The 288,358-nt window shown below is 40.8% G+C and overlaps 16 protein-coding genes and 1 long non-coding RNA gene across 38 annotated transcripts in view; 8 read left to right on the forward strand and 9 right to left on the reverse strand.

The window, feature by feature from the left end:
• The window catches only part of LOC124471268 (endothelin-3), a 6,587-nt gene extending 890 nt beyond the window's left edge, over window positions 1–5,697 (forward strand). Inside the window, exons 2-4 of the mRNA XM_047025689.1 lie at window positions 1–119; window positions 4,119–4,271; window positions 4,454–5,697. The exon at window positions 1–119 is cut by the window's left edge and continues 125 nt beyond it. Coding sequence (XP_046881645.1) covers window positions 1–119; window positions 4,119–4,271; window positions 4,454–4,469 — 288 coding nt within the window. The 3' untranslated portion in view covers window positions 4,470–5,697. The remainder of the gene's footprint in view (window positions 120–4,118; window positions 4,272–4,453) is intronic.
• A 4,392-nt stretch (window positions 5,698–10,089) lies between these two features.
• On the reverse strand, window positions 10,090–20,990 carry pdrg1 (p53 and DNA-damage regulated 1). Of its 3 annotated transcripts, none has more exons than XM_047026421.1 (6): window positions 20,868–20,976; window positions 20,618–20,693; window positions 20,463–20,537; window positions 20,289–20,369; window positions 20,035–20,146; window positions 10,090–10,966 (listed from the first exon to the last, which is right to left on the reverse strand). In XM_047026421.1, exons 1-5 carry the CDS (start codon window positions 20,949–20,951, stop codon window positions 20,064–20,066), a joined length of 399 nt encoding a protein of 132 aa, XP_046882377.1. In that variant the 5' UTR covers window positions 20,952–20,976; the 3' UTR covers window positions 10,090–10,966; window positions 20,035–20,063. The 3 variants fall into 3 exon arrangements, with proteins under 3 accessions (XP_046882377.1, XP_046882376.1, XP_046882378.1); XM_047026420.1 differs by lacking the exon at window positions 10,090–10,966 and adding an exon at window positions 19,649–19,937; XM_047026422.1 differs by lacking the exon at window positions 10,090–10,966 and having other exon boundaries at window positions 19,649–20,146; window positions 20,868–20,990.
• Window positions 20,991–21,191: 201 nt separating this feature from the next.
• Window positions 21,192–24,280, reverse strand: fam217bb (family with sequence similarity 217 member Bb). 4 transcript variants are annotated; one of them, XM_047026507.1, is made up of 5 exons: window positions 24,180–24,280; window positions 23,709–23,753; window positions 23,258–23,351; window positions 23,045–23,115; window positions 21,192–22,943 (listed from the first exon to the last, which is right to left on the reverse strand). In XM_047026507.1, exons 1-5 carry the CDS (start codon window positions 24,278–24,280, stop codon window positions 21,602–21,604), a joined length of 1,653 nt encoding a protein of 550 aa, XP_046882463.1. In that variant the 3' UTR covers window positions 21,192–21,601. The 4 variants fall into 4 exon arrangements, with proteins under 4 accessions (XP_046882463.1, XP_046882462.1, XP_046882464.1 ...); XM_047026506.1 differs by having other exon boundaries at window positions 23,709–23,777; XM_047026508.1 differs by having other exon boundaries at window positions 24,190–24,268.
• ppp1r3db (protein phosphatase 1, regulatory subunit 3Db) lies at window positions 24,234–27,045 on the forward strand. 2 transcript variants are annotated; one of them, XM_047026511.1, is made up of 2 exons: window positions 24,234–24,674; window positions 24,844–27,030. In XM_047026511.1, the coding sequence occupies exon 2, from the start codon at window positions 24,849–24,851 to the stop codon at window positions 25,761–25,763; it is 915 nt and encodes a 304-aa protein (XP_046882467.1). In that variant the 5' UTR covers window positions 24,234–24,674; window positions 24,844–24,848; the 3' UTR covers window positions 25,764–27,030. The 2 variants fall into 2 exon arrangements, with proteins under 2 accessions (XP_046882467.1, XP_046882468.1); XM_047026512.1 differs by having other exon boundaries at window positions 24,517–24,674; window positions 24,825–27,045.
• A 1,691-nt stretch (window positions 27,046–28,736) lies between these two features.
• Window positions 28,737–54,714, reverse strand: phactr3b (phosphatase and actin regulator 3b). Its single transcript, XM_047025496.1, has 13 exons — window positions 54,354–54,714; window positions 45,144–45,305; window positions 44,898–44,972; window positions 44,566–44,706; window positions 44,129–44,359; window positions 43,827–44,034; window positions 43,556–43,746; window positions 42,948–43,101; window positions 33,671–33,726; window positions 32,448–32,509; window positions 32,112–32,252; window positions 31,615–31,691; window positions 28,737–29,371 (listed from the first exon to the last, which is right to left on the reverse strand). Exons 1-13 carry the CDS (start codon window positions 54,451–54,453, stop codon window positions 29,356–29,358), a joined length of 1,614 nt encoding a protein of 537 aa, XP_046881452.1. The 5' UTR covers window positions 54,454–54,714; the 3' UTR covers window positions 28,737–29,355.
• A 323-nt stretch (window positions 54,715–55,037) lies between these two features.
• Window positions 55,038–57,273, forward strand: acot8 (acyl-CoA thioesterase 8). Its single transcript, XM_047025891.1, has 6 exons — window positions 55,038–55,245; window positions 55,698–55,834; window positions 55,929–56,154; window positions 56,245–56,402; window positions 56,539–56,730; window positions 56,821–57,273. Exons 1-6 carry the CDS (start codon window positions 55,082–55,084, stop codon window positions 56,934–56,936), a joined length of 993 nt encoding a protein of 330 aa, XP_046881847.1. The 5' UTR covers window positions 55,038–55,081; the 3' UTR covers window positions 56,937–57,273.
• Window positions 57,274–57,529: 256 nt separating this feature from the next.
• ift52 (intraflagellar transport 52 homolog (Chlamydomonas)) lies at window positions 57,530–60,918 on the forward strand. 2 transcript variants are annotated; one of them, XM_047025889.1, is made up of 14 exons: window positions 57,530–57,635; window positions 57,945–58,093; window positions 58,179–58,266; window positions 58,346–58,475; window positions 58,600–58,675; window positions 58,786–58,857; window positions 58,963–59,089; window positions 59,183–59,266; window positions 59,417–59,485; window positions 59,563–59,717; window positions 59,827–59,914; window positions 60,232–60,340; window positions 60,451–60,596; window positions 60,683–60,918. In XM_047025889.1, the coding sequence occupies exons 2-14, from the start codon at window positions 57,975–57,977 to the stop codon at window positions 60,725–60,727; spliced, it is 1,308 nt and encodes a 435-aa protein (XP_046881845.1). In that variant the 5' UTR covers window positions 57,530–57,635; window positions 57,945–57,974; the 3' UTR covers window positions 60,728–60,918. The 2 variants fall into 2 exon arrangements, with proteins under 2 accessions (XP_046881845.1, XP_046881846.1); XM_047025890.1 differs by lacking the exon at window positions 57,530–57,635 and adding an exon at window positions 57,645–57,698.
• On the reverse strand, window positions 60,834–62,050 carry LOC124471413. The gene is made up of 3 exons (XR_006956540.1): window positions 61,879–62,050; window positions 61,129–61,801; window positions 60,834–61,026 (listed from the first exon to the last, which is right to left on the reverse strand). It is a non-coding gene; the product is annotated as an uncharacterized LOC124471413 (long non-coding RNA).
• On the forward strand, window positions 61,333–67,245 carry mybl2b (v-myb avian myeloblastosis viral oncogene homolog-like 2b). Of its 2 annotated transcripts, none has more exons than XM_047025888.1 (15): window positions 61,333–61,413; window positions 63,090–63,186; window positions 63,273–63,344; window positions 63,433–63,525; window positions 63,625–63,845; window positions 64,042–64,174; window positions 64,257–64,319; window positions 64,480–64,689; window positions 64,831–65,103; window positions 65,179–65,321; window positions 65,443–65,542; window positions 65,650–65,760; window positions 65,912–66,028; window positions 66,132–66,260; window positions 66,356–67,245. In XM_047025888.1, the coding sequence occupies exons 2-15, from the start codon at window positions 63,109–63,111 to the stop codon at window positions 66,482–66,484; spliced, it is 1,872 nt and encodes a 623-aa protein (XP_046881844.1). In that variant the 5' UTR covers window positions 61,333–61,413; window positions 63,090–63,108; the 3' UTR covers window positions 66,485–67,245. The 2 variants fall into 2 exon arrangements, with proteins under 2 accessions (XP_046881844.1, XP_046881843.1); XM_047025887.1 differs by lacking the exon at window positions 61,333–61,413 and adding an exon at window positions 62,144–62,415.
• A 277-nt stretch (window positions 67,246–67,522) lies between these two features.
• On the forward strand, window positions 67,523–74,389 carry rpn2 (ribophorin II). 2 transcript variants are annotated; one of them, XM_047026203.1, is made up of 18 exons: window positions 67,523–67,757; window positions 67,882–67,962; window positions 68,498–68,688; window positions 68,839–68,934; window positions 69,095–69,270; window positions 69,391–69,466; window positions 69,626–69,760; window positions 69,899–70,075; window positions 70,187–70,305; window positions 70,395–70,500; window positions 70,916–71,007; window positions 71,097–71,211; window positions 71,317–71,511; window positions 71,611–71,697; window positions 71,786–71,881; window positions 72,196–72,271; window positions 72,390–72,519; window positions 73,821–74,389. In XM_047026203.1, exons 2-18 carry the CDS (start codon window positions 67,950–67,952, stop codon window positions 73,834–73,836), a joined length of 1,896 nt encoding a protein of 631 aa, XP_046882159.1. In that variant the 5' UTR covers window positions 67,523–67,757; window positions 67,882–67,949; the 3' UTR covers window positions 73,837–74,389. The 2 variants fall into 2 exon arrangements, with proteins under 2 accessions (XP_046882159.1, XP_046882160.1); XM_047026204.1 differs by having other exon boundaries at window positions 68,501–68,688.
• Window positions 74,390–74,810: 421 nt separating this feature from the next.
• On the reverse strand, window positions 74,811–76,687 carry ghrh (growth hormone releasing hormone). The gene is made up of 4 exons (XM_047026616.1): window positions 76,605–76,687; window positions 75,328–75,429; window positions 75,072–75,176; window positions 74,811–74,937 (listed from the first exon to the last, which is right to left on the reverse strand). Exons 1-4 carry the CDS (start codon window positions 76,685–76,687, stop codon window positions 74,811–74,813), a joined length of 417 nt encoding a protein of 138 aa, XP_046882572.1.
• Window positions 76,688–77,439: 752 nt separating this feature from the next.
• Window positions 77,440–82,356, forward strand: cdk5rap1 (CDK5 regulatory subunit associated protein 1). Its single transcript, XM_047025672.1, has 13 exons — window positions 77,440–77,983; window positions 78,101–78,204; window positions 78,296–78,330; window positions 78,419–78,519; window positions 78,602–78,812; window positions 78,942–79,062; window positions 79,169–79,399; window positions 79,518–79,615; window positions 79,716–79,771; window positions 79,899–80,029; window positions 81,357–81,506; window positions 81,644–81,784; window positions 81,940–82,356. The coding sequence occupies exons 1-13, from the start codon at window positions 77,704–77,706 to the stop codon at window positions 82,054–82,056; spliced, it is 1,776 nt and encodes a 591-aa protein (XP_046881628.1). The 5' UTR covers window positions 77,440–77,703; the 3' UTR covers window positions 82,057–82,356.
• On the reverse strand, window positions 82,188–86,633 carry LOC124471253 (bactericidal permeability-increasing protein-like). 2 transcript variants are annotated; one of them, XM_047025674.1, is made up of 16 exons: window positions 86,223–86,633; window positions 86,005–86,116; window positions 85,818–85,932; window positions 85,600–85,728; window positions 85,338–85,493; window positions 85,148–85,211; window positions 84,995–85,055; window positions 84,798–84,889; window positions 84,408–84,584; window positions 84,264–84,323; window positions 84,002–84,169; window positions 83,099–83,166; window positions 82,816–82,858; window positions 82,655–82,718; window positions 82,467–82,543; window positions 82,188–82,357 (listed from the first exon to the last, which is right to left on the reverse strand). In XM_047025674.1, the coding sequence occupies exons 2-16, from the start codon at window positions 86,099–86,101 to the stop codon at window positions 82,316–82,318; spliced, it is 1,413 nt and encodes a 470-aa protein (XP_046881630.1). In that variant the 5' UTR covers window positions 86,102–86,116; window positions 86,223–86,633; the 3' UTR covers window positions 82,188–82,315. The 2 variants fall into 2 exon arrangements, with proteins under 2 accessions (XP_046881630.1, XP_046881629.1); XM_047025673.1 differs by having other exon boundaries at window positions 86,195–86,633.
• Window positions 86,634–89,363: 2,730 nt separating this feature from the next.
• LOC124470893 (bactericidal permeability-increasing protein-like) lies at window positions 89,364–94,486 on the reverse strand. 3 transcript variants are annotated; one of them, XM_047025081.1, is made up of 16 exons: window positions 94,382–94,486; window positions 92,828–92,939; window positions 92,641–92,755; window positions 92,430–92,561; window positions 92,155–92,310; window positions 91,951–92,014; window positions 91,462–91,522; window positions 91,259–91,350; window positions 90,822–90,998; window positions 90,678–90,737; window positions 90,417–90,584; window positions 90,268–90,335; window positions 89,980–90,022; window positions 89,819–89,882; window positions 89,633–89,709; window positions 89,364–89,523 (listed from the first exon to the last, which is right to left on the reverse strand). In XM_047025081.1, the coding sequence occupies exons 2-16, from the start codon at window positions 92,922–92,924 to the stop codon at window positions 89,482–89,484; spliced, it is 1,416 nt and encodes a 471-aa protein (XP_046881037.1). In that variant the 5' UTR covers window positions 92,925–92,939; window positions 94,382–94,486; the 3' UTR covers window positions 89,364–89,481. The 3 variants fall into 3 exon arrangements, with proteins under 3 accessions (XP_046881037.1, XP_046881039.1, XP_046881040.1); XM_047025083.1 differs by lacking the exon at window positions 94,382–94,486 and adding an exon at window positions 93,160–93,252; XM_047025084.1 differs by lacking the exon at window positions 94,382–94,486 and having other exon boundaries at window positions 92,828–93,177.
• Window positions 94,487–101,165: 6,679 nt separating this feature from the next.
• LOC124470709 (band 4.1-like protein 1) lies at window positions 101,166–144,944 on the forward strand. Of its 8 annotated transcripts, XM_047024716.1 has the most exons (26): window positions 115,748–115,830; window positions 117,828–118,008; window positions 124,046–124,180; window positions 124,506–124,673; window positions 127,297–127,401; window positions 129,008–129,050; window positions 129,437–129,512; window positions 129,679–129,897; window positions 130,329–130,416; window positions 130,517–130,669; window positions 131,495–131,592; window positions 132,076–132,251; window positions 132,369–132,604; window positions 133,625–133,669; window positions 134,608–134,751; window positions 136,067–136,141; window positions 136,507–138,120; window positions 139,803–139,853; window positions 140,466–140,825; window positions 141,292–141,420; window positions 142,012–142,089; window positions 142,820–142,873; window positions 143,304–143,399; window positions 143,540–143,620; window positions 143,767–143,883; window positions 144,018–144,944. In XM_047024716.1, exons 3-26 carry the CDS (start codon window positions 124,142–124,144, stop codon window positions 144,021–144,023), a joined length of 4,251 nt encoding a protein of 1,416 aa, XP_046880672.1. In that variant the 5' UTR covers window positions 115,748–115,830; window positions 117,828–118,008; window positions 124,046–124,141; the 3' UTR covers window positions 144,024–144,944. The 8 variants fall into 8 exon arrangements, with proteins under 8 accessions (XP_046880670.1, XP_046880673.1, XP_046880671.1 ...); XM_047024714.1 differs by lacking the exons at window positions 115,748–115,830; window positions 117,828–118,008 and adding an exon at window positions 101,166–101,427; XM_047024717.1 differs by lacking the exons at window positions 115,748–115,830; window positions 117,828–118,008 and adding an exon at window positions 101,166–101,427 and having other exon boundaries at window positions 132,372–132,604.
• A 3,453-nt stretch (window positions 144,945–148,397) lies between these two features.
• Window positions 148,398–215,960, reverse strand: cntn4 (contactin 4). 3 transcript variants are annotated; one of them, XM_047026246.1, is made up of 24 exons: window positions 215,618–215,960; window positions 215,307–215,438; window positions 208,130–208,266; window positions 197,951–198,083; window positions 194,376–194,551; window positions 188,404–188,499; window positions 181,437–181,640; window positions 179,677–179,779; window positions 179,166–179,350; window positions 175,283–175,422; window positions 172,415–172,544; window positions 171,263–171,413; window positions 160,697–160,824; window positions 155,092–155,267; window positions 154,073–154,193; window positions 153,306–153,464; window positions 152,528–152,677; window positions 152,245–152,315; window positions 151,221–151,455; window positions 150,857–150,972; window positions 149,740–149,926; window positions 149,542–149,654; window positions 149,276–149,444; window positions 148,398–148,872 (listed from the first exon to the last, which is right to left on the reverse strand). In XM_047026246.1, exons 3-24 carry the CDS (start codon window positions 208,182–208,184, stop codon window positions 148,781–148,783), a joined length of 3,090 nt encoding a protein of 1,029 aa, XP_046882202.1. In that variant the 5' UTR covers window positions 208,185–208,266; window positions 215,307–215,438; window positions 215,618–215,960; the 3' UTR covers window positions 148,398–148,780. The 3 variants fall into 3 exon arrangements, with proteins under 3 accessions (XP_046882202.1, XP_046882201.1, XP_046882203.1); XM_047026245.1 differs by lacking the exon at window positions 215,307–215,438; XM_047026247.1 differs by having other exon boundaries at window positions 154,073–154,190; window positions 215,307–215,960.
• A 22,873-nt stretch (window positions 215,961–238,833) lies between these two features.
• LOC124471902 (contactin-4) lies at window positions 238,834–278,027 on the reverse strand. Its single transcript, XM_047026565.1, has 23 exons — window positions 277,909–278,027; window positions 258,539–258,736; window positions 256,399–256,525; window positions 255,038–255,213; window positions 253,982–254,077; window positions 252,118–252,321; window positions 251,423–251,525; window positions 251,048–251,232; window positions 250,362–250,504; window positions 249,836–249,965; window positions 249,379–249,529; window positions 247,215–247,342; window positions 245,919–246,091; window positions 245,355–245,472; window positions 244,570–244,728; window positions 244,166–244,315; window positions 243,319–243,389; window positions 242,728–242,962; window positions 242,489–242,604; window positions 241,821–242,001; window positions 241,228–241,340; window positions 240,289–240,460; window positions 238,834–240,128 (listed from the first exon to the last, which is right to left on the reverse strand). The coding sequence occupies exons 2-23, from the start codon at window positions 258,597–258,599 to the stop codon at window positions 240,040–240,042; spliced, it is 3,081 nt and encodes a 1,026-aa protein (XP_046882521.1). The 5' UTR covers window positions 258,600–258,736; window positions 277,909–278,027; the 3' UTR covers window positions 238,834–240,039.
• Window positions 278,028–288,358: the final 10,331 nt, after the last annotated feature.

Genomic DNA, 288,358 nt, shown 5'->3' on the forward strand with positions numbered 1-288,358 from the left:
CCCCAGTGTCAACTGTCACAGCCTCGAAGACGTTCCAAGAGATGCACATGTTACACTTACAAAGACAAGGAATGTGTCTACTATTGTCACTTGGACATTATCTGGATCAACACACCAGAGTAAGTGTGATCTTCTCACTAATTCATTTTTACAATAACATGATCTTAACCCTATTCATATTAAATATGCCTGAGATGTTGGCCCAGTTGTCCTAGTAATATTCCTTCCACATTAACACAGAAGCTACACTTTAACTACTGAAAAGATACTGAGCTATTACTTTAGACCATATGTCAATAACCATAGTAACACAGCGTTTTTGGTACATAGGAATTGCAATGTCATTAAATTATTAAGTGTTAGGATAGGTTATAACCAAAGTGTAAGAAGGCACAGCATGGGGGAGGGGTGTTTGGACTAGGAGAGAGTAGATCTTGTAAAGGGGCAAGTGAAGGTTGTGTCACCGAAACAAGATCGATGTTAATCTTCACTCACCCTTTGAAAGCCTAACCGCCCCCATACCAAGTTTCACATGTGCAATAACTTGTACCACTAAGCCATTAGGAAGTGTAACGACATGGCAGTAACTACAATGTTGTTACTAATGGTATTGCTATGTTGTGACATGATAGTTTATGTTATCTTAATGTAAGGTGTTTGTCAGGAATTATTTTTGAATTTAAGTTTTGAAGGCATTGTAAACTTGGGAGTAGTACTAGTAGTAATAGAAGATTAATGAGTCGTGTCATAGTGTAATAGTTCCCAAGCTCTCCACCAGAACAACCTTAACTCACCTATGCATAGATAAATAATATGTTCAGAAGCCCAACAGCTCTTAAACAAAAGTTTTTCATGTTAACTTTCCCATGATTTATGTATTTATGATAATCTAATTTGAACTCTTTTCTGCCAATATGTAGATGTGTGTAATGTAGCTACCAAACTGCTACTACACTAATGTTCTGCACCAGAAAACTGAAAATGTAATAACAATATTCTTAGTGCTGACAAAAACATGTATGGTATTTACTACACAACAAATTATGTATGCAGAATGTGGCAGATATCCAGTAAGTCACTGGCTTCATCTCCCTAAGCAGTAATATCTTTAAAGAATCTTACCTTCCTTTATACACCTGTCCGTTACAGTAGATGTAATTATCCCTCTCTTTCTTTCTCTATCCAGATTCATATTTTTCCAACCACTACATGACCCTCCAACCTTGCCTAACATTACTTTTCAAATACAGTGCTTGTTATTAGTCAAGCCAGCAATGCCCTGCAGATACCCTGACTTGAAAGAAAAACAAGTATGTTTTCTTTGAACAAAATACCATGATAATTCTGAAATGGGCTAAATTTGTGAAACTAATAGCTCATGAAATACCCCACTTCAAAGAGCAACTTAAAGTATTAACATTCCAGTGATAATTGATTGTAAAATTGATATCACACTACGAACATTTCATGTTAAAAAAGGTTTTCAACACAAGACGATGTAAATGACAGTGTATGCTAGCTGTTCAGTGATTTATGTTTTTAGCACCCCATTCATTGCATATTGCCTGAACTCATGTTACAGGCTCCTGGGGTGTGAGTGTATATAACCTGTATGTCAAGGCCAAAGGCACCGCTTAAACCCAAAGGGTCACTAGAGTTTTTGACTGGCGTCTGAGTCTAGCTGGCGGGATTCTGGGGTGGATTTGAGTCTAAGTTCTAAAAAAAATGACAAGGGTGATGATATGCACCTTTAGTCTTTGAGAAGCAAGTCCCTGGGATTGAGGATGTATTGTAGCTCAGATGCCAGATGGTTCATGAGGAGACCATAAATACACAGCAGGAGCCTCTGTCACACAGTGGAGCCAGGTCTCCCACCCTGTCTGTACAGACATTAGACAAGCCTTCTATCCTCACTTTGATTTATGAAGGCATCCTATGCACTTTATGGAGCTGTCCAGTTTTCTAAGAAACCAGGTGGACAGGGAGTGCCACAGGAGACATGCTGCTCAACAGGAGTCTTGTACAGCGTTAAGGAATGAAGGGGGGATATATTGGGTTTTCCATCGCCCTGGTGACTTTGAGAGGGAGTTCCTCCATGTGGTTCCTCCTGTGTTTTGTAAACAACTGTGCCAGCCACTAGAGCAGAACATCCAAAGAGCTCCTCAGAGACCATCCTCTATTTACATGCACAGTTTAAATGCAATCATTGTGAATAATGGACTAACCCTGCACAGCATCTGCTGAGGACATGCATGACTAGAGAGCTTTAATTCCCCTCTTGAATCAAACTACCCAGCACGCTCTTGCTTCAACATTAGAGACTGATTATTATTATTTTTGACATTGTGAAATGGCAATAGTGCAGCTCAATGTCTTGATTTGATCTCAGCAGTACTCTGCTCTGAAGCTCATGGAAATGTGCGGTCTGGACACTTTAATAAGCCTCATCAGTTTTGTCCATCTCCTCAGGAAAGGTGTGATTATTCACTTCCGTTCTGGGTTTATAAGTATTAAGAAATCTGTAGTTTGGTTAGAGAATCTCAAATCTAAACACACACAGTGTCGCTAACAAAGTCTTTCTGAGAAATGATGGTCCGAGGACAGAATTTATAGTAGAAAGGGAACAACTAAGATAACACACAGCCAACAGGTGTTTATCAGGCGGACACTACATCATGGACCCATGACTGTCATCAGAGCATAATATAGATTACAGTAGGAATATATTCATGAATAATAAAACAGAATAATAAGCCACAGTCTTTGTGGTTTCCCAATATAACTAAAATGTAACTAAACAAAACACAAGCCGCAGTCTTTGCAGGAATCCAAAAGACACAGAACGCAGTCTTTGCGGTATCTTGAGCTGCAGTCTTCGCGGTATCTCGAGCCACAGTCTTTGTGGTTTCCCAATATAAATAAAATGTAACTCAACAAAACAAAAGCCGCTATCTTTGCGTGAATGAAAATCAATAGAAAACATAATACAAGTAATACAAGTTATTAAACCCATCTGAGATAAAATTCTAATGCTTTGGTAAAAAGATTTAAGCTGTCTTTTGAAAATGTTTAGTGACCTCTAATAGGCCTGCATTTGATGATCACAGTGTTCTAGCTGGTGTGTAGTTAGTAAGAAAGTTAGCAATGTAGCTAGGTCCTTGTCCATTTAGAGCTTTGTATGTGAGGAGAAGGACATTAAAGTCAATTCTGAAAGTAACAGGGAGCCAGTGTAAAGTAGCTAGGACAGGACTTATGTGTTCTCTCCTTTTTAGTTTTGGTTAATAATCTAGCTGCAGAGTTTTGAATGAGCTGTCTTTCAGTAGTTTTCTTGGGAAGACCAGCGAAAAGTGCGTTACAGTAGTCCAGCAATGATCCACTATTGTGATTAACATAAGCACATAATCAATACCTGATTTCTTCTACAATTCCAAGAGGTAGTCGTAAGTTCTTAAAAAGTAAATTTTGTGTATTGTATTTTAACCCTTTTTATCACAATTCAAGTGATTCAATTCAAACAATGGCATACATTTTGCAGTATCCCTTTGAGTATTTTTCAAATGTAAACATGTTTGTGAATGTCTCAGCTTGTCAATAAGGGAGAACCTCAAGGCTCAATCTCTTCACTGTGCCCTATTTCAGACTAATTACTTCTGTTATAATTCACACCTTGAACTTCTCAAACTTGTTCTGCCAAGCATGTTCTGTTTGGGCTCCCAAACCACATATCCCTAGGTCTACCCCTTCATTCAGGATTCAATCTATTTTTTTTCAATCTGTTTTTTTCTTCACATTTTGTACTCACACATTGTACTGTATGTTTAGTGATGTTGTGCGAGTAATGTGTTTTTGTTGCTGCCGTGTGATGCGTGTTGCCATCATGTTGTCCTGATACCATGTTATGTTGCTACATTGATGTGCTCTCTGTCATACACAAGATTTTTCCGACAGAGGGTCTCTCCCAGAGTCTCTACAAAGTCCATGTCGGGTTTCTTGTGTGATGTGCTAGTTTCCACAGTTGGTTGTTGTTTTACTGCTGTTTGTTTGCTGATGCCATAAAGAATGGGTTTTAACTAACCTGCATGGTCAAAATATATTATTAATAACATTTATATTTGCAGGCACACTGTTCCTTATGGGATGTCCAACTATAGAGGCTCAGAGCGTGTGCGCCGCGCCACCCAGACAGGGAGTGGAGGAAAACAGGCCAAGTCACAACGCTGTGTTTGTGCACTGCAGAGTGACACAGCGTGCAGTAGCTTCTGCAAGGACAGGTAAAACAACGACACATATAAGTGACAACATGCAACTACATGTTTGTTCTGTACATAGTTGTTAAGGGAGCAATAGTGTGCTCTTCAGACACGACATAGGAAACAAAATGAATTTAAGTGTTTTCACTTGGCAGATGCTTTATCTGTACAGCAACTTACTTCTGTATCTTTCTTTTCTCCAGGGAAAGGAAGCCATAGTCAACTGTCTTAAGACCGTTCTGTGATTATCAGTTCTACCTGTCATGACACAGCCATGTTCACCTTAAAGAGCCTTTCGCCCTGACTGAGATGTATTATAGGATCCCAAAGTGACATTGTACACTTAAAAAACCTAGGTAAAGTAATATATCAAGTGTATACCTCCATAGACATCCAGTCATGGACATGTAATTCAGTGGGCACCTTACTGGACTGTACCACAGCTAATGTCTTGTCAGCCAACTAAAGGACTGAAAACTGAAAATCTTCTATTTTCAAGTTTGACATTTAGGAGAGAAACTAGAGAAGAGGGACGTTCATGAAGTGCTCCTTCTGTCCATCTCTCTATGTATCTGCCCCCGCAGATGGGAGGTGTTTTTCATTATTTCCCCATCAGCTGGCTTCGATATGCAAGACTGTCAGACCAAGAAAAAGGCCTATATGGACAATGAGCATTGGCCCTGAAAGACTAATACACAAAATGTTTCTCATGGTGCCTAGTGCACCCTCAAAACATCTTCATAATAAATATATGCTAAGACTTTCCTATTTTTATCTTGATGTGGATCTACACTAATCCAAGACTGGCAAGCCGGTGCACTTGAAGTGGACATAAAATGATCTGAGAGGGTTATTGTTTTTTGGATGTCTCACATATTTGATCCATATGATCAAGTTACATGTTTTCTCCTAAAAGAAAATATGCCAGAACTATATGCTGTGACTCACAAGATCATGTTGTATCCATGTAAAATTTGATTATTCCCAGACGTTCCATAGAGAGTATTTCTCTGACAAAAGGAAGAATCATCTTTCTTGCCTTTTTAGGTAGATGATGTGGAATTGCCTAAAGTCTTAAATTTTATCAAAAATGTCAATTGAGCTTTTGAATGAAATATGCTTAAAATGACCAGTTTAGTGATAGTTAAAAGGTTTACACTTTTATGAGTACTAAGTATTCTTAGTGCTATTGCTTTTGGCAGAAGTGGCACATTCAGTGTCCAAGATATGAAGCTGTGCTTAAACTGAATGATTTAAGCAGAGCATCTCTTCACATATGCAGATTTAAAAAACACATGATTGGAAACATGTTCCAGTTAATCTGACAAACTTGAAGCAAAGTTAGTGACATCCACAAATATGAAACAAAAAAGCATTGGCAATGGTTCGCTTTTTGGATGACTACCACTGTTGTCAACAAACTTTTCTTGCGAGTGAGTTGAACAAGTTTGGCTATGTAAAGAAGAACCAAGTGTATGTTCCATTCATCAAATGCTCACTTTAGAAAGATTGGATATTACTGTATTTTGTTTAGTAGACGTAGATTTATTCAGCTATAAATAGTATAATGTGAGTAAAACTGAGCTGAATACATTTATAACTGTGATCAAATACTTACAGTATAGATGGGTGTTCTTTGGCTGAGAATAAGATACTAAGTTTGCTTTTGGCAGCAAAGACAAAAAACTTTTAGGGGGTGTAGTTTTCCCCTAATATCTCATGCTCGTCAATTACATCCAATAGTACATTCCACTTTTGTCATTATGCTACATAGCAAAATATTCATCTTGTAAATGACTCCCAGTCATCTGTCCCTTGCAGACACTCACACTTTTATGAGTATGCAGGAAACAACACGTTTATTATTTTGTTCCACTAATTAGCTGAACTGGGATGCTTACGGTTGTGATCTTACAAAGTTAACAAGAAACATACCTACAAATACTGTCCTGTCCAGTTTGTATACTGTCTACAGGATAGTGATATAAAAAAGGAATCTTGCAATCTCTATCAAGATCATGGGCATAATGGAAGGTATTATACTACATGGACATAATACAATATTTTTACCACAGCTCTGTTCTGTATCATGTGAATCATTAATTGTGGTCAAATGGTCAAGAAAGGATTTGGAAAATGTACAGTACTGGTAGGTTGATGCTATGCTTCCAATAATGTTATGTATATGAACAATTTGAGCCTTAGTCTACTAATAAATCCTAAATTGCCGATTGTCCTCTTGTTCAACAAGGAATGTATCTCAACCTGTGACTGGTAGATCACTACTGTAGTTTTGTCAAGCTGATGTTATGTTTCGTGATTCAAAGGATTTCAATTTAATCATTTAGGAGACGCTCTTATCCAGAGCGACTTACAGTAAGTACAGGGACATTCCCCCCGAGGCAAGTAGAGTGAAGTGCCTTATCCAAAGACACAACGTGATTTGACACAGCCAGGAATCGAACCTTGATATATCCGTGACAAATGAATGTTGCAACGTTCTTTAAAAAAATGATGATTACCGGTATGTACTGCATGGGCATCAACTACCACCACCAATGGGCTCATTAGTATTTTATTCATTAGACTGCATGCTACGTCTAGATAAATGTCCCCTGATTGGAAGCAATCATTATACAGTGGGTTAGTGCAGACACTTTGGTCTCGGATCTATGTCAGTGCCTCTGAGAGGATCTGCAGGAAGCACACTGTTGCTCCTGGAGCTAAACTACATTATTTAATGCGTACAGGTACATGCATGATAGATATCATCCGCCCTTTGTTTCTTAGTGCTATTGCTTTTGGCAGAAGTGGCACATTCAGTGTCCAAGATATGAAGCTGTGCTTAAACTGAATGATTTAAGCAGAGCATCTCTTCACATATGCAGATTTAAAAAACACATGATTGGAAACATGTTCCAGTTAATCTGACAAACTTGAAGCAAAGTTAGTGACATCCACAAATATGAAACAAAAAAGCATTGGCAATGGTTCGCTTTTTGGATGACTACCACTGTTGTCAACAAACTTTTCTTGCGAGTGAGTTGAACAAGTTTGGCTATGTAAAGAAGAACCAAGTGTATGTTCCATTCATCAAATGCTCACTTTAGAAAGATTGGATATTACTGTATTTTGTTTTGTAGACGTAGATTTATTCAGCTATAAATAGTATAATGTGAGTAAAACTGAGCTGAATACATTTATAACTGTGATCAAATACTTACAGTATAGATGGGTGTTCTTTGGCTAAGAATAAGATACTAAGTTTGCTTTTGGCAGCAAAGACAAAAAACTTTTATGGGGTGTAGTTTTCCCCTAATATCTCATGCTCGTCAATTACATCCAATATTACATTCCACTTTTGTCATTATGCTACATAGCAAAATATTCATCTTGTAAATGACTCCCAGTCATCTGTCCCTTGCAGAGGGACAGAGTTATATATTATTGTATAATGGATGGCCTATTATCAGATATGCATTCAATTTACTTCTTTTTTGCTTTAATCCATCTATAGAGCAGCAACTGCAAGCCAGATCTAGTTCACATTATTCTCTGAGGGACATTTGTACCTTGAAGATCATTTTTTATTCTCAGACACATCATGGAGTAGAATGTACAATTACAGATGTTACAACTGTAATACTTACAATAAACTAAAAACAGGATTGATGTAAAGTTACTTCAGTTAACCTAGGCCAGACAAGCTTAGTCAAGGTGAGTCAAGGACTTCCAATGAAATTGTTCACAGAATCAGAGTTTTGGAACTGCAAACTACAAACTATATAACATTTGTCAACCAAGATGTAATGTTATGTCAAAGGAGATGTAGTCTAGTCTTAGCATGCTCTCATTTTTGGCAATGTGGATGTCTTTACACAGAATCTACTGAATGTGTCAAACTCAATGGCAGATCCCCATCTCAGTTGGAACAGAATATTTATTGTCAATTTATTTATTTGTATTTTACTAAATGTATGGTTCATACCATCATAAATATGTATTATTTATGCATTTTTATAAATGTTTGAATGTTTTTCATTGTGGAAGGAAATACGCTTTTTTTATCAGTCTGTTGGGGCCAATACTCCATATTCCAGTATAGAAGAGCACACAATAGTTTTCCTTATTTTGGAGGGAGTTTTATCACAAGCCTAAAATCCAAAGATAAACGCAGAAAGAAAGAAAACTCTTCAATTTTTCAGCCAAAAGATGCAATTTGCACATTTTTCTCCATAGAGCAGCCTGTGGCTTTGGTGTTGGCAGGATATCTTTAGCTGTTTATTATGGGTCGGTGTAACAACTTTGGCCACACAGTGCAGTCATGGGGTCAAACACTGACCCTTCAAAATAACCCATCAGTGACTGGAGCATTCTAATCACATAGACATCCAGTATTTAACAATATTCTCTGTCAAGTAATAAATGAACAGCAAATGTATTTTGTCTGGTAAGTGGAAATACTGTTGTTGGTCAAAAGTACTTTGAGTCTGTCTAACAGATAACAATTATGTTCTTTGGACTGATCAACATCCAAGCATCCGTACAAGGCAAACAGACATGTGATTTTTCTTGTATTAAAAACATATTGAAATATACTGTGGCTTTGCTTTAGCTATTATTATATATTATTCTTACATTTTATTGGTATGATGAATGCATGGATGGGCATGGGTTTCATTTTAACAAACTTTTCAGCACCCTAGATACAAACAGTACCCCATGCTCTGCTGCTAATTATTGGGGGGACATTTCATTGGCTGTTTGACATTGAAAGGGACATGTCCCTACAGTCTACCCCCAAACCTATGCCTATGGGTATCCACCATGCAGTACATACAGTTCCACTGGTTGCATCCTTGTCATTATCCGGATGTAATGATATCCCTCAGGGAACATGGTCTGTTGGGATCATCCGTTCTCACACAGCTTCTCCAGACTTGTGGTCATGACTCAGCCATGTTAATAGGCAGTCTCTGACAGAGCCTAGGAATCACTTTAGTAAGCAAAGGTGGGAGAAAGGACATTCACCAAAGGCTTTGACATCTCAGTGCCCTTTCTAGCACTTATAGTCCCTTGTAGTTACTAAACTACTCAAAATTGTACAGAGTTGACATGCAGACTCCCCAAGACCCTACCCAGTTCCCTGGTTGCCTGGATCATACAGTATCAGTACTACCAGAGGTCATAGTGATTTTAAATCTTTGTAAATACAGATTAACAGGATCTCTTTTAGTTGGTGCAGACCTATGTGTTGTCCTTGTTGACCCACAGTAATCTATCTCTTAAAATGTATGTGTTTGTGGGTTTGCAATCAGCTTGATCATCTGAGAGGATGGGGATCTGGGGAAGGGGTTTGGAGCCCAGGTTTACCTTTGAAGACACTTAAAGGGGCACAAGTTGTTCGTACTCTTTGTACTAAACTAGGTGTTTTGTTCTCTCTGTACAAGTATTGCAATAAATGTGAAAATATAGAATCTAGGCTTATAGCTTGGTTGATATGGAGATCTTGTTGCCTCTCATTCAAAATGGTTTAAATCGGTTCTACAAGAATTCAATGAAAATTATAGATTTGTTATCTCAATAACCACAAGCATCAGACCATTCCTTACAACCATTCTGAATCAGTATGATATTTGGAATGAAAACTATTTAGTAGGGAAAAAGATTAGGAAAATATCTACTTCTGTTGAATTATATTAAACCTGTGCTCCTTTTAGATTATTTGTCCGGCCATATAACAAAATATATGTTTTGCATTGATCTCTAAATATGAGTCAAATTGTTTTGTTTATTGATGACATTCAAGATTTTCACTCATACTGATAGTGTGAAAACTTTCACAATGGTTTACAACAGCATGTAACAAACTGTGCCAAAAACTACATTCTCAATGCATTGTTCATTTACTTGAAGTATAGTCAAACAAAACAGTTTGGATTGGCATTTCACACTCAACTCAACCAGACAAACTCAGTACTTAAACAAAAATGTTATTTTTTCATTGGTTCCTGAAACACAAATCAAAGATATATCAAATACTTAAAATAATAATAAATACTTTGTGATAGGATAGTTACAACCACTGATCGCAGAGCACAACATTTAAAACCGCTTAAGTAAAGAGCCCCCTGCTGTATTATCTGCAAGACGGATCACTTTAAATTACAAATCTTTTCAATTTGGTTCTGTTCTTTTGCTCCAAGCATGCAAGCATGGAACAGTTTCTCAGCATTGTGCCTCAGTTCAGCATGGTTTGAGAGGTCCCCTCCTATTGGTCCACAGCCTATACTCTAAGGTAAACAACATAAGCCCTAAGGTTAGGCTAAAAAAACAATTTCCAAAGACACTTGATGCGGGAGCCACAATACACAGCAACTGTTGCCCACAGAAAAATCCACCCCATCACTAATTGGGAATGTTTGGCTAATGTCATGCCACTCCTCACTAGGTAAACTCACAGTGGACACAGAATAAAAAACAATTATTAGAACCCTTTGCCTTTATTGAACAGAAAGGTCTAAGCTGACGTTGTTGTGTTTTCAGCCGTGTACCCACTGGCGTTTAGTAGATTACTTGTTTCCTTCACTTTGTCACAGTGTGTGATTGGAGAGATCCGGGCGCTCTTTTCCACCCACTCCTACCTTCTGAGCCAAACCTACGCATCTGCTTGTCACTGACATGGAAGAAGATAGCTTGCTGGATTCAGATTCAGTCTGTCGGGAGAGGAAAAGGAGGATCAAGGGTCCTGCGATGAAATTAAAATGTAGCTATGGAGAGACAATGTTTTCTCCACACAGTGGTTACATGTCTGCATGTTGGAGAAGAAACTACAAAGCCTGGTTGATGAAGGGACCCATAACATACTGTAAAGGTTGTCAAGTCTTTTATAACAATGTCTTCTGACTTGTCACATAATCCAAGCTGCAGCCTCACAATCTATAATCTTTGTCAGTATATCATTAGTTGTCATATCTGTAGCTCCACTTTTTTTTAAGTATTCTAAAATCTTGGGTCCTTCTGTTTCACATAAATATTGTCTCCACCAGGTGCATCATGCTGAGAGCCCAACAGCCAGAAGAGTTACAAAAGCTTATGTCACATGAAAAGACACACCTGTTATGGAGTAATGTGAACCTGGTTCAATATGGACTTTATTTGACCCTTTCCTTTGGACACTTTGGTTCTTACAGTTGTTGAACATTACAGACAAAACCATTTGTTTCTGAGGATCCTCTGCTGCTGAGCACAGGGTCCATGGTTACAAATTAAGAACTTAACAGTAAATAACCCTCGATAACTTGTTTGATCTTAGGTATCCCTTGAAAAACAAAACAAATGACTATATATTATTTCCATAATTTTGACAGGTAGAAATTATTTTCACATCTCAAAACAATGTTTGGGTTTTTGTTTCCATTGGCGTTGAGTTCAAACATGACCACTAAGTGGCTCAAACTCCCTATATCTTTCCAGTTAGTCATTTTTTATGTATTAATTTTAAACAGATTGGAACAATACACTTAAAATGATGGCAAATCATGATTTGAAGGAGTGCGGTTTGTATATAATACAGACAGAAAGAGAAATAGAAAATATAGTTAAACAACAACATACCGTTACTTGTTGGTGTAGTTGTGGTCAAAGATATTGGCATATACATGCATTTCAAATAATGCACCATAATATTAATGAGAAGCTTAAGGCTACATGTATCTTGAGAAACCTTGAAGTTGCTGTTATGGAAACAGCAACTTCAAGGTTTCTCAAGATACATGTATCTCATGGCCTCAAACTTCCTGATATCATCATACACCATGGAGGTGTATGATGATATCAGGAAGTTTGAGGCCATGAGAAAACCTAATCGTTGACTGCTGCTAAGGAGTGTTTGAATGGGGGAGTTAGCACCTCAGTCAACTTCCAAAGAAATTCAAGTTTTGCTAAAGGCTAATTACCTTTTGCAGTTCAATGTTCAACACCTCCACAGAAAGCTGTTTTTCTTCAAATATTGTAAGTCTTCTAAAAATACATTAACCTTAGGAATAGTGAATTAGAGTTCTTCACATTCTGTTTTCTGCATGAAGCAAACTATAAATGATGACTGAAAATTATCAAAAAAACTAAGGACTAAGGCTTCGGCCACACATACTTTTCTTCAGTCTGAGATGACATAATTCAGGAGACTGAGACATTTTGCATGCCGCTCTGGGACTTATAGAGTTCCATGCGAGCAGGTTTTTGCTCTTCATTTCACATTTTGGCTCCATGTCTCATTTATCTCAGGGGACAGATGAGTGTTAGGTATCAGTGGCCACATGAGAGATGTACGGTTCTGAACCACAGGTCTGACTGATGGCAGAAGGAGGCCCGTTTTGGCTCCACTGTTTGACGTGAAGGGGAGCACAGCGGGGACACCGGATCCCACACAGCCGCTATGGTATTCACACTGGTTCACTTCAAGATGGAGGAAACTCTCGCCAAAATCGACATCTGAATGTCTCCACATAGTGCACTTGAATATGTTACTCCCTTCAAATCTTGGTGGAAAACAAATGTCTATTTCATAGACATGCACCAATAAAGATTGTCACAAGAGGCAGTGCAGAGGAGGGAAATGTCTCCTTTTTCATCCTGAGAAAGAGGTGGTCTCAACATGGCCTGTTTTTCTTCAAAAGGTGTTCTTTGAGGGATAAGGATCTACTGCCACCCAAAAGCTATAGCAGTTTATCCTGGCCAAAGAAAACTGACCTCCTCTCCAAAGGGGTTCATCAGGTCCCCTCTAGAGTTCCTGCTGATATACAAGATAAACAGCAAAATATTTTTATCAACAAAAGCATGTACGTTTAGCCTGGGTGCCAGCCCAACTTAGCCCCGCCCACAGAAAATGTTGGTCGGGAAGTTGGGTCTGGGATCGCTCTGTTGGGGAAAAAGTATGTCCGAACAGGAGCTGTTCGGACCAATCAGATTGTCAGGGCGGGCTTTATACGATGATGGACAGAGTTACATTTACATGTATGCATTTAGCAGACGCTTTTATCCAAAGCGACTTCCAAGAGAGAGATTTACAATAGAGCATAGGTCAGATGATCAACAGTAACGTAATCAACCACGTCACCAAAGAGCGCTTGGGTTGAATTCGTTTTCAACAAACAACATACGTTGCTCTGATTGTTATATCCAATTGAGCGAAGAGGCATTTTTTCTACGAGTTAGGTTGAAACACGCCCCATACTCAAAGCCCAACGGAGTGGTTTCAGACTCATATTCTGACTAGAATTATGAGTATGACAACGTCAGGCTAATGTACAATATGGTACTCAACGATTTTCGTTTCAGAAGCGTCACAGACGCGGGCCTTGGTGCAGCTTTGCAAGAGATAGGTAACTTTTGCGTCCAAGCCGCGGCAAGGGGGGGGGGGGGGGGGGGGGGGGGGGGGGGCGAGTAAGTCACTGAAATCAATGCCTGGCTTAAATTTCGCTTTATGAAACAGCCCCCGGTCACTTCAAAATAAAAACACAGTGCATTAAAACACCTTGTGCAACACCGTGTGCAGACACTTCACTACATCGGTTGCAAAAGGCCAGACATCTAAGGATTTTACATCATGGACGACAACAAAGTTGAGTAACACTTGTATGACACCACCAATCCACAAACTCGCCAATATAGGGTTTCCACGGACGTCACATTCTGGGAAGTAACCCGGATGCGCGGCCATCTTGGAGGCACTCGATGTAAACAACTCAAAGGAGTACAACAAAAATAACGTAAATTCTACACTCTTTGGAACAACTGTAGCCATGTCTAAACGACCGAAAAGGTCACCAAAACGTGTCCAAGATCCAAAGGCATACAGGGAAGGCCTTGGACCGCAAGAAAACCGTCGATATGTTGAGAAAATTGGATTTATTGGCTGTGCAGATCCCTACCAGTCAACTAGCTCCCTCTTCTTGGATCTGTGATGACCCTGTGATTCTGCCTTCAGTTGGATATCCAGATATTGTGAACTACCTGGTTTTCTCGCTGAGCCCATATACCGAAGACCTAAAAGCTTACAAAGGTTTGGAGGCCTACAATCAGATGGTGTGTGGATGGGTGAGGGAGATGCAGTACCAAGTCCTCAACAACCGTTGTGTTGTGAAGGCCAAAGTAAGTAATGCAATAGCGTCTTAAATCAACCTAACCATAACTGTATGATATCATTGCAATACTCAAGGTGTACTAGTAGCCAAGTGACACTCAATCGTGTTTTTCTTTTCATTTCAAAGACCCCCAGTTTGCTATGTACACTGTACACTATCTGAGTTAGTTTCACAAGATAAGATAAGCCTACATATTATTATCTTGGACATGTTTTGGTGACCTTTTCGGTCGTTTAGACATGGCTACAGTTGTACCAAAGAGTGTAGAATTAACATTATTTTCGTTGTACTCCGTTGAGTTGTTTACATCGAGTGCCTCCAAGATGGCCGCGCATCCGGGTTACTACCCAGACTGTGACGTCTGTGAAAACCCTCTATACAGCTGCCTTGCAGCATCTGTTCTGAAATGCTGTTAAGACAACTAAACCTGGTCCCGCCGCAGACGCGTCCGGTGTGATTTGAGGTCGCGTCGGGGACGGAACAAACTTACTTCAAAGAGTACACATACTGAGGTGAGTGGATTCCACCTCGGTTATTGGTAGGCCTAAGTAGGAGTTTAAAAAATATGGATCCTTTGGGTCTAAGTTACTCTACTGTCAAGTGCCAAAACTGAATGAGGATTTAGAAAGTGGCATTCTGTCATTTGTATTTATTGTGCTTCACAGTCGACCTCAACACGGCTTCTGACTCTGGGGAAGGGAAGCAGCAGGTCTTGCTGGTGCGATTCATCACTAGGCAAGTGCATGGTCAATAATTCTGACAACCACTTGCATTTGTACTCCCAACCAGGTGCAGAGTTAATGTTTGAGTTCACACACAATGTCAGACCCACAACACTGGATCTCTGGTAAATATCGCTAAAGAACTTGTTTGTGACTGTCACTTGATCTAATACATTTAAATTACTTTAAACACTGTGTAGTCTGTGCTGTATGTGCTAATCACTACAGTATAATCATAACATATTTTAAAAAGGGAATCTTTCTAACCTACACAGAATACAAAATATAAAATGCTTGGCAAGGTGGCTTGTACAAAATGGAATATTTAATAACAGATGGCCCCCACACAGGCACATCTTTAAGCCTCCTTATGTGCAGGGATTTCAGCAGATCAGGAAACACTGTCCCAGGTCAGCCATATATCACTATGATGTACAGCATACAGTCGACTACATCTTTATTATGTAGTTCAAGATGTTTATAATAATTCTCTATCATGCCAAGACTAGACGATACACAACCTAATCTCAGAGGATTAGGCTGGATTGCACAAATACCCCAGATAAACAAAAATAATGGCAGGTACCTAATGTAGCAACACAATTCTCAAAAGGTGCAAAAGAAAAATAAAGCAAAAAAGTTCCCAAAATAAAGACCTTGACTTCTAAAAATAAAAACTGAGAGGGGAATACACAAAACCGTATACAGTACAGCTCTAAGTCATAGTTTCACTATGTATCAGTTTAGATCACCAGTGGTCGTGAATCTAACCCTTTATCTTCTTCACATTTTGGTAGTATACTATATTTACAGCATGCACATTATGAGCATAATCCTTTGGCAACCCAAGTCTGTACAGCCTGCTACGAAAGTATTATTATGTGTAAGCTTATGCCCACTGGCATGTCACGTAAAGTTGTTTTTAGTTTGACATTAAACCTATGCAGTATATCATCAGCTACACAACATACTACTGTAGATAACGGCCAGCATTTCAACTACAAACAAGAAATAACGTTTTTAAGAAAGTACAAACTCCGCCTTTAAATTATTCCCTGAAGACGATGCCTACAGTAGCTTTATCATGACGTTGTTACTATAGTTCTTTCACAAGCCTGTTTCCACTGTGAAAAGTGATTCCAGATGTTTTCTCTACATCCCTGTCAAGTGATGGAGACCAGAGTCGGCAAACTGATGAGGAGGGCCCGAGCTGTCAGGGCACAGTACAGCGCCCCAGTACAGTACAGAATTTTTACTGACATCCAACCACATCAGGATATGTTTGAGCATGTGGCATGGCTGGGGTATTTTACATTTCAGCAGTGAATCTGAAATGGTAATCAATAAATGAACACTGGAGACTGGAGAAACAACTGTTCAATGAGTACAAAGGCTGAAATGTAGGCTACATGTATTAAGCACTTTGATTGAAGACATTTCATCACTGTGTTCTACGTTCTGCAGTCTATCAGACCCAGTGTGTTGCCCTGACATCAATTGTAAGCTGACCTGCCTTACCATCAAGGCTAACACAACATTTTGAATGTAGATGCTAATCTGTTAAAATATCACGAAAGAGCATGACAGGTCGGGAGGAGTCTCTGAACCCTTTATGGATTATAAAGCCCCTTTGTTACCAGAAACAATTTTAACATTTTTGGGATATTGATTCTACGAGGGACCACCCTTACCACCCTCAGTGAGAAATAACAGGGTTTCTTTACATTTTCTACTAACTTTTTATTAACGAGGCCATAATCATCCAACATCAGCAATTTAAAGAGGAGACAGATTCCATATGCCAAACTCTGGGTTCTTCATGGCTTGGATGAAAATCTAAAGAATAATAACAGATAGGCCTACATGTCTGACCTGGTCTATTTGTAACTAAAAGATAGTGTGGACTTATTTATACTGATCATTGATTTTTGTGTCTTGCAACATATTCAACTTTTTTCTTCAACATACAGTAGCCTATGAATCCAAAATGCTTTAGACATATGTTAATGAGCCAATTCATCCTCAAATAGTTTATCAAGAGTCTAGATATACAATTTAGGGATGGATTCTTGATGATGCATAGCAAGTAGCAACAGTTGTAGTTCATAGTTTACATCACTAGAGTCCAATGGATAGGTTAAACTGTGCATTTATGATTTCTTAATGTTATTGTACATTGATTCAAGTTACAAACAGTATAATTCAACTGAATCTGATTGTCTTCTGTTGAAGACTCATACCTTTGTATATAGTCTTTACTGATTTACGAAAACGCTGATACTACAGCCGGACCAAGGCCCTCTAAACAAAGAGGCTTTCTTCATGCCAGGACAGCCAGGAAAAACAAAGTCAAATTAGACAAATAAATAATAAAAATAGCAGAGTGCTATCCAAATGTAGCCTATGTGAGACTGTGTTCAGTGAGCTAGTTATTGGATTCATGTGCTCTGAACTGACCTGCAAGAGCTGACCTGTCTATAATCAACTATGTTGACTAAAATCAGTACTTACTTACATATAAGGTTTTAGTTTATTATGACTCTTTAGACAATTATAAAACAGGCTAGAGTAACACCATACACCTGGACAGGTTTTCATTTATGAACAACAATCCACTGACAAACTGGCAGCGAAAATATTGCTCTGTTAGAGTTAGGATTTTGTTGCTGTCCCCACATTAAACTTTAATATAGTTAATTGGCTAAGGCTATGGAACTTGACAACAGTGCTTTAATTTAGTCATTTAGCAGACGCTCTTATCCAGAGCGATAAGATCATACTATGTCCCTTCAGGGGTTTTGGTGCATTGGACACTTAATTTGTGAAACCAGCTCCGTTATGAGAACGGCTGTGGAAACGGACACACCCATAGTGATATCAGATTCATGAGAATGACTTGAAGAAACATCCCCAGCACTACTAGCTCTGCAGAAACAGAAACTATGTATTACCTCTTTCCTCTACCATGCTCTATGCACCTCAGCATTTGCCCTATTGCTATTTTCTACTCTGCTCATCGTGCCTTTATTTCCATTGATAATGTATAGGACATTGTTAAATGTTGATTTACTGTCAGAGTTCTTGAGTATTCTAATAATTGGTTCCCTGAGAGATTGAGTACAATTATTTAATTGTCTGCACAATGACTACACTCTCAGCTGAACTGCAATAGAAGTTGAGTCATCAACCTACGATCAGACAAAACAATTAGTCATAGAAGTTGCTTTAAGTGATGTCTGACTTGCAATATGCTATTAATAACATGTTAGAAAACAACTAAAGCTCTGACACTGATAGGACGACATTTTTGGATTTGTCCCTAATCAGATTTTACAAACGTTATTTTATAATTACAACTTAGATAGTGAGTGTCCATCCTATTTGGCCTTTAACACCCCTGCTGTAATAGTTAAGATACTGTCCTATCTGCCTGTGAAATGTTTCAAATTGTACTATTTCTTAAATACTACATTCTGAGAAATGAACACTTTGCATTCAAGCAGTAAGTGGTAGGTAATGAACACTTTTTGAATGTCTGCACCAGCTCTCTGCCACACCCAACTGAGACACTGTCTCGACATCCGTGCAGAGAGCTGCGACACGCATTCCCCCTAGAAAGAGGGTGCACAGAACCAAGGGTGGAGGCAGCAGGAGTAAAGTGCTGACCATCCTATGTCACACTAGCAATGAAAGTGTGTGGGTGAGTTCCTGGTCTAAATAATACTGCCCTGCTAAAAAGTAGGTGTGCCCAGACTGCGTGATATGAGATGCTGACTGACAGCGCTATGGTATGGGAGTCTCCTGCATGAACCAGCTCCGCTTGATTTGTTTTTTGGGACTTCATTTTGAAATGGGACCCCCAAAAATTAAATGTTACCCAGTAAGCCAAAGCAACTCTGTTTTATACTTATAAAACGGTCCAGTCCTTGTATTATACCGTGTCAGGCATGTTGTTAACGCTCTCCTTGTCTTTATCTCCTTTAGTACCTTTGCATGCCTTGTTTTGTGAGACTGTTCAACATTTATTGAGTCTTAAAATGAGTCATGCAATTCCTCATTCTGGACTGGTTCCATAACTCCATGCCACAGCATGCCACTTGTACCGAAGACATGAGTCTGTGCCATGCTGTCAATCATGTGACAGTTCCTGTATACTCCCACTCCAACAACGCCTCAGGACCTGTTTGTGTTTTTGACATACAACCATCCTTCCAAAATTCCTCTTCCTCTAAAATAGTTCCTGATCTTACTTGAGTGGATAGGTGAAAACATGTGCCTCTCTACACAGCTGTTACCCATCTCCTCTGTCAGATCCGTGAAACAGGCATTCCAAAACATGTCTAAGTCTCTGGGTTTCTAATGCCTATTCATGTTAATCTTGTTTGCTTCTTACAGACCAGTAGTACTGGAGTCAAATTAAACAGAGTATTCCAAATAATAAAAAATATAGATCATGTTTTCCACAGAATAGCCAGTGAAGGAACAAAGTATTTCAGACAATAATACAAATCTTTCAGAAAAACAAATAAAATTGAAAGGTTTTTGGTTATTTATTTATATAAACAGCTACAGTAAACCATATGCAAAGTAAACATTCTAAAGATTAAAGATGACTGATCTATATATTTCATGTCAATCTGCAAGGCTTCTTCAATGCACACTGCCATCTTGTGGCATTATTTGCTATAACAACTGTTTAGGATGGGATTCCTATTCCACCTCCAAAGACCACTTGAGCCTCTATTCTAACACAAAACTGAATTGGGAATGGCACTGTCAGCTATAGAGGCTGCAGCCTGAAGTCTGAAGGTTATGGTAAACTGTGGAGGAAGTTGGATGGGTCAGTGAAAAGACAAATAAGAGAAGGAAGGCACATCAACACATTTGGGAGTTGGTGAAAAGCTGGCATAGGCCTACTTGTTCTGTGTTTTGTGTGGGGTTGTGTCTCATCTCTTCAACAGGTTGTTGATAGCTTTTATCTCATCATTAGAGAGAGGAGATAGATTGTAGCCCCTTAGCTCAGGCTTCCCTGTAAATAGAGATAAAACACGTCAACATTCAAAGCTGTAAGGTAAGAGACCATTTTCACAAATACTGGAATACTTGAGAGCAAAGCTAAACCCCCATCCAATCAATGCGTCTGAAAAATGTGCTATAGAGAACATCCTTACCTTGCAACTCATTGAGACGATTCACCTTTGCTTTCAACACTTTACGGAGATCATTTATCTCTTTGTCTAGTTGGTCTTGATCTAAACAGTAAAATTATGTTTCAGTGCACTGCAATGGTTGCACATGCGTAGCGTAAAAAGTTGCTGGACAAAAAATAAGAAGGTATGGCTAACCTTTAAGAATCATCTCAGTGGTCTTGGCTTTAGGAAACTTTATAAACATATTTCCAAAGCAAACCTTTACTTTCTCTGAAAGCAACAAATAAAGCAGTCAGCTTTAAACACTTTCTTCTTTTTTTACGTCAAAACCTCTGTTACCATTCTCTTACCATTTGATGAGTTCGGATTACGCAAAGCATTCAACGCCTCCCTGTTTCCATTTCTCTTCTTATCTAGATCCACAATCTAAAATAAATAGTATGATGGACAAAAGCGAAAATAGCTAGCTCAGGAATGACAACGTAGTAAGCCAATATATTCATGCACGTTCCTTCTGTTCAGAAGCATTGGTGCCAATTGGACTTAATTGCTGCAATGACTGACAACACGATCTCATGAACCACTTGTTATGGATATTACCTGTTGTTTGTTTGCAAGGACATCTTCAGCTGCTTCTTCTATTTCTGTCAAATACTCTAAAGCGCGCTGTGATTCCGTCTCCATTATGTTGTGTTCATATTTATGTATGTCCCACGTAATACAAAGGCGGATGGCAATAGTTCCGCGTTCGATTATTTCAGAGCACCAGTCTTGAGCAGTATTGCAGGTTTGGTCCTTCATATGACAGAGTAACAGACGTGTTCATTCCACTTAAATGTACACTGAAGCGATATGAGCGCATGGAATCCCAGCCTTAACATACAACCTTGAAATAATTTATCTTAAATAATGCCAATTGCAAATGTAATTTTTTTTATTCACAAGTTATACTTGGGAGGAATTCAAACAATTTGACGACAGTGATTACAAAATGTGTGTTGAAACGGAAGTACAATTTAAAATTCTTAATCTCTTTATTTCCATGAAAGGGAAGCACCAAAAAGTAAGCACCTTGTGTTTATTAAACTACAACAATCACTTCATCAGCAAGACAGAAGTCAAAACATCATGTTCAGAAGACTGACTTCCCTTTCTTGTTGAAAATGAATGATAACTGTAAAGATGTACTATAGTCTTCATGTTTCATAAATACCATGACAACACTATATTATTAGAAAGAGTAGAGGTGACAGTGGCAAACCTTTGTTTGGCCTTTTTAAACATCACGCAATGTCTGTAAACATATAGAGAATGCCAGTATCAAAGCTGTGGCATTACTTTGTAAATTCTACCTGTTTAAGCCTACCATTTGGCTTTACTATGGTTAAATTCTTGGATCCAAGTAAATGGTCTACTATTGCACCAATAACATCTGGTTGTCGGGCTTCTGAAAGCCCAGCTCTTCTACGTTCAGAGCCACTCCTCTTTCGTTCACTCCTCAAACATTCCGACCCATTTTTCCTCTCGGACCCGCTTCTCTGCTCAGAACCACTTCTCCTTAAACCAACCTGCCTGTGATCCCTAGGTAGTTTATCATCTACCCCAATACAACCCAATTTATTTTCAGTCCCAACACTCAAACCTTTTACTACAGACTGAGGCTTACCAGTTGGGGGAATCGAAACAGGGTTGCGAATGTTTCCAAATGCTTGCATGTTTTTCATGTAGCTCTTCCCTCTCTCCGGGCTCCCAAACCTCTGGGCCCTGCGTGTCATGCTCTTATCAGGCGAGTGAGCCCGGCTCTCACTGTAACTCCTCTTAGGAGGGAGGTAGGCCCGGCCCCTAGGCTCCTGCGGTGGACTGAGTTGAGAATGGCGGTGTTGGACATGGGAGCGACAGCAGGTAGTGTGCAGGGTGCGGCAGGCTGTGCAGGAACAACCAGAGAGTTGGACAGTGTGACTGGCCAGGGAGGAGAGGAACGTGAAAGGAAAGGCCCGCTGACACTGGAGGATGCTCTTGGGACAACTGAGACGGGAGGAGAGAGCAACATGAGGCCGGTGGTGACAACCGGCTACGATTGAGTCATTGGATTTACCACCTTCCTCCTGGACAGTCTGGAACTGATGCCATTCTAGCTGTAGAAGCCTCTCCATATACCTTTCCAGTGGCTCAACTGGCCTGGGACGAGGGGGTACCCCTCGCTCCATGTTGTAGTACACAGCCAGCTGCCCCAGACTCCAAGCATTAAAAGGTGGAGGCAAGAAGTCTGGAAAACTTAAACTGTCGTGGCCCTGCCGTCTTCTTCCAGTGGTATGTGGTGAGAAGTCATTAGAGTCGATAACCTCAGCCCTCAGGTTGAGCTGAGGGGGGGTGCAGTGGGAAGGGAGCACAGGAAGCCTCTCTGACTCAGAAACGTCACTGTCACTGTCTTTGCTTTTCTCTCTGTACTCACTCAACTTCACAGTCTCTGGGTTTGGTGCCTGGTCCTTCTGTGGGTCTGAACTTGGCTCTGATGGAGAGCTTAGAAGTGGAGTTGGTGCACATCTACTTTTCCTAGGACCAGTGTGCTTCTGTTCTCTATGACGGCTGTAGTGAGGGCCCCGTTGGTCCTTGTGCTCATTCCCATCCCCTGTAGAGGGCAATGAATGGGGCTTTGCATCTGGTTGGTGCTGGGTTCTGGACAGAAAGCCGCAAACATTTGAAACATATTCATGGTACGATAATAAATATCATATAATAAATAAGAAAAATTGTCTTGGATGTGCATTTACTCTCACTTGAGTTGAGATGTGTTGTGCTTGGTTGACAGGCTGTTAATTTTGTGTCTTCGTCGTCTCTGCAGAGACTGCTATGATTACAAATATAAAAAATGTAAGCAACAGATTTAATTATTTACATTAAATTCTCAATTCTACAAATGATGTCAATTTCCAATGTATTTGTTTTTGTATTGGCTATAGCTGAAAGGTACAAAATAGAAATGTGCTTACTTTTTCCACTGGCTGAGAATTGTCTTGAGATGCTTTCACAGGTTGCAATGACTTATGGGTCTTGTCATTTTTACTTCGCCTCCCCATATTGGTGCTATAGGAAAAAAAAGAAGTAGCCTAATCTGAATTTAGACCAGCCCTAAATAAATATATACAAGCATATACAAGGAAGTGTTTGCAAATACAATTGGACTAGGGTATGGTTTGGGTAGGGTGTATTGTTTCACGGTGTCGCCTCACATTAATTGTCATTTCAAAGTATGATAATGAAATATATGGTCAAACTACCAAATCTAGGCTACCAGACAATAGATGTCCGATTATAATAACATACAATTGCTATGTGACATTGGTGCCACATGTAGCTTAAGTTTGAGAAATGTAACCCAAATTCTTATGTTCTATAAATATAGGCAACTCGTTTCACAAAGACGACAAATGTAATGCATACCTTGTCACTGTATCAGCATCCCACGATATTTTATCCAGCCTTTCCCTGAAAGAAACCTTGCTGTAACCACTTGTACGTTGCAGCAGGATTGTGCCCATCGATGAAAAAAAATTGGAACACTTTCAAATAAACCAAACTTGTGCATGCTAAATGAATTAGATTTTTTCCTGCACATAATGTTTTTGCATCTCACAAAAAGCGTTTTTAAAACACTAACGACAGCGTGAGAACATGGCTTCTAGCTATGCCACGACGGACCAGCGGCCAGCGGGTGATCACAAACAGAAATGTAGCATTTTAATTGTTTTAAGGTATCCATATGTAGGACAAGAAATAATATGTTGCATAACGAATCTTTCATGCATCAGAGTGTAGGAGCATCTTGTTGTTGTCTTTTCAAGCACCCAGTAGGCTCCCTGTCATTAATTTATCGACATGGGCTGAAGCGTTGTGGGTAATGTAGTCGTTTACCGTAGCTTACATCTAGGCGTGGTGAGGCTTCCCACAGCAAGGTATGTTGGGCTACGGACACAACGGGCATGAAATATCTTTATCGCAACACTAGCGCTCATCTAAAAGGCTGCAGTCAACCCATAGCCTGCCATGGAAGCACTAGCCTAGAAACGCACGTACAAGATCAAAACAGCAACTTGCTATTAATATCCACAGTAGGACTCTTGCTAAATGTCAAAGGTGACCTATACAGTAAGGACTTTGGGGGTCAGATATCTTGGCTGCTGAAATGTTTTGTGCCAAATCTAAAAATACCTCTTATTTCATAAAGAAGGATCACAACCCCAAACTGGCAACCTTCAACTTTCCTTAGAGTTCTGAAACGTTATTCGAAGCAGTTGGGAACAGATGCCAGTCGTGTGGTTTATATTGGGGTAGTAACAAACACTTTGAGCAGCAGTGCAATCAAGACTGTTGCCAGTTGCAGATGGTCTTGACTAAGGAACTCAAATAGTAAGTTTTTTTTACTTAAAATTATGCATGCCTAACCAAACCTTTAAATTGTGCATGTGACTTAAATATGCTCAAGAAACTATCTTGACACGAGGATAACAGTTTCCTTCAAGACTTATTAGTTATCGTTTGGTTAATTTCCTCATACAGTTGTATTCCTGTGCTGTAGTTTCAATGAGAATGAACAAGGTTGGGGCACAGCAGACAAAGAAAGCCTCTCCGGGGTCGAATGAAGTTGGAATGCAGTTCACCAGTGTATCCAGACCCAAAACAACCATCCGTTTGAGGGATCTCTATGACCCTAAACCTGAACCAGTAAAACCACCAGTCAGAATACGTCCTCCCAGTCCTAGACCTCCTCCATCTAAGGAGCCTGTTTTTGGGCGCAGCCTCTCTTGCAATCCACCGACCAAGCCCATTATAAGAAGGCGAGCCCAGTCCCTGCCTTCATCCACAGAGAGGAAGAAAAGCCCAAGAAACCTGCAGGTGCGCTTTGTGGACTCACTGGGCCTCGAACTGGAAGATGTCAAAGTATTTAAAGTCGGTGAGGACCCTTCAATACCCCTTCATGTCATCTCTAGGCTGCTGATGAGCTCGGAGGTGGCAGCAGGGAAACCAGTAGAGTTGTCTCTGCCCTACTTCAAACCCTGCTTTGCTGAAGACATGGGAGCTCAGCCGGGTTTTCTGAAGCGCCTATGCATTCAGCGAGTTTGTCTGGAGCATGTCTTGTGCTCAGAGCATGGAATAGCAGGTACCATACAAGTCATTAACTCAGCTTTTGAGAAAAATGTAATAGTGCATTACTCGTTTACTAATTGGAGGAGTTGTGCAGACACCAAGGCATGCTGGGTGTCGACCGTACAGCGTTTGGCCACTGACGGGCCAGAATCCGATGTCTTCCGATTTCGCCTACCAGTTCCACCTTTTATATTGCAGCCTGGAGCAATCTTGGAGTTTTCCATCTGCTACCAAGTCATGGGTTGTGAATACTGGGACAATAATAATGGGCGCAATTACATGCTGTCATGCCATAGCTACAAGTTGACAGTACCAAAAGAATGTGAGAACAGTATGGTGCATTTCACATGAATGGCCAAGTTTTACCAATGCATTTATCTGAGGTTTGCTTAAAATGGTAGGAATACCCACAACTCAAACTTGTTCTTCTACTCCATGGGAGCTAGAATAATGACTCTTTGAGGTTTTACTAGAAAGATAAATCTAATATAGAGCAAAACCTTTTCAATTAACTTTTTGGTTCCACTGTCATTAATAGAATCAAGACCCATATTTCTGTTTTGGTGCTGTGTGTGTATTTGACATAGCGTCTTCCACCTGTCTAAGGGCACTACTAATGAGTTTGCTCATTTATCACTTCTGCAAGGCCTGTAATACAATTCCATGGTAGGCTGCGTGTCCTCAAAGTAACTGTCTGGAACTATGACACAGCTGCAGTAGACAGGAGTTTCTGGTGAATATTCAAGGACTGCAAGCTTAAGATTGTAGTCTTTACAATTCATTCAATCTTATGGGAAATTACTACACTATAATGTACTCTATAATACCATAACATATTAACCATCAAATTCAACAAACTGATCTTCTAGATTTTCTAGACACAGTTTGTATCATGGTATAAAGTTATGGATTTTGTTTGTAATGGTTAAGATGTGGATAGAACATTGGGTTAAGAGTAATCAACCTCATACAAGTCTACTTGACCTTTCCTAACACTTAAGAGTTAAGATTTCTGGCAGTGCAATGGAATGGCATCTTAGAGATTCATTCTTTCATGTCCCTTTTTTAGTACAGCTGTACAAGAAGCACATTGCATGCTGCAAACATGAGTTGTGTTATCGAAACGTTGTGGAAAATAAAATGCACACTCAAACTTGCTAAACAGTTTTGAAACATTTCATTTTTATATGAAGGATTTTGTCTTGATTGCCCATTGTACCGAATTGACTTCTCATTTCGATTTTATTGTCATGTGAGATAGTTACACTATTTGAGATGCTGATATTAAAATAAGCAACATATATCTAACACTTTTTGTCAGAATAACAGTGTATATCCCACCTCAGCTCAATTCACACATTTTTCTACTGCCTTTTTAAAACTGTGCATGAGTTCTATTGTTGTATGTGGTCACTAGATGGAGTCAAATCCTCCATTTCAGTGGAGTTTAGTTCAAATTCAGAAACGTGAAAGGATGAACTCAACGTTTGTGTGACTCAATATATGACAAAACTTGCTTTTTGTGCATTCAATTAGCTCAGTTCTATGATTAAGAGGAGCAAATTGAAGAAGGGAATCAGCTCATCAAGTCTGATTGCAGACGTTGATCCCTGTTCAATGGGGACAGATTGCCCCTTCTCTCCATTCCAAAACTGATAAGGAGAGAAGATGCAAAAATGCTCTAATAACTGTAACCTGAGCAGTTATTTATGTACTGTATAAACAGACACGTGACAGCTTATGACCAAAATGAGTGGTCACGTATTTCTTTTATACTTCCTTTATATGATGTTACAGACATGCTGTTATTCACTAACAAAAAATTATACACAATTCTATCATTATGTAGAATGTTCCTGGCTCAATAACCTCACAATGTTGGCCACGATTGTACACAGTGTAAAAGAAACAAAAATAGAAGCATAATATTACTTTTTGCCATCATCATGTCAATATCTTTACAGAGACTACCTGTCTGGCCTGGAGTGAGATCTAAGCTAGACAAATGATTGTCAGAGATTTTTCTAGGATGATAAACATTGCTCTGAAATGTAATGGTGCTAACAAAAGCTCTTCCATGTCTTGTGTGTGTGTGGATGGGACTTATGCAACAGGACGTCATCTCCCCCTTCAGTGAGAGCAGAGGAGACACTGCAGACAAAATGTCCCATGCTTCTCTACGCTTCATTAGTCCTGCTTCATTACGCAGCTATCACAGTTACATTTTGGATTGTAACCCAATCCATGCTGTGGGTCACTATATGTAAGAGAAAGAACCATTTAAGGTCTAAACAATTATGTTTGAACATGATGCAGGTCTCCAGAAGTGGTTGTTTAATGCAGATTTTTTTATTTTTTTTTGGTTGTTTAATGCAGATATACTATGTGTTGTATTGGTCACAAGATCACTTAACAAACTAATATTGGTTTCACTAGACTTTAGCCACAGGTTCATTTACAAATTGGGTCAACTTGTGTCAAATCGTGCTTGCTTTTGACCTGTGTGTATTTTTTTGTGCGTGTGCATGAACTGTTCCACATTATCTACGTCATTATCGACGTAGCATATAAATGCTGAGGGACATCCTGAGAGCAGGATATCCCTCCCACACAAGAGTTATTCCCTTCCTTCCACGCACTCACCTCCATGGTTGCCAGGACTTTCAGGAGAACTGCCCTCCACCTGCGGTGGGACGTCTGGCCGGAAACTGTACTTCTCATTATTCCAGCCAGTCAGGGGTCTGGGTGTACATGCCTCATCAAGGATGTTGCCATCTGTTCCTCTATAGTCCTAAGCTGTATTGCTTGAATCACATACAGCTTTTTGTTGATCTAAGCAATGTTTCTTAACAGAAGCACTGATTTACAGTCATATTCTGTACAACTAACCCCTTTGGCTGTAACTCAGAACATTTGATATTTTTACAGCCGCAGGAAAATACATTACAATATAAGATGGGTTTAAACTATGAATAAGTATATCCATATGAAACTTATTTCATTGCTGGGCTGTGGGTTGCAATCAGTTTTTGACACCCTTATTTTTAACAAGTGGCCTGGGGAATAATATGACGAAATATCTTCATAAGCACCACAAACCTCTGACCTGATTTCTATTTGTGCAGCCAGGATGACGTATGATGCAGATTCAGGCACAAGTGACGCTACTGGGTCACATTATTTCCACTAAAGATAGTTGACTGGGAACATATGGTATGTAGGCAGGTGGGCTTCATATACTTTTTATCTTTTCATAACCATACAAAATACTGCAAGAAACCATGTACTTCACATAACTGCAGACATTCATAACTAAGTGTACAACCTAAATTCTGAGCTGATTTTAAATCTTCCTGACATTCTGCCATTGCATTAACACTTTAAAAAGATGCTTTAAAAAGGACAAACAACTATATTTCTTAAAAATGCAAAACCTGTATTGTGCAGACAATAAATAGTGCTTACAAAGGGATTTTGTCTTGTGTACAGACATGGTCTCCTCTTAAGAACAACACTTACACGGTTGATATGAAATCCATTTAACTTCAGTGAGACCCCACAACTCTTGAGGTGTGACTACCGACGTTACGGGAGTGGGAAAGGTTTAACTGGTCACATGCACATCTTTCTTCTGGCAACAAAAAAGCCATGTTTCAAAAGAGTCTGATTAAAAAAGAAAGTCTCTGTATGGCAAATAGACCTTGTCGCCCCTGCTCCAACTGAAATGTAAAAAGAAGATAATGTAATGTTCCTCTGAGCAGATGTGGAGCTTGCTGCATGCACCTCCTCTGCTGGCAGCTCCAACTAGAGACATAGCCTCCAAGGTTCACTGCGCCCAAATATCAGGACACTCAGGGACCATGGGCCAGGGCACTGGAAGACTCCTTGCAAGGCCTTCACTGACAGAACCAGATATCAGCAACTCTTCACAGAAGAAACCTTGCTAAGGCCGGTGGAACCTACAAAGTAGAGAGAGGGGACAATGAACATAGGCGCCATGATCACATCCACGGACCTCATCAATCAGAGCTCTATTATTAGCTCAATGGACAGTGCTCTCAGGCTGTCCTCTTTAGAACTGGGGTCTTGCGTAAGCAAATCCCAGTATAATTCTGACCATACTCTGCTTTTTTTAAATGCTGAAAGTCAAGTTTAAGGTAAGCAGAACGTAAGCTAAATCTGTACAGACATTTATTATTTTTGTCAGGGTGTGCTAACGTGTGCAGATTTCGGTTTCCCAGAGGAGACGATGCAGCTATATTTGGTACAACCCTGTATACAACAGTACAAGGGCATATTCAATGATGTGTGAAATACAGTGCCCTCCAAAAGTATTGGAACAGTGAGGCGAATTCCTTTATTTTTGCTGTAGACTGAAAACATTTGGGCTTGACATCAAATAATGAACGTGAGACCAGAGATCAACGTTTCAGCTTTTATTTCCAGGTATTTACATCAGGATCTGATGCACAACTAAGAAAATATCACATTTTGTTTGAATCCACCCATTTGTCATGTGAGCAAAAGTATTGGAACAGATATACTTAAAACATATTTAAGTGAATAAGACTTAATATTTAGTTGCAAATCCTTTGCTTTCAATAACTGCAGCAAGTCTGTGACCCATTGACGTCACCAAACTTTTGCATTCTTCCTTTTTGATGCTTTCCCAGGCTTTCACTGCAGCCTCTTTCAGTTGTTGTTTGTTTTGTGGGGTTCCTCCCTTCAGTCTCCTCTTAAGCAGGTAAAATGCATGCTCTATAGGGTTTAAGCCTGGAGATTGACTTGGCCAGTCTAATACCTTCCATTTCTTGCCCCTGATGAACTCCTTTGTTGTTTTGGCAGTGTGTTTTGGGTCGTTATCTTGCTGCATGATGAAGGCTCTGCCAATCAGTTTGGTTGCATCTTTCCTTAAATTGACAGACAAAATGTTTCTGTAGACTTCCGAGTTCATTTTGCTGCTGCCATCATGTGTTACATCCTCAATGAAGATTAATGAGCCCGTCCTAGAAGAAGCCATGCAAGCCCAAGCCATGACATTACCTCCACCGTGTTTCACAGATGAGCTTGTGTGTTTGGGATCATGAGCAGTTCCTTTCTTTCTCCAAACTTTAGCCTTTCCATCACTTTGGTAAAAGTTAATCTTTGTCTCATCAGTCCATAAAACTTTGTCCCAGAATTTTTGAGGTTCATCTCTGTACTTTTTGGCAAATTCCAGCCTGGCCTTCCTATTCTTCTTGCTAATGAGTGGTTTGCATCTTCTGGTGTAGCCCTTGTACTTTTGTTCATGAAGTCTTCTGCGAACAGTAGATAGTGATACCTTCACTCCTGCCATCTGGAGGTTGTTGCTGATCTCACTAACAGTTGTTTTAGGGTCTTTCTTTACAGCTCTCACAATGTTTCTGTCATCAACTGCTGATGTTTTCCTTGGTCTACCTGTTCGACGTCTGTTACTTAGTACACCAGTAGTTTTTTTCTTCTTCAGGACATTCCAAATGGTTGTACTGGCTATGGCCAATGTTTCTGCAATGGCTCTGATTGATTTTCCATCTTCTCTAAGACTCACAATTGCTTGTTTTTCACCCAAAGACAGCGCTCCGGTTTTCATGTTGTTTTCACCTCTGAATACAGTCTGCATAGACAAAACCTATCTTACCCAATCTGAACCTGAGTGTAGACATTCAGTGGTATTTATTGATTGAATAATGTATGTAATAGGACACACCTGGGCAACAAAACACACCTGTCAGTCATATGTTCCAATACTTTTGCTCACGTGACAAATGGGTGGGTTCGAACAAAAAGGTGATATTTTCTAATTTGTGCATCAGATCCTGATGTAAATACCTGGAAATAAAAGCTGAAACGTTGATCTCTGGTTTCACATTCATCGTTTGATGTCAAGCCCAAATGTTTTCAGTCTACAGCAAAAATAAAGGAATTGGCCTCACTGTTCCAATACTTTTGGAGGGCACTGTAAATAATGATAATAATAATAAGAGTCTAATTAGCACCAGTGAAAGTTATTTTTTATTAGAACGCGCAATGTTATATATTCTATCACAGACTCCCCACAGTGTTTTGACATAATCCAACCACCAGAAATTTTAACTTTTTATCAATAAGCATAATCAGTGCATGTTCCAACTTTGTTGCTGTCACACAAACTGACCTGCACACATCAAACGAATTGTGCACTGACCTTGTCAGGTGCTTGCTCGAAGAATGAACCTCCATCTCATTACTTTTGAACTCGTTTAGCTCCTTCCGTATTGCTGCCTGTGAGACACAATCAATAACAAAAGTAAACCCCTGGGTGTGGCCCTGTACATGCGGGGATCCAGTTATAAAGCGTTCAAATTGAATTTCAACTGTCAAATGACACGCTATTTAATGTCAGGCAAATATGTGAGGACACTAAGCTACACTTAACATTACATGTTATTATAAGGTTATAAGCCTGTATGTGTTTTGCACATAATAGTACTACTAGGCTAATGCTGGTGATTTAATCCTAATCTTTCTATAATTGTTCTGAAATCTGATTGAGAATTTAGATGAGCATTTATAGAAAACGTAAGCAATAGCTCATTAGTGTCTGTTTTACTGTTGACATGGGTACAGTATGTAATGACCATTTCAAGTGAACTCAAGTGGTAATAGATCACAGTGCTCAACAGGGGGTGCTCTCAGGCATACCTTGTCAGCAGCTGACAGTCTGGTCCAGGGCTTGTCAGCACGCCTGTCATAATCCTGAGCTTTTGCTACCTCCACATAGTCACTGAAACGAATAAGGATCTTTCTGTCCCGCAGTTCATCAACTGTGGGTCGCTGGTTAAGCTAAGGAATAAAAACAGTGGGGTTTGTTATGGTACAAGTCAGTCAAAACATTGTTTCTATTATTTTGTAACTCATCACTGATCAGTTAACTTTGGGAATGTGTCCCTCGGGGAGAGGATGGGAAAGGCAGTGTATTGTCCGGTGCATGTTTACAGTTTGTAAATGTTGGTGTCTCAAGGTGGATGTCCTGCTTACCTTTCTGTTAAGACGCTGTTTAATTTCCCTCCTTTCTTCTTGTTCTATCTGATCGTTCCTCTCTGTAAGACACAAAGTGAGAGGTCTCTTATAAGTACAAATGCATATAGACAGGGAAACAAATGATGCACGGTGTCAATACAAGGTTTTCATGTTAGTGATGCAGCATTAATGCTGTCTGTAGTTATTGGTCATGACACGTAAATCCAATCTCACAGAAAAGCAAGGTATTATGTGACAATCAAAACTGTCAGTAAAAACCATGACAAAATATCTGGCTCTCTTCAGATTGGGACGCTTTGGCATCTGTTCCCAGAGACAAAAACAAGGACTGGCCTCAAGCCCTCACATTTTTTGTGTCTGCCTGTCTAAATTATTTTTTTCTTAAACAACAGCAGCCCAGACTTACTTGAGGTTACTTGATTAATTTGCACACAATTCCAGTAAAAAAAAGAAAGAAACATTTATAATCCACAAGATGGATTAAGTGAGTCTGGAATGTGCTGTACCACTGGAGTAAAGGTGCAGTCAGCATGTGTCTCCATCAGATCCTATCAAATATCATGGGAGGATCAAAAATAAATAATACTTGAATTATAATTCTTTAGAGGCTGAATGTCACTTCAGTATGATAATAAGAAGCTGCAAATCTACTATCCATAGTTTGCATCATGGACCTGGAACAGGTGGAAGAAGGTGGCTAGTCTCAACATCCGACAGGTGCTTAGGGCCAGAGTGTAAACCACAGGCATACATTGAAGTCTTAACTATAGGTAAGCAAAAACACAGAGCCACACCACCTTTAAAAGGACAGTTTCACAGATTGTTCATTGCGGTGTCGCCCAAAGCAAAAGTCTGCTAGATCACTCTCCTCAGGGTCAATGAAATTTAACAAATTTCTTGATGAAAATTATCTGCAATTCAGTTCTCGTATTTCTGATGTATTTCAACTCTTCAATATTATTTTAGTTTTAGTAGTATTAGTAGGCTATTCATTGAACTGCACAGATTTTTGAAAGGGTTGTAATAGTTGCTATGTCTATGAAATATAAATTGTGAATAATACACTTCAGAACACTTCTTTTGCTATGTCAGTAAATTGATCAAAAAAGACGGTAGTATGCCTCATCGTCATCTCCTAAACTCTGTTTAAATAATAGTGAGGACATAACAATAAGAACCTGATCACACCTTGATTCTATTATTGCCAATTCAGTACTTACGCTTCAGAATGTTCCGACTTTCCAGTTCTTCAACAGCTGGCCTCTGGCTGAGTCTCCTACGGAAAAACACTAGAATCACGTTTTGGACCATTTTGATCCACTTTCCCCTCAAGTAAAAGTCTTGCAGTCTGGTACTAGCACGCTGTTTGCCGGAAAAAGTGTGTAGAACACCAAGATCTACACATCTTAAAACAAAACAATGAGTCCCTTCTTGAGTCTATAAACCAACTTCGTTTACTAAATCGCGACAAACTCAACATCGGGGAATAGGTCCAGGTGCGTGATAAATCACGCGTTAAATCCGTTTTACAAGCATTCTTCCTTAATATGTATCTCTGAGTATGAATCGCAGCACTTGCCGTCCAAAAATTACTGCTGTGTCAATAATATGACACAGTAAATTCGGTAAGTATCCCAAAGAGAAGTAGCCTATTTGACTTAATTGAGTATCCGGGCTTCTCTACTGCAGATGCTGAGCGCTTCGCTGTCAAGTCTGCCTCGCAACCTGACGCTGTTCAGAGTGGAGTGATGCTGGAAAGCCTGTCTCCCTTTTCACTCCACGCATACTGTCTGGGGGCGGTGCCTAGCAGGAGATTCCCACGCAGACTTTGAATACGCCTTGAAAACTGCTGCAGTAAGGAATTTAGAAGCAGACAGAACGATGCAGTGGAGCTAATGGTTGATGAAAAAATAGTTCAAAATATTTCTCCGAGTTAAAGGCTCTGGTGTTTATGGTCAAATGTGGGTTATTATTTAGGTCGTTTTGCCCTTAGATCAGCGATACCTCCGTATATTTTACAAATAGGAACACGGTGAGGCAATTATCAATATGGTCTGCAAAGAGGGAATCCCCGGCCTAAAGATGTGCACCGAGAAGGACCCTTGCAGTGGAGCCATGCTTAGCATTGGCGCTAAAGTGGATTAGTAGTTAAAATTAAACCACCAATTACACAAATTCCTTTCTTTCTTCTCCACACCAGCCCATCCTCTACATTTGTGCAACTGCCATAAACATAAGTAGGATGACCTCAAACTTAATGTTAAAAGTCTTATTGTCATATTGTCTCACTAGACAATACAATGCAGCCTCACTGCAAACCTACTTATTTCTCTTATTTGGGAAAATGTACCACCTCACCTCTTTCTTGGCCTTAAACACAACATCTGTAACACAGAAATTCCCTAATAAGAAACATTGTATTCGACTGACTCAACTAACCATCCGTAGATCAGTGTTCTTGGCACAATGTACCCAGGCTCTGATTAAAGAGGGATATACCATGTTTCCAACTGCAGGAACTGTGCTGATGGGGTGACAGTCTATTTTCTCACCGACACTTTTAAAAATGACAACTCCACAAAAACCTTTGCTATTTTCAGTCCATTGATTGTTATGGCCCCAGTCATGGAAATAATAGGTGTACAGATGGCAACTAGGTTCCAAGCCTAAAATAGAACACATTTTATAGCCTCATCTGTGACTGGGACCACATTGGGTTTATCATAAAACAGAATCACTTGCACAGAGATGCACATGACAAGTGTCCTGACATGGGCACCAACCACAAGGTTAATATGGTACTATACTTTGTATCAAAGTGGTACAGATCAGAGGATGGTTAACTTACCAGCCCATCTAAATGGACTTTCACAGGGAAGAAGGTTCTTATTATCATTTGCACTTCCTAAGCATTCATTCCTCACTCCATTACATTTGGTACAATGTGAAAGTTCCGGATTTGTTGGATGACTCACCAGAATGTCAAAGCCATGAGCCGGCTGCAGAAGCAAGGCTGATGGGAGTGTCAGCCCATGGAAGTGGAGGAACATTTCACGAGTCAGGAGTGGTGGCTGAGGCCTACTAGTGCCTGCTGAGGTGTGTGTTAATGTCCTGGTCCATCTCCTGGGGTAACCGTGACAGGGTCTGAGACCAACACACCACAGCTCGATGTGGTGTCTGAGAACCAGCTACGTGTGCCTGGGACACCCTGAGGCGGACAGTTGCCAGGAATAATTAAAGAAGTCATCTTCCTTCTATGTTTATATAACTTTGAAAAGGCTTGGGTTGGATGTCATGCCTTGGGTGGGTGTGAGTCCTGACCTAAATGTCTCTCCTAGTAAATCTTGGTATGGGGAGATAGACCAAGTGTAGCCCGGCACTTCATTTTACTTAGAAGACTGCTCCCTCTGAACCAACTCTGAACAACCCAACTGTTCTGTAATGCATGTGTCAAGGTATATCTTTTTGGTAAATTATGGATTGACTTACATGGCCCTATATGCCATTCAAAACTCTGGAGGGTTCAAAAAGATGAATCAGGTTCAGACTCAGTTCAAGCTCAGAGCTTCATGTAAGGTCAAACATAAATGATTAATGCAGTCTCCTGTTTGAACCTGAGTCTGAACTTCACAGTGGGTCTACAGATCAAGGAAACAGACAGGCTGAGGCCACAACAAAAAGTCATCTTCAAAATGCATCAAATAGTGGTCACCTGTGCCAACATGTGACAGTGCATCAGCTATTATGTGTCGAGATTCCATCCAAGATTGATAAATAGCAACTACAGTAATAATAATCACAATACAACAAGAATGATTGAGAGTATAAAGCCATGGAAATGGTTGACAAATCAACATGTAGCACAAAAACACAGAATCTGACCAATCCTTATATTCCTCAATATATGCCATTAAGATAAGTTAACAATGATTAAAGTTAACTACAGTTTGCATGTAAACTTGTATCAAATCTTTTACCAACATACATAGCGAATCAACCCTTTCCATACTGTAGATGTACTGTAAGATGCTCTCAGAACTCACTATTACTTCTGTATAGTTGTATCACATTCAAGAAAGGATAATGTCCATACAGGACAATAATTCAATATTACATATTATACTATACTTTAAAGTCTACAAAATAGAGATTTAATCTGCCTGTCTTTGCCTATGCCATTCCAAACACCATGGTCAAAATAATAAGAAAAAGTATCTGAATGGGGGTAACAACATCTGACATGTATTGGCAACATCTGTTGCAATTAGAGATCGCAAGGCTGATTATCAGAGAGAACAACCCGTGTAGCATATAGTTAATTGCTCCTTGTGGGATTATGGGGTTCATGGTGGCAGTGTATAATTTTGTACAGGTCTTTTTTGTGCAGTCTGTGATATCCTGCACTTTTTACTTCTACAACTTGAGCGTAGCTTCTAAAAGCAGCTATATAATTGCAATGTTGCCAACTCTGATTCTGAATGTTTTATATAGACATACACAGGTTTCAGATGGACCCAAATTCAAATAGCAAATGTTGCCATCAGCTATAAAGCTCACACAATCGTGTTCTGTAAATGGGAGACCATGCCTGCCTATACAGCTAGAAAGTGAACAAAAAAGGAAAGGAACGAAAGGAAGAAGGAAAGAAGTTGAACATCTGCTTAAAAAGAGAGGGGGGAAATCTTATTCAGAACTTTTTAAAGCCTTGAGACAAAGAAAGCAGTAACAGACCTCATAAGATATGTGTGTCCTCTCCACCCTACACGTGTGTCCTCTCCACCCTACACGTGTCCTCTCCACCCTACACGTGTCCTCTCCACCCTACACGTGTGTCCTCTTCACCCTACACGTGTGTCCTGTCCACCCTACACGTGTGTCCCTCCACACTCTGACTCATGGCCAACAACACCTCTTCACCTTGCTACTTCAGAAATACAGTCCAGCATTTAATACAATCTGTCCTGCTTTTATCAATAGAAGAAAAGAGGATATCTGTACATTTTCTCATCATTCTCAAAGAGAGCTCAAATGAACAATTCTCAGATGTGTTCAAAACAATCACTATGCTGTGTCTGTGGGGGGGAGGGGGGGGAGGGAAGTCCTGGCAGAGTCTCATTAATATTTCAGATGATGTTCCACAGGAAACTGCATCTAGTGCTTATTAAATACCCTGTGTTACCTGGCAACTGCTGTTGCTTGCAATACCATTGTACATTTTCATGACAATACAATAAGTTTCAAAGGAATCAAGTGAATCAAGATGCTGCCCCTCATACTTTAGAGGATGTCGCTTAGGTTGGCTTGTTGCTTGTAGAGTAGAACAAATGTATACATTTTCAGTTTGTTCCAAATGGTTCACATTTATAAAAATGTTGGTCTGGTTTACCTCAATCCAAATTGCTTACTTTGCCAAAATTGAAAAAATGTGTGTTCCTTGTGAGTCTGCCTAGAGTGCTAAAATATGAATCCCTACAGTTTGTTGACAGTGTATTGTTGTGGAGACCACTGAGAAGGTAATGACCATGACATAAACTGACACAACAAAAATGGCTGAATTGCTGTATGATAAGGATACCTACTGTAAAATCACACGACAAATAGACATGTCAACATATATTTAGGGCCTGGGGGAGCAGCTGTGTGTGGGTTTCTTTTCGCTGAGTCCTGTTTCACACTGACAAGCCGGGCTAGAGCTGTGGCCGAAACAGACTTTGAGCCACAAAGGCCTATTTCGTCTCCTCCCACACCATTGCTGCCTGTTAGCCTCATTATACACCCCGTCCCTCTTGGGCGGATTCAGTCAAGATCTGCAGAGACTTGCCATGGAGAGGCTGGGGGAAGGAACTGTGAAAAAGGGTGCGTGGGTATGTGTGTGGCCATGAATAATTCATAAACTGTCTTGTCTATTAATAGCTAAAGAGCGTCTCCATAGGAATTAATGCAATTAGCATTTCTGAGATGGCTATTGATAGTAAGGTCATCACCCACAGAGCACAGGCATCCACTGACTGAGGCTCTCCCCCACTAGTCTTACAAGGTCCCATTCTCACCACCTTTCGTTTCTAACCACCAATCCAGTCGCAGTAGTGACAGTGGAAAGCTTACTGGGCCAGAGCCAGAGTGATGTAAATCACTGCGGTAAGTCAAGGCCACAATTCCAGAAAGCTTCCATGGGGAATGTGGTGGTTCAATCAGAGGGGAGGGGAGGACAGGCAATCTCTACATCTGAGCAGGGATAGGAAAACAGCCCTATCTGTGACGTAAATACTGCATTGATTGGAGCTGGTGCCGCAGTATTTTAGCTCCAGTGACAACGATCTGAGCTAAATTTAGCAACAGAGGGTTCCCTTTCCCTGTCCTGGGCCAGCCTACCGTTCTGAATTGTGGTGCAACCTAGTACATCAAAGCTCTTCCATACAGGCTGGAGGCTTTGTTCCACAATGCAGACAGAATGACATTCTGTGTTGCATCATCAGACCTATTTTGAAAAACATACATGGATATTGGAAGTATATTGTTTAACACACAATACACCTGCACAAACACGTCGTTGTTTGTATACTGGAGGCCTACAATGTATTCTTCTAAGTAATGGTAAAATGAATTGTCTTGGCTTTGTAATAGAACTGGATGTTTTTTTTGTCAGCATCCAAACAACAAAGAAATATGTCTCATACTTTAGAACAATGAACACATGTCAGCTTGATTGGTATCATATTTAACAATTTGGTTGATACTAGATTACAGGATGAATTAGCCCTGTTGATAACTGACTCTGAAAGCTGTCCTTACATCACGTTGTGTGACAGGCCCTGTACCAAGCTGCTCCGCAGCCAAGGAGGAACTGGCTGTTTGTTCTGCTGCTATTCTGCTCTGAAGGCCATACTGTTCCAATGGAGAACAGACTCCATGGGCACAACAGCTGCTCACCCTGTGGCTCTTCACAACCCACACTCGGCTTCTAAGGCAAGGCACAGTGTGCCGCCACCTCAATAAACACAGCTGATTTATTCATTCGGATTCACTGCGTGTCCTGAAGACTCGACCAGGTACGAGATGAACAGTCGGTGAACGCAGAGAGGAGAAGGAGGAGGAAAGCGGAACCTTATTGTTCTCCACCGTTTTAGGGGCTCAGTCATTAAGGTCCACTCTAAGACCACCATGTTAGTGTTGGAACTCTGGCCAGCCAGGATGGCCAAGCACATGGTGCCCTCATCTTAAACAATGACGTGTCTCAGCTGTCCCTCTGTCAGCAGACCAGGAGTCGTGGTGCAGCACAGGCTCGCCTGGGCCCTGGAGCAGAGGCCCCCCAGCACCTGTGCTGCCTGCAGGCTGTAGAGGACACTTTAGGACATCTGACGGGGCTGACCCACATGGCGTTTTGGTCTTCACACGCCATTCCTGATGCAGGCGTCCCTCCATGAAATGCTCTCGATTACATTAGGATGCAACTTTATGATGAAAGCAAGCCATCCCCCTGCTTCAATATGTTTTACTCATTTGGATACAAAGCTGTCCCTCACATTGTTGTGGTGAGCTAAACATTGTTACATGGTCCAAAGGATTTACTTTGATAATTCTTACGTCATTTACTAAATGCTGTCACATGGCTTCTTGTTTTGGTGCACTCACAAAGTGCACCAAAACGCAATCGGATAATTGTCTATCCTAGTATGATGCTAAGATCCTTTTCCTAGTCTGACATATACAGAGTCCTACCCAGGTTGGCAGACTTTCCTGTTGTCATACTTTCCCTCCATTACACAGGATCAATCACTTCCTGCCAGTTATGTAAGCGTACTCAGAAGTCAACTTTATGTAAGCTGTTGACTAGTTATGTCTGTGTTCAGCGAACAATTGATGTGGTCTCATTCCCTACAATAACCCCACGATATTTGGTTTGTATGCAAGTTAAGAACGTTTCCAAGCATTACCTCCACAGAGTACCTATTGTAATGGGTAATATGTAATTTCCTACATTTATAAAGACATGCCTTATACTATTGCATATGTTTGTAGTACAGTACCAGTCAAAAGTTTGGACACATTTTCCCATTGGACACATAACTTTTGACTGGTACTGTAATTTATTTATTAGGTAATATTTCTGATATTCCCCAGTCAGCCTTTTCCTTCAGCGGCACGTTTTTCAGCAAGTGTTAAGACTCACACAAGAGCACGTGGAGATCCACATGGATGGAGGCGTGTCAGGGGTGTGCTGGATGGAACAAAAACATTCCAAATATCTCCACTGAAGTAATGGAATTTTTCTAATTCATTCAACAGTTTGTGAACATGGCCTGGGCTAGAAATAGCTTTGGTTTATGATGCTTGCGTTGATGACACTGTTGTTACTGGCTAACTGCTCCTGGCATTCAGACTGACACGCAGCTGTGAGATGCCCAAGGGTGGGGTTGAACAAAACACACGTGAGGAAGCTTGATGGCAAGCTTACAGAACCTCACAGACATTAATCTACGGCCTTCTGGTAGTCTAAACACACTCCTTCTAAGCTGTCACACACAATACACTCAATTAGTGTATTGTGTCAGGTGGCTGAGCGGTGAGGGAATAGGACTAGTAATCAGAAGGTTGCCAGTTCGATTCCTGGCTGTGCCAAATGTTGTGTCCTTGGGTCCATGTTGTGTCCACTTCACCCTACTTGCCTCGGGGGGAATGTCCCTGTACTTACTGTAAGTCGCTCTGGATAAGAGCGTCTGCTAAATGACTAAATGTAAATGTAGATTAAAACATTAAAGTTAAGTAATATTCATCACGATCAACATATTAGCAGATGGTCTTGACACTTGAAGAGTCCTAACACATAAAACACAGAGCCTTATCACAGCAGTGACGCCAGTTAACAAGCCCACTTGTCCTCTCTTACTCTCTCTTGTCTTGGTGTTTACACCCAACATGAGCTCTTTTGACCTGAGTAGCATTGCCTAACTGAGTGCTGAAAGAACATTCCCAAGGGGAGTTGGGATAACTACCATGAGTCCTTTGCTCCAGACAGCAGGGTGGCTGGGCTTAACTCCCTCCCTGCTCCTCTCCTTCTCACACCTACGCTCTATTGATTCCTACCCTGAAGTGTCTGCAAGCTATTTTGAGCCTTCCTGCAAAGACTACTGTCTGAGTCAATTATTGATGTTGTCATATATTTTCTTGTGTTAAAAGGGGGACCACTGTATGTCTCAGTGGTATGCACTTAATTATACATAGCAGCCAAAGAGATCAAAACAAGTGATACTGTGCTACAGTACTGACAATGTACTGACAATATATATGATGCACAAATCTATAAACCTTACTTTTATTGTAACAGAGCTATCACATATCGCCTGAGTTGTTTGTGTTTTCAAATTTGCAGTGTTTTTTTGTTGTTGCCAAAATGGCTAATCCAGAATTTTGTTAGGATAACAACTACAGTGTAAAAACTGAAAGTGTTAGACCTAAAAAAAAATCCCACTCGAAGCATGGAATAATCCCACTAAATTCACCATGACAACTCTAATTTTTACTTTTTCTTTACACAATGCTTCAAATATAATCACGGTATGTTCTGTTTCTTTCTCTGTTCATTTCTTCTGCTTTTTCTGGAGCTTTTCAGAAAAGCCTTTTCCATTATCCAAAAATGAAGCAGATTACAATATCATGAATGACAGGTTACAATGATAATCACTTAAACTTTCATATCAATAACCTAAAATCCTATGAGTTCAGATAGACATGTGATCATATATTATTGGCAAGAAATAGTTAGGGTTATTGGCAAGGCATTGGTTAGTGGTGAGATACTGGCTCCCCCCACTGGCTGATAAACTTGTCCAGTACAGCACACTATAATATTATCAAATGCAAAACCCATAGAAATGCAATCCAAATTTGGTAGACAAGAGCTTAACCTAATATACTTTCTAACAATACATTCTATCAGAGATGTTCAGAAGTAAATTTCTGTTCATCCAAATCAAGTATCAAGCCTTTTAGGAACCGGTCTTTGGTCACAAGTCAAATTTAAGTCCCTGAGGGTAATAGCTTTCTGTGTACTGTGTATTCATTTTCTAATCCGTTTCTGAAAATAATCAATATAATTTATTGGATAAACTCATCATTTCTAGGGACTACCTTGTCCATCATAAGCACATTTGGCATTGAATAAAAATATCATGAAATCTCCCAAATCTATGATTTGTATAAATAACTCTTCATCTCTACATTGAATGTAGTTTCAAAGAAATGTACAGTATAATGCCGAGAGAGAAAATATGAGACAGTTAGAAAGGAGAAATGGAATGGAATGCTGTTCAGCTAAAAATGTGTCGATGGAATGAAGAAATGATGGAAGCAGGTGATCAAACTGAACAACACATTAACAGACATGGCCAACATAACATTCTACAAACATGGAGATGGAAAGTGGGACAACAAAACAGCCATCCATGGGAGAGAGGGCGGGCTGATGAGGGGTGAGCTGGGCCACAGAGAGAGACTCACTTGGCTAGCTTCATCTCTATCTGCTGGCGGATCTCCTGGCGCTCCTGGTCACTGCGCACTGGGAAGATGTTCCTGTCCTCCAGGTCCTGCTTACTGGGACGGTTACGCAGCTTAACAGCCAGTAGTTCTTTCCTCATCCGACGTGGCAATGTCCCTGTTTACACACATACACAGACACACAAACAAACAAAGGTCAGCAGCTGTTTTTTGGTGCCCTGGCTCACTACACACCATGCATTGTATACTATGAATTGTCAACAATGTTATCTTGTTCATCACACTAACAAGAGCCCAGTTTGTTTGCACAGGGTAAACGTTTCAGTTTGCAACAGTAAGCTACACAAGGTTATTTCACATGCTTGTGTTTCCCTGATGACCCACATGCGGTGACATCATCACCCATCAGCCCTGGAAGTAGGGCAGCTCAACAGATGTTGCTGACAAATACAGTTGAATGACTCTCTTCATTTTGGCTACATTGTTAATCTCCCACTTATGCATTCTGAGTAAATAACATCAAGCAACATAACATTAGAACAAACTACCCTGCAGGATTGTGGATTGTCTGTGCTATTGTACATTAGGACCCAGTTGATTTGAAGACCTACCAGATATTACAGACTCATTCCAGCTCTCCTGGTCGCTGAAGTACTCGTCCAGGCGGCGATTCTCTTTGTTCTCATCTGACTCCTTCTTGCTCTCGGACTCTCCAGGGGGCTCCTTCTCTGTGCTGGACGTACGGGGCAGACGTCCATCTGGGCGGAACTTTGGGGAAGAGCGTATCTCCTTCCCTTGGAAACTGGGGTCACAGATTTAAGCCTCAGATCAGTCTCAACATACTTTTGGGACAGCTATGTGGAGAGAGGTTAGGCAACTTACCTGTCCTGTCTATGCTTGGAGGCCAGAGCACGGTGCAGTTCCTCGATGATGCAGCTCGGGGACAGCTGTGGGTGCAAGGAGCCCAGGTGGGGGGAGCCTGTTGGGGTGAAGATCCGGCCTCTCAGCAGGGAGCCCTGTGGATCTTTGGGAAGGGTGAAGTTCCTCGGCAGGGTGGCGGGAGATTTTTTCACTGCCATGGGATGAGGCCCTATTTGGTAGAAATTGCACACGTAAAGATGTTCTCATAGTAATATTGTCATCCGCTTGGAAGATAAAGCAAGATATTTTAACAACTGTCTCACCGTCTAAACTGCCTAATCTGGTGAGAAGTTTGACAGGTAGACTGGGTGGAGGAGGGGTGCTGGCGCGTCTCTGGGGAGGGGGTTTGGTGACTTCCTTGGGCCCCTCAGGGGGGTCCCCTGGCCCCATGGAGTTGTCATCAGGGGGTTCAGTCAAAGACAACTCCTCCTCTTCCCCTTCCTCATTCTGACTTTGATCTCCTATTGTCTCTGAATCCTCAGTCAAATCTTGAACTGAAAAGAAAAACAACGTTTTGTTATTTTCCCTGTTGACCGGTCGATTTCGAACCAATTAATAATCTCTGTCTCCACCAAGTGGTGGTTAAGAGGAATCACATGGTGCTTTTCACAATGTACTGACAGCCTAAACGTTGACATTTCAATGTATCCACTATATGGTAAGAAAAACGATAGTAAACATTAGAAATGTCCTGGCCCACCTGTCGAACGATCCAGATCACTTCCCTGGTCCTCTGACGTGTTGGCCAGGGGTGCCATGGGCTCCTCTTCTCTCTCCTCCCCATCTGAATGTGTTGGTGTGTCTGGGTCCTCTATGTTACCCCCACAGGCTAGACCTGACTCTATAGGACAGAGAAAAACAACTACATATTATACATCTATATTGTCTTCATAATGATAAGTAAAACATCGCAAACAAAACAAAATAGTGTGTGGTGAATATTAGATGGCACTGGTGTGTGCATGAGTGAGTTTGTGTGAATGTGCACGTGTGAGTGACTGGGAGGGTGCGTCCAGTCATGCACTCGCACACCTGGCTCTGCCTCCCCCAGGCCCCTTCTGGTGACATCATCCCGACTCTGTCGAGCAGCTGCTTTCCTCTCTATAGCTGCAAGACACAAGCATTTGACCTATGTTTATCTGGTTGAACAGAGCAATCCATACACACGCATTATAGTCACAACAACATTCCAGTTACCTATGAATTCGTTTTTAGTTTTTAGTTTTACTGCATATTGAATTCTGTGTCTTACACTAGCTAAATTCCTACATTAATTACCTGTGGAACTCTGCTTAAGCTTCTCGTTTTTCTTTTTTCTCCACTTCCAAGGCTTGAAGATTCGGCCCAGGCTGGCCAATTTACTGTTGCGTCGAACAGGAGGGGTTCTTACCCCTGAAACCAGACAGCCAGAGTGGAGGGTCCTTTGTTGTTCCATGACATCTACAAAACACAGAACAGAAAGAGGGCTCTTAGAAAACAACATACCGTACAATACAATCAGCAGGGTCATCAGCAGCTCGTGTAATTACCTTGTAAATGTCAAAAGACTGTAAATGGCATATTTGAAACATATTTAAGAGAGCAAAATACGAATGAAATTTTTGATGATTGACTAATAAAGACTGCCTGATTCACATCTGGAAACTGAGCAGTGCGGAGGACAGAGAAGGATATTGTTTGAGTGTGACTCACATGGTCAAGCCTAACCCTCTGGACCCACACACTCAAACAATGGACTGCTTTTAAACACAAATTATTAAAAAGCATGGAGAAATAAAGGCTGCTCTACTTATTTCCTATAAACAGTCAAAATGTGACGAGTCGCACCTCAACGTCCTTGGTTGTGCTCATCCAAACACACAACACAACAATGATAGTGTAGAGAAGCCAGTATGAGTATGTATCTCTGCTAGCATCAGTTGATGTTGCTCAAATAGTACTGATTCCTTGTGCAGGAATGCATTGCCCGCATTCTTGGCTCATGGAAAGGGTCCAGTGTGAGCTCATGTAAAAGCGCTGTGTTTTGACTGCCTCATCTGTCACTATGCTGCACTGGGTGGCAGAGACAGAGAGACAGCTTCAGCCCCTGAGAGGAAGGACAGGAATAGGCACTCCCACACAGTCTGGCTCAAACAGCGAGCTGACACCTCAGGGAGTTTGCAGCTGAGCCGTCGGTTGTTCAGGGAGATGCTGCTTCCTAAATACAAGCTCACCGATACATCCGTTCATTCGACTGTAAAGACATTTACCACTGCAGCCTCAGCTCTGGGAATGATAGGATACTGGTATAAAGAAGGCATGGTTCAGTCTCAGACATCTTTAAATAAAATGGGCATCCTAAATCCCAAACTGTGTCCAATAGACATTCAAGCTGGACCCAACTGCTGGTCTAAAGGAACCAGGGCCCTGATAGTACATAAATGATCTGTAAGATTAGTTGTGTTTATAGACACACATAGAGAACACCTCAGTTAATTTTCGAGAGCTGTCATGGAATGTGGGAAGCACTCAATGCCAGAGAAAAATATGGGAAATACATTTAAATGTATGCATTTAGCAGACACTTTTATCCAAAGCAACTTCCAAGAGAGAGATTTACAAAGGTGCATAGGTTACTGATCATAACAACGAGATACATGTTGATACAATAATTTTCCATAAAAATTATGATATTCATTTTTACATATCTGCGCATAACCAACTGTGCATGAGCTATTAAGTAACAGCGTTGGATCTGACACCCAAAGCAACTGACAGTCATCCAAATCCTTGACCCCCAACAATGGGAAGCAGATCAGTTGCCCCAGTCCTGTGTGCCCGACTAACCAGATGTAAAGAATCCAGGTCATGCCTAGTTACTGCAGCAAGTATAAAGGCTCAGACCACCGTTACCATGGATACCACTCTGGATGCAGCAGAAAAGGCTCTAGGAGGCACAGAATCAAGAGAGCATGAGGAATACGGGGTTGCTGGGTGGATGAGAAGATTGTTGCCTCATAGAGACAGAAACCCTACAAGAACCAATCACAGCCTAGCTGAACCAATACATAATGCAAGCAAGGAATTTCTGTATTTTAAATGTTGCATGTTGTTGAAATTAGTTCATAATTGAAAACAGGCTGACCTTTCCTTACTAATATTTCCTTTTTTGTTTTTAGAATCTTGTTATAGTAAATTTATAACTTGTTTTTAAGTGAAAAATGTATGTTTCAAAGAATGGTATGCTCAGCAATTGCATCATTACATAGGTGTACTTTTCCTTCTCATTATGAAAATAAATGTGTTGATAATAATGTATCTTATATATTTTTTATAATAAAATTGAATATACTCCCATGGATGTATCATGGATAGGTTTGAAAAGCTGAATCAGTTGTAACCCTCAGTCGTAAACCAATCCAATATTTTAATCGAGGCTTTGAATTCTGACAAGCAACAACAACTCTAAAATAACTTGCTGCCTGACTCCTCCATCGGCGTGATGGCCTATCATGAAGATTATAAGATAGTGCACATCTTTCGCTACTTTCAGTCAACAGCTGAACACAATGAAACTAGGTTTTATCGTTTCAACAAACAGATTTGAATCCAGAAGGGGAAAACACTTACGTGCTTTGGTAATTGAATCTTCACGCGTGGACCTAGCTGTCTGATCCCGTGATGCCAAATAAAAAGGAAGACAAGGCGTGTAGTGGTACACAAAAATAGCAGGAGCTGGACGGCAGATAAAAAGCCGTGAGAACTCCCTCAAATATGATAAATGGTCCTACTAGACATTCTGTTCAATCTCTGTCATTTCACGTCATGCATCGGGTGATACAACACCGGCATTTCTCCTAAACTCAAATGTTGTCCCGTCACGCTTACATTCAGTTCTGGTGATGCAGACTACCCGCCCCTTGTGTTAGGCTAGTCACGGGGAGCACTATGACTTTAGTTGTTTATTTGAAAGGAATATAATGAGGGCAATGTAACATACAAACTTACAACTTAAACATTTCTATCGTAGTTAGTGTGTTTCAAGCACTTCAATGGAGAATAGGCCAGACTATTGTACAAAGATATGTGACGGAGACCTATTGATCACTGTACATAATTGCCATTTAATATAAGCATGTTCCTTTGTCTTCCTAAGAGACGCTTTGTCGACATTGTTGTGGCAGTAATCAATTGATGGGGAAATAGAACCTTCTGTGGTTTCAAATCATTCTCAGTATAGAGCACCTTCACATTATCTTTAGACTAAGTTACAGGGTTGAAGTAGTCTTAGAACATGAGATGGGAATGAATTCCTCCCTTGGGTTAGAGGAAAAGTACGTACAGTTAAGATAAAGAGAAGCACCTGCTACACACAAAACATGACAATATCTCATTCAATATTTACAATACTTTAGATGTGTTCCCTAGACAAATGAGGTAAAGATAGAATCACTCCAGACGGATATCTTGAATTGTTAACTCCCAGGGGAGAGAAAGGAAAGTAGATAACCAGGCACTTTTTCAGCAGTTTTTTTACACAAGTCAAAACTGCAGCTTGAGTGTCCATCTGTGGAATAGTGTTTTTGTATAAAGTACTTTACAATTGATTTTCTTTTACGTTGAAACCATAATATAACTGAATCAGAATGAGGTAGCATTGGTGTATGTACTGAGAAAACTGAGACAATAATCCCACATGTAGACAACATGAGAAACACAGCAGTGTCAAAGCAAATTCAAATTGCCATCATCATATAACAAATCAATCAGGCACACAACAAAATGTCCAAACACTAGTTGTTAACATGCTGAGAAGGAAACAGAAGACAGAACATATTAATTGAGGCCTGCTGAAAGTACAGGCTTGGAAGAGTATCATCACTGAAGACATTGTATGCAAGGATACACAACAAAGTATTACATTTGATTTTTTATTGTTGTGATGTCAACCTACATTTTAGAGTCTAATTTAGTTCAATAACATTGTGGGACTTAGGTTCCAAAGGTTCAGTTGATCTTATAGAACATCCACATTTCTACAGTCACACAAACACAATGTTCAAAATAAAATAAAAATCTAAACCTCTTAGCCTAATTTGGTGTCTTTACATGAATACACCAGAGCAAAGTCCACCTTATCATTGTTTTTTACACATCAATGATTGTTAGTCTCAATTTATCCTGACACATTCAAAGACGTAATTCTACCAGAAATCTCTGATTTGTAAATCCACAGCCCAGTCCCAGAAGATTAAATGTAGCTGCTACTCTCCTCCCTCACACTTTACTGTGCGTGAGTCAATTCTGTGAGACAGATCAGTCTTTCCACTCCCACTCCAAGCTTAGTATGTTCCTTTAATTACATCTGCCAGTTCTACAAAAAGGAAAATGTTTCCCTTCACGATAAAATCTGGGTGGTTTAAATCGCTATCTCTGTGGGATGTAGGCTTCTTGAAAACACATTATTAACAACAATACGCTACGATAAGTACTGGTCTGCACTTCCTTTACTATACTTTGTGAATCACATAAAATGATCAATATCAATATTATCTGACTACAAACCCCTTCTGTGACTGGAAAATCAGAATGTGGATGTCAAAGGGATCAGCCGGCTTCTCAGACATGTTCTTATATGCAACATATTGGTTCTATTGAGCTCTGAAAAGATTTAGGTCAAAGCATGAAACAGCTATAAAAAATACATTGTGAGTAAATGGCTGACGGCTCTTTTCAACTGGCCTCGCCAAGGAGCAGACGTGTCCACTCCCCAGTAACCTGGTAAAACCCTCCCTCTTCTTGCCGCCACGACACAAACACACTCAGACATGCACAAATACAATATGTATCTGGTCTATGAACACATGTCATTTGTATCTACCAGATTTCTATTCCAACAAAACAATACAGAAACATTGGATTGTAGGATAATGGGATAGTAAATAAGCACAAAAAAGAATACATATATGTATACAGACAAAAATCGAGGAAATCAAGGACACTGTGGATAAAACAAAGCCCAACACAGTGCACAGTATGTAGGCCATGAAACACAAACCAGTGATATCATTGTGAGACAAAATGCAATTTTTTGTGTCTGACGTACCAATGAAGCATTTGTAACCTCTAGTGCCCTAACAATTGCATTGATGCTCTACAGTCTAGTATTTTAACTGTCGTTCTCTGCAGCCTTATTTTGGGGGAATCTTGTACTGTATGACTTTGCTGAAATTCTGCTGCCAGGCGCTGAGAAAACCAGGCTGCTTAATGAACTGTACGACTAGACTGGCTGTCTCAGTTCATTCTTTTTATGTGCTCTCAAGCCTGCCTTTGCAAGCTGACCAATCTCTTATCCTTGATGCATTAAGACTGGCTGTCCCCGTCCAATTTATTCCTTAATCAGCACGGAAGCATGGTCTCTTGTCAACTAAACCAGCTTGGCCAATGGGAGTTACAGATGCCCTGTCATTTATGTGTCCGTTAATTTGATTGGAGGACAATGACATCATGGTTCCCCCTGTTTTTTGGTGTTGCTGTCTATGGTCCTGAAGTCAGTTGATTCCAGGGACAAGATTGGCTCAGAAACATGGGGTAGAGGACAAAAAGGTGGCCTTTCTTTACTACTAAATGCTGAGCCACTGACTCTGCATTTAATGCAATAACAAACACAAAACATAAGGGGAAAAAAAGAAAGAAGATCAGGTATTTATTAAAATCCTCCAAATAACCTGCACTATAAATAGGTCTGGTATGGCAGCATTATTGCTGCAATGCCCCACATAAATCACTTTCATTCTTCTCAAGCAAAGCTAATCAACAAAGCTTTTAGATGTTCCTCATTTTTTAAGTATGAAAATTTTTCTCCGTAATTTTAATTTATTTACATATTTGCTCAAAATAACCTTCAAACCGAGCGGCATAATGATCTACCAAGCTTTTCTTGTGAAAGGTGTTGAGAAAATTGACTAACCTAAAGAAGGAAGCTCTCATCTAAGATCTCTTTTACCCATCCCCAGCTATCCTCTGTTAAAATAAAATCACCCCTTAAACGTTTAAATTCAATTCACACTAAAAGTGGATATTGATGCACATTTTTTACTTTAACAGCAAAACATTTTACCACTGTTGCTGAACTAATGACAAAGACCATGGCTTCAGATTTCGTTCTCTTCTTATTTAAAATAAGTTGAGATTTAGTGTCCAGTGACCAGAGAAAACTGGTCTGTGATGTACAAATGACCTTCAAAACTTTGGGTGAACCCTGCACTCTTTTGGATCCTCCTGTTGGGTAGGTGGCATAGGACCTGCTGTACCTGACAGAAAATCCCAGACGAAGCAGATGCAGCAAGTGCTTACCTGCTCTAACCTTAGTTTTATTTATGCAACACTCTGTCTGCCAGATTCTTGTGACTTAAGTCTTGTGAAACAGATTTCCATGCTTTTTCTCTTTCTCTCTCTCTTTCTCTCTCTCTTTCTCTCTCTCTTTCTCTATCTCTTTCTCTATCTCTCTCTCACTCTTGGGGGACAGCTAAGATGGTGGCCACTGCGATGGCTGTGATAGTAGACATTCCGTCTCTCTGACAGCTCCTATACACATGCCAACCATTCACAATTTTTGAGAACTTACTACAAATAGACGTATACGTTTAAACCGAGAAGAAATAGGTCTGTCCCTTTATGTAGGTCTATGCGGCATGTTGGAAATTGTAGATGTACAATTGATGGACCACTGGGTCTCGGTCTCACCCCAGCTGTGTCAGCCCAGCCAGAGCTCCACAAGGCCAATGACAAGGCCAAAACTGTTAAGAAGATGATGACAGCAATGCTGACAGGGAGATGTCAGTTTGTCAGGAACACTAGTCTGTTAGGGACATTTACCCTCACAGCACAATTTCCCTGAAGCACCCATATGCACACATATATGGATGGTAAATACCATCATACTATACTTGAACATCATTTAGATGCATATATATTTTCTCCATAGTCCTCTGTAGGTGCAATGTTTTGAGAGAATAACCCACTCGTTTAGCTGGAACCGGGGCTTAGCTTCTGCTCAGTTTCCTGGCTGAGCAGAAACACTGTCTCTCATCATCCTGTGGAACATGTGGGAGGATACTGCCAGGTACCGTTTGCTATTCTCTTTGTGTTGCCTTCCCCTCCAAATGCTCAGACTTAATCATAACCCTGAATATTCACTGCAGGAAAGGCACACCAGCTATATATAGGGCGTCTGATTAAGAAAACATGAAGCATGTCGATTCAAACACAAGGGGTCCCATAATCTCCCTCATCAGGCCCTCCTGCCTACACTGGAAGAGAGCAGGAAAGGAGACAGAGCAAAAAGTGGCTTGAGGATCAATGAATGGAAGACGGATGGACAGAGTCCAGTAAGGGAGAGCCTTGGATGTGACAGCAGCATGTCAGATTAGAGCTTCGGGATCAGATCACATGGGGACAGCTGAATTGACAACGCACCCACAAACTCAGTCAATGCCTGAGGATTGTAACATCGTACTTCCATCATATAACACATATATAACCCTACATATAGCATCATAGTACACACACACCGACTGTCTACATTCCTGGCTATGAAAGAAATTAGTTTGGTACACAATCGGCTTGGTGAGACCGATGATTCAGAGATGATTTTACTTAAATCAGGCCCTACTGAAAGAGCATAATATGTTCTTATTAGGGGTGAAAGTGAGCAACATGGAGGTTTGACATTGCAGTTGCCTCATTCTACGCATTAATCTGACGACATATGCATGTGAAGTTATTATGTCACAGCTGAATATTCTTTTCATTATTGCAGTATATTACAGTAATATTCCCAGGGAACCAACAGAGGTTATAGTTCTGCTCAAGTAGTGCAAAGCTATTTTTGTACATTACTGTCAGACACTTATTTTTCAACAAGAAATATTAGTGACAGTGGTATCTTCTTTGAGGACTCTCTCTCATGTCTCTTAATTAAGCCAATATTAAGAAGAACACTATTCTTCAAGTGCATGATCAGGTGGCAGGATCACAGCTGCAGTAAGGGGACCAGGGGGATGAAAGGGTTAGCAGCAAGCAAAGGAGATGAAGAGATGGGAAGGGCAGGTTCTTACTGCTGCATTGCCCTTTCAGCTGGTCATGCCAGGAAAGAAGCCTGCTAACACTGGAAATATGCTGTGCTGCTATCAAGCTGTGCTCCTCAGAAGATGAGCATGCAGAATGGTAACCGATGACATGTGACAGGTTCAATCCATCCAAACTCCAGACTAATGAGTTACAGTCATTGAATAGTGTTATAAGCTTTGTATTTGTACATATGCAGCAACTGTGCAGTATCAGCTTCACAGTACAAATATTCACTGAGATAATTTTTCATTAACAGTATTGCTTTTCTGTTTGTTTTGGCTGGCACATGAGAAGCAGTATTACGGTTTGTAACTGATAAATTTTCTAAGAAAAATCTCAACAGTAGCTGCACATGGTCGTATATTGATCTTTTGGTTGGCCAGCACTCTATTAACATTGGGGTTTGGTTATTGCTTTAGCAACAACATTAAAGCAGAAACAATAATGCCAAATTTGTATTCACTCTGCATGACCACATTGCTCTCATGCAGAATATTACCATGGAAATGAAAAGCCAATGAACATGAACTCACATCGAAAACATGTTCAAAGCTGACATACTCAAGACTACATAGGACACAAGTGTAAAGGGGAAAGATTCACCACTGAAGTAACCAGATAAACACTATCTCATCTTACAGTGGGGGTTCCAAGTTCTGGGCTCAGCCCTTTCTGTCACCATAGAAACAACTAAATACACAACGAGCACTGTCATCAGCTTCTCTTCACTACACTCAATTCAGTGTGATGACACATTTAAGGCACTCATTTGTCCATCAGAGTGTAATATGTTCTCAAGGGTGTGTTCTCAAAAAGGATGCAGGGCATTGAGTGAGCATATGGTTGATGATTATGAAAGAAAAAATATAGACTTAACCTTCCATTGCAGTAGTGCAATATTGTCTGCAAATTATGTCAATCAATTGACTGAACACTGATGGGGTTTTTGTACACTCAAATTGAGAAATTAGTGGCACAATTTTGGCCAACTTTACAGAGCAAAATACATGGGAGATGTACATTATGTTTTTCTTTGATAGTATAATAATTTGGCCTAATTTGTCATCTCAGGTTCGTCTGAGATGCTATGTAGACCAGCATATGCAATCATTTCCATGTAGCTACAGCCTGTGTTATGTATACAAAATAAATGTATGTCATTATTAGAGCTTTTTAGATTTTTGCATCTATTTTTTTATTTTTTACGGTGGTGGCCTTTTCAGTGTTGGTCAAGTGGAGACTACGTTTGATGCATGACAATCCGTGAACTAAGCGCGTTACAGCTATAACCCAGAAGAAACATAGCATTAATAGGCTAACACCAATTTCAGACAACATAAATTGAACAGTAATAATAGCTCATTCAATGAGGTTTACCTGCTCTGTGCGCCTCACTGATACGAGCCTCCGTGATGATGCTTGGGTCACTTTGAGATCTACCCCTCTGCAACACACAATCCTCATCCGATGTAGCCATGGAGAGATAATACAATTATTTCTAAATGAAATATTGATAACGTTTCCAGCGTCAGCCAAGGTTACGTGTATCCAGTAGTAGTAGGCTACAGATTGAATTAGGTTGGACTACTGCAGCTCATAGTACCCAAGAGGGAATGCTCGGGAAAACCCATTGGAAGTGCGCGCTCCTCTCTGCATTGGTGGTGTGCATTCATAAGCGCGCTCACGAATTGTGTCGATGTATTGCAGACAGCTGCTTCATATTTAGCGACAGTAGCTATTTTAAGGTTGTAGGTTGGATCTATGTCGCCCGTGATTGTTTGTTTTGTATTCCTACACATTTCAAATTTTTCAATCAAGACATGTTCTTCGTTCACTGATGATGCGTCAAACCACAAAGTTGATGGGTTTTGCTTTATCAGTTCCCGACCCAGCACAAAAGGTTAATGACAAACATCCTTCTGCTATTTCATTCAAACCATTTTTGCCAATTAAACATCGAAGTAGTGATTGTCTTTCCAAGCACATTCAACTCACACTCCCGAACAGTAGGTGGGGATGATGCACCCCTTAGTTGAAATCTGACATAATGTCAACAGTCAGAAAACGTCAGAAGAAGTTCGAAAAGAAGTTCACTGACTTCAAACATGGCTACGGACACAGAAAGCAAAGATTCAAGAAGTGATACAATTGCAACTAATATTGAAAATAGTATGATTGTTTCTGATGATGACAAAGTAACGCAAGATCTCAGAAGTGTGTTGGTCACTAGCGTTTTAAATTTGGAAAAGCTTGACACAGACCTTTACAGGTGCGTAAAATAGCTAGCCACCTGTCAAGACTTTAGTAATAATACAGTAATAGCAAAGAGTAAAGAAGAAGTCTTCTTATTTCACTAATACTAGGTCGCTAGAGCCAGAGCTATTTCTCTCTATGGCTCTGGCTAGAGCTAGCTTATTGACGTAGGTAGCTAGTATAGCTGCCCAAAACCCCTACATGCATTTCACTAGTCTTTGTTCAGTTTACAACCTGGATACGATGTGGAAATATACTGTGCGCATTTTTTGTTGTTAAATTCACTAACTAGCTAACACTAGAGACACAATTAAGATAGCTCAGTAGATGTAATTCAAGGCACAACACTACTACACATCTTTACAGGAACAGGGTAGTTTAAGAAATCCATTCTGATACACTAAGTGTATCATATAAAAATGTAATTAAGTCTAACAATAACAATATATATGTGGGAATTATCTGCAGAGGAAAGCACCATTGGGTACCCCGCTCCCAGCGTCTATTTGGGGGACAGATTATTGGTCAAGCCCTTGTGGCTGCTGCTGAATCTGTCAGTGAAAATGTTTTTGCACATTCCCTTCACTGCTACTTTGTACGAGCAGGTGAGGTTTCACCCTTGATTACAGCTAATTTGAGCTCCCAACAATCATAAAGTAATGAGTAATACTGATCTGTAATTGTTTTGTGATTTTGTAGGAGACCCTAAGATTCCGGTGTTGTACCAGGTAGATCGTACACGAGATGGTCGAAGTTTCTCTGTGCGATCTGTGAGGGCAATCCAGCATGGGCAACCTATTTTGATCTGCCAGGCCTCCTTTCACATGCAACAGCCTAGTCCCGTAGAACACCAGTTTACCATGCCCACCGTTCCCCAGCCTGAAGAGTTGCTCACAATGGAGGAACTCATTCAGCATTACCTCAGGTAATGTATCATACTATTCACAAAGCCAGAGCTTTCTTAATTTTTTTCATGAATTGACAAAAAACAAAAGAGCTGCATGGTACTTTACAGTAATCCAGACCTGGCTGAGAATGCAAAACAAGGACTCAACAAACTATTGGCTGATGAGGTCCCAATTGAAATAAAACCTGTCAACCCACCAGACTTGTACCGACGTTTAGCCATGGAACCAAAGAAGCTGTTCTGGGTGCGGGCACGAGGACATATTGGTAAAATGGAGTTGGTATTTGTGTGCGCTGTGCATGCTGAATTTAATGTGAGATGCTGTCACCAAGCATCATGCAAGGGAAACTGTGAAGGAGGTTGAATGAACACTGGACTCATATTGCTCTTATTTTTCTCTAGGTAAAGGCGACATGAAGCTGCACTGCTGTGTTGCTGCATATGTTTCAGACTACTCTTTTCTGGGCACTGCACTGATGCCTTACCCACAACACAAGGCCCAGTTCTCTGCCTCTCTGGACCATGCCATGTGGTTCCATAGCACTTTCCGGGCAGATGAGTGGATGTTGTATGAGTGTGAGAGTCCATGGGCAGGTGGGCTTACAGTATGTTTACGTAAAAAACTGTCCATTGCTAAACTTTTCTTTCACAGATTGTCCTATAATAGAATGTTTTATCCTACAGGGGGCAGCAGAGGACTAGTTCAAGGACGTCTGTGGAGGAGAGATGGGGTGTTGGCTGCCTCCTGTGCACAGGAAGGGGTTCTACGAGTAAAATCAGCTCCACAGAGTCAACTCTGAGTTTTTAAGACAAGAACATTTTAATTGTAGATAAAATTTATGCATTTCAGCTTGATGAAGTGATGTAATTTATAATAATGTAATAATTTATAGTTTTTGGGACTTATTTTGACTGTGCTCCCAGTCACATCAGTGGTACCTGATGTATCATTCATGAGATTTTGTAATTGGGTATATTGTAAGAGCTCTTCAATGCAAAATCCAGTAATCTTCAGACAAACGCTGGTCCTTATTTTATTTTTGCTGTCATTATTGAGTCTATTCTGTAATGTAATTCTATTAAGTGTCTGAATTCTAATCCAGGAAGATTATCAGTAAATAAAGAATTTATATTGAGGTTCTTTATAATCTGCAGTAGATGACAAAATCCTTAGCAGTTAGGGCAGCACCGTGATTACAATTAAACATGCTGCCTGATACATTTTTCACAAACGCCGTGATTTGAGAGGTGTTTCAGGTTCTTTATACAGAACTTTCTTCATCCATTATTTGCACTTGACTATTTGTGTAAAATACATTGGACTAATAATTGTGGTCGATGTGTCCTTAATTGTACGTATTTTAAGGGCTTCAAATGTGTAGGCTAAACAAGGGCGTAGAGTCTGTATTCGGACCGTTTCTACCGTTGCTATGGGAGAGAAATGTATACCCACAATGCACCCCAATGAGCTGGTGAACAGAAGCTAAGAATCTTCAGAGGTAATGTAGTTTAGCTAGCTAGTGCATTTTAAGCTAAGCTAATGTATAACAATATCTGATAGTGTAAGAAATTCTCTATTTTGACGCAAGACAACTGAGCTATATATTGTCCATGTTGCATCAAGTAGCATTAATTGTATAGGCCACATGTTCGCTGGCTAGCTATACTTTTTAGTTAGCCTAGCTACACTAGTTTACTTAGCGTTATACTGTAACGCTACATCAGTAGTAGCTACAGATATCCACGTAAAGTTAATTTACAACATAGGATTGTGCTGCTGTACAGTTATAGCCTTGTCTGTTTTCCAGGTTAAATGTGCTAAAACAAATAAAGCGTAAATGGACAGTGAGCAGCGCAACAGTGTTGTTTTCAATGCATCCAAGAGAGAGTTGTTCACCATCAACAATGGATACAAGTCAGTGCAGAAGCGTCTGAGGGCACAGTGGAAGATTCATAGGTAGGCACCACCATGTCCCTATTATATTGTTACTCTGGTGTGCTGCAGTTAAATTCGTTAAGCATTTCCCTTTTATCATGTTAAGTATAAAGGAGGAGTTGTCTTTGGAGAAATTAAATGGTGTGAAGTTGTGGATCACGGCAGGACCAAGGGAAAAGTTCACAGCTACCGAGGTAGGCTACCTGTTCAACTTAAATCATCAGTACAGTTATGTTTTCTCGCATGAGACACTGTATATCGATATCATTTCAGTTGGAGGTTCTTAAGCAATTCTTGGATGGAGGAGGAGATGTTCTTGTGATGCTTGGTGAAGGGGGGGAGATGAAGTATGACACTAATATTAACTTCCTGCTCGAAGAATTCGGGATACTCGTCAACAATGGTACGTATAGTATGCTGTATGCTGTTAGTTAAACTGTTATTTATCCTAATACTCACTTCTTAACTGTTTTTATTGAGGGTTGTTACAGCTGTACAATTTAATATTTCCTTTATTAATAATGCAGATGCTGTGGTAAGAAATGTATATTACAAGTATTTCCACCCAAAAGAAGCACTTGTGTCCAATGGTGTGCTTAACAGGTTAGTTACAACTAGCTATTGTTAATCTAGATGAAATACTAGGGTGTGTTACCAGTCACTTACAAAATATGGATTGATGTTTTCAGCCTCTGTAACTCTGTTTTCTTTAGAGAGATCAGCCGGGCTGCAGGCAAAGTGGTAACTGGAATCATTGATGATGAAAGTGCTGGTAACAATGCACAGTAAGTTCCCCTCTTATATATGATCATGCTCAAGTTTCTGTTCTGTTTGGGTTCAACTAATTCTATCCATTACACCCTTATAATAGTACTTGTGTCCTTGTACAGGGCTCTGACTTTTGTGTACCCATACGGCGCCACCCTGGCTGTGATGAAGCCTGCCGTGGCTGTTCTATCCACAGGCTCTGTGTGCTTTCCTCTCAACAGGCCTGTCCTGGCCTTCCATCAGGTCAAAGTGAGGACACAATCCAATTTGTCTTTCACTTCTGAACAGATTGACTATATATTATTGTACATTAAAATTACAAATGTTTCTTTCATTATGTAGGAGGCGGGCAAGTTGGCAGTGCTGGGGTCCTGCCACATGTTCAGTGACCAGTACCTGGACAAGGAGGAGAACAGTAAAATAATGGTTAGTGCTGGTTAAGAAACATAGGAGTGCACACTTATAGATATAAAACTGGGATCCTTTTGAGGCTGATAAAGCCTGAAATGTATCTGCTTTGCTCTATGCAAGTCTTTAGTATTATCTTTAATTCACAATGCTTTTTGCATCATGCAGGATGTGGTGTTCCAGTGGCTCATGACTGACAACATTCAACTGAACCAGATAGATGCAGAGGACCCTGAGGTACGCACGCACACATTTGGAACAGCAGTTTTACTATTTCCATTTCAATTAAACAGACCCTACTGTGGTTTGTCTAGATTACAGATTACACCATGCTACCAGACACTGGCTGCCTGTCAGAGAGACTCAGAGTGTGCTTGCAAGAGGGAGATGAAAACCCCAGAGACTTCACCTCCCTCTTCGATATGTCACTGCTCCAGTTATCCACAAACACTTTGCCCCAAGTAATAGGGTGAGAGACATTCACATACCACTTTGTGAATAAACCCAGTTTCATGCCATGTTTTCGAAACCAAACTACTAGTTGCTGACATGTTTTTGTGTGCTTTTCATCCCTGCAGTGCTTATAAGCAGCTCAATGTGAAACACGAGCCACTCCAGTTAATTCAGCCTCAGTTTGAGACTCCTCTTCCCCAGCTGCAGCCTGCTGTAAGTTCTATCTCTGCCTTATAAGCTTAATTCCTAAATGAAAAAAGCCTGGGAAATGTAAAAACGGTGTAAGGATAAGTGGTGTCATAAACAGCATGCATGTCTTTTTCAAATGCTGTCCAAACTGTCATTCTTTTGCGAGATAGTCTGTTTACTGCCTAATTTGTTTGTGCAAGTATTCATCTGTCTACTGCCTAATTTGTTTGTGCAAGTATTCATCTGTCTACACTTAAGTGATTTAGATGTTCTTCAAACACTTGTAAGACTTGTTGATCTATTGTTGATCTTTGTGTGCACATATTGGTTTCATTGAGCAGGTTTTCCCACCAGCATTCAGAGACCTTCCACCTCCAATGCTTGACTTGTTTGACCTTGACGAAACATTCTCCTCTGAGAAAGTGCGTTTGGCACAGCTCTCAAATAAATGTAAGTGTTTGACCATCTTCCATCACATCCCATTTCTCTAACGTGTTGTATTTGTCTCAACACTTGGTGACAAACTAGCTGTTAATAGATGATGTGTAATGTTCCCTTAGGCACAGATGATGACCTAGAGTTCTATGTGCGAAAATGTGGAGACATCCTGGGTGTGACTGCAAAGTTGGACAAAGAGCAGAGAGATGCCAAACATATTTTGGAGCACATCTTTTTCCAGGTTGTGGAGTTCAAGAAACTCAATCAGGCAAGTTAAACCAAACAACAAAACAAAACGTATGGTTGGTTTTACCAAGTTTAATTGTTTTAAAAATGGTTGTCCTTTCTTTACAGGAACATGATATTGACACAACAGAAACAAGATTCTCCCCATTTTGATTGACCACTTCAAGTCAGTGTTTTGTACAATGTATTTATTTCTAGATTTGTATTTACATCATTCCATTGAACTCGTTATATGAGAGTTGTGTTTGCATTCAACTTGTGTTTAACACTTTACCATGTTTGTAAAGTATGTTGTCATTACAGAAATGTACTAATTTGTAATAAAAGTGATTATATTCTGAAAATATTCCAGACACATTCTTTTCACAGTAAAAAAAAAACTTTATTTGTCAAGTTATTTAAATGTTCATAAAATACAGTTCAGAGTGATGGTCTTCTGGCTTGTCTCATGTCTGCAAAAGTGAAATAAAAACTATTTTGAAAGCCAATGCCAAAGCCCCAAAAGGGAGATATAAAAAGGGTATTAGAGACAAAACTCAATTTGAGAACCATACCTTAGTTATTCCTGCAGTCACATGTCCGTTTTGTCTTTATTATCCACACAAGCAGGGCTGGAGGTTTGTTTCTGCCAGCCTTCCTCAGCTACTGGTGCAGACCCACAAGATGTCTGTCTGGAACCCACAGAGTCCTCGCTCCATGACTTCTGATACTCATCTGTGCCATTAATGTGCTGTGATGTGCCAGACCATATCAGGGAGGGAAGTTCAGTGAGAGAGGTGGAAGCAGAGCCAGACATATACTTGGGACTCCAGGTGGATTCCAGTGTGCTAGACCCCAAGGTGAGTTGAGGGTTGTTGATGTCTGTTTTGATAAAAGAAAACTCCCAGGATACATGTGCAGCTGTGGAGCCAACACACAATTTGTCAGGTGAACTTGTTTTTTGGAGGAACATACAGGGAGTAGAGGACTGTGCAGGTATCGTTATCGGGGTTCGGGTTTCCTCCATCGACATTGTGTTCATGTTGGGTGCCTGAGAGGGTGACATAGTATTGAATAGATCACGGATGGTAGATAATGAGGGTTTGGTCTTAGAGTATTCACACACGATTTCATGGGAAGGTATGGATATTGAACCCTCCAGTGATAGATCATACACAGATGAACTTTGATTAACACAGAAACCTCGGTCAAGTTCTGATGGCGATGCCAACTGAAAGATGGATACATCTGTAAAGTAAAAAAATTAACATCAAAACCCCATCATCGTGTAGTTTCTACAGAGGGAATTCATTTTAGTTTCTTACCAGCACTGACTAAATCCCTGTCCATATTTTCTGTGATTAGTTATTTCAATTGACACAGCTTGTTTATGGAGCTTGCTAATGATCTCACCTGTCACTAGGCGGAGATGCCAATTAAATTACTCCTGATGTGAAGCATGGTTGAGGAGGAGCAACATATTTTCAGAATGGAATTTAGCCAGGCTACCACTGCTTACGCATTCTTACGTCATCACGGGACTCACTGCGAGACTGTGAGAAGAGAAGCGCGCGAGATAGAAACTTGAGCGGGGACTTGTCTTAACAACAACGCAAGCTCCAGTTCAGATAGACAGAAGCTGGTTTGTAGCATCTTAAGCGCATGCATGGAAGATTTTATACAACCAGTCATATAACAAACGTACTATTGGCGGTTGTGTTGTATTGAAGTTACATGCCAGGGGAAATATTTGTCAGATTGATTTAGTATTCAACTAGCTAGATTGCAAACGGTATCATCATCGACTCCCAGGTAAAACTGCATCACAGACCAGGGAGGGAAATGTCTTGGTGGTCGCGCGGGTAAGTTGATAATCATGCTTTACGCTCTTTATTCATCATCTGCTAACTTGATTGTATTTATACAGTGGTTGATGTCTAGATATGATGTTTAGTCTCTGCTGGCAGCAGTCATTTAACTCGAGTATTGGCTGGTTAGCTTGCTGGCTACAAGTCTCAAGACTGCCGCCTTTTTAGCAAAGCTGTTGACTTGTAAAACTCAACTAGATGGCTTCTAATGTTGAATTTAATATTATTTTAAATACATAGCAAGCTTAGTTCCATGTGCATATTGTCTGCAAAGCTAGCAAAATAATATAACCATTTAATAATAAGCCCACTTTGCATGGTCAGCCGGTTGAATAGCTCTAAATTGGCTAACACTAGTTCAACTTGAATGTACTGACAAGCCCTACTCGTCCAAAACCAGTTTTTCGTGCAGTGTAGGGCTAGGCAATCTAATTATGTGTTATAATTGTACATTGCTGTATCATACACACAGCTACAACATTTAGTTGCCTAAAATGCAAATACAACTTAAGCCTAGTACTTTCCAAGTTTTTTTCTTGTGATTGTTAAGAAGTCATGTATTTATTTAGCAGCCTCTTTATCTAAAGTTACATATGCAGGGGGAATCGAATCTGCATCTTGTTCTGCTCTCGTGCTCTCCACTAAACCTGTTCATCTTCTCTGAACAGAGATGATGGGGAGGAAGCTATGTGTCAGGATACAGACTCTGATGTGGCAGAACAGAGAGACTATGGGAAAGTGAAGGTGAAATGGACACAGGAGGAGGTGAGTTTCAATAACATTTGCAATAGTTATTAGATGTCCGCTTATCCACTAGCCAAACATTAAAATGTCTCTTGTGTTGTGCTCAGGATGATAATCTGAAAGCTTTAGTTCAAAACCGGGGTCCAAATGACTGGAAATATATAGCCAGCTTTTTACCGGTGAGTTCCTTTAGTCCTTTTCTGCAATATCTTTTCATTATTAAATTGCAACTGTGTTTCGTTAAAAAGCACATGTACTCCTTCTCAGAATCGCACAGAACATCAGTGTCAACTCCGCTGGTTCAAAGTTCTGGATCCAGATCTGGTCAAAGGGCCTTGGACCAAAGAAGAGGATGACAAGGTGCTTTCCATTTGACCCATCATTTGTGCTAGCATCTATCTAGTCCGTTTACCCAGTTATCCAGATGCATTGATGAACCTTCTGAATACTTCCACACAGGTCATCGAACTAGTGAACATGTACGGGAACAAGCAGTGGGCTATAGTGGCCAAACATCTTAAGGGAAGGCTAGGGAAACAGTGCAGAGAGCGCTGGCACAACCACCTCAACCCTGACGTGAAGAAGTCCTCTTGGACAGCCGAGGAAGACCTCATCATCTACAAGGCCCACTGCACACTGGGGAACCGCTGGGCTGAGATAGCTAAGCTGCTTCCAGGAAGGTAGATGCTTTTACTGGTGGTGCATTGAGTATCACTCAAAATCTGTAATCTTCTTTTTTGTTGTTGGTGTGATTAGAATGGGGCTTTGGGTTACAACATGTATATATTTGATGAATATACTCTGGTCCTATTGTTCCAATCCTAGACATATGACGTAGTCAGCTATAATGTGAAAACTGAACACATGCCTCTACAGAACCGATAATGCTGTGAAGAACCACTGGAACTCTACCATCAAGCGCAAAGTGGAGATGGGCTTCTATTCTGGGGTTGTGTGTCATCCTAAGGAACATGAAGAGTTCATTGCTTGTACCAGTAAAGACATACAGGTAAGTTTATATTGCATGCATGTTGTCCTCACCAAAGACCATCGACAATTGTTATCAAGTTTTTAATGCAAGCTATACACAGATGGAGCACAGCAGTGACGGGTGCATGATGGACAGGGACTTGGGTCAAGAAACTACACTGCAGGTGAGAAGGTAGTCAGTGTGGTCATAGTTGGAGTGTAATGTCTCCTGTGGCATTCATTGTTATGTGATGGGCATTTGGGTCCAACATTTCAGTAAGGGCCTTACGTTTGTTGACCTGTACATTTCCAAATGGATTTTCATGTTTTTGTCACGTCCGACAGGAGACTTCTGACTCAGCTGCTGTAACAGATACGCCAAGAGAAGCAGGTTCCCTCAGGATTTTTTCTCCCCAGCAGTCAAAGGATGGAGGTGGCCCCAAAAGTGACCCCGATTCCACGGGAGAGATGAATACCACCTGGGTGGTGGATAGTTCAGGCTTCCTCTCTCCTACAGGCCCTGCCTTAAAGGAGGTTATGGATATGCTGGATGGGGTAAGAACACTGAATAAGATCATTCTTCAGCCTACAGGAAAGTAAATTGAATGTCATTTTAATTTGTATGTGGTACTTTCATACACGTGTTTGCAGACCCTCCATGATATTAAATGGTCGATGTTTTCTGCTTCTCGTCAGGACCCGGATGTGTGGTGTAACCTGGCAGCCTTTGATCTCGCTGAGGAGAGTCAGAGCCCAGAGAGACACCAGTTCCGTTTGGAAGGTAGTGCACTTCAAGAGTTAAGTAAGGGAAATCGTGGAGAACTGATTCCTATCTCGCCTGGTGGTGTCACACCCCCCTCCATACTGACCCGCCGAAGTCGCCGCCGCATCGCCCTGTCTCCTGACTCCACTAACTCCATGACCCCCAAAAACACACCGGTCAAAATCCTTCCCTTCTCTCCCTCACAGGTAACAGTTATTAAAATACACTATAGAAGACAGTGAATTTATTTTCTTCATTATCTAAAGACTGTGCATTTTTAGTTCTTCAACATGTGGACCAAGCAAGACACTTTTGACCTGGAGAATCCGTCACTCACGTCCACGCCGGTATGCAGTCAGAAGGCCACGGTTACAACACCATTGCACCGTGACAAGACTCCACTTACCCAGAAAGAGAACTCTGTGTACGTGTTCCTCATTTGACCCATTAGTCCTCAAATTCCTCCATTTTTTTTATTGGGAACAAACTGTTTTGCTGTTATTTCTTCAATTTCTGTTATATAATGATATATTTTTTTGTACCAGGTTTGTCACACCAAACCATAAGTCTGATCTCTACACTACTCCTCGAACTCCAACACCATTCAAAAATGCCATGGAGAAGTATGGTCCCTTGCAACCATTGGTAGGTCCCTCTATACCATTGCCAGGATATCTGGAGGGTCACAACATTTGAATGTGATATGTACATCTTCCTTCTAATGGTGTTTTTCTTTCTAATCGTGTCTTTAGCCCCAGACTCCTAATTTAGAAGAGGATTTGAAGGAGGTCCTTCTCAGAGAGGCTGGTATTACACTGACTGTGGTGGGTGACACTCCCCCTGAGCAGAGACGGAAACAGGTGGTGAGTGACAACAGAAGCAAGTCCACATCGAAATCAGGAGCATTATTTCTTTGCTTCGGATTGCAATTCAGGAAAAGATCATGGGCAACACAAATAACTTAACTTTTAGGTAATTCAATGTGATTGCTGTAACGCAGTTTCTCATATTCAGCATCGACCTCCAATGAAGAAAGTGCGCAAATCCCTTGCCCTTGATGTCATTGGCTGCAATGAGACTCTCCCTGCCAGACACAAGTCCATACTGTTTGAGGCTAAACCCTGTGTTAAGGTACATAACGCAAATTACATAAGTACTGTATGGTACTAGTACTAGTATTTGTTATGCATGTTGATTTTGTGTTTCTTTTTTGTTGTTGTTGTTGTTTTTCCAGGCAGAGTCCCTCTCTGACTCTCTAAACTCGTCATCGTTCTGCAGTAAGAGAGAGGAGAACGCGTTGGACCAGGGCTTCATTGTGGATCCCTCTGAGAGCATGCATCTCAGTCCAGCTCCACCAACCCCAGTAAGCGTCAAGAGCCAATAAAGTGCCTTCTGCATTCAGATAGACATTTAGTATGGGGGATTTCATTGTGATGCATTCTTTTTTTTCTCTCTCAGATGTCTCAGGCGTGGGAGGCTGTTGTATGTGGACGGACTAAAGACCAGATTATAATGACAGAGAAAGCAAGACGCTACCTTAGCTCACTGAAGTCCCATGCACCTAACAGAGCCCTCATCTTATCCTGAGCCGATGGTCACTACTCTACACTACTGTAATGTTTCTGTTGTCTTAGAATGTGTTATAATCTTCACTTTAAAAAAGTTTTAACATTTTGGATTTGTTAGAAAAAAGGTTCAAGAATGTACATAAATGTAGTACAATAGATGCTCAGCTGTGCTTCTGAATGTCTCAAAATGAGGTAACCTTTCGCTGATATTTAGATACCCTGATATTTAGAGCAAAGTGGTTATAGTCAAAATGCAAATGTAAGACTTTTCACTCTGTTAATATTTGGAAAGGAAATTGAGGGCCATAAGAATAAGTTAACTATTGCTTACGTAGTTGTGCAAGCCTATTGTCTAGCTTTTCTTATAAAATGTGTTATTCGTTAAAGCTTGAAAATATTCTAACAGTGTATGTAGTACCACATGATTTAAGTACCTGATAATGAATGGGACTGAAAAAATAGGGGTTTTCCAATTCTCATCCTTTTGTATCACAAAACCTATAGTGTACATATGTTTTATCACTCCTACAAATTACAGATTGAAGATACATTTTGAAATGCTCTATGTATAGCAAGAACAGAATCAGTGACTGCTGGTCATATTTGTATAGTATGATGTATATAATAATTATGGAGGGTCTGTCTATCAAAACTTAAATATCTATTTAAGTTTTTTTTAAATTCATGATTGACAAAATGTACAAAAATAAATAATTGTTCTCCATCTTTGCAAGGGTAAGTTATATGAATTAAAATGACACATTGCTGTACATGCCTGATGCACATGTATTAAACACATAACTTATTGTTTAGTGTAATTTTGTAGCTTCTTTGTTTCATCAAACAGCAATCTGGAAATGACTGATTGTTGGTTGTAGAATCATTAGGTGTGTTCGCCTTCATGCGGCGCCTGGAGCCGGCGCCATAGACATCTATGGCCGGCGCTGCATGAAGTCGAACACACCTACTATCACCAGTAGATATTGGGGACCAATGAGAAACGAACACAGAGTCTGAAAGCGCCTTCCCATTTCTGATGACTGAATTTCCGGTAAAGAAGAACCCGGCAATGTTTGAAATAAAATAATTCATTTATTTTAGCACCATATAGCGAAGAAAGACTATTAAGCGAATATTCATCGAGTTGAATTGTATACATAAGTCTATATCAACTACAAAGGTGCTCAAAATTTCCTTATTTACCAATGTTGGTTGATGTCAATTCAAAATCGTAGGGAAGTCAAATTAAAACGGTGAGGATAGACATGACATTATGCCAAACCTTTAGAATGGTAAGCATTTTTTATCTTTTCTATCCATCTTTGAGAATGACAAATGTGTATTAGAATATAATCAGGTTTCCGTCATTGAGTAATAATGATAGTTGACGATGATTCCACCCCTCCCCTTCTGCAGTAGTTTTACCTATAGAACCCGGAAATCGTCGCCGGTTTTTGGTGACGCTGCATTAGAAACGGCAAGACATGGCACAGCCTCGTAAGTATTTTTGTCTGGTAGGTTTTAAATATGAAATTGATCCGATTTCAAGGAATGGTTTCTTGCAAGAAAAAAATGTATAATATAATGCACACTTTAAGTGGCAGGACGATAAAAATGCGTAAAAAAGACGTGTTGGCAGCTAGCAATGCAATTTAGCTATAAAGCTAGCCAGTCTGCTAGCTCACGCTAACTACCTGTCAACCTCTGCTGCTGAAATGCCATTTATTGTAAAATAGTTAGCCCGTTATTTAACTAGGTACCGCTAGCTAATATAAAACGTTTGTGCAGACGTGTCTGTTGAAAGGTAGCGCTTGTAAGTTTACTCGTGTGTACCAGAGGTGTAGCCATTCATCATGACGTATAACTTGCTAGTCAAAGTCAGTGATAAGCAGAGCAATTTTCCTCTACCAGACTATTACGTTTAAAAACGACAATTTCTGAGTTGATTTGTCAAAGAAAGCCAGTGGCACACACCTGAGATGAACATGCATCGCCAATTATTTCCTTTTATATGACACTGTTTCTGAATCAGCAGGATTGTTCAGCTTGGTCTTTCTTACCCTGGCTCTTGGAGCCCAGGCTCTGACCCCATCCCATTATCTTTCTCGCTCTGATGTGGAGAGACTTCAAGCCCTAATGAGGCAGCCCTTTACGGATCTTGAATCTGCATACTACTCCATTGTTGGTCTTGGTAAACTTGGGTCTTCTATTGCTGATGAAGGTGTAAGTATAAAGAAGGTCAATGTCCTTATGCAGCTACAATTGCAATTGGTCTTCTTGGATACCTTTTGTTTAGTGGGTAATACAATTATCACAAGGATATCAACCTTGTTTTTTGTGGACAGTTGTAAATGTATATATATATTTTTGCAGGATGCCTGCCAGTTCCTGAAGTCCAAGCTTGACCCCACCAGTGTTGATTCCCTCTTCTTTGCTGCCGAGTCCAGTCAGGCTATTTCAGGATGTGAGGTAGCTGCAGATTGAGAGTTGTTTTAATGCATTTGAAACAATGTATCTTGTGTAAAAACTATTTGAGCACTGGATTGTAGTACCATTTCTCAGTTTTTTGTCTTATTGAATGCATCCAGTCTCAAAATGTACGTTTTATAATCCTCTCCCCTTGTTTCAGATTCCGGTGTCAAACGAGACTCGTGACCTTCTACTAGCAGCAGTCAGTGAAGACTCCAGTGTGACTCAGATCCATCGGGCTGTGAGTGCTATCAGTTCTCTGGGGCTGCCTCTTGCCTCACAGGAGGTTGTCAGTGCCCTTGCTGCCCGGATTACCAAGGAGGACAACGTTTTGGCGTGAGTATTTATGCTGAAGGTGAAGTGTTCCCGTCAATTTTATAAACATGATCACCTGGAATGGCATGCTTATTCATTATGGGAGCTCTATTGGTTAATTTAGTGAATGTCTCTTGGCAGTATCACACAGGCTCTTCTGACCGCCGCTCGGCTCTCGCAACAGGCAGAGCTTGGGGGGATCCTGGAGGAGATTGAGGTGAGTTTCACAATTCCATCAGGTTTGGCAGTTCCTCAGATGCCCTATCTCTCTGTAAAGGAGGCAGCTTCAGTGTATATATTTTATTAATTATTGTGATTATTATTATTGCATTTGTATTATGTTTGCAAACAGGTTGTGCCTTACTTTCCCTTTCAGGATCTTGCTGCGCGCCTGGATGATTTGGGTGGAGTATATCTGCAGTTTGAGGAGGGACTTGAGGCAACAGCCTTGTTTGTGACTGCAGCCTATTCTCTGTCAGACCATGTGGATATGGAGCCCCCTTTGAAGGAGGTACACTATCATGTTGATTTCAGGAATAGGAAAGGGGTTTGGAGATATCTCTCTTTGTGATTCAGTAATTGTAAAACAAAATGATGTACCTACCAATGTATTATGCTTTAACACTAATCAAATCTAATCTCAACACAGGACCAGGTCATCCAGCTGGTGAACTCTGTTTTTAGCAAGAAGTCCTGGGATTCGCTGTCTGAAGCCTTCAGTGTTGCCAGTGCTGCTGTTGCCTTGTCCAACAACCGTTTCCATGTGCCAGTCATTGTCAGTGCCCAAGGGCCTGCCACTGTGTCTCACAGCGAACCTACCCTCCAGGTACACCCCAGATAGTCTGTTCCTAGGCAATGTTTTTAGTACTATAGTTGTATTTGCAACCCTATTGAAACCATGTCTGTAACTGACTATGTATTTCTGTTTGATCCCTAGCTTCTAGTTACTAATGTGCTTTCCCAGCCCCTGGCCTCAGCCAGTGTGGTGGTGGAGTCTGCTAATGCCCTGGCTTCTAAGAGCGTCATCCTCAGCCAGGCACCTTTCACCTTAAGAGAGTAAGCATTTTCCAGAAGAAAATTTAATTTACAATTTTTGACCAGTTTTTAAAGATGTGCTTTAATAATAATGTGGATCTGATTTTTAGTGGTGTTTTTGAGCTGAACTTCATGGCCAGCCAGCCTGCTAGCGGATATTACCAGTTCACTGTGGCTGTGACAGGGGACAGCAGATTTGTTGCCAATCAAGTTGAGGTAAGCTGGCTTGGCTGGTTTTGTAATCATTTAATAACTTAAATACAAGATAATTTTGTTTTCGCCTGAGTTGGAGTGGAGTTCTAGCATTAATTAATTGTTCTAACTTTAGCACAGTGAATCATTTGTTTCTTTGGCCTTTGGCTTTTGGGTTAACAGGTCATGATGAAGTCTTGATCCTGATGAAGACTATTAAACTATTATGTAGCTTTTATCCTTTATGTAGCAAATTAAACATAGGAACGTTGGTAGTGGTCTAATGATTACCACAGATGAAGTCCATTAGCTTCGGCAGCATGTCAGAATTTTAATCGCTATAAATGTGACAGTAATCACACCACTTTGTTGGAATTAGCATGTGAATGTTAAACCTGAACTTTTTTGTTAAATTCTATCTCTCCCATCTTCTTTTTAGATGAAAGTGAAGGTCTCTACTGAAGTTGCCATCACTAACATGGATTTGTCTGTGGTGGATAAGGACCAGAGCATTGGCACTAAGACTACCAGGTCAGTCTCCAGGCTATTTCCCCTGAGGACCATTTGTGTCCCAAACACCAAAATAGATTGCTCGATGTTTGTTTGTTTTTCTCTTCCAGGGTGGAATACCCCTTCAAGGCCAAGACCTCCTTTACCGCTGATGGCCACCAGAACTTTGCCATGTCTTTCCAGTTAGTGGATGTCAACACTGGAGTTGAGCTCACCCCCCACCAGGTTTGTAGTTATCCTACTTCCTCTTCATTTCCAGTATAATAAAACAATTCTGTTACCTTACCTTTCAGATTGGAGTCAGTAGTTTTCTTTCTCTTGACTCCTCAGACATTTGTCAGGCTGCACAATCCGAAAACAGGCCAAGAGGTTGTGTTTGTGGCAGAGCCAGACAGTAAGAACCTTTACAAGTTTGAGCTGGACACCGCAGACAGAAAGTCTGAGTTTGACTCCATGTCTGGAACCTATGCTCTCCACCTTATGGTTGGAGATGCTACCCTCGAGAACCCCATTTTGTGGAGTGTGGTAAGTTTCTGGATTGTATGGATTAACTATCAAATAAAATGATCCAAGCGTTCCTTTGCTTGTGAGCTCAGTATCAATAAAGGTTTCTCTTTTTGTAAGGCGGATGTAGTTCTCAAGTTTCTCGATGAAGAGGCTCCAGCCACCATCCAGTCAAAGACCCTATATGTGCCAAAACCAGATATTCAGGTAAACAAGATAGTCAGTCAGAGACAGGTATCACACTGGAACATCCCATTCTACAGACGTTGATACATGTTGTTCCGTGCTGCTGCAGCATCTGTTCCGTGAACCAGAGAAGAAGCCTCCCACGGTGGTGTCCAACACCTTCACCGGCCTGATCCTGTCCCCCTTCCTCCTCCTGCTGGTGCTGGTGAGAGACACCCTCGGTTTACAATCAGTATTCTTTTCAGAAATAATTTTTATTTTGTTTTGTGGATGTCGAGAATAGCGCTTTAAAATGAGACCATGGATTTTCAGTAACAATGCATGTTTTGATTAAAAATAACAAAAGCAATGGCAAGTACAGTACATCTGTTCGTCACAAAGGGCATTTGAAGTGTTAAGTGATGGCCACACTCAGGAAGGCTCAGTTCATATCAGTGTTTTACAGTGAAAACCGTTTATGACATCATGAGGCCTTTCATTTACAAATAGCATTCTCTTGTTCTCTTCCCGTCTCTTCAGTGGTTGAAACTAGGGGCCAACATCTCCAACTTCAGCCTATCTCCCAGCTCGGTTCTTTTCCATATTGGCCATGCAGGTTGGTACTGAGGGTGGAGCCCTGCATTTGAAAAGGCACCGTGTGTCACATCATGCTTGCTTCCATGATTCTTTTAAAATGTGCTTTTAACCATCTCAACAATGTTGTTGCATTTCAGCCATGCTAGGTCTGATGTATGTCTACTGGACGCACCTCAACATGTTCCAGACTCTGAAGTACTTGGCCATCATCGGCAGTCTCACTTTCTTGGCTGGGAATCGCATGCTGGCCCTAAAAGCAGTAAAGAGGTAAGCCTCCTGTTAGCAGTACCTGACAACCAGATGGTTCCTAGAGAGCTGTTGACTGCAGAGAGGAATATGCCCCTTTCTGGATGAGGACCATTGTGGTGCTATGGGTGGCTTCTTGGCAGTTCATGTCCCTGTGATTGACTGGTGCCTCCATCGTCGTGGCACTTCAGAGGGCTCTGCCGGCCCTCAGTTATTCTCCAGAGGCCCATGTCTGCTCAGGGCTGGCAGAGGAGTGGAGACCCTGCTGCAGAGCTCCAGTCTGACGGGCCCTCTAGTAGGTCTTACCAGTCAAATCTGTGTGGGTGAGGAGCTGAGTGGGCAAATCCCTCAAGGCCATCAAGATGAAAAGCTCTTGATAGGCCAGAGAGGCAGACCATTCAGAGTGTGTCACTGCCTAAAGACGTCAGGGTGTAATCGCTCAGTTTCACTGTGGAGGTACCCTGCTTGCACTTTCCTGTCTGTTCTACACTGCCTTAGCCTTGTTCTGTACTTTATCACAAGTCAACATTATTATGTTGTGGGTGTGATTATAAGCAACGATGGAACATCTTGCTTATAGGTTTTCTTCTTGCTAAATTGTTTACACTTTAGCTAGCCACAGTCTCCTCGAGCTAGTGCCTGTCTCCTTAACCCTCCTTCCTCTCCCTGCTGTATTTCTCTCTTTACTCCTCTTTCAGGATTGCTGCAGAGCAAAGTAGTAGATTGGCAAAATATAGGAGCCTGCGGTAAAGGCCTCTATTCATATACAAAATGGCCAGTCGTCCAGGTTAAAGTAAGGGCTTCCCTATGGTTTGCATCTCAGTGCCTCCCCATTGGCCTGTCTAATGCATGACTTTGTGGTGGTGCTCATTCAAAGTGAACTTCCCCATGTGATACTGATTTTAAACCAGCCCCTTTCTCATCTCACCATCATCTGACCACATATAGTCCACCTTGTACTTTCCTTACCTCCATGTTAGTCCTTTAACCTGCTCAGATGGAGGTGGATCATGATACTGGTCATACCGTATCATTGTGTTGTGCATGAAGTGATGTCACTGAATGATCCTCACGCCAACTACCCCATGCTTGGGCATTTCTCATAATCATCCTTGTTGTTAAACAGTCCATGTGAGCTTGATAGTCTGATTCCAGCATATTTCAACTGAAGATCTGAATCCTCACATGACTCTTATCCACTCTGAGATGATTCATGGATCCAGGATATATGGATGCATTTAATAGGCTTTTGTGTTAACAAATCATTGCTTGCTTTTCTCTGTGTGATGACTGGAAACATTTACAAGCCTTTTCTTTTGCAGAATTGAAAGTAAATGAAGACAAAACATAAAAGAAGATTGAAGATCCTTAAACGTTTGTTTCCAAGAATTGAAGGACACAAAGTCAAAATGGCATATTACGTGAATTCAGTTTTTTTTTGGTTAATGTGTTATCAGTGCGTCTTAAAATGTCAGAACTGAAGCTCACTGATATGACATTCTCTCACTGCAGGCTTTAAAGCTATTACTTCTGCACTTCATCTTGTGATTTTTTTTGACAGTGGGCTATGGTCGTTTTTATGGTTTCTTTATGAAATTTGGATGGATTGGGGTTTTTGTTCATTCTTGTTTTCTATTTCTGAATGTCTGTCTCACCACTGAAGTTGGCACCCAGTTTTACAACATGTTTAAGTGCATTGAAAGTTTCATTACTGGCATGGTTAACATCAAGAACCTTTCATGGAGCCATATAAGATTAGCTTGTACAAGTTCTGAATTAAATGTTTTCCCCTTTGATAAAAACAATTCCATGTGGAGAAGAGAATAACTGATGGTTAATTCCAGAAAATCTGATGTTTTGAAATGAAAGGAAATAAAGAAAATGAGAATTATTCTGTCACTTTCTTGAGTCTAATTCAACTACTGTACAGCATGAGTCTTCATATCTTTGGATCTACAAAACAATAGTGATTGCGAAATAAACACTTTGGGCAAAAAAGTTAATTGAAACGCATTGACCCGTATAAAATCTCCTTGCTTTATTGTGAAAACATTGCACTTGCATAATGTATTGAAAACAAGTATTGTAGAATGTGGTGAACTGGATGTGTTGGTTCTTCATAAGCTTATATGTGCTGTAAAGAAACTGTTGAGATGAATGGCAGGGATGGTCAGTGCCCCAAGTTCCCATAGACACACCTGCTGTTTATGCCCAGCCCCTGCTGACACAACATAGAAATCTGTAAAGAACAAACATGGCTTTAGTCTCTTGTATGTCTTATGTCTTTTAAGTCTTATGCATCGAGGTTAAAGTTACCTGGAATTCTTGACATTATGTTGTCCCCTAAAACTCTGTTGTCTTTGAATGGAAGTTAGATCATGTTTGTAGGTTCCCTCATAGATGTCTGATTGACGTTTTACATAGCTTTCTGTGTCCTCTCTGAGTTAAATAGATTAGAATTAAGGCACATAGTTACACATGTTTACAGCATATTCCTATACATAACTATAACCAACAAGCACTTGTTTAAGATTAGATGACAATGACGAGTGGATGTCTTTGGGATTATTTACCTAAGACGTTTTCCCATGATTGTCTGAAGAAACTTTCTGGCAGAAATTTGACCCAGGACTTTCCTGTAGCTGTTTGTGAATATGGCATCAGCATGTCTTTCTGACCTGAACAATAGATAGTTATGAGCACATCAGGAACAATGTGATCAAACCAAAACATTTTTTTATCTGAACTTTTAAATCAGATAGTCTGCACAGCTTTTAGTAAGAAATGCAACAGTGAACAAGAAATGAGAAAATTGGCTGTGGCACTAACCTTATCTCAGATTGAGCAAGGGGAGTGTTGTCCTCTTGCTTCTCTGGTATTTGATTTTCTATAGAGGAGGTCATCAGGATGGATGTGTCCCTCTGTCCAAACCTGGCAACATACAGCAAACCAACTATGACAACTATCTGTAAACTATGTACCAAACTATTTGTTTTTAAGTGTTTAAATATGCAAAAATATGAAAACCACAAGATTCAATCTTTCAGATGCATCTCTTGTCAGAATTATCAAATGTGTTAATTACAGAGTCTGTCTGAGGTAGTGTCACTTGTAAAACAAATAATCACATGCCAGTATTTCAGATGTATTCAGGTCACATGAATGCCCAGTAGCTCATCTGCATAATAATTCTCTGTTTCTTTGTCCGCTAAAGCTGTGATACTGTGCAAATGTTACACCTTTTAGTGACTAATACAGACCAGTTGACCCTTGTTAGCATAACAAGAGCACAGGGCACATTATGGCAAGCAGAGTGACCCATGACAAATATAATGCATCATATTCATAGACAGTTTTCTGGCCGTGGTGATTTCTTTCTCCCTTATGGTAACAAAGTCTTTGTCAAACACATCTCATGTTCATCAGTCTATTGTTATATGATCATTGCACACAACCATTGCTCATCAAAGACAGAACATTCAATAATTAAAAACAGATTATAGTGTGTAGGCTACAGTTTACAAAAAATTGTGAAAGGTTGACCATTGTTAAAGTATAAACCATACTACAACTAATGCATTCAAAAAATCTTGTCGCAATTTGACAAGAAGATGCAAATAAAACATATTTTTTGTCTGTTTCATAAAGAAATGCAAATGAAAAAAAACACTTAGTTAATTAATTATTGCTCTTAGTCAGTTTGTCAATTGGCTTTGTGCCTGAATAGTAACTCACAAGGTTGCCATGAGGAATTCTGCAAATTATACTGATTTGCTCAAGGATTCTTGATGCAGTTCATAGATGGTTTATAGATTTAGCGTCTGCTAAATGCATAAATGTAAATGTAGATGATTGTTGTAGCCCTATTGACAATAATACTGACTGGGTTTTCCACTGTTTCATCGATGTCCTTCAAGAACATCATTCAAATCATTTTAGATATGTAAATATTAAGGTATTGTTTTAGTAGAACACAAAACCAAAATTCAAAGGCAACTTCAAAAATACATTGAAAAAATAATAGTTTTCTGGCATTTGCCAAATGAGTTCAATATTTTCACATCAATTATGATTATCCAAAGTCCGGTGGAAGTCCTTTGACTTACCTTATTGATGGGTAGACTGGGGAGCCTGATAAAGACATGACCAGGCAGCAAAACACCAGCAGTGCAGCTCTTTCCATCATCATGGCAAGGTCTGGGGAAAGTGGACTGCAAGAAGAAATGACAGTGTTAAAATTACATTACAAAAAACGCTGAAACCACAGTTTGCCTTACTTGGCCTCATATCTTTGCAGTGGACATTGGGTTCCAGTGAAAGTACACAGAAAACACCCAGGAAAAATTGTTTCATTCTGTCATCATAATTGGGTTTACTTTAAGATTTTATCATTTTAATTATAAGTGTGACATACCTTAACAATTGTCAAGCGTAGTATGAATGTACTAAATATGTTACCTGGATTAATCCTTTGTCTGAGTTTTAAGGCTTGTTATCCTGCTATCCTATCAATTCTTTGTGTAGGATTTTGTAATCATCTCTACCTTTGTAAAGTGTGAGGTTCTAACTACAGGACAGAGAATGGATTTATAGCACTCTCCTTTATAAACCTTTTTAACTAAGCCAATAGTAGAGCACAGTGACATCATTTATGGTAATATTCCCTTTTTCTCTCTCTCTCATACACACTCAGTCGAAGTTGAGGTCACTTATCTCAGCACCCGCCTCTCTCTGATTACACAGTAATCTGAAAAAGAAAACTAACCATCACATCAACTGTAACTTTATATGTTTTTATTAATATTCAAACCATGAATTTAAACCATTTAAACCATACTTAATATAGTTTACAACTAAAATCATGCATTGTAATATTTTTGTGTGGTGTTTGTCCCAGTGAATGGAACGATTTGGATGGAACGTTTCAAACGGAAGTTATTCTAGACGGACGCAAAACATGTTACGTACCAGAGGATAATTTGGACAAATGAAACCTGGAGAAGTGTTATTTGTGTTTTAAATGTGCAGACTATAAAACATTAGAAAATCTGATCGCCATGCCTCACCATATGAACAATGAGAAGCCATGGTTGTAGCGCTAGTTGTTGGTTGTGACTTGTATACTGTTGTATTTAAGAGCAAGCTGCTGACTAGACAACAACAATACTTGCTTTTATCGATAGATTAGTTAGTTGAATAACAAGGATGAAATACACCACGGGATTAAGATTATTTGTACCATTTCTACAACAGTGGTCTCCTAAAGGTGACAAGGTTAATCACAGGTTTTGTTCAAAGTTAATTAGTATCCCGTCAAAAGAGAAAAGCAGGGTAGATCAATTCAAGACACAGTTATCTACTGGTCCAAATTTTAAGGATTTCGTTAAAGGAGCTTCTGTCTACCCAAAGCCTGTTGGGGATTTTGATGACAGATATGAAGCAGACGGGCACGCCAATCAATCAGAAAAGGGAAATTCAAGGAAAGGTGTGTGTTATCTTCTTTTCAGGGGTGGGAAAATGTATTTTCAACAACAGTCTTCCCTCTGAATGTTAATTTGTTTACATTTCTAATATAAAATGTTTGCTTTACTCTGTATTACAGTGTGTTTTGAAACGTATGGCTGTCAGATGAATGTAAATGACACAGAAATCGCCTGGTCCATATTGCAGAAAAAGGGTTATGAACGCACAACTGATTTTACTGAGGTATGGAGCAACATTTAACTAAGTTAGATTAATGGATACTAGTCAGCATTTTTCCATTTTTGAGACTCATTGATTCTCTAATCTTTTCTAGGCTGATGTTATTCTCCTTGTGACATGCTCCATAAGGTAAATTACATATACTATGGGAAAGAAGTAGTGGGATCCTTAACAATTTTTAATGAGCTTATCTTTTTTTGTTATACTGCCTTTACAGAGAGAAAGCTGAACAAACAATATGGAACAGACTACAGCAACTCACAGCCCTCAAGAAGAGACGGTTAAAGAGTCGCACACCAATGAAAATTGGGGTTTTAGGTATACAATCATTTACTTGTAAGTTGATGCAGGTGAAACATTGGATGTCACAGTGTCTCTTTTCCTCTGTGTGTTTGGTCAGGTTGCATGGCAGAGAGGCTAAAGACGGAGCTACTGGAGAGGGAGAAGCTGGTGGATGTCCTCGCTGGCCCAGATGCATACCGAGACCTTCCCCGTCTCCTCTCTGTGGTCCATGGTGGCCAGCAAGCGAGCAACGTGCTGCTCTCTTTAGAAGAGACCTATGCTGACATCATGCCAATCCACCACACCCCTCAGGGATACAGTGCTTTTGTGTAAGTGTCACTCTCTGGCTGTCTCTGATGTAGACCTGCATACAACCTAGTCTGTAGGCCGTGTACTGTAAGGTGATTTTTTAAATGAACCTTGACGTTTTCTTTCGTCCTTTAAAAAAATTGTCATAGGTCTATCATGCGAGGATGTGATAACATGTGCAGTTACTGTATAGTTCCGTTTACACGAGGCAGAGAGAGGAGTCGACCAGTGGCCTCGATCTTAGAGGAAGTTCGCATCCTGTCTGATCAGGTTAGTTCCAGCCTCTCTCAGACCCATGTAATACTGCAGCTGTAGCTGTCTCTATGCATCTCTCCTCTTTATGTCCCTCAGTGGATACGGTTGTGTATTTTCTCAGGGAGTGAAGGAGGTGACACTGCTTGGTCAGAATGTCAACAGTTACAGGGACACATCGGAGGAGCAATTCTGTGGTCCGCAGCCACAGCAGCTGAGTCGAGGATTCAGCACTGTGTACCGAACACGGAAGGGAGGCCTGCGCTTTGCTGACTTGCTTGACAGAGTGTCCCTGATCAACCCTGATATGAGAGTCCGGTTTACTTCCCCTCACCCCAAGGACTTCCCTGATGAGGTATGAGGAAGACCACAGGCTGTTTATGTTGGTTAAACTGTCATTCTGTTCAGGGTGTCACCTGGTATGTGTTATCTCACAGTGTACTGGATGTTGTTTCCTTGCTTCGTCTGGGCAGGTGTTACATCTGATTGAGGAGAGGGCAAACATCTGTAAACAGATTCATCTTCCTGCCCAGAGTGGCAGCAGCACAGTCCTACAGGCCATGCGCAGGGGGTAAGAGGCTGTCCATTTGTATGAAATTAATTAATGAAAAACTCATACTAAACTGTTTATGAAAGTGAACAGATGTATGTGGCCATTTTTTTAATTACAGTTACACAAGAGAAACCTACCTGGAACTTGTAAAGAACATCCGGAAAATAATACCAGGTAGACACTGAGGTTATAAAAGGTTATAAACACAAGGTTATAAAAGCTGAATCAGTTGTACAGCCAGTCAAACAGGCTTAGTTATTGTTTTTCAATGTATTTATCTTTATTTGTGTCTGGGTCCCAGGAGTGAGCCTTAGCAGTGACTTCATAGCAGGGTTCTGTGGTGAGACAGAGGAGGACCATCAGCAGACCTTGTCTCTTCTCAGGGAGGTGGGCTACAATGTAGGATTCCTCTTCGCCTACAGCATGAGGAAGGTGAGCAGACTGGTCTGAACCTCTCTCTTTACGGTTCTTAGTAGAGAGGCTTCTGCCTCTTACAGTTGTGTTCAATTGCTTAAGCACAATTTTGAAAACAGGGCTCACTTTGTCAAAACACAACACACGATTCACACAACTAGACATACAAGTAGCAGAACACCTCCAATCTTTTGCAAAATGAAAATGAAAGTTGTTCAAAACGATACAATCATGTATAAAAATCAATTTCTGTCACCGTATGCCACACACATGGTTCATAAGATTGGACTCTGTTTGAACCAGTTACACACTGCTGTGCAAAATTTGAAACACTTTTACACTAACTATTCTTTTCTAATGATATAACCTGCTTGTCAGAGAAATTGTTCCAGTACAGTATGTACAAGTACATAAATATGTTGACCAAACACAACACACAAGACTAATACTGCACACTGCTGAAAATATTTACAGTATTTCTCCACATTGTCTACGTAAAGGTTGCGTTTTGCACAGAAAATCAGAACATATTTCAAATTGAGTAGGCTACATACTGTAAACCCAGCAAATACATTTGTGGAGACAAATGAAAGTACTCAAATAAAAAATAATAGCAAATAAAATACAGTACATTGTTTCAATCAGGGACTGCGTGAATGTGTACAAAGTACTGATGTAGTGCATATAGTAGGCTACATTTGACTGTACTGTAGACAGTAGAGAATAGTAGTTTTCACCTGTGCTCTTGTCAAAATGTCCAAATTACGGTTGCAACAGTATATCTGCTGAGGTTGGACTGAACTCTCTGTCCAGCCTCTGTGACGGCCTCCTTAGCCGTCAAGTGGCCTACTATTGCTGCTTTTACCTGTCCCCCCCCCCCCCCCCCCCCCCCCCCCCTCCTTTTTTTGCCACACTCTCAATGTTTCCCCATGGTTCACAACATGGTCAACCAATGTTGTTCAAATTTCATTAGATACTGTAAATGTGGCCCTTTTCTTCCACGGCCTCAGGCACTTTAGTGCTTTTATACCTGACGCACGTGTTTGATCCATTCATTCACATGTGTGACTTACATGGCAGTGTCTAAAAAAGGCAATGAAGTGACATAATCTTACATTTCTGTCTAATGTAGAAAAGTGTGTTTAGTGATTTGTAAAGCACTGTGTGTAGTATTTTGCAAAGAGTGTGAGGATGAGAATGTGCTTATAGCTGTGCAGGTCTGGGCTTCTGTTTTGCTCCTTGAGGGTCAGGTTTCTCTAACTGTGTTATTTGACATTTTTGTGTCTAAGCAATCGGAAAACAAACTAACACTGACACGGATCCTGTGTTCTTGGATCTCCCCTAGAAAACCCATGCATTCCACCGTCTTCAGGACGACGTCGAGGGGGAGGTGAAACAGAGGCGGTTGGAGGAGCTCATCCGTGTGTTTAGAGAAGAGGCTGTCAAGGTTAACACTGCCCTTATTGGCAGTACACAGCTCATCCTAGTGGAGGGAGTGAGTACTGCAACTGGATGTCATCTGTACCTTTTTTTGTTCTGTACTGTATCTGATTTGGTATACCTGATCATGCTCTCGTTAGGTTATATAACACACATGAACGAAATGTTCTATAAAATGTTTCCTGTTTTCAGGAGAGTAAAAGGTCTGCCCAAGACCTGTGTGGGAGGAATGATGGGAATTTGAAGGTGATCTTCCCCAGGGAGGATGTGGCCATTCAACCAGCCAGCACTTCCTCTGCTCCCATAACCCCTGGGGACTATGTCCTGGTCAAGGTATGATCTACCAAGTTTCACATCAAGGCAACACTCTCAATTTTGTAAACTTATCTGAAATGATGATTATTGAGTTTGAACTGAAATGAATTCAAATGATTCAGAAATAGAAATTCAATAATAGTAATAGGGTGTTGTTCTGTTTTTTTATACAGATTATATCAGCCAACTCCCAGAGTTTGCGAGGCCACGCTCTAAACCACACATCCTTGAGTGAGACTGAAAGATGTTTGTCTGACCCCTGTCATGATGGACAAATGGCTGCAGCTTGAAGCAGACAGGTTCTAAGTCTAACCCTAACTCTAATGTTAACCAATGTCCTAATGTGCACATAATGGACTTTCAAAATGTGCTATGATGAACTTAACCATGGTCACCTACTGAACTGAAAATGATAGATAGATTATCAAAATAAATATTGATAGAAAAAATTTGTGTTCAAAGAGGCATACATATGAACATACTGATTAAGTATTGTTTTTTGAAGATGAAATTGGGGCAATGAGGGCCTTTAATTTATTAAAATACCCTTTATCCTGTGAACAGAACATCTGTCCCAATCAGCATATAGTCCTGGAGAGAGAAAAATGCAATTCATTGAAATGTACTACAGATATGTTTTAGACAGTAAATGGGTCATAAACTCAAAATACCAACACACACACACAGTATATCACTGTACCTTAAGGACCTGCAGCTGAGTGTTCACAAGGTTCATCTTTCCCAAGGATGGAAGTGGATACCCCCTTCCCAGTTGTACTAGAGAGATAAAGATTAGATTATGTGTCCAAAACTAAACTATACTTTAAAGACAGTGCCATTACAGTACAAAGCAGATTGTGAATTTGCAAACCCACAAAACCCACTCACCATTAACTATGGGTATCACTGCCAACTTCAAGACAATCGTGAAGATGTTGTCCAGAGTTTTCACCTGTTTGATTAAAGATGACATAGCTCTTCACATTCAAATGTATGAATCCAGAATTACTTTAGGCTTGTTTTGGATGTTTGGCTTTATTGTTGTTTACCTGAAAGTCTCCCACATTACTTGTTCCCAGTGTCATCTGAATCCTGTGGAAAGTAAACATTTGTTTTGTTTGTTGTTGTTTTTCACGTGACACATAATCATACAAATGCATCCTTGCCCTCCTCCCATCCCCACAGCAGAGAAAAAAGAAAGAAAGATAAAAAATATATAAAACATCAAATACAAAAATATGTGGAAGAAACTGTGTGTGTTTGTGTGCATGTATGCATCCATAAGCTTTTAAGCACTTTATATTAGCACTTGAATGGACTCTTAACACTCACTTGTTCAGGGTCAGAGTTCCTGCCAGTTTCATGCCTGTCACGTACATTCGAGCACTGACACTGGCCTCCTGTGGAAACAAAAGAACCTGATGAGTTCATTATAGTGCTGTCACACGATTAAAATATGTAATTGCGATTAATCGCATGAATGTCATAGTTAACTCGCGATCAATCGCAATTAATCGCACATTTTTATGTATTCTAAATGTCCTTGATTTCTTTTTGTCCCATTATTTTTTCTCATTTTAATGCTCTTAACAACATGGAAAAGTGGATTGGATTGCTTGGTTGCAAATGTTTTGGCTTTGGTATATTCTCAGCTTCAAGACAGCCGGCTGAAGCCTGTCGGCGCCGCCGGTGCCGCATGAAGTAGATTACACCTATTGCAATCGCCTGGCTTTGACGAGGGGGCGGAGAATTCGCATCAGCTGTGTGCTTGGCCATCAAGTGGTATTTCAGACTGGACGTGCTGATAGATAACTCAGTTCACAACGACAAAACTCACGGATCACTTTGGTCTTGTCAATGGAACCATTTGGGAACTTTTTTAAAGTAAGCTTTCCATTCAGAATCTTATTGGCATCCATTTCGGCGTCTCGCGCTCGCCATCCACTCAACGTAACGTAGCCTACTACTCTTTTGCCGGCTCGCAAGCCCGAAGAAGTGTGCGGCGTGCCTGTTGTTTTGTTTCCGGTCTAGCTAGATCCGGTGTGGTGTTGTAGTTTTTATAACGTCAGTAGTTGCAACCGTTACAACAGCATGTGAAAAAAACTACAAAGTTTGCTAGGCCAAAAAGAACGTTAAACTCGCGATGTAAAAAATTACGTTAAACTGACAGCACAGTTCATTACTATATCAGCAGTGCTTGAGTGACTGCATTCCACCTCCTTGTCCACAACTGACCATGTTCAGGACAAAGAGAGGGGACAGCGTGGTGTTGGGCTGGATGGCGTAGGCCGTCACAGTTCCAGTGGCCTGCAATGTCACGTTGTTGGGTTCAAAAGTGATGATGGGCTGCTTCGTCGATTTAACCAGCAGTTTCATCATCAGACCAGGAAAACGCTGTGCAATCTGAAAACAAAGAGCCACATTTCTACTGTAAGCAAAAGCTGGCAACCTCAGTCAGACACATTTGACTTCAAGCCATCAAATTGAAGGAGATCACCTGTGGAATGAACACTCCAAACGTCCTCGTATTCAGCCGGATGGGAGAGATGGAGGGGATCTAGCAGAGGAAAAGTATGGTCACCTTTCACTGAATGAGTGCCCCTAAACATTAAATGATTAGAACGATGAGAATGAAGCTCACCATGTCATCCGTGACATACAGACTGAGAACTCCGGTTTTGTTGTACACAAAGCCAGCAGAGTTGGGAGTGAAGGAAGAAATCCCAATGTACAGCATGTTGTTGATCTGAGGAGGCAGGGAGAATGGTGTGGCGGAGAAAGGAGGCTCCTGGTGGGCTCCAATGTTGTAAAACTCCCCCTTCAGAGGAAGAAGGAGTATGTGACAAAGAGAGAGGGAGATAGAGAAAAAGATGGGAGAAGGAATAGATATTCAAACACGTCAGACAAACTGATTTGGTGTAATCTTGCAAAATACTATATGTAGCTTATAAGCTGTCTGTATTTCTTTCCATCTAACCCAAATGGCACCTGCAATTCATGAATAAAGATTTATGGACAGAATATACCTCACCTTTAAGCTGAAATCAATGCAGGATTTTGAAATAGCTGGTGATTCCACCAAGGAATATTCAATCTCAGCATCCTTGTCCACTTTGGCTAGAACTGTAACATAAGACAAAATCCACTTTATAAATGCAACCAGGACATCCATAGTTGTACAGCTAACATAATTATTTACAGTTGTTGGGGACTTGAACAATATTTTACCATTGAGAGTTTTCAGCTGAGGGTTCATGTCAGTAATAGCATTAGCCACCAGGGGGCAGATCTGGAATGAAAACATCACAACAATGGTGAAGTAGTAACAAGGCACCAGAGGTAACTACATATCCTAAGACTGTCCATGAAAACACACTTCACCTGTTTCTGTATTGCATTGCGCAGGGCCTTGTTAACGTAGGACCGGAAGAGGTTGTACAGCCAGCTAGAAAACAGGAACCACACCATTTACAGAAGAAGAGAAACAATCAACTGAAACACATTACAGTAAGAGTGGTTGTACTTTCAAGTAAACAAGCTAAGACAACATTTGCCTCTGAAGTGGATTTACCTGGCTCCGCCATGAAATTTGACTTTGGCACTGCCCAGGTCTGTCACACAATTGACACTGCTAACTGCAGGCCGACCTGTCTCATCGCTCTTGATGGCAATGCTTGTAGTAATGGTTAATCCATTAATTCCCAGGTCAAAAGAGCCACTGTCTTTTCTGTGTTGTAAGAAAACTTGGGATGAGAACCATCTGCAACAATGTATGTACCCCCCCTCCCCCCTTAACTCTTGAGGTATAGTTTCCCCCCTACACACACACTTACATGAACTTATATCGAACCCTCCAGTTACCATGAAGGTTGAGGAAGGCGTTCCCTATGGACAGGCTGACACCTGTTCCTGGCACCAGTCCCAGCCCAGACTCTGGTAATCCCAGACTCACTATCCGTATTCTGTAGCATGCAAGAGGACAAAAATATATGTACTTTCCACACTACTATACAAATGAATGCATATTACAGCATCAGACTGTTTTTCTTACCCGGTCAAACTGTACTTGACCCTGCCAATGCGAGACACTCTCTGTGACCCTGAGAGGTCTGGGACCGTGATAGTGTTGAGTTTTTTCTGCAGAGATGCCATGCCAATTTTTCTGCCTGGAAAGACGAAAACGGAGGGTAAGAAACAGTCAAAACTGAATTACTTACCTTAATACTTATGAAACCTACCATATTCAAGGCCTTTGTCAGTGAGTACCACCTTGACTCCAGGGTTGATAGCAAGTGTCAAGGGGAGGAGAGCCAAAAGAGTCAGCCATGCGGACATCTTGACTGCAGTCAACTGTAGACAGACACAATCAATATTGTACTCTTTGTTATGTTGTTAGGTTAATAATAACATAAATCTAAATAAACTTACTGTACTCCTGGAGAGATGAGTAACCTACAAATATAAGGTGTGTCACTCTGCTTTTTCTTCAGAAGGATTTTAATAAAACCTAGCGTCTGAGACGGAATATCTTTAAAAGTCAACGTGGCTTGATGATTTATTCAGTAATGCAGCACTGGTTCAGGAAGACACAAAAAGCACTTACACACAAGACACAACCCATTATATAGCCTGATATGAAGAAAATCTCCAGCCTTGCATAATATTGTTTCCCAATGTTCAAGATTTTCCATCTCACCTTGGCCAAGGCCTCTTACAGTTTTTCTCAGTTGTTAACACACAAAAAGCAAACATTTGGCACAATTGCACAACCTTCACTTCATGTACCAATTGCTCAACCCAATTTTGCACTACTTCACACTCCCTTATCTGCTTTAGACTCTGACTTTCCTTCTTTACACTCAGATGTCAATTACACATCACCTTGTTGTCAAAACACTAAACACAATGTTCAGTTGTTGCACACACTTCTCAAGTAAAATCTCAAAGCATCAACCTACAATACACAAATATTCAAATCTCTAAACATTCAGGTCAGTTGAGCAATTTGCAATCAGGACTGTAGCATAAAAGTGCCTTGAGCGTCTGTTTTGAGTGGTGAACAATGGAGAACTTAGAACATATTGACAACCAGAGAAGGAGAGGGGTAAGAGTGAGAGGAGGAGGACAAGAAGGAGGGGGACAAGGAGGAGGAAGAGTAGGAGGTCAGAGAGAAGGAAGAGGACAAGGAGGAGGAGAAGGACAAGGAGAATAAGGAGGAGGAGGAGGAGAAAGAAGAAGGAGAACGGTCATCTCTAATGAGATTCGGGCCACTGTGGTAGACCATGTGCTCAACCATGGTTTGAGCATGAGGGAGGCTGGCCAGAGGGTCCAACCAAATCTCAGCCGCTTCACAGTTGCTGCCATCATTATAACCTTCAGGATGGAGAACAGGTACAAAATCTATTTGCCTTGTGTACTGTAATACTGCATATCAATAGAATACAGTGTGCTCACAGTATTTGTATTTTGCAGGACTGAAAGAGAACCACACTGTGGAGGAAGAACATGCACTTTCACAGCCGAACAGGAGACTGACATTGTGAAAATGGTTTGTGAAAACAACACTATCACACTCTGACAAAGATAAAAAGATAAAAACCAGGATCCTGGCTGACCATGCCACATTCAGGAACCAGACCGTCAACCTCTCTACACTGGACCGTGTTCTCCGCAGGAATGCCATGCGGATGAAACAAGTGTACAGGGTCCCATTCAACCGGAACACTTGCGGTTGACCACATCAAGGAGTTACGGCGAGAGTTTGTGCTTGTAAGTCCCATACATTCAGCACTGACACATTCATGTATTGTAATCCAATATTGTTCCTTTTCTACAGTGTCTCCCTGTACCCCACTGTGTTGACCTATCTGTGTCCATACTATAACTTGCATTACTGTATCATGCTGTCTGTTTCAGCGGATCCAGGAGCATGACACAGCTAATGTGCTGATGTGAATACAAAAAATGTTTGCTGCATATGTGTGCTGTTTTATGTTTGACTATGAAAAAAGTAGGCCTACACTGAGACATTTTACAAAAGGAGAAATGGCTCATTCTCCAGAGTCATTGTCATTCATATGGTGTGTTCCACTTCTATAGTTGTGTTTTCAATTTTGCACTACAGTGTGCTGTGAATGCTTGGTAGTGTGCAGCAAATGCTTAGTTGTGTGTACTGTTATGAATGGTATGTGTGTGTAATTTGAAAATATGGCTGTGTGTACCAAATGAAAACACGAGTTCCATTTTGTGAACAGGTAAGAGATTTGATGGCAAAGAGTCATCTTGCAAAGGGAGTGTCAGGTTTAGCATTTTGTGTGTGAGGTTTTCAGTTTTGTGTGTGCAGTTTTGAAAAAACCATTATTGTTTTGAGAAATATGTGTTAACAATTGTGAAAAACTCTAACAATTGTGAAACTGTAAACCAACATGCGTGCTCACTCATTATTATGTCCGCTCAAAACCTCAGACACTAGTTCACCCCTTCTACTCATCCAATGTGTGTCACCCTCAAAAAGATCGACATGTGTGCCCTTCCTTACTTAGACTATCTGGCAAGGTATTCCAGAAGGCGGGGTTTGTGAAAACACTGCGTTGGGCAATCCTAAAATGAGGCAACCTCTCTGGGTTTTCCGTTCCAGAAAGAGAGGTGACGAAAACATTTGGTCAGTGTCCATGGTAACTTACTCTGTGGACCTAACCTACTCGCTAGCATGTTTCCCATGACAAACGCTGCACTTCTACCTATCCCACACAGTTGGCAGACATGGGGTGGCCAAACAACTAAAACTAATTCCCCTATGGTTTGAAAGAAGATGGGAAACTGAACAGCGCCACACCACAATCTTGACCCTTACCATGTATAATATAATTGTTTTGCTTTACACTGTATTACAGTGTGTTTTTAAACATATGGCTGTCAGATGAATGTTAACGACACAGAAATCGCCTGGTCCATATGGCAGAAAAAGGGTGAAGGTGATCTTCCCCAGGGAGGATGTGGTCATTCAACCAGCCAGCACTTCCACTGCTCCCATAAACCCTGGGGACCATATCCTGGTAAAGGTATGATTTCCCAAGTTTCACATCAAGGCAACACTCCCCTTTTTGTAAAGGATTTAGAGACAGAAATGTAATAATTGTAATAGGAAATCAGGTGGCTGAGCGGTTAGGGAATTGGGCTTGTAATCAGAAAGTTGCCGGATCGATTCCCGGCCGTGCAAAATGATGTGTCCTTGGGCAAAGCACTTCACCCTACTTGCCTCGGGGGAATGTCCCTGTACTTACTGTAAGTCACTCTGGATAAGAGCGTCTGCTAAATGTAATAGGGTGTTGTTCAATTTTATTTTTTATACAGATTATATCAGCCAACTCCTAGAGTTTGCGAGGCCACGCTCTAAACCACACATCCTTAAATGAGACTGAAAGATGTTTGTCTGACCCCTGTCATGATGGACCAATGGCTGCAGCTTGAAGCAGACATGCTCTAGCTCTAACCAATGTCCGAGTGTGCACATAATGTACTGTCAAAATGTGCTATGTGATGAACTGTACCATGGTCACGTACTGAACTGAAATGATAGTTAAATTATCAAAATAAATATTGATAGAAAACATTTATTGTGTTCAACAAGGCATACATATGAACATACTGATTATGTATTGGTTTTTCAAGATGAAATTGGGGCAATGAGAGCCTGTAATTTATTAAAATACCCTTTATCCTGTGAACAGAACATCCGTCCCAATCAGCATATAGTCCTGGAGAGAGAAAATTGAAATAATTTGAAATGTACTGTTTTAGACAGTAAATGGGCCATAAACTCAAAATACCAACACACACACATACACACACAGTATATCACTGTACCTTAAGGACCTGCAGCTGAGTGTTCACAAGGTTCATCTTTCCCAAGGATGGAAGTGGATACCCCCTCTCCAACCGAGCTAGAGAGACGAACACTAGATTATGCTGTGTTCAAAACTAAACTGTACAGACAGTGACATTACAGTACAAACCAGATTGTGGATTTGCGAACCCACAGAACGCACTCACCATTAACCTTGGGTATCACTGCCACTTTCAAGACCATCAGGAAGATGTTGTCCAGAGATTTCACCTGTTTGATGAAAAATGACATAGCTCTTCAAATTCAAATTTATGAATCCAGAATTACTTCAGGCATGTTTTGGATGTGTGGCATTATTGTTGTTTACCTGAAAGTCTCCCACATAACTTGTTCCCAGTGTCATTTGAATCCTGTGGAAAGTAAACATTTGTTTTGTTTGTACACATTAGTTTTGTTTGTTGTGACACAATCAAACAAATACATCCTTGCCCTCCTCCCATCACCACAGCAGAGAGAAACAAGAAAGAAAGAGAAAATATATAAAACATCAAATACAAAAATATGTGGGGGAAACTGTGTGTGTTTGTGTGCATGTATGCATCCATAAGCTTTTAAGCACTTCATTTTAGCACTTGAATGGACTCTTAACACTCACTTGTTCAGGGTCATAGCTCCTGCCAGTTTCACACCTGTCACGTACACTCGAGCACTGACACTGGCCTCCTGTGGAAACAAAAGAACCTGATGAGTTCATTACTATCAGTGCTTGAGTGACTGCATTCCACCTCCTTGTCCACAACTGACCATGTTCAGGACAAAGAGAGGGGCCAGCGTGGTGTTGGGCTGGATGGCGTAGGCCGTCACAGTTCCAGTGGCCTGTAATGTCACGTTGTTGGGTTCAAAAGTGATGATGGGCTCTTTCGCCGTCTTAACCAGCAGTTTCATCATCAGACCAGGAAAACGCTTTGCAATCTGAAAACAGAGCAACATTTCTACTATAAGGAAAAAACTGGCAACCTCAGTCAGACACATTTGACTTCATGCCATCAAATTGAAGGAGATCACCTGTGGAATGAATGCTCCAAACGTCCTCGTATTCAGTCGGATGGGAGAGCTGGGGGGGATCTAGCAGAGGAAAAGTATGGTCACCTTTCACTGAATGAGCGCCCCTAAACATGAAATGATTAGAACGATGAGAATGAAGCTCACCATGTCATCCGTGACGTACAGACTGAGAGCTCCGGCTTTGTTGTACACAAAGCCAGCAGAGTTGGTAGTGAAGGAAGAAATCCCGATGTACAGCATGTTGTTGATCTGAGGAGGCAGGGAGAATGGTGTGGCGGAGAAAGGAGGCTCCTGATGGGCTCCAATGTTGTAAAACTCCCCCTTCAGAGGAAGAAGGAGTATGTGACAAAGAGAGAGGGAGATAGAGAAAAAGATGGGAGAAGGAATAGATATTCAAACACGTCAGAAAAATAAACTGATATCTTGCAAAATACTATATGTAGTACATTTAGTCATATACTTTAGTAGTATACTTTACTGTAATACTGTGAAATACTACACACAGTATGTATTTCTTTCCATCTAAACCAAATGGCATCTGCAATTCATGAATAAAAATGTATGGACAGAATATTCCTCACCTTTAAACCGAAATCAATGCAGGATTTTGAAATAGGCGGTGATTCCACCATGGAATATTCAATCTCAGCATACTTGTCCACTTTGGCTAGAACTGTAAAATAAGACAAAATCCACATTTTAAATGTAACCAGGACATCCATAGTAGTACAGGTATCATCTTAATAATTATTTACAGTTGTTGGGGACTTGAACAATATTTTACCATTGAGAGTTTTCAGGTGGGGGTTCATGTCAGTAATAGCATCAGCCACCAGGGGGCAGATCTGGAATGAAAATATCACAACAATGGGGAGGTAGTAACAAGGCTCCAGAGGCATGGCAGGACATAGGGCTGTGGGGGCCCCTGGGCTTGAGTCATTTTCGGGCCCTACCTTCTATACATGACTTTAAATAGAACAAAATGATATATACACAAGCTATGTATTAGAGCTACATGACTTTGGATAAATTGAGAAAAAATTAGAGATCACAATTCTGAACAAACAACTAATCAAAATAACATCATTTATGTTAATTGCTGAAGTCTATTTAAAATGTTTAATTCATTTGAATTATTTAAAAAAACTTTTACGGGCGGGGCCCCATACTGGGTGGGGCCCATGGGCTGGAGCTCAGTCAAGCCCAATGGTGAGTCCGGCCTTGACCAGAGGTAACTACATATCCTAAGACTGTCCATGAAAACACACTTCACCTGTTTCTGTAGTGTGTTGCGCAGGGCCTTGTCAATGTAGGAACTGAAGAGATTGTACAGCCAGCTAGAAAACAGGAACCACAGCAACCACAGCATTTACAGAAGTAGAGAAACAATCAACTGAAACACGTTACAGCAATTTAAGAGTGATTTTACTTTCAAGTAGACAAGCCAATACAACATTTGCCTCTGAAGTGGATTTACCTGGCTCCACCATGAAATTTGATGGTGGCACTGCCCAGGTCTGTCACACAGTTGACACTGCTAACTGCAGGCCGACCTGTCTCATCGCTCTTGATGGCAATGCTTGTAGTAATGGTTAATCCATTAATTCCCAGGTCAAAAGAGCCACTGTCTTTTCTGTGTTGTAAGAAAACTTGGGATAAGAACCATCAGCAAAAATGTATGTCCCCCCCCCCCCCCCCCCTCCTCCCCCCTTAACACTTGATGTATAATTTCTCCCCTACACACACACTTACATGAACTTGAGATATCGAACCCTCCAGTTACCATGGAGGTTGAGGAAGGCGTTCCCTATGGACAGGCTGACACCTGTTCCTGGCACTAGTCCCAGCACAGACTTTGGTAACCCCAGATTCACAATCTGCATTCTGTAGGAAACAAATGTATGTACTTTCCACACTGCTATAAAGATGAATGCACATTAGAGCATCAGAATGTTTTTCTTACCCGGTCAAACTGTACTTGACCCTGCCAATGGGAGCCACTCTCTCTGACCCTGAGAGGTCTGGGACCGTGATAGTCTTGAGTTTTTTCTGTAGAGATGCCATGCCAATCTCTCTGCCTGGGAAGACGAAAACGGAGGGTAAGAAACAGTCAAAACTGAATTACTTACCTTAATACTTATGAAACCTACCATATTCAAGGCCTTTCTCAGTGAGTTTCACCTTGACTCCAGGGTTGATAGCAAGTGTCAAGGGGAGGAGAGTCAAAAGAGTCAGCCATACGGACATCTTGACTGCAGTCAACTGTAGACAGACAACATCAAGTTGTTAGGCAAACAATAGCATAAATCAAAATAAACGCACTGTCCTCATGGAGATCCGTGTACAAGTATAAGGAGTGTCACTCGGCTTTTTTTTACTCCAGTTCTTAAGAATAACAAAGAGTATACGAAGAGAACCCAGCTAACACATGACGTTGCGGCAACGTTGCTAGAAAGTGCTCATTTGGTCACCCGCGACATACGTTCTTTATGGTCTGCAGATCAGATACTGCTCATTTTGACTAGCAGAAGTTCCATTGTTCCCTACAACTGACCAATTAGTTTTGCCACACCATTTGCTACAAGACTAATCCTAAACGGAAATTCTGGTGTGGACTAGCACTTCCTTTTCTGTCGAACAGAGAACAGAAACATTCCTCTTGCACAAAAAAAGAAGAAGAAAAGAAATATAGACTTTGAATGTGGCATAAATTACACCTATAAACTGAATATTTCTCAATTATATTAGGTAAAGTTTCAGGTCAACAACTTTTTTACATCTTGAAAATCAACATGAATCAAAGGTTACTTTATTCTGTTGATGGGAGGTAAACCAATTCACAAACAGCAGTCTCAGTCTGTGTGGTGGCCCTGGGGATGGGACAGAAGGCCATATGATACCATCCTAACTTGATTCACTTTAGGCCCTTGAAAGAGCTGTGTGTCTGTCAGAGCTGAAGATAAAGCCACAAGACTCGTGATGAATTAGCCACCGAGCTACATTTTTATTGAATTATGCCAGGACTGAAGTGAAAAGAGCAAGGCGGAAAATTGACTTGTGACTTTGAATGTCTGAGTTGGATATCCTTATGGAAAGTTGTTTGGTGTGCCAATTGCACATATTTTCTTTTCTGGTGTTCTACATTTACATTTAGTCATTTAGCAGAGGCTCTTATCCAGAGCAACTTACACTAAGTACAGGGACATTCCCCCCGAGGCAAGTAGGGTGAAATGCCTTGCCCAAGGACACAACGTCATTTTTTGCCACGGCCGGGAATTGATCTGGCAACCTTCAGATTACTAGTCCGATTCCCCAACCGCAAAGCCATCTGACTTCCCAACCATCCATCCAACCTCCCTAACTAGCCATCTGTTCTCATAAAGAATACTAAAACAAACAAAACTAAAACAAAAGATTGTCTACCTACTCAAGTTGCAGCCTTTGCTGAGTATCTAGTATTACTGTTCACCTTGTGACATAAGATTGTGACCCAAATATCTGCACTACTATAAGGTTGACTGATAAACCGCTTGAAAATCTTTTAATCAGCATTAGATAGTATATTCCAAATAAACCCTTTACCATGTTCACAAATGTGCTATATTGGGTTTACCGCCTATTTTGTATTTCATATTCAAATTGTGTAAAACACACAACTCATACTGTATATTGGTTGAAAAGAGTATTATATTAAAAGTACTTACCTTAAGCAGAAATCAAACAGAAGCAGTTATGTTCTCTCCTTCGGGTATAGCCTGCTGGCTAGCTGCAGGGCTGACTAAAACTAGTAAGACGTAAGAAGTAAGACACATGACCTTTAATTCAGTCTGCTGAACCAGGAAGAGCTAATAGACGGGGACCAACCAGACAATAGGGGAATGTGAGACAAACTATTTACAACCAAATTCATGATCTTGAATGTGTCCTTTTGTTTTACATTCCAGAAAGCAAGCAAAACTCAATGAATATATTTTTTGTGCCAATAATCACTGATTATACTTAGGGCCAATAGAGGCTGACTTTTAAGTCCATTAATGTCTGTCAGATTTGATGAATGTCTGTAATAGAGTTGAATGACTATGGTGTGTAGAAAACGTATACACAAAATGCACAGATTTTTCTCAATAAAAAACAAACAAAACTGTAGTTGTCAGGATGTCCTGTAGATGACAGTATTGTAGTACGTGTTTTATTGTACAAATTAACGTTCCATTTGTCATTACATTTACATTACAGTTATGCATTTAGCAGACGCTTTTATCCAAAGTGACTTCCAAAAGAGAGTTTTACAAAAGTGCACAGGTCACTGATGATAACAATGAGATAGCCCCAAACATTGCCGGCAGCCAAACATTTTACATTTAGTCATTTAGCAGACGCTCTTATCCAGAGCGACTTACAGTAAGTACAGGGACATTCTCCCCGAGGCAAGTAGGGTGAAATGCCTTGCCCAAGGAAGCATACATTGTGAAACCAAATAAGTCCCAAATGGAAGAACAATAAGAGCATGTAGTTAGACAAGTTACAATTAAACAGCAAGAACCTCAAAAGTGCAAGAGTGTACCTGTGAAAAAAGCAAGCAACAATAGTATATTTTACAGCCACTACAATAATTTTAAGACAGTTACAACAAACCAACAAGAGCAACAAGTCTCTCACTAAGAGTCGTTGGGATCCTGGGGGAAACTAACATCAGGTCCAGCCAATCATTCCTAAGTGCCGTTGTACTCCCGGAACAAGTGCGTCTTGAGCCTTTTTCTTGAAGGCGGGGAGACAGTCAGTGTCCCGGATGGAGGTGGGGAGTTGATTCCACCATTGGGGGGCCAGACAAGAGAAGAGCTTGTGTTGGAACCGGGTGCTCTTGAGCGGTGGGACCACCAGACGGTTGTCGGAAGAAGACCGTAGGTGGCGGGTGGGGGTGTAAGGCTGGAGAAGAGACTTGATGGTGCAGTCCCGTTCACCGATCGGAAGGTCAGTACCAGAGTCTTGAATCTGATACGGGCCGTGATGGGTTAGTCCCATATTAGATTACTAGACACAGTCCCTTGGTCTTATATCAATAATCATAACAGATGATCTTTAGAAATGGGACACAGGAAGTATTATTTGCAAACTAAACGTTATTTGTGAATTTGGACTTAATATCAGATTGTATAATATATTATTCGCTCCGTGTTCAAAATAGGACTGTTTACAGTTGTTGTTTACCATTGAGAGTTGTTAAATATTTGTTATACAGTTTAAATAACATGCATTTAGGGTTGCTAGGGCAACAAATAGCCTTGGCTCAATCCAATGTGTATACCATATGCTTGATAATGAAAATTGAATTATATAACAGCTGTTGTTCACTGTCCCTTAGTCATTGGATCAATTCATTATTTTTTATTAGCACACGTATATTTGGATGGGCCTGCATGTGAAAGGTTAAACAAACAAAATTGTTTTACCGATACAATAATACACAATGGTCATAGTGATTGTTTCTGTCTATATCTAAATAACTCATCACAAAGACTCCTGACGAAAACAAAGGGCATCTGCCTCCTTGGAAACCGGAAATTTGGGAATGGTTTGGCAGTTCTGTAATGGGTGGCACAGATGGCACAAACTCCCTGTGGTCAAACTGCAGGGAAAATTAATTCATCAGTATTCTGTAGAGTAGCCCAAAGATATCCTTCCATACACAACTGGTGAACAACTTTCCTGAGAAGATGATGTTGACTTTGCAAGGTATGGCAGAAAAGAAAAATAAAGCTGTATTGTGCATGGCTCTGAGGAGACCATCAGCCTTGCCTTGCTTTCATCACTCTAAGCGTGTGAGCCGGGCAGTGTATCAGCCACAGGAGAGCTGCAGAGAGTAGCAAACAGAAAGTAGTGGGCTGGTGGAAGAGCTGGAAGTGGCACTTCACTTTCACTCTTTATGCCTGTCATAATATTGCACTAGTGTCTCTCCATCGCACAACAACACAGTCAATCCATTGTAAGTTTTGTCACAGTTGGGAGCATGGCCTAATGATGGAGAGTGTCCAACCCCAACAGGCTTGGGATCAGAGCAAAGCAGGGAACTTCCTCTCGTAAGTTGCCAAGTGTTTGTGGACTTCAGAAATGTGAGCTGAATTTCTTTTCTCACAATATCTGTTCACATTGTGCTGAGATACATCGCTCTGCAAATACACGTAATAACTTGAGGATCATGTCATTCATGCAAACGTGTTTTGTGAGGTGTCCCTATATCAAGGCGCTTCTGCGGCCTGTAGACCTAGGCTGCGTCTGAGCAGTGGGGATGGGCATCAATGCTCCAGTGTATGAGGCATAAAAGGGGCAATGTGTCCTGAGAGAAGGCCTGTCTGTGCCCCAGCTCCATGCAGCTGGAGGACTGGGCACAGCTCCACCAACCTGCTCCATGCCTTCACTGCATCTACTACTGCCTCACTGCTACACCCACTACTACAGTTCAGCTACATCAAGGCTAAATGATCATATTGCTATCCTTGCAACCTTATAGCTTAATTGGGTATGGCATGTATGTGTATTACTGTAATGCACATATGTATATATTTTAACTGTAATCAGTACATTTAAAAAAGTATTTCAACATGTATATGTAGAAAGTATTGGGTGAATTTTCTTGTTCAAAGGTTCTTGTAAAAAAGTGTGATTGTCAGCAGAGAGGAAGAACTGCTTCCTGGGCACTTTGAAGCCCAACTGTCCATTCTGTTTCAATAAAAAAGGATCAGATTCTCTGGTCCTGATATTCTTCAAGTATTGTGTGTTTCATGCCCAGCACAACAAATCACAGCCTACTTTTTTCATTTTTAGTAGATATTGAAAACTGGACTGTGGTCTCCTCACAACGGTTGACCGTTCGCATGAATGAAGGAGAAAAGGACGCTGTGTATTACCTTCTAAAATAAGTTAAATAAAGAATACCTGCTCAGAGCTCTGTCGGACAAGAAGTTGAATGCATTATGTGATTGGTGACACCCAGTGTACCTGAAACCTGTACATATTGCAGTTATACTGACAATATCTACTGGGAAATGCCTCGGGGAACCTCGGGGTGACCATGGATGAGGAGCTCTCCCTCACAGGCCACATTGCTGCAGTCTCCTGGTCGTGTAGATTCACCCTCTTACAACATACGGAAGATCAGCAGATACATGTCTGAGCATTCCACCCAGCTGCTAGTCCAAGCATTTGTCCTCTCAAAGTTGGACTACTGCAACTCGCTGCTCGCCGGTCTCCCAGTATGCGCAAACCGCCCTCTCCAGAGGATTTAGAATGCGGCAGGTCTTCAATCTACCCAGACGCTCCCATGTTACCCCGCTCCTCATCTCCCTACACTGGCTTCCCATCACGACCCGTATCAGATTCAAGACTCTGGTACTGAAATTCCGAGCAGTGAACGGGACTGCACCCGACTACATCAAGTCTCTCCTCCAGCCTTACACCCCCACCCGCCACCTACGGTCTTCTTCTGACAACCGTCTGGTGGTCCCACCGCTCAAGAGCACCCGGTCCCAACACAAGCTCTTCTACTGTCTGGCCCCCAATGGTGGAATCAACTCCCCACCTCCATCAGGGATACTGACTGTCTGCCCACCTTCAAGAAAAGGCTCAAGACGCACTTGTTCCGGGAGTACAATGGAACTTAGGAATGATTGGCTGGACCTGATGTTTCCTCCAGGATCCCAATGACTTTTATTGAGAGACTTGTTGCTCTTGTTGGTTTGTTGTAACTGTCTTAAAGTTATTGTACTCGCTGTGAAATATATAATTGTTGCTTGCTTTTTCCACAGGTACACTCTTGCACTTTTGAGGTTCTTGCTGTTTAATTGTAACTTGTCTAACTACATGCTCTTATTGTTCTTCCTTTCGGGAGTTATTTGGTTTCACAATGTATGTTTCATGTTTGGCTACCGGCAATGTTTGGGGCTATCTCGTTCTTATGATCAGTGACCGATGCACTTTTGTAAAACTCTCTTGGAAGTCGCTTTGAATAAAAGCATCTGAAAAATGCATAAATGTAAATGTAAATGCAGGCTTCTCAAAAGGAAAGTATAGGAACAATAGCTTGGATCATTTAGGCTAATTTGATTATGTAGTTAAATAAAAAGACCTGTTTTTATTTTACATGACAGCTCTTAAAGAATAATCCTATCGATGTTCAACTCCCTGAATAGGAACATGGACTTAAACTAGAAAACAGGGCCTGCAGCTGTCAGTTTAGAGCAGAACGTAATGACCCAGTGTGTGTGTTGTTGTTGTCATGGTCCAGATGTGGGCTGATACAGGCAGGGCACAAGGTTCAGCAGAATGCCATGGCTGATTTCCTGTGCAGCTGTGAGAGAGCAGCTCCGTCATGTGCAACCAGGCCGGACACACAGGGTGTGGTATAGCATGACAGGGTGTGCCCCCTATGACTCTGGTTCCTGTAATGGCCACCTGGGGCGTAGACTAAGGACCATGCCTTGGTAAATACGCTTCTCACTATAAAGCATCCAAAACACTCATGATGCCGGAGAGCTGCCACAGTCATCATGAAACAGACTGAGAGAGTCACGTTTTTGTTTCATCTTCAGAGTTCCTGCTTGTCTGGGGAGAACATAATGTGGAGGTGGAACCAATGAAGAGAAGAAAATGATCTACTCCGGCCTGAGGGAGTAGAGCAGAGTGTGTTTTGGGAGGGGTGATTTGAACCAGGGGTTCAGACATTGAGGAGACAGTATGCTAGAGGTTTCTTTTGAGTCTTTCAAAACAGATGATTTGGCATACCCATGCATGACATTTTACACCAGGTGCTGTCAGTGAGTGACAAAATTACTTGTGGATGGGATCTACTTTACATAAGCAGAATAGCTTACGTCTTACACTAGTTTTACTGTTTGGATATTTCCTAAAGGTCACACATTAGGTTTCTGCTGGATCAAGCAGTGAGCAGTACAGTGTGGAGTACTACACTCTCCTGTGTAATTTCATCTGAAGAATCAGGATTACTTGAAAATCAATTCATCGTGATGTTCCTTATTATTATTATTAGCCACACTATTCAGTAATAGTGAGTTATTAACCCCTTCGAAATCCAATTTATATATTTAGGAAAATATTTTCGTTTCAGTACGAAGAGAAACTTTGTGGAAATGTGGAATCAACTACTGCTTCCAAATCCAACCAGAATATTAAAATAATCTTCTGAAAGATCTCTCATGGATTATCTATCTAGTCTCATTTAGCGAGTCATCAGTTGACAGAGTATTGGCACAGTCTCAAGGAGATGCATTAAAGGTGTAATAACACAGAGGACAGTGTCTAATTTGAATTTATGTGGTTTCAGCACTTCTGTGCACCGCAGTGCGCCCACCTGCCTGCCAAATAGGTCCTTTCCTTCAGGCAGCATGAGTCCTGCTGCTTCCAGGCAGGAGGTCATTTCTAAGTGTGAAACTGATGACTGGAGGTCTGTGCTCCAGCCTGACCAGGGCTGCTGCTCTGGACTTGACCAGGAGTACAGGGAAAGAGAGTTATGTTGGTGACCTACAGAGAGCTGACTACACCATCTGAAGGAGTGGGCTGGTGGTCAAAGACATGTCAACATCTTGCGGCAATGATGAATGACAATACAAAATGGTGTTGTTAGTCTGATCATTGGCTGTGTTCCATGTCAATAGGGGAATAAAACACTTATTTGCATTTAAAGTGCATAGTGAGAGATATACACTCATATTACAATCTACTATTCAAGTACTTGGTACAACATACAGTCCTACCAAGGAAAATATACCTAGTATATCTGTGTATGTGCACGTGTCATTATTTATGAAGATAACTTTGAAGTTCTGATTGATTTGCTATAACAGTCTGCCGTACCAAAACAACATGCTCTATTGATAATTAAGAGGCCCTTAAAAGCAGACAAATGTTGGCATAAAAGTATCAAATGAGTATAAAATGAGTTTCAGAAAGAACTTGATTTGAAAAGATCAAGAAAGTATAGATTTATGGGAAGAAAACCAGAAGATAATGTTAGAAATCCTTTAGGGTTTCAATTTGATTATTTATCCCAGAAAATAAAGTCACAGGTTATTCCTGACTGCAGCACTAAAAGAAACTGACAACAGTAGACTGGATTCAGTATTTTTCCACAGAGGAATTGCCTGAAAGTAAACACACTTTGTGAAGCAGCCTTATTAGCGAAAAGACTTGTGGTTCTAAAAACTCCAGTAGTAAATCATTACTTTACAGTATCTCTGGAAAAAACACATAACACTGGAAATCGTACACTACTTTGTCTCACAGTAGGCTGCAATGTCAGTTCAAATTAACGAAATATACACAAATATTTAGAGACCGGCCTTATCTTTTCTTAAGTGGTGATAACAGGCTACTCTTCACCCTCTATTTTTTGAGAAGCTAACTCTCTATACTTGTAGGTCCAAAGCAAGCAGTAACCAATGGTGAATCGCATTTGCCTTTGTAAATAGGCTCGCTTGTTAAGAAGCGCTGAACAAAATCCATGGGATGCTTTGACTTCTTCGTCTATGTCCCTCCCTCTTTTACTCTCTCCTCATCGCCCTCCCCGGAATAGGCTAGTCATCTAAAGCTCGGAGCAACGCACTTACACGGATCCTTCAGATCAAGACGAAAAGACAGCGCTCGTGCAGTATTGGATTGATTAGTTCGTAGCGCGCAACGCCATCCTCACCTGGATGAGTGTTTGACAGAAAGGTAGGGAAGGAACCTTCGCCAGACGGTAAATTGTTGACGATTTTATTGTATTTTTGCTATTGGCTGTGACAGTATAATGATTGTCTTTAAACGAATATGTGAGTGTAAATGTATGGTGATTTCCTGTCTACCGAGTTTATACAATTCCTCCACATATTATAGTCGACAAAGGAAGAATGTTTTTTTATGTCAGTGATCAACATGCCAACACTCCGTTAATAAGATGCCTGTCGACATGACCGAACCTGATTTAAGCACTGCTTGTCGGACATTGTCACATGAACCCGCATTTGTTTACTGCAGCCTATGCATTTGCGGCATGATTTAGCACAATGAATGAGAAAGAGAGAGAGACAGAGAGAGAGAGAGAGAGAGAGAGAGAGAGAGAGAGAGAGAGAGAGAGAGAGAGAGAGAGAGAGAGAGAGAGAGAAAGAAAGAAAGAAAGAAAGAAAGAAAGAAAGAAAGAAAGAAAGAAAGAAAGAAAAAACAGAAATGTGAGGAGAAAACATCAAATTGCAATGACACCTGAAAGAACCCTGGTGCACAACTTGTAGTGGTGGCTGAATGTCCCTCACAATAACAAAAGCCTATATGCTACTGTAAATGTCGACACACCAACCCCCACACAGTTCAGATAAACCGTCCCACGGAGTGTTATGAAAGCTGATAGCTGATGTAGAAACACACATTTACATTTATTGACTAGACCTATACCTTAAGCAATTCTTAATGCAAAGTAAAATGTATAGTGCAAAATACAATTTAGTCAGTAGGTGTATGGAGTTTCTATGGCAAAAGTTGACATGTCTAGTAAGTAGTTCCTTATCAATATAGCCTATATTCATCCCCCCCTCCCCTTACACTTGGACAGAGAATGTCACAAACAATTTTTTTCCTATAAATTGCAGTTTCATAGTATTCTGTTGGTTAACAAGTGTTTCATACCATCTCTCATGACAGCTATAGATCAATTTTTTTGTTGTTCAATTGTGCAGTTGTCAAGGCCTGATTCGCCTCCGACACACCCAGTTTTCATAATACACAAATAAACTCTCTCTCTCTCTCTCTCTCTCTCTCTCTCTCTCTCTCTCTCTCTCTCTCTCTCTCTCTCTCTCTCTCTCTCTCTCTCTCTCTCTCACACACGCACGCACGCACGCACGCACGCACACACACACACACACACACACACACACACACACACACACACACACACACACACACACACACACACACTTGCACACCAATACTAAACCTATACTGTAATTCACAAATGGAGGGCATTCTCATTCAGGCATTCCAGAAGTGGTTTGGTCTGCTGAAAAACAGTCATTGTGTACTTTTGCATTTGCTGATACCTACCCCTGGATGGAACTGCCTTCGTCCAAAAGGTAGCCTAAACACACTACAGTAAAGAAAGGCTGTCGACAGAAACACATTGAGAGACAACAGTAGCAGTGGAAGGAGTGGAATGAACATCCAGAGGTGGAGTGTGTGTGTGTGTTCTCTGCTTGTCTGCTCCATGCTCTGGCAGGGCCATGTATGGAGGTGGTCTCACCTCTGGACTGTTTAGCAGAGAGGCTTGTGGTTCTTTGACACATACATTTAAATTCATCTATCTATATAAATATTTGTGGTTCACGGTTTAATTATGGTTCAGGTGGGCATCTCTTTGGAATACATATTACATCATGAGTGATGTCATGAATGCATTTTCCTCTGGATCAGTCTCTCTTTATGCTGTTCAGTGGTGACCTCTTCATGGGAACTCTCCATGGTTACGGTTGCTAACATTGGTCATACATCCTGGTGAACAACAGAGCCATTCAATGCTTGTATTCCAGGATACTTATTTCTAAGTGTCCTTTTAGATCCGCATTGTCGCCAAGATTGTTTGAAATCTCAGTAAAACAGAACAATGATAATTAGCTACAAGAGTCTAGTCTTGTGTTTTGGTAACTTGATAGTGTTCACATGCTTTACTGTAATCTTGCCCAAGCCATGTGGGTTGTTATGACATGGTTAATGATGCAACATAACCTCTGATACAGTAGTATCATGTGTAATTAGATGATTTCTACCACACTGTGATTTAGCAATGAACAAAATGCCCATGGAAAATTAATATAGCGTTTAAATGGTATAAAAAAAAGTATATTTGTCCAGCCTTGTAAAGCAGCTTGACTTGCATATTTGTTATGTGTACAGATGTTTAGCTTCACTTCACCCGCCTTCTTATTTAGGATTTGAACTGGGATTTGGCTGGCTGGGATACTCACCCTATAGAGCTTTTCCTTCAAAAGACAGACTGGCAGCCTTACTTGGTGGAGCTGTCAAGACAGCGTAGTGGGGTTAACAGTGGACACACCCTCATGGCAGCTGTGCCAGGCTCACTGTGAGCATAACCTGATGCTCTCCTGACAGCATGCCTGTCCTTGTGCTCGCCACGGTCTTCTCTTGTTTCCAAGTGTCATTCTGCTCTTCCTGCCTTTGAAATGCAGAGAAAACATTTGTGTCACACACAGGAGTCATGATGGTTGCATCATATACTGTTGCTGTTTGTGTGTCGATGTGTGGGTGTGTGTGTGTGTGGGGGTTAGGAGGCTTGAGGGGTTACTGCTGGGATTTCATAGCACAGCATGCCGCTTACCCTCATTTGCAATTCAAATGAATAAATAGGAGGCATCCGGTATGGATGAAGCAGTCCATCTCTCTCTCTCTCTCTCTCTCTCTCTCTCTCTCTCTTCTCTCTCTCTCTCTCTCTCTCTCTCTCTCTCTCTCTCTCTCTCTCTCTCTCTCTCTCTCTCTCTCCCTCTCTCTCCCTCTCTCTGTCTTCTTCATGCCTGTCTTTCTCCCCCCCCACCACCACCTTTCCCTAGATCCCTAGATTTCCCAAGATAACCTGTTCATTACTCATCCTCAAAAATCATATGCCCAAAGGTCGCACCAACAGATGTAATTTAGCCTAAAATGACAATGCACAACGCCAGTACCACTGTAACTGCACACAAAAAATCTGGTTATTATTATACAGGCTAGTGCAGAGTGTGTTGAAAATAGAGGTTGTGCTTCAGCCAGTGTCTCTGCCAGTCTGTCATAGCTGCTGGCCCTTCTGGAATGTTCCCTGGCTCTTGGTGTTGTTGTAGCAGGGGGAATCTGCTCACGTCTCCGACAGCACTGCAGTACCCTTTCCTAAAACCCAGGCCAGAGTCAGGCACTGCCTGTCAGCCTCGCGTTCCTCACACACTCAGGTGTGGACTTTACACGTCTCTCTGAACTTGGCACGGTAAGCTCCAGGATGGGGGTTCTGATAGGGTTGTTAAATGCGCATTATGTGCCCTCGTGTCATTCGGAAGTCTTATTGTTTGGAATATGGTTCTCATTCTAGATGTGGGAGTTTGATCTGGATTAGGTGTCGAGGAGCAGGAAAGGTTTAGAGATTGGGAACATGATGGAGAAGGCAAGAAATGTAATAACGTATCTGTCTCCTTAAAAAACAGCCCTGGAGAACAACAAAACAACAACAGAAAGACCAGAGAGATATTGCATTGTGCACACCCTTCTCAAAAAACTTGCTATGGGGCCACATACAGACTCATTAGATTTATTGTGGTTGGGGCTTATCCCTTATGTTCCCCCATGGAACTGGACCTTTTAGTGTTTGTAAACATTTTGAAAGGTTGGTATGAAGAATCAGTCTGCTGTATCTCTGTGGCTGACGTCCCCACCACTGACCCAGGGCCTGTGTGCTGTCTGGCCCTGCTTCATGTCCTCTCCTCACCCCTGTGTGGCCCTTCCTCCTCAGGGCTTCTCATGTCTGTGTGCTCAGGGTTGTATTTACGTCTTCCATCTAGCCACATTGCCTTTTGGTGCATTCTTCTTGAGCCGAGATGTTCTTTGTCAAAAAGCGTAGGGATTTCATCTATTTTATTCTCCTTTGCGCTTCCAGCTCGTTGTCGGAGGGCCCTGTGTGATGTTGGAAGTGTCACTTTGTCCTTCTGAAGGGGAACCAGGGAGCACTGGCCAGTCTCAGTTGCAGCTCTGCCTGATTCCAGTGAGTCAGCAGGTTAGGGGATACAGACTGGCTGTTTCTCCTTTTACGTCCCTCCTCTCCCACCCTCCCCATCCAACACACACTCCCCTCTGCTTTCATTCTTTGAACACCCCCCCCTTCCCCATCGTCTTCTCAGGGCTAAGCCCTGCCATGTTGGTAGCCCCCATTGATCTGGTGTAACGATTCTGTGTGGATCTTTCATGCCTCATTATTCTTCCCATCTCCCAGGAAATGTGTTCCCCCTTGACTCTGTTCTCACTGCCAGTAACTGGGAACGACATGAAAGCATGATGGAGCTGGTGGCACAGAAGACGTTCAGCGAGTAGGGTAGTTGTTTCACTGTAGAGGGTTAACTGCACCTTGACTGGGTGACTTTTCCTGGTGTCATCTCTTGGTGTACATTTTAACATACGTTGTATGCTCAACCCATGACTTGAGCACCGGTTCAGCTATACTGTGCAAAACCTCCGAGATGTAATTACCCTGTCAAGAGATAAAACGAGATGGGTGAGTGTAATCAGAGCTCTCGTAAACTGGGACATCTGATTAAAGCCATGTTTGTCTTTATTTAAGAAGACAGAGTTCCCACAAGACTGAGGCCTCTCTGGTGTGGCCCTGTGATCTTCTTATGCTGCATGTACACAAGAAACATGATCATCATGTTGCAATACAGCACCCAACTGGACATCACAGGGGGGCCAACACATAGATCTGTTTTCTCTTTGAATTCCCCGTGAGCATGCTCTGTTGATGATAGGAGACGCAGCAGTAGGCTGTGAGTGAGGGAGCTGGGAGTGAGGAGGATCTGGCTTCCTGTCCCTGTGGGCCTGGCCTGGGGCTAACAAACCTGTTCTACTGGTTTCAGCAGACGCTCTATTCGGTCTGTGAGGCAATAGCAAGCGTAGACTTTGGCAATATGATTGCGTAATCTTGTAGGAAGACACATATTGCGCTGGAGGTTTATGCTCAGATATCTCCGCAGAATTCGAATGGCATGTCTAGCGTGCTGTTGTCTGAGTTCATGCCAGAGTGTTGCATTTCGCCCTTATATAACATAGCTGACACATTTGCCTGCCCTAACGGCATCGTGTGGAAAAGGATGCTCACCATCTCTCGATATTGTTCCGCCCTCTACTCTTTTCTCCACCTGCATGCAGCAGCCCCTGGTCTCTCACCTCATGAAAATGCATGTGTCCTCCCTGATTTACCATGAGAGCAGACATCCACAACCAGATAGGGTTTCATGGTCACATTCTGTTCCCCATAAACGGGGATATTTTACTGCAGCAATTAAAGAAGTTAGGTTAAGCGCCATGACGAGGCAAAGCCCCAGGGGGCATCTGACCAGGCCCATTATGTCCTGCTGTTTCACTAAGCACTGAGGCTGTCTGTCCCATCAACCAAGCTGATAACATAGCCAACTGTCTTTGGAGGAGAAGATGCCTTCCGGAACTTTTCCTCAGAGGTCTGTTTGTCTCCTGAGAGGGATGCGGTTGTTGCTCATGCAATGGTGTGCTCTTTTAACAGCTATAACATCATTTAGTGGCTTCGAATACAGGGGCTACTTTTCTGATTTGACCTGAAGTTTACGAGGGCACGTAAGGGCAGTTTGAAGGACTGTCCTTAAAATAATCATCTGATCTGTTTCTATTCTCTGATCTGTTCCCATTGTTATAAGCAGTGGAGAACAATGCTCCCCAACACCTAACACATAGATCTCTGAAATCTATTCTCTTTAGCACTTACTCGCCACTCTATCAGCTCTAGCCCTCTCTATCACATGGCTTGGTAGTTATCAACCACACTTTGTTCCACAGTTTGAGAGCTTAGCCGGCCAACATCATTAGTACCCCACAGCACACACAAATCCCTCGTTGATTCACTGTAGCACATTGATTGATTATGGCTTGACAAATCACACGCTCTTCTATAATTCATGGTATTATGGATGCTAAAGCACATAATGCTCCAGTGTACGTTTTTTCAGTTGCATCCCTTTTGTACACGAGGCTAACTTCAGCTCACAGCAACTTCTCTTCAATGCACTGATAAAGAAGCTTGGGATGGGTTTCTTAGAAAGCACTCAATCGTGTACGCTGTGTGTGGTACACAATATTCTTAGGCAACCGATTCAGTTGGACTGAAAATGTCGGAACTCTGGAAAGCACTGTTTGTAAGGCATTAATATGGGATCACAATCAAGTTAGTCCTTTTGTTACTGGCCCTGTCTACTAGTACCACTAAGGTCTCTATTCAGCCTCTTAACAGCTCCCTGTCACCGACACCAATAACACAGAGTCCCTTCAGCTCCCTTTCAACCAAGCACTGATCCTAATAAGGAGATGAATGGCTCTATACAAACAGGAGAGTGAGCAGAGCTGTGACTGGACCTATGCCCATTGCCTCCCCCTCTGAAGCCCTGTCTGTCCCAGACCTCCATGTCCTCAGCTGTCTGGGTGAAATGGCATGGGCTCCTGTGGGAAGTCTGCTGGACCAGGGCTATGCAAGTGGTCAGCAGTGGCAGTCGGTCGGGCAGAAAGGGCAGGAGGATAGGGATTCAACTAATATTGCCATGACCAGCAGCCCCCACCAGCCTTCCTGTGAGAAACCCTTCCCCAAGCCAGTCCCCAAAGCTTGCTGAGTGGGTACCAGCTGACAGAAAAAAGAGCTGAGACATTTTTTCCAATCAAATGTCTCTTAAGTGCCTGTCAGGGAATGACAGGCTCCATATAAGAACTCATTGTTTTTGTGTTTTTAGAAAAATGGGATAGAATTCACAGTGACAGTATCTCCACTTGGCAATTGAGCGTGTGCCAATCAGGGATAGGGTGTCCCACGGCATGCTTTTAAATGGTTTCATTCATACAACACAGCTTCCATAGCAACTCTGCATCTGTCACACTTTCAGAGAAGGGAAGGCTCCTACTTGGTTAGAACTGTCTCTTTGAAGAACCCCTTGTATCAGACATTATTTGTGATGTATTTTGTCTAGAAAATGCTTTATAAACAATGGAATATTGTTTGAATTAAGTGTTCAATGTGTAAAATCTCAGGTATTCTAACAAGGCAACATTTGTTTTCAACTGTTATTTGAGGGGTTTTGCTCCATGTACAGGATTGTCCTTGCTTGTGTATGTAGACGGGTCTTCCATTCAGTCCCCAGCATGAGTAAAAGGCAGTATGAATGTTTATGTTCGTTTTTTAGGACTGAATCTTTTCCCTCGAGGTAAGGCTCAAACACCTAGCCAGGACAAATGGGTGAATCAACACCTGTCGTCACTGCCTTTACCTAAGCACACATGCTAGGCTGTGACAACAATGGAGTAACCTAGTCGAACCAATGCAAATGGTTTCCTGCAATTCTATAATGTGCACCATTCAGATGTGTAAAGTCAGGTTGTACACTGGTTTCATGGGGCAGATGCAGACATGGTTGACTGACAAGCCTTTTAAGTCTCACTGACATGAGGGATGTTCTGTGGCATGTTCATCATCATCATTTCATAACATATCTATGTGAGAGGAATGAAACAACTGTTTCCACAGGAACCAAAATAATGAGCAGCCTATGGTCAGTAGTATGCTATTCACATCCCAGCCTTGTGCTTGTGACAGACCCACCAACAGCTGCCAAGCATTGTTTTCACACATCCTATGGCCTAATGCAGAATATCTCCCATCCAAGGGTCACAGTTTAGTCACAGTTTAGGCATAGTTAAGCTTAGTAAAACACCCATCAATAAAACGGATCATATTTTTTTTGATGATAGCACGAGTTTTGCTTGAAGGATCGATGGATGAGAATGGATGGCTTGTTGCTATGAGCTTTCCTTGAAATTGTATTACGGAAGATAGATGACCTCAGCAGAGAATCCCTATCCATCCCTCTCTCTCTGTTGGCCAGTGTCCATCCAGATGCCTTGCTGATCTGTCTTTCCCCTCAATATTCACTCCCTTCCCCATCTCTCCCTCTCTGTATTCCCATCCATGACTCTGCTTCCGTGAGCAGTATTACTCTCTGTACTGTACCCTGTGCTGTCAATGACAGTCTGGTGACCGCGTGGGAGTCTGTTATTTACATAGTGTAGAAGCTGTGACCACACTAGAGGACAACACTGATTGATCTGGTAGCAGACGACTAGATTTCCTTTTGTTTACCCTGCAGACGACTGCACACCTCAAGAACAAGCCCAGCAGCAGATCAATGTCAGTGTCAGGGAGATGGCACCAAGTAGAAAAACAGCTCAGTTACAATTGTTCATCCTTGACTGTCACAAGTGTTCGACATTGACTGTCTATCAGTCATGGCTTAGAGTGTTTGCATTGCTGTACTGTGTGGGCTGGATACAAAAAAGTATAATGTATCTTCCTTCCTCCAGGTAATACCTACATTTACATTTAGCAGACACTCTTATCCAGAGCGACTTACAGTAAGTACAGGGACATTCCCCCCGAGGCAAGTAGGGTGAAGTGCCTTGCCCAAGGACACATTGTCATTTGGCACGGCCGGGAATCGAACGGACAACCTTCTGACTAATAGTCTGACTCCCTTACCGCTCAGCCATATGATCCCCGAACTAGCAGAAGATGAAATTCTGACAATTTTTGATCTATCCTCTCCAGACCTGCTGCAGTCCTCCTGTAATTATGAACTCTGATGCCACACAGGCTTCCCCTCCACAAGCTTCAAAGCCAATCGGGGGGGAAGGATGATGGACAGGATGACTGAAAAATGGGCCGAACGCCAACCCTGTCCCACGTTACCTCTCTCAGTAAGACCTCTGATCTCAGAGGGATCTACGCCCTGGCGTTGCCAGGCAACAGAGCCCTTTTTGACGGGTAGGGATGACCATTGCAATGACCTTTCAGTGGCATGTGTGAGACCTCACCACAATGCTGCCTTCACTTTGGGATAGCCTCTGCCTCAGGACTGTGCTCACACATGGAGGAACTCTGCCATGACACTGTTTAGCTTTCTACTCCACGTCCACTGTCATGTGCAATGAGATGATCTCATTCGACAACCAATTACCAAACTGCTGTAGATGCAAATATCGTTCGCTGGAGCGCCGACTCGCTCATCCGTAAGATCTCCCATTAGAAACGCCTTGCGTTTCGAGATTCTTGATTCCTCTGAGACGGCTCCCAGACCGCCTCCTACGTGTCGTCGTCTCCTGTAGCAGCGGGGGGACGGACGGGGGGGACGGACGGACGGGGGTTGGTTCTGTGTCAGCAATATCGCCACACGGCACAGATCCATAGCTGCTCTTCTCTCTGCCATGGGAGCGCTATGCTATGATCGTGGCTGCCATAGAGCTGAGGCATGGTGAGTCTCAATCCACAGAGCTGCCGTCCTGGGCTTCTTATCTCCTGCCCGTGTACTGATCAGATGGTATCTACGCTCCAGAGCTGCTTTCTGTGGCTACGGGAAAGGCTAGGAGATTTTCCAGGTCAATTTCAATTGTGTGTGCTTGTGTGTGTGTGTGTGTGTGTGTGTGTGTCTGCCGGCCCTCTATTACCTCCACGGACAAGGCCAACAGGACAAACAGCACCACCCCGCCTCTTTCATCCTTAGGGACTGGAGGAAAAGAAAGCGAGAACGAAATGGCTGAGAGGCGTGTTGTTTTGGTTGATTGTTGCCCCCTCTCGTTCCCTGTGTTCCAGCGTGTCACAGTAAGGCACAATAGGCCTTTGTGCAGGAGTGTTCTTTGCGCTGCCTCTGTGTTTGAAGAGCTGTGCCCGGGTTTGGAGGACTGACTGTAGCCGAGGTCATGTTGACAGCCGGCCCTGCTAGGCGTTCTCTTATCATCCCACAATGATGAACACATCTCTGCCAAGGGCTGCCACGCCACCCTCACCTGACACGGAACAGGGCCTCCACACTCCACACCAACATTTCACAGCGCTCCACTTGACAGGCACATGGGATTATTGCAGTGCAGTTCATGAGTCGTGTCATTAGTGTTGCAGCGGGCAGGACACTCATTCCGGTATGGCTTGATGAAGGCTCCTTCAGGTTTGCTCACCGGCGGCGTTCTGGCAAGGAGGCCACGGTGGTGTGAGGGAAGGCTCTCCGTTGCCATGGTTGAACATGTCTGCCATGATTAAAGGAGACAGAAAGTCTTGACTGCTAAGCAGAAGGGATGGATTATTCATGATGCTGCAGAGCAGCACGAGGAGGGGAATCATAGCCACCACAGAAGAAGCTCATCCACTTGCAGCTCCCGTATTTGAATACCGATCAATTTCAATGTCGCGCGCCGACACGCGACAGATCCCAGAATATGAGAGACTGACACGCATGCCGCTCCTGAGGAACAGTTTGCTGTGTGTCTTCCACTCACGGTCTCCAATCATTTAGTCAAGGCCTAGGGTGAGGGGCATTGTGGGTATGATGCTGGCCGTGACTTCACCCCTTCCCTCCCCCTTCCCTCCCCTCTCCTCCCTCCTCCTCCCTTCCGGCTCCATACCCTCTCTTCCTCTCAACAGGCTCCTGCTCATCCCTCATGCACCTCACATTGATGGAATTTAGAACTAGCAGCATTTTACTTAGGGTTCCAATGACCTTAGAATGAGGGCCAGCATGCTAAACAGGCTGGTTTGTGTGAGAGGCCCTCTGCCATCGATCCCCTCGGATCGGCTCTGACATACAGCCTGTGGTGAGGTCTGCGATGGCCACCCTGATGTGCAGTGTCAGGCAGAGTTTTCAGCTGTGGTCTCTGTGTGTGTTGAAATGGAGCGGGATCCTCCCCTGGGTGAGTTCACCTAAATGGGGTTCATTGTGTCTGGTCAATAGGTGTTGGTCAGAAGTGTTTGTCTATGGCTTATACACAGAGCTGCATTTGTGTGTGCGGCTTACTGAGTTTGTCTCCACCTTCGTGCTTGGGCCAAATAAGGTGGATTGGTGTTTGGAGGTCTAGTGGTCACCGAGCGTTAGTGAGGTCCTCGTGAGGTTTCTGAGTTACTAAGGTATCTGGATCTGTATTTACCTTTAATCATTTAGCATTTCTGTCACTCGGTGTCCATCTCTCACTGTCTTGAGGCCCTGTGTGGCCCTATATTTCTATCTCTCTTCCTGTGTCTCTCCTACTATTTCTCTCTCTCTCTCTCTTTCTCTCTCTCACTCTTCCTGCCTCTCTTTCTATCTCTCTCTATCTCTCACACACACACCAACATGCTGTTGCTCTCTCTGTGCCGCAGTGACGCATGCCCTCAGTGGGAGGAGAGGTACAGACGAAGAGATGAAATAAGCCCCCGCTCTCTCTCTCTCTCTCACAAGTGAATACACTGCAACGGTGTGTGTGTGTGTGTGTAGAACTTTGAAAGGAAGTTTGTGTAAGCATATGCTGTTGACATGGAGGACTTCTGTAGTGGCGCTTCTCTCTGTGTACTCATGGGAGTGCTCATATTCCCTGCCCCACTTGGGCAGCAGTGGTCGGTGTGTGTCCTGTAAGAGGCTGGCAGGGCTTTCCAGGGTGTCCCAGTGTGAACTGTGAGTCAGTCCAAGTGAGTGCCCGTGTTATGTAACAGTGTGGACTTGCCGTATGGCTCTTTTTCGCTCTTTTGCACCTGGATCTGTTCATGTACGCAGTGCTCTCACTGTTTTGACGGCCTCGACACTGCAATGTAGATGATAAACACATGAAGGTGATGAGGCAGTGTACTGGAATGCTGTTACTTATGTGCGTGAGTGTGTGGTGCAACAGAAAGACTCCTAATCTGTTTCTCAAGCAGTGTGTGATTATCAGGAGAGAATTGGCTGGCACTGAAATACAATTGGTGTGTGTTTGGCTGGTCTCAGCTGTGTGCGGGTAGGGGACTTTAGGTACACCTGCAAATCACTGTGGTTATGTAGGGTCTCGCTTTGGAGGATGGACTTTACTCATGGTCGAGCCTCCAAACCCAGTGGAGGAACTAGCTGGCGTAGTGTGCAAAGTATGATCGTCTGTTAAAGCACAATCATTTCCCTTGATACTGTACCACAGATAGCTCAGGGACACCTTTCTCATTTCAGAAGGCTGCTCTCCCGTGATGGATTTTAATATTTGCGATGTTAGATTCTATAGGCTAGGCCCATGCCCTTAAAGTGTCAAAAACATTTTTTTTACATGGAAGCTATGTGCTAGTTTTGATGATTTTATCGGTGGTGCCAGCGAATGTATTAGGCTTCACTGAGATTTGTGAGGTTGTTTGTATGGTTCACCCTTCCATGGAAATCTTAACACTATAGTAGTTTCATCACAGTGGCTTACCTGTAACACAGATAATGAGACTTAACAAATTATTTATATCTATACATAAAAATAGCAAACCAGTAAAGTGTTTCCCACAGATTAGAAATCTAATTGTGGCGGGGAGGGGTGGGGGACGGGGTTGTCAGACGGGGGGGGGGGGGGGGGGGGGGGGGGGGGGTCGTAATAATTCCTTCGTTAATAATTCGTAACAGTTAATTTGTTAGTAATTTGTTACATTAAATATGAATCCAAAATGATTCACACCTTCACAAAATTAACAACCACTAACATATAATTTCTGCATTATGCATGTAGCAACGCTAGTGCTAAACAACTATTTAACTGGTCGGCTCCATGACGCCGGGTAAGTAGCTAGCTCTTGAGACTTCTCACCTAAAGAACGAAGGGGAAACTTCGAGTACTGTAAGTCGCTCTGGATAAGAGCGTCTGCTAAATGACTAAATGTAAATGTGAGTAAGCTACCTAGCGAAAAGTAGCCTCAACTTTCCTCGACTTTTAGCTACGGCACTAATGCTGAAGGCTCGCTGATATAGCTGTCGGTCTTACTAGAACGGCATATGTATGCATTGTTGCTAACGTGTGCTGACGTTGTGACTGCGTGCATATGTGAGAAAGACGGATGAGTGACAGAGAGACGGAGGGAGAGCAGGGGAAAGGAAATGCAGCTGAACGAATACGCTGCGTGTTTTAACCTAAACAGCGATAAAAAAAAATATTTTACGAAACGCCACAGATACAGAATAACGACGTTTGTGGTACTGTGTGCCTTAGTTGCTGCTTGTAGGGGAGTTTGCTAGCTGGCCATAGCACATCTTTATATACCGAGTCAAGTGCTGTTGACCTTGTTTTTCAAGGTGGTTTCTTTGAAATGTGCACATGTTTCCATAATGAGTGAGGCCAGTGGCTGCAGGCTTATTATGTTCCAACTTTTCTAAGGATCACATTTGTGTCACGGGGAGAATGGAGTGCATCCAGACACAAGCCTCTTGTTCAACACAAAAGGGAGAAGCCAGTTCTTACACATGTAGCAGACATTCTCTCCAGAGATGCAAGTCGCAGCTAAAGTATGAACCACGCGTACTCTCTCCTATAGCCCTTTCACACGGCCCTTGTGAATACCACCCCTGGGTGCAAGCACTGCATCGCCCAGTATGAACCTTGCAAAGATTCCTGAACTCACAAGGGGTTATGACTGTGCCACAGTCAAGCATGGACAGCAGACAGTGAAATACTCCCCTTTTCAGTAGTGTCCATGACTGGGAATGCAGACTGAGTGCAACTGTAAATGATTGAGTGAGACTGGCTGTGCTCCAGAAGCGTGCTGTATGAATGTGATTACAAGCAGAGTCTGAATGGGGACAGAAATACAGAATGATATTTGCTGATGAACAGAAACTGAACGAAACAGGGAGCATAGTAATGAGATTAGGTGCTGTTCTCTCTGTGTCTTGGCTCAGGCTTTCTCCTCTGCTTACAACAGCCATTGTCTCAGTGGCTTAGTGGTCCTGTCTAGTGTGCTATCTCCCAGGATGGAGCTTGTTAGAGGAAGAAACACAATGACATAAGCCTGTTTGAATCTTCTTAAATATCCCATGCCTTACCAGCACATAACTCATATGTCAGATGAAAATATAATTCAATTGCCTTAAATTGTGAAAACTATTTGAAAGGTCCAAAAATATTTGCCTGTCTTCATACTTTTATTCTTAGATACAAACCTGTTTGGGAACTTTTGTGAGTTGTTGGGACACAGGTTCTGTTTGTTTCATTTTATGTGTCACTATTAAGTCACCTTGTGTTACTTCACTGAAAACCTCACTGAAACAAGGGACAACTGAAATGCCCTTTTACTGGATATGTTATCCTTGTTGCAACTGATATAGTGAAAAAGATAATACCACTGTAGCTGCTGTCCATTTGTAAACATATTCTTTACCTACAACAATAATTTTTGAATCTTATGCTTTTCAGTTTTGAAGACCCATCCCCCCTTCTCCCACATGACAGTGTGACCTTGTGTCATAAATGCTTGATTCTACCAACAGATTGGGCCACAGATGTCTCACTGCGCTGCGGGCTGAAGAGATTTGCTAACCATGTTTCTGTGAAGTGGGAGTGGGAAGTGAGAAATACTATAGGGGGTAACCTTGTGGTGTGGCAAATGACATCCAGGTGTACGTAACTTTTTATTAGCATTTACTGAGTTGATACACTTTGTTCATGGTGGGACCTTGTCGCAGTATTGTTACTCACTGCGACCAGTTTGTCACCTGGATAAAATATATCACAGGTGGAGTGCTATATACTAACTCATCGTATTGATGTTTAAGGACACCATACTTAATCATACCAAACTAAAGTTGTGAGGCATCCTCTGGAAATGATGGATTGTCTATGTAACTACAGGGTACAGTGAGCACAGTGTGTTTATGTACAGTGTGTGTGTGTGCATTAATGTGTGTGTGACTGTAATTAACATCAGAACAGCCTTGTGTCCCTGCCTGATAAACGCCAAGGTAATTTAAATGCTAAGTATGAGGAGGCTGTTTTCAGAGCCTCCTGCAGTGGTGATGTCTCATTGTTCAGTGTCTCGGCTGCTTTCTTCCCTGTCAGCACGTGATCATTACAATGTCACCCTGACATGGTTCACTGCTATTATTTGTAGTGTGATGCAGCTGCTTCGAATCGACCATCTTTATGTGACAGTGGGAATGGAAGCTCAGACAGATAGCTAACTGCTTATTATTTCTCACTGATCAGATCGTAAAAGGGCATCTAAGAGGGCGAGGGAGAGAAGGTCCCCTGCAGGACTACACATCTCCATCTGTACCACATTCATTTATTGTGCTCATGTGCTCACAAATGTATTGGATCTCCAACCCACATCTAAGACAACTTCCTTCAGTAGACAAGTTCCTTCCTCCCCTCAGCCCAGCTCCTTCACCATGCTGAGTGGCTGTGTGCCACGCCCCTACCTCAGTCACGGTGTAAGCTTGTGATTGGTCGAGAATCCCTCTCTCCTGATGGAAACGCTCTCACGTGGTGGTCTCTTTCGTCACTGCTGAGTAGCGGATGTTGACTTGGGCCTCCAGGGCCCTGCAGTGGCTCACATGTTGAAATGCGGCTCAGCAAGTTGTGCCACAGATACATTCTTTGGCACTGTACAGACATATCATATAGGTAAATATATAAATATGTCATTCAGTCAGTCATTCAGTCAGTCAGTCAGTCAGTCAGTCAGTCAGTCAGTCAGTCACCATCAATGCTTCCATTGCTGTGTTGATGTCTAACTGTGTGGCAGCATCAGTGGCAGCCCCATGCCAGTCTGTAAAGAGGCAGCCCATGGTTCCTGTTCCACCATCAGCCCTCCATCACCCACACGTAGCAGAGGGGAGGCTGTCTCGCTCTAGCTTGCTGGGTGACAGCAGGCCTGGTTTGGCTGGCAGAGAGGGGTGCTGATGGGCACCAGCAGGATGCTAGTTTTGCCTAGATGGCTCTCCTCTGCCAGCCGTCTCACGGTCCAGCTCAACATATTTCCTTATCGGAGCGTTCTGCACTGTCATTCTGATTGGTTACTTATGCAAATCTCATCCCATTATCTTTCATAGAAATTATTTCGATCCCAGTGTTTAGAGTTGAACGAGCACAGCAGTGATGCTCATTGAATTGAAAAAGTGGTCTGAAAAAAGTCCACATTTCTAACAAACTCTCGGATGCGGTTTCTGCATAATTGAGCCATACAGATCGTACTGCAACAAGTGTGAATCAAAATATAATTGTGTAATCTTTGGTAATAGGAGTATGTTGTCAAATAATCCTTCTGTTTCCCTTGTTTTATACTAAAGCTGTGATGGCGGTGATAAATGGTACTAATCTCACACTGATCCCATAACCAAATACACCAGGTCGCTTCCATGCTTGACCTCCTTGAGGGCACTGCAGCAATCTCTCAATAACTCCTGTTGTATGGCCTCCTGATCCATCTTGATCCCTGGAGATAAATACAGTGAAAACATGTCGCCATAATTCAGGCCGCCCACGGGGGAGATGGAATGTGCTGTGAGGGCTCGGACGCCCGCCGCTCTCATTGTGATTTATGCCCCTTTCTACGTCTTGCAGGGGTGAAAGGAAATTGGAAAAGCTTTGTTGGAGGTGACCGTGTGTTTGCAGCGTGGACCTGGATGCTTCTCTAAAGGACACCATGGTCCCCCTGACTGTGCCACGGCTTCTCCTGCTTCACTCTGTCCTCGTGTGCAGCCCGGGCCTCCTCAAAGCCCAGTTTGAACTTTCACAAGGGCAGGTATTTATGTCCAGTGATTAGCATAAATACATACAGGGAAGCAGAAGGTGCGATGACCTTCCTGGACAGTAGAGGAATGGTCTCTCGCAGTCACCAGTCTCTCAGTGACGTTATGAAGGAACATCACTCCCTCGATGTGTGTGTGAGGGTCGAAGTCTAATGTGCAGCTGGGCAATGACAACATGTCCCCTGAATGAAAAAATTTATATTTTTTGTATGCTTACCAGACTGTGAAATGCAAATGAATCATCAGGACAGGGAAGACTCATATGGAACACTGTCTCTCAGCATGTGAATAAAGCTATTCTTATCTTCAAAAGGGAAACAGAATCTGAATAGTCAACTAACCACACTCACCACGTTGAAGACAAAGCAAATACTGTTTTTCAGTTAACTCTCAACAGGGTGATGGGAGGAGCTTTTTGTGAAGCTGTTTTTAACTCTTCACTTGATTTATTGGTTGCAGAGAGAAATATGGTTGGTTGAAGTGTGTAAATAGTCTCCCTTTGTCGAAGTGCTACAGCCTGATTCAAACAACCAAACAACACAATCTTTATTATCTGTATTTGGCCTAATGCTTTTTCAGCAGCCTTTCCATTTTTCTTTTCTTTTGATAGACTCATTATCTAGTACTGTTAAGTTCTTCAGATGCACCATTGTGCTAAGGTACAGTCCATTTTAGCAAAACTAAACAAAAGAAGGCCATTCGACTGTAAATGTGTTTCTTTATCATCCGTTCTCTCGGTTGAGTACAACAGGAGTAATTGTGCTGTTTTTAAAAGGGTGAGGCATGGAAACCGATTCTGCTGCTCCTTGATAATAGCGGTATGTAATCCACCATAAGCTTTCTGGAAAGAGCCCCCTTCCTGACAGTCTCTTATTAACTGGTGCATTGTGGAGGCTGAGAAGAGGACAGGGCCTCTGAAGAATGTGGCCAAGCTTTTGGTTATGATGAGAGAGGTTCATGTTGTCATGCTTGTGACAGGAACATGACATCCGACATCAGAATGTTTTAATAGCACTTTTTTAAAGAATATGATTTTCCATGAAAAATCTGAGAAATGTTGCCCTCTCACACATCGTTGCACAGGCAAAGACATTTGACAAGGAGCAATTATGACGTTGTTATTGAAAGGAAATGGATGAGGTAGAAAGAGAGAAACTCATTCCGTTAATGGAAGATTAGCCCGGTAATAAAAGGGTTGAGCAAATGCCAGCAGTTTTTCCCATTACTTTCAAAGAAGCAGTTGCTGACTGGAATCTGTATATACATCTGAAGAATTTGAAATAGAAAAAACCTCTTAGGAAGTAATGGACAAATGGATTCATATGTGTGGTCAATAGATACAGGCATTGATCAATAAAGCCCTTGTCTTCCAGTCGGCTGATATAACACAGCCATGGAGGCCGGCCCCTCAGTGGCATGAGGTGTGTGCTCCCACACGCTATACTGAACACCAACACAGCGTGGAATAGGTCACATGCCATTTGATGCAGTATCACAGAGTTTTGCAGCGTTGCAGTGAAACATTTATTTGAAGCGTCTCACCGTGCCAGAATCCTGCTCTGCGCTTGATGCCATTGATATCCCCTGCGAGACGCTTCAGTTTACGAGTAAGCCAAACTGTGAATGTCCCTCATATGTCTCTGAGAATCTGTCAAATGCTGGTAGAAAGCTGAGCGTGTGTTGTGGCCGGGGCTGTTCAGAGACAGCAGGGCTGAGAATACCTGGGCTCGCTTCTCTCTCCCTCCCTGGGTCAGTCCAGGTGTACCAGGCAGGGATCCAGGAAAGTGGAGAGTAGGAGCTGTGAAAGTCCTCGTAAGTAGCAGTCCTTTTCTCTCTGTGGATGCCAGAGGCCACACGTCCTGGGGCTGGGCCCTCTCTGTCAGCATCCATCAGCTCACACTAAGCACAGGAAGTGTTAGGAAAGGACCTGGGGCATATTTGGGGAAGGGACACCAAGTAGGATTCCTCAAAAACACACTGCACCTTGTGTATGTGTTTTGAGGCATGTGGATTGTGCTTCAGGCAAAGCTTGAATGCTTCATTGGCATCATGTTGAGATTGTCAGTGTGTATGACAACCTGGACGGATTTGTTGCGTGGGTGAATGAGAGTGGTGATAGCAGATGTCATCGTGAAACTCCTTCCTCTTTTCCGGTGACTGGCTGCTTGACCTGACAGTGACACTGTGGGTCAGGGCTGCAGAGACAGACTGGAAGAAACTGGTTCCAACAGGACCTTTAGAAGATGAATGGTCTCATTTCCTTTCAGAGAAGCCGTGTTGTCTGAAATGTCATTTCACTTCATGTACTGTAGTCACATTGCCTTCTGCAGGTGAGGTGAAAGGTTGTAAGGCAGAGCACTAGTCTGACTTTCAACTGACTTTAACAGTAACTGACACCTGGCACATGACATGTATGGGACCAGACGTCTAGGCCCTGTAGCCAGATCTTCAGACTGTGCAACCACACTGCTCTACACTCACCTATACAAACACAGTCATTGTGCAAAACTGAAAGCTCTCCAGTAAAGGATTTCCATGCCACCTAAGTGGCTGTCTACACAAAGCAAAATAGATGTCTCTATTGCTGTATGGTAAAGTGGGAGCAATAGTTTAGACATACAATTTGTTTTCCCTATTTCCCAAGAGCCCACCTAAAGACAGAAATCAAGCCACTAGCCATACTCTGCAGAACTATCCAGTCAGCAAAGGCACACAACACCAACAAAGAGGATTACAGCCTGAGTACCAATGGGCAGAATGGATTTGGGATTGGAGTGGAGACTTGGCCAGACACTGCTGTAGTAAACCCCCCTGTCAGAGACGACTGTGTGTTGGCAGGTCCCACAGGTAGTCAAGACAAACATCAAAGGGAGGAAAAGGTTATCAGAGCCAGTGAACGGCCCCCCACGGCCGGCACAGGGATGTCCGTGACTGGGCCCAGATCCCACTCCGTTGTCTAGACAAAGCAGCTTGGACTGGGGCATGTGCTCTAACTGGTCAGGGGAGCTGTGTGGTCCTTGTAATGCTTGGCATTCCTTGTGTCGTAATCCCCCCTTTCCCTTCGTAGCCGTTAAAGCAACCCCCCCCCCCCTTTTAACAATTTCTGATCTTTCTCTTGCTTGATCCCTCCATCCTCGCCTCTTGTTGTGGCCTGCCATCTTTGTTTCTTTCTTCCTCCCTCTGTCTTCCCTTCTCCTTCAGCCCGCTGTCACATGTGCCGCTCCGGAGGAGGGGAAAAAAATGGGTTCAGAACAGTTACCATGGCAACTGAATCTCAGAGCTGAGCCAGTACTCTTACGCGCTCTCTCTCTCTCTCGCTCTCTCTCTCGCTCTCTCTCTCTCTCTCTCTCTCTCTCTCTCTCTCTCTCTCTCTCTCTCTCTCTCTCTCTCTCTCTCTCTCTCTCTCTCTCTCTCTCCTTCTCCCTCCTCTCTCTACTCTTATATTAAAGCCACTTCTTTGTGATCAGAACAATGAGAAAGAAAGGGAAATGCAAGTAATGGACAGTGGTACACTAAAAAGGAGGTGTTCCAAAATGTCATTACAGGGCTTCTTTTCTTTGTTCTACTTGTGCTGTGCTGGACTAAACCATAAAGCATTTGATCAATAGAGCACAGTGTGTTGTGATAGTAACATCTTAGCAGGTCTGCTTATATAGAATGGTGCTAGACGGCTTGCAGCTGGAAGCTGTACTTTCTCCTCTGCAGAGGTGATGACTGTGTGTCGATGGAGGGGGGCTCTTATAGGTAATGGTGTGTGACTGGAATTTGAATGTATTTATTAGAGTTCATCTTATTCCTGTGACATCAGTCCATAGTAATTTCCTAATTAATCGAAATCCATTAAAGATCTCAGGATTAGACCTAAAGTGAGTGTTTGAATGAGAGAGTGACAGAGAAAGAGAAAGAGAGAGAGAGGGGGGAGAGGGGAAATGGGGAGTGTGTGCTTGCCTGTGTATTAAACATCCCACTCTAATAAGAGCAGTACTGTGCAATATTGACTTACATAGCACTTTAAATCATGCATAGCTAAATCATTCACAGCCAATACGTGCTCTTCTATCGATCCAGGAGAAAGCGAAAGTTATGAAAGATGTGAGTCGTTATTTACTGACTGGGTGTGAAACAGAACGATTGGCTGTTTTATCCTCAAACAAGGGGCAAGTTTGCCTGGACAATGTTTTCAAACCTGTGTCATTGCTGGCAGAGGAACGTGATCCACCCCATAGCTATTACAGGCACACTTAAATGGTTGTCATCTCAGCTGATGATGCCAATGACTGCCGTGTATCACCACAGCACCATAGAGGCTCACTGAGTACTTGCTGGGTCTTTCAATCATACAGATTAAAGAGGTGTACAAACATGAACGACGCTGGGTCATTGAGAGGCGCCTCAAGTGAGACTGAGGCTGTCGAAGAGACAGAGAGGATAGGAGAGAGGTACACGTGTCTCCTTACTAAGACTCGTGGGAGACCGCTGCACAATAGGAGGGTATGCCTGGCGGTCATTGACTTGATTCAGCCGCTGACGGAAAATTGATTTAGCACCATACAGCCCAGAGCTCAGCTGGAACCGACAGCCGGGGAAGACGAGGCCCACAGCAGCTGACACACTGCTCCCCCCCGCTCTTTTTGTCCCAGAGGAGAGAAATTCATTTGGTTAATTCTGTGTGATTTTAAGTAATGAGACAGCCGAGTATGTGACGGCACTGAGGAGGATGTAGGGCTCTCTTCATGCACAGTCGCACACTAGGTGTCAGACCCTCTCAGGGTGGCTGAGCCCCCCTCCCCCCTCCCCTCGCAGAGACCCAGACCCCCAGAGGAGCACCCCTCCTCTCTCTCCCTGTATGAGGGTGATATGATTTGTGTCGCGAGGGCAGAAGGCGCTTCAGGGTCAGACGGAGGATTGGATTACAAGCTCCCAAGACATTGCATCTGATGCTCTGCTCTGGTGTCTTCTATGGAGGGCTGACCGGATCTGACTGCGTTGAGGGTAATGCCATCTGAGAGTCCATTTCCAGTCATTTCCCCTTGTACGGAGAACAACAGTGGCATGTCAATGGATGACCAAACAACTGTAAGATGACCTAGCCTGACGGTCTCTAAACTAGCCTTAGAGCCCCTCCCCGTCATGGATGGGTTTACACATCCTCCCACACCGTAGCTGTTTTGTTCACACCACCAGCTGTAGCCCTACTGAATGCAGACTGTACTAATACTAATATGACTCATTTTGAGTAATAAATAGGCAAATACTGGTACTCCATCTCTATATATGCATATTCATCATTTTCAGACCCACTATCTTGCCTAGGGTAAAATTAATTAACTTGCATTTTCTGTGATTATAGTCTTAGCGACAGAGATTGTCGAAATTAAAGACTTGTCGAGGGATTTTCTTTATCGACATGGATGTCTTTGATGAAAAGGTGCTTTCAGTAATGCTGAGTGGTCACTAAAACAAGTTGACAAGTTGACCCCAGAATGTGTTTTCTGACGATTTGTTTTCCTTATTTGGTGGCATGGAAGTTGAGTAACTGTATAAGGATCATTCACTGACTGTGTTGAAGAAATGAGATGTACTTCTGTTAATCACAATCAGTTGATCAGCTAGTGCCTTATTGTCTGGTCATGGATTCTAAGCTATTCATTCATTCACATATTGTATTGAGTGTCTCTGTCTCTGCCTATACCAAACGTCAATTGGCTGTATGTTATCTTTGTTTTTATCAGTTCATGATGAACACCATCCTCTGACCTTCATGCGAGACTTCAATGAGACTTTACTTGTACCCATGTGTGTGAACTGGTCATATTTATGTCAAGGTGTTTGATAAGCTCTCACTCCAATCAGCCCAGAACCTAAACTGGTATTCACACTGTTCTAGTGAAGATGGACAGAACATTCTTCCACAACTGCGTCTTTTGTTTTTTTTGCACAATTGCAACTGTGCAAACAGCACAACTTATACCACTACCATGCCAGTAAGTAAGGTTTTACAAGTTCTGTGTTTTTCTTTTTCCCTCTCAGGTTTGAGCTGATTTGCTTTGGCTGCAGAGCTAGGCCCTGAGTCTGGTACAGAAGGCTGTAGAAGTGTCCTCCCACCTGAGGGGGGCAGTAGCTGTCATGCAGGACTCTGCCTCGGATGGCAAGATGGCCAAACATGTAAGAGACATATCTTCAGAATAACCAGAATAGCATGCTGGCTTGCACACTGCAAAAAGTAATCATTTGCATTGACTTAGTATGTATTGGGACATATTAAATATTTCACTAGCATACTAAATATGATTGTAGTATGGATATTGGGATGCACCCATTATCTTCCGTAATATTTCTGCAACCTTTTGTCATGCTGAACACTGAAAAACATTTATGCACTTCATGCTATCACCCTCCATTTGACACATATACAAACATTTTGTAATGTGTACAAGATAATATGGTTTGCTGAAGTTTGAGCTGTGATTGTTTGATCCTTTGCCCTTAGGATCAAGACTCCAAACCTCTAGATGACTACAGGGACACAGATGATCTGTCAGAGAAGACCACCCCCAGCAAGATGCCCAAATCACCACAGAAGTCCTCCAAGCGGCCAAAGACTGCCCCTTTCAAGGTCACCCTTCTTGATACCACCGAATATGAGGCAGCAATCGAGGTAAGCATCTGAGGATCACTATGATCTCCGATATAATACCATGTTTTTCAATAACAGGATTACATGGACCTGTTCTGCTTTGAATTTAACAAGAAATTATATTAATCACTGCCCAATATGACATTCCTACAAATATATTTTCTTTGTTGTCGTTCGCCTTGCAGCAGATGCAACTAGTTTCACGACGAGGTGGTCGTGTTGTGTTAGCTGCAGAGAACAGATAAGGCCGTCACACAGAGGATGTCAGAGGGAGAGATTCAGGCAGGGAGCTTGGGCAAGGCCGAATCAAGGTTGCACATTCGAGTGAACACACCCTCATAACAGGCCTGTAGAGGAGTAGTGGATCATGTTAGCACATGTGCAGTACAAGGATTCGTCATCCTCCACAATTATTCCCATTGTTTCAATTGACTATGCGGCACATTACAGTTGGTGCATTCTTTTTTTACATGCTGTTTGGGAGCATTTGTATGAAGACATCCAATATGTTGACAGTGAAAGTGTGTTGTGATAGGAGAAGTGATTGGTCATATGTTCAGCAAATATGTGTTTCTGCTGGACCAGTGGAGCATGTAACTAGCCAATAGTGGCAACCACAGTATCACCGTCGAACAGTGCTGGCCCTCTCCTGCTCTCCTACCCCCTTGGCGTGACATTGAGAGAATATCGTCCCATTGCAAGAGTTATGTTAGAGTTCTTCCCATCAGCTTGTCAGTGAAATTAAAATGAATTTTTGGGCAAAGAGAAGCTGTTCAATCGGCATGGCATGTCTCTGCGTTGAACCATCATGCGTGTGTTTTGGCAGGGGCATATGGCATCAGGCTGTTAGTGGATAGGGAGCCGTATGGCATGTGCCCTCTCTCTGCAACTCCTCCCCCACATCCCTCTCCTTGATACAAACATGGCAGAGTAGAAATGACCTGGTCAGATGAAATCCACCCTTGCATAACAACCTGGGAAAGAATGATGGGAAATCCATAGTCATTAAATGTTGCTGTCCAGGTGCAACGAAGGAGAAACCAGGATAGTGTTATTGGTGGGGTGTTAATGACAGCAGCCCCTTACTTATGGTAATGGGTGTAACCCCTTACAAACAGACGGGAGTGTGATTGTGTGTGAGTGTGATGAAGGCGTCACCTTGTGTGGGGAGTCTTTGAAAGATCAATGGAAAACACACGTTCACTATATGAGGATCCAGGCCTTTGACTTGTACCCCTCCTTGAATCTCTTAATATAGCAGTCTGCTTCTAGATGTACAATTGAATCCCTCTCTACACGCCCTGTTTACATAGTCAGCTGCTGTACAGCATTATCAGAAGTCTCTCACCTCATTCCTAGAAAGGCATGCTCCTTCCTGTGCTTCATTGCTGAGTTGGAATGTCAGGCCTGCCCTATCAACCCTCCTACACGCTTCAGGGGTTAATAATAATAGCTCTGAGCGAAGACAGGCACCACTTTGTGACAACTTTCACGAGAAGAGCTGCAACATTTAGGGGTTAATTAGCCCATCTCGTCACGGCTGCTTGGCGTCCCTGGGCACCGGGCCCCCCTGCACACCCCTGGTAGCCTCTCTGTCCACTGGGGCATTGCACCACCAGCCCACACATGGAGAAGCCAGACTGTGCTGGGGTGTGCGGTATCTTTTTGGTGATGAGCTAGGAAGTACGGGAAATGACTGTGCAATTTGGTTTTGTTCTGGAGAACAATGACGGGGATTTGCTTGGGCTTGGAGAGTGGAGTTAAATTAATTGCTTTGAATCAAGGGTGTGTCCATGGAGAAAGACTTCTCTGTCTGACTGATGTGCCCACGTATTTCTACCAGCTCTCCAATAACATACTGCCACCCTCACCTGTACATCCACCACCAACAACATTGCTGTGGGGACCTGTAGTGGGTAACATAGTCAATACTCTTCAGAGCTTTTCATGCGTTACCCACAATTCCATCACACACACTGAGGCAAAAGCAGACTTAATAGGACTCATCTTTACGCCCCGGCCTTGAGATTTTAAGGAGTGAGATAGGGAAAGAAGCAAACTGCATGTTGTTTCCCTGGCAACGGCTTGCTCTGTTTAACTGTCACTGCCAAAATGTGTCTCTGGGGAAGGCAGGCGTTCAAGTCGCCCAGATGCTCACAACCCACAGAGCCACACAGAGTGCTCTGGTAAAACCGCCCAGGGAAAAGTGCACTCAAATGTGTGTGTTTATGTGTGTTTGTGTAGTTCTAAGATGTGCTATATCAACTGGTCTTTTGGGTAGACTAATGGTTGGCTTATTGGGACAGGAAATTACCTCTCACTGTCCTAGAAAAAAAAGGAGACAAATACCACAGTGATGTTCAGCAGCAGCATCTGTTTATCTGATTTGAATGTGTTGCTTTTGTTCTAGTGCTTGCTTGCCATGTTGACAGCTTTATTCTGAGATCCTTTTTGTCAACTATTTTAAGCACCATGAATATAATACAGCACTCAGGAGCTCAAGTATTACATTGTGTTAACAAAACCAGAAGCTGTCTTGCTGTTGGCCAATGCTAACATATACAGTATGGTTGAACTGTCAACACTCATTACAGCTAAATAAGGTGTACTGGACGAAAACCTCCCACTATTTTTGTCTTTGCAGAAGCACACCAAAGGACAGGTGCTGATGGACATGGTGTTTGAACATCTCAACCTGCTTGAGAAAGACTACTATGGCCTGACATTCAGTGATGCGGACAGTCAAAAGGTCAGTGGCTATATCATCTCGGACTTGCTGTCATGTGAAATACTGTGTTCAGAAGAACGTGCAGCGTTTCATCTATCAAATGTGGAAAAAAAACAAACAAAAGAAAAAAGTAGACATTTTCCAGGCAGGGTAAGCTAATTATACAGTCATTGTAATTATGGCTTTTGTGTCACAGGTTATGGTTTGGCTCTAAGAATCCTCTCAATAGTCCTAACTGTCAGGCTGTTTAAGGACATCCTGTGTTGTGGGCAGAGTGGGTTCACCCTGTTTCGCCTTCCCCTGGGGCAGGTATCTGGTAACATGCTGAACAGGAGGAGAAATCCACCCACCGCACACCCAACATAAGGACTGTCTCCAGTCACTACAGTATATACCACTTGTGTGTGTCCAGACTTAGATAATGGCATGTTGGGACTTGTATCGAGCAATGGAAGTAGTTGAACAAAACAGAGCCTCGGCTCTAGGGGGACAAAGAGGTAAATTGGATACAAACTGAATGCTTATCTCTTATAGAGAACAGAGTTATCTCAGGGCAGCTGGAGCTTTGGGTCAGGGGTCCTCGCTGACTTAAAGCCAAACAAGATGTGAAATGTGCTTTCAGACCCTCCTATTTGCTGCTCTGTGAGGTTATAATCCTCCCACCATTCGGTGAGAACATCTAATGTGTGTATGATTGCTTTGTGAACTATGACTGCAGCACTCCTGAGCTGAGCAGTGAACAGTGAACAACGGGAATCCTACCGGAGCTCTATAGAGAGGAGACAAAGAACACAAAACGCTTTAGTAATTGAGTGCTCTTTGGCCCGGGCAGAAGTCAGATAAATTCAGAATGATAATAAAAGCTTGGAGACCCTTAAAGGTGTCGAACAAACTAATTAAGAACAATAGGGACTCACCCATCGTGTATGTGTGTGTCCATGTGTGTGTGTTTGTGTGTGTTTGTGTTTCTTTCTGAAATGTGTATAACAACTTGGCAGGACCCATCACAGTTTGTGAAGGATGGCCACAGTGTTGCTGTCTGCTGTGCAGTTTGAAACTTTCACGCTTCTGACCTCCCGCTGGCAGATGTGATACTGTCTGCCAAAAATACTCTCAGCACTAATAAGCAGTTGGCAAGTGCCATTCAGCCGTGGAAAGCTTACTATCAGCTTTCTGCAACATTCTGCATAGCATGGCAGCATTTACCATGCAGTAGACACACTCCTGCGTAAATCACCCGTCTTGAGTTTGCAAGGAGGAGCTGGTTGGCGCTGAATTAGTCGTGTGAGATTGTGTGTGGGGGTATATTTTGTTCCAGAAACAGCGCCTCGTGTGGTGATTTACATCATTACACTGATGTGGCTTGAAAAGAGCTGACGAAATAAGTGGCCCAGTGGCAATTTAGTATCACAATAGGCAAACAGATGTTGGAATAAATGCTCCACTCCCTCTGTAGAATAGCACAGTGGGGGAAGGCGTACTTCCTTTCATTTAAACATATGGGGAGGCTTTCATCAACAACCTCGTCTGCAATTATAGCCAGGGAGTGGACCAGAGTGTGGCAACAGAATGTGCAGTTGCCTTTTTTTCTGCAGCCCCCTTGTGACTCCTTCTTCCTGTGTTTCAGAACTGGCTGGATCCATCCAAGGAGATCAAGAAGCAGATGCGCAGTGAGTATCTGCTCAGTCACGCAGCACGTGCACGCCAGCTGCTCTCAAATGTCACATAGTCATTTACGTGAATTCTATACAGCATAGAAATATATAGTTAGCAGTTAGTGGTGAGTACTTTATTGATTCCCAATGGGAAATTGTGGTGTTGCAGCAGGCAAGACGAAGAAACACGAAGAATGTAAAATGTAAACCAAATACAAAATGTATAAAATACAAAATACCTAAAATATTCATAGTTTTGTTTGAATGTATCTGAAATGTATTATTATGTGGGCTTGTTTAGGCTCCTATTGAGACACATGAATACTGTATGTAGTTCACCGTACGTGTCTTCATTCTTAAGCAGCAGCTCCTCATCCCATTGGGTTCATATCTGTCCTCAGCTGCTCCCTGGAACTTTGTCTTTGCTGTCAAATTCTACCCCCCAGACCCCTCCCAGCTTACAGAGGACATTACCAGGTAAGGAATGGGATGGGCACAAACGTGCATTTTGAAAGCAGTAGTAAACCCCCCTTAAAGGATTGGAAATTCCACAGACTTCGATGGCTTGTCCTTCCTGTTGGAGCTTGCCTACAGACTTGGCCAGTTCTGTCTAACGTCCTCCTTCTTGTTTGTCCCCTGGCAGGTATTACCTGTGTCTGCAACTAAGGGATGACATGCTATCAGGTCGCCTGCCCTGCTCCTTCGTCACCCACGCCCTCCTGGGCTCCTATGCCGTCCAGGCCGAGCTGGGAGACTACGACCACGATGACCATGGCACCGACTACGTCAACGACTTCCGCTTTGCCCCCAACCAGACTCGCGAGCTGGAGGAGAGAGTGATGGAGCTGCACCGCACCTACAAGTACGTACACTCCACGTGTTTCCGTTCAGTGTCTCGTTTCGCCATATATACTGTACAACGCTGTGTCTCTGCTTCTCCCGTGGAGCCATTGGATCCTGCTGGTAAGCTGTTACTCACATAGTGTCAAATGGCCCGCCACACATATGTTGATAAATTACACCACATTTCCCCAGCATCTGTCATTTCTGTCTCCACACAGTGCCTCGCCAATATGTCGCCACTTCCCCGGTCTCAGGGTCCACTCCCTGCTTTAGACTGGCACTGGCGGTTGGCATGATTCCATTGAGATTTAGTGTTGTGGTGGGTGGAAGTGGTAACATGGAAAGAATACCAGGCTTATTACTAAAAACTATTTAGCACATTCTATGTGGTTGTGCACTGTTGAAACATGTGTGGTGGTTTTGGTGGTTATTCTTTGTACTTTGTTTCAGGGGTATGACTCCAGCTGAAGCAGAAATTAACTTCCTGGAGAATGCAAAGAAGCTGTCGATGTATGGAGTAGACCTCCATCATGCCAAGGTCAACTCTAGAACAGATTTTAATTATGTTCATTTTTGTCCCCTACAAACGTATTCCCTTATCATGCTGATGTGGTCTCTTTACGTCCTGTGTTCTCTAGGATTCAGAAGGGATAGATATCATGCTGGGGGTTTGTGCCAATGGACTGCTGATCTACAGGGACCGTCTGAGGATCAATCGCTTCGCCTGGCCCAAGATCCTCAAGATATCCTACAAGAGGAGCAACTTCTACATCAAGATCCGCCCTGGAGAGGTACTGGAATGCCCTTATTCATGTCCTGATGAAAAAGTTTTCTCTAAATTCTTTTCATTTTTTGGTCCGTTTATAATCATTTTCAAATGAACGCAAGACAATAACACAGTTAAACTCAGAGAGGAGTAATAGAATGAACCCCAACGTTTTCCCAGCCTTGCCGCCATTTCTTTCATGGTTGGAATGTAGCGGTGCAGCCTAGAATGTGAGATAAGTGACGATCAGTCAATCCGATGGACCAGACACTGTATTTGGAAAATCTCATGAGTTCCTCCCTCAGGGTGGAAGTGGATGCAGTCTGTCTGGGTTAGTGCTGCTGCACAGCAACTTATCCACCATGCTGAGTGCCAGTTTGACAGGCTGTCTGGCCAGGCCCCAGTCAAGGCCCACTGTGAGCCTCTGAAAGAGACGGATAAAGAGAGCCTTTATTTGCTCAATGCAGCTGCAGAACTAACCAGAATGAGGGGTTGGGAGTATAAATATAGAGCCATGAATGCCACCCTCAGGCTGATTCCCAATGCCGTTGATCCCTAACTCGGCATGTCAGATAGTCGGTCAGCATGCTTGACAAAGTGTCATTCCTTATCATGATTCCTTTACATTGACGAGCATAGGGACCTACGCTTCTGTCCCATTGTCACACTGCTGACAGTATCATGCAGAACACATCGTGTCAGTGTCCTGCTGGTTGTGTTTCTGTTCATTAAGGGCATCTGTACGAGACTGTCTTCAACCATTCACTAGGAGAACACACATACACACCTGCCACTTCTTCCTCCTAACATCTCTCTCTTCTCCTTTTCTCACCTCCCACTTTAAACCCAGTATGAACAGTTTGAGAGCACCATTGGTTTCAAGCTCCCCAACCACCGAGCAGCCAAGAGACTGTGGAAAGTCTGCATTGAGCACCACACCTTCTTCAGGTAAGCTTTCATCTGCTTTCCCAGGAGAGGGGTGGGGTCACACCTGTTTATGAAGCACCTGTGCAAGATGGCCTACTAGGTCATGGTCCTGTGCACCCTTGGATTTGATCAAACTTCTCTCCACACCTCGCTGTGCTTAGGCATCGCTGGGCATCAGAACTGCAGCATATCTTGCAGAAAGAGCTTCGGTGTGATTCCACCACAGCTTTGATCACAGCGCTCTCACACCCAAGGCATTTGCCTCATCTATGTTCACATCTACACCATGACTCAGGCTGTTTTTCGTCTTCACAGTTTTGTCTCTTAGCCCTCGTGTATTAACTTGTTTCTCTTCTCTGCTTCATTGCGTGGTTTGCCTTGGGGCTTTGGAAGGGATTCACCCCAACATAACTGTGGGAAACATGTTGACATGGTATTGTGGATGTATATATACCTTTCATTTTCAAGGTGTAAGTCTTTGGGCTTGCTCTGTGTGACCCTCAGGCTGGTGTCCCCGGAGCCTCCCCCCAAGGGGTTCCTGGTGATGGGCTCTAAGTTCCGTTACAGTGGGAGGACCCAGGCCCAGACCCGGCAGGCCAGCGCCCTCATAGACCGGCCTGCCCCTCACTTTGAACGCTCGGCCAGCAAGAGGTACTTGCTATCTCGCAGCTTGGACGGAGGTAAGCACCGTGTTCTGAACCCGTTCTCTCTCACCTCTGTCGACGTCTGTGAACCGTGCCTGTGGTGTTCTAACCCTGACCCTGCTCTGGTTTTTCAACCATCCTCCATGTCCTCAGCAGAGTTCTCCCGACCGGTCTCGGCAATGTGTGGGAACCAAGACGAGCTGTTTCAGCGCAGTGTCAGTGGTCACCCCCACGTACACAGCCCCTCGGGGGATGAGCAGGACACTGAGCTGGAACCCAGTCTGGACCAGGACCAGGACCAGGACGATGAGCACGACCTGGATCAGAAGGAGGAAGACGTGGAGGACCAGGAAGAGGTGACCACTCCCAGCAGAAAGAGGGAAATTAAGGTACAGTTGTGTAGATGATGGAACTAAATCATCACTGTTTGCATGTTGGCTTTGAGCCTGGTCTGACTTCTGCCATCCGTTCTCCAGATCCACAATTTACGTGTATACTGTAGTGATGAATGTGTATCCCTACAGTCGGAATAATGACAGAGCCCAACACAGTGTCCAAAACGGTACTGACCCTTAAGTGTTCAATGAAAGCTTGGTCAGGCATGTACATCAGTCACATTTTCTTCAGTCATTTATTGCAGTGGGGACTCGATGATTTGTCACACTAACTGTAGTACTTAGCAGCTTATGCTTACCAGTGCACACTCGCTGTTCCTGCTAACTGCTGTGGTGAATGTTTTCCACTTCTCTGTCATGGTGGTGATCCTCCCACCTCTGCAGCTCATTCTGGCTCCCCCTGCCTGTCACTAACGGGCTCTCTCTCTTTAACCCTTGCTGGCTAAAGGAGGATGCTGAGTCACATCTTGAGAGTAAACAGGAGGTATTTGGTTTGCCTGGTACACTCTGTTCTGTCTGCCTGTCTGTCTGTCTACCTGCCTGTCTGTCTGTCTGTAGGTCTGTCATTCCAGACTGGATTTGTGTCACCCTCAGTAGTTGCATATGTAATAGTAGAGGTAGCAAACAGGAGGACATGTGTAGTATGGTACTATATGGTCCTTGGAACCATGTTGTTGTGTTTCACCCATAGTATGGTATCAAGTTGCAAAATGTGATGGAAATGCGGTTAAAACAATGAAAGTTGTAGTTCCTTGGAAGCCTGTTTGGCCATCTTTATTTATGTAGGTCTGTCTTCATGTCAGTCTGTGGACTTGTCTGTCTGTCTATGGGTTTGTCTGTTTGTCTATCTATGAGTTTGTATGTCCATCCGTCCATTGTTTGTGCCTTCCTGCCTGCTTGCCTTCCTCCCTGACTTAACGGCTCCGGCCTCCCTCTCTGTCTCTACATCCCCCCCCCCCCCTCCAACACACCCCCCTGTCCCCATGCTGTCACCTGTGCCATGCCCTAACTAAGCCCCCTCAGTTGGACCAGGAGACCACCCCTCGGCACAAACAGGAGGTACAGCCTAGCTCACTGTGTTCAATCACTATGCTTAGTGGCCAGCTTCTCTGTTTGTGTCTCTCTACGGCCCTGCTGAGAATTAGGAAGCCCCAGACATCAAGCCAGGCAGGAAGTGATTCTGCTCCTATCCAGTGTCCAGTTATAACACTCAGAGTTACATAAGGAGCTATAAACACGGTGATACAGTATCTAATATTGCATTTCATTGCAACAGAATCTGTTATACAATACAGTGTGTTACATAATATCAAAGTAAAGTAACTCTATGTCATTGAGTTTTTCATGAGAGAAAAATACACTTCTTAGTCCTTATTGAAAATACATTTGTCATTTAAATAAATGTCTGAACTTGATGTTTTACTACACTTATTTTTGGAATCCACGTGTTCCTTTTGTATTTTTTACCACTGTTCAGGCCTCATTTGATTAAATGCATTATTGCCTTTAGAGAATATATACAAAGCTGCATGGCAAAACTGAGTTGTTTTTATTTGTGTCATCTCAATGAACAATGTATGCTGTCACTTTAATTTCACATTTCACCGTTTTTTTATAAGGTCCGAGCCATTTTTATTCCTAGATTGACTATTGCAAAAATAATGCAATCACTGCTGCTGAAGTACTTGATCCATGTGGTGAAACCTCATCATTAGGCGACATTAGTGAAACCTCATCATTAAGCGACATTAGTGAAACCAAGGCATTATCTTTGTCACTTTCTGGTGTTTCTGTGGAACTTCGTTGGCAGTGTGTGATGCATCATTTAAAATCATGTTTCGGTCACTAAAGCACGCAAATTGTAATTAAATTGAATTTAATGTGTCAATTTGATTACTGTGGTTGTAATTTATATATCAATGTATTTCTAATAGACTTCTGTTCCGGCTACCCTCTTTTTCTCTCTTTCTGCCTATATCCATTTTGTGTCTCTGTAGTTTTTGGATAAGCCTGAGGATATGTTGCTGAAGCACCAGGCCAGCATCAACGAGCTGAAGAGAGCGCTGAGGGAGCCCAAGTTGATGAACCGTGAGAAGCGTCTGTCAGGGTCCTCCCCAGGCGGCACCCCAGAGAAGAAGGCTGTGAGTGGGGGGTGAGGGTGGGGCGACCAGGGGTGGGAGGACCATGGGTGGTCCTTTGGACAGATCCATAGCCTCTACTTTTTTACTAGTAGTCCTACTCTCTATGTGACTTGAGGCTGATAATGCAACACTGCCTGTCATTAATATTTTGTTAGTTATTTATGCTCAGATTTCTTAGCACCAAATAGGCTTACTTATCACTGTTGCTGAGAGTGCCTGGAGATCAAGGCAGCAGAACACGCTTTGGTCCATTCTTTGTAAAAGAGGCATGACTTTTTCAGTATCAAGTTATTCAAACTTGAAGATCTATTATATTAAAACAAAAATTGAATCTAGAACAATAGATGTTGGGGTTAGAATTTGTGTGTGCCTTTACTGTAAGAACTGTCAGAGAGTTGAATGATGCATCTTTTTTCTGAAGAGAAGGCTTCATAATAAAGAACGTACGAGAACATGGAACTTGTTGTTGTAAAGAAGTGCCTGGCTGTATACTTAAGTATACTAACAGTATAACTGCAGTGATATATCAAGTTTCCAAATACTATAAGAAAATAACTTTAATGCAACATGAATAGCAGACAGCAGTAGATTTTTGATTCGTTTTATGGAATGTGAGGTACTCAGAACAATCATATGTGCTGTTATTGTGCTGTCACCTTGATTGTCTGGTAGTGAGATGCTCTTTTTGTGTCAAAGCACCCTGTCTCCTGCATCTTTTATCTCTCTCTTTGTGATTGTTCACAATACTGTACCTAGATTGCGCTCTCAAAAAGGACTTCCGTGACAAGAGCTATCTATGTCTTCTACTGACAGTTTCTCATCTGCTGTCTGAAAACAATCTGATCATAGCTGTGGGGTGTCAGACACCCTTCAGGACAAAAAGCACAATATATTTTGGTCCTGAATCTGAGGAAAAAATGTAATCCTTTGGACTGAATGCTGACAAAGTTTGTCTCAGAATCCTTGAGGGTAATACTTACCAAAGATATTCAGGAAATCAACGCTTTGATGTTGTTGCAAATGTTATTTGCATTGCAAATGGCCCCTTATTTGGTTATGTAGTTGGCAACCACACAATCCAGGTAATGAGGATTGGTAGACTCTCCCAACTCTTTTCTCTTCTTGACTTGCATTTCCTTTAAACTATTGCATGTAAACACCAAGCGTACTTTGGAAAGGCAACACAAATGAGCTGCCTCTTTTCCTAGTTAACATAGTATAGTACATGGGTAACAGGGTTAGGGCTCTAATATTTGTTCTGCACTCTCTCCTCTGCCCTCTCCTGGTGGGGTTAACTCTGCCACCGGCCCCCCAGGAGGGAGGACTGGACCCTGTAAACAGTATATCTGTTGAGGGCTTCACCCAGAAGACTGTGGTCACTTCCCCAGAGGTTGCACTTCACTCTTCTACCTCACAAAATACTATAAATTACAATAGATTTTATATGTATGATGTGGTATTATTGCATTCTGTACATTCAAATGCCTCTATTATCCCTTTCTAAAGCTACTTTGTATAACACATTCATGTCATTACTTAGTTTTATGTACTGTACTGTACTGTAGAAATCTGTGATTGCAGAATAATACCTTAAAAACCTTTACATTGCTGAAGGTACCCAATATATTTCACAAAGATAAGTACATACATTCGATGTGTGCAACTGTATTTCTTTGTTTGTAAAACATGATTGTAGCTCTGAAGCAATGTTACAGTTGGCAACTCTAACTGTGTTTAATCTATACCAACATGTAGGGCTCTGAGGAGTGGGTATTGATTGAGAAACAAGACACTTATCAGGACCCTGACTGGAAAGCAGAGAAGGAAAAGAACAAAACTCGCACCTCACCTCCTCCATTAATGGCTGACTCCTCCTGGGAGAGAAAGAAAAAACCAGAGAAAGAAAGAGATAAAGCCAAGATGATACATATTGAGGTTACAGGAGATGATGGGAAAGAAACGAGAACCTGTATAGATGACTTTACCTCGTCCATATCTAAGGAAGCCTGTGAACATCCTGAACAAAGGTTGAGTAACAGCAGTCGTTTTGTGGTGGCATTAGCAGACACCCCTGAATCTCCTGAAAGGGATTCTCGACGTAAAACACCCCCGGCTTCCGATCCCTCTCCAAAGAATGACATGGTTCCAGACCCACACAGGGGAAAGGAGCAGGAGCCCCACAGAAACAGAAAAAAGCGGAGACCTCAGAGTTTAAACCTGGGAATGTCCACAGAATTCATCTATGAGAAAGAGGGGGATGGCTCCAATGAAGAGGACGAGGCATCTGACGGGGAGGAGAGGTCTTCAGAGCTAGAGGGACCAGTCTTTCATCCTGAGAGGCGAACAGCAGGATCAGAACAAAGAGAACTTGGCCCTCTTCAAGATGACCAAAGATCAAGCGAGACGAAGCAGAAGGCTGGCCCTGTGTTTGATGACTACCAGCTAGACCATAGCACCGTATCGGTAGGCGAGGACAGGGAAACTTCTCCTCATGAGATAATAAATCCTGACACAAGAATGGACCCAAAGAGTCCATTTACTGAAAGCCAGTCAGCAGACCAAGGACTAGGACCAGTGAATGGCCCGGGAAAGGCTGAGCCTGACAGTTTGCCTGCACAGTTTAAAGATGAGTCCCAGGTCAGACAGAAATGCATGGCTGACAGTAGAGACTCCACAGTGTCACAGCTGAGACAGGTCAGGACACATGAGAGAAAGGCCAGCAGCTCTGGGGGAGAGGATATTGAAGGTCTTGCTTCAGACAAGGGTCAGAGAAGGTCCTTTCAGAGACTGTCGGGCAGCAGTCAGTCAGAAATAACCAGGATTGTTCCTCTCAAGCCTGAGAGATCAAAGAGTGTCGCCTGCAAGGATGAGAAAGACAGAGAGACAGAATGTGAGAGTTTTAAGGAGAGGATTTTGAGACGAGAGTATCGTTGGTCAGTTGGTTCTCCAGAGGGATCCGAGTGGACGGACATTCCCACGTTTCATCCTGCGTTTACCCTGCCGTCTTCCAGCTCCATTGCCACTAGCGCTTATCCAGGACAACAGGTCCACTCTCTAACCTCCATTCAGAGAGACATGCAGCAGCACCCAGAGGAATGGGGCCTCGCTGATGTGGCAGGTAAAGTGGAGGATAAAACGGAAGAGTTGGTTCAGTCGCAAAGTAGAGCTGCTTGGGAGGATGCGTACCAGCCAGCGAGGGGACCCACAGAGAGTCATCTTCTCAGCTCAAAGGCTTCAGCGCTTTCGAAAACGGCTCCTCCTGCCCCACCAGTGAAAACACAGAAGGCCAGGGAGTCTGGACTCATACTCCGGAACAGCCGCAATGCCAGCAGGGAGCCTGGCCAGGACGGTGCCAAGAAGAGACACTCGGTAACTCTGCTTGGCATCTGCTTTTCAGTCATTGGAAGCAAAAGCATCGCATGAGCTTCAGACAGACTCGCACACCCATTTTCTTTTTTTGTTTTTGTTTTCAGTGACTTGAAATAATATACATACATGTAACTTATACGTGCCTGTATATGAAGAAGGGGGTGGAGTGCTACTTATTACACAACTTATTTTGATACCGTCTCATTGGCTGATGCAGTAACAAAGCCATTGGTGTATTCATGTCTTTTGAGTTTGGATTCTAACCCTTTTGGCTTCCCATGTAGTCCCGTCTCCCTGCCTCCACCCTGACCCTTCCCTCTCTGCACACCTGTTGCAAAAAAATGAACACAAAAATGACAAACATTTAGAAAAATCTCATACTGGCTTTTAGATCAATCCCCCCTCTCGACCCAAATTTCCTTTCAACTCACTGGATAAAGTCTTAGCTTTGTAAGAGGGTTGCAAGGAAACAAGGGCTCTTGCATCTTGTCATAGCTTTGAGGTTTTATCTACATGCTGTTTCCAAGCTGAAATGCAGAAGAAATAATTGATCTTCTGAGATGGTTTTATACATTGTTTACCACTGAATGAGAGGAAGAAAAGTGAGAACAGAATATTATGCACCTAAAAGGCGCTATATGGCACACATACTGCTAAATTTCACGTTATGTTGAAGCATCATACCAGAAAACAATATCCCAAACATACTAAGTAATTCCAATGACATCTTTCAACTATTTGATTATTCATCAAACATTTCATGTAGCACCTTAGAGGGTGATCATGATCCATCAAATAAAAGCTTTACAAGGATCTCAAGTATATAATGCCTCATGCTGTCTTATAAAGTGCATAGCATTATATAACTGAGCCAGGCAGTGAACAGTCATAGTGCAGCTGCACCAAAGCTCCTCTTGCCCAGCACTAGCACACTGTCGCCATTTCCATTTCACAGTTGGTGTCATTAGTAGTGTGAGCCTATTTGGCAGTTGGATGAAAGGAATAAGATATTAGGCCAATAGCTTACACCATTTCCACACATTCATTTAAATAAAGGTCCTGGACACATTGGCATGGAGAGAGATGTGAGATGATTGTATGAGCTGCCTTGCCAGAAAGTTAAATGCATAGTAGGGAAAACATTGTTTACTGAAAGAGACAAACTGAGAGGGCTTCCAAACATGTCATGAAATTTAAATTCTCCTCTTTTTCATTCCCGGGCTGGCTTTGAAAGCACATTGAATGCACGGCAATCAAACACAATAATGTGGTGATTGGCATGCTCAACTCAAAATTCTCAACTCTCTAAATTATCTGTGTGGTTTAGCATCACCCACTAAGTCTGTCATTAGCCAATGAGTGATGTTGCTATGCTGCAAATACTAGACCATACAAAACTATACTTGAAATGCATTCATTATACATATGGTATGAAACAACACCAATTCCAATGGGTCGTCTGTAGATAGTAATTTCATGTATAGTGTTGATGTAAGTTGTCTGACCTCATGAATTGGTAAGGGGGTGAACTGTCGTACGAGAACCTCATGTATTTCTGAGCACAGCTCCTTCAGTAGTTCAGTGTGGTGGCAGGAAGCCTTGCCTGCCTCTGTTCTCTCCTCTGGTGGTCACAGCAGCTAACCACTGGTGGCTCTCCCTCTCCCTCTGCTCTACCTTCACAGGAGCCTCTCTCCACCACTGCCATTTACGAAGAGCAGCTAGCTGATATCAAGGTCACTACCTTTATATAAACCTGCCCTAAGTGGTCTTTTTTCATTCTTCCCCTTGCTCTCCATGTGCGGATGAACCCGCTTTCACTCCCTCATCCTCTCCTACCATCATCCATGAGGAATGCATGCTGCCGCTGAGTGACGTCAGACCGTATTCACTTCTCCACTGCTCTCTTCATTTCCATGAGCACTGTATTCAGGTAGAATTATTCATAGATGGAGTGCTCGTGACATGAAAGTTGGATGTAGAAATGTAAAACGGTACAACCATTGAGTGGATGAGTTAGCCTCTTTGAATACATCGGAAAAACCCTGGACTTTCATCTGAGGACATTGCCTGCTGTCCTCTCAATATTGTTCATCTCTCCACACCCATGTTGTTCCAGTACGGGTGACAAAATGCATGTGTAGAAAAGCTAACCTTGCTGCGATTGTGATATACTGTATTACTCTAGTCCAAGTGCTTCATAACAAACGACAGTAAGTTGTTGAGTCCCCCCCAACCAGGGGAATGTCATCCAATTAGCCCCTCGCATGGTCACCTCCGGAGTAGCAATCAGGCTGCCGCTATGTGACACAGGCGTGGCGCTCCTCTTTGTCATCTGTCTCACCCAGAGGGAACCCTGGGAGAGGAGGCCTCGGCCGGGCTCTGTTTCCGAGGAGGACCAGGAGCGTGACACTAGCGTCTGCATGAAGGAGACCCACCTGGGCATCGAGCGCAAATGCTCCAGCATGACGGTCAGCTCCACGTCCAGCCTGGAGGCGGAGGTGGACTTCACTGTGATCATGGACCTCCACTCAGAGGTGGGGCAGTTCTCCGAGGGTATGTCAGAGCTAGGAGCCAAGGAACACCAGCCGGAGGTGGGCCGGGAGGACTTTGAAGAAACCTCCAAGTTCTACTCGGCCCGTCTCATGGGCTCCCATGACAAGTTCCCTGTAGAGCAGAGGCCCCCAGAGGAGCGTGTGCATCATGAGGTAGAAGGACACACCCATCGCTTCCACCCCACCGCCATCTTTCAGAAACACCACGTGCCCTGTGACAGACTGTCATCTCGACTCATGCTCCAAACCACCACTTCCTCAGTTGGACCACTTTCAGTTTGGACTTTTTATCCTTTTTCATTGTTTCATTGTGAAATTCTTTGGAAAGTTTATTTTGTTACTTGCTTTTTTATCTCTTTTGTTAAACTGTCTTCCTATGTTATTTATTAAATTCATTTGTTTTATGGTTTCTGTTATTGACATACACTTTTTAAAAGTTTATTCTCATAGCATTCACTCAACCATTATCATCATGCTTTTCTGGATTTTAACAATTCTTTTGACAGTCTTAATCACACAGTAGTGATTGGACTGTGGCTGTGCTCCGCAAAATAATAATGCTAATAAGAAGATATTATTATAATGTCTTTAACGTTATCATATATGTTTTCCGTGACAGCCCCCCGTGGCCAGGAAAGACGCTAGTGCTGTGAATGTTGCCCACATGATGAGGAAGGCTGACTCCAGGACTGAGACACACACTAATGGCTCTGAGCCCACCAACCACAGCATGGATGGCTCTCGTCAGGTAGGTCTGCACCCCCAATCTGCCTCCTCACACTGACCCTGTTACACTCATACCACTGGCCCTAGCAATTACAAAAATGGTCTGAAGTGGGAAGATCATATGTGAATAGCTTGTACGGCAGAGGACAAATGATCCATATTTTTTGTAAACAACATAGACATCGCCATTTTGCAAAAGTAGAATGTGCGGATTACTCTATGCTGTTCTATTGCTTGTGATTGGATTTAGTCCCATAATCTTTGGACTTGAAGCATTATCAGGACTAACTGTATAGTTATGAGGCGATTAAAGTATTGACAGGAAATTAATGAGAATGATGAAAGTAAGCAGGAGTTCCATTCATCTCCAGAGTCAGAGCATGGAACTGAGGCTGCCCCACAGGTGCCTGATTAAAATGTAATTACTGCCTCTTCCTCATGCCATTCATCTGTTGATGAGGATGAGCTGTGGCAGTAGTCTTGAGAGGATGCCTTTGAAGTGCGAACACCTCACTCAAGTCCCTGTAGGTGAGAGCAGTTTTGTGGATGTGCTTGTCATGTGGAATACCATAAGCCACAGTATATGTGTGTGTATGTGTGTGTGTGTCTGCAGCAAATGGAGGATGACATCACCTGTTTGGAGACAAAAGCCTCCTTCACTGACGTTGCTGAGCCACTAGAGGGTGATGTGGTACGTGATTCTTGACAATAGCAGAAGGGCATTGCTTTTACTGTAACGGCAGGATTTGCATGTGTCATAAATAAGCTTTTGGAAAATAGCATATGCTGTTTTGAATGATTATATAGGCTGCACCAAATGTAATGTGTGCCTTCATCAGAGAAAGGATTAATGTGAAACATTTAATAAATGTTTGATCTCATGGTCTTTTTTGCATAAACCCTTGTACAACTTTGACCATAACAATGGCAACCCCGAGTTTATGTTACAAATATTGTCATTATCTAAATCATTTGCTTGTGTTTTTGCACTACACTCATAGCTACTGTCACTGTATCACAACAGCAGCAGAAATGGCTAGAACGATCTATGTTAGGTTGATGCAATGTTGGTGCATCATTCAGTTATATTACAATAATGTATCACTGCTGGTCTACTTATTGACCAACTGCTGGCTCGATATGGTCACATGCGCTGATGCCTCATCAAATCATTGCTGCTTTGCATGATCCAATCTACTGTTCCCCTCTATAAGACTTGTAGCTCTGTTTGACCTATCCCCTGCTTCTCTCTCTCTCTCTCTCTCTCTCTCTCTCTCTCTCTCTCTCTCTCTCTCTCTCTCTCTCTCTCTGTCTCTCTCTCTCTCTCTCTGTCTCTCTCTCTCTCTCTCTCTCTCTCTCTCTCTCTCTCTCTCTCTCTCTCTCTCTCTCTCTCCCTCTCTCTCTCTCTCTCTCCCCCTCAGGCAATGTTAAGCAGAAAGGAGACAGCTGCTGCCAGCAAAGAGAATGGATCCCCTGTAAGTGGTTAACATTAAATGGATTCCTATGCAAAGTTTTGTGTGTAGAATAGGTAGATTACAATTTCTTAATTTCAGCATACATTATATGTCCTTTCACTATACTATGCTAGTTGCAGCACTGCATCTGTCTGCGGGGGTTAAATAATACTGTTATTGCAGACTTATAGCCCAAAGTAGAGTTGCACATGCTGTTGATTTATTGTCTCTGACAAGGTAATAATGGTTACCTTAAAACAAAGCCCCTGGCTTCGGAACTGAAGTAGCATGTGAAACGTGTGTTTGGTGGCCAACACTAGTCACACAACAGCCAAACTCACAAACTGTGTTTTGGTTGTGTGATAGCACATTTTGGTGTGTCTGTGTTATAGCAGTTATTCTAGGGAGCTGCTGCTGGGTTAATAGTATGTGTCTGCTGGCTGTGCTGCAGGTGAAAGCAACTCTCCTGGGGAGAGAATCTTTAGTGTCCCCGCTGACTGTCACTGCTGAAAATGTCACCTCAGCGACCACCACTCAAGTTACCAAGGTAACCTTTCTTTTGTCCCCAGCACTGCTTTAAGTGGTGGTGGAGGGAGGGAGCCTCTGGCTGGACCATGTCTTGCACATCTTGTTGTAATCAGTGTTTTTATGTGGTCTCTTCAGCCCAGTGTGTTTGTTTTGTATCAGACAGTGAAAGGGGGCTACTCAGAGACCAGGATTGAGAAACGGATCATCATCACCGGAGATGATGATGTGGACCAGCATCAGGTGAGCAGTCCAAAATCACAACATAGTGTACACTTGTCCAATAGGTATGCTAGAGTTTTGGGTAGTTGTGTTTCTACTTAGAAGCTATTATTAATGCATGACATGTACGCATTGTGTGTGTGTGGCTGTGTGCGTCACTTCTCCAGGCCCTTGCCATGGCCATACAGGAAGCCAAGCAGCAGCACCCTGACATGCTGGTGACAAAAGCAGTGGTTGTCAGGGAAACAGAATCGCCAACTGAGGAGAAACACAGAAAATCTGAGGTAGGTGCCCCCGATTTTGTATGTACTGTAAGTCTTTACCAGTCTGTAGGATAAGTCTTTTAATGGACAATATGCCATGATCGGCCATTTGTCTTGCTGAGTGAGGCTGAAGGGAATATTGCTTTCTGTTTCAGTCCTGATTGCTCCTGGTGGCTCCTGGGACTGGGGACAGGAGTTGGGCCTTGTCGTCAGTAGCCTGACCCACCCTACAGTACTGTAAGCCACCACTGCAAGAGGACTACCTGCCCTACAGTGTATACAACACCACAGGCCGTGCTACAACACAACACACCTCCTCTTTCCGTCCCTTTAGCCAAAACCGACTGTGATTTTGCCTCCAACCCAACATGGCCTCCCCAATCCCCCCAGACCTAGACCTCCTCCTCTGGAACATGCCCCTTCTGGGATTCCTATCCAGCTTTGTTCTAGTGTTGAGAACTGAGGTGTAGGCTGCAGTGTTTATAGCACCAAAAACTTGTACATGACAAAGATATTGCTATTGTTTGCATTCTCACAAGTGGGAGGTCTGTCTTACTTTGATTGACATGGTGGTTCATGGTAGTTCAAATATTATTTGGCCCTTGATTTGTACAGATTTATTGGATCCGTTACAATACAACTGGCCGTGCCACGATGTTACCCACCTTGAGTTAAAGCGAATTGACTCCACCCCCCCAGCAAACATTGATTTACTTGTAACACCCGATCATAAATATTACAGGAAGTCAATACCCCCCCACTTATATATTGCTCTCACATATGGTTACCATGGAGATGCTATATGCTGACAACATGCATTTAGCATGAAAGAGGGGGTTTAGTTGATAAGAGGGATGGGGGGAGGGGACAGGTAGGATGCATTATGGGGCCAGTGGTGATGGCCAGCCTTTAACGCTTGTTGTTACAAAAGTGACACATATATTCAACAGCTCTCTTATTAGCTTTTTACATTTTTAATAACAACAGAAGATCAAATTTATGCCCTGTGTTTGCTTGTTTATGAAATGAATTAGATGATCATAATCACGTGCATGATTCAAAATAGTGTTGGGAATGAGAAATACAACATGGAAGGTGTCTGATGTCCATAGAAGGGCCCAGATGACAACATTGAGACACACATACCTGAAAGACCATGTGGATTACTGGTGATGTGCATGCCAGCCGATGCTGATGAAACTGAAGGACATTAGGACAAGTCAACACAAGTGGACTAAATCAGCACGGACGAGGGGCTTGGCTTACAGGGTGTACCTAGTAGTTTACAGTCTCCCCCTGAAACAAACGGAATTACCTCTGTTGTTCTTACCCCATACTACCCTTGCAGTAAATCTTCCATTCTGTTTGTCACAAAATGCTGGTCATGTAGTCCATTCATGGTTATGACTTTTAAAGCCAATGAGTGGTTTCATATCATGTTTTATCTAAGAAAATAAATTGTATGTTTTTAATTTTTTATTACTTGAGTTGTTTTTAAGTTATGGTGTAGGAGTTTAACATTTGTATTTATAAGAGTGGTGAATGTGAGAGTGTTTTTTTTCCTTTCTAAAAAAGTGTATCCTCTTTTGTCCCAGACAAAGCCTGGATTTATATTGTGATATGTTGAAGCCCCAAGCCCATCTATATGAAAAGACAAGAAGCTGGACTGTAGAACTGTTACAACTGGGATTCTCTTTCTGGTCCATGTTCCCATTGTTGAGGTGTCAGCCTCTAACTGGCCACTTGTATAGAGGGTTGCTAATACCCTTTAATCACGTCTATTATCCTTAGCTTTCTGTACATCAGCCAATTTGAGACATTGCACAAACAATGATGTGAAAGATACATTTTTAATAACACTATGCATCTAACTAACTAATGGAAAGGTCTCGTAGGGATCCTGATTCACATTTGCAGTGTTGCTTTCATAGTCGTCTTGTACTACTCTTAATCAAAGCGGTATATCCCACTGCTTGTGAGACTTGCAATAACTGTCTCCTGTAGCCACCTTGCTAATCTATTATTCGTCTACTAAGAGGAGAAAACTGTGAACTGTCATGCAGTATTACCAAATCATACCTAATGGAGTTAGTTATGAGTGGAGCTCCACTACACAGTGTGTCCATGGCTTTGTCACCCTGCCTGTCTACTCTCACTTTTTCTTGTTGTGACTGTGTGGAAGCTTTGGACTCGTCTTACCTGCTGTTAACTTAAATCTCTGTGAATCCCCCCTTCTAAGTCTCCTTAACAATGAATTTGTATATTTTACTCTATTTTGTTTGATCTTATTCTATTTTATCTGGTCAAATTACACTGGATTGTTGTGAAGGCAATAGCTTACAGTGATAGCAGCAGTTATTGGAGAGAGATCTCTGTTTTGGTTTATTCTCTCTGAACAAGATGGTTTACTTGCTATAAGCAGTGGGAACAAAGTTGCTATGTATAGCTGATGTGGTGGGTTGAAGGGTGGAATGCATATTATTTATAAACATTTTCTATATCATTTCTTATATTTGTGGATAAATTACAGTATACTATTAGTGGGATTTGGCTGGGTGCATTTTATAACAAACATGTTAGAAAGTGAAGCAGTGCAATATTGTTGTCATACTGATAATGGGTGTAATACTGTTTTAGGAATTGCCACATACTGGACTACTTACTGTACGACTGTACACAAGGCTCTGAGGTCTTTGGTTTCTTCTGATGTGACCTTTACCCTTGAAGCCTGAAGAAGATACAGAATTAAAAGTCCTGGTCAAGCATTGGGCACTTTGACTTCAAGTGTTTCACATGAAACCACTCTTCCAATAGCTTCCACCTTACAACCCACCACAGCCTTTTTCTCTAAATTCCCCTAGTGCTTGGTGGTGTGTGTTTGCTGTATTTGCATTCAGTCTAAATGGAAAACATACATGCATAAATAAATGTGTCAGTGCACTTCAACCTGTCTCCAAATGACTGAGATTGATCTGTATTGTGTTGGAAAGACACCAGAGTGCTCACACCACAATACTCATGCTAAAATGTTATATTATTACTTAAGACTATATTGCAACCTTGACATAAGTGAATTTTACACCTTCAAAGATGAGAAGCCAATATTACATTTAGTAAAAATTAAATTGTGACAATGTGGCAAAATGAGCTACAATTCAGTACTTCAGTTACTACAATTCGCTCAGGATAAGAGCGTCTGCCAAATGACTAAATGTACTTGCAATGCCATCAAGTGGTGTTTTAAAGCATTGCAAGTGGAAAAACTTGACCTCTAGCATAACCAAGTGGATCAACAATAAATTGCACCGTTATAAAACGCCATAACTACTGGGTATAAGCAAGTAGACAATTTCTTATATAAATCAATAAACTTTATTAACAGTATATAAACAACCAACAACAGCAAAAACAAATAAGGGGCATCATGTGGAGTATATGGATGGAAGGACCAGTAAATCTCAGAGGGAACAGGAAAACCCCTGCTATTGACAGTATAACAGACATGAATGTAGACATATTGGATCTGATACACAGACCTGTTTTCTCTTGCATGTTGACAAGCCATTCGGTCACTTTGCAAATGGACAGTAAAGGAGGTGAAATAGTCATGCTGAGCAACAATTATTTACTGTATGAAATATTTGAGTTTTCACATAAAAACCAAGTCGTTCGGCTCTTTAGAAAGGTTCTCTTTTGATATAAATGATCTTGAGTGTACAAAAACGTATATTACACATTTTGATGTATGATTCTAAGTCAGAACCAATAGTCTACACATCCCTTTTACTACGAACTACCTGCACTTCACTGGATTACAAGCTACATACGGGCTGTAGCGATCGCACATGGCGCTGAAGACTATGGGAAAGGAAAATATCAGCAGCATTTACCTTTTGTAAGAATGCAGACCCAAAACAATGTCTCAGGCATCACATGTTACTTCTCAACCATGCTTGACAGCAAAAAGCTGTGGAAACACACATCCTTATATGGAATGAGCATAGCATTAAACAAGCTTATCTGCACCCAACACCCTGTCTATTAATGCGGTGAGCACACATACAGCAGCTGCTCAATAGACTACGTCAATATGTCTCTAATGTTCTTTTTTCTCCATATACATAGTTTAAGGCTCTTTAAGGACCTGAGGATTTTGAACATATGATGAGGCACACACAAGGCAAAGAATAGCTCTAGAGTAGACACAGGGCTTGCTGACAGGATGATGGAGGGTGAGAGGGGATACGACGGCCGTGGGGGTCCAGTCACCGGTTCAAAACAGTGGTCAAGGCAGAGGGACCAGTGGGAGATCAACTCCAAACCCAATAAGGACCATGTAACCTCCTTGTTGAGTACTGCTTTTCTTTAAACATGGACCTGTTTGTGTTTTAAGTCTCACTGATGTCACACAAATAGCTTCAGTGCTTCGTGTTTTTTCAAGTTTGTTATGAAGCCACAGATCATTCAGACTTTCTTTTCCACAGATCCAAAACAACCATCTGCAATTCACTTCTGATGATTCACTTGTTCTGATGTTTCAGTGTCAAAAGAACCTCTATATTTTTGACATGCAATTTACGCCTTTTACACCCGTGCCCTTTAGAAAAAGCCCAAACCAATTACACTTGGCCCAACAAAAATCTATAAAAGCCAGACATACAAAAGATGCATATAAGACATTTTTTTCGGTTTTCCATGAAAGCTGCTTTGGTAACAACAGAGTCAAGACATTGGTCGATTTCCTGTTCTTGCCAGGGTGCTGAAGCGGGCTATTCCCCCTCATTTCAATAACATGTTTTTCAGCCTTGTCTGCCTGCCTTGAGAACTAAATGAATGGAGCTAGTTACACCAGACTGAGCTGTATTTCTGCGGCTGCGTCGACTCCACATCAGAGGCAATGTTTGCTGGGAGCACTTTGTCATAACGATGTCCGTGCTGTGAAAGACAGTGCTATTGTACTGAGGGCAGATAGAGTAGAAACCTTGGATGCCGAGCCAATTGCATTGGGACCTGAAAAATATAAAAATGAATGAGTCTGGATACTCTGTGTCATTTCATTCCTTTAAGCTGGTGCAACTGCATGCTTTGCTAATCAAAGCTTAAGCATACATTTCTGAATACATCAGCTATTACAGAGGCTTCAAGTGAAACTGAAAAACACCAATATACCCAGTTCACACTGGCATTTTTATAGTGTATACCCTTCTAAAGGGTTATTTTAAATAAGTAATATACACATGCTGTAACTAACTATAAATAATATACAAACATTCAACAAATCCAGTTATTCTTGCTCCTTCCAATCTTACTCTTTAGGGAACGGTAATAGGCATAAAAGCTTTCTCTGTGGCCAAAGACAAAAGCCTTGGACTGGATTCTTCTATTCTCCCTGAGGGTATAGTTCACTACTGACCTGGTATTCTGGGAATGGTTATCTGCCTGCTACTGCTCCCCTCTCCTCCCTCTCCAAATGGTTTAATCTGGATGATGTACTCTTCATCAATGGGCAGAGAGAGCTCCACTGAAGTGGTGTTGGTTTCCATGACACGAGGCCGGCTATGTCTATTCCGCTTGTAGAGCACCTGAGCAATACGGACGGAACACACAGGTCAGAGATCACACAGTGGAGACCATCACAACAAGCACTATTTCTGGCTAATCTTTGCAGGGCTCTCTAACCTTGTACCCCGTGACCTCAGACTCGTTCTCAAGTGCTTTGACCTGCTCCCAGTTCAGAATTATCTTGGAATTCGATGTGTTCCACATTACTTTTACCGGCGGCTGGCTGGGGGCTGGGAAACAGAAATACACGACCATCAGAATCAAAAGGTTAAAACGTAATAGCTCACCCTGGCCATAATCAGATTCCATGCTTACGTGGTTTCTTGGTGGTGACATTGACAGTGGTGCTAGGAGGCCCCGCCCCTGCAGTGTTGTACGCCCTCACTGTGACGTAATACACACTGCTTCCTTGTACCCCACGAATAATGGCCGATGTCTGGTTCCCCACTGTCCTCTGCACGCTAGCTGTCTCTTCCTTCTCTTGAGTCTCCCAGTATCTCAACTGAGACAAAGGGACACAGAACCACCACAAAGATTAATGCTGGACAAGACATTGCAAAGTCACTTTTCCTTATACAGTACACACTCTCAATGGACTGTAAACTGTAACTGCAGTTACACTGCAGTTCACTTGCATAATAAATTGGTATAAAATAGGCTTTACTTCCAGATGCTGTCGCCTCGTGTACCCTCAGCTTATCACGGCTAAGATACTTTGGTTCTGGTTACTTAGTCCTAGAAATAAGGCAGACTTTAAATTGCATGGTCAAAGCCAAATCAGTATGTGCTACATTTCCCAGCTGTCAGGTTGTCTGAGAACAGACTTCCATTGTCACCCCTATGCCCTGTCTGAAATAGCCTCCATGCTTGACAGCACAAATATAATATGTGTTTCCTCACAGGAAATATTTGCTCAGGCATGGTTCTACTGTTTACACTTTGAATGGTAAACAAATCATAATTCTATCACTTTAGGCATTCTGTGGATGAAAATGAGATCTGTGTTCTTAATATTGAATTTAAATGACCACAGAATGAAAACGACGATGAACCAACCAAGCACAAAGACACATTCTTTGAACCAACTTTGAGAAATGGATGATGGCCTACATTATGCACTATTTTCTACAGAGCATTTCATAAGCAGATCAATCAGAGTAGTCAAAGTAACAGTTAGCACTTAAACTAAACTAAACATAGAGACGTGACCAAGCTACATCTGCATTATCATAATTATATGCAGAAAGCTATTACAATAGATGTTTTATGCTTATGGCGCGAGGGTTGGCAACAGCCATAAAAGTACACAAAATGTACGTGTGTTTATAATCGCATATGCACACACATGCACACACTACACACACACACACACACACACACACACATATCCTCAAATAGATGGAGAAAAAAAAAAAAAAAGTTATTTGCTTACTTCATAACCGAGAACTCTTCTCTTGCTGGTGTTCCAGGGCAGGGCTTTCCATGAAACCTCAATCTCCGAGGCAGACAAGCTCCTGGCACGGATTCTGGTAGGTGCTCGGCCAGGTTCTGGAGTGAAAGTAAAAAGACTTAGAGGGACTTAAAGGTAAAAGACTGCTTTAATGACCCTTAAAGTGAGTCCATCGCTTTCATGAAAGCTTCAGAGGAAGAGCCATCTGCAGATGCAGATAGGAGTGCATGGGCTGGAGAGTTTCTGTGAAAGACACTCTGCAGAGACAACTCTCCAGTAGTATTCTAGTGCTGGAGACTGACATGACAGTGCCACAATATGACTGCCATGACATCGTTTGACCCACCTTCCTCTGCAGAATAGATAGTTGTGACGGGTCCAAATGGGCCTTCCCCTTCGTTGTTGTAAACTCCAACCTTCACCTGGAAGGGGGAGAAGGGCTGGATGCTCTCGTTTTTGAAGACATATTTTGATGCCTCTGGAGAGGGCACTGCAGCTTGCATCCAGCCAGTGGCCCCATATGGTCTGAAGGCCACCACATAGCCAAACCCTCCCCCATTCTGCTGCTCTTCAGGAACAGGCTGTAGGGAACAAACACACACGCACGCAAACACATAGAATGGGTGTGCGCGAATGCACACACTCATCAATAATACAACTCCCACAGCATGATACCTCTATTCAGCTATTGTTAAGGCTAAAAGTACATCATACATCACATATTTATTGTGACTTTTATTCTATAAACCAACGGTCCCTGAAGATAAATGGCCCAGAAAGGGGTTTTTAAAACCAGGGAAAGTGGTGCAGGGTCATTGCTCGTAAATGGGAGACATTTTAAACAAACAACATTTGAAGCGTCTTTATGTAATCAGCAATAAAAACCACACTGACATTGTAGTTATCTGCTGGCACATCAAACACAACATAGTCTGAGGTAACTTCAGAGTCAAGGCTAGATGAACACTTTGTTGAGCAGAAGTTACTCTTTAACTGAACCCCTTCAATTAGAACACCAACATGTACTCAGCAAAACTTTCACAACAGTCAATAATTTCAAGCACACAGAGAAAATATTCTGACGAAATAGGCTTTACAGAAGAAAAGAATATCAGGGAAAAGACCATCTTTGAAAAGTTTCTTGTGACTTTGGAAGAACCATTCTGTTTAATTATCTTATTAAAACCTCAAAGGCATTTTTCTTTCCCCAGGGTGACAGCAGCAGTTATTGCCTCTCTGTTCTTAAAAATGAAATGCCATACATTAACCCAGTCTGCTGTTATTAATGAAACTAGGGCCCAGATCCTCTGAGAATAATGGCGTGTAGCTTCTGCGGCTGAGGGACTATTGCACTGTAACGGCTTGCTTACCTCCCAAGTGATGACTAATTCAGAGCGACTGCCACCACCTCCGCTCACATTGGCTGGTGTGACCTTTGGAGCTGGGGAAGGAGAGGATCACCTTAATCATGCTGAACTCCACAGCTCCATCACAACTGACATTACACATTCGACAGAAAGGACATTGAAAACAAATTCAATACCAGGTCCATCTTGGCTTTATATTATTATGACAAATACTATTGATTAGCAAATCGAACCAATCAAGCATTGATGGGGAGATACATGGGGTAATGTGCTCATGAATACGTACAGGTCTCTTTAGTCCTTGCTTGCTTGGATGGCTTGCTAGGCTCTCCAGTCCCAACGGCGTTGCATGCCAGGACTCTAAACTCATATTCCACCCAGGGGTTCAGGTCTATTACTGTAGCTGTCAGACGTCGGCCCCCCACCACCTCAGGAACTGGCAGAAAACACACACAGCAAGCCGCCCCACCACTCAGTATGAGCCCACAGTATTCAGCAGAGTGTCCTCCAGGCTGACAGTCCAGGTGAGCCCCCTCCACAGGTACACAGGACTAATCACTCACTAGGACACAGCGTACTCCAACACCAAAGACAAAACACACACCTCAAGGGTGGGCCACAGAGTCCAGAGTAGGTTATGTGTGATGACAGCAGTTCTGATAGAGAGATTATGCTAATAGTACAAAAGGAATAACACAGCAATTTTAAATAAAACGGCATGTAACTTTAATGTATATAAGAATTTGAGACGCCATTGATGACCACACACTGCCCTATTACAGACGAGTTACTGAAAAATCACCCTTTCGCCGGTATCAAAAGCTCTTTTCTATGCTATCAAATGACAGACTTCCCTTTACAGCCCATAAGTGGGCCGCTAATTTTAAAAGTCCCACGGGTCAGATGTAACATCGGCCAATGGTCACGGAACAATTGAGTGCCATTTGGCAATGCGGCAAAATCACATATCCAATATTCTCACTGGGGAAGAGAGTGGAACACTGTCTCCTCCTCCATGTGATTTGCTAAAGCCATGGCTGGTTGGACAGAGAGCTGGAGCCTACCTGTGGTGACAGCCTGCCAGCCCAAGGAGAATGGTGTCCTGGCCTGGATGGTGTAGCTGGTAATTGGACTGTGATTATCTGGGCCGGGCGTCCAGGAGAGGGCGGCTGTGGTATCAGTGATTTCTTCTACATGGATGCTGGTGGGGGGCCCTGGGGGCCCTGAAACATAGTACAGCCAAGTGAGCCGGGAGAGAAGGAGAGGGAGAGGAAGGAAGAGATGGGGATGAAGTGGGGGGGGGGGGGGGGGGGGGGGGGGAGATGACCAGAGAGAAGAGAAAGTTGGTGTTAAGGAGGAGGGTATTAAAAGCTGAGCAGTGGTGTCCTTATCAAAGTTACCTTTCAGTGCTGCAGCTGCTGAGGGGATTTTTGTGTAAAACCTGGGGGAGCTATGTTATCCAATGAGATTAGACATTATTATTTTTCTTTGTAAGGGAGACTCTACTCATCTTTTCAAAAGATTTAAAAAAAGTGTGAGCTAAGTCCACTAAAATGACATTTGACACTTTTCCAATTTTAGGTCACATAGACTTGTATAAATGCTATATCTCAAATATTATTTTACATGGATGATGTAACCATGATGACCACTCAAACCATGCTGACCATGGCATTCAATGACCTTTACAGACAGACAGTTGTTCACAAAATGAAAATGTCATGCCCATTAGATAGAATCCCTAAAAGAATAATTGGTATTAAGGGATGACTAAATTCATTAATTTGCTAGTAGCAGAATGAAGTCTTGCCTCAATATTTAGGCCTCATACCTCTGACAACCAGGTCTGCAGCGATGGAGATGCTGTCCACTTTGGTCTGCACTGCACATGTGTACTTTCCGGCATGTCGTAGTTGGATATTTCGAACCATGATGTCTCCAGCTGAATGCTGCTATCAACACACACACATAGGTACACACACACAGACACGCATTCACACACACACACACACACACACACACACACACATCGCAATGCTTACTGTATATTTAACATACCGGTAATGTGTTATTTCTTTCTGTAATTACAATCCCCCCTTTGACACTATGAGTTAATCAGCATAGTAATAAGTGTCTTCAAGATAAGGGATAAATAGGACTTAACAACAGCTTTGACACAATTACTGTCAACTTTTTGGAGGTTTATATGGAATATCCAGTAAATGCATGTCATTCTATTAGACTCTTATGCCTTAGTGATATCATATTTTGAAGCACGATATTTTAACTCAAATATACACGGTAAATTAGCTGTTTTAGTTCAAACACATCACAGAAGGTGAGCTTTCCAAAAGGACTCCTACTGTAACTCTGCTTAAGGAGAGGAAGTGTGGGATACACTGCTATATGTAAATTTGAGTTTAAAATACATCTCCGGCAGCACTTTTCTGCCCATAAATACAAAGCCTGCACTGAAGCTGTATCTATTATGACCTCACTTACACTAAAAGAAGAGAAGTACATTATTGATGTACCAATGTTTCACCAACATCACCTATTGACCTCTTCCAATGTAATTTCTGAAGAGGTTGAAAAATCAATGTCTCTTTAATGACATATTTTCAAGAGAGTGCAGTAACATAAATAAAATATAAGCAATCTTCAATACTCTGTAGTACATTCGTGTTTCTTACTATTCATTATGCATTGCAGTCCCTCTGACAAGCATGGTGTAAAACCGTGGTAATACAGCACCATTTCTCAGACATGACACTTTGATTATAAATGGGAGGCTTGATAGCCCGGCAGGTTCCTGGAATGGTGAAAATATTCAGGAGCTTATGCACTTACACCGCCCACTTTTTCAAAATATCCGCCGTGGCTGCCAAAGTGGATCAGCTGCTCGTTGAAGAACCAGGTGAACTTGAGCTCCAGGGACGGGTCATGAGACACCTGACACGGCAAGACAATGCTCTCTCCCACGGTGACGTCCAGGGTGGAGGGGAGTGTTGTTATGATGGTGGGCTCTGGAAGACAAAATACATTAGTGATTGGCAATTACCTGATAAAACACAAAGTTCAACAGTTCAGTGGTATTCCCAATGCATTAGCAGGCTTTGCTAATGGCTTTGGGGGAGGGACCTTCCTGATGATTCCCACTGTTCCTATTATGATCTAAGCATCAGTCTTATACAGTAATTGTGTCAGGTCCTGCTAAGGAGAATGGTCCATGAACAATACCTGGACGAGAACTACTGTACTCCATTGTACAAGGGTATGGCTTCTTCCTTAGCTGTTCTCTGTGGAGACCCTATTGGCTTTCCTTCCTATACCTAGAGAGATGCTCCATGTGTCACTGTCAACTAAATCTTCAGCCTGCAACTCCCAAATCTGCTGTTGAAACTCCCTGAACGAGCGTTGAGGAAAACAATCCACAGGAGTGTCTGCTCTTCCTCTTCTTAAGTCTCTGCTGCAGCATTACTTGTTGTTTCACCTGGGACTGAAGCCAGGTCCCTCGCCTCCTGCTCAGAGGGAGCAGCAGTGCAGGAAGAGGAAGGGAGGGAAAGATGAGAGACGAAGGAAAAGAAGAACACGAGCAGCTTTGTTTGGATGCTGCGTGGTGCTCTTCCCCCTCTTGGGGGTGCTGCAAGTTCTCTGTTGAAATATCCACTCTGAGCACAGAGTAAATTACCCATGGCAAATGATCCCTGGACAGGCATGGATTCATGTAGAAAGTGCCGGCAGTGCAGTCTTCAACCAGAGTGAATTTGATACCTGCATTGTATGCCCCCAACTCAGAATGTGATTTATCTAGTCTGTTTTTGATATCAGAGGAGTGTTATCAGCTGGTAGATATTGCTGTATCCACAATGAAAAGATGCCTTAAAGCTTTAGTCCGTTTTGCTAGGATGAATAGTGAGCTAAAGTAGATAAAAGCCATAAATTATTATAAAAGGGCACATGCAGGAATTGTAGATGGCATAAAAGTGTATGAATCTGGAAGTACCTTGGAAAAGGTGAGTGCAAAAGCCGTGTTTTCACCAGGTTGAGAGAGAGAGAAAAAATAACTATTCAATGTCCAGTTGTTAGGCAACTGGTTTCATAGAATGTATGAATTTCCATTTGGTTCAACCTTCATGGCTCCTTCAATGGAATTTTTAGCCCCTCACAATGAAATATTCAAATGACATTTCACATGCTGTGTTTGTTCTGAGATTCCAGTCTACCAATATTATTCTTCATCATTTCTTTTGACTTACATTCTGAGACTGACAAAAGGGACCTATTGTAAAAATAACACATGGAATATAACTCTTATTATTGTACTCCATCATCTGTGACAGATTGTATGGATAGTTAAGGCTGGTTACACAACCCCCAAAGAGCAAGTCAGCATAATTTGATTGATATCTATCATGTATAATGCCTTGTTATGTACCGTCATTGTAAAAGAGAGAAGAGCCAGCCTCGCACTAAGCAGGGTCAATCATAGACAAGATAGAGAGCACATAACCGTGCTGACAGACTGCATGGCATAGCAGGCACCGCTGGGAGGTTAGGCAGGCCAGAAGTAGAATAACAAGAGAAATTGCATAGTAATCACGATAAAGTGAGAGGTCAGTGACAAGGCTGTTTGTTTGAATGAATGTGGATGTTTTGCTTTGCTCTCCGCGGAGAGAGCACTGACACGCCTCACTCTGCCAGCACTGCGGCTCATCCCACAAACAGCAGCCATCATGAATAATGCTCGCACAGCCAGCCGAGGACGAAGACGCCCTGCCCACACCCACTGAGACTCCCTCCCAGGTTTAATGGCCCTAGGTGGGATGTGTAAATGTGTACTCTTCTCTGGTGTACATACTCTGTGGGCTTCTGCTCAAGGGTGGCTGTGTGCACTTGAATAATGCATATTGTATTGAGGAGTCTTAAGGTTCAGGAATTTCACAGAGCTGAACATTTTAACCCTTACAGCTCAGATCCACAGACCGGGTTGTTGGCCACCAGGGTTTAGGGAAACACAAGTAGTCTAAAAGGCTTCACTGGAAAGTCAAAAGCAATGTCATTACAGTAACCAGTGACAGTACAGTGATTGCAGTCATAATTGTATAGCATTGTAGTAGGACATTCAAACCACTGTTGGGAAAAAATGATTGAAGATGATTGTCTCCAATCTTTGCTAAAACTTTGAATAAAAAGTGACTGTCAAAATAGTCTACCAGTTACAAGATGGGTTTAGAGATAAACTCATTAAAACCCGTTTATCAACTCAGAGCAAAACAAGCTCCTTCAAAGGAAATCCACATATTCATCAAAGGACACAAACATATTTCAAGGTCAAACCTCAAAGGAATATTTTTGAAAAACCTTGTGTACACATGCATACTTTTTCAAGCTGCTCTGCTCTATTATTCTCTATAAAACCAGCCACCTGCTGCTCAAATCATTGACCAAACGATGTTTCATAGATTTGAATTCTGTCTAGGAGGATGAAAAGCTAATGCTGAAAAAACTGTGCTTTAGTGGTCAATATCTTCATTTCAGAACATTAGTAAAAGGACACCACACAAATTATTCTGACAAATTCTGTTCAACAACCATGACAAATCACACAAAGGTAGTGACCAATGCCACCTTGCTGCATTGAGTTTCAGAGTTATGTTTGTCCTGCTGAGGCCAGCCCATGAACGCCAATATGAGATTTAATAGGAAAGTTGACAGAATGATTACTTCCAACAGAAAATGTAAAGTTATAATTATATAGACACAAATGTATACTGATATTTCTCAGACAGTGTGGCAAGATTTATTGCGTCAAATGCTCTGACAAAGATGGAACTCAATATGGAGCCAATGGGAGGTTTGAGCCCATTGATCAGATGTAATAGTAGGAATAAGGAAACAATTCTAAATTAATAAATTTCACCTCCACTGCAGGCTACTCAACATCCAGAGAGTACATTTCTAATCAAGAGTGATTAATCTGTTAATATCCCCTCAGTGTTGGAATAATGGGGACATTAGCAGGACTCATCTGTTGTGACTGCTCCTCTACTGTTTGCTAGGTGGTTTATTCATGTCTAGGGTAACTGAATGCATTGTGACAGGTATTTTTCAGTATTCATATCACCACAGTCAATTTAAATAAACTCCTGTCATCTTCCATAAGGGTGACTCTCGCCTCGGAAATTCCTCCAACTGAACAGGTTTCCAGCCCTCAATGAAATAGTGCATGTAAATTACCCTATCCCATTTTCAAAACACTATCAATTGTGACAGAGTAGCAGAGGATCATATACAGAATAGTTGAAGAATGCAGTTTTCACATATTAGGATGGAACGGACACAATTCAGAGATAATGTCAAATAAAATCCCAATTCCTTTTCCCAACAATAATGAAAGGATAACTGTGAGGCTATTAACAAGCAGTAGATACACAAGACCCATTTTCTTCAAATCTAGATTGGACATGTATACGTGGGGCATCATACTAAACCTAGCATGTCATCTGCAGGCTTTCAATAACCATTGTTTGCAAACTGAGATGCTGGGGTATTGAAATGTATTGAAAAACTGTTGTGTAAAACTGTTCACAGCACACTGTGTGATGAATGGTCAAAGGAACCTGGTTAGGTACTCTACTCCATGCCTATAATATAACACTCATTGTGTCTGAAAGTCAAATACCGTTCTTCATTTCCAAGCGATTAACTGCTCATTTCCATTAATGCTATTCAGTTACACATTTCAATCTCTTTTCCTTAGTTTGGGCCACTCCCTGTGCTAGCAGAGAGATGGCAATGAGATCGAGGCATAAGCACAAAACTATGGTTACTAAGATGCACAGAAAGCTCTCTCCTCTTCATTGACTGCTGACTTTCAGGCATCTATAATACATGGAATACATGATTCATTATTAATCAGGATACGGAAATGCAGTTAATGATGATTTACAGAAAAGAGAACTGGCACGGACAAAACAATGGCCATACAAGCTATTATGTCTAATATTATGTAGGCTACCATCATTTCAAAGCGTATTTCCTCTATTCAATCGTCAATTAATCAATATTGCTTTATTATTTCACAAAAGGCAAATGCTGGTTTCCAAGGTAACAGCTTTGGAATAGAAAAAGATATTTCAAAAGTTGTTTTAGCAGAGTTGTTTGCTCTTTGTTTCAAAGAGCTTTAGAGCTTGCTAACTTTAAGTGAAGTGAACTTAATGGATTGAACTTTTGAACAAACATGACAGCATACAACACAACAGCAGTTTGTCTTCTTGGCTATGTGAGACATTTCATAAAACTTTAAAGGGATACCAAAAACATATAGCATTTGTATTGCTCTGTTCTAAACTCTGTTTAGTTTGATCAATTGAGTCATCTTCCACTCTTTCCCAGTGTATTAAATCATACCATTTACTGTAGCATCTCTACTACATTTTTTTTTCGACTTACACCAGTTATACTCCTTTGAATAATGGATACTAACTTTACAGTGTTTGCCACGTTGCTGACTAGAAGTCAAGATGGTTTCAAGGTTTGAATATACAGCGCTAGTGTATATGCAGTGAAACTGTAAGCATGGGGTGCACACAAATAATGCCTCCCCGTAAGCAAAAAAACAATACTGTTTTCCAGGCTATAAAAAAAACAGACAAAAAACTGGGGGACTGACATTTTGTAGGAGTACATTATTATCTCCAATAATTCATTGCTCTATAAAAATGAATTCCTAAGGCTCACAACAGTTCTATACTATGCATTAATAGTACAGCAATAGTGTGTAAGAATACAATAGATGTGCCCATACCAAGTGAGAAAAACAACCCTTCCTTTTAACATAAATGAATACCCTGACCTCAGAGAAAAAGAGGCGGAGGAAAGTTTGAAGTTCTTAGAACATGTCAGCAAATTCACCCGGGGTGAGCCAAGGATGAGACTTCCTTCCTTAACAGCAGAGGGAACAGAAAAACAGCTACATGCACAGAACAAGGCCAACCAATACACTGCACCTTACACCTGCCTTTCAGTTATATTTAATGAAGTATAATAAGTCACAGCAACAGAGCAGAAATGTGATACAGAGTCCCAAAGGGTGACTCCAACAGATGATCTAACATGCCTTGCTTTCTCATGCCTTTTACACAGCACTTACGTCTACTGATGTAGCCCAGTTGGCTGAGTACAGAGAGCACAGGCTTCTCTCCAGTCTACAGACAGAGAGGCCATCAGGGCAGCTTCTCTCAGTGCTTAATGAGTGTTCAGGGCAAAAGACACTGTCACTATTCTCCATGATTTATTACATGGGCAACACTGTATACTCCGTGGGTAGGGCTTCAGTTTGGCATAATAATGATGAACATTCTTATAATTGAAAATTGTATATTGCATTTATGATCAATTGAATTAAACATAGAAATCTAAGGCAATGTCTATAAAAATGAAACATGATTACCTTTAACAATGATAGTCCCCGAACTGGTTGCCACTCCAAACTGATTTCTAGCGACACACGTGTAGAGGCCAGCATCCTGCTGGGTTGCATTCCATATTCGAAGGTTCCCATTTTTTAGAATTGTAATCCTGCAGATAGAAATGCAAACATTTAGTTTATTGGACCATTATTACATATCAATACCATATCAATCTACAATTGGAGCTAATACATAATCAATTGTCACCTTGTTCCATTGGCCTCAAAATCTGTTGTTATGTCTTTGCACAAGGTGATCCTTCAATGGCACCCCTTGCTACTGTCTAGAAACTATTTGGAAATCACATGAAGACAGCATTCTTTTGATGTTTCTAATTATGCTTTGAGGGTTGACAAAAAAAAATCTACTTTAATTCCTTCCCCACATGATTGCAAGACATCCAGGACAACCATTCTTTCATCTCAACATGGCCTTTACACAGTGGCCACTAGTACTGTGAAAGGTCAGTGGTCCTTAAGCAAACTCGACATTTCCTTTACAACAAGCAAAAATGGAAATGGTAACCTTGAAAGCAGGACATTGTGGGAAATAAGTGGAGGACCAACTCATTAAAACATGGTGGATTCCAATTATCTGAAGCGCGCTGCTGAATCTGCAATGTGTAAATATGCGAAAGCCCCCGGCACCATAGAATTATTTTCACTGTATAGCCACTTATAAGATGTGTCCTGACCACAGAACCTGTTCAAGTGAACACTGGCATGCACAGTTTATTTGGATTAGAATTACAAGACTTTATCATGAAAGTTGCCCTTATCAATCACAATTTATGAATTAGAAATTTGTATCTGAGTTTCATATGGTAAAGCAGTTGTTGGGCTGAATTGGGGGTAGTTCACTGGCCCATGGGATTCCCGGACTTCATCCTGACACATGAATTAAAGTAGTAATACTATGACAAAAGTCTAGGAAGAAGGATTCTGTAAAAAAAACGAACACTTTATTTACACCAAAGTACCCTTATAAAGTAGATACGTGAATATACAACATTTGAGGTACTGTACTTCCAATTGTATAGAAACATTTAAATATAGTACAAATGTTTTAAGCTCTGATTTGTTACATTCAAATTCAATTTAAGTCCACTGTTTTTCTGCGTGGGCATACATATTTTACATGTGCATTCCGTGAATATATTCTGAATATGTCTAAAAATATTTATATCCAGAATGTTTCATGGAAAACAGAAGCTATACATAGTTTATTAGCTATACATAGGTTGGTTAATTTTAGTTACAAGGAGGCCAAAACTACATTTCATCCAAGGAGACTTTTACACATAGCCCAAACTGACAACAAATAGGGCACAACATTGTTTTAAATAGAACAAGCCATGACCTGAATTATTACTACCTTCAGTACCTAGTATAGAACAGTATCCAGCACTCAATTGACAACAATGCCTTTTTATAACTTAATACCTGCACCTGAATGCTGTGCTACACATACAGTATATCCCCAATCCCCTGATCCACATCACAAAGGCCCTATCACGTGACTCATATGCTATGTATTGTGTAAAAGAAGCACTGTAGAGGGAGTAAAAGTGGTGCTGTAAAGAAACACAATGGGTCCTACTGGGGGTCAAGTTTCTCGCAAACCAAGATTGTCCTTGAACATCCACTAAACGTAAGCATTGTACCTTTAAAGAGAGATATTAGTGGGATATTCTTCTTAGTGACATGCTACAAAGAAAAAAGAGAGGTTTACTGGTACTTGGGTTCCAGTTTGAAGATAATGGAAGAAGAGCTGAGGTGAAATAAAAGTCACCTAAAGAAAGGCACGGCATGACACTGAGGTAAACGTCTTACAGTTCATCTCCTCCTCCTGTGCCTCCTCCCTGGCAAGTCCAAACTGTCTGATCTGCCCACTACCTCAGTAGAGTCTTCCCACCTCAGTCCCTGAGAGACATTGCGGAGGAGGATGTATCAATAATTCACAGGTGAGATGAACACAAGTGCCACTCTTTTCATCTCAGCCTCACACAAGTTTAATGGCCACAGCAATAAACCTCCAAAGGAGAGACGATTATTTCCCACACAAGAGGGGAAAGCCCAAACCCACTCATGTAATCCAAAAAACACAGAAAATGTATCTGGACAAGATCAAGCCCAAGACAAAGGGAGTGGACACTGTTGATCTTCTGTGTCCTGCGACAAGATGAAAGACACAAATAACATCTGTCACAAAGCAGCCATTGCTGCCACTGTGAAGTGCAAATTGAGAATGTACATTAGATAAAGAATACCAATTTTTTTCCTTCATTTTTTCTGTTTCTGTGAGACACACCAAGTGCAGCTTGTGTTACATTATTTTGGTTTATTTTCTCATCATTCAAAGACACAAGAAATGTCTTGATCTTTAATGTCTGTAAAATGTTTGATGTGCCAAATTTGTATGTTTTTTGATGGGGAAATGACATGGGCAAATAAAATAGGCGAACCTTTCAAAACCAAATTTTGATGTATATTGCATTTAATTCAAAGTAAAGGCCTCAGCATAAAGGGTGTGATTGGTGAACTAATGGTGTCTCTTATAAACATAGCTGAAAATAGCCTACCTATTCATACTTGTTGTGAATTAATGCATATTGGGTCATCTGAAATCATACCACCTATTCTGATTTGCATTCATAAATGACACCATTCTCAATTCTAGTCCACATGGCTCTCACCCCTGGCCTGACTAATGGTGTGACTGCAGGCTTTAAGGTGTGTGCTCTTCGTTAGTGGAGTACATAAAACAGCAGTGTGGAAATAGGGGTTAAGATTCTATCAGCAGAACTACTTAGCTATGAGGCTGTGTGGAAAAAGGCCATCCCGTTTTTACGGTGATTTTGCTAAATAATTACCATCGGCTTAGGAGAGCAACACACACAGCCCACTGCATCTCTGCACACAATTCTTTCTCCCTGCAATCTTCCCTTCATGTCTAGCCCTCCTCAATATAAAGCCAGGCAAAGTCAGATCCAAGTCTAAAACGACAGCATTCCCAGTGCCTGATAACCTATTCCACGGCTTGTGCTAGGCCGCGTGTGAGCGGGCCGTGTGCTCCCTTCATGTTAAACTCACAGATAAGGCAAGGTAGGCGTTAAACAATGCTGCTTTTTCTACACCACGCTGACCATCGTTGACCTACCTCCAGGTGGTGTTTCTAATCATAATTGTATCAAAGTGTTGCTGTTCCTAACACTGCTGGAGGGAGAGAGGGGGGAGAGGCTGGGATGAAGCGTCTTCAGGGGGAGAGGCTAGGTCACCATATCCTCTGAGCAGGACAAGAGGTGGGACCTAACTTCAAGTGTTGATCTATGCCTCTTGACTGCTTTAAAACCCTGAAGTGTATAGTGGGAAATGTCTGGCATCACAAGATAAATTGAAAGGCTGTCTTTCCAAAGGTTCCCCACAGAGCTCTGTGTTGGAGAGAAACGGCTCTGTCAGCCGCGTAAATCAAGCCCAACTGCACAGCCGGGCTCCGTGAAGCCCAACCTACAGCATGGGATGCAGGTAGCTCAACTCTAAAATAGCTGAGGAATCTATTTTTGAAACATCAGGGCAAATCCTGTGTGCATGCCTTTGTTGGTGAAGTTGTCAAGGTTAACGGGCAATTACGAGGCACAATAATAGATGGCAATGAGTTGACTTTTTTATCACTTAGACAACAAACCCAATGGCTGACGATGGTGAAATAAGGACACCTGGGCATTTACCTCTGACAACTCTCCAATATAGATGTAATTGATATAGATTTTTCCTTCACACAGACTTGTACTAATACTTCTTAGCTTGTCACACGCATTATTAGTTCTACCTAATGATTCAAGAAATTATTCCTATATGATTAGGAATGATCTACCTTAGGGTGCTGTCAATCGTAAAATGAGATGCAGCTAAACTCAAATGCCATGTCATCTGATGGTGTTAGACTCATTACCCCCCAACCGAAAAGTCGTTCAAACGTCTTTGAGGAGTTTAATTGTGAATAAATTACTTTAAAGTACAGGAGAAACAAATGTTGAACACTGGAGTTTAGCATAAAACTCCTAAACCACATAAAACAAACATGACAATACTGTACAGTTTGTTCTGAAAGCACCTTCTGCAACTGTGAAAATGAATTTCCTTATTATATCACATGCCTCTGTCAATCAGACTTCAAAACCAAAGTGAGCAGGTATTCAAAGTCACTGTTCAACAGTGGTAGAGCTTCCACAGAGCAAGTGACAAGAGGATGATTGACAGTAAGGCCTTAGTTCGTTCTTGCCTCAGAACAGGAAGCGTATCATAATAGGCAGCCAGGTAGTGGTTTATAGTACATTCTTTTTATCATTTTCAGTTATATTAACATGAGGGAAAGAGTCAGTTGCAGGCTATCCCAAAGTGACATTTTCTTTCAGTTGACTGTGGGTTGACCCTTGTCCCTAGGGCACTCGGTAGCATTATGGTTTCCATTGTGATCCAGTGTTATAAAACATAGCCAGAGGGCAGGTATGCCTCCAAAGTAAATATTAATATACTGTATGCTTAGTTTGTGAAACAAACACATTCTAGTTCAAAACATATGGTACAGTACTGTAAATAGAAAAAAAAAATGTGTAATGCATTTTCGACTGGGCCAGCATGTAAAATATGTACTGTGAAAGTACTTTCTATAAAAATCTCAATTAACAGTCTCAGTAAAATGTCATTACAGACCTTGATCAAGAACATTATGTCCTCCGGCATGAAAAGACTGCTAAATTCTTACTTGCTTCTTACCCATAACGACGCAACAAATGCAATCTGAGCATAAACACAAAAATTCCAATTGTCTAAGGACTTCCTGCACAAATACATGTCTTTGAATTCATTTTCGCAGTGAGCACACAGCTTATAACAGGTAGCTGTCTTCATCAAGCACGTTGATTTAGATTGTCTTAATACCCGGCTGTAGAACAGGATGAGATTGTGTTGGTAATTGCATTGGGAGGAGTGAGGGTTTATCTGCCTGGGCCACAGAGGGATGGATCCTCTGCTACAGGATTCCTTTAATCACAAATTGCGCTCTCAGTTTATTCTCTTCAACTGTTATTCATCTCCTCCTCATGTGCTGAGGTATCCTTCAGGAATAAAGAGCACACACGTGTTCCAAAGAAATTGTCGGGGTAACCAAGATGGATTACTCGTGCTGTGCTGGCGGATTCTCAGTTTGAAAAATGATATCAGCAGGAGTCTCCCAGATAAAAATAATCCCATAGAGCAGTACATCGGACGTGGCTGGGTAAAGAGGGTTCTGACCTAATCTCAGCAAACATCTTGAAATTTACTTTTGTTCCAGGTTGAGATGTATTTGGTTATAGTCAATGTAACACTTGCTCTGTATAGTAACACATTTTCTAGACAGAGTAGGATTCATGAAACTACAGACACATTCGGTGTGGATGCATATCTCAAGACGTATTCCTTCCAAAAAATGAAATGATTGAGGACAGGACAATACAAACAAAGAAAGTCATGAATCAAATGTGTTGACTGGAACAGTATCTTAGAACTATATCAGCCACTGTACAGAGCCACAGTACATGTGAATCATTCATTTTTTGACTTGGAGAAAGCTATCCAGCTGTTGCAGCACTTTCAACATTTTAGGAGTAACAACATAATTATCATTGCTAGGCTGCACTTGGCTGTGTCTGTGTGTTTGTGTGTGTGTGCCTGCCTTTGAACGTGTTGTGGTTGTCTAGAGATGCCAGGGTACTCTGGTCTGGCTCTGATCCGGGGCCGGAACACTCATCCGGCACTCTCATCCTCAGGTGGGAGGGAGGGCCGTGCCTCTACATCTGAAATTTCAGCTACTGCCAACACCAAATCCCAGGGAAGCAGGGGGCAAAATCTAAATGAACCGCCTCAGCCTGCAACATGAACCTATCAGGTGGTGGTCCTCTCCTCAAGGTGAGTTAATGAGATAAGTCTCTTTGGCTGCTCAACCTCTCAATATTCCAATCTGCTATTGCACAGCACCCACGCAAGCAGATGTTCCAATAGAATCAAATCAGGAAATTAGAGATGCAATGAGGAAAATGTGAAGTGACATTTATACATGATAAACAATGTTCTTTTATAAGCGCAACAGCATGTATCCTTGAAATGATGACACAAAAATGTTCTTCAGGCCTCCCATTGATGAAAATTATAACTGCTTTGATAGTACACCTGTTTCTGCACTGCACCTGCACCGATTCAAGGACTTCCTAAACTACGCTTTTTTTATGAAAATTTGGACACAAATAATTAAATTAAACAAAAGACGTGTATGATGTAAGATCTGATGTAGGCAAGCAAACATATGTTTTCTTTTATGCCCTACCCACATCTATTTTTAGTTCCTTTCCAACAAAATGTCTCCTTGAGATGGGGCTGGCGGAGTTTGGCCTTTATATGGAGTTCACTCTGTGACACCACTTCATTTATGTAAGAGCTATCCTCATTTCTTCTGCTTTTGCAGGAGAGATACCGATGGGCCATAAGCATAGCTAGAACTGGAACTGGGGCAATCTTACCTTGGGCCTTGTTGCCCTAAATTCAGCTGCACACCCAACAAAACAGCCCAGACACAAGACCTGCTGGGCCAATTTATAGCATTTTCACCATCAACTCATGAGGTGATAACAATATTTCACTGGACATCTTGACGTATGTTAGACATCAGAGAAGTATGGAAGAAAAGGTACAACTTCAAGCAAGTCTAAGTGAGCAGGTCAGAGCTGTATTCTTTAAATGAAATGTGAGCACAGAATTACATTACACAAGGATAATTATTCTATGTACCCTTTAGTTCAAAAGCCCAATAGGGTTAAATGGATTCATAAAAATATATTTTAAGTGAACTCAGTAGGACATGAATCTAGTTGGTTCATATGGAGTTAGATTAGTTTCATAATTCAAACAAACAAACGCAACACGATTCAAACAAACTTCACACGATCCAAACAAACGTAACACGATTCATACAAACATAACACGATTCAAACAACAAATGTAACACGATTCAAACAAACGTAACACGATTCACAAATGTATTTCGTGATTCACAAATGTAACGCGTATTCACATATAAATGACCCTATTACATCCGTTTGCAACCTGACAAACACAAATTACAAATCCCTGCATTCGTTGGTGTGAATCCTTGCATTCGTTCGTGTGGATTTTTCGAACTTTCCTGACGCGCTTAGATTCACAAATGCATTTTTTTCTAAAAGATATCCTCTGCAGCCTATCAGATGTCTCCAATTTTAGGCCAATCACCGGAGAATGTCTAGTATAGGGTAGACGGGCTCTGCGTTAGCCTAGGAAACACGGAAAATTACTAAACATGAATCCTGCCATTCTCAACAATATTCAATGTCGTCTGGTAGCATGTAGGTGAATTATTGCTGTTAATCTTATTAAACCGATGATCATACGTGATTGAATATTGTTGAGAATGGCAGGATTCATGTTTAGGTAATTTTCCGTGTTTCTAGGCTAACGCAGACAGCCCGTTACCCATACTAGACATCTCGGTGATTGGCTAAATTGAGAGACATCCTGATAGGCTGCAGAGGATATCTTATAGAAAAAAATGCATTTGTGAATCTAAGCGCGTCAGGAAAGTTCCGAAAAATCCACACGAACGAATGCAGGATTCACACGAACGAATGCAGGGATTTGTAACTTATGTTTGTCAGGTTGCAAACTAATGTAATAGGGTCATTTATTTGTGAATCGCGTTACACTTGTGAATCACGAAATACGTTTGTGAATCGTGTTACGTTTGTTTGAATCGTGTTACGTTTGTTGGTTTGAATCGTGTTATGTTTGTATGAATCGTGTTACGTTTGTTTGGATCGTGTTAAGTTTGTTTGAATCGTGTTGCGTTTGTTTGTTTGAATTATGAAACTAATCTAACTCCATAGGTTCATGACACGTTTTGTAATGCAAATTAGCTTGGTTTTATGTTATTTCCTAACTATGTTCTACATAGCTGTTATGTTGCTATGCTGTTATATTTGAGATATTTTAAGAGAACATACCATAAGTTGTGTCTAAACATTAAACTACAGGCAATCTTTCTCTACCCCATAGAGTGAAAAGCTAAACACAGAGCCAAATAATGGTTCTCTCACCAAGACAGTCAGGTAATGCATTCTATTTTAATAACAGGCATTCATTCTTAAGATACCTTTACAACTGTAAGAGTGCCACAGTTGGGTAAAGTTTTCAATACTTAATACCTCTGGCAGATTGTGTTTAATTCACAGAAAATTAAAGGAGGTCAGCAACACATCCAGTGGCTACTCATAAGGAGACAGTTGATTATGTGGGTCTGCTATGGTGGGGCCAGCAGTGACATATTGAAATGGCATGTTTTTCAGCTGCCGTCCATGCCTGACATGGCCCACTTATACACTCATCAGCAAGACCTGCTTTGCTCTCTCAGCTGCTTTGTTCCAGCTGATGTCATCTAAACCTTGTCCCTGCAGGCTTGTCTGGGGGAGATAAGACACCCCCCCTCCTCTGGTCTCCTGCAGAAAAAAGGTCTGCTGCTATGAAGATGGATTACCCAGCTGGTGACACGGTCTCCCCTCCCTCTAAAGCCACTGTAGAGCGCTAACGCAATTAAGGCAATTAATCTTCTACAAAAGGGGTTCAAAGCTTCCACCCATCCTTCCCTTTGATTAGACACACTCCGGAACAGGTGTACTGCCTTACTCACACACACATATTTACATAAAACAACAATAATTGTTTTATTGATTACTCTCCAGTACAGTCATCGTGCTAATGGTATAGTCAAACTTTCTGGACAATATAGACTGTGCAGATGTGAATTTTGAAACGGAAGTGATAATTATTTCCCACTTGAAGGGAGGCTGTATTGTTCTGAAGACAACAACAAAGGATAATTCCTGTGATTACAAGGCAAGACAACCTGCAAACTGTTCATTCATGCATTTGAGTAAAGAGGGAGATAGATTTAGAGAGATAGAGGGAAAAAGAGATCATCATAGTCAGCACAATTCATGTATGTTCAGTTCTTCGAAAGGTTACTTGGCAGGTTTCCGACTATTGAAAATGCAATCCAGCATTATGACAAGTTTTCATCTACCACAATACAACCTGGGACAGATGAGCCGCAATCCTGATCTGCACATTTTTCTTTTTAATTACCTCTGTGTCAAAGGCGGCCAGGTGGTTTGAACTGAATATCATTTGCAAAGTAAAGGCACAGTGATTTATTTCAAACTTCAAACAGGCCCAGAGTTCCACTTCAAAACCGATATTGAGGTATTTAGAAATATTTCCTCTCTGAAGGATTTTTATAATAGATTATGTTTGGGAGAGCATGAAGACTCAACACAATCTGGATCTCAACAAATGCTGTTTTCATTATAAAAAATAAATACGGTTCAGCTACCTAGAAATAAACTAATAGGCAGAAACAAGTCACTAAACACTGTAACAGGTAGGAAACAAAAAAAAGAAACTGAATATCAAGGAAGCACGGCCATCTATCCAGCATGATTTCAGCATACACTTCCATGGTATCCATCAACCAATAGACATAAACCAGTGTTGCAGCAGGGAAACATATGAAATCACTCAATGCAACAACAAAACCCTCAATGCATTTTTATCACAATGATTGGAGCGCTTGATAAATATCTGTATAGGAGACAGCATCATCTGGGCAGACAGTGCAGGTGAAGGGCACCTGCAGCGTAACCACTATGCAAATGTCCAACCAGTTTGTTTGACAAGCAACACTTCTTTGTGTATATGTAAACCCTGACAAGACAGTGAGTACACAGGCCTTCTGTCAGACTAGCTGCTTCACTGATGACTCCCTGTGGGTGACCCCTGCCTGTAGAAAGGCTGTCTCTCTACAAACACACACACACACGCGCAAACACTCAGAGATGGGTTCACACTCCCACATGGGTCCCTCCCTGAGAAGCTTGGACATATGTCAGCAGACAGTGACTGGTCTGGTGGCCCTACAACCCCTACAGAGGGCGAAAAGTGCTTGATTAGCACCCTGACAGGTAGGCTGTCTGCCTGGACACTTGAACAGACTGACCGAACCACGGCCAAGCCAATTACCAGAACCCACAGGTCAATTCTCCAACTGACTGATTTTTTTTTTGTGCAATGCAGGTAGACTCTAAATATGATCATTATACTTTATCTCATGAGATACAGTGGCTCTTCATAAAGGCTGCAGATGTTTGCAGATCATTCACACAGCCAAAGCTGAGAGATAAATACCAACCGTCAAAGAGTGGTTGTGGTAACACTGACAAACGGAATCAATATGATACAGCCCCAAATAAAGGACCATGTAAACATAATCTCGGCTTGGGGTGTCTAGTGTTGGCTTGTTATCAATACTACATGAACATAGCCTCAAGGGTACAGTGCCTGACCAAAACCTATGATACCTCAGGGCAAAATAAACCAAACCCTTCCAGAGAGCATCAGTGATTCAGAGATAGATGACAGCTGTACCTGTTGCTCTCCTGTAGAGCCTCATTGCCCTTCTTCCAGGAGATTACACCCCAAGGAGACATCTTGGGCCTGCATTCGATGAGCAGGTCTCCTCCCTCCCTCACCAGGGTTTGAGTCCTCAGCTGGTTGTGGGAGAAATCTGGGGCAACAGCTGAAACAGTGCGTGCGTGTAAAAATGGTAAAAAAAATGGTATCCATACACCTCTCTCTTTAATGTACATGGTAAATCTTCATTGTTGTTAGGTGTTGTTCTGTTTTGTGTGCCGAGAGATCTCATGCAGCAAGATCTGGGCGGTGTGGTTCAGGGTATGGAGGGGGAGAGGGGGAAATATTAAGGGTTTACATTTACTGTAGACAATCAGGCAGTACAAGGCATATTGTAAAACAAAAATAGTTAAGAAATGGGACTGTATCTATGTAACCCCTGCAGGTTTTAATTACAGAACGGAGCAACTGAATAAACCACAGTTATTTTAAAGACAGCCACACTTAACACTCCACTTCAAAGTGAGCCACGTATGGGTGATGCTCAGCCAAAATGGCATGAACGAAGAGGAACAAAGGAACGGCTCTTCTTAATTAACAGCGACTGTTTTTTTTCCTTCTGTAGAGAAACTAAGGGAAAATGTCACATCCTTTAGTATTTCAGCTGAAATTAATGTAGATTTCATCACGATATCATCACGATTCCTCCTCCCTTACTTTTATAAAGCACTTCAATTAGCATCTCTCTGCAAGGGACTGTCAATGACATTTTTACCTCCACGTTCAATTTAACCCTGGTACTCTGGCTGTGTAGTGTCTAATTCCAATCAATGCCAAAACAATCAGAGGGTTTGCAGTGGGATGGATGGGGAGTGAGAGCTTGAGGCCAGCCCTATGCAGAGAGTGACAGGCCAGACAGGGCAGATGGGTGAAACTGGTGAGCAGAGCTGCCTTCGCATACATCATCGGCTCGCCAGCACATTCATCTTATAATTAATGCTTTTCAATTAGAGAGCAATTATTAAGAGACTCTAGGTCATTTTCTGGTGGGGAAAAATGAAGGAACTGTGGCACAAACTTGGAAACAAACAGCGCAGCCACTATAATGAAGCCTACTCATGTATATACACACATACACACATGCAAATTGTGTTTGGTTTGCCTTACCTATTACTCTGAGCTCTGCATTTGAGTAGACTTCTCCATGCTTGTTTCCAGCCACACACTGGTACATCCCCACGTCGGCCAGGGTCAACCGACTGATTGACAATGCCCCATTTCCCACCTGTACGCGCTCCTGCAAATACAGAGATGTACAGTAAGACTTATTCCCATTTCTAATTTGCATAAAAGCACCCAGCCAGCATGCCAGTGAATTATGGTTTGGATGTGACGGACATGGCAATAAATCTAGGTTTTCATCCCTAATGGAGGAAAAGGGTTGGGTGGAGGGAGGCAGGCGAGCAGAAAATGACCCTAATCAATCTGCATGTTTATGAGAGTGAAATAAAACCATGGCCTATTTATATCTCTGGTTTGCACCACAGGGTCCGTTTCCCCCTAGGAAGCCAAAGGAGGGGATGAAAATGAAAGGAATATTTTAACATCAGAGGTATACTGCATCGTGAAAATTGGTTTCTTGATATGTATGCCGTATACATACCAAGCACTTAATACTGTAAGGTACACAGTAAAACCCCAGTGTAGCAAACGTGTCTCTGGATGGAACCCTCTACTTGGCTCAGGGAACAGTCTCTGTTTTGACTGCCCATCAAAGTTATCACAGCATAGATGGGGAGCATGCACTAAAAGCTTAGCACTTACTGCAGCCATTTCATCCTTGAGGGAAGTAATTTTTCTAAATTAAGGCACGTTAGGGTATCCCGTCTTCTCAGAGCACATGGAAATCAGAAACGGCTCATGGCATTGGTGCACATTTTTGCCCCAGGTTGCCCTTGATCTCCTGTGTTTTCTACATGCTCCCCCTTAATGTCATTAGAGCACATTTCCATACGTTTTTTTTTCCATGGCTCCAGACCGAGAGGATTAAGGTACTGTCACATGAAAAGAGAGGCTTTTCGCATTGAAACACCACCAGCTAATCCTATGTTTGAGCAGGTTGCTTCTAAACGTCCATAATGCTCAGTGGCTTTGGATGAGCAGGGCGAATATGCCTTCTGGCACTAAGAGGCAAATGATGGCGTATATCTGTCCGTGTGGAGAAAGGACTCAGTTTATGGCTGCTATTAATTAAGCATGACGTTCCTCTTTAATCAGCAGTTTCTCATGTGGGTACCTAGGGGGACCATCTGTACGCCTTATGCTGAATGAAAATGATTGGCAATGTCACTGCCAACAAGACCAGGCCCCTTTATTTGATGTATGTAGCAGGGCTTCATGAAGTTCAACAATTGATGTTGTAAACAAACAACTGATGTAATGGTTTCAAAAACACACTCTACTGTGTTTGGTGACTACCCTGCTAGTAGTGCAGCTGTGAGAAGTACAAAATAACTTATATACTCTGCATGCTGCAGAGTAATAATGAATGCGGAGGTAGACTATCCCTCTCAATATAATGCATGCACAAAACTAAACCCTTCAATTAACCTGCGGTAATATCATAGCCTTAATGAGAAAAGTCTATTGATTTCCTGTAATTTCTTTTTATACTACTGACCTTTACTCATCAGACTGATGGAGCTGCACTGGTTAATAGTGACATTTCATCCAGTTTAACACCTCTGCAGATTATTCTGCTTATTCAAGTGTATTAATTATTCTTAATTAATCTTGTCTCATTTATAGAAATTCTAGTTCACAAGACATTACATCAATAACATGTCCGACCTTTTATCACAGGAACTCTCTAGGGCATCAGACACAGATGGCCGAATGATCTGTGCAGTGAAACTATAGATGTAAACTATGGTGTTAAAAAGTTTGGAAAAAAGCATTTTTGGGAGATAAACAGATGGGTTAACTTTGTTCTCTCAGAGAATTATTTCACCAACCAGCAAAACAAACTATTAGGCAGAACTTGTAAAGATTTTTAATAAAATGTGGTTCTATGGCTAGACAGATTGTTAATTATGCGCAGCTGAAAGCAACCCTAATCTGACTTTATGGGCAAAGGAGACCCTGCTGTTTGGAGCATTGCCTGTGGTAACAATAAAACAGGCTTCGCTCATTTCCACTCCATATATACCATCCAAGGTTTGATCGATACCCTCTGTTTTGTTTGTGGCCATTTTGTATAATGAAAAAAATTTACATAAAGTCTGTTTATTTATTACGTCCAAGCTGTGCCTGAGTGCTTACCATCAATCTCTTACAAATAACCTGGCCACGTAACACCAGGGATCACTCTAAGCTATGTCGAATCCTATTTCCCAAATGCCATAATGAATACTGTCTTCCAACTACAGAACTTGTATCGCTAATAAAATGAGTTGAACAAATAAGTAGGTTGTAGACTGAAACTCTTTAGTCAATGCAAAATACTGTAAGTGGTGTTGAGCTCCTCTTGGTGTCGCAGGTATGGGGAATCAGAGAAGGGGACTACATAGTGTGTTTGTAAGACTCTCCCTCTTCCTCTTTGGTGGTACAGGATTAATGGCTGCACTCTAAAAGAGAGATTCACGAGAAGATTATAGTGGCTCTTACATCATCCTGCTTTCAAGGCTTCCATAAAATTGTTGCCTTGTTTGCAACTTAAGTCTTTTAACGAGCCAACACAAAGTATACGTTTGAGGATGTTCAACATCCTTTCAGAGATCCTTTATAAACAGTTATAGTTGATGTAGACTCGTTTTTTTTTCATCCCCATCCTGGAGCCTTATATAACAGTTTGAAGTACATGATATATTTCTCCATATCACACTTGTTACAGCCGCAAATCCAATTCTGCAACATTTTGAGTGAACCTTATATAAATGAGAAATTCACAGCAATTCAGTACCTGTGGCTCACATATTGCTACATAAACGTACTTTTGGAGAGCCGCACTTTCACAACCTTTTGTAAGAAACTCACCTCAACAGGCTCTATATTTTCTCCATTCTTCATCCACCTATAGGAGGGCTTGGGTTTCCCAGTTGCTTTACACTCCCACACCAAGGAGTCGTCAATAGGCTTCTGCACGTCCTGGGGTTTCTCAATGAGGTGTGGAGGGGCTGCAGAATGAACAACAATCACACTTAGTTGAGCGTGAGCATGAAGTGTATGTGAACCTACTATAATGGCCATTAAGATTGGCTTCCTTGAATTAGTTATTTGTATTTTTGCTCAACACGATTGTGTCCCCCATATGTTGGGGCAGAGAAATGATCCCACAATTGTGTCCATGAATGGTACCATAAAATACTTTGATGATAATTGGATTATAACATTGAATCTTTGTACAGGGTGAGACTTGTTAACTGTCCAGTAATCCGAGCCTAACAGCGGTGGTCCATAAATATAGAAAACCCTTAACTCTCTGCAGCGGAGAGAGAATGTGCCTAGTAACTGGTCACTACCCCTAAACTATCATGGGACGTTTTGACAATCACACATCATGACCTTATCTACCTTGGTCTCAAGACAACAGGATTTTATGGCTGGGACAGGATAATAAGGGATAGTTTGCCTCAAACGAGTTCAGTCAACAACTTTCAAGAGAGCGACTAGGCAGTTCTTCAATCGAAAGCCTTAACATACAACACATTTAGCCTAAAAGGATGACATTGACTCTAACACTTATTGGTGTAATGTGAATGTGTCAACGACATTAAGGTGGATGTTTTCACCCATCAGGCTTTACACAATGTTAGTAAAGGGCTGATTTAGAGAGGGGATGATTAACTGTTAACACTTTGACACGGGGCACTCAGCCATTGCATAAAATGCAACAAGAAAACGTGATGCTAACATGGGTGTGGTGGCTCCTAGCCATTAGGCACATCATCATTTAAACACAAAATGTGTGTTGTTTAGCATACAGTCTCTCGTGCATAGGGCACTTTATTTATTCCCACTGAATTTAGTCACCCCCCAGTTGTTGGCGCTCTGTTTATCAATGCAACTAGTGAGATTTACAATCTGAAAAGCTATACATGCTCTGGATGATGTGTAGGTCAATCTACTATCATCTTATATCACACAAGGCTATTGTCAGGACAAGAGTAATGGCAGACTGTGCATTTCCATTACACAGGCCGACCTAATACCGCACTCAAGGACTGACCTTTGAGGTGACTTCTCCGTAATAGTACATACAAATCCTGATCTAATTGGCTTCTGCATCAGCTTTACCTCCACATGATATAAGATGAAAGAGTGGGAAATCAAATAGAAATTGCAAATGTATCCCTATAGCACCTCTGTGAACTAAATCTGATGAGATGTGTGTTTTGTGTATTTCTGTGCATATGTGTATGTGATACAGTCAGGAAGAGAGCCTTCCTCCCTTTCTTACTCTATGGGAGTGAGAGAGAGAGAGAGAGAGAGAGAGAGAGAGAGAGAGAGAGAGAGAGAGAGAGAGAGAGAGTGTGAGAGAGTGAGAGAGAGAGAGGGGAGGGGGGGCTTGTGTTTGTGTGTTTGTATGTGTATGTGTATGTGTCTAGGTATTACTAATGCATGTGTGTGTGTGTGTGTGTGTGTGTGTGTTTGATGGAAGTGCCACCAGAGGAGATAGGTGAGCTGTCCTCCATTATCACCAGTCATTTAGCATCACATCCATTCCACTGCAATCTTCTAGAAGAGCCTAGTGGGCCTGCTCCACCTCTCAGGACCCTATTGTTGTTGTTTCCTCGCCCCTCTGTCGAGGCCGCTCCCTTCATCCCTCACCCACTGTGAACGTATCGACTCTCAGTCACCACTCACCAAATGAGACCGGGCAGCCCATCTCTGGCTGCATCTCAGGTCTCTCAAATCAGCCAGAGCTAATGCTAAGAGGTAGATGGATGTGATGGGATAGAGGAACAGACCTGCATTATAAATGCACTGATAAGTTAAGCAGATGCATTTATATCCCTTGTGTAGTCTTAACATTCTGTATGCTTTCCCTTGTTTGTAGGAAACATTTCAATAATCAAATTTCAAGTTGAAAAAAATAATTTTGTGGGTTGTCTCTGCTGTAAAATACAGTCATACAGTCTGCATGCATTCGTTTAAACCAAAAGCAGTATCAAAACAATATCCTCCTTTTAGAAGATAAAAGCTAATGCACTGCATTTGTTGCTTTTAGTCATATAAAAGTGTGATTATTATTCACACCTTGATGCCTTAAAAAATACAAAATGCCACTAAAAACATTAGCATATACGTGATAATGATTACAATACATGAAACAGCGGTGTTAAATAATATTTTCCTTCTCTTATTAACAGGAAGTCCATTCTTCAAAGCTCTATGCCTGCAGGTTGCAGTGATGTACACCAGATACACTTATCGATTTACTTATTTCCACACACTGCTGACAAATGTCTCAAAGGCTTAATTCCAAGGGACTTCAAAATAAGATTACAGATTTTTATCGCTTGGCAGACAGAGAGAGAGGAAGGGGGGTGAAGCCACATCAAAAGAGACTAGAACAGCAGCTAATACAGACAAACCAGCCCCTGTGGCTCACAGGACGAGCAACATGGCTGTTGGGTTTTATGACGTAAAGGTGCCATGAGCGTTATAAATAATGGCAAATTGTTTAATACACAGAATGAGTTACTTGTGACAGCTGTCAGAGTCTGACTTATGCCCCGCAGGGCAGAAAACCAATTGAGGGAAAAGGCAGTTAAAGTTTGAAAAAACAAATAAAGATATCATAAATATTTAGTTGCAGAAATAGATTAAGTGTACTGTATGTGAATATGTCTGTTTGAATGAATCACTTGAGTCCTGAGTAACTTTATCAACTAGTTAGCTACAATATATTCTTCCCCTCAGTATTTCATGTACACAAACAAAACATTTCACCTCAACTTTCAACAAGGGAACAGGTTCCTTCTATCAATGCAGAAAATAAACTATGAAACAACAAGTCTAATAAAACATTCAGGGAGCCCAATGAGCTATTCTTGTAAATGGGTCATTAGGTATACAGCAGAGAAAAATTCCAGAAGGGAGAAATAAATCCCTGTGGTAAGAATAGCCTACAGGTACTTACTTGGAGGATGTCTTGTATGAACAATGCCATCACATGACTACCACCAGAACAACAGAGGGTCAGGACCCTCCTTTTGAAAGTCCAGAATAAATGTGACTACAGAAATAGAAATACCTCAGAGTGGCTCTCATAGAGCTTCTACCCCCTGTACATGCTTCCATCATAACCCAAAAACATTCCACCACTGGAATAACAACAAACAATCAAAGCAGAACTGTCCAGAACTGGGAAGACAAAGGATCTGAATTACCAAGGCGTGATTTGGGGAATGTCTTATCAAGCACAAGGCAAAGTTCAATATCAGAATTAAGTAAAGTTATCAACCGTAGCAATGACTGAATAGACTGTCTTAAATTTAGTCCATCCAGATACTGTACTGGAGATGATGTCTGCGGCATATGTGCCTCTGGTCTAAGTATAGTACATTTAACAGCTTTGATCTCCAGTCAAGTTGGATGTCAATCATTGTGCCATCTGGTGAAACCCAATACAAGGCTCATGAACAAGGTCACATCCAAGGGCTCTGCCTCATCCACATCATTCCTTTAATCTGGATCAAAATATCAGTGGCCTCGTGCCTGACAGCCTCTAATCGCTCAGATGTGCTCTTAAAACAAGGCTCCTCATGCGAAGTGAAGGAGCCACTGTTCATTAACATGGACTGTGTTTTAAGACCAGTTACTGTAGGTCTGCCTTTGATGTCTCTCAGTCTGAGCAACTCTGGCACATGTAGCTTTCTCTGGTCAAATATTAATGTACTCCTCGATCACCTACCGTAGAAAGAGAGCTTTCCTCTCACACTGTTCCTCCCCCTGGGGTTTTCCGCCTCGCACTCATATGTTCCTGCATCTTCCTGCTGGAAATATGGGATTTCCAAGACACCGCTGGCTTTCCTCACGTCTACTTTTCTGGAAAAGGGAACTCCGTCTACTCTCCTCCAGTTTATAGTGGGGGCAGGGCTGGTTGGAAGAAAATCAACAAACAAGACAAGATCATTAGTACTGTATATGAAGTATATACTATACCTCGGTTATTTGAATACACTTGGAATAAATGGTTCATCTGCTGAACTAGCAATGATCTCTGAGAACCTCAGCGCACACTCTGTAATGAGATTCTCAGATGAACATCCCAGCCTGAAACTAAGAAGGGTTTGAGGCAAAAATGTAAACATGAAAAGTATCCCGCTGTTTGTTTAGAATAAACACATTTATTTTTCACGTTTCATGTCTTTGAGTCCCTGTTAAGTCAAACACAGATGCTTTAAATTCTACAGCATACTTACTTTCCAAGAGCAAAACACTCCAGCTTTACAGTAGATCCCTTGGCTACATGGACTACTTCTGGAAACTGAACTTCAATCTTTGGCTCATATTCACCCATCACACCTAAGAAGGGAAAGCCACAGTGTAGAAAGAGATGAAAGCAAATAAAAAATGTGATGTACATTATGCCTACTGTCGTGTCCTGTACTGTAATTGATAACAGTGCCACAGGTAACAAGTGGCTCCATGCAAACGCGAGTCTCTGGTTCAACTCAGTTCACTCATTCCATAGGCTCTGCTCACACACTGCAGTTGCTTTTATCTGAAATCCAGTCTTGAGGTTTCCTGACACAACCAGCTTTTCAGGTGGAAGAAACAGACAGATTTTGTCTTGTTTCATTTGGTGGTGAGACATGTGTTATTTGGATGATCCCCACTGTATGATAGCTAAATCAGATCCTTATCACCATGGACTAGTGCTTTTGGTTACCCATGGCACTAAAGCCCATGGTAAATTAGACAGGTGTAAGACCGTAACCTTTTATAGAGGACATGAGCTAAATGTGACCAGTGACAACGGGGTTGGTAATTAGAGTCTACATGTCACATTGATGTATGGTTGTAGATATCTGGTTTGATTGTTTTGGTTGAAAACTGAACTATCTAAAAATAAGACATATTCTTTTTGATTTGTTGAAAAGCATCAAAAACATTTATATTGTGCACATTGTAACTTACTAAATAGAGATGTGTTTTAGGGACCCATCTCTATGAGGATTAATCTCCTAAAACCGTAAAACCCTAAGCCACTAGCATCTGTTGTGCATAACCAGACTACATAACCAATGGCATCTCAGACTGATTGGGACATCTGGAAAATTGGTACGCCTGGAAAAAAATATTTAAAATATTTAGCAATACCACCAGTGGCAACAGTCCTGTTAGCTCCCACTTCACACATGAGGGAGTTGACTGTGGCAATTCTATAAAGGGATAAATCATTCATGCACATCACAGTTCAGTGTCCATAATGTTGGGAGCAGCAGGGAAAGCTAGAAAAAAATAAAAAATAATTAGTGAACGAATATCCATCTTTCTGGGACAAGAATGCTAACATGTAGATCACAGAGAGACATGTGACCTTTCCATAGAGGCTTTGATAAGGCCAGCCTAAAGCATAAAAAAATGGAGTTTCTGAAATTAGCAAAGAAAAAAACATTTGCATTTCATTGGTATTCTTTAAAAACACTTGGCCTACTTCAACTATTTAATTTACAAATACGTATTTTTCATGGGCCTAAAGCCACCCTTTCATTCTGGTTGTTCATACCTAATTTCTATTAATAAGTCTAACCTTTATCGAATGCCATATGTACAATGAGCTACAAAATGCCATTTGTAACATTTGTTACAAAGTGTCCTCCATCTTTTGCAAGAAATGCTGGGACATGGAAAAACATGTTCTTTTCTGAACAGGCTCCGTTCAGAGTGACCCCTTTTTGCCAGCAGCTAGTGTGTTCTTTGTTTCATCCAACTGTCACCAACCAAACCAAATTAAAGACACATTGACTAATAGGCATTAACAGGCAAATACACAAACACACACAGACACCTGGCTCGATGTGGTCCTGTGTGTGTATATGTATGTGTCTGTGTGTATGTATGTGTCACACACAGACACATACATACACACAGACACATACATATACACACACAGACACATACATACACACAGACACATACATATACACACACAGGACCACATCGAGCCAGGTCTTACCATCACTGCGTAGCACTAGTGGAGTGGGTGGGCCCTGCACGCGGGTCTTTGTGACAGTATTGGTAACCACACAGGTGTAGTTTCCCACATCAGAAGGTTCCACTTTAGCGATGTACAGATTCCCTGTCTCCTGGGAGATGAAGCGTCGTGTGTCCTGCTCCACAAATGATGGGTACTCATTAAAAATCCAGGAAAACATCAGATCTGGAAAAAAAGGACAAGTGTCTCAGATCAAATAAACACCAGACTACATGCATGTTAAAGGTCAGTAAGATTATGTACATCATCAAAATATCATTAGGCCATAACCAGGTTTTGGCAGGTGGGTTTGTAAGGATTGGGTCGTGGGTTGAATACATTTGTTAGTGTTGCAGTTATGTGGTGTTTTGTGCATCCTCCTTCTCCTAAGGGTAGCAGAACTACCACTGAGTTTCGTGCCAAGGTGAAAATTAATGATGGCCAGAGTCTGTGATAGGTTACAAAGCTGTGTAATTATCTGAACAAATTTCAGCACAATATTATTCATGTGAAAGAATATTAGGAAATTTACCAGAATGTGATGTTCTTCTATTACATCTATTACAACTAGCATGACAGGGTTTGGAGAACACTCTATAAATATTATGACTTTAATAACCATAAACCAAAAACTTTTACAAAACAGAATAAGGAACTTAAGTTGAAGTCATTCCACACAGTCCTTTTAAAGACATTGTATGCTGTTATTCAGTTCTCCAGTCCTCTCCACTTACAGACACATACTATTTCCCTGCTGAGCCTAATCAAACCCATTCTCTTGTTAGCAGGCTGGTAATTAAACAAAACAGGTCTTGGAGGATTCTTACCCTAGCCTCTTTAACTGCCTGGTCATTTATCACAGTGTGTTTCCATCCATGCCACAGCTTGTTCCCTGATACAAGCATGTACATGACACATTACAGTCAGCCAATCTTTCTGTGTGTGTGTCTGTGTGTGTTGAGTGTAGATGGGGTTGGCTCAGGAGCAGACCAGAGGGAGAAGGAACACTCCACAGCAGGACAAGACATGTTTGTGCCTGTTTTCTCCCCAATGCTTTGGAGCTGTGACCTGTCCCTGCCCATGTTTACAGCTGACACGCCTCTACATGGTGACTGCCTATGTCGACAGTGGAATAAAAGTGAAGAATTTAATTGTAAAGAAAGATTTTAGACATCCAGTCCACACATTTGGCACACTGTTTTGTTCGTGCAACAGCAGCATCGCAACAGCATCATTCAGTTTATAGGGTTTGAATTAATCCAGACAATGTCTAACACTACATGTATCACTATTGGAATTTTATGAAGCAGATTTCATATCAAGTGATTTTTCTTTAATCCAAAATATACAAACAGAGAGCATAAGGAGTCATACCACAATTAAACAATTTCTTTACTCAACCATTTTTATAGTCCAAAATTCCTCTTATAATAAGGTGAGATTATATATGTTAGCAAACTAATACATCCTCCATAGTGTGGGCACATCTTCTAGGCCATTGCTAAAAGATGATAACGTTTGACGGGAGAAGAGTTTTCACTTTGAAGTGTCCCCGGAGAGGAATGTCAGATGCTGAAAAAATATAGCCCAGTGTGTGCTTAGACTGCTGGGGTTGCAAAATGCTTCTGAGAAGTCACCATGAAATGAAAAGATCTGCAAAACATAGAGACCTGTAAGTGTATCCTCAACTATTTGTGATGATACAAAAAACATGTATCAAGAGAATGACACAAGTAACTCTGTTGATAAATATACTTTCTAACTAAATGTTTTTCCCATCACAAAGATAGTCAACATTCTGAATTCAGAGTGCCATGACTTTCTGTATTGTCCCATTCAAATACATCCAGTTTAAGGAAGTAGGAAATTCAATTTCTACACATAATTTCCCCCAAAAAATTCATTTGTATCCTTTTTAAAGTTGATTATTAATAATAGTATTTCCCTCAATGCATATCACAGAACGGTGATGGTGACAACTGTTTGAAATTGCTTACACAAGCATTCCCCATGTGCTGTATCTATTAGTGTCATTGTTGGGAGGCAACAATTAAAAGCCAGCCTCTTGGCTTGTTCAAGGCTGCAAACATGATTAATTTCTATACACTGTTGGATGGCAATTTCTTCTTTAGAGCTAACCCAGTGGCTGAATCCCTTGGGATTCACAGGGAATAATTATGACAATGGTGAACAACAAGAGTAAAGTAGGTCTGCTTCAACACACTAAACAAGCTATCCATCAATAGCAAGAGAGCACCATATTAGTGAATTCCTTACTATAGTAGCCTATATAGGATTCATAATATGCAGGGCTGGGAAGGGTGGCATATTAACGCACTGCACTGTCAGTGTACTGCTTCCAATTAATATTATGTGTCTGTCTGATCATCTGGTGTTAATAATACATGTAATGCTCTCTCTGACAACAATATGCATTTTTAATTACAAAGCTACAAAGCAAAAGCACCAAGGCATGCTGAGAACGATAAACAAACATAAAACAAAAAGGTTCCTAATAGTCCTCTTCAACGTGTAATAATGATCAGATGACTGAGCTAGCAGAGTGGCATTACAAGGGACGAGGAGGAGATGTTTCTGGGCAAAGACATGGGAGGGGTGGGGGGTCAGTTTCAAGATCTTATCTCTCTCTCTCTGCCTTTCCTCTTCTCTTCAAGTTTGTTTCCGTTTTGAGAGGATGGCCCATGAGACCAAGCTGAGTGTCAAGATGCAAAATGAGTCACGTTACAAATCATATTGAGAGAACTAGTGTCACCTCCAGTTAAACTCAATCATAATCTGCAGACTAGTTAAACTAGCAGCATTCAAGACACTGCCTCTCTGTGCTGGAAAAACGAAATTTCACACAGCTTCCCTTAGAAAACACCACCCTCAGAAAACACCACTCCCTCAGTACTGCCACTCCAATTGTGCTACAACGGGAAGCGTTCCCAAGTCTGCTCCGGGCTCTGAGAATCCTCCTCCCGTTACTTTACAGGACCAGACATAATGCACATGCTCTATGTTCTCAAAGCCTGGGGTCATAGAAAATAAAAACAGGAAGGACACACTATACTTTTCTATTTTTGGTGGGTATGTACTCAAGTGATTTCAGTCTTGAGTGCCCTTAAAACATCCCTCTCCATTATGAAATGGAGGTCAGCTGCATTAGGACTAAACACAATAATTGAGTAATACAAAGACTAATGGTAGGTCACACAGACAGCCTATTAATGCGGTGAGGTTTGAAGGAGAGCAAAAGTGACAACCTCTCAGCTCTTCTGGCTTCTCTGTGTGAGATTGTAGTGGAAGCTATGCATTTCTGGAAACAGAACCAACCAAGTACCACCAAGGGTATTAGAATCCCCTTTCTAAAATATAATTTTAACACTAATGTTAGCGGGTCATGGGTGTGTGCCTTCTCCATCTAATGTATTCTGTTATAATTACGCACAGCCCCGTCAAGCTCACGAACCAGGAGCAGTGGCCTGTCACATCTAAGCTGCATGGGTGGAGGCAGCTCCTTGCTTCTAGCCCGGCCTGTGTGTCTGTGTCTGGCATGGCAGTGTGTGTCATCCCTGATCTGCACTCAGCCCTGTCTCCTCATTCTGTTTGCCCACTGCAAGCAGGGGAGGGACGGGGACTCTGTGTACACAGAAATAAATACAAACATTTTGCACCTTTCAGATATAGTGAATCCATTGCCTTTATGGCTTCACAGTAGTTGCTCAAATCAACAGTCGGTTTATGTGAACCTCTGGGCATAACACATGCTTCTACTGCTGAAGGCTGCTGTGTAACTGTGCGTACTGTATGAAGTTAGGATTTGTGCTAAATACACCTTAATCCTCACTCTGTACTGTACTTCCAACAATGTGGCTCACTTCCTCACCCAATAAGGCTGAAAACAAATCAAGTGAAAGGGACTGAGGCATACAGAACCTAACTATGTGTTTATGCCCAAGGGACAAAAAAAAATGGTATTCAGGTTGCAACCTCGCTTTATTGTCTGCCACCTCAGAGCGACTACAAGAAGGCAATCACTGGAACAGCGGAAAATGTGTCCACAAGCCCTTTAGTTTCAATGTATGATTAAGATTTTGACTCCTCCAGTCTCCTTTTTGTAAGAACTAATTTAGGCTACCTTGTCAACATCTCCTTTCACCGCAGACACACAAGGTCAAGCTATTGAAACAAGAAGGACTCTGAGTTCAAAAGCACATTATAAAAGAGTAGAGAGTGAATAAAAAAGAAAACATTACAGTGAGCCATAGAAATATCCATTCAATGGTTATATTGTGCCATACTAATATAGCCAGACAGCTAAATCTATACCAATAATTTTGCCTTTGTAGCTGACTAATTATTACACAGTAAAAGAAAAATTGCAATTATTTTGGGGGAAATTGTTTATGATCGCTCACACACAAAACAAAATGACACAAATGAAGTGATGGTTTAAAAGTAAGGGTATATAGATGTCTTTGTGCAAATAACAATTCCACCACTCCTAACACTACATAGAAGTATAATTACATTTACATTTACATTTATGCATTTAGCAGACGCTTTTATCCAAAGCGACTTCCAAGAGAGAGAGAGAGATAATTCTCTTGAACATTTAATATAGTCAACTATGGTGTAACTATGCTGTATCAAGAATTACAGTGAGGGGTCCAGGCTGCTTCTTGTGTATTGAGTTAGGAAGCTGTCTTGTTTTTTTAGATTGTTATTTTCTCTTTGCACAGCCGGTGACAGTATATTCCTCCAGGGATGAAATCCCCACTGGCATTGAGGGATTTGTGTTTATGTACTGGGGCAAGGGAGCCTGGGGGACATGACGTGTGACTGAGGTCCAGCAGAGAGGAACGAGGTGCTTACACACTGCCAACTAGATGGCAGGAGAAAGAACCTGGCATTACACTAGCACACACGCACAGCATGCAAGCATGTAGAACACACACACAAAACCACACACTCAACATAGAACATGAGATGCTTTAGAAGCATCTGTCATTTAAGTTCTTTGCTAGCCTGATTAATGTGTGAATCATTTCAAGAATGTACAATTTGCGTTCCCACCTGCACACTCACCCACGCACCCTTTCATGGCAGTGATCTGCATGTGTTTCTTGTTCATGATAGTTCAGTTTCTTGGAAGCCACAAATCTGGTGTTGTTTATCCTCATATTGGTTTTCACTTAGAGAAGATGTTTTCAATATAACTGGAGACAGAAGTTTTCAAATTTTAAAAGTGTGTTTTATGTACTTCTTCGTAAATTTATATATTTGTTTTGGTGGAAATGTGAAAGTGTGTGTCCTCTATAATGTAGCCATTTGGAGTATAAAATATGTCTGAGTACAGTATTAAGTGAACAACTCTGAGGTTATTTATGGAGATTATAAATATCTGCCATCCACTAATCAGATTATAACAGTAAAATCACTGACAGCAATATTTTTTTTTCACACCATGAACACTATTGGTAAACATTCTGTTGGTATTTGTTTGAATATCATCATACTGTTTTTCTCTTTACACTCACTCACACACACATCCACACACACCCACATATACCCCAAATCACCTTTTTTTTCAACACACTATTATTATTATTGGACACATACACCCCCAATCGCCCCACACTATTCCTTGCTTTTGTAGGCCATTTACATCTCAATCTGCATGCTTATGCACACTGTTCATGCATCAGGCAGCAGGGGGAACTTCTGGACAGCTGTCTGCTCTATATGATGTGTCCCTTGACAGTCACTCCTGCACAGAGTGTCCTCAACTCCACCGTCCATCGTTAGGCCCACCAACATATGGTAATGAATAAGGATGTGCTGGGTGGTTCATCTAACATAGCACCACCCAGATGCATCTTCTGATTGAGATACAGTACTTGTGAGGTAGGTGTCTAGGGTGGCATGGCACATTGTTGCTATCAGTGCTTGTCATTGGGGGATACCATCATTAGATAGCGGGACACCATCTAATGATGACAGTACAGCAATTGAGAGCCACCTTTTATAATGGCTAAGTAATGACGCAAAAACAGTTTGATCATATTTCGTGAAGTTATTTCTAGGTGTTCCAGATCTATTCATAGGCTATATCTGCATGACTTGACACTACCTAGTGTCGGAAATAAGGGCATTGAATGAATCTTCAGTAGCGCTGTGCCTGTAGAACTTAGGACAAGAATGGCTACTCTTAACAGACAGTAATCACAGTAGGCAGTAGCTTTTACATAAAGTGATAGGGGAAGCAGAATTATATGAATTGTGTGTAATAAAGCTACACATTTTTTGCAGTGGAAAGTTTGGTAGTTTTGGAGTGAAGAGGTACAGTTGCCTTGAAGTCCATGTATCCAAGGTTCCAAATTAGCTAAAATAATTTATGTATTTTCCACCCAACGACTGTTCCAGGTAACCCCAGATGTGTGTGTAAAAAACCCAGATGCATTCAAGCAAATAATGACAAGGTGACATGGCAACATCTGACAAGGTATCATGCTTCAAATTGGTGCTATTCATCTGGTTAGATGTAACTCAATGGATCATTTTATCCTGTACTGTATATCTGTCTGACCCTATCTTGGTTTATTAAAACTAAGACATGAGCTGCAAAACTACACACCATGTGCCACAATACTTTCTGTTCCTGTATAGGTATTTGTCCCAAACCAACATACTCTCCAGAAGTAAAATCCAGATAGACCACAAATCTTTTGCAAAGGAATGTATCATGGTTGAGGTGCTACTGTATGAAGTGAACAAGATAAAACAGGTGTTACATTTAAGAACTCCTCAACAAGAGATGGAAATAATGTACCACATGGGATGTATCTGCCATACAAACCCAAAGTGAGAAGCTAGAGGGAAGTCTGAGGGAAAGTTGAATGTATGAGCAGATTTGTAGAAAGATATTCATGAAGGGTTTTCTTACCTCCGGAGTGCGATGGAGGTCCACACAGGAGAACCACACCCTGTCCCTCACGCACTAACACAGAGCTTCTTCTGTGCATCTTGAAATTTTCCAAGTCTGAAAAAGAATACACCCAATTTAAACTCCTGACAGATATGAAACTAGGCCCTTTTGATCAAAGGTAAAACCAGTGCAGTGCCAACAAAACTATGTCAATGCATTACAGACAACTCAAAAGACAATAACACTTAAACATTATTGATTAAAAAAATCTCAAATGTGAAAAAGAATACAGATTTGGAGAGATGGGATCTTAAGATATATATATAATGTAGCAATGTCTGCTTTGCAATCCCCTTTGCTACTGTAGCCAGATGGATCTTTGTATAGGTATTGCAGAAAACACATAAGTCTTCATGGATGAGCTTACTGAGATACCGCAGGTGTCTGCAGAGGTGGATGAATACATTGCCAACATGTCCATGCTTTTTATGATTAGCTTATCGGTAATTTGATTTACATAATACAAGACAATTAAAAAATATATGCATTTACTTTTATCACATTCTGCACATAGCACAAACTAGAAAAGCAAACTAGCTTAATTCTTCCTCTCTAAGGTCTCTGAGGTGTTTTGTCAGAAGGGTCAGAAACGAAAGAAAAACAACCAAAAAGAATAACGTTAAGTACAGTTGAATGCAATGTTAATTTGATTAGATTGATATAGCTGATTTTAGCGCACAAATGAAATCATTTAAAGGATTAATTAACTTCGCTCACTAATTTCCTTGATGTGTAAAATGCTCCATATTGTCAATTCACCTCAATAAAGATGGAGGAATGGAAGCTCTCATTGCAGGGCGGCTCAATATGAAGTCTAAAGCAGAGCAGAAACCAACTCACTTTGAAACTAGATTGCTGATTAGTTCTGCTCCAAGAGCAGATTTAAATGCAACATTACTGGGCTCACTGATTTATGAAGAAGACTATAAGGTCAGCTAATATATGTCATATTGGTTGTGGGACAAGTCTATTATGAGGCAGGCTTTAATTATTCCTTAAAACATAAATCTCCTCTTAACCCAGGAGCACTCTTTTACTAATATCTTTTGGATTTTCTTAAGCTCTGTTAAGAAAGGTAAATCTTTGAATTTTCCCTTAAATTACTATGAGATTTGCCAGTTGAGAGTCAATTACATGAACAAGTATCTACTGCACTTTTGCAATTTGAGAGATAGCAGTGAAACCAAAAACCAAAAAGGATATACTATACTCTTATGTCATAAAAAGTAAAAACGCATGAACATGTAAAGGTAGTAAACCGGTGCAGTAGTGGCAGAAGTGGCAGTAGTGTAGTATTCTGTGGGTTAACATCATTATTGTCAGTCGGTAAGGGCTGAATTTGAGCAGTGTAGACTACTGACGGCCAGGTAATCAAATACAGCTTGAATCAAGGACTTGCAAATGTCCTAGCCACACAGGCCCATGGGTGTGCTTTTGAGTCTTGGTCCAATACAGGAACCATGGCATAGCAACAAAAGCTTTTGAGTGGCATCATCCCTCACTTTCATCTCAAGGCAGGATAGTAGGTGAGATAAAAGCCCTAGAGAGACCCAGCAATTGTGAGTCTGAAGGAACAAAGTGAACTAGGCATTGGACATCTAAGGTCTTGAATTAATTCTAAAGTGTCTTTTTGACATCATTTTGGATTTAGATTAAAGCCGTTGTGATAACAAGACACACTGATCCAACTAAGTTATATTTTTGTCTCTGTTTTGATATTTGAATCAATTAACACACATAAATACACATCCATGCACGCACACACAAACATGCATGCACGCACACACATCTCAGTACACCACTCTCACTAGTCAAAAAAGAGCAAAAGAAGCATTGTTGCAAAACAGCCAGAAGAGCCCAACTGAATTTTTAGTACAGTATTGTAGCAGGGACAAAGATAAGGACTTGACCAAAAGCATGCTCCTCTGAGCACACACAGCTGTGCTTTTTTGGTTCAAAAGAAAGCATGAAAGCATGCAGTCAGCCTTTAAGGGGAATCTCAAATAATTTCACATCAAACTTGTGACAAAGAGAACAGCCTTGTGTGGTTTGGCATTGAATTGCAAAATAAAAGTCTTCAAACTGAAAAACATCTTTAGAATAGGTAGCTACTTTAACAAAAGAAAGGAGATCAGACTACACACTGCATAAGTCAATTGTAACCATGATTCATGATCATTTGAATAAGTAACTGATGATCTATCCAGAACCATTAGCATCCATTATTTTAAACCTGGGATGACACAGCAAACAATGATCCAGATTACCCTGATGATCACATCCCAGACATATGAGCATTTTAAATGCCAGCATGACTTATCATACTTCAACAAGGCTGCCCAACCATAACTATGTGATGCATTGCACCCACAGTCTCCCTTTGTCTTGCTGAGCTGGAAGGGTGGCAGAAGGAAGTGGGGAAAAATAAGCAAAATGAACTGTCGTACAGTTCTAATTGTTTCTCGTTTTTTTTAATAAATGTATTTGAACCTTTCTTTTTTGGCAATAGGCTCCTACTTTGTACTGTACTACTACTACTGTACTACATTGTACTACTGAGGACCTTCTTCCTTAACATCAGGCTGTGCATGCTACTGTAGTTATCCTTGACGGTCACATTGTGATTTGTTTGAAGGTTTCCAACTAGGGGTTCACTTTAACTTCCCTTGAACTCCAAAGAGGATGTTTCTTGACTGTTGCCTACAGAAGAGGCTCTTTTTTATACACTAAAGTTGACCTGTTAACTATGTACGTGAATCCCTAAGTTCAATCAAAAATGTAATATTTGAAAACCTCTCCATGGTATTTGTTCTATAAGAATCTAATTTGGTGACTAAATATTGTTTATTTAACACATTCTAAAACTGGTTGTTCCCATCCTTGATTGTGATTGGCTAAATCGCATTCCATGCCGTTGTAAAATCCAGCATAACCTCACAGGTTGTCCTCATAACATTCTTTAACATTCCATATTATTGCGCATCGAATATTTCAAATTGAAAAAGACGGCAAAGGTGTCCATCTGGCTGTTGCGTGGCAACAATTTATGTAGGAACTATACTTTGAAGTAGCGGAAGAATGACGGTTTATTATTAAACTATTTTGTTTCTAATTGTTTTTATTGATGAAACCATATCAAATATTTGTAGTAACAGTTTTAGAAAAGCAATAAGCCCCGCGAGTCCGTGTTTTACGCTGATTTTAGAACAGGTAAGGGGGTTTTCGGCACTCCGCTTTGCGTCGTGCCTAACAACTCCCCTTACCTGTTCTAAAATCAGCGTAAACCACGGCCTCTTGGGGCTTATTGCTTAATTCTACATGAATAGTAATTTTGTCAAATATTATTTCTGCTGTACCGTTTATAAAAAGCTATAGCTGGAAAAATATTGATTAGGGTTAGGGTTAGGGTTTACATAAACTCAAAGTTACTGTTCACTATACTGTTGCTACACACAATCCAGCAGCTAGAGAAGAGTCTTTTAGATGTATTTTCATTTAAACCAAGTATTCATGTTCATAGGTCTCAAATTCTACCCAATTAATACTAATATGTTCATGGGGCACAAATCTAGACCTTTGAAAGGAAATCAACAAAAGATCATTCTTTTGACATACTTAGAACCCGTGAAACATTCTGCAGGTCTACTAACTATATCCTTTTATTGACACAGATTTTCATTTCCAACGACAGCATAGTAACAAACCCCACTGTACCCGTGATTCAGATATTGGATATACAACCTATTCATCAGTATGAATCATGAGTGACCATATTTGAAATAATCACATATACAGAATCAATACAAATACTGATCAAGGGCAGCCTTTATTGAATGAGGAGGCCCTCTATCCATCAGTTATCCTTGCCTCAGGAAGTGGGCTGGACAGCAGCAAACTCCTCACAAGAAGAGGCACCATCCATCAAAAGTTAGGTAGAGGGAGGGGAATGCTGGATTATCTGGAACATTGCCACTCATGCAGTAACCTTGAAGACCTTGCTGACTACATAGAGTAACGCTCACAGAGAAATACAATTGTTACTCTGAGGAAATGCTAACTAAGGTGATATCCCTGGCTATCCCCCAAGACAACATTTCTCTAGACCAAAACATTGTTCATCTACTTAGACATGTTTTGATATCAACCCTGGTAATAATGCTCTTTCCATCACCAGTGACACGTGCAGTATCATACACATACGACTGAAATTACTTTAATGCAGCTACAGCTGGAAAATCTGTGTGGTACAGTCAGGATAGACAAATCCTAAAGTCTAAATGGCTCATGGAACTAATGATTAATCCACAAAACTAACATAGGATAAAATAAAAATGAAAGTTCCTGCACTAAATATAACAGAATTGGTGAAGGAAGGACAGATATATCTTTCTCATTTTGACAAACACACCATGTCACACATTTAATACAGTTGTTGATTAAAACATGAAAATATATATTGTATAACACCAATGTGCTCTGGAGAGATTATGAATGAGGAACATGATTAAGACACTATCAATATCTCTTTAATTAAAACGCTCACAACACCCAGAACTCAATTACTGAACAAGAATGCGGCTTTTGTCAGAGAACAGCAATGATTTGCATATGCCAATTACTCTAATTTCCTATAGGCCTAGATCTACTGACAAGACTTACCTTATCAATGCAATTATTTAACTTCATTCAGGAGAAATTTTTAAAACATACATTTTCAAAGTACATTCTTTGTCCCTGCTGTGTTATCTTTAGTTGCAAGGTCACTAGCACAGGGCATTTGCAATCACTATACAGCCAATTTTCATTCGTTTTTTTGTTACAAGAAAATGAAATTGATTGTTATAGAGTGTATTGTGATAGAGTAGCAATAAAGTACTTCATTAATTCAACCTGAACATGGGTAGAATGTTTTACTGATTCAGTTGTATGTGCTTCTGTAGATATTTATGATTTAGTCCTTTCAGAAATGTATGTGTCCATTCAGCAAACGTCAAACAAACTACAGCACCAACAACAACAAACAACAGAGCACCTTAACAGAATCACAGATCTACAAAGAACCTATCACTAAAGTGCTTTACATATTATAAGAAAGTGCAGCATCCTCACGCAAAATAATATGTAATCTTACATCCTTTAACAATTACATTGGCAAAGAAGTATGACATAGTATGATGTCAAATAACATGGCCACAAAATTGACAAGAATCAAATAGCCATGTTGTAAATTGCATGACATATTCTAATAATATCATCTGCCCTCTAAATTATTCTCTTGAAACTGTACCATTCAATCAGTGAGTGGAGTTCATTAAGCTATAGCAAGAGTAATAAAGAAGATGGATGACACCCGGTCACAGATGCATGCCCTTAGTATGTGACGACAACTGAAGACCGGTAAGGTCAGACCAAGACAATTGATGGAACTGTCACTGTGTCGGCCTATGTTGACAGTGGAGTTCCCCCACAGAATCGGATTGCTCCTACCTAGGGGTGACTCTGCTGTGCATGGCCTGGAGACAAAACAAATGGCCTGGGAGAGAGGCTACGGCCTTGCTCCAAACATCAGGAACCGGTATTCAATTTGCAGCAGCCACCTCTATTTCACTGTCAATGTTGTTACTTTTTTCAACATTAAATCCAAGAAAACCACTGAACAAACCCCAGAAAATAAGCAACAGTATATGTTTGAAAGTCTTCAAGAAGTCACCAAAGAAGATTTGTTGGAATCTGTAAGTGCTGTTAGTTATTAAAAAAAAATCCTAGGTAAACAGCTAGTGAATACACACCTGATGCACTGGGAGCATCAGGTCCCTAGAACGTTACTATCACAAGTTCCACTGAAATATCTTTAATACCACATCCATTCACATTGGTGGCTGGTAGAACTTGATTAGAATGGGAATAAAACATTGGTGTTAGTGACTTACATGAAAAGGTTAGGCTGGCCTCTCGGCTGACGATGGTCCCGAAAGAATTGGTGGCGAGGCACTGATATGTTCCAGCATCTTGGTCTTTGTTCAGCTGGCTGATTCTGAGATTTCCTCCAGACAGGCTGTAGTGAGAGCCTGATTTTGGATTGATTACAGTGCCATTCAGTTTCCACCTTAGAAACAAAACGACAATAAATTAGAAGTTTGTTTTTTTGTTTTCACAACAAACAAAAAAATGTACGCTTGTGCACTGCACTTCAAAATTCAAGATTTTAATCTTATTAAAGTACTCAGCATGTAGTTGTATTGACACAGCATGGACGAAAAGGAAGAACTTTAATAACTTCGATAAATACAATTTTTCAAGAGGATTAAGAGCAAAAAGGGGACCCCAATCATGGCCCCCAGTTTAGTGGTGGACTACATAATGAACTACATTGAAGCCCAGCGCACCATGGAGAAAAAAACTACTACATTCTTCCAGAAAACACATAATTTAGGCCATCCATCTAGTAAGACACCCAGTCAAACTGCATAAAAAAGAACCTGAATCATTGTAAAGCAATTCAAACTAATGGGTGCTCCCTGCTTTTTGTACTTTGCATTCTATACCATGCTACATGATTATTCATGGTGTTCCAAGTAATCAGCAAGGTTTATAATTCACTTATGATGCTGGTGGATCCTCCGTCCATACACTTAGAGCAGAGCATTTCACAGAAAACACGCGTGGGAAGAAAATCAATAGCAGTAAATTCCAGTTATAGAGGTATTAACCCATAACTCAAACCCAACACCCTGACACACAGACACACCAGCATACAGTTAACTAATTATCTGTGATGTCCAGCCCTGTTACAACAAAAAGAAGAAAGGCATTTCACAGATGAGCATGCATGATAATTCCTAATCACTTTATTGGAAAATGACCAATGCAAATAATGATTAAGCTCCAGAGGGATTAGCCCTTGATTATATCTTTGGAGGGAAGAGAATAATTGATTGTGCATATGGATTACAAACAGGACTGATGTATTAAAAGGTTTACTAAAATATCTCCATCTATTTGTTACACCTTTGATTAAAGTCTGAGTTTGCTACACGGCCGTCACAAAATAATGTATGCATTATTGATCTAGAGGAAATAGGAATAAAGGCCTTAACAGTTTGCTTAGTATATACAGCATACAATGTATAGTGTCTGAACTTATTTAGCTTTGGTAATCTTTAAAGTCATACTAGTTTATACAAGAAATAACTGACTTTAGAGCTGTGAAGAATTTCTTTAAATGTGATACAGCCTTTTTTGTACCGTCTATATAGAAATTGTTCAGGACTGTCACAAGCCAGTCGAAGTGAGTCCCTTCTCTCAAGAGTGTTGTTATCAAACACCATAGAGGAGGTCCACAGTTTCTTAAGACTACTCCGACAATGTATATACTGTGGAGGCAAACAAGAACAAACATAAATATTTAACTACACAGTGTGAACAACTGTTTAGAATTTCAGAGACAATGATAGAATGACAGGAGCCTCCAGATGATTGAAACCTCATCAGCTCTCACAACAGTCTGTGATGTATGTTTTTATTTTTATAGGGTTTCATGGTCATATTTGAATACACTGTTGAATGTGTCTCCCAATACAAAGTGAAGGACTATCATTTTAGGACAATAATGACATACTGAAATGAAAATATGACAGCTATCTTTGACTCAGATGATGATTGTGATAGAGGACATTATTCCACCAGACTTTAGGTCAACTAGCCTCCAACTCCACATAGAGTGTACTAATGTGAGTGAAAAAGGTTGGCACATATTCCATTATTGCGCCAGTAAACATACCTTTAACAATGATTATTGTATGCTAATTATTGCATTGCTGAGTTAATGTAACAGCTTTGATATTAGCTTTGACATTTTGATGAATTCAGCAATAGATTAAACCAGGTACATGTAAAAGTTACATATTATGTGATTATCTTACTTACTACTAATCATGTTAGAAGGGGACACGAGAACAGCAGTTCAATTTTCTGAGCACAAGCTTTATGCAATCATGTACAAAGGGCAGTGCATACGGTGGCATCGTACTATGCCATCTGGTTTATGAGTTTGTGGAAGGTGGTCTGTTCCTTTCCTTAATCCTTCTGTGTGTCTGCTTTTAATTCAGAAACACCCAAATACACTGGGTATCCACAGTGTTCTGTCAGAATCGTACATTTAGCTTTAAAACATGTAATGTGGGTAGATGCAGTTTAATGCTAATCTCTAAGGTCAACCAGTCACAAGATGCAATTGTGTGATGTGCAGATAATGAATTTTGAACATGATTTAGCCTACAGCTGCCAATGAGAAGAAATCCCTGGTAGACAGCTTGGGCAGCAACCCCACTAGAAGACAGGCCTATACAGCAACCTTGACAGGAAACAGCTGATCAACCTCTAAGCTGGCTCAAGCTCAAGTATTAAATGCACCAATCTTTCTAAATCTCATCCTAGCAATGTCAATGAGCACATGTTTAATTTGACCTCATAGTTGCTAGAGATACAACATGCTAAACTTTCAATAGACTAATAGACCAGGCAGGGGGGAAATGGAAGAGTGAAGGTGGGTAGGTTGTTAGCTCATATGCTTGTGCCATGTGCTGCTCCATTTACAGTCACTAGTGCACAGTGCCCGTGATGCAGTCAGTGATTACAGTAAGATGTCGGTGAGATACACACACAAAGATTCCTGGAACTATAGCTGGTGCACAGTGCCTGTGATGAAGTCGGTGACACACAGACACAAACACTAGCTATATCCATGCCTCAGGAAACCGACCAACCGACTTTGACTTTGTAATTTGATTTGGCTGGTGTGAAGTCCAGTGGCTTGAAAACCTGTAGTTTCTGTACTTTCGTGGAGTCCGCTTGTCTGTAACTCGTTTGTCATAAAAAGCGGTGCACTTTATAGGGCTATTTAATTTTCATGAACCACACATCAGAACATTCACGAACCACCTACACAGCATTTGAACTTCACAGTGTCGTGTGAGATTAGTGGCTCAAGCGTTCAGTGGAGCTCAACTCAACGCTGTGATATTTATTTATTGCGATATCCATAGTGACAGCTCAACATGGCTGAAAGGGATCCATCGCGAAACATGGTGGCAAATTATAATTTTCGATTGTGAAGCGCTCATAAACAACATAATCCGCAGCACTGGGTCCTGAGACGGACACCTGCAACATAATAACTTCTTGAGCTATTTGTTCCACTAAAAGCCCCCTAAAATCCCACTATGAAACTTGCACAGACAGACACACAGACAGAGATTTCTTGCATTGAAGTATAGATGCTGGATGTCCAAAAAACTGATTCAAGTATGATGATGGTTGTTTAACCGTCACCTAACACTTTCTGTGAAAAGACTGTAGTGTATAGGTATAGTCAATAAGAAAAATAACATTTTTTTTTTATGCTGAGCCAATCCTTCTTAGTGTCTCTTTCAGCTCTGCACATACCATATATATTGTTTGTAGCCGTTGTGTAAATTGGAAAAGGTGTTTACTCCAGTGTACTCACCTATATAGAGTAGGTGGACTTCCCTGGGCCTCACAGCTGAAAACCACCTCCCGGTTCTTTTCCAGGGAGTCAACAGGGAATACTATGCTGCCGGGCTGCTTGGTGAATACAGGGCTCTGCAGGACACCACTTCCTACAGGACAGAAGGGAAAGACAACACATCCACTTACACTTAGACACCAAACCTTGTGAAACAGGCAATTAGTCAGACAGGCCAAACAGACTAGACCTTGTAAACTGGAGGGAGCAAACCACAAGCAGACAAAACATATCAATTAATTCAGCTTGTCACTGCACCATGGCACAGGAACGACTTATTTGAGGTGGGATGTGTCTTCAAAAGCTATTTAGTTGGTAATAGGATAGCTCCTGATTTATACAGAACATCCGACAGGGAAGGTTTCTCATTTGCCTTTTGTCAACGTGCATCCTATTTTACCAAGGAGCTATCGGAGTAGTTCTGTCCCCACAGACGTTCAAGCAATTAGTTGTGTGGTTAGCATTCCTCGTTTGTGGTTGGTATTCTCTTTGAGGAATGACACACACAGCGGAAGTCTCCATTACTGCATGGAAAGCTGAGCATCCAATGGACTGCATGTGTCTGTTGACTTGGTGTCAGTAAGCCATGGGAATAATGGATAAGAGACACCACTAAAATAATGATTTTACCTTTGGCCCAGAATGTGATCAGATGCCATCTTAGTGGTACATGTATACACCACATAACTCCACAGACTTCACTTCATTTTTACTTTGTGAGAGTAAATGAAACAACCCAGACTTCACGGACAAAAACTGTGCAATGTTGCCAGGCTGGATTGCTACTATAATTGTACAAATGATACGGATGTCTGATAATTGAACAAAAAATATTAATACAAATATTGAATCACATGTTCAAGCATAAGGGTGTCCATATGTGCACTTGGCACCAGGACCCGAGGTCTCAGTTCGATGTTCGACTTTGTAGTCGTGTCATCGGACCTGAGGCCGAATGTCTTGGACACTCGGGTGAGGAGAGGGGCGGAGCTGTCAACTAATCACCACTTGGTAGTGGTAACCCTCGAACCCGGTAGTGGACGCCGGAGGTGAGGGATGTCAAGCTGAAGAAGGAGGCCTATCGGACTTTATTGGCAGGTAGGACTCCAGAGTCAGCTGATGTGTACCGGCAGGCCAAGCGGAATGCGGCTTTGGCGGCCACGGAGGCAAAAACCCGGGCGTGGGAGGAGTTCGGCGAGGCTATGGAGAAAGACTTCCGAACGGCTTCGAAAAGGTTCTACACCACCATCCGGTGACTCAGGATGGGGAAGCAGTGCACTGTCAATGCTGTATATGGTGGGGATGGTCGACGGGGGACGGCCTGGATCGGTGGAAGGAATACTTTAAAGACCTCCTTAATTCCACCAACACGCTTTCCGATGTGGAGGCAGAGTCTGGGGGGGAGCCTTCTATCACTGGGGTTGAGGTCGCCAAGGTGGTTAAAAAGCTCCGCGGTGGCGGGGCCCCTGGGGTGGATGAGGTCCGCCCGGAGCTCCTTGAGGCTCTGGATGTTGTAGGGCTGTCTTGGTTGACACGACTCTGCAACATCGCGTGGACATCGGGGACAGTTCCTCTGGACTGGCAGACCAGGGTGGTGGTTCCCCTCTTTAAAAAGGGGGACCAAAGTTGGGGGACCAACCTTAGGGGGATCACACTCCTCCGCTTCCCTGGAAAAGTCTATTCAGGGGTCCTGGAGAGGAGGGTCCGTCGGATTGTCGAACCTCGGATTCGGGAGGAGCAATGTGGTTTTCGTCCTGGCCGTGGAACTGTGGACCAGCTCTACACCCTTGGCAGGGTCCTGGAGGGTGCATGGGAGTTCGCCCAACCAGTCTACACGTGTTTTGTGGATTTGGAAAAGGTGTTCGACCATGTCCCTCGGGGGCTCATGTGGGGGGTGCTCCGGGAGTACGGTTTCCCAGATCGGGGCTGTTTCGTTCCTGTACGACCGGTGCCAGAGTTTGGTCCGCCTTGCCGGCAGTAAGTCGAACTTGTTCCCGGTGAGGGTTGGTCTCCGTCAGGGCTGCCTTTTGTCACCGATTCTGTTCATAACTTATGGACAGAATTTCTAGGCGCAGCCAGGGCATTGAGGGGGTCCGGTTTGTTGACCTCAGGATCAGGTCACTGCTTTTTGCAGATGATGTGGTCCTGTTGGCTTAATCGGCCTGTGACCTTCAGCTCTAACTGGAGCGGTTCGCAACCGAATGCGAAGCGGCTGCGATGGGAATCAGCACCTCCAAATCTGAGGCCATGGTTATCGAGCGGAAAAGGATGGAGTACAATCTTCGGGTCGGGGAGGAGATCTTGACCCAAGCGGAGGAGTTCAAGTATCTCGGGGTCTTGTTCACGAGTGAGGGAAGAATGGAGTTTTCTCCGCAGGGTGTCCGGCCTCTCCCTTAGAGATAGAGTGAGAAGCTCGGTCATCCGGGAGAGGCTCAGACTACAAACACTGCTCCTCCACGTCGATAGGAGACTATGTCTCTCGGCTGGCCTGGGAACGCCTCGGGGTCCCCCAGGAAGAGCTGGTAGAAGTGGCCGGGGAGAGGGTAGTCTGGGCCTCCCTGCTTAGGTTGCTGCCCCCGCGACCCGACCCCCGGACAAGCGGCAAATGACGGACGGACGGATGGAATATTGAATCAGCAAAGTATTAGCAAATTACCAATTATTTCAAATCTGTGTAGCAATATTTTGCAATCTGCTAATGAACTATGTATAAATGGCTTACTTGTTTAACAATTATAATCTATGTGATATTTCCAAAAAGGACACCTAAATGCAAAACGAGTGTGGGTGGTTAATGCTTTAATTTAATGAAGAGTAATGAATTAGGGCAAACTAATTAATCTGACTGATATGACTGAAGTTATTCTCAAACCAAAGCTAACTGTGCATTTATGTGCAACCTGCTCTGCATAACTAAGAATAATTCACATGATTCTGAAATGGCTAGGGTCAGAGGTCTTACTGATGGCCAGCAGCAATGCACTCTGTCACTGCAATGGAAATCCAGGCCACTTATTTTCCATTCCAAAACAGAAAAGCTTTTCTAGCAGCAGGAGGCATACAGATTACATGTGCAGTAAATAACAAAGCAGTACATGTGCAGTAAATAACAAAGCAGTTCAAAACTTAGACTGGTAGTCTGGTGAAAATATAAGGTGTGCTGTGTGAAAATCAATACATCTGTTGACTTGGGGATGTGTGTTTGGGAATCCTCAGGTTTCCCTTGAGAAGAGTAGATAAATAACAGCCATACTCCAGGGGTGACATGAGACGGACAAGATAATAAATACACATCCTGTACACACACAAATAATACCTGAAATACCATAAATTGATGTATGTGTAATTATGCAGTATGTTGCAGTGAGTTACAGTACAATCATGTACAACTTGGCAGTCTTTGCAGATAAGAATGATTTCAAGTTGGATGTTAGTAGTCTTCCAATAATATGTGGGCCTATATGTACTCCAACACAGAGCAACAATACATTTGTCTTTTATTTCAATAGTTTTAGTTAGTTCTTCTGGGCAGCATTTCTGCTTTATTTGTTTTGACAATGACGGACAGGAAAGTATGACATGCAGGAAGTGGCCCATGCTGGAATCAAACCCAGGCCCCTGCAGCAAGGCCTCAGCCTATGTGGTACATGCTCTCCCTGGTGAGCCAACGGTACACCCCACAACTATCTTAGTTAACTGCAGTATGGCAGCATTAGTTAACTATGCAGCATGGATATATGGGAGGTGAAAGCACTGTGGTGCCACTGCTGGAAGGGAGCCCCAGCCCCCCCAAAAATGCAAAATTTTGAATTGTTCTCACCAATTCGAGAGGGGATACATTTAAAGTCAAATATATTAACTAAACTGTCGTATATTAGCTTAACTGTAGACAGATTCTTTTAAGGAAATTATCCGATTTAATTTAGGTTTGAGTATAGTAATCTGTATTTAAATGAGAATAAGCATTAAGGAACACATTTATGTTAACATTTCCCTTCAATGTTATTGCACTTGAGCTGGCTTAATGAGGCTTGTTTTGTTTCCATTTAGACAAACACGTCAGCTAAGGCCTCACAGGGAAGACTGAACTCCCCAGTGAAGTGACAGGTGAGTATTCAAGTCTAAGGATGGATGATGAAACAAGACCACAGAATATTGCCATGCAATATTCTTTACAGTACACAACCGATTGTCCTCTTACTGCAACTGATGTATTATAAATGCAGTGATAATATATTTAAATCAAGTGGTTGTACTTATATTTGCATTTGAAATACATGTCTAGACAGGTCAGCTCAGCTCTTGTACGCACTTTTTACACTACACTGGCAAAGTTTGAATTGGATTGCATCATAAGCCACACATACACACACACACACACACACAGTACTCCCAAAAGCCCTCATACCACTAATATGAGTCACAGCGGCTTGCTGTTTATAAAGATGGCATATTTTGTCTCAAGCCTAATGAGATTTCATAAACATTTACATGATTGTAGTAAAGTAAAATCTTGATTAAACTTCAAGCAGGTGGATTTCTTATTAAATAAAATAAAAGAAAATGGTGAATTTGTCCTTGGGGGACAGAAACCATGAACCAGTGCAATAGAACCCATCTTGCCTGGTTTTCTCTCTGCAAAAAGCTGTGAAAATCAATGAACCCCCTCCTCTCAGCCTCTCAATTAGCCTCACACACTCATTAAAAAGTCTACAATCTGTCAGAAAACAATGCTAAACTTGTGACGATGTACAGCTTTTCAGTGCTTTTCTCAGACTGACAATGGCATTAATCATTCATTTCTCAAGCTTGTGTGACTCAAGCACCATTGCAAAATTGCCTTTGAAAACTGTGTACCCACACATGGTGAATCATGGTGGAGAATACTGAAGAGCCATGAGGCTAACAAGCCTGATTTCCTAGATTGCATGAATAAAACATTTATTGATATGCATATCAAAAGAAAAGTGTTGACAAAGCAAAATAAAACCATAGCGAAAAAGCTAAACAGCCAATGAGAGGGAAGGAGAGGAGCAGAAAAAAAACCAGAAGAGAAGATAGGAGAGGAGAAGAGAGATCAGCTCCTTGCATTTGGTCTGAATCACTAACATCCTCAATTAGCAAGGGCTTGGCTCTGTGTGGTTGTCAGGGGACACCCCCTCCTTCATCCTGCCATACAAAGAATAATTGCTTCTCCTGAGGAGCAGGTGAGAGCACCTGGAGAGCTAGGCTCCAGGTTACCAAGACAGTGTTAGATGTCTCTGACAATAGTTGAGTTCTCTGTAAGTCTGTCATCAGACAGACATATGCACTAATGAAACTCTTAATGGAACAGAGACCCAGAGAGAATCTATTTGGTTGTGGAGGTATTTGATCTAATACTTAAAATGCAACTATACAGTATGAAGTGTATGATTGTATAATACGTTGCTCAATGTAAGTTCTAAATAAAAAGGCGAGGTGGCATCATCCTTAAAAAGCACACGCCCACTGGTTGTCTTCTTCGACAGGGCAGGGATAAAGCTAACATACCTTACACAGTAATCTACTTGTAATCAACACATTTTAATGAAGAGGGGACAGCTGTGCTGCTCAGGAGGTCCACATGGACAGAGCCCTGTGGGAGCACTGGGCCACGAAGCACACCCAGGAGCACTGGCTCAGCTGGCCAGACACCAGCAGGGACACCTCAAGCTGCTCAGCCATTGGAAGGACAGAGGTCAATGTTCACCCTTCCATTGACAAACTGCCTGAAGAGAGATCATCTCTATTAGAACCACAGCTTAACATCAAATCAGACCATCTGACATGCATGACAACCTAGGTCTGACTATTCAATGTCCTTCATGGCCACAGTACACAAACATTGAGAGGGGCATAGAGATTTAACATTGTTCTCCAATGTCATTATGATTTTAAGATATTCTGTACATATTTACAATTGCATTTCAAGTCAATACATTCTCTACTGTCTATATTTCCCCACAATTTCACAGTATTTCTGTCAGAAGAAGTCGTGTTAAATGTAGTCTTTATTTGACAAACTTGTCATTGGACAATTTAACAAGGTTTCAGTTAGATAATTTTACATATGTTTGGTGACTGTTCTTCTGTTTTGTGAGGACGTCCCACAATGCCATATTAAGATTACCATAATTGATATGAATCATGAAAAGATCGTATAGAATTGTTTCCAGCTGCATTAGAGTCATAAATAGCCTATACTATAGCAGGTGTCTAAGACATTTTTTGAAGGAATAAATTCATTATTTTCACCTTATTGAAGACATTTATGTACAGTAAGTGCTCAGTAGACCTAACAGGGCATGCTATTGATGCATCACAAGAGTTGTTCACAATAGCAGCAGTAGGACTGTGAAATCTCAGAATATGGAAAAGACCAAATGTAAAGTAACAGTTCTGCTGTTAGTCCAGTGTATCCAAACCAATACAACTAAACCATAAAATGTTTGATTGCCCATACTAATTTACTTTACAGACTATTTACTATTTGTAGATAAATAAAATGTCCTTTCTTTACATTAGATTGCTTTCCTATGTGTGTCCTTCATTATGTTCTGCTATTGCCATTTCAAAAAGGTGATCATTAAACATAAAATCTCATTGCTTTTCAGAGAACAATTCACTCAACATGCTGCTATAATTTGACCACTCTTGGAAAAGCATTCGAGTCAATGCATATTGCCAACTGAGACATTCTAATTGTGAGGGGTATATATTTCAGCCATGCTTTTAGCTGGGCAAGTAGAGACCCTGGGACAGCATTAGTGATGTAACATTCTGTGTTCATGATGTCTTGTCACCCAACAGGTCCAAAGACAGGTTAGAACAAGTATAGTAATGTCTCTAGAGATTTCAAGGTCACCTCATGTTCAAATGGGAAATTACCCAGCAGTGTTTCCCACACATAGACTAATTTGTGGCGGTGCGCCACAGAATCAACACCGGCCGCCACACATTGCGTTTCGTAAAACATTTTTTTATTATCGCTATTTAGGTTAAAACACGCAGCGTATTCGTTCAGCTGCATTTCCTTTCCCCTGCTCTCCCTCCGTCTCTCTGTCACTCATGCATCTTTCCCACATATGCACACAGTCACAACGTCAGCACACGTTAGCAACAATGCATACATATGCCGTTCTAGTAAGACCGACAGCCATATCAGCGAGCCTTCAGCATTAGTGCCGTAGCTAAAAGTCGAGGAAAGTTGAGGCTACTTTTCGCTAGGTACCTTACTCACATTTACATTTAGTCATTTAGCAGACGCTCTTATCCAGAGCGAGTTACAGTACTCGGAAGTTTCCCCTTCGTTCTTTTGGTGAGAAGTCTCAGGAGCTAGCTACTTACTCGGCGTCATGGAGCCGACCAGTTAAATAGTTGTTTAGCACTAGCGTTGCTACATGCATAATGCAGAAATGATATGTTAGTTGTTGTTAATTTGTGAAGGTGTGAATCATTTTGGATTAATATTTAATGTAACAAATTATTAACAAATTAACTGTGTAACGAATTATTAACGAAGCAATTATTACGACCCCCCCCCCCCCCCCCCCCCCCCCCCCGCCACAATTAGATTTCTAATCTGTGGGAAACACTGCCCAGCATTTAGCCACCAAGTCTAAGGGTGAGGAAAGCCATACTAAGGTCCTCTTTCACATGCATGGCAAGACTAGTGTATAATGTTGATCTCTCGAGTAGGGAGATACTTAAATTCTCCATATCCATGGCATATCAGGTGTGGCAAATCAAGTTCTCAGGTGCCAAATGGCATCAAGCAGGAATGTGTGTAAGCTCCTATTAAAGGCTCACGAAAGTGTGCAAAGGATGAATACAATTACTGCAATGGCATAGTCATTGTCACAGAATAAGCAGGAGTAACATGTAAGGAATCAGAATTGTATGCATGTCCAGTGGAGGACGGCGATACTGCGGTAATCAGACGCCAACAGCGAGGCTTAGAGTGACAGTGGGAATGTGAGGCTAGCCTGTCATGCAGAACAAAGGTTTACTGTTGGAGGAGCAGAGGACACACAACTTCACAGTCCCCGTTTCACATACGCTACGGCTTGCAATATGACAAGTTATTGTTGTGTTTTGTTGTTAATTTGATCAATTATTTGCAATTTGACAAGTTCTGTGACCTTGAGACCTTTTCCATCAGATCTATTAACCACCCTCTGACTGAGGAGCTACTCACCTCCAGAGAAAAGTGTAAATCTTTATCAGAGAACTCAAATAAATACAAAAACTAGTTAACTGTATTGTAAGATGAATGAATGAGTTTAATATTATCATTATGAATCAAACAATTGTGTTATGGTAAAGCAGGTAGAGTACAGCTTTCATTTGAAGCTTGGATAATATCATAGTGTCATTTGAGTTGGAACTCAAAGGGAGTAGACATCAAGGCCAAGCACAATTAGCTGTTAATTCATAGAACCAGAATGTCCCACAGTGGCAGCAGCTGTTCTGCTGGCTAGACTGTGAGAGCAGCAACAAGTAAACTCAACACCATGCTTATCAGAGCTTGTCAATCAGCACTGAACCTCCTGCTATGTGTCACCAAGAGTGACTGATTGCCACTAAGCCCAGGGTGATTGAACGTTGGAAAAATGCATATCCCTGAGGAAGCCACACTTATGCTGACTCGGTTGCAAAAAGTAAAATCTCAACATTTTCATGAAACAAAGTCTAAAACAAGTCTGGTGTGAGTTGAGTAATAAGTGGACGGGTTTAGAGGGCAGTGCTTCTTCATTAGAGCCTTTTCCTCATCTTGATTAGGATAATGATTCTTGATTAAACACTTTGTGAAATCCAACTGATGTTCTCTGTTGACCCCACCAATTTGTAAGAAAGACAAATTAAAGTCCTCCATCAAAATGTGATCAATGCCAAAGAGCCCTTGGGTGAAACGGGGACCACAGTATAATAACGCAATAATTCAGCTTTACTGTACAGTAAATGAGTGACGGATAAAAAACTAACTTATGCCCCCCTGTAAGCCAGCTTTATTCTGTATCAATCTGAGGCATCACCTTAAGCCTTATTTCTTTTACGACAGCTTTATAGACAGAATGGGAGGATATAACCACAAGTCTCAATTTCCCACTTCAATAGTGTCTATGATCCCATGACCAAAGATGGCCTAATTGAGTGGGAGGTGCTACAACAAAACCAGCTGTGGTTATTCAATATGTTGTACATAATTAAAATAAAAAAATATATATATATTGGAAAGGGTTCTTCTCACGTTTAAAGTCTCTGTCAACCACCATCATTCACTAACGTCTTAACTGTGAGTCAGCACTGAAAGACATTTCTACAATGCGGCTCAGGAAAGCTATCATATCACTTAGGTCCGCAGTCACGTGTACGCATGCAACAAATGCCACCTTCATTAACGCCTTGTCACGCCCACGGCCATGACCCTGCCTACGTTTGCATGCCCTCGTGTGTCCCTGTGGTCTGTGTTTATTAGTTTCACCTGTGTCTCGTTGACTGTCTGTCAGTGGTCTCGTTAGTATTGTTGCATTCACCTGTGTCTTGTTTGGTTTGGTATTTAAGTCCTTGTTATTTGTTCAGTCTTGGTCAGTCATTGTGTGTTTCTTGCTGTTTATCTGAAATCTTTCTTTTACAGTACACCTATGTCTAAAGTGAGCTCTACCCTTGCATAGTATAGTTAAGTATGGACATGGAGTTTTTGATTACGACAGATCCAAGGTCATTGCCTTTTCTCTCAGGTGATGTAATCTCACACTTATTTGCAATCAATAGATTCAATTTAATATTTGTATCTTTAGTTTCATATCTGTAACTTTAATCTCCTCATTTAAAATCATGAAGACAAACCCAACTGCAGTCAACCTTTGCTGAGTGCCACCCCCACAACACTTATTTACTTTGACAATTCCTTTCTTATTAAATAAACTCTTCCACATTATTTGTAACCTAATGGAAAAAAAGAAATTAATGTTTGCCTGTGGCAGGTGTATTTGAGTTACCTCCATTCTAAACTATGCCTTTCATACTTCAACCTGCCCTAAATACATATGAATAAGGACACAAACATCCCAAAGAAGGCTCTTGCGAGCATCAAAAGTTCTTAATAAGGTACTTTACCTGCAAGGCACCTCGTGAGTGATGGCAGCACCAGCAGTTTCCATAGCAACATCATATTCAGTTTTGTAGGGTTACAGTAGACTCACATCCAATCACAAATGTACGGTATCCTTTGTGTTCCTTTCTAGGAATTCAATCTGCATGAAAAGAGACAGGTGAAATTAATAAATAAATAATAATGAACTGTGATAAGTAAGAAAAGACAGATCATTAGCACTCGTACTGTGGAATAAAACAGACCATTCATTAGGAAAGTGCATGAAGTGAAGTAAACTTACAAATTAAATTAAACAGAAGTTTGACTGTTGGTGCACAAAAACAGTGTAAATATAATTAACTATAAACACTAATTTTTTTGAAAATGGTATACAATAAGCCTAAATTAAGAGTAGTCTAGAATAAGTGGTAACCTTACACGTGATTATCAAACATTTAGTGAATAGAAACCCACTGACAAAACTGACAGTCCCACTAGTGTCAAAGGCCCGATTTATTTCATTCCTCTACAAAAATACCAAGGATATTGCCATGGTTTAAGTAAACATTTTACATTTAGTAGGCGCTCTTATCCAGAGCGACTTACAGTGAGTACAGGGAAATTTCCCCCGTGGCAAGTAGGGTGAAGTGCCTTGCCCAAGGACACAATGTAATTTGGCACGGCGGGGAATCGAACCATTGACTTTCTGATTACTAGCCCGATTCCCTAACCGCTCAGCCACCTGACTCCTTAAACAAACATAAACGTCTGCATTGTGTCAGTGGGATAGTAATTCTCTCTGCTCCAGGCCTTAAATGTACAGAGAAGGACAGATCATGGATGGGATGTGGGGTGTGAAGGCACCAGAGGAAAGAATTCCATCAAGACACTTATGGTAGAACTTTCCATTAGTATTAGATGCTACTGAAGAGTAATTTATGATTTACCTGTAAGATACAATCCCTGCCTTCTGAAAATATATACAGTTGTGACCCGAAGCATACTATAAAGGAATGCCAATCCTGTAGCATGGATTCGCCAGCCAGCATTATTTTATTTTTTTTACCAATTTACCAAATAGTGCCTTGGCCCTTTTTTGTATTTTTTCCAATGGAGTGGTACAGTGTTTTGAGAAATAGACATGGAAGGGTGGGCTAAATGGGACACAGTGGGGGTAGGTACTGAGATTTATGCAGCTTTCCAGAGTAGTCTAAGGGTAGAATACTGAAAATGTCTGTAGAGAATGTCACAAGCTGCCTCTGGAAAAGATACGTACTTATGTTGAAAATGTATTAAAGCAATGTGACGAGCTAAGTAATGAAATGTACCATTTACAAAGCTTCTCTAGACAACAAGCTACAATAATCCAATGTCCCTTGGGTAAATATATGTGTATTCATAGAGATCAGTCTAGCACAACTCTTAACATTTCCCAGACATACTGTATCAGAAGTGTTTAAAACTTAATGTGATTGAAACTACTTTTTACTTGAAATGTTATGCCACACTTAAAATGTTCTTCTGAGTAATGCAATTATTAAATGTAAAACAATGGATGGAGAAAATCAATGAGTGACAAGATTCTATATCCTCCATTTGTGTGTCCCTTTGGATAAAAGCATATGCTAAATTAATACAATTTGAAATATTGTCTTAGAAAATGTATCTGAGACTTAAATCTTGGTTTGTCTGAGTGGGTTTGTCTCTTTTTCATCCCTTTCAAGACTTTCGAGGCACTGTGTTCTACTACTGGCAGGGAATATATTTGTTATTTGTTATTATTTTGTTGTTTTATTTGTTGTTGTTTGTATTTTCATAAGTTAGTTACAAATCCAGTTATGTCTTGAGACAGCGACCATGGGCCAAATATTCCCACTTGTGACTGAAATCAAGTGATGCCAACATGAGATGTGTATTATTTCTCAAAAGGGCTTCCAATCAGAGTATTCAGTAAGAGGACTTGCTTGCAAGCAAATACAAATTTATTAATGAATTAATAACATATTGCTAAAATAAAATCTATGCCCTCACCAGGGAAGCCTATTAAAGTACACAAGGCATGTGGACAATCAATTGTGGTCTAACACTGAATAAAAGCAATTCAGTGTTAGACCACATGGAATTCATTTAAACAACTTGGTTTCTTTTGCTATCCTCTTTTCCTTAGCTCTTAAGTGGTGAGTTAGCATCTGTGGTACAGTCCAGAACTTGTCCATTTGAATGTTAGTCTTGTCTCTCAAATAATGGAGTGAAAACTAAATGAAGATCCAAACGTTATAGTTTTGACTGAAACTTTGTACTAACTTGTTGTATCAAAGACTGACATTTTACTGTATCAATATGACTATCCCACAATAGGTGTAGTCCTGATTAAAGTCTTAGCTTTAAATATAGCTCTATACCTACAATTAGCTACAGGCCTCTAATTCTTTGGGATTTACCATTCAGTATCTTCATTAGCAGTAAATTACATGAAATTGGAAATCTTCTCATTCTGAGAAATAGTAGAATTTCAGGAAACAGGATAACCTGGGCCAATGTACCTCCATTGACAGTGTTCTCACAAACTGACTTACCCTGAATACATTTAATATAGATTAAATGTTCATTCATTAAATACAACTAGTATGTTCAAGGGCTGAGACAACTGGAATATAAGATCAAAATAAAGGAAAGAAAATGAGGAAGTGTGTATATTGTATTTGTCTTATTAAATGGTACCATGTATTGTATGTACAACAGTAACAGCAGTGGGTGCCAGTTTGACATATGACAATGACAGTTATGGCTCGACGAGTATCCAAGAAAGGGTTGTTACAGGCTCCATTACGCTTACATAAGCATCTGTCTACCCTACATTAGTGATACAAGTTAGTAGGCTTCTACATAATGTTACACAAATATAAAATCTAATTGCTTGGTTCATGTGCAGTACTCTGTCTTCATATAATGAAGTCAGAAAAAACAAAGGTTTTGAATGACATGTGTTTTGAAAACTGATCTTTTTTTTATGCCTGAGAAGAACTTTTGACGCTGTGTTCACTATCTAGGCTTCTAGCTCTCCACAAGTACTTCTTCCAGCCGGTCACTTGATTAAACTCCCAGAGGATCACTCTACCCTCTACAGCTAAATACAATAAGTGCTTCAATAAAATGTCTAGGTATTTAGCATATCTAAATGCATGTATAAAATATTAGTCCTTAGGAAAACAGGGAATGCGTCAACACAACTGATTAAATCAAGCCATTCCAATAACCATTTCTTAGGCAGTGTTACACCTTTGTTGGGTGAATTATGTATAGTAGAGTCTAACAAAGTAGGTCTTTTGAATGCATTCTGTTTCAACTGCTCTCTACACTTCTAATTTGTCTTTTATTGAAAGGATGAGAGAAGGAAATAACACCACATGGGCCATACGGTTTTTTATTGTGTTTGTATTGCAATAAATGAAGTAGGAAAGACTGCTCATGACCACACCCAATGGAGTACTATACATTTCAAAATACTTGCGCAATCAGATAATGTCCCATTGCGATAATGCAGTAACAAAGTGCTGAAAGATAAAAAGAATTCCCATGTCAAGTCGTCAACTGAAACCCATTCTAGAAGAAACACAGACCTGACCTCTTGCTGTGATTACTTGGAAAGCTGTTGTTAGCAGTCCACATATAAAGCATATTTAATAATGCAACAGTCCCAATGCTTGTATTTATCCTCAAGCTAGTTGTATGGTGGTGTTGTTGTTATTGAACCCTCTATTAAAGCCAGTCCCAAGAAGTTGCAATGCTGCACCATGTTTAAAGAAAACAATGCAAGCAAACCATAAAACAGATTTTTTTTATAGAATACATTTAAGCACTTATTTTAGGCAGCAAACAGGACTTTACACATGGGGTTGCATATATAGTACTGTATTTACTACTTTAATTCATATATTTTTCTGAATTCTACTTCATAAATTATGAACGAGGAGATCAGGGTTAAAAAAACCCAGAGGGAATAAGAGATTGTTTAATTGAAATCCAATCCATAGCCTGTGCAGAGACCACAATATTTCAGACAGAGAACTAATCACTTGGGTCAGACTAAATCCCTTTCAGTGAAAAAAAGCATTTATACTAGGTGACATATTTTGCCTTTGCCCTTTTTAATATAGAACTGGTAAGGGTTGAAGACGTGAGTTACTTTTTTCTAAATTGTAGATCATTGAGTAGATGCACAAATTGATACATGGCTCCCTCAGTCTTAGTGGGATTACCGTTACCTACATTTTAGAAAGTATGAGTCTCTATGGTAATTTTCAACAAAACCAACTGGGGTGTTGAGTGCTGTTTTATGCACGTAGAAACATGTTGTTATGGGAGGATAAGGAATTGTCAGACAAGGTGTCCCCTCTAAAGAAAAAGGAAACACTCGCAGTCAATTGGAGCCTTTTTTCTCATATCAATCAAAACCCATTATAGGTAACACAAAAGAATAGACTAGTATGGTTGTCTATTAAAACAACACCTGGGGATGATCACTTATGTGACAAAGCAGAACCGTGACAACTTAAATATAATCAGGGCTTTCCCAGTTTGAGGTGTTGAGGTACAATAAATAAGGTGCTGGTAGGTGGAAAAATTACCTTAGGACATCAGACTTTTTAGGGGAATGTAGTTGAACATAATGTGTTGCACGTTGCTAGCCTTGTGTGTCAATGCCGTAAGATCTTTCATTTGGAATTTCGGCTGACAGAGGTTGGGTTCTATAATAAGTTATTCAACATAATGACTGACACTAACTCCAATAAACAATCAACATGTAACTTCTCAGCCGTGTACAGTACACCTCAGTATGACATAGCAGACATAAACCACCCCCTGTTCACTTGCAAAGTAGTATTAGGGGCCTGTAGCATCCTCACTATATAAAAAGGATGCTCTGAACAATCTCACAGCACTGTTTACTTTTAAAAACCAGCAGAGTGCAGCAAAAATTATTTTTTTTTGCAGAGGTGCTAAACTACTAACACTGAGCATTTGTCTTTATTTACTGCTCTTGGCCCCATATGTCTTTCCAGCTTGTGTGAGGAGGACAGTCTCCACAGCAAGACAGTCTCCACTATGTCTACTCATAAAATATATTCATTCTGTTGGAGTGATCCATAGTAGCGATCTCATCCAGAGACTGCTATAGGTCTACAACATGCTACAACATCATTATGCAAACCTTCAGAAGGTAGCAATGTGCTGACTGATGGCCAACTAGTTGTGTACAGTATGGGTAAAGTGGATAAAGTATCTGATAGATCAATTACAATGTACACAGAGGTACTTACTTGGACGATATTGGAAAGTGTGAGCACATTTTTGGGCCTTAAAGACATCGTGTGTTGATACTATGATACCCCAACAAAGTGTGTTATCAGTGTGAAAGTAAGTAAGACACTTTTTATCCCAATGTGCAGACTGATACAGTGCCTGTAAACCCCTCTGATACAGTTGAGTGGTGAGGGGATTTTGGTTGGCCAAGCTGCAGGACAACAGGTTATGGGGTGTGCACATTTGGTTGTGCCTTACTGAATATTACAACTAGTAAAACTTGTTAATGTGAATAGTAAGGCTTAGAAGTGTAGCAGGGATATAGCTAAACAACTGAAAAGCTTCAACTTCCAGGCTACAATGAAATTGCTTTGCAACATTAGGACTGTTACTTACTGTACAGGGGCTTAAATCCCAGTGGATAGTACAGTAAACACAGAATTGTCTGTTTTCTGAGAAAATAATTCTATACATAAAATGAAAATACCCCTGATGATAGTTTTTCAATACTTTTACGACTGGAAACCGTCCAATTAAATTTTCATGGTGTCTCTAAATGTATCCAACCCAGAATCTTTTTAATGTCACTTCTGCCTTACATCACTTCTGACAGGCTGTTGGGTTGCAGCACGCTACCCATTAAAGGCATATTTTCAACTTCCTGCAAAGCTGCATGTGGCTGGGCACTCTCAGTCCTTCATGGAAGCACCAGCAAAGATAGTTAATTATATTTACAATAGTTTGTGTAAAGTTACACAGTATGGTTGACTCTGAGATTGTCCATGAAGCTGCTATTGCATTTTCATAAAAATAATTATAAAAATACAAATACAAAAATATATTGGTGTACCTGTTAATACAATCATGACTGCTTTTAATTTTCCTTATAAACTGTTTTAATTCACATCATACAGCTTCTATCGACTCTTACTACACGTTCAGTGCACTTTTTGGCTCATATGAACTTTAACAGGCATGGGAAAATAATCTCATTTGGACAACAAGAAATTATTTAGAATGGGAGAGGCAAATTGAACAGATGCTCAAATATCTATAATGCATATTAAAGACTGGTTTTAGTTCTGACTGGATACGGCGATTGAAAGCAAACGCATCTGCGTGTGCGCGTCAAGATCAGATAGGGACAGCCATAAACCATAGCAGGGTATGTTACCATGATCTGATACTGATTAACAGATGCTCACATTTGCTTTATGTAGATCATGCAATCATATGATTATGGGGAGGTGCTGGGGGATGCAATGGTATCTTGTTACTGTATAAATACATAGCTGTTGCTGACAAAAGTTTGTCTGTGAAACGTGAGAAGTTGAGTATGTTCACATATGAGATAGGAGATGTATTTATTTCATGTTATGCCTGTTTAATCTAGTTGGCTAGACAGATACCATGGCCACAGTTGGTGGTCAACGACATAATCAGCAAATCCGCAGAGATTATGATAGGGAGTCAGCGCATGAGATTATCAAACATCTGCACATATCAGAGTGGCACAGCTGACTCACAGGTACATGACAAAATCAACATTCTGAGGCAAATCACATAATCAGAGTTTCACCTCGTGTCTATAAATTCACAGGTATAACCCTGACATGCAAATAACTTCTAGAAGGCACGCTACTTCTCAGTGTAGGGAGTTAAGGCACATCATACTGAAAGCATTGTTTCCATCCAGACTATGTCGTACACTCACAGACTAAAATACAATTGTGAATGGATCACACCAATGGTTACTAAGCACAGTTAAAAATACAAATAAAATAACATTGATGACAACACCAAGTAAACATTAATAGTAGGCTACTACTGCATTTAATTCAAGAAAAATAATAATAACAACGTAGCCTATCAGTAGGATAACAACAATAATCTTACCGTGTACGTTTTCGTCCAAGTTTTTTTTAAATTAATCCGCGTTTCGATACTCTAAACAAAATTCTGTTCACAGGCATGCCTGTTGGTGATTCAGTCGGCAGCTCCACACTATGCGTCCCTTAACCTAGCCTACTTCAGAGAGCATTGCAAAAGCTATATCGTCAAACCTAATTAATTCACATTATGCTAAATTGTGCATGTTCTGGTAGTTATGATAAACCTACTGTAGGCTATGTAAAGCATGTACAGTTTGGTAGATTGCTTAAAATGCCATTTCCCGCGACTACGAACTGAAAGACGTCGCTACTTACTGTGATGCATCAGTTTCCCTCCACTCCCCAACCAGGAGCAGAGCAGACACGAGTACGAGCTGTCTCTCGACGAGGCACTCACTCACCGCACCAACCATTCAAGCGGAACAGACCCTTCTGGGCAGTCTAAGCGGTCGGGATATAATAGCCCAATTCTTTTATCTGGGATGTAATACCAAACAGCTACGTGATCAGTAAAGCAGTCCAGAGAATCAACTAGTCTAGGAGGTGATAGGCTATAACCACTTCTCCCATTGATTAGGAACGTAGTCTTTTGCTACAGTATTACCCTATGAATCATTTTCACTCTACTGAATATGCTATGGCAAGGGGAAGGACACCTCCCACAAGAGATCGGTTACACTTAACTTTGAAGCATTCAAGAAAGCAGTGGGTTTGAATTTAAATAAGGAAAGGCTACATTTCAAGTGTCCCATTCTATAGGCCTACAGACCTTGTTCAAAGGTTGACAGATCACAGCACAACAACAAATAAAAATGGCAAATGATAGTAGCCTACTAACAACCTAAAAAAATCAGACCCAAAACGACTGAGTGGCGTTTACCCAGTCCTAATGTAGGAAATCATCACTTCAAAGACTACAGCAGGATGCATTAACTAATCAAATATTTATTTGCTCTTAATGAGAGCACATGTATTGGTAAGGATATTGTTTTTTTTTTCATTTAAGGCCATTAAAGTCAGTCAATTAAGCAAAATTGGCTAATGAAATCAATAATTTCCATTGACCACAACGGGGCGGTCTGAATGATGTAGGGCAGGTACCCTGAGAGCGGGGGTTCACAGGGTCATATGGAGAACTGTAAGCCTCTGAATCTAGATTTTAATCAATGAGCTGATTCTATTGACACCTGTGACTCCCAGTGGCATGCAATATCTTTAAAAGGAACAGATGTGATTTGTTTTCTGTTTAGTCTGAGGCGATATATGAAATCACACATATTTGCATATGGTGTCAAGGCAGAATGTCAGCTGTGCATGGCTGCAATAACAATATCTCAAGTCAAAGAGAGTTCAACTCTCTCTGACACAACATTAAGAGTGGTGTGTCTGTATGTTTGTGTATGAGAGAACATGTCAAGAGACAAAAACATGTCCTGTGGGAACAGACAACAATCCACTAGGTGGCAACAGGCTGAGTTGTCAAATGGTTACTATCGGTACACATTTAAGACTAAAAGCTGTACACCATTATAAGTGACTACATACGTCCACAACAACATTGAAAAAAGAGTGTTTATAGTGAGGAATCTTCCTACTAATTTGCAAATCCATTAACTTTCGATGTTGTGTGATTTGTGAATTTTGTGAATCCTTGTAAATTACATGTAGGACTCAATTCTAGAAAAGGTTATTTTGGGATCTTGTAGTCAGCTTTCACTTTGAGGTTCTCAATTTACTTTCTGTGCCAAGATTTGGAAACCCCAGACTGTCAGTAAACTAGCAACAAATCGGAAATGCTATTTAACCGTAGTCCATGGGTACAGTATTTTTTATTTCAGTAGAATATACCTTAGCTGACGTCAACAAGTTGATATCATTGCAATTGGTAATAGTGACATTGGTGACACTGACATGGATGCACCACATCCTTAAAAGGATGGATGGTCATTGAAAACAATCGTTGGTGTATGCTGGTGAGGTCCCCTCTTATTGTAATACAATGATATGCTTTAAGTGCACCTCAAATACAGAGCAAGGTTTCTTATTGTCACTAAATATGACTGTGGTAGAACTGAATGCAATAAAAGGTAAATAGAGAAAACTTTGGTGAAAATGGCTTCTTGTATTACAGTCACCAGGATAACTTTAGCTATTCTCTCTGAGAGATCACATCCACATTGTGTGAAAGTCTAAATTGAACAAGCAACCTCTCGCTGTGGTTTCAAAGAAAGGATAAAAGCCTTCCTTGCAGCCTCTGAACCACAGAGCAGCACATGATATAGAGCATTGCTGTCATCTTCAGCAGCCAGGGTCTCATTAGTCAGGCTGTATTTATCCATCCACACTCGGAAGGAAGTCTACGTTTATCAAGCCTTTTTATCGATGGATATGGGGTCATTACTAGGAACGGACAACATTTCCTGTCCAATCATAATGAAGTCATAGTGCTGCAGTCATTCATCAGTAAGGTTATATTATGACTGACGAAGTTGGCAAAACTGTAACGGAAAGTGCTTCAAGGTGATGGTTAGGAACATTATTAGTCAAGACATTTTGTTATCTTATAAACATTATCTTGTTTATCATGTCATGTCAAGATGGGCATGTTTAACGAGACTGTGAGGTGTTAAACACTGTTCTGTAAAATGTGATACTACACAATTACAGCACCATGCAACCCTGAAACTGTATAGTAGTTAGCTGAACCTTACATTACTCTTACTGAACATATTTTATTATTCTGTCTTCTTGCATCCCTGAGTCATCCTGTATCCCACTTCTGGTGTGTGGGTGAGCATTGTGGCAGTGGTGACATGGGGGAATTTGTTGGATGGGGGGTGCATGTGGGGTGCATGTGTAATGATGACTGTCACCAGGAGCTCAGACTTTTACATTTTGTCTGCCTGGTACTGCTGTCACCATGTTTTGGTCATTAAAAAGCTAGGCCAACATAAGCTACTCTGTAGTATATAATAAAAAATCTGAATTAATGGGAATTAATGTGAAGAGTAAACATTTTCACAAAACATAGTTGAAGGGGTCTTATGTTGACATCTTTAGTACAACCACTTTAATTTGTGTTGGGATGCACACTGAATACTATTAACATTTGTAAGATGCAAGTCAAAATGTAAAAGAGGCCCATGGAGACTGTCTCCTAAATTTCTGCGTGTGCTCAACACATAAATGCTGCTGTTGAAGATAATAAACAGAAAAGACAGTAAAATCTCTATTCATCCCTTGATGGAAGAAATAACCTTGTTTTATGGGCTGTGCCTCAATGCAGAAAATTAGTTCCTGAAAAAGTCATTAGTAACTTACTTGCTTTAGAGGGTGACATGCCCCCTTGTGACCAATACTGCACACTTGCACACACTGGGTAGTATGCCTTTTATTAGATCAGTAGATCTAATTGCAGACACCCAAACAGAATGTCAGGAAAGGGAATACTTCCACTTCACAATTCTTAGTCAAATTAGGCAGTAACTTAATGTAAACACTGTTGCCATTGTGTTATCAGTTGGAGAAAAACATATTTAGTATTAGTATTTGTGCAAATACTTTCTTAGAGCATGTAACTTCATGTCTTATTCTAACACAGTATCATACACCCATTAATACTTTTTGACCTTCCATGTCAGGTAACTAATCTGGAGCCTCTGTTATTAACCAGATCTGTATCCAGGCCTCACTAGTTAACACCTTTTATGTAATGTTATAGGCTCAAGGGACAAATAGGGATTCATCTAAATGGATATTACTGTATAAATGTTGCTTCTCCAGATCCTTCAAGAATCAAATTTAAACATTAAGCTGTAACATACAGTATATTTATACACATTGCAAATTTAACTCATACAGGGCGCCACACTAGTTATGGTTTCAGTTGTCATAGATATTCATATTTTCCTAATAACTTAATGAAAGCCACGTGATCTGGGATATTTTTTTGCCTCTTCCTAATAAACACATTTGAACAGGATGTCTCTGCCTGAGAAGCTTTCAAAATTATATGAAACCATCAATCCTTAATGCTTAATGAACATTTGAGAAATAGTCCCAGAAATGATAGACACATAGTTTACAGCAGTGGTTCTCAAAGTGGTGTCCCCGGACCCCTAGGGGTTCGCGAACCATAACCAGGGGGTCCGCAAAATAATTCGCCAAAAATTACAATATTGTAAAATTGAACTGTATCATTGAAAAGTGAAAACATATATAATAATCTACATATGGGGAACATTTGCAGCAATAAAACAAGCATATCGTGTCCATTTAAGAACACAAAGGGTATGCTGAATGGATGTTACGATTATGCGGGGGTCCTTGGAAAATGTTCACCCCTGCCCCCCAAAAGTTTGAGAACCCCTGGTTTAAAGTACTTATACAGACGCTGCACTGGGCAAAGAGTAACACATAACTACCACTGTTTCATGTGAAATTAAACATGAACATTTATTTCAAGGGAAGCATAGTCACACAAGCTGTGCCTCATTCCTATAAAAAAATAAAAAAAACATCCCAAGGTTTTTGAAAAGATTAAAGCTCCCAACCTATGATGCAGGAGAAAAGACAGCAGGATATTTCCCGGGATAAACCCATGTCGCTCCAATGAATACAGTGATGTTTTTTTTCCAGATTGGAAAAGATCATAAACAGCAGAAGAGAGTAGGTGGTAAGAAAAGTGTACTGTGTTAAGGCGTGCTACCCCATCACCCTCGAGTGACGCGCTGATCTTCATTTCCCTGCTCACTGTAGCACATCTCATCTCATCAGGCCTTCCAGGTGAAGCCACTTGAGCAGTCCCTCCTTGCCGTCAATGGCTAGGGCCCACTGGCACTGTTGGAGGACATGCTAACAAGGGTATGTGGAGGGTATGTGTGCTAATGCTCGGGGAACACACTGGGGATATACTGTGATACGAGACCTGAGGCATTCTACTGAAGTGCGCACCATCTAACCAGTTTTGTTCACACCAACACTGTTTGTCAACACACATCCATATTGTTATCGAACAGTGTGGCTTTAGTCAACAACAGCAGTATGACAGTCAACCGTTGGCAGCCTGGCATAAAGTGTCAATAAAATGATAACACTAATTAGAAAACAGAGAAAATATAGTTATTTTTGTCTTACTTTTTTGATGAGTGTGTAATATTTAATTGAACATGCAGAAGGTAGCAAAATAGGGGAGCATTATTTGACTGTGTGCCACAAGGCTTCATTAAAAGGTAATTGGGCATACAAAACAATCTTGTGAACCTCTGTTATCGGTGTTCAGGGAAACTTCTCTTCTGCGGTCATAAGGATTGAGTCCCCTCCTCAATATTAATGAACTCAGTACACCAAATTAAATAATGATAATGTAAAATGACATGGCGTAATATAGCTTTGGATACCAAAGCATGACATTACAAGACTTTAGTAAAAGGTATGAAAGCCAGGACTTCCAAAGAATACAATGTCTACAGAGTAAAAAAAGGATACCATTGTTAAATAATACATAATAATAACAGTCATTTAGATACAATATTCCACAATAATTCAATAATCTTTTAAGTTTACTACGAGTTACTGCTAATTTGTCTCAGATCGACAGCTCTACGGCAGTGTCTACCACAATACTGCTTCTTTCATGTACTGTGACACACAGGATTTTGAGATGTTACAGTGTGTTGAGTACAGTACAGTACCAGTCAAAAGTTTGGACACCGGAAAATAGTTAAGTAGAGTTAAGTAGTTGGATGGACTCACCACAATTGTTGCGTGTTGCTGAAAGTCTCCTCAGCTAAATGTTAACTTCAGGCCCCATACCTCTCGTTTTCTTGTTTATCAGTTGTCTCAAAGGAGCAGAAAAGAGACTGTTTTGAGCCTCAGCACAAAATGGTCCTAATGGTCTTAGATCATGTTTCCTGCTCTGACACACCATTAAGTGCTAAATGTTAGGAATTGCATTACTACAGCTCCTAAGATTAAGAGTGATAAGGTAAAGCTGTTATTTCTATCCTCATGGCTCACTAGCAGAGGCCATGACTTTCTGCTGATGAATAATTCACACAGCCAAATCATCAGCCGCCAAAGATAAAGGCCCTCCAACCACCCCTCAAGTCTATTGATTTTTGCACACTTCTTATTTTGGATTGAATAGTGTCATATGGACAAAATAAACTGAAACTGCAAAATGAGTCACAATTTTATGTTGATTCAAAGACAACTGAAATGTCAAGAACAGAAAAATCATGATTTAAAAGTAATATATGTTGAAATTGTTAGAATTGATATCATAAGATTGTAGAAAGATTATATATATTCTTTATTATTGACAAACTTTTTAAAGGGATAATGATGCAGCATTGATGTGTTCTAGTAACATGTAGCCTATCTCCATGTAAGGAGTGGCAGTCCTCCTACAGTGGCAACTCCACCTCATCTAACTCATCTAAACGTTATTTCGCTATGCTAACCGTGTGGGTAGCGGATACTGACAGAATACCTTACAGAAGAATATTGCAGGGAAATTTGGCAATTTTGTTTGGGCCATTACCCAAACAGTTAGCCTTGTTGCTCATTCCACAAATGCACGATCCTTACAAGTTGTACCTCGTTATAAAGGTGACTAATCAGGCTTTCCAACTATATCAAATACAATACCAATTGGTATTACTGAAGGGGAGGAATAATTGAACGGAATGACGTATATTAACTTTTTTTGAGGAGTTTGAGGATACATTTTTGACTTTGACAAATACCTAATAATAACAAAAAAAATCAGAATTTTGAGGTTTTAGTCTATTATATTTTTTTTGTTGAAAAAGGCTTTTCATTTGGAAAATGTCAAGGTTGTAGTCTGTAACTTAAAACATTTAAATACTGTGCAGTGATGGAGGTGATCTATTCATTTTTTACCTCTTTGATTATTTAAATATCAAAGGTTCATGTATTCATATAAAGGAGTGATGCTCTAGTGTGTGTGAAGTTGAGATGGTGACCAGCTGAAACAGTTTTTACTGCAGAGTGGTCAAACAAAAAGGGGACATGGCTTTCAGAAAACACATTAATGACTGTATCAAACAGGACCGAGAGACTATATTGTAGGTTACTCTGTTGCCTCCACTGAATATGGAAGGGGTTAAGAACAGAAGCTGTAGTAAATCCACTTACTGCTGTTTAATAAGTCATGAAATGAACATCTCCTTAGGCATCCTCCAGGTTCTCGCAGCCTCTGCATTTACACAGTTATTACATCATGTTCTAGCTTTCAAAGAATAACAATGGGGAAGCATCTTGATCTTGATAAATACTATAAGACATTTACTTTCATCAATTTCGCTCTTGAATCTTTCATATTTTCCACTTGGTTGTAGGTCCATAAGAATGTTTATATTTGGTTGTTATCATATCAAATGTGTTGCGCTGTGCATATATTGGTACTGATGTTATTGAAATCCATGAATCCATCATTATCTTTTTAATGAGACATTCCTCTTAATCTTTCTTAGGGGATACAGTAGAGTGAAGATGCCTCAGAACAGTGGAGATAAGCAGACTACTTGTTCCCTTACCAAAATGACATGGTACATCTGCTCTCAGTGTTGTGCTATAGTTAAACGTGCACAATCATCTTGAAGCAGACAGAAGTCATACAGCTTGTGTCTCAAAGGACTGAAATCAACAAATGATATATGATGCATCAATTTGTTGTTTCAGGCATATTGGTAGAATCTTGTTCTCCAAGTTCTTAAGTTACACAGGTAGACACAAGTTAATTGTTACCATTGTAGACAATTAGTACAAGAATGACAGGTCACGTTAGAAGCAAATTGGATGACATCTACTTTATTAAAAGGATGTGGGGAAAGTCTTGTTGTGCATTTCAAACATCTGGTCTTCACAGGGATTAATGATTCTCAGAGTTTTCAGTTTACTGGGGTCAAGTGTCAGAAGTCACACGCTTAAAAAGGCTTCCGAAACATGCGTAACAGCGCACTGAGTGCAGAAAAGTGCAATGTGCCCTCACCTACTTTTACTCTTTGATACTGATGTTGACTAGAATGGTAAACATACACAGGTCAGTGGAAGACCACCAGCAGTGCACATTCTCAAGGCTACTTCTAATTTGCGGCAATGATAATTGTTGTCCTCTATTTGAAGTCCCAGCTGTTTTTTTAGGATCGTTAACGTTGCCCAGCTCAGCAACCACAACATTTACTACTGCCATAATTTCTTGCAAAGTTTCTTGCACTTGTTTGTGACCTTACTTCTAAGGCCAAGAGACAAGAAATTAATAGCTCTCATATCTGTACGTGTATGATTTTCTCTTATGATTTTCTCTTTTTCACATTCTGTTGCCTTTGCCATTTATCTTCACATCACAAGAATCATAAATCAGACATCCCAAGTCTCCCAGAAGTTCCGGGAGTCTCCCGCATTTTAATAGCGGCTCCCTGACGCCCGCAAATGCTAAATGATCTCCCGGAAATCTGGGATTTTGTATTTAGAGCGAGCGAGAGACTGTCCAATGGTGATTTCTGGTAGATAAAGGTGCATATCGCGCGTCCTGATTGCGTCTCGGGGGGGGGGGGGGGGGGGGGGGGGGGGGGGGGGGGGGGGGCGAGCCACCTCTCTGCAGGGTGGGATGTCTGCATTAATTGTTCAGAACGGGTTCATTGAGAAATATTTTGGGGAAGCCAGACTACTTATGGGCATTTCAACAGTGATGTAAGGTAAATGAGTCGAGGAGGTGTGGACAAGGAGCTCCTTTGTTCAGATGTGCATTACCACTAGTCAATTAGGATACGCTGTATGAAGGCAAAATTTACAGTCTGAGCTTTCCAAGTTTCTCCATACTTATTATTTTGTCTTTGGTCTGAATTTATTTTCACTCCTGAATCCAAAAAGACAAGGAGTATAGGAGTATCAAGTGTGAAGATAAGGAAAGGTTGAAGAAATGAATATTTATAGTACTGTAGGGAAAGATAAAAACACATTTCAAGGTGTCCTTAATGTCACCAGTAGAGTGAAAGATAGAGGCATTTACACTGTGGATTGTTTCAGGACTTTCAATTCTGTAACATGTGACATGATCTCACATGGTACTGTACTACACTGTATACTGGTCTACATGCTTTCATACTGAAAGAAAAAAGATCAACCCCTACAGCATTATTAATACAGTTTTACCTACAGATGGCTGAGCGGTTAGGGAATCGGGCTATTAATCAGAGGGTTGCTGGATCGATTCCCGGCCGTGCCAAAGGACGTTGTGTTCTTGGGCAAGACACTTTACCCTACTGGCCTCAGGGGTAATGTGTCTGTGCTTACTGTAAGTCGCTCTGGATAGGAGCATCTGCTAAATGACTAAATGTAATGTAATGTGAATGTAATATGTTGGCAGGTATAGGTATGTAACATGGGGCACTACACCATGCCCCTAACACTGCCTTGAACTAACATTAGGAGCATCTATAGACACAGCTAATTTAGATATACATTGTTAAGATATGTAGTTGAAAGATGAAATATATTTGTTTGTGTTGTTAAATTAAATTTTGGATCTCACTTGAAGACAATACATACTTAATTTCATATATTGAGATGGCTATTTTCTCTAGTCCACAGCTTGCCTTCTAGACCACACCACAGAGGAGATTCTAGCTCTCCAACTACCCTTCCTGTCAAGCTCAGGAAAAAGGCCTCTAACAACCGTTTGGCACACCAGCCATCTCTTGCACACAGTGGACAGCATATCCGAATCAACACACTGCCAAACATAGGAAAGCAGGCAAAAACTGGTGGTACAAGACACAATCCCACCTCTGAGCTATAATTCCTCTATGCTTCAGCTTTGACATTTTCAGTTGTTTCTGAAAGGCAATCTCATCTTAATTCAGTTATAGGATTCAATTGAATTATTAAGGTATTGGAATCTACAATGACTGTCAGAACTTGCAAAGTTGTTATGCTTTCTATTCACATATGTTATGTGAACATTATTAAGTCTAGCTTCGACAATATTTAGGCTTCTGTAATAAATGTAATACAGTATTCAAGGTTGTGTGGCAAATTTTAAGCCACCCAAAGTGCTCACAGATATGAGACACACACCCATTGACTCCCTGTTCTAAAGTCATCAGATGTGACTGCTGAGTATGAAAAGTGAGGATCATCAGGGTCCATTAAACTTAAGCCAGCACATGCTTACAGTACACAAAGCAATTTAATGTATTAGTTCCACAAACAAACCAAGGCACTATTTTTACACTACATCTCCATACCAGCTTGTTTCACATTTGTAAGAAAAAATAGGACATGCTTTTCCAATAAAGAGAAGTGTTACCTGAGCAATAGCATTGCAGGCATTGTGTAAAGAAACACTTTGCTAAGCATTTTATGAGGAGGCTCAGTGTTAGTTATGATAAAGAATGCCACACATAGAGGCAGGGGAGGTGAAGGATTAAACTCCAACCCTAACCACATCAATGGCGTGCTTAGCCGTAAACTTACCCTAAGCTTACTCCAAGGTTGTGCCTTCTGTCATTGAAGGCAAACATTTTAGAGGACCTGGTCAACAACCTAACAACCTCATGCACACGTTCACACATAATTTAAGATTTCTTTAAACATAAACTAAATTGATGACAACACAGATATCCAACATTTTTGTTTGTGTAAACTGAACTCTTAAAATGTCTGTCAACATCAAAACATGTCGCTTGAAGGAAGCAGTGACAGATGAGATTAGAATAGAGTCTATTTCAGACTTACCCAAAGGTACTCTCTCTCTTTTAATCTGATGAGGTTCTCATCCGTTCTCTCCCTCATCTTATCGCCTTACTGCTACGGGCAGCAGGTGCTGTCAACCTAGTTTCCGCTCTCCAGTGTTAGACATCATTTTCAGGTAGGTGTCCATTTCTGTTGGATATCAGTTAGAGCCTACAGCGCAGCTATATTAATACAATTTGGATACGACTCCACAAGGCTAGATGTCCAAAGTTGATGGTCCATGTTATCATATTTGACCTTAGTTAACCTCGTCCTTTTAATTACTGTATGGTGTGTTACTCCAACACATTACAACATTTATTACAAAATAAAGGAAGTTATTCTCTATCTCACTCCAAGATTTTAAATATTGTCTTGTTTTTTTGCAGACGTTTCTGACTGTAATATAGACATGTCAAAGAAATGACATTAAAACATTTTTTTGTGATATGAGCGGGTAGAGCATCGGTCTAGTAATGTGAAGGTTGCCAGTTTGATTCCCGCCCGGTGTACATGACGTTGTGTCCTTGGGCAAGGCACTTCACCCCTACTTGGCTCGGGGACAATGTCCCTGTACTTACTGTAAGTCGCTCTGGATAAGAGCATCTCCTAAATGACTATATTTAAATGTAATGTAAGTCACTGCAAAACCAAGCAATAATTGTATTTATGTGAGTTTTTGGGGTTAGTAATATCAACAAGTACAGCAATATAACAAGTATGTCTTGTACAACAATGGAACCTTAAATATGCATGAATAAAAGAGGCTCTCTGGAACATATGCTCATCTCTCCCAACAGGTACCAATTGCTTGATACCATCTGCACTCTAACTGTTGAACTTACCTGTGGTGTTATTGTATTTCATTTCTGATTCAATCTGGAACACAGATGGATGATAATTCCAAATCCCATGTTTCTACAATTTATGTGCACACATGGTTGAACTTTATGCTTTTAGGTATTCCTTTGGGTTTTTCAAACCAAAGAAGATATACTGTTTTAACTTTCACTGTGCAGCGGATTCGTCATACTATTCATATATATCCCATGTGTGCATTGTGTTACTATTGTACTGAATGGATCCGTAAGATGGAGGAATATTTATTGCGAAAAAAGGAGTGCAGCATTTAATTCACTAAAGTGTTCTGATTCTTTATAAAAAACACATAAAAGTCGGTGCTATTTAGAAGATGGGATTCAGTTTTGATTGTACTGAATGAACATTGTGCTAATGTGAGTGTATAAGACAATAGAGTCTACAAGATTCATTTCACCTGATAATACAAATTTTGAATGGATTCAGTTGGTTCAACGCAGGAATATGAGGGCAACAAACTTCATAAATGTTGTTTTTGTGTACAGACAGAATCTACATTTTTCTTTTTTTACTGAGATTCAATGAACTGCTGCAGACAAGACATCTTTCACCTGGTTCCATGTAGGTTAAATTACCTGTGTATCTGCTGTGTGGAGATAGGCTCTTATCTCACATTGAATATGTTGGCAGGAAGCAACGTGGGCCTAGGCAGCTGGTGTCCAATGGCGTGGTGAATCTTGAAGCCAGTGGCTCACTGCACCACTGGCAATCCCCCATGGACTACAGTGTCTATGTACCTCACCAGAATTTTGGTCTACTGCTGGTCATGGCTTGCTCCACAAAGGTTTAGGCAGTCTTCCGTTCCAGGGAAAATCAACATCATTATCATTCATACTACATATCAAAATAGTATAATTGTGAGAATTAGACACTCATGAATATTGCATTCAATAATACACTTTAGCATATTTTCCAATGATGCTACGCACTGTATCATTTATCTAATTCATAATCACAACACAACATACCAAATAAACCACATCAAATGTACATACTTTTATCATCAATGGGAACTTTTGATTGAATTAGAACCTCCGTCTCTCTTAGAAGAAAAAAAAAGTCAACTGAAACCATTAGGAAGGTCAATAGCAATCTACTGCCTTGTGCTTATTGATTGGCATTCTATCTAGAGGGAAATTGCTCCTTGATAAAAATTAATCTGGTGAAGATGTAAGACTCTAACTTAATTAATAAGATGTCTGGAATTGATTTTGACAGACATCAGACATTGCTATTAAAATAACCCTTGTTGAGAGCATATGAAGTTTGAAAGATTAAATCGTGTCAGATAAGCGTGAGGGAAACTGCAATATCCTATTCATCCTCAATGATTTGTACTTTACATGTAACACTGTCACAGCACACTGAACAGAGTGTTTGGTATAGTTCCTCAGTTCTTCATTTTTACTAGTTATTTCATGAAGGACAAACATTATTAAGAGAACACATAGACTGTTTTGACTGTAACTAAAACCAGTGAATCTAAGCTTGCAGATAAATACACACATACTCACAATCCTTTTGTGAGTTAAGATCATTGTTAACATAATTTTTCTTTTAAAAGAGTAGATAGAAAAAAACCACTACGTGTCATAAGATATTGACATTAAAAATAAAACATAATGGTTAGGTTGATAAATGAAATTACTGTAACTATAAACATAGAAAATTGTAAATATCATATGAAATGACATACCCTTTTTGCTTTACATAATAGTCTTGAATTAACTCTTAGTGCCTAGTCAAGAAAGTTCTAAAACATTATTGTCCTAGTTATAGCAAGAACTGTTGAAAAATTAGGTAGAGTTAAAAGATTGTGCAGTAAGATGCAGTATTCTCAATATGATTTTTATGTAGATTATGACATATTAATTATGGGTACCTTAATTGTTATACAGGCAAACAATGTAGAGCAGACATCATTCTTGTTGGATCATAACCAGTTACTACTGATCTCAATATGAGGAATGAAGAAGAATTCATCTTGCTTGCATTACCTGCATTTGTCCTTAAATAAGGTTGCGGCAACTGAACAGTCACATGTCACAGATATCTTGCCACACTTCCTAAAACAGTAGTGGGGTTAATAACAGGTCAATGCCACAGTGACATGTTCTGGCTGAACTGTAGATTGCCTATGAGATTAGCACAAGGCGACAGGGCCATGATGGAGGCCTTGTCAGGGCAGACGCGGGGATTCATAATGATGATCCTAACGATAGACTGAGAGACAGTCAATGAACCAGAGCCTGTCAGAGAAACACCACAGGAGCGGCTCAATGCAAGAGCTGCTTCTCTGTTTCATCACTGAAAATGATAAGATAAGACTTTGTCTCAGATAGTAAATAAATACTTTAAGTGGTGATAGTATGATCTTGTTCAGCTTGTAGCACTTTCTTGATTCATTCAAGAAAGAGCAACATCACACCCAATCCATAGAGGGTAATTTATGGTGCTTCATGGCTGTGGTTCATGGTCTAGATTCAAAGTTTTAAATAAGCTGTCAGCATTGTTGCCATTTATTGTATTCAACTTTGATATTTTGAATATGCTACAATATATTGTCAATCCAGTATGGATACGATACCTACTACAATTGCCAGGAGAAGGTATCACATTCTCCTTTCTTTTATATTTTCAAGACATGTTAGTCATTCATTTCTGTCTGGCCTGTGAAACTGCACCCTGGGTTTACATAGGATTTGTCTAGCTTTTCTTTCTACTGTGCCAAACTGAAAGAAAGCATCTCAGGAGATAGATGTGACATTCAAATGCAGTATCCTGTTCGTCTCTCTCTCATTATGGCTTGTGCAAGTCAGCTCCCACCTGGTGAACTCTTTTCTTCTCTCACTTAATCAGGTCTCTTGAGAGTGGTGCTATTGTATGGACATCATTAGAGCCTCTACACTGACAGATACTGATGTCTTTGGGTGAAGCCAAGTGACATATTCAAGATGATAGTAATATCACCCCAAGTAAAGATTAAAGTCAAACAATGCAGAGATATGGTACTTTTTGACTGTATGCTTTACTGAATACTATATGGGCTCTTGAACAGATATCCTTTTAGACCTCTGAAGTGGTGTGAGATTCCACAGAGGCACCATCACAGTTGTTTGAGTTATTGACTGAGTTTAAACTAAAGTGCTCTTGTTCCCTATTTATATCACAATGATGTATTTTAACTACAAAACGTATATAGTTTCCTTTTTTATGGTTTTATAGAATGACGATCTCTCGATGTCTTGAATGCATGCTGTGGTCTTTAAGTGGTTTAATGCCATAACACAAATCCAAATGCCAAAATCTTATATTTACCCAGAATTCTGTAATCATTGTTTGTGGTTTATGGAGATAACACTTCCAAGAGCGCTGCGACGAAGAGCGTTGTGTGGACGCTGGTAATCGTCGGTAATCGTCGATGATCGGCGGAGAACTCTGGTCCATAAAAAAAGTTTGGAACATGCACAAAGGTTCTCACGGAGACCAGCGTTCTTCAACGTTTCATTTCAAACGCTGGACACGCGGAAAAACGTTTGTGAAACATTTGACTAACGTTGCACACGTCTGGCTATCATTAGTCAGTCGTTACCCTAGCGTTACTTGGTTGTTATTAATCGTTTGCTTTCGTTACACGTCGTCACGATCCAGTGACACGTTATCACTTGCAAATAGTTTTCAGGGGTGTCTTACTTGGTCGCTGTTACATGTTCCTCATGCGTCAGTCCCACGCTAGTCATTAGTCATACGCCAGATGTGTCCACCTCGCCCCAGAATGCTCGAAATCGAACGATTTGAACTTTCAGAAAACGTTGACCATAACGTTATGGTGTAACGGGGCATTAAGCAGAGAAAGAAAAAGCAAATATGTGGAATTCCATGTTTTTAAATCATTGCAAACAAAGGGACGAGGGTGCACAAATCTATCTGGATGTAAATAATGCAATGTTTTGAGCACTCATGCCAAGTTGCTTTGCGTTGTCTTGTCCTAAGAATTTCAGTGCCCAGTCTGACGTTGAGTTGTTCTGTGCATCTGACAATAACAGACTTGAACTCGAAGAAGACCATGTAGGGTTTTTTTTCAAATGGTGAAACTGGAACACTAAAACATGCACCTAATAATGTGTTTCAAATGTGCTGCTCTGTAGAAGAGTGTGTGTGTGTGTGTGTGTGTATGCAGGTCTACTGTCTGTCTGTGTATGCATGAGAGCACGGAGCTGAAGGGCAAGCTGGAGTGTAAGTAATCCTAACGATAGTGAACCACATCTGATGAACCACATAGACGTCTCATCTACATTGCCTGAAAAATTTCAACAACAGAACTGCAAAGGCAAGTCTTAAGTTTAAAACAAAGGTTAAACTCCATTGTGTTCTTAGTTAATGCGTTTTAGATTGATCTCCCTGGAGCCATCTCTACATACAGCAGGTGTGGCACCAAGGGTGAAGCTGGCATAGGCAGCCGTATCTGTCTCCCAAAGCACAAAAATGTGCACCACCAGCAGATTCATGCTGCACTTGATCACACAAACACACAAACATTTCAGACAGGGTCTCAAGGTGATATCAGATTTGATAAGTATTGATTGACCCAAGTAATTTTCACCACTCATACTGTACATCAAGAATCTTTGACACCCCTGTTATTTGTTTGAGATAAGGTTATCCATCATGGTCATCCATCAGTATACAATGTGGGTGCAAAAAACCTGGAGTTTCCTTAATAATGTCTTCTTCTTTTTATAAGTCTTTTGACATACAAACTTGTTAAACAATGCAAATACATGGCATAAAAAGAAAAGAAAATCCAACCTGTGGCATGGTTTTCCATTTAGAGCAGGTATTCTGAAGATGGCCTCTGGCCTCAGGTAACAACATCAACACTGTCCAGCATCCAGCTTAATTCTTATGATGCCATGTGTTGCCTTTCCTCCCCCACCCCCCGTTTTGACATGTACTGCACAAAACATGTAAACCCACAGACTGCTTCTCCAATGGGACTACCCTTTCCATATTTATATCCAGTGACGAGTCTATGTAGTCTGCTACGCCTTTGAGCAAGAGATTTCCCTGGCCTCACACAAACGCACTGCCAGCCCTTAAACATTCCAGTCATGGTTCAGCAAGGTGCCTGCTGTCAATTTTATTTATAAACCTCCCTGCCCTAGTCTTTCATTCAGACAGGCGCTCCCCAACCCCCATCCACTTCCCATACAGAGCCATACATAGACGGTAGCAGTCACCACCCACAACACATCCTCAGAGGTAAAGGGTAAACATAGCTCAAACCAAGCTTAATGCAATCACAGTGCAAAGAAACACACATCAGCAATAACATAGGAAAATGCAAGACACTGTGCTAAGGTCCATAAAAATGACACAATACATCCCAAAAGCCCACTGCATGAGATTCATACATTCTTTCAGTGAGCCATGCTCTAGAAATTACCTCCTGTTTCTATTGGTCCTTCTTCACCACTCATGCAACAGACACTCAGGCTGTGAGGGCTTGATGGTTCCCCAGGCACGAGTCACAGTCTCTGACAATAGGCTCTGATAGTCACAAGCAAAAATGATGGTTCCCTGTATGATAGTGTCGACAGAGAAACCCTGATAAAACAGTTGCCCTGAAGAATGCCAGAGGAGCACTCACACACTTTTGGGTTACACTGACATAATAAGGACAATTGTATGTATCAGATATTAATTCACACATCCCAAGAAATATTGAGAAACATTCTGATATTTAGAAGTTAATGTTATTTTATTATATATTAGTCCTGCATAAAATAACCCAATTGTTTAATCTATTAATTGAGGACCACTGGGACCACACTAGAGATGTTGCATTGCAGCACAGTGTACTGTACATCCGTTTGAAACAATGTGTTGCCTGGGTCGGTGGATTGAGCTGTGATGCTTTAAGGGGACTGCTGCTGTTGTTGATACTGTCACTACCCACAAGCAGCTGCCATGATATCCGATCAGTGGTTTAAGCAAAAATCTTGTTGAGAAAGAAGGCATAGAAAGAATGTCCTATTTCTCACTAGTTACTGTAGGGGTGTCAACACAAAACCACAGCCTTCAAGCTTATTGATACATAATGGTTAAGGTTCTGAATCCTGGGTTTGACTCCATCCTGGGCCATTTGCTGCATGTCCTCCCCTCTCACTCTTCACTACATATTCTGTCCCTCTCAATACTGTCAATGTCACAATAAAGCAGAAATAATGGAAAAAACACATCTTGAAAAACAAGAGGAAGAATCAAGAACAGGCTGTGAAAACCTATCATGGCTGTGTATCTGTGTGATGTCTGGGTTCCAGGCTCAGACCAACTCATCCTGCTGACAGGTCTGAAGTACTGAAAACCCTGGAAGATGCACATGAACTGACCTACTCTGAGTTGGGACTCTGCTTTGGGTACTGCTTGGTGTTCCTGTAAACTATTTCAAAAAATAAATTGGACTACTTTTCTACAGAGACATTGCTGGCATCACAAATCCAATTTTAGCCAACCCTTCTTTCTGATTTGTCACTGGACCGCAGATTGTATTTCCTTGAACAAAACAGCCGTGACTTGGTTGGATGTGTTTGCTCAGTGATGCTTCAACAACATTTACCGCCTTCCCACACGACTGCTCTCCTTTAACCTGGAGAAAGATTGTCATACAAAACTGGCTCTTACTGTAAACCAACATGTTAGCGATTGTTGTAATGGTGTCACACAAGGATTGCTTATTTTATGATGCCAAGTACATTCAAATACCAATGGAATAAAAGTCTACAGCAGTGGTACTGTTCATAAAATATGATTCAGACAATCTCTCAAATAATTGCCTATCAATGCCCCAGTGTCTTTGCATGTCAATTAGAAATGAAAGACCATTTATATCTCTGTGCTGCTTTTTCTGTCCTATTTCCAGGGAAGTCAGGAAGTGCAGTCATGTAGCAAAAGTCATGCAGTTCTCTGTATGTGTGATGATGAGACTAATCCAGAACTATTCAATCAAATCAAACTTTTCGGTCAAGCCATTTTTCAGTGTCACATTTCTTTATGTTTGATCCATGAGGTGAGCATGTCCCATTGGCATCATCTATCATCATCAAGTCAGGCAACAGGGCTCCCCTGACCACTGAGCTGTCTCTCCTCAGGAGACGTATGACTCTGAGGAACATCTGTCAATCACTTATATAGAGGTCTCACTGCTTTTCCAACCTCAATTAACCAACAAGAAATGTAAAAATGTAACACATTCTGACACATATTCAAAAACTGTCATCTGTTTGCAGGCACCTTTCACAGTAACTCAAACACACCTTCATACCCCCAAAACAAACATACACACACTGCAGATTGTCAAAAGATGTAATGAATATGCTTGAACAATAAATGGTCTATGGTTTCCATCATTTCTTCTTCTAAAGTGAGGCAGAACAAGACATGCAACAGATTTGAGGATGTTTGCGGTCACCAAGGGTTGAACACTACTCAGACACTGAGGATGAAACATTAATTGAGGTCATAGCACTGGGGCGTACAGTCCATTAGACACCATTTTCTTGAGAACAAGACTTGCCCGCAGGAGAGGAGAAGAAATTGGAACAAATGAGCCCACTTTTCAGTAGAGAGTTAACCATGATTTGAGAAAACTGGGAACATTTTTTAACCCAGATTTGTGTTTACGTGCTGTGTGCGTACCATTCCCCTCTTGCCAGCATGAATTGTTGCCAAGTTGCAAAAAAAGGTATCACTAGTCTCTTGGTGGATTGCACTCAATTACTCAATAATCTCTTAGGAGTAACAGACTGTCTAGGATGTGGCTATAATTAGACAATAACTGAAACAATCCTACCTGCATTAATAAATACATACTGTGACAAAAGCATTTTGTCAAGGCTAATATTCAATTATAGGATCTAGTAACTGTACAGTAACTGACTATAAAGACACGTTTTCTATAGGGACTTGGGAAGGAGTACATACGTTTTGACAGTTTCTTCACAAGTGTTTTCACAAAATATTTTGAAGTAAGAAAATGTTTCCATGTTTATTAATTGTGACAGAAGAATTAAACAGAGAGTAGCTATCGTGCAATTCATTTCTAAATGTTATCTCAGTCTATGGTTTGTCTTGGGGGACATTCCTTAAATTTAGGGACAGATACAGTAACAAACCTTCTGTACTTTCCCCCATACATTTGGTGTTAAGGTGATAATTCATTTTTCATCTCTCACAATGAACTAACGCTAGAAAGTGCAAAAGGCAGGTTACTTTAAATGACAAGACATACATCCTCATGTGCCTTAATCAATAATTTACAGTGAAGTGAATACTCCTGATCGACATGGCCGTGTGCAAAGACCCTGGGGTATTATAGGGTTGTTGGTGTCAGCGCACTAATGGGCTGAAATGCAAGAGGACATTTGACAGGGAAGAAAAGATAAGGAACCATTATCACCCTCCCAGACTGCTTCAGGGACTTAACCATATTGGAAGAAGAAAAACAAATATACAAATACTTTAAAATATAAAACATATTGATTTTGTAAATGTATGACTTACAAAAGCTCATCACATTCACAACAAAAATGTATTATACATAAACAATCAGAAGTAAAATGTTTCTTTATAAATCAAAGTATGAGCAGGCATGTTTTAATTTCTGTCACCCCCTTGGTCAATCACCATGCCCTCGTTTGAATTTGTTACATGCTGTAACAAGTATACACAAAACCACTCAAATGTCATGTTTGAGAGCATACTGTCAATAACCCACAATAGAATACTGCAATTCATTCTGATAGGTTAACCCACAATGTTGTTTCTTCCTATCCTAATTTCTCTTGGGAAATGTATGACTTGAAGGTAAAATGAAAGGCTCATGCTCTGTCTGGTTTAAGCTAAAAATGTGAAAACTAGCTAATGCAAGCAGAAAAACAGCAACCAACATGTCCATGTCTGCAGTATCCTAAATCATTTATAGCACCTGTGCTGTCAATACTCCATGTGTCCTACACTGCAAGGGACTGCAAATAAAAATACTGTCCCTTTCTTCACAGTTCTTTTCATTCAGCTTTTTATTTTTTATTTTTTTCATTTTATTTATTTTATTTTATCACACTATGATACTCTGAGCAGTAGTTATTTCATAATAAAAACATGTATTTGATCTGCACATACTACTATTGATCTGTACAGTATCTATCTAGGAATGGAACAATGTTGGCTTGTGATAAATTACTTTTCTGACCAAAAAGGTTTTGTGACATTTCTAAGATCAGGTATTCGTTACAATCTACAACCACCTGACAATCTGTCAGTCAAAAAGTGTCTCTGAAACACATGTTGTTAACATTCTGTCACCATTGACTTTAAGGGCTCCTTTCATGCCAGTGTCTACAGAGGCTTAAAAAAAACTATTGTAAAGCAAGGGTTAAAAACAGACACTATGAAACTAAGACATTTTGTTAGACACCTACAGGTCACCCTGTAGAATGAGAAAGATGACTTCAATATTTATCAGTCCAAGCGCTCAGCAGTGGTGTTCCACAGTAGATTTCTTCCATGTGAATCTGGGGAGAGAGCTGTTCAGGCTGTCAGTCGTCCTGTGGTGCTTGGAGAAGGCTCATAGTCTTTTTAATTCTCACCCAATCTTCTGTCCATCACACTACTTTATCCCTACTTTGGAGCTCAGATCAGGTCCACACACTGTCACTTTCTGACATGTCTCAGAGCCTACACCTCTGAAAAAAAGGAATATATACAGTAGTGCCATTGTAACCTCCCCAGCTAGATTCAATAAATACTCTAGAAGACAATTGCATTCTAGAAAATAAATGCATTTTAAAAATACGATGCGCTTTTTGTATACGTAACATAAAACCCGATGATAATTTTAACATTGTGAACATTTCTAAAACTCTTCAAAAATCTGTCAGTAGATTCATATGCACTTGTTACTGTAATAGTTGGCTGTTGTGTTATCATGCTGTAGGTAAAGGATTAATTTCCTACTTAAATAATCCTGTCCAAGATTTTATTAACGTTCCATGAACATGGAAATAGTTACAATCTGTGAGTCAGGTTTACATTTTCAGTTGTGTAAATCTGTTAAAAGTATACTTTTAGATTTCAACATTTTCTATCAGTTGACCTCACAATAAAATATATGTTGGATGCATAACAAGAATTAAAATAAGGATTAAAACTATAGTTGTTCCAGCTTCTCTATCTATTCCCCCATAAACTGCAGATATGTATGTGCATGTTTACATTACATTACAATAGCACTCAAACCGAAACCATAATATAACATCTGATATTAGATATGACTGTTATTTGCACTCATCTTGGTTTAGCATATTTTAATTACTGCAAATGTCAAGCTAGGCCCTGGAAGTGATCCCAACAGGCTCAGCTCTAAATAGTCTGATTTCAGGAGGCCAATAACATAATGTTTGGAGCATGATATTTGACGTCTTCAAGAGAGAGCAGAATACTAAACCCCAATTTATCAGTAATGTATGATAACATCTCTCAATTATTCGTTTGATTATATTCATATTTTTTTTTCAGCATTCTTTGAATTCAAATACATGCTACAGTACAGCTAAGCATAGCAGATAAGCATATCGGAGGGTACTGTACAAACCCCAGGAGAATCAATTCTGTCAGTGCACTCCTCCAATTTTAGACTCTCCATACTATTTGTGTGACATTTGATCACATGTATGAAGACACAAACTCACACATGTTAAGGCATGCTTTTGATGTACTGTATGATGTACAGTACAACATATATGTACCATTGGAAGACTTCCTACACATACTCAAGAGTATGTTACCATGTTTCAAGGTGACATTTTCTCTTTTAGTAATAATCCTTTTTACTAAGATTATGTGCAGTATCTGCCATAACTCTCCGTTAAGAGACCTTCTCTGTATCAGCACAGAACTTTGAGGATTCACTGCAACTTGCAGCGCAAAATGCTCAAGGTGCTTCTTTTCAGATTAACAACAGCATAAACTCAGATTTGACTATCTCCAGTCACTTTTTTTCCTGTGATTTTCTTAATACATTGAAGCAGTTGCAATGCTTAATTTCTTGGTTAGTGGACAGGAAAGTGACAGAATTAGAATCAGATTTTTTAAATCCTAAAATACAGAGCATCCGGAAAGTATTCACAGCACTTAACTTTTTCCACATTTTGTTATGTTACAGCCTTAGTCCCAAAATGAATTCAATGTCATGAATTGGTTAAAGTGAAGGATATACATATTTATGTACATGTGATAAAAAAAAAAGTTTTAATAGATTTCCAAAAAAAAAAACGTTAACGTTTTCCACGTTAGCATTATGTGTGTAGAATATTGTGGGAAAAAATGCTATAACATAACAACGTGGAAAAGTGAAGCGCTGTGAATACTAAAAATATAATAATCCGGATGCACTGTACAATTGTAAATCCATACTATGTATTATCATCTATGTCATGTTTTAGTTGATTATTGTCCAAAACAGATACACATTTTTTAAACGTTAACTAGTTACAATCTGGAAACATAAGCATTATAAATCCAAATAGCTTTCAGTTTTTCCTTTGGTGTGCATACTTTAGTTATAGCTATCCTCAAATTCATGTCCATATTCAAACTCTTACCTGTCAGAAAATCTGACGTGATTAATCTGACATGAGTATGAAAAAAACACAAACTTCACAGTGGTGGAGCACAATCTTCATTTCATGCCCTGCCAGTTTTATGTTCTGGGTCCACATTTTACTTGTCATTATGCCAGCTTCATCACTACGATACACAGTCAATGATCCACAATGCAAATTGAAAGAACATTTTCAACATGAAATTTTATTTAGTTGCAATTACGTCTCACAGAGATTGTTGTATGTCAATACAATAGTATTTAGTAATGTAAGCAACAGCTATGAGTAAAATTAAATATTTTCAGAAGTACACATAAACACAAAACAATAGACAAATAAATGGAAACAAAGGATCCATATGAGGTACATCTCCAGGTACACAAGGATTTGAACGAATGCTCTTAGTAATAGTAACACAATTAAGGCCACTGTGTCCTGTACCCAAAGAGGGATATTGTGTGACACCATGTTGACCATAACTATTCTTAATAGCTGACACTGTAGCATGCAAAAAATGGACCATTCATAAACTAAAGCAATGTCTCTAAAATTACAGTTTTCTGCTACTTGATGATAACTGTATCAAACATGCCCTGGGATGTGAAATTGCCCAACCTTTTTTTTTTTACAATGCACTAACCTTGCACTAAATCCCTGTACTGTCTGCAGACATCTAAAGAGCATCCTCATTGTAATAGAAACATTTGTTACACTATGGATTTTCCTCACAAAAAAGAACGTCACGAGGCACAAATGGGTGAGGTTAGAGTCATACTGCATTTAAAAAAATGTATTCTTAATATTGCAAAGATAATACATTAAAAAAGAAGATCTGAAGATAGTTCATATGAAGGTAACAAAGTGGGTTCCTTCTGTACTTTGACATGTATGGGTAATGTTTAATGATTAGAAATTATGACTGATTACATTCTAGGAAGGGAATGTGAAAATCGAAATGTTGCCACTGTCTCGTCATTTTAGGAGCTTTTTGTACAATGTTACTGTATAAAGTTACTGACATTAATGTTTATTTTTGCACTATACAACCACATATGACTTGCCCCAGACCAGATTCATTGTGTGACATTTAAGTTACAAATGAAGAACACTGCTGTTGTAGGTTAGTGTGACCGTTCCGGCTGTAAGAGACTATATGTTTTAAATTGTTTGCATTCAATATTGCTGTTAACATTCTGCATGTGAAAGATCTTCCCATTTTGCATCATTCGTATAGATTAAAATGCTTCACAGGTTAAACATTTAAAGTATTCTACATTGTAAGGCAACCCAGGTTTATTTAATAACTTCACAACCTGTTGATGACATGTTCTTAAGATGTGAAAACATTGCATGAATAAAAAATCTATAAAAGTATCTTATTCCGGATCTTAATGAGCATTTGTAGTAAATACCTACTGTACAGTTATTGAAGGCATTTTATGGAGTAAATATAAACAACAAGTACATGAAACATAACTGCACCAGTCGTTCTGGATCCTGGCAGAAATTACCTTTAGAGTTCAGACCTGTGAGACAGGAAAATAAAGATATCAATGAATTGACATAACATTGGCAAAACATACTTATCAAACACACAGAAGTCATTAAACCTTTGTTTATACCAAACATTTGCAATGAAAAAAGGAAAAATAATAAACCGTGTGGAATATGAAAGTGAAGTCTTACTAGACATCTTTGGTATCCTGATTGGGCCACTGCTGTTGCCATCCCCTCCATCACTTGACGTCTTGATCTCAATAAGATAGATCCCCTCTCCAGAGGGGATCTGCAGCTCCACACTGGTCCTGTTGGTCTCTACCACACTGGTTCTTCCATGCCAGTTATGACGGTACACAACCTGGTGAGGGGTCACAATGGGAGCACTTTCTAAGGATCAATTTCTCATTTCATAATAATTCCACCAAGCCAAAACTACTTGAAAATGCCTTTTGATAATAGCAACATACAATTGAAAAATGCATAGTACTATTGATCTTCTGCAGTTAGTTATTTACAAGGACTATTATAAATATTAAATGATGGTGTACTAATGTAATGCTAATGCTAGTTTGGTAGTATGTGGTCGTCTGTGGCACTGCATGGCCTCTTGATGTAAGACTTCACAGACATCATGCTGCTATAGAATCATACATCCGGCCTCTATACAAAACATCCTTCCAATAGATAAAAAGTATTTTTTTGGACATACGGTACCATAAACCTATTGATATACAGTGAGATAATACATGTATCAAAATACTGTAGTTCAATGGTAAAAAAATAAGAAAAAGTGTTTGCATGTCCATTATAACTGTACATTTTCAAGAAAACTTGTTTGCTATATGACATATCACAAATATAGCAAAGAGAGAAAAAATGAATTGTACTGACATACAAACAAACAGCAGTACAACAAATCACTTGTAAAGAGTCTAACACATGTCTCTTATCACTAGAAACAGATCGATTAATTTTGAAGGGTCAGACATTTCCAATCTAATACAGGACTCCGGAGGTTTGAGGTTTATATTTCAACTGGTATGGAAGATTCATTTATTGAGCTGATAGCTTCAAAGGCTAAATTTGTTTCTGTAGTTTCATATTTTGTTACACTGACAAACTCACCTTGTATCCTGTCACTGCTGATTCATTTTTCATTGCCTTGACATGCTCCCAATTTAGAAAGATCTTGGAGTTGGTCATGTTCCACTCAATTTTCCCTGGAGGCTGGCTGGGTGCTGAAAAACATGCATTATTTTGCCATTTGATAATCAGTCCATCAGAATTCATTTAGTCAACATTTGCTGTTACAGCTGAATCACAGGTTCTTTAAAATCCCCTCTACTTTGACAAGAATGTGAAGGTCTGACTGATATCAGTCAAATGCAATAGAGACTCAACCAATACTATGGAAATAGGGGTTCTGTGTCAAGACTCCATATGATTTGGGGTAAGATGAAACCTTGCAATATTTCTTCTGTAAGAACAAGTCATTGTATACCACACAATTGGATTGATTATAAACTTATAGTCTTGAATTTAGTCTTGAAAGCTGCCTTCACAGACTTGTTATTGCACAAACCTTGCTCTGTATCACATGGTCTACGCCAGACAAACACTCAACAGCCGTTGCTCTAATGAATATTCTAGTCCCTCTTGAGAAACAAGAATAGCAAGGGAGGAAAAGGTGAAAATTGGTCTCTGAAAGTTGTACTCACGTGGCTTCTTGGTGGTGACGTTGACAGCAAGACTTGAGGGTCCTACTCCTGCACTGTTCTGGGCCCTGACTGAGATGAGATACATGGTAGTGCCTTTAAGCCCAGAGAGGAGGGCAACAGGTTCAGTGGCCCTCAGTCTGTCTGCATCACTCTCCTGTGTCCCCTCCTCCCAAAAAAGCACCTAGAACAAAGGCATGAAGGCTATTTGAGACCTCCAGCTGCATTGGAGACACCTCCAGCACAGTTGTTGTTGATTTCATTCTAGACCTAAGGACCAGAGATGGGAATGACCTTAAAAATTCACTGTAGAGGTCAGGCAACCTGGGCCGTTTGGGGGTTAAGGAACAAATGTCCTGGATCCACTGGGATTTTTGCATTGAGGATGGGTGTTTGTTGGGGAGAAAATTGATATATGATGTTCACACTTGAGAGTTTTTTTTTTATAGAACAGCACTAATGCAGCCAGGGTATTAGGGGCCTTGGGAGACTGGAACAGCTGTGAACAGAATTTTCAATCCATTTTTCAGGGTCGGAATTTTGTAGACTTTTGCCGGTGGCCGTTATATTCAAATCAACAACAGCTCCTTGTAGTGTCAATCATTATGAAGTTAAATCATATGAATTTGGTCGTTTTCCATCTAAATGTTGGTGCAGTGTTTTTTCTTTACCTCATATCCAATGACCCTGCTACTGCTGGCCCCATTGGGAATTGGTTCCCAGTACACCTCCACTTCGGAGGCAGACAGGATCCGTGCCCACACTTTGGATGGGGCCTCCGAAGGCTCTGAACACAGAGATATGATATAAAGTTAACATATGAGAAATGTTAACACTGGATGGTTCTATTCTGATTTCAACAATTGAAGAAAAACTATTTAATTTAGATCTTGACTAGAAGTAGACTAACCGTCTTCAGCAGAATACATTGATATTGTCTGGCTATATGGACCTTCTCCTCTGTTGTTGTAGACCCCAACTTTGACCTCAAACTGAGACAGGGGTGGGATTGTGTCATTCCTGTAGATGTATTTGGAGACGTCGGGTGAAGCTACCACTGTCTGGATCCAAGTGGTGGTGCCAAGTGGACGAAAAGCCACAACATATCCAAACCCCTCTCCATTCTGTAGCTCCTCTGGTATGGGCTAAGAGAGGGAGAAAATAGGCTACAATGCTTAGCTTGCAATGATAAGGAGTAAAGAAAATTATAATCTTTGCTGTGTCTATCAGGGTGTTAAGATGATAACATTACAACAGACTTTTTGTGGTTGTTAGCATACATATGTCAGACACATGCAAGACCATTTTCTCCACCTCTGCCTTTTCATTTTGATTCACACACCAACTATTTACGTAGGCAATTAGTGAAGCAAGGCAGTTCTGACTTTAATTAAACCCTCTTTAATTGAAGCCGTGTCACCGTGGAGAATTCTGTCAAAGTCTTATGCATGTTTAAATGACAGATTGGAAGGAAAACATGTCACAATGAAGTCCTTCTTACCTCCCAGACTATGACAAGTTCTCCTCTGCTTCCTCCACCTCCACTGACATTAGTTGGTGCAACTTCAGGAACTAGATGGGTAAAAACACATTCAAAGTGTGAAACACATGGAACATGACATGGTGGAGCATGTACATCCTGGAGGGAATGGAATTCTGAACACAACAGAGCTCTAATTCCAATGTATTTCAAATGAGCATTGCAGAAGACTGACTTTCTGATCAAATTGAATCTAGCTTGACACAGGCATTGCCTAGTGTGTACATTGTTGCTGCCAGTACAGTATGTCACCTCCACATGTGAGGCACTGCAGGAGCCCTACTCCCTTGTGATTTACTCAGCAAGGCAGAAGCACTCTGCTAACCCGCTCAAAATAGACACTTTCAAGTCATGGCCTTGTGGCATGCGTGGGTATTTCACATGGTTCCTGTTGATGCATATATAAATGAATTACAGTAGCCTAGGGTTCCTGAGTGCTGGTGTTCTCAGCATCTTAAGGTATTATGTGTTTTGCTCTGGTAATTCTAATCTGACATTCATTAGCATATCCAATCACTTAAACTCATCATTGAAATACAATTATCACACTCACTCTCTTCTTAAATCTGTATTATATAATTAACCTTTGAAGTGGTGTCAGTTATATTCAAATACATTTGATATTGGTTTTATCAAATGTAATAATTGATATTGTACTGTATGTATAGCCAGTGGATGAGTGGAAGGTTTTATATTGGTGCCATCCATATGGAGGATTGATCATGTAGATGACACTGATCACAAACTGAAATTACAATTTAATCCACCAACACAGGATAAGGAAGGACAGGAGTGTCCTGAACTGTACCTGCTGCTTTAGTTTGAATTATTGTGGATGGTGAGCTGGGCTCTCCGACACCCATACTGTTGATTGCCACCACCCTGAATTCGTAATCCACCCAGGGGTTCAAATCTATTACTGTTGCATGCAACATCTGTCCAGGCACAGAATCCGGAACTAGGATTAAAAGAATTTACAATTGAAATACACATTGATTTTCATCCACCAATTAAGTTACATTCACGTTGCATGACAAATTTCAGCATACATTTGTATACATTTTCGCCGTTGTTCAATTCTCCACATTAACATATAACAATTACTACACATTTCTGAAATCAAAATTTTATGACTACTGTATTGTATATAAAGTTAAGGCATTTCTATTAGAATACATTTCTGACTCTGTCTTTCTGTTAATGCTTTAGCACCTGTCTTGACAGCTTGCCAGCCTATAGAGAAGTGGGCCCTGGCTTGTACAGTGTACATAGTGATTGGGCTGTGGTTGTCAGGCCCACACTCCCAGGTGAGTGAGGCAGTGGTGTCAGTAATCTCACCCACACGCAGGCCTAGTGGGGCACCAGGGGGCCCTGAAAGACCAAGAAGCAAAGAGAAAGAAGGACACGCACTTTCGTCAGCTCTATTGTATAAACCGAATACAAGGTTATAATGTTACATGCAATGCAGGAAAGTCTGTGTGAAGCTGTTTCCCAGCAGCATATCTTAGAATGAGTGAATAACAAATATGAAAGAAGAAGTGTATTACAGTGAGTTTATTAGAAACATAAAATTGAAAATGTTTAGTTCAAAATGTTTTTGTCCCCTGTAAATATTTTGTGTTACAGTAGTGAATGACACCTTCTGAGAGTTATTTAGCAACACAGATAGCTCAGTGCCAGTGGAATGTCAATTTCAAATTTTGGAGCAGCCCACTGCTTTATAGCCAAGCCATGTTACAGGAATCCTGATCTGGCCAATCGCCTTTGGCGAGGGGGGCCTCCCTTTTTGGCGTATTTTGTGAAACCACTGTCAATCAAACTGGAGCTGGAGGAAATCATGGATGTTCTTACAAGAATTAAGGGAACTGTTTCTCAAATGTAAATTTCTTTAGTAAGGACTGAACAAAAAATATGAACAGAGACAGCTAAAGAGTAAGGTTTTCAAATATTTCTTAATGTAAAGGGCTAGAGCTGGCCTGTAAGGTTGAGACGAGTACCTCTCACAATCAAGTCTGCTGCTGCTGAGACACTGTCTACCATGGTGTGGACCATGCACACATACTTCCCAGAGTGCTTCAGCTGAATGTTCCTCACCATCAGGTCACCTGCTGTAACCTGCATGGAAAGAAAACAACTTTTCTATCCAGGCAGCAAGTAGGCGATATGCACTCATTCAACTTTTGAGCCCTCGTCAAAATAATGGTAGGAGTTAAGAACAAAGTCTACAGTACAGTTGAGAGACAGGACCAGACAGCAATTTGGAGCTGATATCAAACTCCATAAATAAAAAATAAAAAACACACATCAAGGAGCTTTTACAATAATGCTCTCTCACTGAAATGTCAGTCTTACAGAAGTAACTTTTGTGAGTTTTGCGTGCTCAAGAAATTCTGGGAATAAATACTGTAATAACACAGATTTGTAAATTTTATTCACCAGGCTACTGGGTGATTTACTCTCTGTGCTCCGGTTTCATGTCCATGGCAACATTTGAACATGTTTACATGCTTTGTGAGAGGTTTGCAAACATAAATCCGATGTTGTACTGCAACTATACATACCCCTCCAATCATCTCAAAGTGGTCCTGTCTGTTGAAATCGATGAGTTTGCCATTGAAGAACCACTTGAAGGTAGGATCCAGTGAGGAGTCCATGGACACTTCACACGGCAGAACAATGCTCTCACCCACAGTGGCGTCCAAATTCAGGGGTGGAACAGTGATCTTGGTTGGCTCTGTTACAGAACAAAGGGATGGAACAGTGATCTTGGTTGGCTCTGTTACAGAACAAAGGGGTGGAACAGTGATCTTGGTTGGCTCTGTTACAGAACAAAGGGGTGGAACAGTGATCTTGGTTGGCTTGTTACAGAACACAGGGGTGGAACAGTGATCTTGGTTGGCTCTGTTACAAAACACAGGGATGGAACAGTGATCTTGGTTGGCTCTGTTACAGAACACAGGGGTGGAACAGTGATTTTGGTTGGCTCTGTTACAGAACACAGGGGTGGAACAGTGATTTTGGTTGGCTCTGTTACAGAACACAGGGGTGGAACAGTGATCTTGGTTGGCTCTGTTTCAGAACAAAGGGGTGGACTGGTGATTTTGGTTGGCTCTGTTACAGAACAAAGGGGTGGAACAGTGATTTTGGTTGGCTTAGTTACATAACACAGGGGTGGAACAGTGATCTTGGTTGGCTTGTTACAGAACACAGGGGTGGAACAGTAATCTTGGTTGGCTCTGTTACAAAACACATGGGTGGAACAGTGATCTTGGTTGGCTCTGTTTCAGAACACAGGAGGAACATTGGAGTTTTTCTATTTATGTATGGAAGCACAGATATAATGTAGTCCTAAAAAATAAAACGAAAGTAAACATTTTCAAAGAAGAAACTTTCTTGATGTGATTAATTGACATTTAAAGTCTTTCAAAAAATAAAATAAAATGGTTGTTGAGAAATTGAGACTAAATAATTAAACAGACAGTACTACAATCACTATGTCAAATTAGAAAGAAAGAAAAAACTCTCTGAACACTTGGTTATTAAAACTGAGCCAGATTGTGAAAATGCAACAGTAGCATATTCTTAAATTAACATGCAATGACTTACTCAGGAAGTAAAGACAATTATTGAGCCAGTCCTATACATGTACATGCCAAGGATTTGTTTCACTCTGCTGTGTGAAGAATAACTCACAGCTGACAAAACCAAGGATGAGTTATGCCTCTGTCAAATCAACAGGAACATAAAACAACTATATATTTCATTATCAATTTCATGCTTGGCTTGTTTTTCCCCCCGAAAACACAGCTTTAAACCATCTGTTTAACAGGTAATGAAATCTGTGGCTGGGAAAGTACCTTTCACCACCAGTGTGCCAGTACTGCTTGACATGCCAAAGGGGTTTTTAGCGACACACGTATACCTCCCTCCATCAGATATGCTTATGTTAGAGATTCGTAGAGTGCCATCTTCCATAATGGTTCGTCTAGGAGAGAAATAACAGAAAACTACTGTTATCATATGGATTTAATATAAGTGACAGGGCTTCCTTATAATAAATACTCATGCCTCACTGTTAAACATTTGATGAATCCCGATAAGTGTTGAAGTACCTGAACAGGTATGACCTCATTTTATGTATATTTATGTAATTATGTTTTTGTCATATCAAATAGCAACTGGCTTTGCCAGGAAACTGAATTCCACATTTTGGAACAGAGCAATTATCTTAGTTCAAGCAGAACAGATTTGCTGTAGGGTTGGTGTGATATTAAAAGCACAAAAGATTGAATGTGTATATTAATAGGATACACAGCGGGATAGTAAGGCCAATGAGGATGGCAAAAGAGGAAGAGTGATACATCGTAAAGAGATGATTCCATTCAAATGAAATCTCTACCTACAGCCTCATCATTGTACAATGTGTGGGAGATGTTATCAACACAATGAAAGCCATTTCCAAAATGTAATGAAAGAAGATATGAATATAGAACCATCAGACTTGAAACATGCTGTCAGGACTGAGTGAAGAACCAAGGAATGTGGAGGCACACTACTAGGCAGGCACGTGACTAAGATACTAAGTTGAGAAGACAGCTCTTTGTTATTATTTTATTGTCAACACTATTGATTTGCAGCATTTCCCTGTTAGTTCTGCCAGTGGGTTCTGTTTTGTGAATCTGCCAGTGGAAGTTTGTAAACAGGCTGAATTAGAAAGGGCCTTGTATTTTTATGAAAAAGTAACATATTGAAAATCGTCACACTGAAAGTTTGAGGGAATTTCTAAATGTTGGAGGCCTAGGTACAAGCAAATATAAGCACATTCATAAAGTATGTTAACAAAATGACCTTCTGTGACCTTCTGATTTGGTAAACCAAACAAAAAAATCTAACAGTTCCAATATAGCTGCTAATAATAAATACATTCACTTTGCTTCAGCTCATACCCAGGGACCAAGTCTGACTTCAGTGCTGTGTGCAGATTTATTGACAAATGATCAAACATTGAGTGATGGAAGCACGCTGAGAACATGACTTGAAGGGGCAATGAGCTGAAAAACAAATAAAAACATAAAGAACTATCTGCTTTGCGAACAAAGTCTGTTCCATGGCATGCATTTCTTTTCTCGTCATGAGCACTGCCTGTGTAATCACTTCTTTCTCCTTCTCCCAGTGACCGTAGTGTGAAACACGATAACTAATCAATTTCACCGCTTACATGTTGAGGCAGGTCCAGTGAGTTACAGAAAGACTATGAAAATGTGGCAGCACGTATTGATGTGAACTAAAGCCCTAAAACACGTATCTCCCCAGGAGTTCTGTTTACACTTCATGTCACACAATTATTTAACCAAATTCATAGATGCAAAATTAAAACAACATATGGGACAGTGTTACAGAAATATTGTACATTAATAAACAAGTTCCCAGCTTCGCTCTCTATCCTCCACCAACCTCTCCCCGGTTTGTTATCAAAGTAAAACTTGCTATTCTGACGCCTATGTATGTAAAAACTTGTACAGAACTAAAAATACTGGACAAGGGCAGGCGAGGGGATCAAATGTTTTTTACTGGAAAATCATGGGAAAAACCTGGTTCAACCTCTTTTGTTATACAACCGCTCTTTCTCTAACTGATCATTTAACAATTCAAACTTTGCACTAACTTGGTAATGCATTTGTATGTGTAGATCTGAGGCATAAACCTCAGAACTGTTAATTTTATCACTGATAGTGACTATATTTATCATTGATGCTACGTTGCTCTCTCACTCTTTGTCGTTCTACTGATTTATCTCTATTTCTCTTTTCTTCTATTATACACAGATAGTTTAACAATGGTAAAACCAAAGGCTTACAAAAACACTTGCACCAAAAAATTGCAACCTTCCCATGACATCTAAAGTTCCCTTGAGTAGAGATATAAATAATGATGAGCCCAGGAGAGTAACTTGGCCACAGGAGGAGGCCCCTTTAACATGTACTATCAATGGCATGAGCAGTGATGCGTAACACACTGTACCTCTCGCTGTCCTTCAGGAACTCGCCTCCTCTCCGCCAGGAGATGGCCGCCCTGGGGGACGCACGAGGATGACACTCGATGATCACCTCGCCCCCTCTCCGGATCAGCAGGGACTTCTTCACAGGACTCTTGGAGAAGTCCGGTGGAGAGGCTGACAAACAAACCTTGGCTAAGTCATTTGGTCCCAAACAGGAAGTTACATCAGCTCTCAGCCAAATGATCTAACACATTGTCAGTAGTATTTTTTTAAATATATATATACCTTTCTTAACAAGGTGGTCATGTAACATATAGCTCAATGGGTGCTCAATGTGCTTTTGTTCTTGATTTTACAGACTACATTTCCAGACATTCGTTCCTATTACAGTTATCTGAAGTTGTATGTTTTGGCCCATTCCATGCCTTGACCTCTGACTTCATCATTTGTAAAGAAGAGAAAACAAACACACATGCTTACCTACAACCTTCAGCTCAGCACTAGCATAAATGACCCCGTGGTCATTCTCTGCCAGACACTGATACATTCCAGAGTCTGTGAGGCTGATCCTGGATATGGACAATCTTCCTTCTTCTACAAGTATTCTGCCCTAGTGACAAAACCATACATGATGTGACAAATGAGTGATAAAGCTATAAAGTAGCTTTTCCGGCTGCAATTCGAAACCTACGAGAATCTATTTCAAAACTAATGAAGGAGAAGCTTTCACTTGTTCAAGTGTACATTTACCCAAACAAAAATCCATCTGTCGGTGTATGCATAAGTAAAATGGATATCATCTTTCTGATGATTATAACCTTTCCAGGAAAGATTGTTTGGGGGAGCCTTTTTTACCAATAATAAATGGCTTAGTGTTTGATCTTGTGTCTTTGATCTGATATCAAAAAGGGTCTTGAGATGTGTAAAACAGTTTTTTGTAAGCAATGTCCCACAATGTATAATATACCACATTTGACATCTTAAATACAATGTCAGCCCCTTTCACCTCTGTTGCAAGGGCACTCCCATTCTTCAGCCATCTGTACTTAGGTTTTGGTTTTCCACTGGCCTTGCACTCCCACAGTAGATTAGCCTCTATGGCCATATGAGCATCTCTCAATGTTTGCATCCAGTGTAGATGGTCAACATCTGGGGAGTTAGAAACATGGATCTTTATTGAAAAGCATAGAAACAGTTTGTTTATACAGATTGTGTCCACAAAATTGTCTTGGCGTACATCGGTCTGGCCTAAATGTTAGGATAGCACGAGGGAGCGTAATGGCCAGGCATGGAAATAGTCTTATTTTACTTCCATCACAAACTAATAGCAGCATTCTAAATGGCAAGGGATAACTTTAATGTAATAATAACATAACAAATAGATATGATAATACTTTCTTCCAAGTACTTTTTTTTTACCCAAAGACATGACTTCAAATTCAATGTTATATTTATATATAACTTGACCATTGTCTCTAAACTTTGTGATCATTTATAAGCATTTTTTGAAAATTGTGTGAAATGTAAACTGAATGGCAGAATCTTTGAGTTAAAAAACAAGTTTTATTATATGCACATATTATATTATATGCATATATAACGTTTTGTTGCAGTCAATATAAAGAGTAGCCTGAAATACAAAAAAAAGAAGAACATGGAATATCAGTATTTTAGTAAAGGTGAAGACCTTACTTTGGAACAAAAGTTGTCCTTTGGCAACACTTCTTCCTCTAGAGTTCTCTGCTGTGCACTCGTATAGACCAGCATCCTCTGGGCGGAAATATGGAATTTCCAGAACCCCGTTGGAATGGTTAATTTTGATCTTGCCAGGGAGGGGATTCCCATCGGCTCTCCTCCATGTAATGGAAGGCACTGGGCTGTGGAGGTAGGACACGGGCGGTCACATAGACCACATGCTCTCACTGATTCTTATTAAGACATTGGTTGTCAGGCTGCTCTGAGGCATGGGGGATGCCTGGCCAATTTACTGACAGTTCACAGATCGCATACATTATATTCCGTTATGCAGAGAAGAGCACAAAGTTAAGTTACCAAACCAAAACTTACTTTCCCAAGGCAAAGCATTCCAGTTTTACTGATGACCCTTTGGTAACATGTAGAGTTTCTGGGAACTGAACCTCAATTTTTGGTTCATACTCTCCCATAATAGCTGCAAAAGGAGATACATATGTAAAACACAAGACAGGGATTTGTATTGTCATATAAATCATGTAAATGCAAGAGCTCTGGCATAGTGCTGGTACAAAGTGTGACTATCCTGCATGATGATGTAGCTTACAACATCACTTAGTTAAGAGGTTCAGTGAGTTTGAATCACATACAATCTCAGTTTCAACTTCAATTGTAGGTAGTACACATACTGTAACGTGGTAAAAACATTTTAAGCAAACATCCTGGAGAAAGAAACTGCATACATGTGTGCTTCTGTGTGTGCGTGTGTAAGAGTGTGTGTGTGAGTGAATATATATATACTGTGTGTGTGTGCTTGTGTGTTCATAGTATTGTGTGAGTGTACTTAGCAATTGTGGATATGCAAATATATTCCTTCATGCGGAGAGAGAGGGCTTTTCAGACACACAGTGTTGAGATTGTAGAAACTGCAGAGCCGGGCTCCTGAGCAGCAGCAAAACAAATAGTGTCACACTCAAGACAACTGATTTATCTCCTTAGCACTCCCTGCCTGCTGCAACAGAAGCTAGTTTAGCACCCGGGGTAAATAAGAAGCAGCCGAGCATGCTCACCATCCAGGCGCAGCACGACGGGGGTTGGCGAGCTGTACACAGTGGAGTTGGTCATCATGTTCCTCACCACACACGTGTAGTTCCCCACGTCGGAGGCCTCCACCTTGGCTATGTACAAGTTCCCTGTATGCTGGGAGACGAAACGACGAGTGTCCTGCTGCAGGAAGCTGGGCCGTCCGTTGAAAATCCAAGAATATTTGATCTCTGTGAAAGAATAGAGCAGCAGAAAACTGCCAGTAAGTTACAACTATAGTATTATAAATTTCAGCAATGGAAAAAGCAGGAACACTGCATTGGCTTCTGTCTCTTCGTTATAATAGATTTCATTTTGAGGGCACCTGACGTAAAATAATACCAGATCAAAAATAACAAGTAACACATCTCCCTCCCACTCACATTAAAAGGGGTCAATGCAAGAAGGTTTTGCTGATGACATAGACAGTGGAGTAATTTATTACTTGAAAAACCCTTTGTCCACATTATTGTGACAACGCTTTACTCCTAATGAAAAAGAGAGCGGGAGAGAGAGAGAGAGAGAGAGAGAGAGGGAAAGACAGAGAGAGGCAGAGAGGTATGTCTAAAGACATCAATGTCAAATTAAGATCTACTTATTAAAGGGGCAGGCCGAGGGAGGGAAGGAGAGGCTAGAGTATTACCCTCTGTGATCAGGAACATATTACATCCTGCAGTCAGCCTTTTGACTAGGTAGTCAGTTAAAAAGTCCCACTTGCTTCCTTTAGGGAAACAGTGAATAAAAATCATTATAGTGAAAGTCAGGGCAGACACTGACAGACCTTTCATGATTAGGGACTATTACTGAGTGGTTCTGCTTGAGGGTAGCGGTCTCACAGCAACAGAGGACAAGTAGGCACAAAATTTAACAATGAACACTAAATTTTTGAGCACCTACCTACTGATTTCTTAAAGTGGCCTCCCATATCAGGTCTTCAATGTAACTACACAGTATTTTACTTTTTCTTTAAGCATCATCAAGTACCAACATCAGAAAAACTGAGCTGAGTTATGTCTAAACCCCCCCCCCCTCCCAAATAAAAAACCTATGTTAGTACAATGGATTTTCTTTGAAATATACCTTCAGAAAGCTGTAACCAAACTCTCATCAAATGAGTCTCGTCTATTTGGAGAAAAAAGTTAAATAAATACTTGGAGGCATTTGGGGGGAAAGTGGGCAAATGTGTGCAGTTTGAATCCCTTGTGGACATTGATTCAGTTAGAAACAGTGAGTGGAGAACTGGTAGTGCGCTGGCGTGAAATTGTGCTGGTGGCGCAGAGTGGCTGCAGGAGTATGGGGCACTTTGAGGGTCTGCTAATCAGCTGCACACAGACACACGCAGACTCACAGCTGTGCCATGGGATAAACGCCCTCCCTCCCCCCCCGCCCAACCAGGCACCAGGAGTCTTTATTACCCACCGATAGGCTGCCCACATAGAGAGGAGAGGAATGTAGAGCACTGAAGGCTTAACAGATGACAGCGTGGTCACAGGTCACATGCAGGGAAAAGTAAGCTTCGAGCCATTAAGAGTGTGGCTATGAACTATGGATGTGAATGAGGAAGGGGGGGGGGGGTCAGGTGTGGGGGTAATGGGGAGGGATCCAATAGGCACCATCATAGATGAGTACCCTATCCCACAGGAGGGGGGGGAGGGAATAAAAGGAGGAGAGGGAAAATAATGCGTCAAATTGTGGGACTAAAGAGTGCTGAGTGGAAGAGGAAGGTATGAAAACAAAAAAGCGTGCCGCTGTTGTAGAGAGATAACGATTATGAGAGTAAAGAACAATAGCTAGAGGGCGATAGTGAAGCTGCAGACAATGTGAGAAAGGTAAGATACTTTTGTAGTGTACCTCCATTATGGGGTGGTGGGCCACATAGCAGAACTACAGCTTGCCCATTTCTCACTGACACTGTATTCCTTGGCTTCCTGCTGAAATTCTGTAAATCTGCGGGGATGTAAAAACAACAGAGAACTTTAAGGTTCCAATAGTTAATCTGACTCTGCTGAAAGGTAAGGTTCAGCAGGGAGCATTTCATTTTGCATGTTATTTTCCTCAGTTTAAAATGCCAAAACATTCAAGTTCCCCGCTGACAGAACAGACACACGTGAACTGAGAACAGGTGAGCATTGAATGCCGCTCACCGATCAAGGCCACTTCCACTTTCATTAAATACTGCTGCTGTTCAAACAGCACCAGATATCCATCCCTTTGGAAATACCAGGCAAATCCCAAGAGAGGGCAGGCAAATATCTAATCTTATTGAAAAGCTTAGAATCTTCCCAAGTATATAATCCTATAATATTAAGTGGTCAGCAGTGAAGTAAATGCACAATAATAAATAATACAATAAAAGAGAATAATAATTGTAATAGAAATCTGTTGATTTATCAATCACAAAAATGAAGTGGTAACCATTCAAATTATTTTGCAGTTAAACAGTTCTCTAACAGTCCTTTTTCATGTGGAAGCCTCTACATATGGGGCTCCATTAACATGACTGAAATTGCATAATAATGGCAGAAAATGTGTTTCACAGTTTATCTGAATAAGACCCAGCTGGTGTTGATGTTCTCTAGATTATGTGATTTCATCAGTGTACACTGTGTAAGTGCAAAATGATTCTAAGATGCAGAATAACAATACACTAATCACTAATGCGTTATCAAATCTATTGTGAACCCACTTAATGCTTATTGCCGAGATGGTAATTACCCACACTAACGTCTGTCGCCAAATGAAAACATGCCTCTGTTAAAAAGAAAAAAAGAAAAAACACTTTTGTTTCAAAAAATATATTTTCTTGAACTGCAATCAATTATTTATCAAATCACAGACACAAAGTCTCAGTTGCAGTATCCTGCAACATACTTCATCCAGTGAACTGAATTGAAATGAGGGACTCACAAGCAAACTGTACATTGGCCTCCCTGCTGAGGATGGTTCCAAATGTGTTTGTAGCTATACACTGGTAAACACCACCATGATGGGCAGCATGAGGGCTAGTGATCAACAAGTTGCCTTCCACCAGTTTATAGTTAGAGTCCCCGTCGGTGTTGATGTCTCTGCCATCAACTCTCCACCTGTTGAGTGATATACAAACCATATGTCATTCAGAAAGCATGCAGAAGCATATTAATATTGTACCTTCCCTCTGTTGACACATTCTGAGCCACCTCAAGAAAGTTAAAAGGAATATAGAAATATGATCTAAAGGAAAGTTGAACCCTCCTGTTATGTTGGAAATGTAAAGATACTGTCACACATGACATTGTGCCCACTGAGACCTTGGGTCAAGTCTACCACAACTCTAATTCCCTCGTTCCTCTCATGGGCACTACCAGCTGGTTTTCTTGTGTAGACATGTACATTCCAGGCATAACTGGTGACATGACACCCATATTTATATTGACTGAAAGCATAGGGGCCTTTGAACTTGACCAGCCATTCGTCCACAGTATCTTCAGACCCATGATCAAACTAATTGGGCAATCAATTCACCTGCAAGTAACACACAACCCTAAAGACTGCAAGTTTGTCCCTCTCGCGAAATGCTGGGCGTATGTCACGGTTATGAAAGAAAACTTTCCTAGAGAATAATGAAAAGTCTGGAGTGACAGGGTTACATGAAATATAGCTCGGCCTTTCTCTTTGTCCCACAAATTCATTTCTGGACTTGTATGCTCCATCTAGAATCAACAGTCCCATGTATGCATACAAATGTGTCTCATTTATAGTCTGCCACTTGTCTCCAAACACAAGTTTCCCTTCCAAGTTTGACATCTCAAGTATGATTTTCTCTATGGACCATGGTATGAATATTTCAAATACAGACTTGATGTCTTGGGCGTGTGAAATGTGGACAGGGTTCTGGGCAAGCCCTACCATACTACCGGCAAAAGAATGTTATGAAAATGTCCCGCCCATCCCACAATCTCCCCTATGATAACATTCATTGATGTGCTTGATAAAGCTACATCAGAGTTCCAAACCTACAGTCATTACTTTTGATTATTTGTGGAAAAAGAAAGAAACAATGCAACTTCTGTACTCTTAACAGTTATTTTGTACAGTAAAATAAATATATTTAACAATTACCAACTTGGTCACTTTTGGTTGTATAGGTTCATGCACCCAATGTTGATGATATAATGAAATGCATTGCTGAAACAGTTAAATAGTCGTTTAGAGTTATCAGAGTCTGAATCGGGTCAAAACAGACCCTAACATAACAGAAGGGTTAAGGAAGTTTAAGGAAAAGCACTTACTGATATACTGGAGGTGGGTTTCCCTTGGCTTTGCAATTGAGGAACACCTTGTTGTCTTCAGATCTCAAAGGAAAAATAATGTCACTCGGTTCTTGAGTAAAGACAGGGCCATGACGTGTATTTCTCTCTGTAAAAGAGCACAATCACCTTTTTTTGTAGTGCACTGTAGCTCTGTATTTCACAAACAAAATATTTAATTGAAATTGTGTAAAATGAGCATTTCAGGAATTGCACTCTACTATAATCAAGATATTATTTTAAGACTGTAGGTGAGGTAGTGAGATGTTATAATTGCACTGCAGTATTACTATGTTTGTACACCATATATCAATCAGCTACAACTGATCTAAATGTTTTTGTTGCAATATATATTTAAGTGATTGCAAAGCTATTTTTATTTTTATTCACCACACCTGTTACCTGAGATGTGGTTACTTTGAGGTGTAGCTAGTAAAGACAGACTGTTTCTTGATTTGGGTTAGCGAAATACTTTATAACTATGCACTTCAGATCATTGATTTTCTGCTTTTCTATATATATCAAAACCATTAAATATGTGTAATGGCACTATGCAGAGCACAGAAGCTTTTCCAATACATACTTTGTATCCAATACATACTTTGCACACCTAATTCACAACAAACTTGGAGAATCAAATACGGATGTTTTCTAACTCTGAACTGAACCAGATGCTTGTTTTGGCATGTCCATGATATGCATGGCAGCACTATCAGGTCTGTTGTTTTAGTTCTCTCCTGCCAAAATACCAATACTCCAGAGTAATTACTCAATGTTGCAGTAATTACTTATTGAAATGTAGCATTTCTTCAATGAGAGTCCCCTCCTCCCTGTTCCCTGAGCTAATTGCAAGCCTTGTTGAGACATGTTTGTCCTCGATGGCTTCAATCGGTTTAATTTTTCCTTTGAAAATCACCTACGTTTTTTTTTACTCTGAGGATGAAATTCATTTTTACAGGTCTCTCACCTTGACGAGGACAAAGAAAGGCACTCCCTCTCGTATCATCATCATTCTAATGAGAGTGGGAGATCTCTTAGCCTCAGGTGAGGGCCTCCTTTCGAGGCCTCTAAGGGAGGTGCTTCATTTTTTACCCTCATCTCAATGTCCTTTAGATTAAACAAATTAATGAACCTTTTATAGCTGGGCTATTCGTCCTGGGAGATGCAAAGGGCTACAGAGAAGCAATATGCAGTCAAACCTCCATCCCTCTCAACATACAACATGGCCATATAGGTCCTCCTTATGCTCCACCCAGTAAACTTAAAAGGTGTTTACACATGTAGATGTAATTTTCCTCCACAGAGGAATAGAGCTTTAACTAAAGTCAAATTCATTGGTTTATTTTAATTATGTTTTTGCAGTTATATGCCCTACAGAAACTGCTGACTTAAGATGAAATACTAAATCAATGGAAATGGAACCGTAAATAACACTACAATGGACGTCTACTCCATATACTGTATACATTTAAATACATTTGTCTGATGGCTTGTAAACATTGGGCCTGACAATAATTTACACATGTCAACTTTAAATTCCAAGTTTAAATGCATTGGCTATAATATCCAAAAGAAACATACAGTAGGCTTAGGATAGTCTTACAGTACAGCACTAGCATTAGGGTCACTAAGGTGTAAAGAATGGATTATATCCTTATTCAGGGTAGATATTATGGACCTGTGTGCTGGTGTGTGAAGTGAATTTGCTTTCCTATGATAAGAGGAGATATGATATTTGATGGGGATTGTTTCCCAATGTAAGAATTTGAAAGAATTAGAATGAGCCATGTCATGGTGTACATTTGTTGTTTTAAGTGAGATTACAGAAACGTGCACGTCACATTATAAAATGTGTTTTTCTATACCTGTATAGAGAAGTTTGTTGAACTTTTATATGTGATGGTGCATGTGATGGCTTCATGGTGATACAGAGCAACGGATGACTCACATATCGTAGTGCTGCTGGTTACCCTTAGCAGCATGACACCTGTTTTAAAATGGCATAATCCTCTTTGAGGAGAAAATCATAAAACAGACATGCATAAAAGAGAGCTGAACTCTCCTCGATAGTGGAGTATGCAGATCAGGTGTGGTATCAAAGGCAACTTTGGGGACATCTTACCAGCCAGGCACTCTTTGAGTGACAGAAGGATTAACAGTTCCCATGGCAACAACATCTTCATTTTCCAAGGTCAACCACTTTCTTTTTGCCCATCCAATTTTCTGAGAAGAGAAACTATTTCTTGTGTAAATTTTCCGTCTTTGACTCTAGAAAGAGAGAGAGAGCTAGAAAGAGAGAGGGACAGCCAGAAAAAAAATACTGGGAGAGAAAGACAGAGTAAGAGAGATTACAAGAAAGAGAGAACAATCATTTGCTGTGTATACCAAGCCAGAACAAAATAAACAACAAAACTGGGCTGGAACTTGAACAAAATCAGTGAGACATTAATAATGCATTCACCCAAATAAGCTGAGCTGAGATCCCCAGCCTGAGGGGCAGCTACCAGCTGATCCAGAGGAGCTGATATTTAGTGTACATTCTGCTGCTACAATATCTCCCAGGAGAAAGTCAGGAGAGGAGGAGAGTTAAAAGAGACTCCCCGCCTACAGCAGCAACAGATGAGCACAGTCTTGTGCCAAAGGCAATGTTTAGATATAGCTAAAACTATTGGTTCAAGACATTTAAACAGGGAAAACGTGTGATAACTTTGCAAATCTGTTCATTCTTCCCTCCACATATTTCATTGAGCAAGATAACAGAAGACATATGATGGGAGACAGATTTTTTGAAGGGCAGAGGATATAGCAGCACGGTAAGACAAACTGTATGCAATTAACCTGGCACATATAGAGAGAACCAGAGTGAGCAATTCATTTGCTAGTGAGGCATTCAATCCACTTCAAATCAGAACAGACATCCTAACTGCAGTGTGAATCATGAGAGGAAACCATTAGTGCTATGAATTCTAAAAGCTAAGACATAAAGCTCCATAGAGGTCATTTGCAGTAATATTTATTCACTCTTATTGTAGGATTAATGAACCTATGAGCATCCTTCACTTTAGTAGAGTTATGTCTAACTCACACGAATAATGTTATCCCTCTCGATTACGTTACATCATATTCTCAATAAAAACTTGCTATTCCAAACTAAACAGATCGTGATGTATGCTTCCTCCCAGACAGGCAAAAATGTCCCCATTAACAGGTTTTACTCAATAAATTACAAAAGATGAAGTTGAAAGAAAACCCCATTAATATCCATTCTTAGGAACATCCTTGTACATTATTTTTTTTTACTATAAGTAATATTACTTTGCTGGCATTTGTTTGAAAGTTGAAATACTGTTGAGTACTAATCAAAATGGGAAGGATATTATTGTACAGATGAAATGAGAGATTGAATGAGATGAGATTTATATACTTTCTATTATCTATTCTGTGGGAAAAAGAATCCTAACTTTCAGCACTTTATCTTCTCAGTCATTTATTGATTTGGTTTCCGTTTTTTAACCTTCTGCCTTTTTGTTTGTCATTCTGCCTATAAAGTGAGGGTTAGAGTCTCTATCAAGTATGGAAGGATAAGTCAATAACAGGACATTTGGTTGATGTTTTCCCTTATGAGACTTACAGGGATGATATATTTCTGTCATGGATGGAAAACTGATGCTGAAACAATATCCATCTAACAATAGATGGAACTCTCTTTTGACCTATTCTAACACCCCTGGGACGGTGACAGTTGGAGGGTTTTCTTCTAAATCCACACTCTAGCGGTAGTCATTTGAAATGGTATACAACATTTGCCACTTAACAAGACATTAAAATCAAACATATAATTAAAAGTTCAATGATTATAAGTCTTGTCTAAGTCAGGTTGTGAATAAATCCACAAAGATTTTGAGGGCACAAGAAATAATCCTTTATGGAAAAACACATGATACTTGCAAGACAGATATTTAAATGATTCCTGATCTTAAAATAGACTGTGAGAGCTTCTCACTTTGCGATGACTGTTGCACAGTGCTGTGCCGTGTTATGAATGAGATTCAACACTTTAGCTGCACATACTGCATGCTAGGCACTACAGCAGTGCTTAGAAGGTTGTGTGTCAGATTTATCAGAAAAGCAACATGCAGTAGGATGTAGGAAGTCCTCCTGACATTTCAGACTTACTGTATTAGACAAAGGGCTCTGAAGTGTATAGGGACACCACAGAAATCATGGAAGGTAGGCTCATCTGAAGTTTTTGTTCTAAATGTTCACATTCCAAACATAAGATTTTGTAATGTAAAAAAGTAAAAGAATATGTTAAAGATAGCCAGATAGTACTTTTTTACAAAAGAGCCCTAGGTCATTTTGAACCCTTATCAGATGTACTATGTAACTAATAATTTATCTAATTTGCAAAAGTAGATGTAATACAGTAAAAGTCAAAGAAGTATGTACGTGAGTTGTGGCATTAATCTCACAATACCTATGGCATTAACACTCACTGAGGAATCATGGCTATTTATGGATACTTAGTAGATTACAAAGACAGGGGAACTATTGCAGTCCATTGCAGAGGTTGTCTTACAAGCCCCTGAAGCCTTAAGTCATTAGTGTCCCTGTTCAGTCAGATGATCGATGCTAATTTATGGTTGCTGCAGTCAGCTGTCCAGTTTTACTTTCAAGCTTATCAACTTAGTTTTGTCTCCCAACGGTACCATGTCCACTCCCTCTGTCATTCAAAATCAGACTTGTGAAGGACGGTTTGCATTTGCCCACAGACAGTCCTTTGATTATTCTCAGTGTCAACCCCACATTCCCGTAAGGTAAGGGTGAGATAGCTGGCGCTGTTCCTCTATCAGATAGCACTGCTCTGTTTTAATGATGCATAGGTCCTGGGCATCCTTGGGGACAATGTGTTTCTTGGTCACAGTCCAGAAATTTAAAGTAGTTGCTCATGATCCCCATGATTAATTTATATACCCCAGAAAAAATACAATGGTAATAATTCTTGTGCCCAGCGGACAGTGGTCACAGGTGTTGGAAATACCAAGTGGGATGAAACCGAGCTAATGGTGCCTGGAAGGGAAACGATCTGTCAGGGATAATCCCTAATAACACTGTGGCATAGATAATGCTCTTCCCCCTCTCGATGGTCTATGATATTGAGATAGCTGCAGAGGAATGTGAGTTATGGATATTGACACAAATAAACGTATGCATCTTGACTATTTACTGGTGTAATGTTTATTAGTGATTAACAGCCCACTGTGGAATATCAGAACTAGGAGAACCAGCAGACTTAGTGATCTCTGGTGAGCGGTGTTCTACTTCATTAGCTTCTGAGTAATTGGCTAAGCATGTGACCAATGAAATTAACATTGACAGCCTGCCGAGAGTTAATTAAGGCATGTTTTGGAGCACAACATGGTAAATACAACCAGTTAATTGCATCAGATAGTCTTTTTCTTAGGGCAAAGTTTGATGCAGAGGTTAAAATACAAAGAAATCCAGACCAGCTATGTGTTCTGACTTTGTCTTTATGGAGTTGTAACTAATATACCTTTTACGGTAGATGTAAATCAGTATACTTATCAAATATAAACAAGTGGTGTCTGTTCCCTTGCATACATTCATGATCTAATCACAGCTCGCCTCTCTCAACATTCCTGTAAGTCTAGTGATCTCAAGTTACAGGCCCTCCGTATCTAGTCCTGAGGGAACGAGACCCACACTAACACTGATGTCTCTGGCTGCCGCCTTCTGCCTTGTGAAACAGGTACTATGAGATGAGGGGAGAATATTGGTTTGGACAGTACAACTCAACCAATCTGGGACACTGAAAAGGTAACACACCGCATTATCAAGCAAAAGAGGTTCACATCAGGAATTAAGTTGTTGAAACAAGCCAGAATTAATTTTTGCTCTGTACTGTGATCAGATCAGTCTGTAGGTCATACCCATTCGATGTGTTGAGTGAAACATTGCTAATCAGTATCAGGACAGTAAATTCATGTTCTCACAGAGCACTTGAGACAGCACTCAAGGGCATCTAGATATTATAACCCACAACAAGCCGTCATCAATAATATCCTAAACCAGTACTGCAGCTGTTTTGCCTGGTTTCAGCACCGTGAGCAGCACACACACACACAGAAAAAAATGTGCAACACACGTCATGGGAAAATGGGATTACTGCAGAAGCAAGTCGAGCTCCTGTACCTGAAGTAACAGGCACAGTTGCACTCATTTACAGTACGCAATAAATCATGAAGCCCAACAGACAACCATAGTTCCCACTGATTGAGTGCTCACAGAGTAAGTGGAGTGAGCGTGCTTCTCTCCCATCAGCTGATACACAGTCAGCCTCTTCTTTCTTCCCTGGGTCTGCCGAGAGAGAGAAGGAGAAAAGGAGTGATACTTATAGAAAGATAGATAGATTGATAGGTTAAGAAATCGATAGATAGATATGAGTGACATTGAAAGAGAGACAGAGATATATATAGAGAGAGAACAGAAAGGTGGGAGGGATACAAAGAGGAAGGGCGAGAGACAGTTCACTGTGTTTGATTAATCTGAAATCAAGAGCTACTGCAATGGTATCAGCTTGGTAAACAAAGTACCATGTTTCTGCTACCAGTGTGTAACACAAAGTCTACAGTCTCCGTGGTCACCAGATCCAGCCTCAGTGAGGATTTACATAACAAAACACTGGAGGCTTCTTACAGTGTAAATTCTAAGACAATGGTTGATGCCAATACACATGGTCAATACACAGCATGACTAAATCAAGTAAAGTATGCAATATAACGTTACATACAGTGCATAGTGTTAAATGCTATTTTTGGTATATGTTACTATGTTACTGTGTTATCTGTAGCTACTGTCTGCTGTCTACTGGATAAGAGCGTCTGCTAAATGACTAAATGTAAATGAAAAATGTACTGCGTAAATGTTGCTGGCCAAGTCCTAAGAATTTCGCTGCACTGAAGCAGTTTGGTGTATGCGACAATAAAGTCTTTGATTTTATTTGATTTTATAATATGTCAGACCTACCTCAGTGAAAATAGATGCTTTGTAAGACAAATACATACAATACTTCTGAGCTATTATCTATGACATTTTCATTTCGACATTTTGCCCTCTGGGTAAACAGCTGTAAGTGGTGTAATGCTATATTTTGGATAGAATAGAGAGGGGTAGAGTTAGATATAATACATTTGCATTTACAGATAAGCAAAAACCCAAAAGACCTGAATGTCTGCGCTGGCACCACAAAGGCCATTTCCTCATTGCAAGCTGAGCTGTTTCAAAAAAATACTGCAGGTAGATAGACCATGCATACAGCGGTTTCAAAAAAAAAACACTGTGCATACTCGACAGAGCAACAAGGCTTTTCCTCTCCATAGAGAGGCCGATGGCTGGCAATTTCACGACAAGAGTCCTAAAGTGAATTACGGAACAAGGATGAATTAATGTAAAATTATATAATTACTTTGGATCTGTTTGTTTAGATTGCCATCGATGGAAAGAGCTCCCACAATAGATGCTTAACAGTGTGCTGAATGTACTTTTATGTTTTGTATGCACGTGTGCTTTGTTCTGCGTATGTGTGTAAGTTTGCGAGTGCATGTGTTTTTGTATGTGAGTGTGTGTGGTATGTGTACTGTTTGTGTACAAGTGCGAAGGTAAGAAGAATCTTTTTCTAACATTCATAAACATAGGCTATTGTATATCTAAATCCTCAACTTAGTGAAGGATGGTGTAAGTATATCATGTCCATATACTGTTAGTAAATCACCAGCAAGCCAATAAAACACAGACACTTTCATCCTCGTGGAGATGAAGGAATTTCACAAGCATATTAACGCGGAAATGTGTTTACTGGTCTGGAGGAAATCTGGGATTTCTCATGCGCTTATGTTAGTCGCGATAATTACATCAACTATCCCTTTTAATTCCAAAAACGTTATTTATCCCAGCGAGGTGATCCTTGGAGGGTGGTAGTAGTATCCATGTTGGTGGTAGTAATCATTTAAATAGAACAGGGAAGATTATTTACTGTATAATACTGTATATCAAAAAAGTATTTTGTCAAGCATAATTTTTCTTTTTTAACAGCCTCCACACCTCAACTTAAATTTTAAAAAGCTCACAAAAAAAAGCTTACAAAAAGAATGCTTTATTGACCCACTTTACTTACAGTATGTGCTCAGGTATCAAGTTTTTTGGAAACAGCACTAAGTGCCCAAAGCAAGGGAGTCCGATTTCTGCAGCTCCGGAGATTATGAGTGATAGGGAAACTCTTTTTACATTCATTACAGAGTTAACCATGAATAATTAATTGACTCAAATTACAGATCCCGAAAAATTCAACTGTGTTGTATCAGGACTTTCCTTTTCAATTGATCAAATCGACAGGAAGTGATGTATTGTGTTTGCCAGCAAAAAGGATCTACACCTCACACAATTAAAACAATATGCTTTTTCTGTATTTCTGTAATGGTAAGAAAATTACAGTAATAATTTGAGATAAATATAAATTAAATATAAAAGTCTATGCTCAATCACACACAATTGTCTGTAGCTACTGCATGTCATTTATTAGGTTGCATAAGGTAAAAAGTAACTTTTGTACATTTTCCTCAAATTTTTACTTTCTTTGAGAAACTCAACTGAGGAAAAAAAGCATCACAAACTGCTGATACTGTAACACAGGCATCATTGCACTGTACAATATAATCGAAGCCCCTCAGAGTTCTGTCGACACAGGCGGGTTGTCGGCTTCAAAGGGGAATTGCAGCTGTCATTCACCTGAATAATGTGGGAGACAGCGGTGGTATTTCAGAGAGGAAAAGGAGTCCATCATTTCTGCTAGGTCACAGATTGAGTGACTAATTCTGCTAAAGGTTAGGCATGAACTGTGACCACTCCCCTTGACAGGGTTTTGACTGAGCACCCACATCCAACAATACAGGTCAATACCCCTACTTTTATTCCTCCTACATCCATAGATTGAGGACAGATGATTTAGTTGAGGGTGGGCTTGGAGTTTGAGAAAAGCATTGAAAAGAAATTCTGCAAGATTTGAAAAGAGAGCACACAATGCAGATACATTTATCCATTGTGTTTTTCTTTTGCAAGAATCTGCTTAGAAATTTCACTAGTGCCCTCTGGGAGACATTCATAATGAAGTTCTCAAGAGCTTTCAAAGACAAGATGTACCTGACCTGTAAAACCTTGTGAGATTACTAAATGAACATTCTCAAATGACACTTTAGTCTCATCTTATATCACCACTCCAATCATGCTTTGCTCATGTAATAGCTCAGCCATAAAATAACAAAAAGACTGGGTTCAATAACATTATGATCTACAGAATATAACCATTAATTTCCTTATCACTATGGCATTACGTGAAACAACCTGGTAAAGTATGTAAAACATGCCAAGATCAAAAATCTCATATATCTAATATCAAAAGGCAATTTGTAAAGGTTAAGGATGATGCGATTACAGCTGGATGGTAATTTTTTTTTTATTGAAGGTCAAAAGTTGAGACCAGTGAGGAGAATAATAAAATTAAGTGGATTTAATTTGAACTTGGTCTACTAAGATTACAAAGGCTTGGTTAGTGGTAGAACTACTGATATCAATATTTACATGACAGCGTAGTTTCAACTTTTGTGTGATTAATTTATTCATTTTATTTCCTACTTGGGTTCATGCATACAATGGAGCTTTATGACCTACAGTCTCTGACAAGTTAGTAAACTGATGACTATCCATGCAGAAAACTGTTGCAATTACAAACATGCCCTTCTATTGTATGCTACAGTACTACTGGAAAAATACTTTCTGCAATAGTTGTCAATTTATATACAACAACGTTGGCAAATACTGCACCATGTCACAGGTCATTATATTTATATATATATATATATATATAAAGAATTATATTATATAAAATATAAATTACCTACCCTACAATATTAATAACTGACGGAGAGACAAGAGAAGATCTGCAGTGTATACCTACCGTACTGTAATGGGGCACCGCTAACTTCTGTATAGCTAAATCAAAGTGTGAAGTGCTGAGTCTGTAGTGTTGTTGAGCATGCAGATTGTGTGTGGGTGAATAGAATGGATTGTCTCAGTGACAACAGAAGGGTGCCACCCCCTCAAATCCTAATGTTTGACGCTTCTCTGGGTGTCTGCCGTGAACTCTACTGTGCCAAAATGATCACAGCTTTGCCCTTTTTCAGTGTAAAAGTCCTTTACTTTGATCTCCCTGTCATCAATTAAAGCCAGGATTACTCTGACTAAGTCTATTTGAAGCCTGCGGCACTGCAAGCCTAACCAGTTTGAAGGAGTGCTGAGTCCTTTACAACGATGGCCTCCACAGATTTTTCACGTTGTCGCCCCATTAGACAGGCCCACTCTTAATTGCGGTGGCACTATCTAGCGTGTACAGGGTGATGGTGTTGCTGCAGTCAGCAGTCCACATGGCTCATTTTCGCTTCCCTGTGCTTCAGCAGTGTGAGACAGAGCCTTCCTCTGGAGACACATCGCACATCCTCATGTCACTTTAATTGATGGCAAAATTGTCATTGGTGATCATTACCAACATGAAGCAGCTATGACTGCAGGTGTGCCTATGTTCCCCTCATTTGTCAACCAGTAGTCTCTTCTTTAGGCTTGTCTGATTTCCTAAATGCAGAATAGACTACCTGTTATTCACATGATATGCTAATTACATTCTTATATGACCAAAGCAGGGTCTGCCTTGTAAAAAAAATACTATTTTTGCTATTGAAATGAAAATGTTCAACAGCATGGAAAAAAACCCTGAGATAGAGTAAACCTATGCTGGTTCTTGGATTATGCCAGAATACAATAATTTCCCTCTGGAATAACGTACATTCGTAGTCAGTATCTTGATGATGAATGGTTCTTTGTTAAAGCAGGCACATTACTTCAATGTTTAAAAAAGTTAAACCTGTTCCGGAAGACAGGGAACAACAGACTCTGTCAATTTGCCCATCATCTTTCAAATAAAAAAGAGTGGCAGCTAGGGCAAATACTTCGGTCAAATAAATTCATGCCTGAGAGTTTGGACAGTGACCTAGTCCATACATATAGAGTGGCATATGCAACCGCAATAATCACTGCGTTGCCTTGCCTGTCAGAGCCTGCTGAACAATTTGAGCGTGCACTACGGCCAATTAGTTTAGAGGCAGGGTTCATTGAAATGGAACAGCTAAGATGCAGAACAAGAGCCAAAGCATTTTCAAAAGCATGTCCCACTTTGTCTGAAAGGAAGTGAAACAAGAGTGACTCTCACCACTGTTTACTTCACCCTCACACGCTGATGAAAATTAATAGTATATGGAATTGGCCTGATTGGCCATTAATGCATACTCAAACCTACAGACACAGTAAGACACAAAAAATAATCAAGCAAAGCATACAGGCAGTATTAATACCACATTATTTAAATCAATTCTAAAATATATTTGACAAGACATTAATTTGAGGTAGTAAGCTACAAGTATATCTAAACCATTTGAGACACAATCTTACGACTGTCTTATTCATGCAATAAGATTGAATGTGACTGTACATTATTGAATATGTCTATGAACATTGTTACTTATCAGACCCTTTCATCAAATAAAACAAACAGAAAATATATATTATTTAGCAATGAACTCTCAATCAACAATGTTCCAATGTGTTCTCTGTCAAATAAGATTGGTTTGCAGGATACATATTTTAAGTACAAGCACCAGTGGAGGTACTTATAAAGTATCAAGGTTCTAGCCTAGACTTGTTATTGGTGCTGGTATCACTGGGGCCCTCACTGTTCTGACCTCTGTTTACAACCTCTGTTGTACGGTTGAAAAGAAGCTTGTTTTAACCTGAGATCTTTCAACCCTCTCCTTTTTCACAAACTAACCAAATAAAATCCACATAGGTGAAGCAAAGGCCAGTCCACCAACAGTAAGAATAACTGATTTGTGGACCGACATAAAGGAATGTTAGAATTGACAGCTGGTGCCTAAAATTCCAAACCTAAAATCACAATGTTACAACAGTGTATAATTCCTGAGTGTTATGACTGCATGATTCATCCCTATTGAAAGTCGTTTTTTAGGTTCACAGAATGCTCACATTCATTTATTGGGCTTTTAGCCTTTACAATAAAGCCCAGGATCCTTAAATTACAAGCCCAGCACTTGAAAGATATATATTGTATTTCTAATGAATATTTTGAGAGAAATATATCCAAATTCTATCCAAGTTTTAGTTACCTAAAATATCCTCATGTTAGTATGTCTACAAATATACTGTGTATTGTGAAGCTAAGCAGAACACAGGCGCACATTACGTGTTAATATTAAATTATTAAATGATCATAGTCTTGTTTGGGCGTACTGTATGCTAACACTGTTTAGTATTTAACATCACATGCTCAATTATTTGTTAACATACTGTTTACAAATCTGCTAGTGATAGAAAATAATGACACTGTGACTTATAATGTAAATGACTATGATTATGATTCTTGATGGCTTTGGAAATGCTAACAGAAGGCCATCCATCCTTATTATTATAAGCATGGGTTAGGACTGCGGAGCTTAGGGGAGCCATTCATTGGGCTGCTGATTTGAATATGATTAATGAAGGGCCAGGTCTTGGAGTTGCATCCAGCACCCACAACCAGTCAGCTGCTGATAGGCTACAACACAAAGTTGTCTCTGCCATCACACAAGCACAGCTTCTGTTTACCCAGTGCTCAGGAGGGCTCCTGCTCTCCATCTAAGCCCAGTCCACACTGTCACACACATTAAGACTGCAAGGAGTCTGTCCAGTTGGATAAGGGCTTGGGACCACTGCCATCAGTGCCACAGCTCAGTCAATAGGACACCACCTATCTCATTCAGTGGGAAGGCAATAAGGTATTGTAACTGTGGCATCCTTCACTCTAGTTCACAACACATAAAATATATGAAATGAAAAGCAATGTCAGGCACAAACGTGTCATCTCAGGAGCTCTGTAGGCATCAAGGTCACCCTTGACAAAGTCTCCATTCTTCATCCACGAAAGTGACACATGCAACGAACACGAGTTCGGAAAAGCCGACCAAAACCTGCTCACCCTACAGTACTTCAACATGTATCAGTCACTGTTAAAACATATGGGGTGATATGTTTCATTCTGAAAGCTCATGGGAATAAAAAAAGTGCTGTGCTTTATTTCACTACCGCAAAAAAAAATCCCTGTCCTCTAATATATCATTCCACTGTTGCCGGGTCTACGGCACCATGTGGTCAAGGTCTTAAAATGCTCTGACCCTCCGTGTGTTTATTTCACTTAACCATCTGGCAGTTTGAGACCAACAAGGTCAGTTCCCTTTCCTACTTACAGCTCCAACCTTCAATCTGGCAGTACCATAGTACATAATCTCTAAGTATTTCTGATAAACACTACAAAAACAGAGTACAGACATCAAGTAATTGGTCATTAACAAATACTTGCTAATTTGAAATTGGAAAATAATAATTGGCCTTGTTTTTAAGATACAAAGTGTATCTTAAACGTATACTTAGCAGTACACATAATCTACCAATCTGCCATGTCTTTAGTGATTCAGTAAATACAGGACTGTATATTTAATGTTAACACTACCTAAAGATATCCAAATGGCACCTAAAGCTGTGATTCGTAAATAAGTGAGACATTGGGTTTTTATAGATATCTATTGATGGGCAGTTAAGGCAAACCTTTTAGCTCATGGGAATTTTGTACACATCATAAAATATGAAGTGCATGTTTATACAAAAATGTGTGAATGTGAAATATAAGTAAATAACAAAAGCTATAAAAACAAAGCAACGTAAATGTGATCATAAAAGTCGATAGTGTATGGGTTATTATTAAGAATCCTAAACCCATGGTGGTGTAAAGTGATAAATCTTTCAGTGGACAGTAGAGATAAGATGTTTTGCATCAAAAGGCTGTTAGAGGGGCTACTATAATGACTTCCATTTCATTTCCATGCAGGATCCATTTTCTGTCCTTATTTAAACTATATCCCCGCCACATGTATACCTTGAGTAGAGATTGTAATCTACAGTCCAAAGCATTTTTCCAAATGCACACACAGTACCACAATTTGCAAACATCAGATATTGATGGCATGTGGAAAATGTCAGTAAAGAGACAGGATAAAGTGTTTGTCAAGAACTATATTACCAATTCATTTTTCAACCCCTCTAAAAATCGATGTGAGTGTACCAGCATGTGAACAGCTAAAGGGGAAAGAGAACCTTAAACCGTTTTCCGTAATCATCTTGTAACTTATATGATGGACAAACAAACAGCAGAGAGGCGTGTAATGTCTCTCAAAAGAAATCTCTGATAGGATCCAGGCATGCAGCTGGATAGTTCTCATTGCTGGGACTGTCCACTAGCAGAAAGTAATGAGATCATCCTGAGTGAAGTGATGCTGAAAATGAATCATCTCCTTTCTATCCCCCAACGGCACACTGTCCACATATCTCCAGGAGCTTGTGCACAGAGCCCATCCATCCTCTAACAGTATACAGGCCCCAGTCATCAGTGGAGCAGTCCAACCAACAAAACAGTATTTGATCCCCCCCCCCCCAAAAAAAAAAAATCTAGAAGAAATTAAATAAACTAATCTGTGGTCTATGTCGGAAATATTGAATCGTAAGTCTCCAACACTATACATTGCCCTCTCTGTCTTTTCTATAGTATAAACGTAGAGAACTCAAGCCCTGATCAACACTTATTGATATAGAAATGGCAACATTGAAAGTTGACAGTAATACCTCTGTATTTTCAGGAAATGTTTCTGTTCTGTGGGTAATTAAATCACAATGCACAATCAGAGGTAGGGGTTGAAAAAATGGCAGTGGTCCTTATCCATTAGACCTTGCAGCCATTAGCAGGCTGACAAACGCCATTTTAATGCTGCCCCAATATTTGGGGACATGTTATTGATGAATCCCTGCAAGCAATGTCTTTCTTGACACACACAAACATAAACTCAAAAAAGAAAAGAAAAAAAAGAACACAATGTGGCCCTGAAGATAAAGAAAAATCTATCACAGCCCAGCAAGTATGATGGGAAAGACAGTTTAAATGTCTAGAATAAACATAGAAGTCAGGAGCTCTTTTTCACTGCATGAGGATGTAAGTAGTCCAGGAAAAATGGAGTTGACTAACTGTAAGGTGCTGTGATGTCTGTGAAAGGCTTGTTGATGGGTTGATGGATTGGCAGGGGCAGAACCCACTGTCTCTTCACTAAGGCAGAGTGAAATGGCATAGGGCATAGGGCAAAATGACAGACACTGACACAGGCAGACAAAATCACCAGAGCTACAGGGACAGACACACAGCTACAGACAAATAGGCCTTTGAACTCAAAGCCTGCCCCAGAGAGTTAGAACCACAATGGTCAATGCCACAGTCTCAGAACTGAGAAGAGACACAACCCAAGGCCATTATCTCTGACAAATGACTCACTCAGCACACACAGACCCATTCACAGGCATGGACATGGAGGACTGTAGTTGTTTAGTTTGCAAATTCCAAGATAAGAGGCTAGGAGGACCTGCAGTGGCAGCATGTACAGGTTTATTGCAAGTGTAAGCAGCTCATCAGAAGATGGTTCATTGCAAATCCATTTAGTGTGCAATACATTAATTATCCTGCAGACTGCAGAGGCTCACTTTTTATGTTGGTCCTGAGTTCCTCAATAAGGACTGCTAGGAATTCTGCCCAACTATCACAACATATTACTTGTGTTTTTTATATAATTCTTTGTACCGGTTAATTTGGTTACATGCACTGATATACAGCTGTGTATTAGACCAAAGATATATTAAATAAAATATCATCATATTCATCAGATATCATCAACCCAAATATCAATATCAAAATATAATTTCAAGGCATTTGAGTCGGCAGTACTGTATAGAAGCTAGAGTAGAAGCAGAGTATTATTGATATCAGCCAAACACTAATAGCACTGACCCCTTTGAAATCATTATGTGCATTCCACACCACACAAATTCATACAATGATGTCATTTTTTCCACACTAGGAAAGACACTACCATTTGAAGGTGTTCAAATGTAATTTGTGGAGCTAGAAGGAGCTAAAAGAGCCTTGCAATTTCCCAACAAAGTCCTATGGGATGTTCCTCAATTACGTCCTTCCCAACAGCACTGTAGAGTGTGGCACTGACATTACGTTCAGAGTTAATGTGATGCTAATACATCCACCAAATACAAATGCATTACAAAAAGGTTATTAACCTACAGATGAAAATACTGTGCTGACACCTCTCTCTTTCTATAGCTTGGTGTTTCTAGACTTGTTGAGAGTAATAGTCTCCAGTTGAAAAGCATGCTGTACATTTAATTTACTGTATGTGTATGGAGCATCTTAATGAGATGTGTTATCAAAGGCAAATGTTGAATTATCTTAATATTGTGTTGACATACATAGCTAATAGTTTGTATGTTTGTGTAAACATCACAATCTATTTGTATAGTCATAAAACATCCTTACACTGAGCTACACATTTACATTTAGTTATTTAGCAGACGCTCTTATCCAGAGAGACTTACAGTAAGTACAGGGACATACCCCCAAGGCAAGTAGGGTGAAGTGCCTTGCCCAAGGACACAACGTCAATTTGCAGAGCAGGAAATCAAACCGGCATCATTCTGATTAATATCCCGATTCCCTAAATGCTCAGCCATCTGACTCCCCTCCCCTACACATCGATAACATACTGAAACTGACTGCCTGGTCCATTCTAGTTGCAAAAGCTGCCAAATCCTGTGTTGTAAACAGTCCAGGGGTGGAAAGTCACATACATTCATGAACGCTCCCACTCGCACTCAGCTTGTAGTAGATGTGACTTAGAATAAGGCTGCACTTGATGGATAGAGGTGCCTCAGGGAAATCATTTTCAGTAACTTACCTGTTGTGAATGAAAATAGTAGTGGTGAGATGATGAGAGCTCTTTTGTGAACGTAAACACTTGCATTATGGAAACTAGTAACATACAGTATGTACAGCCCTGGGGGTAGAGGTCAGTGTGTGTCAACTACCCGCTTTACAAACACACCATGTCTGAATTCAGATAAAAGCAAATCTCATGTTCTTGAGATTTGTTTTTAGAGTCAGGCTGCTAGAGGAAGCACATAGAAACATTTATGAGTCTATGGTGTGACACTTGCATGGATGAGAGGTGTGCAACAACAAAAGGCAACTCTACTGCTATCAATACAAATGTATAAAATCATCTTCCATTCACAGTTAGCAGATGCTCTTATCAAGAGCGACTTACAGTAGGTACAGGGACATTCCCCCGAGGCAAGTAGGGTGAAGTGCCTTGCCCAAGGACACACCGTCATTATTCACAGCCTATATCGAACCGGTAACCTTCTGATTACTAGCCCGATTCCCTAACCGCTCAGCCACCTGACTCCCACTTAACGCAGATGTTGAATAAGATAGCAAATAACCAGAATCATGGAGAATGTTGAAGTGTAGATATAAAGAAAACCATCATTTGTTTTTTTTGTAACTAGCAAAAACAAAAACATGTCATTTAAGATATGCCCATGTTTCTTTTATTACACTTAACATAACAATGATAAATACCTATTAAGTTCTGTGATACAAAGTGACAGCAATGCAAACCACAGTATCTAAGGTCCATTACAAGGGTTTCAAATATGTTTTATGTTGCAGCGCCATTGCTCAAATGCCACTCCCACACACCAGACAGAGGTAATTATTTATGTTGACCTACAGCAGGCAAAGAATAAAGCACACCAGTCAGAGCAATGTATATCTGTTCACAGAGGAAACTGTCCAATATCAACCCACAAAAATGAGTCCTACTATTTCTGGTTTACTGCTTCCTAAGTAACACAGAACTGCACTGTGATTAGTTAACTCCTGATTTGACAGGATCATTTAAAGGATAGCAGCTGTCCTTGGTCTCAAGCGCCAATGTAACCTACCAAAATGTATGATTCATGTTTTCTAGCACCAACGTAAACTTAAACTTTTCCCAAGCATGATTTGAATTTTCATTGCAATGATCACCAGAAATTGCGCCTGTTCTGAAAAAGTTTGTGAAGTATGATTGTGGTGTGACAGGCTTACAAGACAGGCTCTCTATCAGCAGTGTGCAGGTGTCCCTGGACTCTGACAAGAGTTTGCAGACCGTGCATCTTCAGATTGTCTACCACCCCCTCCTCTACCACTAAAGTGTTAGTGATGCCTTAGCGTCAAAGGATTTGTAAAACGTGGCTTAGCTCAGCTCCCACCTTATTCCTAGGGTATTATCCACAGGCATCTTTCCCTCAAACCCCCGAGCCTGCCTCCAAATCTGCTTGTAAGTTATGTTGGAACCACCAGTGTAGATAGTCAAAGCTAGTTGTGAAATAGGTTTCTTTTTCCAAGAAATGTTTGGACCTGTCTATGGATGGTTTGAATTATATATACTCAAATAATACAAAGCCGTGGCACAGTTGTTTGTGCTGTGGAATTGAAAAACTTGAGCCTGACGTCATTCTGCCATAACATAATTATTCTGACAACCTCAGGTAGGTACTGTACGATACTCATAATTTTCCAACAAAGGTCAATAATAAAAATGAATCTCATGAAAGATAATCCGTCCATTTGGAAAATTCTTGAAATAATTATAATCTGTACCCATCGATAAATATCGCCAATTGCTAAAAAGATTCTAACCAGGACTGACCAGAGTGGAGGTAGCACTCTTACATAACGGATAAGTAATTGAGAATATTTGCATTAAAGCCTTACACAGAGGCTTATGGGTTCACAGTCAGGTTTAGATACATTATTTATTGGGAACACTGTAGTTGTAAAAATAATAAACGCAGACAGAAATGATTTCTGTGAGCACAATTTTAGTGATGGAATGTATAGACGGTACTTTGAAGGGTCGGGATATTTTAAGCTTAGGAGGAGCAGAAAAGATGAAAGAAGTTACAGTTCAGAATGGAACAGTACTGTACATGATAATTCCATTCCCTTTTCCTCAAAGCACTGACAGTGAGGGTTTTGATTTATTCATGAGCCTGGCTCCTGCTGCCAAGGAGCATTAAATGAAGCTTGATGACTGAAAAGTAAAAGATCTGCTGAGAAAAGCAAATTACAAGTCAAAACAAATCAACTTAGGTGCGGACAATGCATGTATCACTCTCCAATTGACTTTACAGAGTAGCTGTTTGCCAGAACAGTGAACACTTTTCCCTGAGACGCTTTTTCAACCTTGAAGGTAGATGAGATTGCCAATCCCACTTCTTTTTTCCATGGAGAAAGTTTCATTGAAATTGAGACTTCTCATCATTCATTAGGTTATGGTATCCTAAATGTCTACAGTGAAGCTGTGACTCAAGTTTCGGCCACCACCAAAACCCAACCAGTCTCCATCAAATCAAAACAAATGTTATTTTTAAAGCCCTTTTTACAAGCAATGTCACAGAGGGCTTTACATACGCTATCAGCAGGTGAAGGTACTGTGTCCAGATTGCTTTGATGCTTACCTGGCCCCCTACAGCCTTATCAAACCACTAACTCTATACACCTTCAAATGTCCTCTCAATATCACACAGAAATAACACTCGTTTAGCACGTGGGCTTCCCTGGACATCAAAAACAGGTGGACTAATTAAGATCCAATGACTCACCAGACATACCTGAGAACTGAGCTAGCTCTTATGGATTCAAGGTCATTTGAACAAGAGAGCAAGAAGATGAGTAATTATTTAGGATTTCTTACAAAACATACATCACCAAACATACTTTCTTTATATTGTATGTAGACTTGACTGTTTACCTCTTTTCATTTTCATCATTATCAGACTTTTCTTCAACTATGGTCTCACGACATCACTTGTAGCACATCAACAGCAATACCGTGCCTGCCTTACTGGAGGCTATAGGGAACCCTCTCACGCTAAGTGTGCAGGGGACTGACAGACTCTCAAGCAGCAACACAGGACTCATCCATGCATTTTGTGTGAATACAGAACCAGCTGCACTCCTTACACACCTGCAGCTATTAACACAGCCAATGCCAGGCAGGATTAGGAGCAGGACTGAGAGTGAAGATGGCTGAACTGGTGCTCTGATATCAGACACATGACCTTACATGCTAAACCATACCATCCACTCCATTCATCACTGTTATCTCTATCTCCTCAGTGAAGAGTACACCTCAGCTAGCTACCTGCTTGTGGCTTCCTGCATCGAAGCCTCACAGCCAACCACAGGATGGTCTCAGAACATAAGGGTAAAAAACAAGCCTTTGAAAGTTATGAATGTACTGTGGTATACAATCTGCTTTTAATGTGTTCACATGTCATAAAGTAATGTAATCAACACATGTATTACTTTAATTCATTTTCTCAGAATTGGGGAGTCATTGGATCTCTTGCAGTTTAATTAAAGATGAAAGTGATGGAGATGGCCAGCCTGCTCCTGCCAGTTACTTGGGTATTAGGAGTTTAGGGTAAGCAAATAGTTTATATTTTCTAGTCTAGATCCTGGGCTACAGCGATGTCAGCTCTATTAAGTCAGTACTTTAGACAAAAAGTGTACTATTAAACATCATTTCATCTTTTTGAGTGACAGACGAGGCATAATACTGTATATTTTCAGGGGGTTATATTAGAAATTCACGTTTACTGTTTGATATGGATATATGTGGTGGTTGGTAGTTATCATTCATGTCTATACTAGCCAAATGTCTTCCTTACTTTACCCCATGATATGAGAAGAAACACAGTATGAATTTCAAGTCCATACAGCCACATTAGGTGAGAAAATGAGAAACAGAACCAGCACATTCTTAGTGTATATTGTTGGCGCAGAGGAGTTTCCTTTATATGGACTCACTGTAAATATGTATGTATTCTGTATAATTTCATATGAAGTAAGTATTTAATTAATTCAAGTGTGTTACCGATACATTTTAAGAATCAGAAACACCACAGCAACTAAATGATAATTTCTGTTAATCGAAACTACACGATTATAAACGTCTTCATGCACTTGTATTTTGATAGAGGAACTGTTTTTTTTCCCACAATGAAATCAAATAAAACATAATTTAAGTGAAAGGCGTGAGTGACATTGTATCATAAACACATGGTAGCTAATCTTTTCATAAATATTGAGATGCGCATCGGTACCATGCATGCACGCGGAATGGGGTTAATAAACTTTCCCTAGGAACAAAACATGTAATCTCACAAGCTCTTGACCAGAATACAAACGTCGTCTTGTAAACCTGCAGAAGTACCGCTGGGTAATAAGCATTTGCAGCATTTTAGCCACTTCATTTTCATCAAAACCTAATGATGTTGTTACCGTAGCACTCAAACTTTCAGAATGGTATGACTGCTTACCTTTCAAAAATTACGACTGAGTAGGTTGCTGCAAGGAAAAGCAGATGTTCTGCTTTTCAGAGTCGGGTGTGAGAACAGGCAAACGTACGTGGAGCTTAAGATAAGACAACCGCTTGATGTCCGAGTTACTCCAAAGTGCGCCTAGCCTGTGACTGCAAACACGCAACACAATTAGACCCCTCCCCTTTGTACATCAAACTATTTCTACTAAACATTCTATTATAACATTTTGATTTTGAATTTGGGGAATTTCTTCTCAACCAAGACATGGAATTGGTTTTAAGGCTAATGCACCACTAGCTTTAACGGCAGAGTTCAAGTCTGGATTGTGTCTCATTCACGTTGCACACAGCTTGATGTCTTGGCCTTCATAGTAAAATCAATCAAAGTTGGCCAATTGTAATTTGTCAAAAAAACCTGAATGTCACTATCCATTTGCACTGTACAATCAGCTACAAGTACAGGTTAATGTTGTTCATGGTCCATGATCTGATTCTCAGAAGTGTCATAGTCTGAAATGGAATCAAAACAAGACATCACTACATGTTGCTGAACACTTTTATGAAATCACTTACTTCTGTAAATACAGTGTCTTTTACATAATACTACAGTCCTTGGTCAACTAAACAGTTTAGAAAGACAGAAACCATTAGCCTGAGAGATAATTCTGTGGAGTTCATCTAAAGACACGTCTCCTTGAAAGGAATCTCTTATGCCTGATGTTTCCATATCAATACAGTCAGCTCCCCTGTGAAAATTCAAAGACCAAAATAGAAAGGATGTGGCAAGGGTACAGTAGATCTCAGTTTCATGATCAGTGGCAATGTGCTCAGAATCCTGGAACATAAACTACACCAAGGACAAATATGCAGTTATCAGAAGTGTCTTCATAATTAAGGTATTCATTTCATGCAATTACCTTATAATCCGGAGGGAAACCAAGTGTTATATTATAAACTTCCTGATATTGAACAAGCTGGGAGGGAGATGAATGGCTCAGACACTGTATATGATTTCAATAGTTTGAATGAGAAAGTAACAGTAATCTCCCTTAGTCTGCCAGAGTGTCCTCATTGTGTCTCTCTCACATCTGCTTGATATTCACAATTTGTTGGTTTAGACTTTTTTGAAACATGTTTGTCCCGTTAAACAGAGGGAAACAAAATAAATGAGTCAACTGTTGTGGATTTTGAAGTGGAGGGTTTCATGCTGAAATTGCAAATAAACGTTTGGATTGACTGTAAAAGGAACATGGCAGGTGAAATTGGATATAATGTTGTTATCGGCATACAGCATATTATAAACAACTATGTTCTTTCTGAATTGACAGTAAATGATAACCCTTGATTAATAAAAATGTCCTTAATTATCTGACCAGTGACTGTTCTCATGATTGTTTATGAAGACTGATGGCTAGGATACTTTGGATCTCTCTATTTTCAGCCTTTGAGACATCTGTTTCCAAACCCAAAGGACTCAGCTTCAGTGCATGATCCTGCCATATCTAGGTTATCTAGGTAGCTATACCCTAAGCTCTATCTACATCACATCCTAATTAAAACAACTTCTAAAACAACAATCTTTTATTACAATAGCATCATGGAGTGAATGACATTCAATTCCCCAGTGATCCTATTTCAAATGTTTAGTACTTTTAACACATGCCACACCTCATAAACCTGGCTACAGGGCAAGTGGCACAAAGTCACCATGTAATCCAGCGCACCCCTAATGTCCATTCCTCTCATCTATCTTATATACAACTAAGCTGAAATCCCCCTAGTCTCTTTGATGGATGTTTATTTACTTGTGAGTGATATTCAAAAGGTATAGCTCGTTAAATATTCAATTCACACCCTATTATCATTGATACGTAAACTATATACGTGAACTGTTTTGATACGTGAACTATTGTCAGATATGGCTATATTGGTTTTTAGATAGAATTCGGAATCAAACTGTACATGCAAAGCAAAGATGTTTCCTGTGTACCACTGAATGAATTCACTTTTGCCTCAATACTCCAGATGTTGCACTCCATCATACAGATGTTACTTTAAATATGTGTTGCTATCAGAATACTAAAACTTTTCCCCTGATTGTGGTCTGGACATTCCATTCTGCAATGTCAAACTATTGTTACTGAACATTCACATATATCTAGATCTTTATGTTTTCCATATCTTAAAGGTGAACCAGTTTCAGAGTTTCTCTATTTACTTTGTCTGTGAATAATCATTAATGGTCAGACTCAAGGCAATAACTGTTCAGAAGAAAGAGGAAATCCTGTTTTTTCATATCCAGATCTTTCAGTCAGAGCCTGACCCGTCTCTAATAAGTGCCATCCCAGACTAGCTGAGTAATTTATGAACTACCTCAACAAATTGCTTCACAAGGGATAAGAAGAACACTTCTAGCAAGTAAAGCCATTGGGGACATGGATACAGGACCCTGGATACAGAACCCCTAGACACAGAACCCTGGATACAGAACTCAAGCCACTATTCTGTATTTTGACCCTGGCCCTATTTTTTGCCTCAATTTTATGGAACGGTATTGTAAGGATGAGATTTCTCAGGCTGGAAAGAGTCAAAACAATTAGAAAAAGGGTTGACTCGGTTTTATTAGCTCAACGTCGGATTATGCTACTGATCCACAACAGAGTGGCTAGCATGAGTGAGAAACATCTCTCTTCAGAGAGCTTAAATACAGCTTCTAGACATGTTCAAACATAAAATGCACAGGGTCTTCAGTGGTCAATACACTGATACACTAGAACGTTCAGCAGGTGAAGTGGTTGTTAATCACATAAGTCCCAGTTTGTACATGATTTGCCTTACTGTCTCCTAACTGTCTGGGCTGTGTGCTATATTCTGCTCAGAGGGGGGACTCGCTGTATGACCTCTTGACCTCACAGAGACACAAACTTCTATGTACACAGAAAATCTGCATATCAGTTATAGACTATGTATTAAAATGATTAGATGGATACCATCTCTAAATAGCTCTACACACTCCCTAAATATGCAAACAAATCTCCAATATGCATCATTTGAATTTCTATGTAGACTGCTGTTGTTTGTGTGAGGATAAGGACAGTTTTATTTCTCCTCCACCTGAAGCCTTTCCATAGCCTGGCTCTGCCCTCCTACGTACTTCCGCTCAATTTGGATTCTGCTTCTGTACTAGGTCTGAGAGTTTGACTTTGAAGTCGGTTTTCAGAAACACATTTTTTGTAGGTCCAATCAGCGAACAGAGGGAGTGGCTGAGAACGATGACGTTAATGTCGTGCACTAGTTTGAGTAGTTCAGTAATGGCTCCGGAGAAAGATGCGAGCGAAGCCATTCTGCGGTTGTGGCAATGCTGCCGAATATCCATAGGTTAAAGCCGGAGCAAGAACATTCCTTGCTGAGTTTTGTTGGTGGCCATGATGTTGTGGCCCTCCTCCCCACGGGGTTCGGGAAAAGTTAGATTTTCCAGCTACAGCAGCTAGCTCCGTTACAGTAGTGGTGAAGGAGTTGGCTGAGGAGAACGCTTGCGATTGGTTATGGCAGATCAGAGTGGCTCTGGGCAGATCCAATAGTTTTAAACTTTAACAGAGGACCCGCCTTCAAGGAAGTTAACGTTTGTCAATGGAGCGATCCCAGACCCTCTGTACAAATAAAAAGTACGAGGGCCTGGTTAGGACCAGGCTAGCCTTTCCATGTTGTAATGTGGAAATGTGCTTAAAGAATACACGTTGCTCTCTATTTGTCTTTTCAGGAACAGGGGTTTCATGTGTCCTTTGACCAAGTTTTCAACTCTATCCCAACAAAAATCTAGTGATATTACTGCTCTCTTTGAGGTTATATTGTTGGTTCTGATAGATTACCTCACCAAAAATAGAACAACCTGACCGACTTCTGTCAGTCAAGTCATTCAGGTAAAAAGCCACTAGAAATCTTTGTTTCATTTCTGCCAGCTCAGCGCTGTAATTGCACTCAGTTGTACATGGAGAGTGAATAAACAACAGATCAAAAGATCCCTGAGCACCGTGGTAAATGTGGGTCTGAGAATATCCTCATAACACTGTAATGACATCAATGAAAGAGTATTGGGAGTTGAAGAAGGTTTTTCTCTCCAGAAAGTATAGGATATAAATGTCTTTGCAGTGAGAGTAAGCTCAAAATTATGGTTGTCTACAAATGTGACTTGAGGGATTACTTAGCTGAAGCCTACAAAACAAGATACTGCCATAGGGGGATGTGGATAAACTGCAAAGTACTGAGAAGTGACTATCAACATTCTGTAAAAGCCTCAATTCCTATGTCCATGATTTATCTTTGCTATTTCATCACATTTTCACAAAACATTTTGATGTATGATTGTCCATAGCCTTAATCTGGATTGTTATTTCTTTCTATTGATCATTTTATTTATTTATTAAAGCTTATCCTCATTTATTGTTTTTTCAAGCAGGTCTATATTGAATTCTTCACATCAGGTGATTGTAACTGAACACAAGGTCGGCATCTTTGTGTGAATATGCATTAGGAGCTCCAGACTCAAAGTGGTAGACAATGCATCATTTGTAATGGAAAGCGTTTGCTTCTGTGTTGCTGCCACCCACCGAGTCTACAAGCAGGCAACTCTGTTCAGCCAAAAGACCGCACTTTGGCTGGCGTATTTCCTAGCTGAATAGGCCTCCTACCTGCATCCACTCAATTTTACAAAGCCACACTCAATGTTGCAGTGGGAAGATAACAAACTGGCCGGTAATTAGGCTTGGGTGAAATTATCTTGATGGAAATTATTAAAAACCATTAAGTTATTCTAAAAACCGCAGTAAATCGCATGATAAATTCAACTTCTGTCTTGACTTTAGTGCCACTGTCTTTGTACTGATTGAGTGTGTTTGTGTGCACGTGTACTGTTCTTAGGCAAATGCAATGTGACTTGTGAAACTATTGAGATCCAAATAAACTATGCTGAATCCTCTGAACATGATTCCAGCCCTGCAAGGTTTCATTTTATTTCTTAGCATTCACTCAGAATGGCTGCAATCAGACATGCATTAAATTAACCATAATCATTCCCCATGGTGCTATAGTACTTTGCGTGATTTGTATCCTAGAGGCACAATTGAGTTACTGTGTCAACAGTTTTGTAGCATGCATTGAGAAGCTGATGCTGCTTGCTTTTAGCAAAGGCTTGTCTTTCACTTCCCTTGTCGAATCCTGTGATGATACGTGGGTGGATAAACAGAGGAGAGGTAGACACATGGGCAGAAATCCCAGCATGACAGAGAGGAAAGACCAAAGCTCATTAACAGCAACTGTTGGAGGGATCCCAACACTGGGTAAGGAGAGTTAGTGCTGACATCGGGAATCGGGTTATGAATCAAAAGGTTGCCAGTTAGAATCCTGGCCGTGCCAAATGACGTTGTGTCCTTGGGCAAGGCACTTCACCCTACTTGCCTCGAGGGGAATGTCCCTGTACTTATTGTAAGTCGCTCTGCATAAGAGTGTCTGCTAAATGACTAAATGTAATTGTAACATTCAATTTCTGAGTGGAAGCAGACGTGTAAAGGGGACAACTGACTGGAAGGATCACTCCAATTGCCCAAGAACATTATTCAGTTTTACTATGCAGGGCGTGCATTTAGCTTTATCTCATCAACAGTGGTGATCATCATGACTTATGTGCCTGGTCAGAATGGGCTATTGACATGATATGGAGTTGGAAAAGTCACTTGGAAAAGTCCTTAAAATCAGCCACAAGAGGTCATGGGAACAGGTGAGTACCGGGATGGTACTATTCAGTCTTGGGTTGACATTTGTTCCCCTAAGGACAAATGGCTTCATATGAAAAATTGATAAGGTGCAAAAAATAGACTTCCGGTCAGATAAAGAGTTCTGACTGAGAGAGCAGATGGAATCCTGTTTATAGCAGCCCAATTTGCCAGAATCAATTATTCATTGGACAGCAGTCTGACCAGCAACTAGAAACACAATAACCAAGACAAGAGGTTGAGCTTGTTTAAGGAAACACCCAGAGCAAAACAAATGAGTAGGGATACTTTGATAGATTACACCATCTTTTAACCATTTGTTTGTCCTTTGCAAGACTCCACATTCAGCGCTATGTTACTGCTTTCATTTGAGAAATCTGTGGTTGTTTCATTTGAACCTGCTCAACTCTTACAGTACACTGTATTTAAAGATTGTATAACATACTGCTACTTTACATGAAAGTACATGTATCTGGGGATAGCAAATGTTTTGGATATTTCTTACTTATTAGAATTGTAATAAATATATTATTCTTCCATCTTAAAATGAGTCAGATAGTACCATTAACATTTTCTGATCCAGAGTTCATATTTAAAGGGGAGTCAGTCCTTGAACTCTTTAGATGTGTATACTGTACAATGTAGATTGAGACTCAGAACTATTTATTGTGTTGTATGCTATTGTAATTTTACAAGAAAACTCTAAGCAGCGAGTGAACAACTGCCTAGTAAGGATAGAATTGCTGCTGTGATATTCTAGGGCAATATTGTAACAAAAATGTAATCATACAGAGATGAAGTAAACTTTCCTGATTACTAGTAAATACCTTTGTCAGTACACAAAAAATTATACAACATGCCTCTTCATTGTTATTATGCACTGTGCAAAGAGAGAGAATGTGGTTTTTCTGACAGAAGTGTCAAAATGAAAAACTAGTTGAAAAAGTGTTAAAATGGTAAGCCCATGTTATTATGTTACAAAAACCTCTTGCACCTTGACTCAAGGGAACTGCCCAACATGGTCCCTGTGGATGCTATCTTTTAATGAGTCAGTTAGCATAGAAGCATGGGAGCAGGTTTTACATTTCAAATAACCCACAGTACATTACCGGCAGTTATTTACAATGTTAGCGTTGCTCATTAATTCTTCGATAGGCCCTTAAGGTCCTGGTGACAGCCATGGCTGACAAGCAAAGCAGGAGAATGCATGGTTGTTGTTTTCTTTTCACAATATAAAACATGGTAATGGCTTTGAGCAAAGTGCTTGATAATAAATTATTGAAAAGGGGCTCCGCTCATTGATGATGTAATACTTAAAGGTCATGACTTTGGTTGTCTCTGCACTGTAATTCATCTTGGGAAAATTGTCTTTATATCAGGTGTTTTATACAGAGTAACGTTTGGTACAAATCCAAGATTTTTGATTCATGAAAAAATGAAATTTAATATTTCTTCTTGGTAGGAAATCTTTTTCCATTTATTCTCCCTTAACACTGACGATTTATAGGAACCCCAGTTGGTATATGAAGACAGCTGTGCCAAATGTCATTCCTTGCTACAAACCTGACACGACTGGGAGTGGGGAGACCTGAGTGCCATAAATGAGATCACACACCTGCCGTGTAACCATCCACGCTGGTGCTGTCGTGAGTGGGAGTTAGAGCGAGCAGGTGTGTCCCTGTTCCCTCTGTTGGGGTTAGGCTGTGACAGTGTGTACCTGGTAATCTTCCTTTCTGACTTCCCTGCTGTAGCTTTGTAATCTCATTACCCATGCATGTCTCATTAATTTCCGTCATGGCCGAATGGCTCACAAGTCTTGCTGTCACTGCTTGGTATCAGTCTCTATTCACCACCAGGAAGCCAACTTGCAAACAAAGCAGAGGGACTACACATTACAGTTTCCCTGAGAAAAACCACCAAAGAAGATATTGTATCCTAGCTGTTCTGTATTTTGAGGTTATATGTATAGCAGCTGCCCAACATGAAGATAAAACACAGTTTTCTTCATATTTGGAGAAGAAAAAGGGAACATTAGACAGATTGGACTTCATTGTTCGTTAGATGCTGGTTAGATGAATGACACAATCATGGATTTCTTGCATCACTTAGTATGTTAATGCCTGCAGGGTTGATGAAATCATGTACAAGTTTAGATGTAGTAAACACAAAGGGTTTCTCTTGACATAAGTTGTAATGATGATGCTAATGATGTTTTTAATGTGTGTTTAATCTGATGTTAACAGCTGGTTGTTCTGCTCTGTTTTTGCTCATACTGATTGATAACCAATCCAATACCAATAAGTGGCAGTATTTGTTTTCCGGCTGTTTTGGTTCAATTGAGTTGGAATGTTGGTAGACTAAATTAAAGTTATTTAGTGATGCTACATGATTGACAGCATGCATTGTATTATGATTGTATTGTAATTTAACATTGCAATATGATTTTTAAAATGATCAGATTTTGTTTTGTGTGTATTATCATCTGAGTAATTGTATTATTCAATCAATAAACATTAGCATTGACCTTAAAAATTCAACTCAAAATATATATGCAAACAATAGTTCTAGAGTAAAGAAGCTAATAATTACAATTCAGGGAGTCAGGTGGCTGAGCGGTTAGGGAATCAGGCTGGTAATCAGAAGGTTGCCGGTTCGATTCCAGGCCGTGCCAAATGACGTTGGGTCCTCAGGCAAGGCACTTCACCCTACTTGCCTCAGGGAGAGTGTTCTGTACTTACTGAAAGTCACTCTGGATAAGAGCGTCTGCTAAATTAATAAATGTAAATTCACACTAGGTGTGTCATCCAGTCTGTGATCATGACAGAAGACAAGTACCTACATTTGTACACATCTTGGTTCGGTTGTAAAATAGACCATGATTCTGGCTAAAGGCCTTCTATGAAACATGTCCTTGCCAACAGGCTTTGTTCTCGCATTGCTGTATTTGTATTTCATTGGTGTCTTCTAATCATGAAGTCTAGATTATGGGATGTGGGTTTTCTTCCATGATGTAGTGTCATGCAATGGTCGTTGCAATTCTCATCTTATGCAATCAATGTCCCTACAGCAAGAGTCCACGTGCCATTTATTGGATGATAATGTAGTGCCTAGTTCAAATCTTGTTCTTGTCAAAATCACTTTGAACTTCAAAATTGACAATGTTCACAACTTCCTGTTGTTAGGGTGTTCCTAATTTCCCACTTGCGTTCATGGCATGGCGGATAGTGAAAGTAGACAAAGCACTGCTCAGTGCAGATTGAAAAATAATGTTGCTGTTCACTGAATAAAGGGTGTTGATGCATATCATCTTATAAATAAAATGATGTATTGCCCTGTCAAGGTTGCTCTTGAAGCAGTCACATCAAACCTGTCAAATGCAGATAAAGTACATCTCTGAAGAGAACTCCTGCCTGTCACTGAATTTCCTACTTTTCCATGTTGTACAGAGAATGACACCCCCCATTTCCCCCTAATTAAAACTATTAAGGATGCTGATTAGTGACTGGTATTAAGACTTGCTTGGAAAATGAAGACCTGTTTTAAGAATGAACACATAACAAAATCAGATGGACTGGCCAGGGTGTTTTGTGTGTCATTGCTTGCAGTTGTTCTATTGTATGATAAAGTCGAACTGTTAGGGTATGTTACCTTTTCCTGAAGTGAAATCATAACATTTAAGGCATTCCAGAGGAGGATATGGCCTCAGACACAACTCAAAGTCATAGTTACTGGACTGTTCAATACGAAGCGAGGACTTCACCTCAGGAGACTTCTGAATTCATCCTGGAGAGAAGGACTGTACTGTTCTCCTCTGTGACAGCCTTCAAGGTTCAGAGATAGGAAAAATGAAAAATGTCACCTTTGGGAACTAGTGCTGTTGTTCTGAAAACGTAAGTAGGCAGGCTGTTCTTTCTAGCATCATTTGTTTTCATTTGTAGGTTTTTATCGAGTGTCACTGCTGAAACTTAGTGGAAGTGCAAATATTTTCTTTAAGAGGCAGTTTTGTTTATTTTGTTATGTGCTCTCATGTGTTCTGTTCTCTGTAACTGTCCTTATTTAGAATAAACAGATGTAAACAACAACAAACTTTGTGCGGTATCTCATTACATTTTCCTTCTATTTCCATGTTATGGAAAGTTTCACTTGGCATGGGGGAGGTTTGGCTTTCCAGGGCTCAGTGGACATTAACCTGGATCTTGTTTTGGTAACACAACCTTCAACTGCCCTTTTACAACATCAACATGCCCCTTACCCCTTTCAAAACTGTACCTAACTCTATCATATTCGAGAGAAGTCAGACTTCTCTCAGGCAATGTCTCCAAAACTTGGCAACCTACACCAAGACTGTTACAGTCTAGATGGATAAATTACACTAAAGGGAAGAGGAAAAATATGTAGTTTTGGATTTTGGGTGAACTGTCCCTCAAATAGACTGCCCTGTTAACATTGGTGAGGATGAATGGGTGTGCTTTACATGACAGAACTGAACCAGCTCTGTCTGTTTTCTGTCTCTTCATAAATACAAATATAAAAATATTGTGCATACATTGCATTCAGATTAAGTAATTTAGCATACTACAATCTCTAGAAGCAATATAATACCAACTCCCTCAGTTGGGTTTGGGTTTGTGAGCAATCATCACATTAACAGAGGGTTGAATAAACAGACCCAGATAAGCA

Source organism: Hypomesus transpacificus, chromosome 9 (genome assembly GCF_021917145.1).
Source record: "Hypomesus transpacificus isolate Combined female chromosome 9, fHypTra1, whole genome shotgun sequence".
Classification (NCBI taxonomy): domain Eukaryota; kingdom Metazoa; phylum Chordata; class Actinopteri; order Osmeriformes; family Osmeridae; genus Hypomesus; species Hypomesus transpacificus.

Bases quoted from the DNA above. Each gene is read 5' to 3' on its own strand.
- pdrg1 (XM_047026421.1), bottom strand. From the start codon at position 20,951: ATGGAGACGGAATCACAGCGCGCTTTAGAGTATTTGACAGAAATAGAA. The intron at 20,370-20,462 runs GTTAGCCATACC...TTTACTGTTTAG, and splicing joins CACTGAGATGATTCTTAAAG to ATCAAGACCAACTAGACAAA. The intron at 20,147-20,288 runs GTAAGGATGTTC...CTCTATTTACAG, and splicing joins TCGTCTCAATGAGTTGCAAG to GGAAGCCTGAGCTAAGGGGC.
- fam217bb (XM_047026506.1), bottom strand. From the start codon at position 24,280: ATGAGCGCTAGTGTTGCGATAAAGATATTTCATGCCCGTTGTGTCCGT. The intron at 23,778-24,179 runs GTAAACGACTAC...GCAACGTACAAG, and splicing joins ACGCCTAGATGTAAGCTACG to TGGTTACAGCAAGGTTTCTT. The intron at 23,352-23,708 runs GTATGCATTACA...TTTTTCCTATAG, and splicing joins GATGCTGATACAGTGACAAG to CACCAATATGGGGAGGCGAA.
- ppp1r3db (XM_047026511.1), top strand. From the start codon at position 24,849: ATGAGAATGAACAAGGTTGGGGCACAGCAGACAAAGAAAGCCTCTCCG.
- phactr3b (XM_047025496.1), bottom strand. From the start codon at position 54,453: ATGGCTACATCGGATGAGGATTGTGTGTTGCAGAGGGGTAGATCTCAA. The intron at 44,360-44,565 runs GTGGGCCAGGAC...TTTTCTTTTCAG, and splicing joins TGATCTGGATCGTTCGACAG to TTCAAGATTTGACTGAGGAT. The intron at 43,747-43,826 runs GTAAGTTGCCTA...CTGTGACCCCAG, and splicing joins TCCAAGCATAGACAGGACAG to TTTCCAAGGGAAGGAGATAC.
- acot8 (XM_047025891.1), top strand. From the start codon at position 55,082: ATGGCTACGGACACAGAAAGCAAAGATTCAAGAAGTGATACAATTGCA. The intron at 55,246-55,697 runs GTGCGTAAAATA...AATTATCTGCAG, and splicing joins CTTGACACAGACCTTTACAG to AGGAAAGCACCATTGGGTAC. The intron at 55,835-55,928 runs GTGAGGTTTCAC...GTGATTTTGTAG, and splicing joins CTGCTACTTTGTACGAGCAG to GAGACCCTAAGATTCCGGTG.
- ift52 (XM_047025889.1), top strand. From the start codon at position 57,975: ATGGACAGTGAGCAGCGCAACAGTGTTGTTTTCAATGCATCCAAGAGA. The intron at 59,718-59,826 runs GTGAGAGACATT...TCATCCCTGCAG, and splicing joins ACTTTGCCCCAAGTAATAGG to TGCTTATAAGCAGCTCAATG. The intron at 59,915-60,231 runs GTAAGTTCTATC...TTCATTGAGCAG, and splicing joins TTCCCCAGCTGCAGCCTGCT to GTTTTCCCACCAGCATTCAG.
- mybl2b (XM_047025887.1), top strand. From the start codon at position 62,396: ATGTCTTGGTGGTCGCGCGG. The intron at 64,175-64,256 runs GTAAGTTTATAT...AGCTATACACAG, and splicing joins GTACCAGTAAAGACATACAG to ATGGAGCACAGCAGTGACGG. The intron at 65,104-65,178 runs GTAACAGTTATT...GTGCATTTTTAG, and splicing joins TTCCCTTCTCTCCCTCACAG to TTCTTCAACATGTGGACCAA.
- rpn2 (XM_047026203.1), top strand. The intron at 68,689-68,838 runs GTAAGTATAAAG...ATATTTTTGCAG, and splicing joins CTTCTATTGCTGATGAAGGT to GATGCCTGCCAGTTCCTGAA. The intron at 69,271-69,390 runs GTGAGTATTTAT...GTCTCTTGGCAG, and splicing joins AAGGAGGACAACGTTTTGGC to TATCACACAGGCTCTTCTGA.
- ghrh (XM_047026616.1), bottom strand. From the start codon at position 76,687: ATGATGATGGAAAGAGCTGCACTGCTGGTGTTTTGCTGCCTGGTCATG. The intron at 75,430-76,604 runs GTAAGTCAAAGG...GTATGTTGCCAG, and splicing joins CCAGTCTACCCATCAATAAG to GTTTGGACAGAGGGACACAT. The intron at 74,938-75,071 runs GTAAATAATCCC...TATTTAACTCAG, and splicing joins ATCATGGGAAAACGTCTTAG to AGAGGACACAGAAAGCTATG.
- cdk5rap1 (XM_047025672.1), top strand. From the start codon at position 77,704: ATGAAATACACCACGGGATTAAGATTATTTGTACCATTTCTACAACAG. The intron at 78,520-78,601 runs GTATACAATCAT...GTGTTTGGTCAG, and splicing joins AATGAAAATTGGGGTTTTAG to GTTGCATGGCAGAGAGGCTA. The intron at 79,616-79,715 runs GTAAGAGGCTGT...TTTTAATTACAG, and splicing joins CTACAGGCCATGCGCAGGGG to TTACACAAGAGAAACCTACC.
- LOC124471253 (XM_047025674.1), bottom strand. From the start codon at position 86,101: ATGTCCGCATGGCTGACTCTTTTGGCTCTCCTCCCCTTGACACTTGCT. The intron at 85,933-86,004 runs GTAGGTTTCATA...TCGTCTTTCCAG, and splicing joins TGACAAAGGCCTTGAATATG to GCAGAAAAATTGGCATGGCA. The intron at 82,859-83,098 runs GTGAGTGTTAAG...TACTTTCCACAG, and splicing joins GGAACTCTGACCCTGAACAA to GATTCAGATGACACTGGGAA.
- LOC124470893 (XM_047025081.1), bottom strand. From the start codon at position 92,924: ATGTCCGTATGGCTGACTCTTTTGACTCTCCTCCCCTTGACACTTGCT. The intron at 91,523-91,950 runs GTGAAGTGTGTT...TTTTCATTCCAG, and splicing joins GCAACACACTACAGAAACAG to ATCTGCCCCCTGGTGGCTGA. The intron at 90,336-90,416 runs GTCAGTTGTGGA...TTGTTTCCACAG, and splicing joins CTCTCTTTGTCCTGAACATG to GAGGCCAGTGTCAGTGCTCG.
- LOC124470709 (XM_047024714.1), top strand. From the start codon at position 124,142: ATGCAGGACTCTGCCTCGGATGGCAAGATGGCCAAACAT. The intron at 132,252-132,368 runs GTAAGCACCGTG...CCATGTCCTCAG, and splicing joins ATCTCGCAGCTTGGACGGAG to CAGAGTTCTCCCGACCGGTC. The intron at 136,142-136,506 runs GTTGCACTTCAC...ACCAACATGTAG, and splicing joins CTGTGGTCACTTCCCCAGAG to GGCTCTGAGGAGTGGGTATT.
- cntn4 (XM_047026245.1), bottom strand. From the start codon at position 208,184: ATGATGTTGCTATGGAAACTGCTGGTGCTGCCATCACTCACGAGGTGC. The intron at 152,316-152,527 runs GTACGTATTCAT...CTCCTTCCCCAG, and splicing joins AGCAAGGACTAAAGAGACCT to CTCCAAAGGTCACACCAGCC. The intron at 148,873-149,275 runs GTCAGTAGTGAA...TATATTTTTCAG, and splicing joins AACCATTCCCAGAATACCAG to GTCCCAATGCAATTGGCTCG.
- LOC124471902 (XM_047026565.1), bottom strand. From the start codon at position 258,599: ATGAAGATGTTGTTGCCATGGGAACTGTTAATCCTTCTGTCACTCAAA. The intron at 250,505-251,047 runs GTAAGGTCTTCA...CTAACTCCCCAG, and splicing joins AGGACAACTTTTGTTCCAAA to ATGTTGACCATCTACACTGG. The intron at 246,092-247,214 runs GTACTTTCCCAG...GTTCTGTAACAG, and splicing joins TGGCACACTGGTGGTGAAAG to AGCCAACCAAGATCACTGTT.